The sequence below is a fragment of the Panthera leo genome, chromosome C1, assembly GCF_018350215.1.
Source record: "Panthera leo isolate Ple1 chromosome C1, P.leo_Ple1_pat1.1, whole genome shotgun sequence".
Taxonomy (NCBI): Eukaryota; Metazoa; Chordata; class Mammalia; order Carnivora; family Felidae; genus Panthera; species Panthera leo.
Window position 1 is genome coordinate 14,163,724 of NC_056686.1, and position 283,734 is coordinate 14,447,457.

Here is a 283,734-nt window from a genome sequence, read left to right on the forward strand (position 1 = left end):
AAGGTTCCAAAGCATCCATTCGATCTGGCCTAGGTGACCTATGCCAGAACAGTCTCCGTGTTAGTGGTGCAGGCGGAGTCCCACTGCAATAAACAGTGAATGAGGGAGTAGAAAAAGTGAATGAAGAAACCAAGCGCCGTGCCCTCACTTGCCCTGGGAAATTCCAGGGCCGACGTCGGGAGCTGGTGCGGAGGAAGGGCCTTCCCGACAGGGCTCGGGATGCAGCCTGGGAAGCCTGTCAGCCTCCCAGCCCTCAGGTAGGCGCGGCTCCAAGGTCAGGGTCACCTCGGGCCTCCAGGCAACCCCGTCACCTTGACGACCAACTGGAAAAAAAAAAAAAAACCCGGAAGGGGCGGAAGCATTCAGGTTATCTCGCGATATGTGGCAGGCCGGAGCCGGCCTTCCGGGCCTGGAGGCCGAGGCCGGCTCTCGCGAGACTTGCCTGGAATCGAAGCGCGGGGCCCGACCTTAAGGAAAGTGGGAGCTGCGGGTGGGGAACATGTCGGACTCCGAGCTCGGCAGGAAGTGGGACCGGTGCATGGCGGATGCGGTCGTGAAGATAGGTGAGAAGCCTCTCGCCCCTGCAGGCCCCTCCCGGAGCCGAGCGGCCGGCTCCAGGCCCCGCTGACCAGGAGGGCGGGAGGGAAGCCCCTGGGGAGGTCAGGCCGACCGGCCTGGTCCAGCCCCTCCGGCCAGGGACAGCTGCCCGAGCCGGGCGGGGGGTCAATCGGACGGCGGGGGCCCGGGCCGGAGGACCCTGGGCGTCCGCGCGAGGTGGGAGGGGAGGAGTCGCAGCCCCGAGGGAATAGGGGACTGTCGGGCTGGCAGGTGGCAGGAGAGGTGCAGAGCTCATCGAGTAAAAAGCGGTCTGCAGGGCACAACCTCGTGCCGGAGGCTGGAAATTCTCCTCGGGGGCCGCATCTCCCGCACGGGGAGTGGAGCCGGGTCAGGGTCACAATGCTGTCCTGCCGAGACAAGTGCCTTCTAAAGAAGGTCATGGGGAGCGTTTTATAGACAGGCCCTCACGGGAGTTGCTGTCATTCCCGAGTTGTGTTTATTTGATTATCTGATTTATTGGCATCAGAGTAGTCTGCGTCCTGAAATTGGAGACATAGTGATCTGGAAAGAGAATAGCCCAGGGAAATAAGAGATTGGACACTTCTTGGTTCTCGATGTAACTACGCGGAGCCTGTTAACATGTGCTCAGTGACGACACAGATTGTGAAGTCACTGCATGGAGGGGAGGGGAAAGACGGAAGCTAATTTATTGAGCGTGTACTAAGTGCCAGACACTGCGCTCGGTGCGCAACTTAATACATTATCTCACACCGGTAGTGCAACGGGGAGGCAGGTGAACGAATTGGTCCAGGGTCTAATAAATGACAAAGTTTCTAATAAGTAGCAAAGTTGGAAACTTAACTCAGGTTTTCTGGCTTCAAGCCCCATGCTCGCTCTTTGTTACTAATTCTTACTATCCAGATTTGATATTTTTGTATGGAAAATTTAAGAGGATTTAAGATTGTGCCCATTGAATGAAAATGTTGAAAGAGATTTAAGATTGTAAGCACCATGAGAACAGAGATGCTTTCTGGTTTATTCATTGCTGTATCTCCTGCCCCTTTCTAGGTTTTCCAGTGCTTAATAAAAATTGTTGAGAATAAGTTAATAAGTGGAGTACTACTTACTTGATCAAAGCTGTCACTTCGCCCTTGAATTTACTTACCAGCTGTGTGATTTGGGGCAAGTTGTTTAACCCTCTCGCCCTCTTGTTTCCTCATTTGTAAATGGACAATAGTAATTATTACTATCTCACAGAGTTATTAAGGCTGCGAGTTAGTCTAAGTAAAGGCTTGAGTATGAGCCACTGAAGAATGAGTTATTCTGTAAGTGAGCCAAGAAATACAGTTTTTGTGATTGTAAACAGCTCACATTTAGGGGCGAAGATGTAACCGTGGATATCCTATGGCCACATTAAGGGAGATGTGTGGGTGGCTTAGTGGGTTACGTGTCCAATTCTTGATCTCAGCTCAGGTGATGATCTCCCAGTTCATGGGATTGAGCCCTGAGTCGGGCTCTGTGCACACAGCACGGAGCCTGCTTGGAATTCTCTCTCTCCCTCTCTCTCTGCCCCCCCCCCCCCAGCTTAGACGCACTCTCTCTCTCTCTCTTCCTCTAAATAAATAAATAAATAAATAAATAAAAAACCAAGCCACAATAAGTACTACAAAGTATGATGGCAGTAGTTAAGAGGGGGAGGCAGACAGCTGAGTTGGAAATTACCAACTCTCGCCCTTCACCCCCATCCTCTCTACTGTTGTAGCTTTGGGTAGGCTCGCTTCCTTCACTGTGAAATGGAGATTAAAGGGGCGCCTGGGTGGCTCAGTTGGTTAAGCGGCCGACTTCGGCTCAGGTCATGATCTCACGGTCCATGGGTTCGAGCCCCGCGTCGGGCTCTGTGCTGATGGCTCAGAGCCTGGAGCCTGTTTCAGATTCTGTGTCTCCCTCTCTCTGACCCTGCTCTGTCTCTCTCTGTCGCAAAAATAAATAAATGTTAAAAAAAAAAAAAAAAAGAAATGGAGATTAAAAAAAAAACCCAAAACAGTTTTACCTAAAAGGATTAGGAAGATTGAAGGATAGTGAAGTAATCAGATACTCAGCCCAGTGCCGGGCACTTCCTCAGTCAGCAGACGGTAGTAGCAATCACTGTTGGTATTGATATTGTTGTGCTGCTCAGGATCACCTGAGGCAGTGAGTAGCGTCACTGTCATTCATGAGGTGGGACACTGGTGGGGGGTGGGGGATACAGGGGTGAAACAGTTAAATGGGGGCACAGTGATACACGATTACAGATAAAAGTTAAAATGAGTGGCTCAGGCTCCTTCTGCTGTAGAGCTGTTATAAAGCAAGTAAGTGCAGTGATGGGCTGAGGCCATCCAGCGAGAGTTTGCAAGGAAAATGGGCTTTGACCTGACCTTTGGAGAATGACTTGGACTTGGATAGGCCGGGAGGGTGGGAGAATTTGAACAGAGGCCCAGTTGAACTTTTATAGAGCAGGACACTGAAGCGTGGAGAGGTTAAGAAGCTAGGTGTGGAGGAGCAGGGGTTAGAACGTAGCTATTCTGAAGTCAGCATCCCTCCTCCCTGAAGAAGGGTGGTTTAGGTGGAGTCAGAATTGTGAAATGTCTTAGAGAAATTCCACTTTGTCTTAAAGGCTTTTGAGTTGCCTTTGGCTTTTTCACATGCATTCTGCATATTCCACACAGGCTGTCTTAAAAATCTTGTTACTGGGGCGCCTGGGTGGCGCAGTCGGTTAAGCGTCCGACTTCAGCGAGGTCACGATCTCGCGGTCCGTGAGTTCGAGCCCCGCGTCAGGCTCTGGGCTGATGGCTCGGAGCCTGGAGCCTGTTTCCGATTCTGTGTCTCCCTCTCTCTCTGCCCCTCCCCCGTTCATGCTCTGTCTCTCTCTGTCCCAAAAATAAATAAAAAACGGAAAAAAAAAATTAAAAAAAAAAATCTTGTTACTTTCTGCCTCTAGGGCTCATTAGTTCTAGGCTGGTGTAGAATCATGGGATGGTTTTAAGCAACAAATAATTATTGGGTTCCAGGCCAGTCAGTGGGCAAATGGAGAAGCAGAAGGCATTTCATTTGCCTCAACAGGGAATTGATGTGATATCAATGGAATTTTGGTATGATTGTTCTGGCGGTGTTTTATAAAGAGCAGATCAGGAGTTGAAGCCAACGGTGCTGTGAGTGCGCCTGCACTGTCAGACCAGAAAGGAATGAGTATATTTGAGAAACTTCACACTTTGTTCCCCATTTATAAAATGGAGACAGTAATTCCCACCTCCTCTAGGCTAGAACAGTGCCAAATTCATAGCAGGAACCCAGTAAATGCTGTTTTCTTCATCTTTCTCTCCAAATGGTTAACTTTGTCTTATTCCATTTCTTGCAAAGAAGACTCCAAGGTTAGAATGTGGTTAAGGGGTGATTCATTGATCAGAACTTGGAAGTAAAAAGTAACAAGACTCATAACTGATCACGGGGGTGGCAGGAGAGAGAGCAGTGAGAGCAAAGATCGTGATTCTGGTTGCTTTTCTGCTGACATGGTTGAACTGTTTGAGAATGATCATGCAGTTGAGAAGGCGGCTTTAATTTTGCAGAAGAAACTGAGTTCAGATCTGCAGGGCACAGTCCCTTTAGCAGGGGGACTTAGAGAAAGGGCGTAAGAGGGATGAAGCACCAAAGCACTTGGGGAGGCTTTAGTCTGAGAGATCTTTGAGACGGTCCAGATGCACACACTCTGTAGTGAGTGTCGGTTCCTAGTCCCGTAGGCAGTGAGGTTATGGAACTCTAAACCTCTTTGGCTGCTTGCTTCCTGGTCCTGCAGAACAGAGGTGGAGACTCAGAGTGGCGGCCTGCGGTAAGATAGGTTTTATAGCAGATGCAGGCAGGGAAGAAGGGCCAACAATGGGCTTTCAGCTGGATCTTGGTAATGTCATGCTCTGGCTTGACCGAGACGGAAGGGAAGCCAGGGTGAATGGACAGCTCCCTTTGTGAGCTCTTCTCTGGCTGCTTTAGACCTGAAGTGTTTTTGTTCTCTTCTCACTGGTTTGCTAAAGAATGACTATTTTCATTGCTCGTGTTTAGCTTAGAGGTAATACGTCTGAGTTAAAGAGCACATAAGCTTGTACTTTAGACAGTTCTTAAAACAAAACAAAACAAAACAAAACCCCCCAAACTGCCCTTCAAGGATCTCTTACTCTGAAGCTTGGGCAGTGCCTCAACAGAAAAGTCTCCTATGATTTCGTCCTGTAGGAAGAGCTATATTTACTTACGAATACCTTTCCCCTGCCCTTTGCAGTTTTATTTTCCCTGTTAATTTTGGTTTTAAAATATCTATTTTGTGTGCGCGGTAGGATAGGTGGTTTCTAATATGGTTTGACCTAATATATTGAACCCATGAATCAAACAAAACAAAACAAAACACATGCTTCCCTGTAATAGGCACAATAGGCCATTGTTCCTGACACATCTGTTTCTCTCTTTCAGCTCTTGTTCCTTTCTTTTCCTTTCTCCCCCTCACATTTTTACCCTTCTCTTTGGCCTCTGTTCTTATTCCTGCCACTCATAGGCATTGCCTAGTTCCTCCATAAAGTTTGAAATTAATGTATCTTTTTTTTTTTAAATAAACTTGTTCGCATTGAATAAGTGCCCGGTTTGTTCTCCTTCACAGCACTGATTTTTCTTAATAGCACATATCACCATCTGAAATTTGCGATTTGTTTCTTACTTGAATGTGAACTCATGAGACTCAGAGGCTTTTTTTTTGTTCACTGTTGATCCCCTAACCCCTGGCCTAGAGGAGGCATACAATAATTACTGTTAAATGAATGACATGTATTGCTGAGAATTTTGCAGACTACATTCTCTGCCCATATTTGCTCCTCCTCAGTGTGTTTATTAAGTGAATAAATTAGCATTTAAATTAAAAAGCCAGAGTAGATTTCACGTGAATTTCTGCCAGTTCACATCTTCCATCATGTGTCCCTGTGATCTTGGGACTTTTACCAACTTTTTATTTCATCTGGGGATATAAATGATTGTCAGTAGATCTTAATAATAAACTAGTATTAGAGATGCCTGGGAGTAGTCAGCAAAGAAACATGAGGCAGAGAGCACTTTTGTATTTGAACAAGTAGAGGGTGATGTTGGTTTAAGTCGTAGTGCCAAAGCCTTATTGCAGGAAATTAAAAAGGAGTGAAGAATATTACATTTTATGAATGGCATGTTCCATTAGTTTTTTTTTTTTTTTTTAAGTTTATTTCTTTATTTTGAGAGAGACAGAGCTCAAGCTGGGGCAAGGGCAGAGAGAGAGGGAGAATCTTAAGCAGGCTGCGGTGGTCAGCACAGAGCCCAGTGTGGGGCTTGAACCCATGAAACTGTGAGATGATGACCTGAGCCAAAATCAAGAGTCAGATGCCCAACTGACTGAGCCACCCAGGTGGCCCATATTCCGTTAGTTTTTATCTAAATGCATCGTTAATGGTTTTTTGCTAATTTTATGGATTTATTGTGGTTTTTTTTTTTTTTTAAGTTTATTTATTTTGAGAGAGAGAGAGGGAGAGAGAATATCCCAAGCAGGCTCTGTGCTGTCAGCGCAGAGCCCATCTCAGGGCTCGATCCTATGAACTGCAAGATCATGACCTGAGCTGAAACCAAGAGTCAGACGCTTCACAGACTGAGCCACCCAGGCGCCCCTTATGGATATATTTTTAAGTTTTATCAGATTTCTTGAATGCTCTGGTTTTCTTTCTCCACTCCGTCCATGGGCTGTGTTGTTTGTTTTCCTTGTACGTACTGAGTAATTTGTCTTGTGTGTACCCACGTGAATAAATCACACATTCTTGTTAACAAGAATAGAAAGCATTGTGTCCTGCCAAAATAGAGGGCTTAAAAGCTCTGGGACAAGCTGGTGCCCTCAGCTTGTGCTCGTCACTCTGGACTGGATGGGCAGTTGTATGTTTTCTGTTTCCCTGGGAAAATAAGATTCCAGATGAGAAAATCCCAGCTATGAGACTTAGGGAGGTACTTCCCTGTGACTTGAGAATTTCTAAGCCCTGCAAGTGTGGGTCATGGAAGCACTGCCACTGCCCCCAGAGCCTTGTTATAATTCACTCAAGTGCTAGGTCTGTGCATGCCAGGCTATGACCTCACACCAAGCTGATGTCTGTGTGAGTGGCCAGGGTTGCAGATTTGCCTGAGGAAGCTTTGAGGAACATCTGATTCTGGTACTTCCCGGGTTCATATGGGGGTCCTGGCATCCCTAGTGTGGCTTGAAAAGTTCTAAAATTGACTGTATCCCTTTTCCCCACGTTTCGTTCCCACTGTGAGGCCAGAGTATGGAATATCTAGTCTTCTAACCTGTGAATTGGTGGGGAGATCTCAAAGAGATCTTAGTTTTCTTAGTAGCAAGGAAAAGTGCAAGCCATGGACATTTGCAAGCACCCTTAGAATGTATTCCATTCAGTGGACTATGGGGGCATTCACGTTCTTGTACTTTTCCTTTCCTTGATTTTTTTTCATTAGAAATAAATATACCAAAAAACAAAAAACAAAAAAAAAGAAAACAATATACTAAGGGGTGTGCACCTGGCTCAGTCAGTAAAGTGTGTGACTCTTGATCTCGGGGGCCTGAGTTTGAGCCCCACGTTGGGTGTAGAATTTACTTTAAGAAAGGAAGGAAGGAAGGAAGGAAGGAAGGAAGGAAGGAAGGAAGGAATATACAAGTAAGTACCTATCTGTGCCTCAGTTTCTTCATCTATAGAATGGTAGTACCTTCCTCAGAGGGTTGTTATGAGTAAGGATAAAATGAAATACTCTCTATAGAGCTGATTAAGATATTACCTGTATTTGAAAAATATTAGCTCCAAGCATGTAAATGAAGGATAGCAGTGATAAGTTAAAATAGCTAACACGTTTGCTTTTATTTTGCTGTTGTGGGTAGTACTGAAGCCTAATGATCAGTATTGCAGCTTATATATATACTAGCGATCATTCATGTATATGTCCCCAAACAATTTCATACCAGGCCTTGTGGAAAGCCTGGGGGGTGAAGTGCACAGGTAGTAGGCACTGGCCTTACCCTGGCTCACCTTCTGGAAGAAGGAGTTCCATCTTGGAGAATATGTTGGCATTTAGTAGGTGGACCGGGTGGACAGTTGTATTCTAGGCCTTGGAAACTGTCCAGGCGGTGTCCCAGAGGACAGAGAGGCTTTGACTTCTTCAGGGAATGATGATAATGGCTACCATTTATTGGACACTGTGCCAGATTCTGGCATCTTACATTACATTTTACATACATTATCTCAATTCTTTAAAAAAAAGTTTTGTTTTGTTTTTTAATGTTTATTTTAGGGAGATGGAGAGACAGAGACAGAGACAGAGACAGAGCATGAGCCGGGGAGGGGCAGAGAGAGGGGGAGACAGAATCCGAAGCAGGCTCTGGGCTCCTAGCTGTCAGCATAGAGCCCGATGCGGGGCTCGAACTCCTGAATCGTGAGATCATGACCTGAACCAAAGTCGGACACTTAACTGACTGAGCCATTCAGGTGCCCCTATCTCATTTAATTATTATACCCTTATGGGTACTCTCCCCTTTTTTCCCCATTTTTTTTATTGTGATGAAATATACCATCTGAGCCATTTAAAATGTATAATTAAATGATATTCAATACATTCATAATGTTGTGCGGTTATTGCCACCATCCATCTCCATAACTCTTCATTTTGTAAAACTGTAACTCCTTTTACCCATTTAACAACAACTCCCTCCAGCCCCTGGCAACCTCCATTCTACTTTCTGTCTCTGATTTTGTCTACTCTAAGTACTTCATCTACATCGAATCATACAGCCCTTGTCTTTTTGAGACTGGTCTCTTTCACTTTGTGTGATGCCCTCAAGGTTCATCCATGTTGTAGGATATATCAGAATTTCCTTCCTTTTTGGGTCTGAATAAGATTCCACTGTGTGTGTGTGTGTGTGTGTGTGTGTGTGTGTGTGTGTGGCATTTTGCTTATTCACCTGTCGATGGGCACTGTTGTGAATAACGCTGCTATGAACATGGGTATACAGCTGACCTTGCTTTCAGTTCTCTTGGGTATATACCCGGAAGTGGAATTGTTGGATCATATTGTAATTCTGTTTTTTACCATTTTGAGGATCTGCCCTCCTGTTTTCCACAGCAGCTGTACCATTTTACATTCCCACCTGTACTGCACAAGAGTCCCAATTACTTCACATCCTCACTGACACTTGTTATTTCCTTCCTTCCTTTCTTTTTATTTTAAAGTTTATTTATTTATTTTGAGGGAGAGAGCGCACGCACACCCTGCTCACGAATGAGATCATGACCTGAGCTGAAATCAAGAGTTGGATGCTCAACAGACTGAGCCCCCAGGCACCCCCCATTTCTTCTTCTTCTTTTTTTTTTTTTTTAATATTTATTTTTGAAAGAGAGAAAACGAGCACCTGGGGGAAGGGCAGAGAGAGAAGGAGACACAGACTCTGAAGCAGGCTCTAGGCTCTGAGCTGTCAGCACAGAGCCCAACGCGGGGCTCGACCTCAGGAGCTGTGGGATCATGACCTGAGCCGAAGTCGGATGCCCAACCGACTGAGCCACTCAGGCTCCCCCGCCCTTTTCATTTTTTAATAGTAACCATCCTAATGGGTGTAAGCTAGTATCTCATTGTAGTTTTGATTTTCATTTCCCTGATGATTAGTGATGTTGAGCATCTTTTCATGTGATTACTGGTCATTTGTATGTCCTTGAAAATGTCTATTCAGGTCCTTTGTCCATTTTTGAATTGGTTTATTGTTGTGTTTTAGGAGCTCTCTATATATTCTGGATATTAACTCCTTATCAGATGGATGATTGGTATATATTTTCTCCCATTCTGTGGATGTCTTTTAACTCTGTTAATGTTGTCTTTTGAATCACAGAGTTTAAACATTTTTGTGAAGTCCAGTTTGTCTGCTTTTCCCCTTGTTGCCTGTGCCTTTGGTGTCCGAATGGGAAAAACTCCGTTTTTTCCTTATTCCCACACTCGCAGTACATCTGGCACCTGACGTGTGGGTTTTCCACAGCAAGTGGCTCCCTGACCCCAGCTGAGTGTCTTATAATTCACTTCAATTCTGACGCTCACTGGACCCCATGGGTTAGGGCTCAGTCACATAAGACTCCCCCGCCTCAGATGCCACTGACAAGTCCACGCTGTTGCCTGTGCTTCTGGCTGGCTGGCTATGAATCACAGTTCCCATGACCCCCTCCCAGGGATTGGTAATTTGCTAGAATGGCTGGCAGAACTCAAGGAAACAGTTTACTTACTAGATTACCAGTTTATTACCAAGGATATTAAAGACCATGAATGGACAGCCAGATGAAGAGACACACAGACTGGGGACCCGAGGTCCAAAGTGCAGGAGCTTCTGCTTCTGTGGAATTGGGGTGTGCCACCCTCCTGGCACGTAGATATGTTCACTGACCTAGAAGTTCTCAGAACCCGTACTTTGGGGATTTTTATAGAAGCTTCATCATGAAGGCCTTGCCTGATCAGTCATTAACTCACTTTCCAGTCCCTCTTCCCTTCTGAGAGGATGCAGGGTGGGGCTGCAAATTCCAGGCTTGGCTTGGTCTTTCCCGTGACCAGCTCCCACCCTGGAGCTATCCAGGAGCTCCGAGATTTGCCTCATTAGAACAGACACTCCTATCACCCAGGAAATTCCGAGGGATTTAGGAGCTCTGCCAGGAATTGGGGGCAGAGACTAATATATGTATTTTTTGTTATTTCAGCGTCGTATCCAAGAAATCATTGCCAAACCCAATATTGTGAAGCTTTTGCCCTGACTTTTCTCTAAGGGTTTTTTAGCTTTTACATTTAGGTCTTTGATCTGTATTGAGTTAATTTTTGCATATAGTGTCAGATAAGGAAGGTTCCAGTGTCATTCTTTTGCATGTGGATCTCCAGTTTTCTCTGCACCGTTTGTTGAAAAGACTGCTGTTCCCTAAATGATCTTGGCACCCTAGTGAACAGTGATTTGACCATGTATGCAAGAGTATATTTCTGTGCTCATTATTTTATCCCATTGAGCTGTATGTCTGTCTTTATGCCAGTACCACATGGTTTTGATTCCTGTAGCTTTGTAGTAAGTTTTGAAATTAGGAAGTGTGGGCCCTGCAGGTTTGTTCTTTCTCAAGATTATTTGGGCTATTCAGGGTCCCTTGAGAGTCCATGTGCATTTTAGATCGGTTGTTTGACTTCTGCAGAAAACTTCTTAGGATTTTGATTAAGGATTGCATTGAATTTTAGATTTAGAATTTTAGATTGAATCTAAATTTGTTTCTAGTTAACAAATAGAATACTGCTTATTAGTATTCAATACTACTTATATTTATAATATTTATATTAATACTATTAGTATTAACACCATTTATTCTGTTACAGAATACTATGGTATGGATATACCACATTTTGGTTATCCATTGCCAGTTTATGGACATTTACGTTGTTGATACTTTTTGGCTATTATGGATAATGCTGCTGTGATCAAGTGTACAAGTTCTTACCTGAATGTATGTTTTCATTTCTCTTGGGTGTGTATGTATCTAGGAGTGGAATTGTTGGGTTGTGTGGCAACTCTTTGCGTAGCATTGAGAAAAACCACGGAATGTGGGGCTGAGGATGGACATGGTTGGATTTCTGATTTCAGAAAGATGAACGAAGTAGAAAGGACCAAGATGAAGGCAAGGAGATCGGTTAGTATATTACTGCAAGTTCATGCCAAAGATGAGATGGTCCAGTTAGAGGAAATCAAAACCAAGATGGGGCCAGAGGAGTGGAATGGAGACAGATGTCACAGATGTTACGGTGTCATGCATTGGTCATATTTATGGAACCTGAAATGCTCATGAGCAGGAGGAGTCAGGGTGATGCCAAGCCTATGTAAATGGAGAATGGCTTTGCCCTTGACAGGTGGGGAGCCCAAGCAACATTTTACAGTTTATTAATTTCTGGTATGTCTGGAGATGGGTCTCTGGTGATATGCAGCTCAGTCAACAGAGATGAAATTGCTTTTGCCCTGCAGTAATCTTCACAAAAAGAAAGGGTTTGGCCTTATTTCTTCCCTGTTAAGAAAGTAGGACAGAAATGACTTAGCAGCTGACTTGCCTTTGAATTAGCCAGCAGATTTTGTGTATTCCTCCAGTAATCGATCAAGTGTAGTGAAATTAATTAAGGCTGTTTTTTTAAGGCCACTTTCATGTTTAAAAAAATGCTGTACCGAAAGAGGCCATTGAGTAAGGTCATGGAAAAAGGAGCAAATTATTGTTTGTCTTTAAATATCAGTTCATCTGATAAATGTGGCTTACCACAAAGTATTGGTGGCTCACCAAAAATTGCCTTTTGGTAGCCTGTGTTTGGAAACTGATACGTTGCCATTTCATGGAGTGATATCACTTAGGCTAAACTAAAATACTTCAAAGGTTTTTGGTTGTTTGTAGGTTTGGGTTTCAAATTAGTACATGTTAATTGTTGAATCGGTCACCATATTTTGTTTGCTATATGTATTTCTAAACAGTTTTTGAGAGCAAAAATACTTTTTCCATTTGCGACAGCAATATGGATAATGGAACATTGTGATCTTGCTAGAGGAGAATTTTCTGTTAGTATTATAGAATAATGTAATTAGGCACCGTATGGAACTTGAAAACATATTTAAATTTTTGTTCTGGCTGTGGTTTTATGCTTTCCTAAAATGTGGCCTGAAACCGTTTATTAGTAAATATGCTGAATTGCTTTCTCTGGCAAGTGCATTTCAGTGTTGAATCCAAGTGAAAATACAAATATTTACTTATAAAAGTCTTTTGGTGTGGTAATATTTTTACTACAGCCATTGACCCACTAGTAAAATGTTAAGGCATTGCTAGATTGGATCCTGTTTATTTAAAGGCCAAGAGAGGGAAAGAGAGCGGAAGTAACATTAAGTGAATGCCTGTTACGTGCCACTGTATTTGTTACACTAACATATTATCCCTTTTCTACCCTCCTAGCAACTCAGTGAGGAAGTTTATATTCTCTCTCTTTTTCTAGCAAGAAAAACAATGCTCAAAGACTTTTATAGAAATTGAGAAGCTGATTTTTAAATCTAAATTAAAATGTAAACAATCCAAAGTAGCCAGGGCAATTTTTAAAAAGAAAAGCAAAGTTGGAAAATTAACATTACCTGACATCAAGACTTACTACAAAGCTACAATAAACAAAGTGTGGTATTGGAGAAGGGAAACACATCTAGATCAGTGTCCCGAAATAGACCCATAAATATATGGTCAATTAAAGATGATGCCAAGGCAGTTTAATGGGAAAAAGAAAATCTTTTCAACAGATGTGCTAGCATAACTGGATATCCATATCCAGAGAAAAAAATAAACCTCATTATTGTGCATAAAAATTAACTCGAAAGGATCACAGACCTAAATGTAAAATGTAAAACTATAAAACCTCCAGAAGAAAACATAGGGGAAAAAATCTCTGTGACCTTGAGTTTGGAAAAGATTTCTTAGGTCATGAAAGCAAAAGTCACTAAGAAAAAAAATGATATGTGGCATTTGGTCAAAACCTAAAACTTTTGTTCTTTGTTTTGTTTTTTTTAAATTTTTTATGTTTATTTATTTTTGAGAGAGAAAGAGACAGAGCACAGCAGGGGAGGGGCAGAGAGAGAGGGAGACACAGAATCCAAAGCAGGCTCCAGGCTGTGAGCTGTCAGCACAGAGCCTGACATGGGGCTCGAACTCCCGAATGGTGAGATCATGACCTGAGCCGAAGTTGGGCACTCAACCGACTGAGCCACCCAGGCGCCCCAAACTTTTGCTCTTTGAAAGACGGCATGAAGAGAACAAAAAGGCAAGCCACAGAATCGGAGAAAATATTTGCAATACATTATATCTGATAAAGGGCCTGTTTCCATAATAAAGAAAGAACTCTTAAAATTTAATACTAAGAAGACAACCCATTTAAGAAAATGGGTAAAAGGGGCGCCTGGTGGCTCAGTCGGGTAAGTGTCCGACTTCGGCTCAGGTCACAGTTTCATGGTTTGTGGGTTCAAGGCCCACGTTGGACTCTGTGCTGACAGCTCAAAGCCTGGAGCCTGCTTTGGATTCTGTGTCCCTGTCACCCCCCCCCCCTTCCCCACTCATGTTCTGTCTGTCTGTCTCTCTCAAAAACAAACATTAAACATTTTAAAAATGGGTACAGTGTTTGAAAAGAATCTTTACAAAAGAAATTATTATGCTAATGGCAAGTAAGCACATGATAGGATATTCAACTTCATTGGTCATTGGGGAAATGCAAATTAAAATCGTGAGGAGATAGATCAGCCTCCACACCTGTTAAAATAGTTAAAAAGACTGACAACACCCCCTAAAATTTGACTGGGATGTGGAGCAGCTGGAGTTGTGCACAGTTGGTGGGGTTGTATGTTGGTGCATCCACTTTGTAAAACCGTCTGGTGGTTTCTTATAAACATGCCATCTAGTCATTGTACTCCTGGGTATTTACCCAAGAGAAACGAAGACGTTTGCTCACACAAAGTGTGAACGTATGTGACTATATGAATATTCGTAGCAGCTTTATTCATGATGCCCCCAAACTGGCAAGGACCCATATGTCCATCAGCAGGTGAATGGGTAAACAAAATCCAGACTATCCATAAAGTGGACTATTCGGTAGTAAAAGGAACAAGTATTAACACATACAGCAAGATGTATACCTTTCAAAATCATTCTGTTGGAGCTAGACACAGAACACTGTGTGCTGTATTCCATTTACCTGCTTGCATTTGTACATACACTTCTAGAAAATGCAAACCAATGTGTGATGACAAAGCAGATAAGCGTTTGCCTGGGGCAAAGGGTGGAGGGAAGGGTGGACCGCAGAGGGGCACCAGGAAGCTTCCGGGGGTGGCAGCACTGTTCGGTTTCACGGTTTTCGGTTTGATGTGATGGCATACTCCGTGGCAATGATAATGAACGACCCACAGCTGTTCGCAAATGTTAGACTAAAGTACTTACTGTGTGATTCCACTTATGTAAGTTTAAAAGCAGGCAAAACTACTCTATACTATTAGAAGTCAGAATATGATTACCCTTGGATAGAGAGCTTTGGATAAGGGAGGACCAGGCAGGCTTCTGAAGATGTTGGTAATTTGCTTTGCTCTGGCTGCTGGTGACTTGGGTGTGTTTAGTCTAGAAATCTATCGAGTGGTGCCCTTAATTGTGCAGTTTCTATATGTATGTTGTATTTCAATAAAAAGTTTTTAAAAGACATGTGCTGTCACAGAAAGGTGTCCTTGGTAATTATAAAGTGAGAAAAGCAAGTTGTAAAACATCATGCATGATATATGATCCTGTTTATATAAATGGAATGATAAACAATAAACTTAATCCAAAATATCTCTCCAGAATGGTGATGATGCTAGGTGGGGAGGATCATTAATTTTGCTGGTTTTTTTTTTTTTTTTTTAATATGGAATGCTTCATGAATTTGCATATGTCATCCTTGCACAGGGGCCTTGCTAATCTCTGTATCATTCCAGTTTTAGTATTATGTGCTGCCGAAGTGAGCACAATTTTGCTGTTTTTATAATGTAAGTAAATAAATGAGAACAGTTTCTGTTAAAAAAAAAAAAAAAAGCGGGGCTCCTGGGTGGCTCAGCCAGTTTAACATCTGACTGTTGATTTCAGCTCAGGTCATGATCCCGGGGTCGTGGGATTGAGCCTTGAGTTGGGCTCTCTGCTGAACGTGGAGCTTGCTTAGGAGTCTTTCTCTCCCTCTCTCCCTCTCTCCCTCTCCCCCTCTCCCCAACTCACATTCTCTCAAAAAAAAAAAAAAGTTATTTAGGGCCACCTGGCTGACTCAGTTGGTAGAGCATGAGACCTTTGATCTCGGGAATGTAAATTTGAGCCCCATGTTGGATGTAGAGATTACTTAAAATCTTAAAAAAAAATTTTTTTTTAAAGCTACTTTACTGAACTAGTAACTAAAGTCACTTCATTTGGGTCCTATAATTGAGAATGATGAATAATCTTTACATGAATATGTGAAGTCTAGTTTTGATATTTAATAGGTTAGTCCTTCAAAGTAAAAATCTGTTTAAGCTTTTCACCAACTTTGAAATTATATTGGTATCTATTTTTTGTTAATTTTTATTATTTTTTTGGTTTTTAAAATTTACATCCAAATTAGCATGTAGTGCAACAATGATTTCAGGAGTAGATTCCTTAGTGCCCCTTACCCATTTAGCCCATCCCCCCTCCCACAACCCCTCCAGCAACCCTCTGTTTGTTCTCCATATTTATGAGTCTCTTCTGTTTTGTCCCCCTCCCTGTTTTTATATTCTTTTTGTTTCCCTTCCCTTATGTTCATCTGTTTTGTCTCTTAGAGTCCTCATATGAGTGAGGTCGTATGATTTTTGTCTTTCTCTGACTAATTTCACTTATCATAATACCCTCCAGTTCCATCCATGTAGTTGCAAATGGCAAGATTTCATTCTTTCTGATTGCCAAGTAATACTCCATTGTATATAGATACCACATCTTCTTTTTCCATTCATCCATCGATGGACATTTGGGCTCTTTCCATACTTTGGCTATTGTCGATAGTGCTGCTATAAACATGGGGGTGCATGTGCCCCTTTGGAACAGCACACCTGTATCCCTTGGATAAATGCCTAGTAGTGCCATTGCTGGGTCGTAGGGTAGTTCTATTTTTAGTTTTCTGAGGAACCTCCATACTGTTTTCCAGAGTGGCTGCACCAGCTTGCATTCCCATGTTAATTTTTTTTAATGTTCATTTTTAAGAGAGAGAGAGCGAGAGACAGAGTACAAGTGGGGGAGGGACAGAGAGTGAGGGAGACAGAATCTGAAGCAGGCTCCAGGCTCTGAGCTGTCAGCACGGAGCCTGATGCCTGGCTTGAACTCACAAACCATGAGATCATGACCTGAGATGAAGTTGGGCGCTTAACCGACTGAGCCACCCAGGCGCCCCATATATTGGTATATGTTAACGCAGTTTCTTGTTGGGTGACCTGTTATTGAGTTTGCTCATGGTGGATGGGATGGCCCATTGTTGCTTTGGAAGGCCCCAGTTGTATAACCTCCGTGAATTCATAAACTTAAAGAAGGATGGGTTGTTGGAACCAGCAAGAACCTTAGGGATTCATTTGGTCCAGTGGTTTTTAACTGTCTTCCACAGCATCTTAGTGGTTGTCTCTGGGTGGGAGTAGGTAGGGAGAGGAAGATGAGGGGACGTGAAGCAAGTGGTTTTCTGGTTGGGCCTCCAGCCTCTCCCCTTTTCCCCAACAGAGCAGCTCCACTGTGGTCTGTTTTATTTACCTATTTGGGAAGATAACTTCATTGCTTTCAAAAAAGGTGGGGTGGGAGTGCTGATAACCACTAACTTTCTTTAACCCTCTTGTTTCAGAGATGAGCAAATTGATGCCTGGGGAGGTTGAGATGTGTTTTCCAGGGTCTGTTCATACAGGGTAATTTGTCTGGAACCTGTTTCTGCCTATTCTGGATACTGGACGGATTTGTCCAGGAGACTGCTTCTTTCATGGTCTTCTGATCCCAGCTTATGATCTCTCTCCTCCATCCAGATTTACCCACACACTGGGCCCAAACACACACCCTCTCCATTCCCCTACCACTTACCCATAACTTAGTTTGGAGCTTGATTTCTCCTGGATGTGGCTGGTTCCCATTTTAGCTAGAGACCATCCCTAACCGAGAGATGGCCATGAAAATCCTATAGCTTCTCCGTTAGAATAGACAGGGGAGTGCGTTTATCACCAGTTTTCAAAATGTGCTCTGTAGAGCCCTACAGTTTGTGGGGCCCCTTTGGGACAAGTATGGGTTTAGGAGGTGGGGTCTGGATGCAACTTGGACTCCTCAAATGGTAGCTTCAGCTTTATCTATTGCATGTACTAGGCTACCAGAGAAGATTTCTCTGGAAGGAAGGCTTTCTGCTTTGAAAGGAAGGCAGACGAGAAGGAAGGGAAGCCTTTCACTGTAAGGGTGAGGAAGGTGAAGGACGTTAGCTGGAGAAGCATTGCGGGATGGTGAAAAGCCAGGTGGGCTTGGCTGTCTCAGAGCCTCAATTTCCTCATCTCTAAACTTCTTTTTCTTTTTCTTTTTTTTTTTTTAAAGGAGGCTCCACACCCAGTGTGGGGCTCAAACTCATGACCCTGAGATCAAGAGTCGCGTGCTCTACCCACAGAGCCAGCTAGATGCCCCTCCTCATCTGTACGCTTGGGATGCTAGTCCCCACATGGTTGTGATGAGGCTCAGGATAAGATAATAATCTAAATGGGTGTGAAAGCACTTTCTAGATTGTAACCGCCTAGATCAGTTTGTTCTCCACTGGGAGTGATTTACCGCTACCTTCTACCCCCTGGGGGCAACGTCTGGAAACTCGTGTGGTTGCCATACCGGGGGATGGGGCAGTCAGGGTGCTGCTGACACCTAGAAGGTGGGGGACAGGGATGCTGCCAAACATCCTGTGATGTGCAGAGCACCAAAGAATTGTACACGGAAAATGGTACACGGAAAAGAATTGAAGTTGAAAAACCTTGCCCCAGGCTTACGTCTCTATGGCTTACTCTCTATGGCTCCCCAGGCACAGCCCTTTCAGACTAATACTCACACAACATGGGTCATATATTCATACATCTCTAGGCGCGTACTCTTTCAGCAACTGAAATTGAGGTGAGAAATGAAGGGAAAAAAAAGAAAAGGAATAAACAATCATCAGAATGACCTTAAACAAAGCATAGTACATTGTTATAAGGGCCTTAAAAAAACCCCACATGCGTGCATATGAGAAGAGTATGGGGTGTGAGGGATATGAGTCAATGTTAATGAACGACGGGGAGCTGAGTTGCAAAATGGTGTGAGGCATGGCTGGGAGAGCTGACAGATTGCAGCGTTTGTTTAAAACTGTCCAGAATTTCCAGAGTTGCTTCAGTTGTGTATCTTCAGGTAGGATTTTATTTTATTTATTTTTTTAAACATTTATTTGCACACACCTGCGAACGAGCAGGGGAAGGGCAGAGTGAGAGGGAGAGAGAGAGAGAGAGAGAGAGAGAGAGAGAGAGAGAGAGAGAGAATGAGAATCTCAAGCAGGCTCTGAGCTGTCAGCACAGAACCCGACGTGGGGCTTGATCCCACCAGCCACAAGATCATCATGTGAGCTGAAATCAAGAGTCAGACGCTTATGTGACTGAGCCACCCAGGTGCCCCTTCAGGTAGAATTTTAAAACTATTGATTAATACTAACAGCATATATGGGAGAAATTGGAATCTACTGTGTTTATGTCAAGTTTCTTTATCCAACTTAAAGCTGCATTAGAATGCTTAGGGTAATTTATAATTATTGTAACACTCTGACATAATTGTTGACAGATTGGTAGACTTACTTTGACAAATGTTTACCAGTTAGAACAAGTGTTTCTGATTGTCAGAACCTGCACATGTAAACCACTCAATTTCTGTTTGCTGGATTTTAAATGATTACCCGAAGCAAATGATTTAAGCAACATAATTCACCTTTTACTAGGAAGCTTTCCTGAGAAAGCTGCTACTTTCTTGGCATCATCTCAAGTGATTAAATTGAAATCCATTAGTTGTAGGGTTTTTTTTTTTTTTTTAACCATTTTAGCATAGGCCTAAGTGTGACAAACCCTGAACTCACGAGTTTATAAATATCCCACTCTCATTAGAAGCAAAACGGTATATTACTGCACTGGTCATATATTTCCTTGACATTAGACTATATGCTACCAATCTTAGAAATTCCCAGAAAAGATTGGCTGTGACTGTTGAAAAACCACAACTTACTTTTCTCCTTGTTCCTGCTGCAACTTGAAATTCAGTTTAGCTCATAACTTCTATTTCAGAAGACTTTTTTTTTCCTTAGTTTATGAAAACTGAATTCTTGGTTTCTTTATGTATGCAAGTCCAGTGATTTGGGGAGGCTTACTTGTGGGGCTTTGTAGAATAATGATGCCTTTACGAAAGACTGTAGACCGCTACTGGAAAATAAGGTCAGCTGGGTGCTATTGCCTAGCCTTAGAGTCTTGGGCACCTTATTCGAGCCAGATTTGAATAGCAGAGAAAACGTTGGTTTCTTACAGAAGACCCTGAAATTCAGGTGAATCCTTCCAACACCTTTTGCAAATGTTCATTTGGGACATTCCCCATTTGCACCAACAGTACCTTCATTGCAAAACCGTTGGTATATTTTTCAAATATTTGAGCCCCTCTTCTGTCTCTGTTTGCCTTTGCCCAAGACTGTGTCTTTCCTTAAGGATCTTTTATCTATGAATCATCACGGAGTGTGGTCACTCCCGCTGCTCAGAAGTTCCTAACCCCTGACCAGAGTCCCGCTTTCACCTGCCCTGCTCACCTCGAATACCATCCCTTTCAGTTCTGCCTCGCAGGGGATGCAGGGAAGGCAGAGGTGGGGCTGTTGAGGAGAGACCAGAGTATGCAAGGTAACATTTTTCAGTCTGATGGATGGAGGAGAGTCGGCGGTCTGGACTTGTCTCCCCGCTGGGCTGCTGTGACAGCTCTGTCCTCGTGGGTTTCCCATCTCTGATGGAGGCTTCTTCACCTCTGTCCCCGTTGCCGCCAGAGAGGGCCGTTGTCAACTGCACATCAGATACATTGTTCCTGCTTAATTCCCTCTCTTGCTTCCCTGCTGCTTATGACAGAGGCCGGGGTCCTTAGTGTGGCACGAAAGATTCTGGCTCCATCTGCCTCACACTGGCTAATTTGGTAGCAAGGAGCTCCTTGCAGCCCTTTTCCCTTGCCCCTTCTCTAGCCCCCACAGTGGCTGGGGTATCTGTGCACCCTGCTTCTGTCACAGTACCTTGCATTTTGAGTTTGTTTTTTTCCTTAAAGACAAGGATGACTTTATTTTTTTTTAAGTTTATTTATTTTAATGTTTATTTTTGGGAGAGAGAGAGAGAGAAAGAGCGTGAGCAGGGAAGGGCAGAGAGAAGGAGACACAGAATCTGAAGCAGGCTCCAGGCTCTGAGCTGTCAGCACAGAGCCCGACGCGGGGCTTGACCCCATGAACCGCGAGATTATGACCTGAGCCGACATCAAGAGTCAGACGCTTAAGCGACTGAGCCATGCAGGCACCCCGCACTTTGAGTTTCTAATTATCAGTTGGCTCTAACTCTGGACGATAATCTTACTGGGTACAGGGCCTGGCATAGCACCTGGCACACAGTAGGGGCTCAGTTTGTGTGATGAAGGTAACGCTCATGCATAGTGTTGGCCAGGGTGAATTTGGGAAGGTATTTCGTTTACTTTGGGGAGTCAAAATTATTGTAATAGCTTTGTGTATCTGTGAGGGGGCGATCAAGGACGTGTCCTTGGGAGTCAGGCTGCCTGGTTCAAATCCCAGATGTGTGACCTGGGACAAGCTAGTTAACCTTTCTTTGTCTCAGTTTCTTGGTCACTAAGACAGGGCTGATAAAAGAAGTTTGCTGTGAGGATTAGATGAGGTCATTGAACCCCGAAGGGTAAGTGCTTGGTGAGTGCCTTTCACTCATGTCTTGTGGTGTTCCTGAAAATGTTGTACATGTTGCGTTTTTACAGCTCCGTTATATTTTAGATTAAAGGAATTTGGTATTGGGGCCCCCCGGGTGGCTCAGTTGGTTAAATGTCCGACTCCTGATTTTGGCTCAGGTCATGATCTCACGGTTCCTGAGTTTGAGCCCCGCATTGGGTCCTGCGCTGGCAGTGTGGAGCCTGCTTGGGATTCTCTCTCTCTCCCTCTCTCTGCTCCTGCCCTGCTTGTGCTGTCTCTGTCTCTCTCAAAATAACTAAATAAACTTAAAAAAAAAAGGGGGGGGGGGATGGAATTTGGTATTAAAAGGTTATTTGATGGGGGCACATGGATGGCTCGGTCGGTTAAGCCTCCGAATCTTAGTTTTGGCTCAGGTCATGACCTCACGGTCCTTGGGGTCGAGCCCTGCATCAGGCTCTGCACCAATAGCACAGAGCCTGCTTGGGATATTGTCTCTCCCTCTCTCTGCCCCTTCCCCACACATGCTCCCTTCCTCTCTCTCAAAAATAAACATTAAAAAAAAAAAAAAAAAAAAAGGTTACTTGATGAATGTTATAAACAGCACCAGTGTTTTTCTAGTTATCCAGGTAGAAGTTCTCAGCATTTTCTTTGACAGCCTTTCCCCTTTGCAGCCCCCAAGCTCCAGATCCGCATACACACACTTAATCAGTTCTTAAGTCCTGTAAAGTCTGCCAGCAAAATGTCTCTTCCTTTCCAAGTGCTCCTGCACACCTTAGTTGGACGAATCTTACTAAAGCACAGCCTCAGTCACATTACGTAACTCAAGAAACTGCCTGCTGAATTAAGAGCTGTCATGTTTTGGTGCCTTCAGAATGTCCCCTATTCCTTCCTAGCCAGTATTCTCATTCATGTTTAACCTGTCTTTGCCTCAAGTCCATATAACCTTATAACTGAAATAGAAGCACTGGGTAACAGTTCCCACTTTTCAAAGAATAAACGCTATGTATTGGAGTGATGTACTCCAGAGGTAAATAAATGGATCCCCTGTGTCTTCTGCTTAGTAAATGCTAGTGACTGTAGATGAAGTAAATGTGTAAGGAAAAGGAGTTAATGGTTCTTGTTGCTCCATGGAATTTTTCATTTGAGTCAGGAGTCGGTGACAACATAATGGCTATAACAACGTATGTGTCGGGTATCCTGAATCCCCGGTTCTTGCATTTCCTTTCCCAAAGAGCAGTTGCTGATACTGATGGGGATGGGCAAGAGGGATTGGGGGTGTTGGGAGGGAAGGGACTCACCAGAAAATTCCCTTTTGAGCAGTTTGGATGAATTTGGATTCATTTTATCAGCCCTCAGCCCGTTTGGATTCATTTGATCTCTAGCCAGTGCACAAAGGGAAGTACTTCCCGGCTTGAATTGTTGACTCTTTGTCATTGATTCTAAGTGATTTCAGGTTTTTGTTAGCACTCCTGAAAAGTCAGACATCTGCAGTTTCTGTTCTTTCTTGAAGGACTGAAGAGTAGCACAGTCATAAGTTACCTGCCAAGATCCAGAAACACATAGTTATCGTATGTAGTGATAGGCCAGGTGCCCTGGTCTTCTGCTTACCCATAGGAAGGAGCCACGTGTGTAGGAAGGAGCCATGACTTTGGAGTCTGACAGCCTGGGTTTGAACTCTCCTTTTTTAGTTGTGTGTACCTGGGTAAGTCGGTTCCACTGAACTGTTTCCTCTTCTGGACGATGGGACCATAATACACCTTAGAAGGTGCCTCTGTGGGTCAAATGAAATAATATCTAGAAACATAATACAGTGCCTGGCACTCTGTAAGTGTTAGTACCTCCAAAGCACCCACCCCCAAAAAGATGTAATGCATTGCGTTCTTTATTGTGTTTCTTGAAATGTAGTAATTCTGCATTTTTTCCAGTCTCTCTTAAATAAAGTCCTCAGAGCTTTTTCTCATTTTCCTACATGCTATGCCCACATATGAATTTATTAACTAGTTATATGTCAGTAAAATGTGTGCCAAACCTGTTTCTTCTTCTGTGCCTTCTTGGAAAGTCGTATGACTGTCAGAATTCTGAAGTTGGATCGTGTGCTACATACACGCATTCATTTAAAAGGACCCTTTTAGTGAGCTTGGCTTCTCTGGAAGCAGAGCACATCAGTAGTGACTTCCACATTTACCTTCCCTATTTTGGCTTCTTTCTGCTGACTGGTTTGCTTGTTCTGATCAGAATCCCGGGAATTGATGTCTACCCGAGAAAGTCCTACAGATGTTCCTTCCAGCCCCTGTCTAATCTGGAGAGCCACAGGAAGGTGGAGGTCTTGTCGGATAGCCCCTTCTTCCTCTGTTTCCCACATACCCTACAGCGATGTTGACTTTTGAGAAGCTGATTAACACACACTGACTTTACCATCTCTGGGTCTTTGGCCCGGCACACTTTCTTGGTTAATTCACATGACTTGGCATTTCCACGTGGACACCTGGGACAGTCCGTCTTTGGCTCAAAGCATTAAGTAACACAGTTTGGAGCTGACTTAAAACTGTTTATTTATTTATTTTTTTCCTCATAAATTGGGCCCTGAGCATCTTTCATAAATCAGGAATGTTTCTTGGAAATGTAATTCTCACTAAACTCAGTCCCAAGGGTGCTTCTCTATAAAAGCACATTCTTGTTTGTTCTGTCATAACAAATGCATGTGATGATTGTAATAGCATTGATAGAAACATGATTGAACAGGAAAGCATGTCCATTATAAACAGATCAGTTTGATACTAATCCAGGTTCAAAGCATAAATACAGCTTTATGAAACACAAGATAGCTCTAGGAAAATCTTTATTATATTTGAAGCAAAATGTCCTAGTTAACAATGAGTCTGAAGGAATCCCCTTTATTTATTTATTTATTTATGTATTTGTTATTTATTTATAATGTTTATTTCTTTTTGAGAGAGAGAGAGAGACAGAGCTCGAGAGGGGAAGGGCCAGAGAGACAGGGAGACACAGAATCCGAAGCAGGCTCCAGGCTCCAAGCTGTCAGCACAGAGCCCGACACAGGGCTTGAACCCACGAACTGCAAGATCGTGACCTGAGCCGATGTTGGATGCTCAACGAGCTGAGCCACCCAGGCGCCCCAGAATCCCCTAGTTTTAGAAGGTGTATGTCACGACCTGATATGTTCCTATACAAAATTGCTGATGCAATTTTGCAACTCCCACTCAGAGTTGGGAGAAAGGTTGTGACTTTCAGCTGTGACTCACCCACAGTGTGGTCTGTAGTCAAGCCAGTGGACTGTATTTTAATAGAGGATGAACTATTATGTGACACTTTTGACCTGTTTTGAGTTCCATTAGAGAAGTAACAGAACTTACTACCACTTACTGAATTCGAATTAGGTCCCAGACACTGCCAGATACCTTGTATTTTCCTGATACCGCAACTCAGTGAGGTTGTTTTTTCTCGATAGCCGAGTGGGGCGAGGCCAGGCGACGTTAGATAATTGAGCTGACGTCAGAGAGCTAGCTGTGGAGCAGTGGTCGACTCAGGCCCGCCTCGTGATGGCACTGGTCCTCTTGCCACGCCACTTGGAGACGAAAGCCCTCCTTGTTCTAGAACCTTTATCTTTTCTTTCAGACATTTAAGAACAGAGTTGCTTGGCACGTGGCTTCTAGGGATCTTAAAAACTCGTGTGGAATTCCTGAAGCTTCTCATATACACAGACTGCCAGTTGCAATGGTACTGAAGTTTTTGCTCATACATTTTGATAGAAGTTATAGAAATTAAAATGGAGTTGCTTTGCAGTTTCGCTTAATTTTTAGGTACAGGTCAAATGTTAGTATTGATAACCATACATTAAGCTCATGAATTTAGGAGCTTCATTCAAAGTGTTAAATGTCAGGCGCCTGGGTGACTCAGTCGGTTGAACGTCCGGCTTCGGCTCAGGTCAGGATCTCGCAGTTTGTGAGTTCGAGTTCCGTGTCGGGCTCTGTGCTGACAGCTCAGCGCCTGGAGCCTGTTTCGGATTCTGTGTCTCCCTCTCTCTCTGACCCTTCCCTGCTCATGCTGTGTCTCTCTCTGTCTCTCATAAATGAATAAATGTTAAAAAAAAAAAAAAAAAAAAAAAGTTTTAAATGTGAGGCGCCTGGGTGGCTCAGTCCATGAAGCGTCCGACCTTGGCTCAGGTCACAATCTCAGCGTTTGTGGGTTCGAGTTCTGCGTGAGGCTCTGTGCTGACAGCTCAGAGCCTGGAGCCTGCTTCAGATTCATTGATTCTCTCTCTTCCCCCCCCCCCCCCATCCCCCGCTCACGCTGTTTCTCTTTCTCTCTCTCAAAAATAAAAAAACATTAAAAAAAAATAAAGTGTCAAATGTAAGTCTACTTATCCTGATGAGCACTGAGTAATGTATAGAATTGTTGAATCACTGTATCGTACACCCGAAACTTCTATAACACTGTATATGTATATGTTACACTGTATATGTATATGTTAGCTATACTGGAATTAAAATTAAAAACTTACAAAAGTGAAAAAAGTCAGAAGAATAAATAAAAATGTTAAATGTAAGCCAGAGTGGGATCTTAGTTATCATATGTTAAGTTATTGATAAATAAAATGGGTCCCTGGTCTTTTTTGCCCCCCTGTGATCTTTCATAGAAACGCTTCCTAAGTGAATTTGTGAGAAATTGTTTTTGTGTGACTCCAGACAACGAGCTCTTCCTCCTTAACTGCAAAGTCCATTGGCAATTGCAACTTTTACCGGGTTGATCCCGCAGGAGCAGGCATTGCCCCAGTTTGTTCTGTTTGGGGGCTAACATCCAGAGTACATTTCTATCCCCAGACTGCAATGAGATTATGTAGCCTGCTTGTTAATTCTTGCTGATTATGTTTGCTTCTTAATTATTGGCAGTGAAGTAAAGCTTCATGATACGTGGCATGGTGAGAGCAAAGATTTTTCTAAATAAAGTTGAAACCAGAAATTGTCTGTATGTCACAGTAATGGCCATCAACATATATTGATTTTCTCCCCTTTTTGACACAAAATGTGGCTTAAGGCATACGCAGGTGTACTGCGATTGGTTGTTGTTCTTTTAAATTTGTTACCAAATCTGCTTGGGCATAAGATAGGGCCGTATTTTATATGTCATTAGTGGGAGCGAGTTCCTTGTTTTGTTATTAAGATAGTATCAGATGAACTACTCAGGGATTGCTCCTTCCTAAAAATTTGGGTTTATCTACTAGCCGGTTTTATGATGTCCTTTTGGGCGCTGAGCATGCATTGAAGTGCAGGGTTAGATTGATTTGGAGTAATTTCTTTTTGAAAGAATTTGTGCCAATTCTTTTTCCTCTCCAAAAGAAATGGTTTTGGAGCACGGGCTCCTTGCCTAATGTCAATTCCATAAGGCTTCTCGTGTGTGTGTGTGTGTGTGTGTGTGTGTGTGTGTTTCCTTGCCCCCCTCCTTCCCCTCTTAACTGGACTTTGCCATGAAGAAGATGTGTACCTATAATCAGGCATTTCTTTAGGTTTATTTGTCATTCCAGACAGCATTGACCAAAAGAACAGGCTTGAGTGGGGGGAAGGCAGTTATATAAACCTTATTCATAGTTAAATATTTGCTTCCAGGGAAGGTGAAAAATGCTTTGTACTTTTTCCTTTGGCTTTTTTCCTCTAAGAGAGCTTGTCATGCAACAACACAAAAAAGTGGCCAAAGGCGGAGAAAACTCTTCTCTTTTCTACGTTGGGTTTGTTTTTATTGTAAGACAAACCTTTCATGTTTTATTGTTACGAAGTTTAACGTGGCCTCGAGGTGCCGATCTTTAGTGGAAACAGCTGCAGAGTCGGTGTCCCCGGATCAGGTGGGACTTTCTTTGAAGCAACATGTTGCTTTTAAAAGAAATCCAGCATGTGAGAACTTGAGCCTGTGAAACTCATCAGCGGCTGCACCGTTGCTAATCTGTCAAATAACCGAGATAGCTAAGTTTAAGTAAAACACTGGCATTGAAAAATCAGTTTCTGTGTTATTTTTTTTTCTGGAGAGAACAGTCTTATTATTTTGTGTCTTAAAAATACAGAAACGGAGGAAAACACCACTCTTAAGAATTGAAGGTGTGGCAGCCCAGTGTCAGGCCGTAGAGCACCCTCCGTCTTTTGGTCAGTCTGAGCTGTGATTTTGGTCTCCTACCTGCAGGTGGATGCCTTTGCTGGGAGCAGAACTGGGTGACTGGACATACACCTGCACTTAAACGTGTAAAGATTTCCTGTTCTGTGTGGGTTGATGTTGAAACATCTCTCCTCTCTGACGAGCGATGCTGGTAGCAGTGGGTTGCCATCATTCTTGGTCTACCACTTGGAAAAGTTGAGCATCAGAGAGCTTTCTTTCCTTGGGGAAAAATAGGAGAGACAGGCATGGAGTCAGAGGGACAAGAAAAGTGCTGGAATATTTTCCTTTTGGGCTTTTGATTTGTTTGCCAAAAAGTTGCCTTCCAGATGGAGAAGACCGAAAGCTCTGATTGTAAGCAATTATGTTTTTACTGGCCTACCTCCCCATCCCATTGCCCGGTTTGAAATCTGTAAGCCAGTCCAAATCCTTTACCTCATTTTCTAGTACCAATTTACTGTCTTACTCATCTTCCAGCTGCAAGGGGGTGAGGCAAGTCGCTTTGAAATTGAACCCTGTGCCATTTTATAAACCAGGCAACAGCATTTTCTTGCCAAGGAGTATCAATCGCGATCGCTCCCATTCTCTGAAGCTCGTGAAGCTCGTCTACCAGGTAGACTTGTGTCTGTGACATGTGTGACAGGATTAGTCCGGGAATGAATCTGAACAAGCCCTTGTGGCCTTGTGTAGACTTGTTACTACCCTGGTTGCCTAGCGTTCTGGGCTGTTGTGTGGGAAGCACAATTTGCTTTTTGGCTGTATCTTACTTGACTGGCTGTAGACATCTCGACACTCCCAGTTTTCCCTTGGGAGGTAGTGATTGTTTAGGGGTTTAAACCGTAGGGGACTCCAGTGTCGAGGCACAGGGGGTACGGTGCCTTTGGAGTCGGGCAGACTTGGGCCCAGTTCATTACTCTGCCGCTAACCGGTATCCTTGAGCAAGTTATTTCCCGCATCTGAAAAATGGGGCCTAATACCGTATCAAGTTGATGTTTGGTTTAAAAGAGAATTTAGGGGCAGTGGCGAGAGAATGTTGGGTACGTGTGGGCAATACTAAAATGTTAGTTCCTTTTCCTCAAATGATGTCAGCTTTGAACAGGTTAACTATTGTGGTCTGTAAGCTCACTAGTTTTCCACCATTTTATTAAATTATATGGAAGTTGGGGTGACATGAGTGATTTTCAGATACTGCATTTTATTTTTAATTTAGAGAGGGAGAGAGAGTGGAAGTAGGGGAAGGGGGGAGGGAGAGGGAAGGGGAAGGGGGGGGGGAGAGAGAGAGAGAGAGAGAGAGAAAGAGAAAGAGAAAGAATCCTAAGCAGGCTCCACTCTCAGTGCAGAGCCCTACACAGGGCTCAGTCCCACAACCCTGGGATCATGACCTGAAATCCAAGAGTTGGATGTTCAACCAACTGGCCACCCAGGCACCCTGTAGGTACTGCTTCTTATGTATCTTTTAAAGTTGTTAGTATTTTTATTTATTTTATTTTTATTAAAAAAAATTTTTTTAATGTTTATTTTTGATAAAGACAGGGCATGAGTGGGAGAGGAGTAGAGAGAGGGGGAGACACAGAATCCAAAGCAGGCTCCAGGCTCTGAGCTGTGAGCACAGAGCCCAACACGGGGCTCAAACCCACAACCCATGAGATCATGACCTGAGCCACCCAGGCATCCCTGTATTTTTATTTATTTTTTAATGTTTATTTATATTTGTGAGGGAGCACGAGCAGGGTAGTGGCAGAGAGAGGGAGAGAGAGAATCCCAAGCAGGCTCTGCGCTGTCGGCACAGAGCCAGATGTGGGGCTCCATCTCATGAACCACGAGATCACGGCCTGAGCTGAACCAAGAGTCAGACACTTGACCGGCTGAGCCACCCAGGTGCCCCAAAATACTGCTTTTTAAAGTTGAGCACCGAACCTAATGCAGGGTCTGTTGGACAGGGCAAAATAATGATTTTTAATTAAAATTCCTATCCGTGTAGGATTTAGTCACGAGAAAGAAAGCGACACCGTGGCCACATACATGTGGCAGGGGAGAATTACCAGAAATCATTCCGAGTAAGTAGCATAAGCAGTTTCTTCAGGCCACTATCAGCTGGGTCGCTGCTTGGGTGGATGAAAAATTATGGGAAGGAGGTTGCTTGTGCCGAAGTTCCGGGTTTGGAGCAGAGAGGTCAGGCTGGTCGACCGAGGAGTACTCTGAGTGTTGACACTGCAGTAGCCTAAAGTCATGATTAGAGAAGAAGCTCTTGGAGTTCCAGCAGCACAAACTGGAAAACTGTGAAGGCAAAGTGAGGAACAGGGGGCTTTTTTGTGGTGCTTAACTGTAAAGAGGTTGGTTGGGGGCGCACTTGGACCCTGGAGTAGACACTCTGTCAAGAGCATCGGAATACAAGGTCTGAAAACAATTGGCAAGTCTGAAAAAATTCAAAATCAGAGTTTGGTTCTCTTCCTTGGTGTGTGTAACTTTTCTGATAATGGCAAAATGAGTTTACCTCAAAGTCCGGGATGTGTATCACTGCAGTACAGGAGGTGATTTTTTGCCCCTAAACTGGTGCCACATTTTAGGTAAAACATTTCTTTTAAAGGTTCTACATTCATTTTAACATATCTTACGAAAACGATACAGCTAGCATTCAGAGCTATGATTATACCAATGTTATTATTTATTATTGAAGTTCAAGCCATATTTACTTAATTAAATTGTGCACTGATTTTCTTATCTTTTTTTTTTTTGTAAAGAAAACGATTGGGGCTCCTGGGTGGGTCAGTCAGTTGAGCGTCTGACTTCGGCTCAGGTCATGATCTCGCGGTTTGTGAGTTCGAGCCCCACATCGGGCTCTGTGCTGACAGCTCGGAGCCTGGAGCCTGCTTCAGATTCTGTGTCTCCCTCTCTCTCTGCCCCTCCTTTGCTCATGCTCTGTCTCTCTCTGTCTCAAAAATAAATAAAAACATTTAAAAAAATTTTAAAAAGTTAGAAATGAGAAGATCAGCTCTGTACCAAGTTTTTTTTTTTTTTTTGTACTATGTTTTATAGATGTTCACATTTATGAAAGGTTCGTTTTATTTTTGTCACATTACTATTATGAGATTGAACATGTTTTTCCTCCCTCTTTGTAGGTACTGGTTTTGGATTAGGACTGGTTTTCTCACTTACCTTCTTTAAAAGTAAGTGTGACTTTTACTGCCTTTTCAACATAATGTCCTAGTGTGTGCATACACATAGCAGGGACGCTTCTGGAGGGCACATCCACATGGTTGCCAAGCATACACTTACGGGTTTAGGGAGGCCTCTGTCAAATATGCTAGACAAAGAACGTGGACTCAAAAGAGGTCAGGATGGGCTGGGCATCTCTAGACTTTCCCCTGGGCATTGAGTCAGGGTGCCTGATATCTTAAATATGATATCATTTGAAAAGCCTCTACTTTCTGCCAGTGAGTCATTTGGCCAAATCTGCACGCTCAAATATTTCAAATTAATTATACTTTTTTTCTCAAGGAGGTTGAAAATGAGAGTCCAACTGGTAAGAAAAACAAGTGGGCCAGAAATACACATGCCTTTTAACCAGAAATGCTTTCGTTCTGTGTAAGAACTTCTGACGTTGGGATATTGAACAGAAGCCGGAGGGGTCACTTTGACCCCTTTTCCATGAAGAACTTGAGCGGGGGGATACATTACTGGAGAATCACAATTAATACCTGGTGCTGATATAAAAGAATCATTTACAGTCTTGGCTTAAGTAAGCCTCACAACTTCCTGTCATCAAAATTCAGTTGGTTCAGTTTAAAACTCAAGCACCTTACCGGAGGGTGGTATTATTTCTGATAAGGTTAAGAAATGAGTTAAAATGAGCAAATGATTAGAACTGATGTTTGTTAACTAACTGGAATTTAAATAAAAGTTTGGGGGGAAAAAAAAGAACCGACATAGAAAAGTTAAAATGTTCGACTGTGTCTACTGTTTTCCGTGTTGTACCACTCATGAAGACCTCAAACCTAGCAGCATAGGTACCAGGTAATTATTCGCTAAATTAATAGGTTCACTCAAGGACTCCCTTTCCTGGTTTTTGGCCGTTGATTAAACATCGATAGAAATGAATGGCATGTTGTACGTATCAGTAGGAGGCATGCTGAATATTTATGGAACCCTAAGCAATGTATTTAAGCCAGACAAAAAAACCTTATCTTCTCTTAATCGTTCTCTATTGGGATTTTCCCTTTTTCTGCTCACTAGGAAGAATGTGGCCCTTAGCCTTTGGTTCTGGCATGGGATTGGGAATGGCCTACTCCAACTGTCAGCATGATTTCCAGGCTCCATATCTTCTACATGGAAAATACGTCAAAGTACGTACAGAATTGATATTTCTCTTTCTTTTAAAAGACAAAGAGTTTCTCCTGAGTCTCTGAAGAATTCTTTGGAGCACATATACTTAATAGACTGTGCGTGTCACTGAGCTCCTGATTGCTCTTTGGCGTCTCGTGGTGTTGACCCCGCTTGGGTGCCTAAAGTCTCTCCTTCCACTGTCCCTCGAGATGCACGTGTACGTTCACACACAGACTCTCTTGCTAGCGACTGCAGCTGAAGAACCTGCCTGGAAATGTATCGTCACGGTAAAGTGGATCTGTCTTCGATACCTGCCAGTGGCGCTCACGTGCCACATCGTGGAGTGCCCCGTTCACGTCTCACACACGCTCGGGCGAAACCCAGCAGCTGGGACTCAGCCACGACTCTGCTTTTTATTGAGGAGGGGAGGTTCTTGACTGTAGTAAGTCCCAGTGATTCTGCCAACATCCTTGTCTACAGACATTTTTACTAATGCGGACACGGTGAAAAACTGTAACGTGCCTTGAGAGGGAGGAAAGTAGCACATTTCCTAAGGGTCTCGTGTGTCGCAGCCTTCCCGTCGCCTTACCGTGCTTACCGCGGGGTTTAGGGGAAAGGATCTCGGGAGGCCGGGTGCTCAGGGACGCGGGTGTATTTAGTTATGTATCCCCAGGGCCCAGAACGAAGTAGACGCTCAGACAAAAGTGAAACGAAGGAGCGAAGGAGTGACGTGCACTGTATGCCCCATTAGACGTGTTCGTGGCCCCAGGCTTCCTAAGGCGGAGTTTTTGCAGCAGCACCAGCTGCAGTGAAGAGTGTCCCGTTGCCTGGCCGTGTCGAATCGTCTCCTTTCTGGGTCACCGTGAGCTAGAGCCAGTTGATCTGGGCAGCCTTGGGGGGAGGGGGCGGGGAGAGCCCAGAAGCCAGGACACCCAGGCGTGGGTCCTGGGCCACCACCCGCTTGCTTCCTGTGTGATCTTGAGTTTTTGCTTCTGAGATTCTGTCTTCCGTCCATAAGAACAGGGTGGTAATTTCTACCCACAGGGTTGCTGTTAGAATTCAGCGTGAACATGTTTGTAAGCCGTGAGGTGCTGTAGAAGGAGGCACGTTGGTGGCAATAGTTGAGGCCGACCAAGGAAGGGTGATTGGTTGGCTTAGCCGTTGTTCCACCCTGATAACAAGCAGAGCAGAAAATGTGGTGCAATGGAGTGTCCCAGTTCTGGTCAAAAGCCGTAGCCGCAAGGGTCACCGAATCCCAGATGACCGTACCCGCCACAGCTCGGTAGCCTCTCTCTTAGAACCTGCCCACACTGTCAGCTGCCTGCCCGAGCGACCCGTGTGCGCATGCTCGCCGAGAGAGTCGGGAGCCGGGGAGCCTGGCTGCCCTGTCGCCTCCCTCCATGTTAGTGAGCCATCTCCGCAAAGCCAGGGTGAGGTAATCAGAGGGACAGCGCAAGGAGAGGCCGAGGCTGACGACGGGCAGTTTCCACTGCTCCCTGACCCTTCGCTTTCTTGGCACTCGGGCCGGATTTGGGAGAAGAGAACAGAAAGGAACAGGAGAGGAGCTTCAGGGCTTTTAATTGTTTAAAAGACTCTCTTTGTTCCGAACTGGGTTGTCATGGGTAATGGCTCAGGCGTGATTATATGCATATTATACATTTAATGGTGGGGAATTACTGTGGAAAATATTGTTCCGATTTTACAGCCTTGTGTGGATTGCTCCAGCGTGGCCTTGTAACTTTATCTGAACTTGAGTCTGTGCCTCTCTGTGCTGTCATCCTCCTCTCTGAAGAGAGGAGCGCGGCGCGGGGCTGTTGCAGGGCAGTCACTTTATGGTGGCTGCCTGTCGGGTGCCCGCGCTGCCTTGTGGGCCCTCCTCGGTGCCCCCGCTTTCTGTGCTTTCTCTAGCCCGCCCTCCCAAGAGATTAGTGGGAGAGGTTTTACTGCCCCTCGCTGAGCAGATGAGAAAACACAGATCTTACTGGGGTTGAGAAACTGGCCAGAGATCCCCTCATTAGTAGGGCTGCTTGATTCCAGAGCCACGCTCTGTCCGCTCACCTGTGACGCACCCTTTGAGGAGTTGTAGGAACGGTTGTCCAGGTACCGACTAGGCAGACCTGTTCTTTCCCTCGCTCCTCCCTCAAAGATGAGGGAGCTGCTCTTAAGAGCCTGGGAGGGGTGTTTATGGTCCTCTTGCGAGACTGTTTTAATTTTTTTTTTAATGTTTGTTTATTTTTGAGAGAGAGAGAGAGCACGAGCAGGGGAGGGGCAGAGAGAGAGGGAGACACAGATTCCAAGGCAGGCTCCAGGCTCTGAGCCGTCAGCACAGAGCCTGACGCGGGGCTCGAACTCCCGAACCGTGAGATCGTGACCTGAGCCGGAGTCGGACAGTTCACCCGCTGAGTCACCCAAGCGCCCCCTCGTGAGACTGTTTTAAAGCAAGCTGGGTGTTGAGTTTTGGGCCCGTTGGTCCCTCGGGTTAGAGATGGCTGTCAAAATGCTGTGTGCGCACTTCTAATCAGAGCGTCCCTCCTCTGCAGGAGCAGGAGCAGTGACTTCCACCTGAGAACATCCCAGTGGGAGGAAAAGAGAAATCCTGTCTACGCCTCAGGAATACTGAAGTGCCCTGGAGTAAGCTGACATTCTTCTGTAGCAATGTTATCAGTAATGCTTTCAACTCCAGCACTGTTTATGTATTTGAAACCAAGTCTGTTTCTTGTTTTGTATTTTCTCTCTGGAAATTGGGAGAAGGTGGTCTTAAAAGAAATAAATTAAAAATAGGCAGCCCAGTGCATTGCCTGCGTTTCTTTGCCTCTGGTCTTTGAGCAGGAGGAGGACTGTATTTGGACTGCCAGCAGCTGTCGCCTTGGGTCCCAAGCTCCCAGCCTTCCTGAAGCCACAGCCACCCTGCACCCCATCTCCCCCCCCCCCCCCCCACCATGCATAGTTTTCGGAACCACTTCTACCTCGTGTAATGGGTGCGCGGACGTTGCTGCTGGGTTGTCTGCTGATGATGACAGACGTCTGGAGGAGCCTTGCCTTGCAGGAGCAGCTCTTTAAGATCTGTGTGTTGTCCTCACCAGGGGACCCGGCAGGGCACGTCTCAGTGTGCCCAGTGCACGAGGTCAGAGAGCTGGCTGTGTGGAAGGGTCTGGAAGCGGACCGCGTCGGTGGCTCACTCCATCAGCCACAGCTGATTGCCACAGCTTCGTGGAGCTGGACACAGTCCGGGCTTCGGCTCTGGGGGCTTTGTCCTGGGGGGCGGGGAGAACTCGTGGCCGGCCCACCTGGCTGGAAGGCCACGTTTGGGATTAACTCCACACAGCAGCTGAAGTTTGAGGACGGAGGGGCCACTTCTAATGCCCCTCTGTGAGTTTATTCCTTTGGTTTCACCTGAACCAGGGAGGCTGGATGCAAAAGTAATACAGTAGCAATTTCTTCTGAAAACGTATGGAACCCAGAGGGCGCTCAGTCTCTCGGGTCCCATTTCTCTCTTTAGGATAAAATTAAGATGGGCAGAGCTTGATCCCACCTGTGCCTTTATCCTGTACGAGCTGGCGGAGCATCCTGAGCGAGCCAGGTACTGCTCCAGGCAGCAGAGGTAGACGAGAAAGTAAGACACAGGCCCCCCGCCCTCGAGGAGCTTAGAGTCTGCCGGCAACCAGACACGCAGACCCTCGACACGAAGCGGAGGCGTGCGGAAAAAGTGCAGTGAGAAGGGGAGAGAGAGAGAGAGAGAGAGAGAGAGAGAGAGAGAGAGAGAGATGGCCCAGTGGGCGAGGGAATACCACGGACTCATACTTGACGTTGACGGGGACGTTCCAGACAGACGAGGAAGGGCGGGAAGGTGGCTTACGTGAAGGCTTGGAATCACGCCGGGTATGGTAGTGGGGGGGGGTGGGGGGTAGTAGGGTAAGCAGGTACGTGTCGCCGGAGCGTGCAGGGCCCGGAGAGGTGTGGAGGGCGAGGCCCGGCACTGGCGGGGAACTAGCGTCTGACCCCCGTTCTGAGGCACTGATCAGACGGTTCCTGCAAGTGTTGTAATGAGTAGATTCAGGGTAGAAATACTCTCTCATTTAAACCTCCTTTCATCCTTCACCCCACGCCCCCTTTCCAGAAAGGTGTGCTGAGCTCTGGGCCAGACCGGGCAGCAGCAGCTCTCTGCCCTGCAAACTGTCCAGGCTCCTCTCCGCGCTTTTTTGTTTATTTGATTCACTTAAAGCCCCAAGTGGGCCTGAGCCCAGGACCAAAAGTCACGGCCATGGCTTGCCTTAGCCTAGCCGTGCTGCTGTTTTGCATTCTGCCCCCTTCATTCCATGATCAAGACAACCGTGTCATTAAAAGAAAAATAACTTTGCAACCTGTTTCATCCCTTACACTCGTCTTCTCCATATTTGCTTTAAAAGTTAATATTTCCGGGGCGCCTGGGTGGCTCAGTTGGTTGAGCATCCAACGTCGGCTCGGGTCATGATCTCGCGGCTCATGAGTTCAGGCCCCGCGTCGGGCTCTGTGCCGACAGCTCAGAGCCTGGAACCTGCTTCGGATTCTGTGTCTCCCTCTCTCTCTGCCCCTAACCCACTCGCATTCTGTCTCTGTCTCTCTCAAAAATAAATAAACATTTAAAAAAAAAAGTTAATACTTCCCTCCAATTTTTCCATCTCTATTCAGGCAGAGAGAAGAATAACAGGTCCTGTCCCGAAAAAGGAAAAAACAAAAAAAACAACAACAAAAAAACCCCAGGAAACACAGCATGCCCTTTGATTCTCTAGACACGTCAGAAGAACACGGAGTAGAAAAGGACAGTGGAAGCTGGCTTCCCTGTCTCATTAGCTGTTGGCTCGGACATTCCATTTGGAGGATCTGTCTGCTCAGCATCCCCGAAACGCCGCTTGTATGTTTGAGAGACTGGTGAGCTCTGGGAGGGAATGGTTCTGAGCAGAGACTGGCCACAGGAAGCACTGGCTGTTTGCTTTCATCCCAGGGTACTTTGTATTCCTGCTGCGGAGCTCTTCGCGGACGCTGGCCCAAAGCACGGTGCTCCATCTTGCCCCCACTCCCTGCCCCCATCTCGGATCAACCTTCAGAAAGCTCCAGCTTGTTGGCAAAGGCACGCGTTCTGTTTTACTTTAAGTTTCATTAGAAATTCAAGTCCTCCGGGGCTCTTTTCCCTTGTGGGGCTGTGAAACTTTGACTCTGCTCCTCGTCTGCCCTTCTGGAACCAAGTAGAAGGAAATTCATGGGTTTGGGGAGAGAGTGATGGGAACCCAGCTGGGCACAGGATGCTAGGATAAAGCTGTGGCGCCCCGAAAGTGGCCTGCTCTGCCAACATATATAAATTCATACAGTTTGAGCTTGACACTGTATAATTTGGCCCAGAACAATATGTATTTTGAACTCATTTAGGTGAATGACTTTGGCATTCCAAGTACCCACTGGGGGAGCCTTTATCAGGCTGCATTTGCCTTATGCAGAAGTGTAGGCCTTTGTTCCGAGAAATGGCCTCAGCACACACTCCAGTGGGCTGTCTCCTTAAGTGAATGTCATCTTCTCTCATCCATTTCAGAAGATCCAAGGGCGCAGTCTTGAAATCCTGCTTGTACGAAATGCAGAGATCGGTAACGAAGGAGATACCCATGCAGATTGGCTTTTAGTTTCCCCAAACCTCACTGTTTACATTTTTTTTTTTTTTTTTTTTTTATGTAACCAAGCCATAATTACATTTTACTTGTCGTGGTTCAACCTGATTGTATTGTTGAAGGACTATTTTTGAACCTGTCCAAATAAACTCTGCAAAGTATTTCCACAAGGATGTACTCCGTGGGGCCGGAACAGCCTTCATCGTGAGTGGTGCGGAGACAAAAACGGTTTCCTGTTGCACGCTTGCTAATTACATAAATGCAGAGGGGTGGAAGGGAGAAAGTGGAAATTCTAAGAACCAAAAGGAATGTTCAGTTTAGAATAACAAGCTCATCTGGAAGCTATCACCACTTTTTTCTCGTAGCGTGCCGCACGCTCTGCTTCGCCTCGGACGCCGAAGGATGAGGTCAGGGTGGACACAGACCTGGGCGGGAGCAGGGCAGAGCTTCCCTGGTTCGCCGAGCAGCCTCTGTGTGGAGCCAGCGTGAGGGTCAGGGATCCCCGTTCCAGTCCGAAAGTGCCTCGAAGGAAGAGGGCAGGTGGGGAGCAAGGGAGAGGCAGGACTGTGCGGGGAAGAGCAGAGGTTTGGAGTTAGAGGAGCTGGGTCCAGTTCCCACTCCCCCACCTACTTGCCACGTGACTCTCTGATCTGTAAAGGGAGAAGAAAAAATAATAATAATTCCTACCTACGGGCTTTGAGGGTTGAATACATGTGCTCGCACCAGTACTGGAAAGAGGTTGTTGCTGAATCAGAATGGAGTACAGGGTATCATTTAATGGTGGTTGGGAGACTCTTCCGGAGTCGAAAGGGCGTAATCCTTGGGCTCAAGGAGTCAGTTCTTAGAGGCGGTATTAGCAAGCTCTGAGAGCCTGAAGTCTCAGATGAGCTGCTTGTAATAAAACAAACCAGAAGTTGTTAGCAAGCACTGCGTCCGCGTGAGCGTGAATACTTTTTCACGCAAGCACTGCGTCCGCGTGAGCGTGAATACTTTTTCACGGTGCTCCATTGAGATACCCATGAATATGGCCACCGCAGCATCTCCCCTTGTGAAACCACTTGAGCTAAAACCCACGTGGGACGCTAGGAGGGAAGGGGGACAGGGGACACTAAGGAAATAGAATGGGGCCTTCCGACATGAAGGCTCTCAGTGAACAGTTTCGTTCAGGATAATTGGCTTCAATGGTGCCATCCTTACACAGGAGCTCGGAGCTGGGAGCTGGAAGTCGGGGAAGGTGATGTCAGGAATTCTTGGAGGAATTCAGGAGTGGGCAGGGGAGGAGTCCTTAATAGGCAAAGAAACCGGGGCTAGAAAAAGGAGCTCATTATCAACGGTGAGCCCGAGTCGTCTTTCCCTCTTCCTGGTCCAGCCAGTCTGAGCCAGGCAGGACTTCATTTGATCACTTCGAGTGAATGTGTAGTAATAGAATTTACGGGGCACATACTTGGTGCCAATCAGTGTTCTAAGGTTTCACATACATCACGATGCTTAATTTTTATAATATCCTCTATGAGAGAAATACTGTTATCACTTACAGGTGAAGAAACAGATTCTAAGAGGAGAATTTAACATGCCCCAGGACAAACAGCTACGAAGTGATACAGGCTGGATTTGTATCTGTTTCCAGCTCACAACTGCTCAGTTAAACACTGCTTAAACCAGGAGGGGTCATTCAGAGGGGCTTACAGTGTTTAAATCCGATTTGACACACTTGAACTAGTTGAAATCGATCAGTTTCCTTGGGTTTAAATTGAACAAGTTGATCCAGTTTCAAATTGCTGTATTTGTTTAAAAAAACAATTCCTATGTTTATTAGACAAACACAATGGTCAATCAGGATTTCAGGCCATCGGTTACTGATGAGTTTTGCTAAATCCTTGCAAATGTAATAAAGCATCATGGTATTTGACTGACCTGTGTATCTTTAAAACTGAGCACTTTTCCGTTACTTTTTTAACTTTTTTTTTTTTTTTTAAGTTTATTTACTTAGCTGGGGAGGGCAGAGAGAATGGGAAAGGGAGAGAATCCCAAGCAGGTTCTGCACTGTCAGTGTGGAGCCCAGTGCAGGGCTCGAACTCACAAACCGTGAGATCATGACCTGAGCCAAAATCAAGAGTTTGGGGGTGCCTGGGTGGCTCAGTCGATTAAGCATCTGACTTCCACTCAGGTCATGATCTCCCGGTTCATGAGTTCAGGCCCCGTGTTGGGCTCTGTAGTGGAGAGTCTGGAGCCTGCTTCGGATTCTGTGTCTCCCTCTCTCAAAAATAAACAAACATTTAAAAAATAAAAAAGAAATCAAGAGTTAGCTACTTAACTGACTGAGCCACCCAGGTGCCCCAGGGTTGTTTTTTTTAAACATAATTCACAAACAGTAAAATGCACCCATCAGCTGGTAGAACATGAAAACCCTTTTTATAATGTATATACTGGTGATATTTACTACCTTTATATTTTAAGAGGCTAAATATTTTTGTGACTTGATGTGATATCATTCTACATGTACAGAAAGTTGTGACAATAGGGTACTCCTTTGTACTCTTTACCCATGTTTACCAATCATTCATATTTTCCCTCATCTACTGTGTCACTCTGTGTGTCTGTGTGTCTATAGAATTTTTTAGCCATATGAGAGTAAGAGGGAGACATCATGCCCATTTACACACAAATATGTCCGTGTATGTTTTCTAAGATTAAGGGTGGTCTTAGATAACCACAGTACGATGGTCTAAATCAAGGAATTAATGGAGCGCCTGTCTGGCCCAGCGGGTAGAGCGTGGGACTCTTGATCTCGAGGTCATAAAAATTTGAGCCCCGTGTTGGGTATAGAGATGATTTTAAAATAAAATCCTTAAAAGCAATAAATAAGTAAATCAGGGAGTTAACGCTGCTACGATGGTATCATCTAATCCACAGTACGTGTTCACATTTTGTAAATTGTCAAAATAATACAGTATCTTGCTTTTTGCCCAGTCCAGGATCACGTACTGTGTTTAGTTGTAAGGTCTCTTCCTTTAATCCAGAAACGTGCATCAGCCTTTCTTCTTGCTCTTGACATATTTGAAGAGTAGAAGCCAGTTACTTTGTAGAATGTTTCTCAGTTTGGGTTTGTCTGGTGTTTCCTCATGATTAGATTCAGGTTTTGCAGTTTCGGCAGAGACACGATGTGTCCTTTTCAGTGCATGATATCAGGAGGCACACAATGTCTGTGTGTCTTAACAGTGAACTTTGGTTTCATGGTGTAAGTGGTGCTTGCCTGGTTTCTCCACTGTAAATTTATTATTTTTCTTCGTAGTAATAAATTGTGAGGAGAATATTTTGAGACCGTAAATATCCTGTTCCTTATCAAGCCATCATTAGTTTTTAGCATCCATTGGTGATTTTCAGAATTCGTTATTCCTTATGACTTGATGTCACTACGAGGAAGACCTTTCCCTTCCCCCCAATTTATTTGTTCATTTATTTCTATCATTATGGACTCACGGGTCCTCATTTTATGAAATTGATTATAATCCACGATTGTCAATATTTGCCCCAGATTTGTGTATTAGGAGCTCTCCAAGCTGGCACCAGTTTTCTTTTGACAAACCCATTCAGTTCTTTAAGGACAAGATAGTCCGGACCATTCCAGTATTTTCTTTACCCCAGGCTCTGAATCTGGCCATTTCTCCAAGGACCTCTAGTTCTTTTTAGGGGAGACAGGAACCAAGATCGACAGGTGTGCACATTGCTGTCCGTGTGCCATTGTTCCTGGGCCTTTCAGCAGAGCTAGGAAATAGGGGTGTGTGTGAACCTTGAGTTCATCCTGTTAACTGAAGTCCAAAAGCTAGGGTTTTGTCTGGCCTTACCCCATCCCATTTTGTAACTCTCTCATCTAACGGTGAGAAACCTGGCTTTAGGGATGTAATTTCTTTCTTTCTTTCTTTTTTTTTTTTTAGTGTGTGTTTATTTTTGAGAGAGAGACAGAGACAGAGCACGATCAGGGGACGGGCAGAGAGAGGGAGACACAGAATCCGAAGCAGGCTTCAGGCTCCGAGCTGTCATCAGAGCCTGACCAGGGCTCGAACTCACGGACCGTGAGATCATGACTTGAGCCAAAGTCAGACACTTAACCGACTGAGTCACCCAGGCGCCCCTAAGGATTTAATTTCTAAAAAGCAGTATTTATTATCAATGAGATCTACTTGGCTTCTGTGTATGCGTGTGTATAGATGTGTGGAAACACGCAGTGATTCTTTGAGAGAGAGTCAGACTGAGAGTGCTGTCTGGGCTCTTGGCATGTCCTCTCTCCTTACCTTCTACCTTTTCTGCCGTCTCCTTCTCTGGATGCGATCAAGACCCAGAGTACATTTTTCTTACCGTAACATTTATGTAACAGTTTTATCCCTACTAGTTTTCAGTTAGGTACTTGAGTTTAATGTTTCATATATTTTCAAAACCCCTAAATTAACTTGCTTTGTCAGTGGGTGGCCCTGCCTGACCATTTGTATGGGTCAGTGACTTTCAATTGGAAGAAGGGCTTCCCCAGATGCTTACGATAGGGCATCCTGTCTTCTCTTCTGAGCTGCTTCCCTGGGTCAGACTTTCATGAGAAAGTCACTCGATCTCTCTGGGCCTCATTGTAAGATGGTTGTAATGATCCCTTCCTGCCACACTGTACAAATGTGGGGTCATGCGCCCTGTTATTTTGGAGAAAGGTGAAACAGCCAGCTAAATATTATTTTATGATATAATCAACTATGTGCCAAATTATGATCAAATGAAATCATCTTCCCATTTATGTATTTATTTTTTTAAGTTTATTTTGAGACAGAGACAGTGCACGTTGCCGAGGGGCGGAGAGAGAGAGAATACCAAGCAGAGCCCAATGTGGGGGCTCGAACTCACAAAACCGTGAGATCTTGACCTGAGCCGAAACCAAGAGTCCGATGCTTAACCAGCTGAGCCACCCAGGCGCCCCTCCCTTCCCATTTAAAATGGAGGGATATCACTCGTGATATCACACGACAGACTCGTCTACCACAGAAATAAAGCAAAGGCCCACCGCTGTTCCAGACTTTACTTCCCCTTCTCTCTGTGGTGGACTTCATGGATAAAACTCTCGTTCTTGTTTTACCAGGAAAAGGTCCCCTGTCAAGGAGTGTAAGGTAATTACAGAGCCTTCCTTGATCCATTTAGATACCAGGAAGTGAACGTTAGAACATGGCGGTCAGGGGCGCCTGGGTGGCTCAGTTGGTTAAGCGTCCGACTTCAGCTCAGGTCATGATCTCTCAGCTCATGAGTTCGAGCCCCCCCGTCAGGCTCTGTGCTGACAGCTCGGAGCCTGGAGCCTGCTTTGGATTCTGTGTCTCCCTCTCTCTCTCTCTGCCCCTCCCCTGCTCATGCTCTGTCTCTCAATAATAAATGTTAAAAAAAAAAAAAAAAAAAAAAGAACATGTCGGTCAGTAGCCACATCCCTCAAGGTTTCTCGACTCTTCTCCTTGGACCCCAAAAATGAGCCTTAAACTTTTTTGGCCTGAAACTGATCTGTAAAGCCTTACTCAGTCAAGGCAGGGGAGTCTTGGGGATTTCTTTTACCTTATCAGAATCTCTGTAAGACTTTTGGTGGCCTCTCAGCCTCCAGCCTCACCCCCTCCCCCCCAGTTAATTTTTTTTTTTTTTAATTTTAGAATCTTAAGCAGGCTCCACACTCAGCACAGAGCACAGCATGGGCCTTGATCCTGTGACCCTGGGATCATGACCTGAACTGAAATCAAGAATCAGAGGTTCAACTGACTCAACCACCCGGGTCCCCTGTGTTTTGTTTTTTAAAGATTTTTAAAGATTTTATTTTTAAGTAATCTCTACCCCCAGCATGGGACTCAAACTTACAACCCCGAGATCAACAGTTGCACGCTCTACAACTGAGCCAGCCAGGCACCAGCCCCCCCACCACTCCACCATTTTTAAGTGTTTTAGGCACATTATTTCAGTTCAGAAATTTCCAGTGGCTCCCCACTAATGCACAGAATATTGGTCCAAATTTCTTAGCCTAGCATTCAAGGCCCTCCACCAACCAACTCCTATCTCTGCTCCTACTATATGCCCACTGCCCCCTCCATGAAGTAAGTTAAAGTCTAAGGGCAAGAGCTCTGGAGCCATACTTTTGGGGTTTGGATTCCAATTCTGACACTTCTTTGCTCTGGGGCCCTGGAAGTTACGTAACTCTGTGTGTGCCTCACTATCCTTATCTGTAAATGGGGATGATGATAATACCCTCAAAAGGTTATTATGAGAATTAATTCATAAATCTATGAATTCATTAACATAAGAAAAGCTTTTTGAATGGTGCCTGGTATCTGGTAATGTTGGACAATATTATTATTTCCCCCCTTTAATCTGTTCTCCACGTGGCAGTCAGTGTTAAAACACAAATTGGATTATGTCAGTCATCTGCTCAAAACCTTCCAATGGCTTTTCATCCCATTTGGAGAGAAAGCCAAAGTCAATACAGTGGATGCCAAAGACTCTCTTGGCCGTCCCGGTACCTGTCTGACCACCGTATCCCTCGCTCCTCTGCCCTAGTCATTCTGTCCTTGCTGTGCCTGAACACACTGGCACATTCCTACCTCAGGGCCTTTGTACTTGCTGTCCTCTGCTCATGGTCTCTGACCACTCTTCTCCCAGGGACCCGCAAAGCTCACACCCTAATCTCCTAGTCTTTACTCGATGTCTCATGCTCAGTGAGATCTTCCCTGACCACTCAGGTCTGTCTTTTTTTTTTCTTTCAATGTTTATTTATTAATTTTGAAAAAGAGAGGGTGTGTGTGCAAGCGGAAAAGGGGCAGAGAGAGAGAATCCCATGCAGGCTCTGTGCTGTAAGCGAAGAGCCTGACGTGGGACTTGCTCCCACAAACCTTGAGATCATGACCTGAGCCAAAATCAAGGGTTGGACACTTAACTGACTGAGCCACCCAGGTGCCCCCATTCAGGCCTTTTTTTTTTTTCTAAACTGTTTATTTATTTATTTTTGATAGAGAGAGAGAGAGAAAGAGTGAGAGAGAGAGAGAGAGAGAGAGAGAGATGTGCCCGTGCACCAGTGGACAGAGACAGGACAGAGAGAGAGGGAGACAGAGGATCCTAAGCAGGCAGAGAGCCTGATGCGGGGCTTGAACTTACGAACCATGAGATCATGACCCGAGCCAAAGTCAGACCACTGAGCCACTCAGGCACACACACACACCCCCATTTGGGTTTTTCTTTTATATTATTATTATTTTTTTTTAACACTTATTCATTTTTTTGAGAGACAGAGAGCAAGTGGGGAAGGGGCAGAGAGAGACACACATACACAGAATCCGAAGCAGGCTCCAGGCTCTGAGCCATTAGCACAGAGCCCAACGCGGAGCTTGAACTCACAAACTATGAAATTGTGACTTGAGCCGAAGCTGGCCACTTAACCAACGGAGCCACCCAGGCCCTACACACACCCTAACCCACTGCTCTGCTTTATTTTTCTGGCACTTCCTACAGTCTGTCTGTATCTTTACCTACAATGTTTGTTGGTTGTCTCCTCCCACTAGAATGTAAGCTCCCTGAGGGCAGAGATTTGAATTTGTTTGTTTTCTTGCTGTATCCTTAGCACGTGAATGGAGCTGGCACAAGGTGGGCGATCAATAAATATTTGCTGAGTGAGTGACTAATAGTATATTAACTCTCTTTCAGTCAAACTAGTTATTTATTCCTGAAACACATTTTCCCTGGGGTGACAAATGCAGCCACGCTTCATCTCACAAAAGCCAAATGTATCCATTTGGTGGTGGCTGTATGGAGGCGCTGTGTTCAGAAGGATTCTGAGGTTCTATCTGGGCCAATCTGGAAGGTGTTATGTTACTATTGTATGCTGTGGAGGTGAGGGCCACACATTTGTCAAACGCAAACCCCTTTTCCTGGCTTTTTCTTTCTTAGTGTGGACTGCTTTCTTGACTTGCTCAAGTTTTACTCCTACCTCAAGCCCCTGTTCAAATCCTGCCTTCTCCAGCAAGCCTTTCCTAGGCATGTCAGCCCCCTGGGACTTTGCTCTGCTGTTTCTCATTGTTGTTGTGTCTGTCGTTGTCTCTTACGGGGCAGGCATTACGCCTTCTGTCCCTAGTACCTGTCACTGTGCTGTACGTTTAGTAAGTGGCCAATGAAATACGTTGTTTCCATCAAGATTTTTGTAGGGCGCCTGGGTGGCTCAGTCGCTTAAGTGTCTGACTCTTGGTTTCAGTTCAAGACATGATCTCAAGGTTCGTGGGTTTGAGCCCCACATCAGTCTCTGTGCTGACAGCTCAGAGCCTGGAGCCTGCTTGGGATTCTCTGTCTCCCTCTCTCGCTGCCCTTCCCCTGCTCAACCTCTCTCTCTCTCAAAATAAATAAACATTAAAAAGAAAAAGGCTTTTTTGGGAGGTAAATAATATACTTCTGCAAGTTAGCTTAAGAGTGTAAAATACTCGAGAAACTCAAAAGACAGGTGCCTATCAACAATGTCCAAGGCAGTAACCAAGCCCTTAGCTTCTTCAGTAGCCAGAATTCTCTAGAATTCCACTTCGACCGTGATTCAGCTGCCTAGCATGGGTCCCTGTGCCTTAAGGTTCAGACTCCTCAGAGAGGATGTGACTGGCCCAGCCTGGGTCCACCCTGCTCTGGCCAGGAGGGCAGATTCAGGGGGAATGAACTTGGCTGCTAGGGAACTGTGTTTGTTTGATATAGTTGGAGGCCTAACCCTAACCCTAACCCTAACCCCAGTGGAGGAGCTGGACAGACACTCACCCAGATGATACTCTTTTGTGTCTCCTTTTTCTCCCCCAATTCCCAGGTTCCTAAGAGAGGGGATTTTTTTCAATGAATTCATCTGGAGCCTGAAAACCTTAAGAAAAAAAGCTGTTCTGTGGGATATTAAATCCACACAGAAGGACCATCTCTTGAGGAGGGAGAAGAGCTCTCCTCTCTGTGGATACACGTGGCCCCTGGGAGCTAGGAAGTGGAAGGAATGTCAGAAAACAGCAGACAGGGGACACGGCCAAGGAATTGACTTGCCCATTGTGGCTCACCGCCACGGAAACCTTGTTTACTGTGTTTACCGTGGATGGGCAGCAGGGTGAGGGATTGAGGCACATGCCCCTTTTCTGACCACCCAGCTCTGGTGCCGCCACATGGAGGCGGGCGGGTGGGAGGGAGGGATGCTGGGTAGAAAGCAAACAAGTGTGGGGGGGTGGGGGGCAAGGGGGTGGTTGGGGACAGTCCCTGGCCCCCCATCCCTGGCAGAATGTTCACTGTTACAGCTGAGTTCACAGTCATGACCATCATGCTGTGCTGCCTCCCCGGAGGGGAGAAGGGACAACCACTGGGATCAGGTGGACTTGCGTTGAAATTTCTGCTCCCAGATTCCCGGAATTCAGTTCTCATCTCTGACCCTCTTCTCTCCCCCGACCTCCCCCATTCTTAGCACTTGATCCCTCGTTTTGATTCTCGGCCTCCCACCCCTGCCTACGGAGGGTAGTTCAAATTTGGATTCCGTGGAGGCCAAGGGCCCTCCCCTGGGCCTTGTCCTGCTTTTTCTGAGCCCAAGGTGGGGCTCAGAGCCTTCCTGAGCCTCCACGGACAGGAGGAGGATGAGGAGGCAGGAGGACACAGCCCAGGGGATGGGCTCAGAGTCAGAATACCTGATTCTGCTCCCGCACCTGCTGCTGACTCACTGGGCAGACTTCGGCAAGTCCTTTTCCTCCAGGGGAGAGGGTGGTACAATGTTAGCAGCCACCGCTTCCTGAGGGGGGGAGCACCCGCCAGGCTCTGTGCATCATGTGCGTGGCCCCCCGTAAGCCTGCGGTTGGGTACTGTGAAGATTCCTGTTTCACAGATGATGAAACGGAGGCTCAGGAAGTGCATTGGTTGAGTTAAGGTGGGGAAGCTTTGTGCGAAAGCCTAGATGCGGTCCGGGGACCCTGACCCCCGCCTTCCCTCCGCTGTATACGAACCTGCCTAAAATAGCCTTCGATGGTCTGGAGCATGTGCTGTTTTCCGGAAACCGTGCCAAGCACTTTGCATCCGTTTATCTCCTTGAGTCCTGGCTCCTTCCCATCACAATCGTACCTTAAACGGCACCTCTGAGCCATCTTCTGAGGCTTCTCCCATCCCATCACCCACCCCACCCCTCCGCTTGCTGAGTTCCTTGATTATGAGAAACCCCTTCATCTGCTTACTTGTCTCCGCTCCCTGTTGCACATCACAGGCGTCTCAAGGGCTGCTGTGTCCTCGACACGTCTGTGCCTGTGTGGCACACGGGAGGCCCGATAAATATTTGTTAAATAAATGAGTCCCGACAACAACTCTACGGAGTACCACGAGCTGCGTTTTACGGAGAAGGAAACCGAGGTCCAGGCAGGAAACAGCTTGCCCAGAGCCCCAGGGTCCGCGGGTGATGGAGCAAGGAGTCAGACTCCAGCAGGAAGGCTCCAGCAGCTTCCTCGATGAGCCCTCGCGGCCCCTCCCAGCTGCAAATGTGGAAGTGTGGACGCGCTTGGTCTTTATCTCCTAGAAAAGGGAGGGACCGGTGCTCCTCCCGGGCCCCAGCACCAACCCTCTTGAGTGGGCAGGACTGGGAAGGAAGGCCTTGTGCTTGTTTTCACTCTCCAGGAGAGTGCAGAGGTTTGCACCCCTGTCGAGGCCAGGCTGACGGGATTAGAGGAAACAGCTGGCCCGAGCCCGTGCCCTGCGGGAGGGAGCTCACATTCCCGGGACTCAGGGAGGGAGCAGCTCCCCACAGCCCGGTCACATTCCAGGTCGGTCATTTTCTTGAGCCCAGATGTTTGCTAATGAGCTGGGGAGAGAGGCTTTCAGCCCTCTCCCCCAGCTCTGGGCCCCACATTACTCGGCCCCAAGAGGCTGGCCCAGGGCCAGCAGGCTCTGGCTTCAGGCCCGTGCCCTGTGCCAGCCAGGCCTGTCGGGGCAACTGGCACACTGTTGCCAACCAGGTGCATCTCCGTGAGCCCGGAGACTCTGACGTGACAGGTTCTGCCTTTCCTGTGGGGGCCCCGTCGCCCAGGCTCCCGGTGGGGTAGCATCCCCACCGCAGCCTGGTGGGGGGAGGCTGGGAGGCAGCCGAGAGGGTGTGGCAGGCAGAGGAGCACAGGCTTGGGACTTGTCAGGTCTGGGTTCAGGTTCGTCTTCGTCTTCAAGTCACATGTAGCCGTGTGACCTTGGGCAGGTCGCTGAACGTTCTGGGGCCTCGAATTTTCTTACCCGTGAAATGGGGATGACGTTGAGACTGGGGTAAGGATTCCGTACGATAAGGCAGGCCTCGTGCTTTGCACGCTACCTGGCACGTAGGGGCGGCTGTTGATATTACTGACAAGTCGTTTTCCAGACCCCCTGCCCACACTGCAGTCGTTCTGCGATGGCCAGTCTTCCCCAGACATGTGTGACTCGACACCAAGCCCCGTGTCCTTGATGAGGTGGTCGGGATTGGTCTAGAACCTCCCTGGGTTTGAGAGAGTGGCGGCTGAGCCGTCAAGGCCTTCTAACCCCAGGCTCTCTGTGTGATCAGATAATCTTATCGGGCTACGCAATTAGCTTCCCGCAGTGCCCGAGAGGCTTCTTTCGAAACGCAGGCATCCCCTCCCTGCCCTACCCAAGGTCTGCACTGAGAATGGTGGTGGCATTTCCTGAGTGCCTCGTGTGTCCCAGGCAGCGAGGCCAGGCTTTGTGGGACAAGGTCATCCACCAGACCGTAGCTGGCCTCATCCCCTACTGTGTGATTTGAGCCACTCACTCGACCTCCCTCTAGGTTTTGCGTCTTTCTTCTGTAAAATGGGGACAACGATACTGTTGATCTTACAGAATTATCTTACAACGGGGACCAGGCACCCACCGAGGTGCTCAGTGTGTGTGAGCTAGCATGACTGTTATTGGACCTACAAATACACATTGTCAAGAATATGCATATTATATGCCGCATGATGGTTATTATGGTTGTTCTCCTGGGAACACTTACCTATGGCGAATCGAGCCAAATACAACAGGTGATCACTGCCCTCAAGGGGCCGGACCGTCTAATGGAGGGAAGAGATGTGCACTGATAGAGGTATGTAGTCCATGCTTCAGGATTACACCTGAGGAGGGAGAAGTTTATGCTACCTGAGGGCCTTGGAAGTCTTCCCAATCTGGTGCTTGAAGAATGCTGTTACCAGGTGAAAGGGGGAGAAGGGTACCCCGGGCGGACAGACCAGCATAAGCAGGAGCTAGGAGGCGTGCGGATGCGCCTGGGTTTGGACTCATCGCAGCACACCTCGGAGTCCCCAGCAGGCCACCAGCAGCCACCCAGGATGCTCTGCAACCTGGGAGACCGATCGGCCGCGGGCTTCCAGCCAGGCTGGGGCAAGATACTTGGGCACGCACAAATCTGATAGGAAAGCACGATCTCCCAGTCCCACGATTGTGTTCTGGGCCGTTACTTTCCAGGAGCAAAGCTGTTTTCTCGTTCCACCGAGAGCACACGGAATAGATAGGGCACGACCGCCACCCACCCGGGTGCGGACCGATCAGTTGGACCTCCGAGGCGGAGTCGCGCGCTGGGCCTGCGCTCTGCTCTTCCCGGGAACCGGACAAGTGAGTCTTTTCCCGGCGCTCCGGCGCCGTAGAGCCCACCTCCGGGGGCTCTCACACCCTTCTCCGCACGCTTAGACCAGCGCCCGAGCTGAGAGGAGGCTGGGCGGAGGGCGAGGGGCACCGGGGTACCAAGAGCCGGACGTGCCCCCGGGGTCGTGCCCGGGAGCGGATAGGTTGGGCGCACCGCGGGACTGTGGGGCGAGGGCGGTCGCCCGGAGCGCCACACTCTCGGAGCAAGACTGCAATGCCCGGTCCCCACAAAAAGGAACACCTCCATCTTTGTCACCCCGAGGCCCGGCCCGGGAAAAGTTAGGCGGGGGGGGGGGGGGAGGGGGGGCAGTCGGCGCGCACAGAAAGCCGGCGGAGGGCGCTTTAGGACGGGTCGGGGCGCCGGGCTCTCGGCCCCCATCCCCGGGGCGCCGGCCGGGGCGGCCCGAAGCTCCGCCGCGCCGTCGGGTCTCCGCGAAGGCCGGCCGCGGCTCGCAGGCGGGGACAGGGGCCGGGCCGGGCGGCCGAGGCGCCCCCTCCCGCGAGCCCGGAGGGAGCGGCCGTGCGCGCCCGCCCGCTCTTTCTTTTTCGCGTCCCTCCCTCCGCTGCCCCCGCCCTCGCTCCCTATTTGGAGCGGAGACACCCCTGACGTCGGAGCCGCTCGGCTCGCCGCTCCCCCGCACCGCGCGCCCGCCCGGGGCCGCAGACGGCGCGCAGCGCAGCCCAGCCGAGCCTCGCGGGGCCGCCGCCAGCCCTGCCGGCCGCCTCCCGAGCCTCCCGGGGGCGCCGGGCCTGCCGCCCCCGCCGCCCGCACGCAGCTCCGCAGGAACCGGCGGGCGCGCCGCGCTCCCCGCCCGCCGCTGCTGCCGCCGCGCGCGGTAAGTCCCGCCCGGGCCGGCACGCGGGCGCCCGGCTTCCAGAGGCTTCGGCCGCAGGGGCAGCGCCGCGCCCCCGGGCCCGCCGGGGCACGGTGCGGAGGCGCCTCCGGACGCCGGGGCCGGGGCCGTGGGCGCGGGGCGGCTGGGGGCACCGCTGCGCCCCGAGCCCGTCCCCGGACTCGCCGGGGGGGGGGGTGGGGGTGGGGGGGGGGTTCCAGTCCTTGCTGGGAGTTTCGGCGGCCGCGAGAGAAAGGGAGGGAGGTGCGTGGCGAGCGCACGCCGGGCGGGTCGAGGGCGGGTCGGGCCGCGCGGGCGCCGGGGCAGCGGCCGGGGTTCGGCCGCGGGGCTCGCGCGTCTCCCCGGCTCTGCCCGGGCCTCGCCGCGCCGCGAACCGCTCCGCTCCGGTACGTTTCTGCCTCCTTTTTGTCCCTCTCCTTGTCTTTCTGTCTCCCCATCCGACTGCCTGTGTCTCTCGTCTCTCTCCGTCCCTTTCTTTCTGTTTCTTCTCCCCTTCTGCCTTCGTGTTGGCTCTCCCTGGGTTCGTGCCTCTCCGCCTTTCTGTTCTCTCTGTCTCTCCGTGCTGCCCCTCTGGGCGAGTCTCTCCATGTCTCTGCGTCTCCCTGATCCCCCACCCTCAAACTCCGACAGTCCCCCAGTATGGGCGGCACGAACCGCCCCCCACCCCACCCCATTGGGGTTCATGAATAGTTTCCTAGCCCCGGTAAAAGAAGCGAAACCCTCCCCCTACCTTCCGCCTGCCCCCGGGGCCTGGCCTGGGTCATCCCCCTGGAATTGAGTCTGGGGCAGGGGGAGCCAGCCTTTCCGGGGGCTCAGTTTTCTTAAGAATTCCACCCCCGCGAGGCGGCCTGGACAACGGGGCCGTGCCGCCGGCCACCTGCCCGCCCCGCTCCCTGGGCGGGGCGATTCTGATCTTTTACAAGCGGCAGTAAAGGGGGCGGCTGCCTGCCTTGGCGTGGCCAGGGGCTTGGCAGGCATCAGAGGAGAAGGGCACATTTTCAGGCTTTCTGAGGCCCTCGCCCAGCTGGAGGACACCAGCCTGTAACTACGGGAACCCCAGGAAAACAGAGGTCAGGGCTGGAGGCCAAAGGCTGGGCGCTGGTGGGGGAGGGGGGTGGGGAAGCAATTTGTCAACAAGGAGCCCCTCACCCTTTGTTACTGTGGAAACCATCAGCCTCCAGAAACTCCCCCAGATGCTGGGACTGCTTGGGTGTGGTTTGCCTGTAGATGGGGCCAAAGAAAAGACGAGAGGAGCATTTCCTTGGCGACCCTTGCCCCTCTCCCCACCCCCCCCAGCCCCTGCGAGCTGGACCTCTTTCTCCTGGGCCTGCCCTGTTGGAGGGGTGGAGGGGGGAAGTAGGTGGTCTGCATTAGCCACGGATATATCCTCATTCTTTTGACGTGAGGTTTTAGACCGAGTCTGGCTCTTTCTCCCCACCCCCAGCCCCTAGGGTCGGTGGCTGCAGAATGGGCAGGGGTGCTGGTGAGGTCTGCAGTAGGACTTCTGCTGAGCAGATGTGCGGCCAGCCCTGCAGCAGCTCATTAGCATAGATTTGTTTTGGAGACAGTTTTGGTCTGTGGGCAGGAGAGTCTGCAGGTGGGAGGGCCGTGGCCTGGGTGGGGAGGTTGGGGTGGGGTGGGGGTTTGTAGCCCGGAAGGTGGAGCTGCCTGGCGTGATGGAGGGGCAGGCCTTTGGGGCATGGGCTTGGCCCTGTGTGTCCACCCCCCGGACAGTCAGTTCATGGCCTTGCCAGCGCTGACGGCCGAGGGAAGGAAGGAAGCCACCCTGCGGTGAGATGGGTCATGGAGTCACGGTGGCCTTCAGCAACACGACGGAGCCGGCCTGTCCTTGGGGGAATCTGCTAAAATGGACTTCCCCAGGCCATGCTCCCCGTTGTGGAGGGTGCAGGTGTGAGGCTTACGGAGGCAAAGCAGATGGTCAGTGGCTCCGTCTGTAACTACTAAACTCTCCGCGCCCAGGCACACAGTGAGTCAACAGATGAGCTTGGGCCTGAGCTTGTCCTTGCACCCCAGAGCGGGCGCAGGGGAGCTCGCAGAGCTGAGCGAGGCTGGGGTCGGACGCAGCTTGGCGGGCCTCCCAGAGCGACCTTGCCAGCCGCACCTTTCACGGAAGTCCTGGAAGTCCCGGCGCTCCTTACAAGACCTGCAGGGACGGCCCCACCCTCACCGAGTCCCAAGCCTAGGGCTGTGGCCACAAAGGCCACACCCTCTGCACCAGCAGTGAGGACAGCCTGGCAGCCATGCCCAGCCTGTTTTCTCCAGGAGGGGGTTTTAGGGGGCTGATCTCTCCAAGACCCTGTTCCTTCCGTCAGTGGCCCCCGGGGTGAAGGTCTGAGTGGCCTCTTCCTCTCAGCTCCCACCCTGGCTAGTCAGTGTGCTGGGTAGTGCTCCACAGTTTATAAAACCCTTTCTGAGCCATCATCTCGAATGGTTGAGTTTCCCCTAAATCCACTTTTACTCGGGCGGCTGCAACCCCGGATTTCGGTATTTTCAGGACCCGCCCAGGATCTGGTGGGAGGGGGTGGGGGCGAGGGGAGGGCGAGGGGCATCGTGTGGGAGGGAGGAGGGTGCGGGCAGAGTTCAGGGACCCCAGGCTAGCACTAATGGCGACCTCAGGATTTATCCCGTGGTGGCCACGCTCTCCAGACCTTTCCACGCACTGCTCAATCCGGTGCTCCCAGCTGGCCTTTGAGGCAGGTGTTATCGTTGTCCCCACTTTGCAGATGAGGACATCGAGGCACAGAAAGGTTAAAGCGGCAGAGCCAGGATCTGAACCTGGGTCTGTGGCAGTCGGTTATGGAGAATATGTTGTGGAGAACCCAGATCTTTCTCTCTGTGTGTGTGGACAGGAAAAGAAGGAGAGGGAGGGACTTGGGTCACCCTGTCTGATCAGTTTGAAAACAACACGCGACAAACCCCACGTGCTTGCCACGGGAATCGCGACGTCTCCCGAATGCTGAGCACCACAGTTCAAGCCTCCATCCGGGTCAGTTGGGGCCCAGAGTGGGAAGGGTTCCCGGAGGAGGTTCCGGAAGCAGGAGCTGAAGTTGGCGAGAGGCTTACTTTGCTACCAAGGATTTGCCAGCCCCGCCCTCACCTGCTTCCACACCAGGCTGCTTGCTTGCTGGGAACAGTGACACCAGGGGCCTGGGTGTGTGTGTGGCCGGTGGTGAGTGGACCATTCTACCCAGAAAATCCTCATGTGCCTGGCCTGAATGTTCAGACTGACTCAGAAGAGGAAACGGGCAGCCAACTTTTCGCTTCTTATACAGAACAGACTCTTCGCTCTCTATAGTGTTTCCCAGGGGGTGTGGGTGTGGGTGTGGGTGTGGGTGGGCTGGAGGAACCCCTTGAAAGCCAGGCCCCTCCAGTGACTTGAGGACTTGATTCCAGGCCCTAGAATCCAGACAGCAGGATGGTGACTGCCGTCAGCAGTGCTGTTATGGGGGATCCTTTCCTGGGGAGTTTGGGGGGGGCCGTGGCTCCTAACCTGGATGGGCCTCAGAATCCTGTGGGAGCACTTGCAGATGCCCAGGTCACAGCCCGGACCTGTGGGGTCAGAATTTCCAGGGCTGTGGCCCCAGGGCATCTGGGTTTTGGCAGACATCCCCGGGAAGATGCTGGGTTCTGGTAGGTGTGGAGAGAGAGGACCCCGAAGACCCTCCCACGAAGCCTATTCTTACTGCCCCACCCCCTGCCCTTCCCCAGGGACCTTCTGAACCAAGGATCCCCAGAAAAGCACTCAGCGGCTCCCCTCTGTTCGTCCACTGCCTTGTGCCTCAGTGTGAGAGATCTGGGTGCTCACCTCCTTGATCTGTGCCTCAGTTTCCATGGTGCTGGAATGGGTCAGCCATTGTCCCCTCCCTTCCCCCCGGGAGCTTCCTTTCTGTCTTGTTGGCAGCCTCAGATGTGTCCGGTGTTTGCAGGTCCTCTGAGGATCTGGGGGGTTTGGATTTGGGTGGCAGTGGGGTGAGGTGCCTCCATTGAAGCTTCTCCATGATGCTGAGGAAGAGTTGGTTCCAAGGAGTCAGGGGTCGGCCATGGCTGCATGCTCGTCAGCGGGGGCGTCTCATAGGCGGCGGTGGGGGGTGGGGGGGTGTCTCGTGAAGGAGTGGGACTTGAACTCTGCTCTGAGGGGGTGCGAATAAGGATAAGAGACACAGCCTGCTGGGGCAAAGGCAGGAAGCCCCAGGCCTCTTGCCAGCTCCAGACCATTCCCTGGATTCCCTGGATGCCTTCTCTTCCTCTGTTCCTGGCTTTGTCCTCTGGGAGCCTTTCCATCTGCAAAGGTAGCTGGTGGTTACCTTGCTTCTGTCCATGTTCAAATCTTGGTGTTCGTAAATCCAAAGTTTGTAAGCTTAAATCTCTTAACCTCCCCGTGCCTCAGTTTCTTCATCTCTAGAACGGGGGAAATAGTAGTAACTATCTTGTGGAGTTGTCATAAGGACGTGTAAATGACTACGTGTAAAAGTGCCTCGAACAGTACGTAGACCACAGCACCAGCTCTTGCTACCGTGAGATGGGCAGGGGATGTGCTGGGCCGTTAGGGATAAAGCCTCCCCTTCTTGCCTTTGCTTGTGCGGTGCCCTCAGCCAGCAGCTCCCTCCTCTCCCCATCATTGGTAACTAACTGTCATCCTGAATTAAATCCAGAATCACAAATCTCTCCTTCCCTCTGCCCCAGCCATCTCTGACTGCCCGTCCGAGTAACTACTTCCTCCAAGCCCATCTCCCTCGACCTCCCTCTTTAGGCTCTGAGTTCTGAGTGGGCGTAGGGTCTGGGCCCCCAGCTCCCCTGCCCTCGCCCTCGCCTCTGTCTCCACCCGCCTAGAAGGTGCTTAGTGAACTGAGTTTGACTTGCAGGGAACTGCATGCCTCAGTGGAAAAGCATTGCTTGGCCTGACTTGCTGGGGGGCCTTGGGATGACTCCTTGGTGGGTGCGTGGGGGAATCCCTCTTCCCACCCTGGCGTTCTAGGAGTCCCCTGACTTGTGGTGTGACCTTCAGGGAGGGAGGAAGAGATGAGAATCTGTGGGTGAGGCTCTCATCTGAAGAAGGAAGGTCCCCCTACTGTGTAAAAAAAATCAGCTAATTTGCTGCTTGAAAAAACAACAAAAAAGCATAAACCAACAAAAACAACAACAAACTCACTAGCAAAGAGCCCGACCCAGTGTGTGTGGGGGGCAGCAGGGGTTCCTGGGGGTTGGGTGTGAGAGTGGGCCGAGGGTGGGTGCGTCCTGATGACAAGTGTCTGTGGGAGAGGCTAGCCTGGGGTCCACCCTGCCCCGCCCCCCTGCTCCAGTGCCCCACCCTCTGCTGCCTGGCCCACCTTTCCCTCGCTCTCCCAGGGGAAGAGGGCTGGCCCGAGCTGGGTGCCCGCTGATTGCATCCGCCCAGTCGTTCTCCCCAACAGGGCCCTGCTCCCCATCTTAGGGTTGAGGCCGGCACAAGCATGCAGAGAGATGAGCTTTATTTCTGGAAGTCACACAGGCCCTGGTGGGAGGGCCAGACTTGAACTAGGAGACTCCAGGGGCCCCGTGCTTGTGCTGTGAGCTGGGCAGTTGGCTGGAGATCAGGGCTGCTGGCCTGGGTAAGCAGAGTGTGGCTCCAGCCCCCTCTGAGGTCCCGGTTGGGCCTCGCAGGTTGGCTTATGGCACGACAACCCCCCCCCCCCCCCACTCCTTCCCTTCACGCTGTGGGCACAGCTGGATTAGTTCTGGGCTATGTGCTAGAGACGGAGACTCACTTTCTGCTATAACTTGGCCCTAATAACCAGTCCCCATGCTCCAGGCCCCTGACTCCCAACAAAAACTCACCCTTGCCCTGTCTCCCAATAAACGTTGCTTTATTAACCCCACCCCCAATCACAGCTCTGCCCCCCTGTAGCCTGGTTCCAGCCCATGGCCTCCATTCCAGCCCCCGCAACCCCCTCACCAAACTGAACTGCAAAGCAGACCCAGCTGGGCTCCAGGCTGCTTCCAGTCAACCCCAGTCTCAACTCCCAGTGAACACCGCTCCCGGCCCCAGTCCACTCCTGGCCTGGACCCGATCTTCCTGAGGACTCTCCATAGGGTCAGGTATAGGACAAAGTCCCCAGACCTCTCTGAGGTCTCTGAGGGGCTGGTCCAGCCTGGGGAGGCCTAGGGAGCTCTGGCCTCAAGTGGGCCTCCAGGGCCCCCTCGTGGGCCTAACTCAGAGGCCAATTCCCTGGACACGGGAGAGGACCTGGTGGGGTCAGGAAGCCTCCTGGATGTGCAGCTTGTTGAAAAATTAGTTCGGTTGCCAGTTAGGAACAAGCCCATTCTGTTTTGTTGGGATGTGGTTGTACTGAAAACATGGGCTTCGCTGCCCATCTTATGAGTGAGACCGGAAATGCGTGGGTGAGAGCTGGGGTCATGACACAAACACATTTGGGACGGGGCAGAACACCCTTCCCCCTTCCCCACTGGCTGGAGCAGGGGTCACCCAGGCACTGGGGTCCAGTGACATGGGGCTTGTCTCTTCTCCTGGAGACCTCCGGCAGGGAGAAGGGGCTGAGCAGAACTTTCTGGGTGGAGACAACAGATCGAACAGCCCTGCAGGCTGGCCCAGGCTCTCCGAGCAAGCCCAGCGGAGCCAGCCCACCTAGGTTTTCCCTCCTCGGGGCACTTCCGGGACACTCCCTCCCCCTTCCTGGGCTTTTCACCAAGGACCTGCCACTTTCTGCAGGAGGTGGGCTGAGGGTAGGGTCGTTCTGAATGCGATGTTCCCCTCTGGTGCCTGGGGGACAGCACCTGGCCCCTGATCCCGAGTCAGCCACCCCCAGGCCCCTCTTGGGGGTGCCTGAAGACACCAAATCCGGGACCGACTGAGCTGGACCAGTTCTCAAGCCTGGCTCCATACCAGAAGCACCTTGGGAGCTTCCTAGAGGCTCAGTCTGATCTAGAACCTCACCCCACAAGCCCCCAGGGGATTCTCATGCTCCACCAGGTTTAGAAACCAGTGGTCCAGGGCATTTCACTCATTTTTTGGACGGGGACGCTGAGGCCTGGGTGTCCAGGGTCGCACAGGCACGAGCACTCCTGGCTCCCTGTCCAGTGCCCTTTCTCGTGTCCTGTCCCCAGAAACCCCCTTGCAGGCACTGACCTCGTTTCCTAGCCGCTCTGAATCCTCCCTCGTCCACACGTTTGGAGGTGGGGGAGAGGGCGAAGTCTACAGAAGATGAAGTTGGGGAACAAACCCCGGGAGAGCCCCCTCTGAGTGGAATCCTTCAGACACACGCTGCCCTGCAGCGCCATCTTCTGGCAAATTCTGGTATTACTGTCTCCTTCCTTCCAGTTTACAGAGAGGGTCCAGCGCTTGGCTTGGCCTGCCTCGGAGGTTGGGATGGAGCTGGGAGACGAATACACATTCGTCTCAGGGCTTGAGGCTCTGGTGGGGCAGCCAAAGAATAAATGGTCTGGTCCAAGGTTAGCTGTTTCACCCGACGCCCAGCCAGCCGGGGCGGCACCAGACTTCACGGTGACGGACGAAGGTTTTCCTGGTGGCTGACCCCCGGGGCGGCATGCCCAGGAGACGTGCTGGGTGGCCAGCCCCTGGAGGGCAGGCGCTGTGCGGGCAGTCTTTTGTGTTTCCCGGAGGGCCCACAGCATCACAGCAAGGAGGGAGCTAACGCTTGCTCAACACTCACCACGCGCTCGGAGACTCTGCGTCACGTTGGGCACTCGTCCTTTGCCATCCGGTCTCACCATCCCCATTTCTTAGATGAAGAAACTGAGGCACAGACATAAAAGGTGACTTGCTCAAAGCTGCACAGTAAGTTGGAAAAGTAACGCACGTGGAGTGTGTGTTACCTGCCAGCCTCACTGCCGAGGGCTTTGCAGCTCGTCTTTGTGACCCCCGCCCCATGCACATCTATCAGCAGCCCCATTGTCGAGGTTCAGAAAGGAGAAATAACTTGTCTGAGGTCGTGCTTCGCTGGTAAGCGGTAGAGCTCGGATTTGCACCCCGGCAGCCAGGGGTCAGAGCCCATGCTTGTAACACCACCGTCCGCTCTGCCCACGGCCCGCTGGGCCCTGCTGGCCTCACCTACTGTCTGCGCTCCGTTCCAGGGCTCTAGAGGCCACGGGCATGATGCTTCAGGTCCTGGTTGGGGCTTTCCTCCCCGCGATGCTGCTGGCCGCCCCACCGCCCATCAACAAGCTGGCACTGTTCCCGGACAAGAGTGCCTGGTGTGAGGCCAAGAACATCACCCAGATCGTGGGCCACAGCGGCTGTGAGGCCAAGTCCATCCAGAACAGGTGGGAACCCCGGGGGTGTGAGGGGAGTGGATGCGTCCAGAGGCCCGGAGGGAGGCGGAGACAGGGCTGGCCGCCCGTCCCTGCCTCCGCCATGGTGTCACGGGCGCCGTGACCGTCTCCTCCCACAGGGCCTGCCTAGGACAGTGCTTCAGCTACAGCGTTCCCAACACCTTCCCACAGTCTACGGAGTCCCTGGTTCACTGTGACTCCTGCATGCCGGCCCAGTCCATGTGGGAGATTGTGAGTATGGCTGCCCGCCCCTGCCCAGCCTCCCCGCAGAGACTTCCCGGGCCTTGGCCCCAGTGCTTATGAGTAAGGCCCCACTGTGTGCAGGGTCCAGGGCTTGTGCTGGGGATACACGTGTGGTCCTTGCCACGTGATGGCTTATGAGTCTGACACCAGCGTGTACAGGACAAGGGATCTCTTGAAGCTCCATTCTGATGTCAGTCACATTCCAAAGTCCTTTTAGTGGTTTCCCATTATCTTAAGATGAGACCGAACTCCTTGTCGTGACCCACAGTGCCTGGCGTGGCCTGGCTCACCAGTCTGTTGAGCTTTGGCCTCTCTCATTTCCTTTACTAGCTCGACACTTGACATCAGTGTACTTTCTCTCAGTCTCTCATGCCTACTCTTCTTGCTGCCACCACAGGGCCTTTGCACATGCTCTTTCCCCTGTTTGCTTCTCCTCCTCACCCAGTTAACGTCTGTTTATTCTTCTGCTTGTGGCTCAGCAGCGTTTTCTCGGGGCCCTAGCCCACCGCCTTGACCGCTGTGTGCCTCTGCTTTGACTCCTGTCACAGTTTCCCATCTGCATTTGGGTGATTTTGACAAATCTGTTTCCCCCACAAGATTCTGAATTCTTTGAGGAATCATGCCTGTCCTTGTGTCCCCAGAGCTGGCAGGGAGTAGGTGCTCCGTGGAAGGAAGGAAGGAAAGGAAAAGGAAAGGCCGTTGGAAAAGTGTGACCTTAGGAGAAGAGCAAAACCCTGGAGGGCTCAGTAGGGCTGACCTAGGCTGGGCTGGGGGTTTGGGATTGGGCTCCTTGAAGAAGTGATGTCTGAGCACAGATCCAGAGGTTGCGTACAAGTTAACTGGGCCAGTTTGGTGCAGGTGGTAGGGGTGGGTTAGGCAAGGACCTTTCAGGCAGAGGGAACAGCATGTGCAAAGTCTCAGATCAGGCAGCTCAGAGTTGGCGGTGGGGAGGGGCTCAAGGTCAGGGGCAGAGAGGTCAGCTGGAGGCAGCCTGAGGGTCCTGCGGGGCCTTAGTAAGGAGTCTGAACTTTTCTTTAAGTGCACTGGGGAGCACTGAGGGGAATTTTAGGCAGGGGCAGGCCCTGTTGGGTTTTCCCCTCAGGCCTCTGTGAGGGAATGGTAGGGAGGCGGCAGGACTGGGTGTGAGGAGACAGGTTGGGTGGGACCTGCAGGGGCTCACCCCCACCCCCAGTGGAGGGGCCCACAGAGCTAACTGGGGTATCTCGGGTGGGCTCAGGGATTCTGGGGTCTCTGGGATTGCTGGTCCCGTGAGGAATGTTGCCCTCGGGGCCTCCCTGCCAGCCCCGGGCCTTTGGAAATATGTCTTCCCTTCTCTCCTGCCCTCCCCAGGTGACCTTGGAGTGCCCCGGCCACGAGGAGGTGCCCAGGGTGGACAAGCTGGTGGAGAAGATCCTGCACTGTAGCTGCCAGGCATGTGGCAAGGAGCCTAGTCACGGGCTGAGTGTCTACGTGCAGGGCGAGGACGCGCCGGGCTCCCAGCCGGGCACCCGTCCCCACCCCCACCCTGGAGGGCAGACCCCTGAGCCCGAGGACCCGCCCGGGGCCCCCCACGTGGAGGAAGAGGGGGCTGAGGACTGAGGCCCCAACTCTTCCTCCCCTCTCGTCCCCTGCGGAATGTTGGGTGTCACCCTTGGGGGAAAGGTGGGGAGAAAGGCTGAAGCCCCCCTTTGGCACTGGACGGACTTGGATTCAGACTTGGACTTGGAATGCTCTCTGGTTGCCGTGGAGATCCGAGGGGAGGGGTCGGGGGCCAAGCTGCACAATTTAATATATTCACGAGTGAGGGGAGGGAGCAGTGGATCTTCAGGGTTCTTTTTCGGAGGGCGGGGGGTTCTCTTCCTTTCTGCCTCCTAGTGATGTGCCTTTGGGAGGGGGAGGAGGTTGGCCACGCTGCTGAGGTGGGTGCGCGGTCCTCACAGCCCCTAGTGGGGCCCTGAGTCCGGCGGGGGCGGGGGGGGGGTGCCTTGCCAGGAGCAGCCTTGAGGGAGGGGCTGGGTCCAGGCTGGGGGGACCACAGGAGAAGCTGGAGCCCCACAGGCTCCCCCAAAGGCCTCCCGTGCCCAGGGCAGCTGCTCCCAGGTGGCACCGAAGTGGCCCTCCCTCGATGGCGTGCTTGGGAGTCAGGTCTGGGCAGGACCCTGCTGACTCATGGCCCTGGAGCTGGGAGCCAGGCTCTCTGGGCCTCTCTGGCTTCCTTGGCTTTCCAGAGGGTGGAGGGAGGCAAGGAAGGAGCCTTCCTGGGCCAGGGAGAGGGGAGGGCTCCCAGACCATCACCAGAGTGTCCCTCCCTCTCCCTCTCCCTCTCCCTCTCCCACTCCCCCCCCCCACCCCCCCAGTTCCGGGTCCCTCGGAGAGCTGGTGGAGCCAGCCTTTCCCCTCCTGGGGGGCGCTTTCTAAATATCTGACGGTGGGGAGGCTCCAAAGAGGGACCTGGGTGGGGTGGACTCTGGCTGAGCCTCAAGAAACTAGGGAGAGGAGGGGGTGGGTCCTTGGTGGCCAGCGTCCCCATAGCTCTCCAGCAGCTCTCCACCCATCACCTCCCGCCCAGCTGCACTTTAACCCAGAGGGGGAGTGGGGTCCTGGGGACAGGGCAGGCGGGCAGTGAGGAGTGCCCCTCGGGACCCCTTCCCGCCTGTGTCTGCTCCTCTGACCCCAGGGCGGCTGGTAGCTCCCCCAGCCCCCTGCCTGGGGGTGCCCCCGGCCCTCACGGCTGTTCCGACAAGAGCTTCTGGAGCTTGTAACCAGCAGATTGTTTCCCTGACGGACCCTGAGTTTTCTCATGAATAAATTCGTTCAATGCTTGTGTTCTCTTCCTTACTAGGGGTGGGGGTGGGGGCTCTGCTGACCCAGGGTACCCCAAGGGGCCCTTGCTGAGGCCTAGGGGGAGGGGGTCAGGCTGCACAGTGAGCCCCCCCTCCCCCAGCACACCCTCCCTGCGGGCTAGTGACCCTCTCACTTTCCTGCCGCAGGAGCTGTGGCTCCTGCTTTCCTGGCTCCCACCTCTTTCCTTGGGCGCCCACTTCTGGCCTTGTATATGTCTTGGGTGGGCCTCCAGACCAGGCACTTCCAATCTTGACCTTGGTCCCTTGGGCTTGCCTCCCGTCAGCCCTCTTCACCCTCACAGTGAGCCAGCATCAGCCCTTTCCTGGACCCCAGCCTAGCCAGGCCCAGAAGAAGGGGACAGAAACAAAGCCAGTGGTTCTAAATGAATATACGAGGTGGGGTGTTGTACCTACTACGTGCCAGGCTGGGCACCTGACCGCCTCACAATGACCCTATGGGTTTGGTATCATTGCCCCCCATGCCATTTGGTCCCCCCACATTCTCCATTGAGACACCGCGGAGCTGGTGGTGTGGGTGAGGACTCTGACCCTTTCTTCCTCACACACATCGCTGTAAACACCATGTACCAGGCAATTTACATATATTATTTCTAATCCATGGAAAATCCTCCTTTTGCAACTGAGCGCGTGCGTTCATGCCCCGGGAAGGCTGTGCCCAGGCTGGGAGGCAGCGGTGCCGGGAGTCTAACCTTGCGCCCTCTAGCGACAAGGGCTGTGTACTACACACGTGGTTTCCCCAGTGGACACAGCCTTCCCTTCTTGGCTGCTCCGCGCTGTTGTGTACTTCCCAGCTCCAGGACGTCGCTCCTTGCAGTTGTTTGGACATACCCATCCATGGGTATGACCTGGACTTGGATTGGAGAGAAGTATACCTCCTGTATGCAGACTTTAGTGACCCCTAGTCTGGTAGGGACAAGCCCTGGCCATCTTAGTAGCCATTCTTTACGGCTAGTGGTGAGGACTGACGGGAGGGCACAGAGAAGATGCTGCGGCGCTTCCAAGGACTCAGAGACCAGGTCCAAAAGAAGGACTTCCTGGGACCGTGTCCTTGGTGCTGGACCTCTGAGGCCCAAGGACCGTCTTGGCAGGATGCATCTTGGTCAGGAGCCGCCTCCATCCTGTGTGTGGAACAAGGCAGTGTAGACATACAAAGAGATTAAGAGGCTGGTTGGAAAGAAAGCAGGAAGGTGGGTTGGCGCGGCTGGTGGCACGTCTGGAATGTGAGCCAGAGTTCAGACTTCATTCCCTTTGCAGTAAGCGCCCCGGAGGCGTCTGCACAGAGCTGGGTTTCTGGGAGAGCGGAGACCCGCGGCGGTGACTGCAGTGGTCCAGGCAGGAGAGGACGGACGCCAGAATTGGGCGGGGGCAAAGGCGCGCTGGGGAGGCGGGGCGAGGAGGAGAGGCGCCGATGATTGGATGCGGGAGCAGCAAATGGGAGGAGCCAGACTTGATTGCGGGCAAACCCTTGAGAAGCGGCGCTAGCGGTGCCAGCCTGCCCCCGGGAGTGAGGTGCACGGAGCAGTGACTTCGATTTTCCTCCTGGCCAACCTCAAGCTGAACCACCCAGAGAGCCCCCCGCCCCACAGCGATGGTGGAAGGACCTAAAATCTTTACAAGGGATTAACGCTGACAGCACAGGCCCCTCCCCGCAAGGGCGGGCGAGTAATTAGCTCCAGCTTCCCCACCTCGTTGGCTTACGTGGAACCTACAACTCCCAGCTAGTTTTCTTCCCCTGCTGCATGCCTCTGGGAATATCCAGTCGCCCTGGGTTCAAATCCTGATCGGGCCACTTCTTAGCTGTGTAATCTTGAGGAGGTCGGTTAAACTCTGAGGCTCAGTCTCCCCATCTGTAGCATGGGGACTAATGATCACACCTCTCTTAACCCCAGGGTCGTGGTGAGCTTTACATAGATTGATGTACAAATGGAGCTTGGAACGGTGCCTGGAAAGTAGGAAGACCTTGAAAAATGAGCTGTTGGTGCAGCTGGCTGGCTCAGCCGGTAGAGGATGTGACTTTCCATCTCAGGGTCCTGAGTTCAAGCCCCACATTGGGTGTAGAGTTTACATTAAAAAACAAAACACACATACACAAGAAAAATGCCAGCTGTCATTCTAATTATTGAGAATGAGTGATTGGGTCACAACTGCTGGTGGATGGGCTGATAGTTTTGTTCACTCATTCATTCATTCATTCATTCACTGAACAGGTGTTTACTGAGGAGCTTAATATATGCTGAGCCTACAGCAGTGATTGAAACTGACCACGAACACAAGGAATTTATCCAGTTAATCAGCATCTTCTGCAAAAGCAGCTTTGGGCAGACCTCACAACCTCCCTGGACCTCAGTTTCTCCCTCCCTGTAATGCAGAACTCTGGCAGGCATAATAGAGGTGGCACCAGCCTTCTCCTCCAGAGAGGGAGCTCCCCATGGCTAGAAGTAATCAAGAAGAGACTGAGCATCCCTGAAGGCCCCTCTCTACCCTGAGACATTAAGGGTGTTTAGGACTTTATTATTCCATGACAGAGATGATAAACTTTAAGAGCACACACATGGAGCTTTAAGAAAGTTCTTACATTCAAGATAATAACAGTGTGGCCACAAGGTGGCACCACTACCCAGCCCAATCTAGACAATTTTTTTTTTTTTTTTTAATTATAGTTAAGTACAGATCACAATATAACAAACATCTTGGGGGGTGCCTGGAGGGCTCAGTCAGTTAAGCGTCCGACTCTTTATTTCAACTCAGGTCATGATCTCCCAGTTCGGGAATTGAGCCCCACATCAGGCTCTGCACTGACAGCTTGGAGCCTACTTGGGATTCTCTCTCCCCACCCCCTAACCCCACACCCCTCCCCGGTTCACGTGTGCACGCTCTCTTCCTCCCTCTCTCTCTCAAAATAAATAAATAAACATGAAAAAAATCCTCAAACATTTGTGAATCTGTCACCCAGAATGAACAAATAATAAAGTTGTCATGTTTTCTTTAGACTTATAAATGAATGAATGAATGAATGGATGAATAAAGGCCTCCTCCTCCTCCTCCACAGCCCCATCTGTGGGCAAGCCTGGGACTCTGAGCACCAAATAGTGACTTGAGGGTGGATGGGGTGCTGCAGGGTCTTGAGGTTTTTCTGTCTTGGGCGTTGGACGGTCCTGAGTTTCAGTTCCACTAGACTTGCTGACCTTGGGTGAGTCCCAGCTTAACACCCACATATCAGCATTATTGTAGCGGTAGGAATAATGGAGTAAAGCCTCTGGAACATGGCGCGAATCGTGTACGTGGGAGGTACTCCTTTTCAGTTTCTGTGGAGGGGAAAAGACCCCCTCCCCCCTCAGATTCCCTCAGGTTGCTTGCTCTCCGTGTTTTCTTTTTTCCCCCATAGCAGTGATCCCTTTACGGCGACTTTAAAAGTTTATTATGCTTATTGTTTACTGTCTGTCTCCTTCGACTAGAATGTAAACTCCGTGAAGCTGGATGTCGGTTGTGGTTACTCTCGTGTCCTGATTGGTCAGAATAGTGCCTAACACCTAGTAGGTGCTCAATAAATGTTTGTTGAATGAATGAGTGGAAGCCCCAGTATTGATCTGTGAAGTTTCTGGTAGAGATTCTTCTTAGCTAGGGGAAGAGACACACAGAGGGGTCACCTTCCGGGGGTGTTACACCCAACCTCTCTACCTGCGGTGTCTCCACCGCATCTGGCCTAAGGATTCCCGAATCGGAGACTTCACCCTCAGTGAGGCTGTCGGGAATGTAGGTTTCTGCTCAAAGGAACCCAAGGAGGAGGTAACCTGCTGTTTAAAGGTTTGAAGGACTACATATACTATTCTATACGCACATATGTGCACATATGCGTGTGTGTACACACTGGAGGGCAAGCGAGCTCCCCAGTAGCTCCCAACGGGCTCCCCCTGCTAGCGCGACGACCCCCGCTGCGGGTGGGCAGCCCCCCGTTGGGGAGCAGTCCTAGGTAGCCGCGGCCACAGCCTCTCCTTTGAGTTCCTCCTGCGCCGCCGCCGCGAGAGGGTCGGAGAGGGGTGTGCGGGGTGGAGGAGGCCGAGGCTGGGGCGGCGACCTGGGGGTGCGGAGGGCCCCATGCGCGGCGGGGCGGGGGCTCGGCTGTCCCCGCCCACCGCGGGGCGGGGCGCAGGCTCCGCGGCGCGGGGGACCGCGCGCTCCTGGAAGCGCCACCGGCTCCTTCGCGCGCGCCTGCCCCTCGCGGCGCCTCCCGGGCTCCCTGGGCGCCTGCCCGGCCCGCGGCCGCCTCTTCCTCCCCCAGCCCCGCGGCGCCTGCCGCAGTCGCCGGGAGCGGAGCAGCGCCGAGCGCCCAGGTACCGAGCGCGGGCGGGAGCGGGGCCGGGGACCCGGCGGCGGCGCGGCCGCCGCTGCTCCTGTCCCCGCGGGTCGGCCCGGTGTCCTCCCGCACGCCGCAGGGGGCCGTGGCCGCCCAAGCCCGGGCTGCCTCTGCGCCGGCTCGGAGACCTGCCTTCCCCACCGGGGGCTTGGCCGGGGCTCGCGTGCGGCCCCCCTCCCCGCCCCCCATCCGCCGCCACCCGAGTCACCGCGGTACGCCCACCTGCCACGGAGGGGGTGCCCCGGGTTGAGCGCGTCCCCCGCTCCCGGCTCCCCGCCCCAGGCAGGCGTCCGCGCCCCGATCTTCCCGCCCGCCCCCTCTAGGGGGCTCTGCTCCCCCCCCCCGTCCAACCGTCCAGTCACTTGGCGTCTCGTCCTCCCGACTTCCCGCCCGCTCTCCACTTGGCGCCTCATCGTGTGCCCCCTCCCGAACTCCCCACCAGTTTGCTCCGTAGCCCCACCTCACACCATATAACCCCTCTCCACCTTCCTGGGCCGTTGCCCGTTCACCCGGTGCGCCTGTCCCTGTCTTCCCGCCTGCTCCCTGGTGGCCGTCTGTTCTCACCGACGACGCCCATCCAGTCTCCGCTCCTCCAGGTCCCTTGCCGAGTCCTCCCGTACCTCGTCCTCCGGACCCCTCTCGGGCCTGACGTCCTCGCTCTCCACCCCCTCGCCCCCATGGTCCCAGAGCCCGGCCCCGCCAACAACAGCACCCCGGACTGGGGGTCGCGGCCGCCTTCGGACCCCGCAGGCAGCGGCTGGGTGGCGGCCGCGCTGTGTGTCGTCATCGCGCTGACGGCGGCGGCCAACTCGTTGCTCATCGCGCTCATCTGCACGCAGCCCGCGCTGCGCAACACGTCCAACTTCTTCCTGGTGTCGCTCTTCACCTCGGACCTGATGGTGGGGCTGGTGGTGATGCCGCCGGCCATGCTGAACGCGCTGTACGGGCGCTGGGTGCTGGCACGCGGCCTCTGCCTGCTCTGGGCCGCCTTCGACGTGATGTGCTGCAGCGCCTCTATCCTCAACCTCTGCCTCATCAGCCTGGACCGCTACCTGCTCATCCTCTCACCGCTGAGCTACAAGCTGCGCATGACGCCCCCGCGCGCCCTGGCGCTGGTCCTGGGCGCCTGGAGCCTGGCCGCGCTCGCTTCGTTCCTGCCCCTGCTGCTGGGCTGGCACCAGCTGGGCCGCGCGCGGGCCCCTGCCCCGGGCCAGTGCCGCCTGCTGGCCAGCCTGCCCTTCGTCCTCGTGGCCTCGGGCCTCACCTTCTTCCTGCCCTCGGGCGCCATCTGCTTCACCTACTGCAGGATCTTGCTGGCCGCCCGCAAGCAGGCGGTGCAGGTGGCCTCCCTCACCACCGGCATGGCCGGCCAGGCCTTGGCGACGCTGCAGGTACCCGGGGTGTGCGGGGAGAGCTGGGCTTGGGGGGGATGGAGGGGAATGAGCAGCCACTGGGTACCCACCGGGCAGCGTGCACTTAATATGTGCACTTGGTGGTGACCTCCGAGTGGCCATTTCCAGCTCCCACCCCTCTTCTGTGCTCTAGACTCAATGCTGTCTCTAGGACAGCTCCATCAGCATGTGGGGCAGGCTTCTCGAAGGTTCCATGTGCAAAAAGGGAATTCAGGAGGTCCCAGCCCTCCCTCCCTACTCCTCTCCCGTCTTTCCCATCATGGCAAATGGCAACATCGTGGCATCACCCGACAGAAAGTTAGGAATAATTTTTCTTCCTCATGCCCATGGGATTCATTCGCAAGGCCTGTTGGTGCTGCCCTCCTAAAGCTGTGCCACCTGTAATGCCACCCTCCCCATCTAGGCCACCAGCGCTTCTTACCTGGAGGCCTTTTCTGGTCTCCCACTGGCTTCCCCTGCCTCCACTCCAGGCCCACTCCTGTCTCTTCCCTGCACAGGAGCCACAACAATTTACAGAACGAAAGTGATCCCATCATTCCTTTTTTTTATTGTTTATTTATTTATTTTGAGAGAGATAGAGAGAGAGAGAGAGCGTGCGCACACACACTAGGGGACGAGGCAGAGAGAGTGGAGAAAGAGAGGAAAGAGAGAGAGAATCCAAGGCAGGCTCCGCTCCGTTGGCACAGGGCCTGATGCGGGGTTTCGATCCTATGAACCATGAGGTTATGACCTGAGCCGAAACCAAGAATCAGAGGCTTAACCGACTGAGCCACTCAGGCGCCCCATCACTCTTAAGAGAAAAGAAGACACCCATGTCAAGATCTGGCCTCGGAATCTGGTGCTGACAACCTCTCTCGCTTCACCTCCTCCCCTTGCCCTCTCTCTGCACCAGCACGTTGGCCTTCCCATGCTCCTGGAAGGCACCAGATGGACTTCTGTGTCCAGGACTTTGCACTGCTCTTCCCCCTGCCTGGAACGCTCTTCCCCTGGGGCTGCCCTACCCGACTGCTTTTCAGCTCACAGGTCACCTCTTCCCAGAGTCCGTGCCTGCCCACCCTGTCTTCAGACCCGTCTGTGCTCCCTTACTCTGTTATTCTCTATCCTGACCACAGGTTTATCTGTTGACTTGTTCATTGTCAATCTCCTCTACTACAATGTAAGCTCCGTGAGGGCTGGGAACATCTGGGTAGGTTTTGATCCCCACTGTACATAGTAGGTGCTTACTAATTACTCGTGAGTGGTAAGGGCCTGCAGTGCCTGGAGTAGACTGGCCGCTCTTGTCACTCAGGCCAGTTGGCACTGGAGTCTCAGTGCCTATTGTCCTAAACCCCTGACGAATGGGGGTTTAGGTTGACTAGGCCTGAACCCCAGAGAATGAGGTCACAGGCTCTGAGGAAAGTCCTGACTGGGCCCTCCAATCTTTTTTTTTTTTTTAATTTATTTTGAGGGTAGGGGGGAGCGGGGCAGAGAGAGAGAGGGAGAGAGAGAGAATGCCAAGCAGGCTCTGCATTGTCAGTGCAGAGCCCGATGTGGGGCTCGAACTCACCGACTGTGAGATCGTGACCTGAGCTGAACCGACTGAGCCACCCAGGCACCCCATCAGCTCTCCAATCTTGATCTGTCTCCAGGTGCAGGAGGCTCCTGCAGGATCGAGGGGCGGTGCCTGGAGGTTTGGGTGGTTGGGGGCTGAAAGGCATTTCCACAGAACAGCTTGCCTGTCCCACGCCAGCAGTGTGGCTGGCCCATAAACCGGGGGAACAGGCCTTGGGTGGACAGGAGGTCCTGGCAAAGCAGTCCTACTCCCTCCCTCTATCTGTGCTTGGAGAACATTCTTGAATCTCAGGTGGCTGTGACCCTGACTTGGTTCTCCAGTGGTAGGACGGCTGCCTTGGGCCATCCACACTCTCTCCCTGGGTTCTTGTAAAGGAGCGTTTCCCAAACCTCAGGCATCTGGAACCACCTTGGAATATCTACCTTCCTTCTTTCCACCCACCCGCACGCCTCAAGTGGCTGCCTCCCTATGTACTTAGCATTTTCTCTAGATCATTTAACTTATCTTTTTACTTCCATGCACTTGTTTAGAAAGGAAACTTCTTATCTCTTCTGGAAATGGAAACTCAGTACCTTTGCCATAAACGGAAGGAAGGCAATCACAAAGACAGCTTCAGTGAGCGGCAGGAACCCCAGCAGTGTTATTGAAGTCCAGCTTGGCGTGATTGGAGTGGCCGAGCCCCCAGGCCCGCTTTCTCTCGGGTGTTAGCGGGATGTTAAAGGCGCAGCGGCACGAACACGAGACTTTCTCTGGACGTGACCAGAAGAGCTGGGAGGATGCTGGACAAGCCTCATGTTCTCACTCTGTGATTCAGTTATTTTATGGGTCCATTTACCATCTAGGGTCATCTTCCACTTTTGTGCTTTGGGAGGTTCTGCTCTAGTGGTGACTAAGGATGTGACGAGCTGTCTGGTCTTGATGAGCTTGGGGTGGGACTGGGCTGGATTCTCCATTCCGACGGTGCTTATGACCCATTTTTCTTTCCATGAAGCCAATCGGCTGGTACCAGGATTGCACCTGACACTGTGGCCTCAGGACCTGGGCAGGAATCCCCCCGGGGTGCTGACAGCTGCAGCCCCACAGTCTTTGAGCACTCACTATGTGCCGGGCACCGAGCTAAGCTCATCCCCCAAACACCCACCCGGGCAAGGACCACCATCATCCCGTTGGACAGATGGGGAGACTGAGGTTCAGAGAGAGAGGAGGTGTCAGACCCCACCACTGACCTTGCTTCCAGAACCACTCAGCTCCTCGGCAAGCCTCCTCCATGCCTGTTTTCCTCATTTCCCGGACACTTGCCTGCATTTGGGGAATTTGTTTCTGGACTATTGCCTCTAGTCCGTCTTTCTGGGTCACCACCCCTTTCCTCCCACCCAAGCTGACCTGCCTCAGAGACCGAGCTTTCAGCGGGCAGCGGGGGGCTCTCAGTGCCAACAGGAGCTGATGAGAATGAACAAAACTTGGGGTGCACTGGACCCCTTTCCTCCTGTCCTCAGCCCCGCTTAGCCCTTAGCTCCCTCCCTTCCCCAGTCCAGCTGCTAGCTTCCCCACGAGGGAGGGGTGGGGGACATGCGTTTCTGAGGCCCCAGCTCCTCTGGGGTTGAGGACATGGTACCTGAGCGGGCTTGAGCATTTTACTCTCTCCTGCTACCTCCCACCTCTACCTAGTTATTTGAACGGGGTTTTCCGAAGCCACTGGTTAGCTCAGTGGTTTCAGCCGTTGTCCCTGCGGCCGTGAGGAAGGGGTCCCACTTACAGCTGAGGCAGGGATTGGGCTGGGGGTGAAGAGAGGGGCGTGGGAGGAGTGGTGTCAGAGTGAGTGAGATGCTTGGAGGGCAGGGGGAGAGAGAGAGAGATCTGTGCTAGGGTGGGCTGGTGCCCATCCTCGGGAGGGACCCGCGTGGGAGCTCAGCGATGGAGAGCAGCCGGAGAGAAGGAGGTCTGCCTGAGACTTCGCCTTCCCAGCTGTCTCAGCACCAGGACCTGTGCCTCTGGTCTGGAGCCCTCTCCCCTCTGTCTTCCTCGGCACCTCATCTTTCTCCCCTTCTCCCACCCCTGTCTCCAGATCCACCTCGCCTCCTTCTCTGCCTTCCTTCTACATCTCCCCATCTTCCTCTCCCCCGTCTCTCCCATCGGCTTCTCCCCCTCTCCTCCTCCGCCCTCACCCAACTCTGCACCACTTTGTCTCAGTGATCTGCCTTCCCTTCCATCGCTGTCCTTCCTCCTCCTCAGAAGAGGCTGTGATCACAGAAATATCTCGGGGGCGGAGGAGGGGGCTGAGCTGGGGAAGGGTTGCAGAGGAGCAGTGCTGAGCATGGCAGCCTCGGCTGCTGCTGGGAACAAGGCGGCCCGGAGCAGCCAGAGCTGGTGCAGGTGCTTGTACATCCGGCTGGTCAGGGGTTCGGGTCCTGCCTCCTTCCCATCGCTGCTGATGACTTTGGACCAGGTCGTTCACCTCCCTCTACCCCAGAGTGATGCCATGTATCACATGAGGCTGTTTGAAGAATCAGTGAGATAATGTATATAAGCCTGGCACAAACTGGGTGCTCAACCAGTGGCAGTTTCCCCCCTTTCCTCTTGGTGGTAAGATATATGGTTCCGGAGAAGTTATCCCTTCAAGCCTTTCTAGGGGAAATCCCCACGATTGCCATCAATAGCAGCCACATCACCAGAATCAGAGCGTTGAGCTGGACTCTAATAACAGAGAAGATAGCTGGCTCTTACATGGTGCTTACTATGTGCCAGGTGCTGTTCAAGGGACTTTATGCATATTATCTCAGTTAATCCTGACTACAATCCTACGAAGTAGATGCCATTACAATTGCCATTTTACAGATGAGAAAGCTGAGGCTCAGAGAGGTGAAATACCTTGCTTGAGGCCACACAGCCAGTGAGTAACAGAGCCATGATTTGAATCCAGACGATTCTGGCTCCACAGTCTGTCTGAGAACCCTTATGCTAGGAGTAGGTGATTGTGGACAATTTAAATCACACAAGGGAATACATCAGTACACTTTAAAATAAAAATTCAGGAGGTGCCTGGCTGGCTCAGTGGGTAGAGCATGCGACTCTTGATCTTGGGGTCACTAGTTCAAGCCCCACATTGGGGGTAGAGGTTACTTAAAAAAAATAATAAATAAAAGTCTGGCCATAGGGAGAAAATGAAAGACCTCTCAAGTTCCACCCAATCACCTTCCATTCCCAGGGACACTCTTATCAATTTAAGATATGTCTTTCCACTCCTTTTTCTTTGTGCGTCCATATTTGTTGATGCACCCAAAGAGACTTAGTGCTTTGTTTTGTGTATTTCTTCAGCAATGGAATCACGTCATCCCTATTATTTTGCAACTTGCTGTTATCACTTAATATCGATATTACGTCTTGGAGATCTTTTCATTTGATTGATTATGTTCTTTTAATCATCTGTGTCATAGTCCATAGTGGGGATGTACCATGGTTTACTTAGCCACTCTCTTTCCTTGCACGTTTAGGCTGTTTCCAGTTTTTTTCCTGTGTTGTGATACACATTTCTGTATATGCAACGTGTACAGACATGTGTTTAGGTATTTTTTTTAGTGTTTACTTATTTTTGAGAGAGAGAGAGAGAGAGAGCGAGTGGGGGAGGGCAGAGAGGGAGACAGAGAATTCAAAGCAGACTCCACACTGTCAGTGCAGAGCCCAATGTGGGGCTCGAACCCACGAAACATGAGATCATGACCTGAGCCAAAATCAAGAGTCAGACCTCCACCGACTGAGCCACCCAGGCGCATTTATTGAACACAGGAGCCTGTAGGTGGAATTGCCTCCTGGCAGCCTGCGCTCTGGCGGTGACACGCATATCCGAGGGGCAGGCAAACAACAGATCACGGCCCTGAGGGGCCATGAGGTGGTTACAGGGCAGAGAAGTGGGCAGGGTGAAGGTGGCATCAGCTAGACCTCAGGGTGAGGCTGGTGGTTGCCACTGGCTTCTGCTTCATGAGGGCTTCTGGCTGACACTGGTGGGGGTTTCTGGAAGCCCCCAAATGGAGGCAGTGTGGTGAGTGGAAGAAGTGCAATTTCTGGAGCTAGAAAGGACTTTGAATCCCTGATGCAACACTTATCTGCTGTGTCACTTCCGGCAAGTTGTTTTGCCTCTCTGGACGTCACCTGCAAAATGGGGATAATAATGCCTACCTTGTGTAAAGATTAAATGGCATGATGAATATCAGATGCCGACACATAGTAAGTGGGTTGTAGTGTGGGCTATAAATGTGGGTTATAGTGCTGACTGGGGGTCACTTGGAGTGCTTCGCTTTGAGACCTTGTACTGGGACAATGTGACCTGGGAAAGGTCCCCTGTCCTCTCTGAGCCTTGCCCTTTTGTCTGTGTTTTTGGGTCAACTCTTTGGAGAGAAGAAAAGAAAGAAAAACCCAGGGTTTCCCCAGGAAGATTCCTAGAGAGGGAATCTGAGGCCGTCTTTAATTCCTTTTCTGGAGCTCCCTCTCTGATGATTGCCCCCAAATATCTCCCCATGTCTCAGTTCCCCAGTGCCATAGAGCTCTGACAAGATCAAGGCTGTCTCTTGCTCCGTCCAGGTCACCAGAGGTCAGGGGGGGATACTTGTATGAGTGGTCCCTCTGAGAATGGTGGCTCCCTCCTCCCCTATTGGCTATCCCCACTGTTGGAAGCAATTTGAAGGCAAGGCAGATCTTTGGGGGAAGCAGGAGTCTCTCCTCCAAGTTGACCATGGTGGGTCCACAGAAGCCATATAGAGTCTACTCTGGAGGGGAGAAAATGAGAAGAGGAAAGAAAAAAGCAGATCCTTTTTTCCTCCCTTGCTACATACAGCATGATGAGTCAGAGCATTTGTCCTGACATCTGTGCTGCTTCGGGGAGCCTGAGTTGCTGGCAGAAGGACAGGGTTTCTGAGGGTGCTCAAGATTTCCCCAGCCTCCAACACATGCCACTGGACCAACATCAGGGCTACCGTGTATTTAGCACTTACTCTATGTCAGGCACTGTGCATGCATTTATTATCCACAGCCTCACAATGACTCCACAGCTGAGTATTGTTTTTCCCATTTTACAGATGTGGAAACAGAGACTGTCTCAAGATCACAGAGCGAGTAAGTGGTAGAGGCATGACTTGAAGCCAGATCACTTGTCTTTACAAACCCAGCTCTTGCCTCCGCACAGTGCTGCCCCACCAAGACAGAGGGGAGAGATCAAGTGCTTCTCATAGGCTGCTCCTTGTGAATTTGTCTCTGGTGGTCCTATAACCAGATTTCACCTGGATAAGCATACTGATAAGCTCCCTGGTGGGAGTTACAGTGTGCTTCATCTCCGACTTCCTGCCCACTGTCATTCTAGAATAGGACTCCTTGATTCTATAGAAAGAGAATATATACCTGGGGTTTCAGCACCATGGACAGGACCCCAAGTCTGCATACCCTGAGGAGGCTGGGAGAGAAGACACGGATGGAAGAGGGCCCCTGTGCCTGAGAGTGGGGTGGGGGTTTGGCTTTGGTGCTCCCCAGGACTGACATGTCTTCTTGGCTTTGCCTCCTCCGCCCCCTTTCCATCTGTGGAGGTTGCCTGGGAATCTGGTTCCCTTCCTGCCTCCTTCTGACTCTTTCATCACCCCATACCCAACCCACCTCTTGCTGCCTCAAGAGCTAAGCTGAGCTCTCATGCAGTTTAGGAAATGTTAGAGGAATCCCTGGCTTCCAAAGGCCAGGCGTGTTCCCAGGCAGCACACGCAAACTTTGCACAGTTCAATTAATTGTGCACACCTCGGCACACTGGTATTTACTTAAATTGCAAATCTCGGTGGGTCTCACTTTGTGTAAAACTGGTGTATGAAAATCCAAATTGACTCTAACATGCAGTTCAGAGGGGGGCTTCGTCTCCCAGCTTTCATGGGCCCCAGGGGTTTCATGGATGAACCTCAAGGTGGTCTCTGAACCCACTGGAAGTGTGGGATGTTTTTTTCCTTCTCTGTGTATGCATGTGTAAGAATTTATAAGCTTTTCGTTTTCTGGGAAAAGGTTTTGTAGATTTCATTGGATTCTCAATGAGCTCAGGAGGTTGAAAAAGTTAAGGGAATAGCTGGGCTAAAGGATCATCCAGTTCAAGGCTTTTAATATTTTGGGACTACTGGTCTCCAGTTTCCAAAGTCAAATTCTAACCTCCTCACGCCTGCGTCCCCTTCGATGGTTGCTGTGGGGCAGCTCCTTTTTCCTCCTTTTCTCCCCAAAATCCAGCTCTTAAGTCAATGTTTGGGAATGAAGATGTCTGTCTGCCAGTCCACATTGTAATTTGGGTTATAAAATGCCAAGGTTAGTGGCATCCCTAGTAGTCTAAATTGATTTTATTGCAAACATTGCTCTGTGCACACGTTTTCAGAAAAGCACGTTAGCGTGAGGGTAATGGTGCAGGCAAGAGCATTACTCCCAAATATGAGGAGAATCTGTATATGAAGAAAGTGCCAGACCTGGACAGCATCAGAACTTCTTTTGTCAAGTACTGTTCATTTTTCTTTTCAAAAAATTTATTAATTAAAAAAATCTACATCTAGGTTTGTTAGCACATAGTGCAATAATGATTTCAGGAGTAGATTCCAGTGATTCACCCCCTACATATAACACCCGGTACTCATCCCAACAAGTGTCCTCCTTAACGCCCCTTGCCCAATTAGTCCATTCCCCCACCCAAAACCCCTCCAGCAACCCTCAGTTTGTTCTCTGTATTTGAGAGTCTCTTATGGTTTGTCCCCCTCCCTGTTTTTATATTATTTTTGCTTCCCTTCCCCTATGTTCATCTGTTTTGTTTCTTAAATTCCATGTATGAGTGAAGTCATAGGATATTTGTCTTTCTCTAATTTCACGTGGGATAACACACTCTAGTTCCGTCCATGTTGTTGCAGATGGCAAGATTTCATTCTTTTTGATCGTTGAGCAATATTCCATGGTATATATATATACCATATCTTCTTTATCCATTCATCTGTTGATGGACATTTGGGCTCCTTCCATACTTTGGCTATTGTTGATAGTGCTGCTATAAACATGGGGGTGCATGTGCCCCTTCGAAACAGCACACCTGCATCCCTTGGATAAATACCTAGTAGTGCAATTGCTGGGTCATAGGGCAGTTCTATTTTTAGCTTTTTGAGGATCCTCCATACTGTTTTCCAGAGTGGCAGTACCAGTTTGCATTCCCACCAGCAATGCGAAAGGGTTCCTCTTTTGTCGCATCCTTGTCAGCATCTGTTGTTGCCTGATTGTTAATGTTAGCTATTCTCCCAGGTGTGAGGTGGTATCTCATTGTGGTTTTAATTTGTATTTTCCTGATGATGGGTGATATTGAGCATTTTCTCATGTGTCTGTTAGCCATCTGGATGTCTTCTTAGGAAAAAGTGTCTATTCATGTCTTTTGTCCATGTCTTCACTGGATTATTTGCTTTTTGGGTGTTGAGTTTGATAAGTTCTTTATAGATTTGAATGCTAACTCTTTATCTGATATCATTTGCAAATATCTTTTCCCATTCCGTTGGCTGCCTTTCAGCTTTGCTGATTGTTTCCTTCGCTGTGCAGAAGCTTTTTATTTTGATGAGGTCCCAGTAGTTCATTTTTGCTTTTGTTTCCCTTGCCTCCGGAGACGTGTTGAGTAAGAACTTGCTGCGACCAAGATCAAAGGTTTTTGCCTGCTTTCTCCTCGAGGATGTTGATGGCTTCCTGTCTTACATTTAGGTCTCTCATCCATTTTGAGTTTATTTTTGTGTCTGGTGTAAGAAAGTGGTCCAGGTTCATTCTTCTGCATGTTGCTGTCCAGTTTTCCCAACACCACTTGCTGAAGACACTGTCTTTATTCCATTGGATGTTCTTTCCTGCTTTGTCAAAGATTAGTTGGCCATATGTTTGCAGGTCCATTTCTGGGTTCTCTATTCTGTTCCATTGATCTGAGTGTCTGTTCTAGTGCCAGTACCATACTGTCTTGATGATTACAGCTTTGTAGTATAGCTTGAAGTCTGAAATTGTGAGGCCTCCAGCTTTGGTTTTCTTTCTCAGGATTGCTTTGGCTATTTGGGGTCTTTTCTGGTTCCATACAAATTTTAGGATTGTTTGTTCTAGCTCTGTGAAGAATGCTGGTGTTATTTTGATAGGGATTGCCATCAAGTACTGTTTAATTGGAACTAATTCTTGTAGGCCAAAGGCTTTGTGTGGTGCTGGGGCTCACAGTCATGTGTGTCAACTGAGTGTTGTCCTTTGTGGGGTGAGCAGGGTGGTCTTCTGAACTGTCTGATTTGTGTTTGGGGCAGTGTTGCTCTGTTTACTGTGCTTCCTAGAGGTCCTTGTGTCAGGGTCAGGGCCAGGGCTCAGTGCAGGGCCAGGATCAGGGCTCAGTCTATTGCTGAGCTCAGGCCACAGTCTGGGGCTAAGGTTGGGCTCAAGTCCAGTCCAGAGATGAGGCTCAGTTTGGGACCTTGGTTATGTAGGTCTCAATCTATAGTAGTTATCAGGGCTCAGCCTGGGACCAGGAGCAGGGCTTGGTTTACTGCTGATGTCAGGGCTTGGTCTAGAGCCGGGATCAAGGTTCACTCTGGAGTCAGGGTAAGGTCTACAACTGGGGAATCTAGGACCACAGGGCTCATTCAAGGATCAGGAGGGCTCCGTGTATCGCTCGTACTAGGGCTCAGTCTAGAATTAGGATCGAAGCTTCATCTGTGGCTGGGGTCAGCGTCGAACTGGAGCTCTTCTCTCAGGTATCTTATGTATGTGGCCTTCTGTTTCACAGGTGCCCAGGACCCCACGCCCAGGGATGGAGTTGGCTGATAGCAGGCGTCTGACCACCAAGCACAGCAGGAAGGCCTTAAAGGCCAGTCTGACACTGGGCATCCTGCTGGGCATGTTCTTTGTGACCTGGCTGCCCTTCTTTGTGGCCAACATAGCCCAGGTAATGCCACCACAGGGCGCAGGTGAGTCCAGGCCTTGCTGGGGAGGCCCCGAACCACACCCCAGCCCAGACATGGGGATGGAGGAGGGTGGGCTGCCTCTCATGGCATTTGTGTTTGTGTGTGCCTGTCCCATCCACGCTGGGTGGGGTGGTCTGTGAGTCTGCTCCGGGACCAAGCATGACATACCCCATCTCTCCAGGCTGTGTGTGACTGCGTCTCCCCAGGCCTCTTCGATGCCCTCACGTGGCTGGGTTACTGTAACAGCACCATGAACCCCATCATCTACCCACTCTTCATGCGGGACTTCAAGCGGGCCCTGAGTAGGTTCCTGCCGTGTCCCCGCTGCCCCCGGGAACGCCGGGCCAGCCTGGCCTCACCCTCCATGCGTACCTCTCACAGCGGCCCCGGCCGGGCCTGAGCCTGCAGCACGTGTTGCCACTGTCCTTGCCACCTGACTCCAATTCTGACTCGGGCTCAGGCTCCGGTGGTTCATCGGGCCTGCAGCACACGGCCCAGCCGCTGCTGCGTAGAGAGGTCCCCCGGGACCCCCCGCCCTCTGCCAGGGTTGCTGCTGTGGTCAATTTCTTCGACATCGATCCGGTGGAACCCCAGCTGCAGCTGCATCCACTTGGTGCTCCCACGAACTGACCTGGGCTTGGAGGTGGTCAGTGGGGAGCTGAACCGGATGGGACCAAGTCCCCAAGGCCTTGGACTGGCTCTGGGCTAAGGCTGGAGGCTGCAGGTCTCCTGGGAGCCCTCTGAATTCCGGTGGGGTGCATCGAGCCAGCCCCCATTGCCCACTCCCTGGGATAAAAACTGGCTCAGATACTGCTTTCTCCAGGATGCTCCATTGCTGAGTGTTACCCGTGGATGTGTGTGGAGGTGGCTGGGGGACTCTGGCAGAGGGGAGAAGGACCTCTTGGTTCAGGTTGGGGGAAGACAGCCATCTCCTTTGACATTCTAGGAGACTGTAGGGAAGGGATGCCTCTGTCTGCAGAGGTAGATTAGTGCTGAGCTGAATCCCCCACTCCTCAAAAAGTGTAATCCGTGGGCCACCAGCATTAGCGTCACCTCCCTGCCATTTGTTACAAATGCACACCTGTACCCACGCCCCCACCCAAGACCTGCTGAGTCAGAATCTGCATGTTAGCGAGAGCCGAGGGGTGAACTGTGTGCACATTACAGTCTGAGACGTGCTGGCTTGGATGATCGTTAGCCCTGAGGATGATTTGCCGGTTTTCATTCTGGCCACTGCCTTCAGGATGCACAGAAAAACACCTGCCCCGGGTGTCAGGAAGGCATACGTTTGAACCTCTGCTCCACTACTCCTAGCTCTTAACACGAGTTCTGTAACCTCTCTGAGCCTGATGTTCCGTGTGCAAAGTGGGGTAACAATGCCTGCCTCCTAGGGTGTCATGAGAATTAGGACAGCATGTGTGGAACAGAACCCGCAGAACCCGCCGGTGGTGCTGCTGTAGGTGGTACCTGCTGTTGTTAGAACTCCTGGCCCAGATCCCACCACCTGACTATGGCTCCCCGACTTCTAGCTCTGGATGCTGAGTGGGGCTCCCGTGTCCACTCCCAGGCTGCGGCCCTGCCTCTCCTGGGGGCCAAGTGGGGGCAGGTGGTTCCTTGCTCAACACCAGGAATAGATTTCCCTTCATCTTGGACTTCCTTGGACCTAGAAGGGAGCCAACTGATGGGGGACAGGCCAGCCCATTGCCCCACCTCCTTCTGGCATTCCCTGGGTCAGTGAGGGAAACAGTGGTGGCCCCTCAGTTCAGCAGAGTGGAAGAGCCATCGCTGGTGTGGGTTACTGCCCTCGGGCAGGTAGGTGGACCCTGGCACAGGAGCCTGGGTTACCTTTGAGGCAGGGGGACTCTTGGTCTCCACAGTTCACCTGCCGTAAGTTCTTTTTCAGTCAGAGGCCTCCCCAGTTTCCACCAACCCAAATTCCCAGGGGGCCCTCCATGGCGGCTGGGCGCTCTCCTTGGTGCTGATTAGAGTCAACTCTGGCCCTGGCCACCAGCCACAGAGGGGTCACGGTGCTTGTTGGGGCTTCCCCTCAGCCCCCCGGCCTGCCTGAGTGGACTCCCAATAAACACTACCTGAGGCAGTGACCATGGTGTGGACTGGATTTGCTTGAGGGGCCCCTTGGGATGGAGAAGCAGCTGGTGAAGTAGGTTGAGACCCTGGGCGAAATGGGCTGTTTGGACTCAGAGCAGCAGGAGTTCTGTAAATATCTGTTGAATGAACAAGCAAACGCATACGTGAGGATCCATTTGGCGCTAATATTCTAGTTCCTTCTGCCGTCCTCCTCCTGGCAGCCTGCCCCAGAGCTTGTCAATACTTACTCTGCCTGGACCTCGGTTTTCCCCTCTGCACAACGGAGGATGACCTTCTCTGGCCCTGTCATTCAGGAACACTGGGAGGAGCAAAGGAGATACAGATACAGTGGCCAAGAGTCTGGAATCTGACTGGAGTTTGAGACTGACCAGCTGTGTGATGTTGAGCAGGTTACCTAACCTCTCTGGATCTCAATAACCTTCAGTAACATGAAGGTAATAGCAGTAGCTACCTCATAGCTATTGGTAGGGTCAGCTGAGACAACTCATGAAAGCACTCCGTCCATGGTAAATTCTCAATAAGTGGTAGCTATTGTTACTTTTATTATGATAATCATGATCACCTCTTCCTGTTCTAGGAAATCCTTCCCCACCATAGTGCATGCTGATTCAGCATATATTCACCACACTGTGACAGTTAGATCCAGGGCCACCATAGCACAACTGGGGGAGTGTGCCCGTTATATCACGTTCATGTGATTGACGCTCCTGTGGTTCTGCAGTGCACAGCCTGGGTAGCTGTACAAGGCAAATCTGATGAGATCTCCCAAGAGCAGAGAGTAGACTGCTGGCTCCCCATCTGTGCCTGCTCTGCCTGTGGGCTGCTGGGCAGCCCTGGAGTATGGGCATTCACCTGGATTTACTGGGGCTTGGGGGGGGGATGGTGCCTTGGAAGCCTTGGGCCCCAGAGAGCCCCCCAGGCCCCCAGATGGCCAGCCAGACTATCTGTCACCCAGGCCACAACTGTGACCTGAAATATAGGAAGCCCAAGGCTGGTTGAGTCCTGGGGCTCTAAACTGTGCTTGGTCGTCTCTGCAGGGCTCTGGCCTTGCTTGCTCACAGAGGGAACGCTATCTCTCTGCGAATCCCCCGCCTTCCAATTCCTTTCTTTTCAATTCCAACGCCTTCGACTTAGGAAAGGCACCGGTGGACATTCGGACTCGTGGGGGGCACCTGGTGGAGGGGTAAGAGAGTGCTGCATGTAGGAGCCTGGGAAGACAGCTCCAGTCCCCTTCTGCGGTCAGTCCAGCCCTGCGCAGGGCCCCTGGGTCTCGCTGGCACAATCGGGGCAGCCCAGTGGGTTGGGGCCCATGCCGTGGCCGCAGGTCTGGGGACTCTCGGCAGGGTCCAGCCCTGCTGGCGCCGGGGCTCGGCTAGGGTCAGTGGCTGTGGCCACTTTGGGGCTGTCTCCAGGTGTGGTCTTGTCTGATGAGGAGGCGGCTGCTGTCTGGTGAGGCTCCTCCTGGGGCAGGCTGCCTGGGGCCAGCAGGAGCCCCTTTTCGTCCCAGCCTGGCTTGGTGTGGATGCCCACAGTCTTCAGGATGACGTCCATCTGCTTGGCGTAGTCCAGATGGCCGCTGACCTGCAGAGGGGGAGCAGTGAGTGACCCGTGGTGGGTGGTCGGAGCCCTGCCCTCCCCAGGGCCCCAAGCTACACTCCTGGGCCTCACCCTCTCCTCCCTCAGCAGCCTCAGCAACCTGATCCCTGACACCAGGAGTCTAGCTCTCAAGGACTCTCAAATCCAGAGTGGGTTGGGAAGCCTCTGGGTTCAAGGCCACTCCGGAATTCATTAAATATTTTTTTAAGGTTTTTTTTTTTTTTTTTTTTTTTTGAGAGAGAGATAGAGGGAGGGAGCGGGGTTGGATAGGGGCAGAGAGAGAGAGAGAGAGAGGCAGAGAATCTGGAAGCAGGCTCCGAGCTGTCAGCACAGAGCCCGACGTGGGGCTTGAACTCACGAACCCATGAGATCATGACCTGAGCCGAAGTCGGACACTCAACCGACTGAGCCACCCCAGGCGCCCCTAGAATTTATTAAATAAAGATGAAGGATGTTTCTCTACATAGTCTGGGTCTGTTGGGGGCAGGAAGGAATCTCCTGATAGAAAAGTTGGGGTGGAAGTTCTCATTCTCTGCCAGCAGCTTTCAGGTACGGCAGAAGCTCTCTGCTGCTCACAGCTGTGGGACCGCGAGCGAGCCTCTCTAGACCTCGGACCTCCACTTGCCTCAGCTGTAAAATGGGAACAGTAAGAGTAGCTACATCAGAGCGTGGCTGGGAGGATTCCTTCGGGAAAAGCCCCCAAACTGAAAACAGCTGCGGCGCAGACTGCTAGGTACGTCCTGCAATTCTCGCTCCCCATTTCTCTGTCATGAGAACTCATAGCTGAGTACATTCTCCCCCGTCCCTTGTAGCTGAGTGTACTGTTGTGACAAGGGTTGGCCACGGGAAGCAGCAGTAGTGTTACGTGGCACCCTTTGGGTGCCTCTTTATTTTTATTTTTATTTTTTGGGGGTTCTGCTTGGCTTAGTCAGTGGAGAATGCGACTCTTGATCTCAGGGTCGTGAGTTCAAGTCCCGTACTGGGAATAGAGCTTATTTATTTATTTTATTTATTTATTTATTTTATTTATTTTTGAGACAGAGGGAGACAGAGGGAGACAGAGCATGAACAGGGGAGGGTCACAGAGAGAGGGAGACACAGAATCTGAAACAGGCTCCAGGCTCTGAGCTGTCGGCACAGAGCCCGACACGGGGCTCGAACCCACGGACCATGAGATCATGACCTGAGCCGAAGTCGGACGCTTAACCGACCAAGCCACCCAGGCGCCCCGAGCTTATTTTTTTTTTAAAGGCAAAGGGAGTGCCCTTCTCTCCTCCACGTCCTCTTTCCTGCTTGCTGGAATTCAGACGCGATGGCCAGAGCCTGAGCAGCAATCTTGGGCCAGAGTTGGGCCTCTACAAGCAAGAGGGAATTTTGACCCCTGAAGCCTGCACAGCTACCGTACCAGCCCTGAACTGCCTATTGTGGCCTTTCCTTCCCTGACAGCAGCAACTCTTGTGTGTTCAAGGGCCTCTGTTCCTTGGACCTGAATCTTTACTATGACAAAGGTTGAGGACTCAGAAGTGCCCACCTTCTTCCTCGGAGAATAGGGACACCCCCACTTTTGTGTTGGCTTCAGGGGTGGCTGAGAATGCCCGATGCCTCACCGTGATAACGGACAATGCCCCGTATGGAGTAGGTCCATAATACACCGCAGGAGATGAACTTAATGGATACCGTCCTGTGACAGGTGTCGGCTGCTAACTGTAGATGAAGAAATTGAGCCCTGCAGAGGTAAGGTGAGTTGCCCAGGGTCATCTAGCTAGGAAGTGTCCGAGTCGGGATTGGCATCTGGGGCCTGGTCTCTTCGTAGAGAACCGGCTGCGGTGGGGAACGCTGAAAATCATTGGTCATTTTACTGAAGAGGAAAGCAAAGTCCAGAGAGGGGTGGTGGTTTGCTTCACGACACACAGCACGTTTGAAGGCCAAGCCGTGTGGTGCTGTTTTCGAGATGCTGCAGTGGGGGCTGTTCAGCTCGGATCTGCTCCCTGAAATGCAGCCTCCCGCTCTCCTTGCCAGTTCTGGGGGGGGTCTGCTTAGTGCCCAAGGTGAGTGCAACCCAGAACATTCCTTGTTGTTTAGAAAGAAGACAGGAAAAACGCCAGGGACGCTTAGGAAACCGCACGAAGGCTCTGCTGATAACATTCACCGGAACCACACATCACACACTATTCAAATGATTTCTCAAGAACACGAAGACACAATTTCCTGTACAGCCTGGTGGTTTGCTCATGACCAGAACCTTTCTCTACAAACACTTTTTAACAGTGTTCAGCGAACACACACGCACGCACACCCAGACGGGGGGCTTTTCGGATCCCTGCGTTCTGGGCGGAGGGCAGGGTGGGGCAGCGTCTTTCCACAGAGGGTGGACCTTAGTGGCTGCAAAGCACTAGAGAGGACCTAACTTCGGGCTCAGAGAAACGGGGGTTCCAGCTCCTTCTTTTACGAGGAACTGGGGTGAGTCTCAACGATGTCCCGACCTCCAGCTTCTCCACCTGTCAAATGAGGATCATGATACCTACCTTGAAAGTCTACGACAAGAGTGCAAGGGCCTGGCACTTTGTAGGAATCAGCATACGTTACCTCTAACTAGGACGTGTCTTGTGTTATGGCTCAAAACACTTTCACAGGGACATTACCCAGTTAGAGTTAGTGATGCCTACCTCACGGGGTGCAGGGGAAGAAATAATACGTACAAGCCACGAGGTACACGGCACATGGCTGGTGCTGCGTGAGCATGAGTGAGTTCCCTTGCCTTAATTTCCCTGGAAGGGACAATAGGGGGTAGAGGGTAGGGAGTTGGCTGGGCTGATCCACCTGGGAACCCAAGATGGCTGACCGGGCTCTAGCCATCACATCTCAGTGTCCGGCCAGCAGAAACCTAGACCCACAGGGACAAACAAGTGAAGGGCCGGTGCTGGGCTGGGTGGAGGCAGGCAGGCAGGAAGGGAGGGGTTTGTGGCCCCCGGCTGCCGCTGACTGCAGGTGGAAATCCCACCACGTGGCTCTTCTAGAATGCACAGCTCTGGCCTTCCCTGGCTAGGGACTGTCCCCGGGGGCTCCTCTGTGACCGTGTCCGCCGCACCCCACTGTCTTCGTCTGCTTGCTCGTTTGTATCCTCCGATGGACTGTGAGCCTAGGGGGCGCAGGGGCCCCTTCTAACTCGCCGCACTGCCCACGGCTGGCCCGGCGCCCGGTGACCCGCGCTGCCTGGACTGGCCTCAGCACTGCCTGGTTGCTGCCTCGTGAGGCATCTTGGGACCCGCCTCGACTGGGCCGCGGCTGCCCGCCTCTGCCCGCCAGTAACTCCTTCCAAGCCCATCGGGCCCCTTCGGGTTCCTTTACCCCTTGGGGCTCAGTTTCCACATCTGTCAAGCGGGGGCGCGGGTGGGAGGAGTCAGTGAGCTAACACGCGAGGCAGACTCCTTGACCCGGAGGTAGAGGTCCCCGGCGGGACACCACAGAGACGTGTGGGCGCAGGCAGCACGAGTCCAATGGCAAAGAGCCCGGGCCCTGCCCGCTGCCCCCAGGTTCACCTGGCTCGACCGCTCACATGCAGCCTCGGTTTCCACACCTGTACAATGGGGCTGCCATCCCTGCCTCACGGGACCGCTATGGGGACGGACGACATAAGGTCTGCAAAGCAGGTACAGCGGCACCTGGCACACACTGGCTTTCTTACTGCTGCCGTTGGAGCCCAGCCCTGCGCTAAGTCCTACAAGTCGGCTGGCCTTTCCTTAGGGCCGTGAAGAGCGGAAACCCCGTGACACCTCGGCAGTTGGCCCCGCCTGGGCCAGACGCCCCCAGCCGCTGCACCCCGGTCCCCACACGGCACAGGCCGAAGGGCAGGAGGGCCGCCTGGCCTTCGTCGGCTTCGTTCACCCCAACAGGAGCTGCCTGCCTGCGACGGGGCCAGCCCCTCACTCCCTGCTGGCTCAGGCTTGTCCGCCACCAGGAGCCACTGCGGACCACGTCTGGGTGGGTGGCTGACGCCGGGCTGGTGCGCAAGGGCTCTGCCCGCGGCCCGGCAGGGAGAAGGCAGACGGCACAGGCCTCTGCCCGGAGCACCTGGGCAGCAGCGAAGGGAACTCACTGGCCACCGGCCTCTCCTCCAGCAAGGATTTTCAGCACCAAAGCAATGCTAACTACCTCCAATTACCCAGAAGGTGTTCCTGAAGTGATAAAGAGCTGCAATCAGGTAAGATAAGAGCCGAAGCCGCCTCAAAGACGGTCTGAGGAGGGAGAGGGGTCTGAGGGGCAAAAGAACTGAAGACGGTGGCAGGGGTAGGACAGGAGGGAACTAGTATTAAATGAAGGCCTACGAGGCAGCAAGCATCTTACTTTGCTGCCCCGGAAGGCAGGGGACTCCCCCCATCTCGTGTATGAGAAAACTGAGGCACAGAGAGGCTGAGTCACTGGCCTGAGGTCACACAGCCAGTATACCAGCGGCAGAGCCTGGCCTCTCTGGTGCCAAAGGCTGCTGTGCTCTTGTCACTGTATCCCACTCAGGGGCTCCCCAGGGCAGAAAGCGGGTCTTGCCAGGGCTCTGTGGTGTTTAAAGAGAATTTCACGCACGAGGACGTTTCTTCTGACCCTTTGCACCTTTGATTCTTCTGGCAGAGGGAGACTGGGCATGGTGAGGCACAAAGTCACTTCTGTCCTTCACCCCTTCAGGGAACAGCGACCCTTAAATAGGACGGCGACCCCTGGACACGGTCAGGAGGCCTCGCTGTGGCCCTGTGGTTTCCCGGTCTTGTCACTCAGCCTACCTCACCCCACAGGGAAGTGGACAGCACAGCCCTGGGCCTGGTTTCAGGGCCCGGATCCACGACCTCTGGCTCCATGAACCCATTCTGTCAGGTCTCAGTTTTCCAACCTGTGACTGGGGATGCCCAGTACCGACTACACAGGCTGCCATGAGGTTCGCATCATGTGAAGCTGGTCTATCAGGGAGACAGATGACCCAAGGAGCCTCCTGTGGCGCTGGGGGTAGAAGCTCTTATCTGTCCCGGGAAGACCGTCTCTCTAACCAGGAACCATCAGTCTTGCGTATGTGTGAGTCTAGAAGGTCCTTTTTCTCGGGCCAAACGCCAGCCTCTGAAGCTACCAGTTAGGAAGGCAGGGGGTTGGGGCGCCTGGGTGGCTCAGTCGGTTAAGCGTCCGACCTCGGCTCAGGTCATGATCTCGCGGTTTGTGAGTTTGAGCCCCGTGTAGGGCTCTGTGCTGACAGCTCAGAGCCTGGAGCCTGCTTCGGATTCTGGGTCTCCCTTTCCCTCTGCCCTTTCCCCGCTCATGCTCTCTCTCAAAAAAAAAAAAAAAAAAAAAAAAAAAAAAAAAAAAATTAAAAAGTATATATATTTTAGGAAGGCAGGGGGCTGCTCCATCCGTGTTCTTCTGGGGGGTTAGGACTTGTGTGCGAGCATCCTGGGTACTTGGGGAGCAACGATGTAAGCGAGGAGGAAGTGACCCAGCAGCACGGCGGCAGACTGAGCGAGAGGCTCAGGCAAAGGACACGGCCCATGGGCTTCAGTGGCGGCAGTGCCTGAGAAAGTTCTGGCCTTAAGTGTTTTGTGCAAGAATATTCTCCTGTGCTGCTTTCAGACCTCGGGCAGGTTTCAGCAACCACGCGGCCCTGAGTGAGCTGTGCGCGAGGGCAGGGTCCAAGGTGCCCAGCTCCATCCACCATCCAGGGGAGGCGTGGGCGTCGCTGGGGAAGCTGGAGTCTTCCAGAGCGCCCCTCCCCCCAGGGGCTTTCAGATGCCCCCCCAGGGGTCTGCTTTGTCTGCTTTCGGGTGCCTGGTGTGGAACCTGGGAAGCCTGGGCCACGCCTGGGAAGTGCTTGGCACCTGACGCCTGGGGCCAACCATGTAACAATCAGATGCTCGTTCTTGTTCTCAGGGGCCCCTTGCATCGCAAGGATTTTCCCTGGCTGGAGGCGGCCTGTGGATGTCGCTGCAGCTCAGTGCCCTCGCCTTCCTGGTAGCGGGCCCCTGTCCCACTGCCGGCCACAGCTCCCTGAGCAGGGGCGATGCCCACTGGCTTCAGACTTGGGGTTGAGTCCTGCTTGGCCATGTTCCCACTGTGGGACCCTGGGCAAGTCCCTTAGCCTCTCTGAGCCTCGGTGTCCTCATCTGTACGATGGGGACACTGGTACCTGCAAAGGCTGAGTCCAGCTCAGAGCTGGACGGCAAGTGCCCCGCAGACAGCTCCCTGTGACAGGCATGTGCAGGTGGATGAGGCTCCTTCAAGCCCGGCAGGTGGATCTAGAACCTCAAGTTAGGTTTGTCCCACCCCGTCTCCAGCAAGAATTCTTTTGAGCCATCTGTGCTCTCCATCGAAGCCTAGTCTTAGATGTCCAGAACCACTGGGGAGGGAGGGGTCTGTTCAACCGTAGACTGGCAGGCTGCTGGCAGGCTCTACCCCGAGAGACTGATCTAAAGGTCTGCATTTTATTTCTTTCCTTATTTATTTATATTATTTTTCCTGGTGTCCCGTGTGTGTGCGCGGGGGCGTGTCCTACATTTTAAATAGCCTCCCCCCCCCGAGGATTCCAAGGTGGGTGGTCCTTGGAACACACTTTCCCTGCCCTGCATTCCACGGTGTCACAGCCTGGCAGTCGGGGACGTCTGCTGTGGTCAAGCCCCAGTGCCCCCACCTGCGCCCTCTGGTTGCTCTCCTTACTTCTGGGGGGAACAGTCTGTCCTGACTAGTAACTGGGGGTGGGAAATAGGGGGAGGGCACCAACGTAGGGGCACATCCAGGCTACTGATTGCCAGTTGTATGACAAGAACTTTTCTAAGCCTCACTTTTCCTCATCTGTGAAATGGGCCTAACCATGGCGGCCCCTGGGGCCGTGTAAGGACTAGAGACAATGTGTGTAAAGGAGCTGGTGGCAAAGCTCTGGCACAAAGACGGCGCCCGTAAACAGGCGCGATGACCTCTTCGCAAGCAAATTCTTATGACCTCCCTCCTCTGGGGTGAAATGGGCCGGTGGCCCTGGGGCTGGCGGTGGCTGGGCTGGAGTCCCAAAGCGCCCCCACTGGCCGACGCAGGGCCCTAGGCGGGACGGGCGATACTCACGACAGAGGACAGGTCCACATTCTCCACCCTCCTGTCCTGCAGCAGCACGGGCTGTAGGCCGGCAACGCGGAGCTGCACCGAGGACGTGCGGTACACGAAGCTCAGCAGCCAGTCCCCCCTGCGGGCAGAGAAGTGGGGGCCGTCAGCCTTGGGAGCCCCAGCTGGGCCTGGACAGCCTGGCGGGACCGGCACGTTTGTGGGAAACCGGGGCCCTGGCCGCACACGGCGGGGCACGATGGTGGAGCAGTGGCCGCCTCTTTGGGGGTGCTGCCCGCTCTGTTCGTGCTGGGTCCCCACCGCCGACAACTGTGCCTGGCGCGCAGTGGTGGGGTGTGTGCTGGGTGAGTGAATGAGGGAGCCAGATGAGCTTCTCACAAGTCAGCATGTGGCTTTGGAGGGGGCTCCGGCTTCCAGGGTGGCTGGTCTGGGGCTCCACGAGAGAGAGGCAGCAGGGATCCTCCTGGTGTGAATGGGCTGCGGGGGGCTGGGGGTCTACCCTGCTCTGTGGCACGGAACTCTGAGGTCTGGGTTCCTGTCTGTCCAGCTCGCCCTCTGAGTCAGGCCCGGCCCAGCCCGCAGGCCTCCCTGCCCTCACTCATCTTGGAAGAGGCGAAGGTGTTTGTCCAGGCAGGTCACGCCCTGGGAACTGTCCTCCACCTTCAGGGGTGCGGTGAACCCTGCTCCCGGCACCCACATCCCCAGCCACACGCACAGTCCTGAGGAAAGAGAACCCTGGACCCCATGCTGCCTGTTTCCTCAGGTGCAAGGGGCACCATCTGTGGGGGACATGGTCTGAGGGGCCCACGAGGCAGCCTTCCCCTCGAACCCCTGACTTTGTCCGACTGAAGCTGGGCCAACCAAGAGCCGTGCCCTTGGCCTCGGTGCTCAGCAGGTCTGTGCAAGTGGACACTCCTCGCCTCCCCTCTGCATCCAGGACTTGCATCTAACTTAGCAGACCTGGTTGTCTTTTATTTAGACTGATTCTGACTCTGGTTCGTACGGCGACTTGAGTCCGTTATTTTTGCGTTCTTACGTGGAAGAAGGGCCCCCGTGCAGCGCGAGGGAAGAAGGAGTCAGAGTCAGGGGTCCCTGCCCTGTCTCTGTGACTGCTGTCCGGGGCCCAGGGTTTGGGGGAACTCCCCAGGCTCCCTCGTAGGTGCTCTCTGACCGCATGGGCGCTTGTGTGCTTACCACCCCGGAGACCCCTGGACGGACCGGGGCCCAGAGTCGAGGGGCCCCCTACAGACCTTCCTGATGTGTCCCACACCCGAGCTCACCGGCCCGGATTCCCTCTCCACTGCCATCCTCCTGGTCCCTCAGGCAGAAACCAGCAGGGCAATGTCTTAGGCCCCCTTTTCCCCGACGACCAAGTCACCACAGAGTCCTGCTGATTCTTATTACCTGCCCCTGCACCCATCCCGTGTGCCCCAGCCCTGAGATCAGGCACTCCAGTCCCCAGGAACCAATGCAACAGCCTTCTCCCCGCTCTCCCTGCTCCTGGCCTCACCTCCCATGTGCCACTGCAGCTTTCCTTAAACCCTCATCTGACCACTGCTCTTCTCTCTGAGAAGCCGACTGTGCCTCCCCGTGGCCTCTGGGCCTTCTCTTCTAGAAAATTCCTTTTCTCTCTCCAGAGAGCAATCCTTGCAAGTCCCAGGGATTATCTTAATATTGAGGGCCCGAGAAGCACTGTCTCTAAGCACGGATGACTAAGGGGAGAAGAAAGATGAACTCAAGTTGTTGTTTTGCATTGATCACGACTTCCGAGCATCAGATACTGGGTAGGAGGGTGGTCTGTAAATATTTCTGCTGTAGACAGTTTTAAATGAGTAGAGTCAGCCTTAGTCCTTCCAAACTGTTTCTGTCTTAATGATCACAACACTCTACGTAGAACGTTGACTGCACTTACTTGTTGGTACACATTTAGGGACAGAACAGGAACATATGTTGGAAGGTTCTGTATCTTCCAAATTGTGCTGAGCAAACCATAGGGTCTTCACTGGCATTCGGGACTCTTCTCCATCTGGCAGCTGCCTCTCTCGCCCAGGGCGGGCCGTGATCCTATGCATGGGACCACACAGAGCCAGGCTCAGTTCCCACCTTGTTACTCGCTGTGTGACCTTGGGCGAGTTGCTTGCCTCCTCTGAGCCTCAGTCTCCTCACTGCATCTTACTTCCCAGGGTGGGCAGGAGCATACGCTGAGGTGGCACATCACGTAGGTGGTGCCCACACACGTGAATCTTCTGGAAGCATCTGGTCTGATTACGCCTCCTGCTGTGGGCCTTCTTGCTTGGCCTTGTCTTCCAGCGTCTGATGGGCTCTTGTCCATCCTTTCAAAATTCAGTTTGGATATCACCTCCCCCAGGGAGTGCTCCTGAGGCACCCCCCCCCCCCCCCCCCAGTATTATTAATCCCTTGTGCCTCACGTGCCTGGTATATATGTTCCTTTGGGAACGTTAGTCCCATGCCTTCTGTGTGTCCGTTCTTGGGTCTTTTTCCTTTTCTAGGCAAAGAGCTTGCTACTGGCAAAACTGTGCCTTAGTCCTGTATTCTGAGCTGGATCAGTGCTCCCTGGTGGGGGCCCGGCGAGCCAGGCTTCAGTGGCCCTCCAGGCCCTGCCGATGCGCCAATCATGACCGAACTCTTGATTTGCCACCACAAGGCCTGTGGGAGGGCTGCCTTGGTTGCTCCCAGGCCTGGAGGCCACGTGCAGGCAGGCGTCCTCACTGCCTCTTTTCCCATCATCCCCTCCTCACGGGGTACTCGAAGCGGCGACCGCAAGAAGTGCCCCAGGAGGCTCAGAATGAAACCCTGTCACCGTGGAGTGAGACAGGCCTGCCTGAGTTCATATCCTGGCTCTGCTGTGTGACCTTGGCAAGGCACCTGACCCTCTCTGAGCTTCGGTTTCCTCACGGTACAACAGGGAGCATTACCACTCGCCCCGGCTAGCTTCCGGGCGGTTCACGAAAGCCCAGCCAAGTGAACAGATTTGCAAAGAGCTTTATTAATGCATATGATAAAATTATAAATGTATGCTGTTTGGTAGTGTTGCCCTGAAGCTTCCCCCACCCTTTCCCTCCACCCATCATATTTAAGTAGGTTCAATGCAAGTAAAACACCTTTGGGGGCCAAGAATGTAAAATCCTGGTCGGTGCTCAGTTTAACCAAGAAACCACAGTTATTGTTTTGTCTGTGTTTCGCCCCCTTCTTTCCTGGATTTCCTCCTCCTCTTCCTTTCTCTAGAGAGATGGCTCAGGATCCCACAAAATAATTGAAAACCAAGCTTTTAGCCTCAGGTTTGCAGCAGAACAGATGAATTTAATACGTTTTTGCTGCTTTCATATTGCACCCATGCAATTTTCATTCTTTCCCTTTGCTGTTTATAAAAAACCCCCAAAAATCATGCGCCGTGTGAACAGGCCCCGTTATTATAACCGCTATGGTTTATTGGGCACCTACTAAGAGCCAGTGTGTTTCCTAAATAACGTCGTTTGATCTCCCCAGAACCTCTGTGCAGGAGGGACTGTTATCACCACTTCACAGGTGGCAATACTGAGATTCAGAGTTGTTTGTCCAAAGCCACCCAATAGGTAGGTAACTGGCAGAACCAAGATTTTAACTGAAGGCTGCTTGACCCCCAATTGAAGCTCTGTCCATTCATTTTCTTCTCTTGTTTTTAAAACTATCCTTACTTAAAAAAAAATCAAATTAAAGTCTCTTTTATGCCCGACTTCCAATCTTTAGGGGTGGCCACCGTTACCAGTTTCCTATGGGCCTTCTGGACCTTCCTGTGTATGTACAGACATATAGATACGCATATGCACACACAGAAGCTTCTTCCCTCAGAAGTGGACTCACGATATGTGAGCTGTGCTTGCTTCCCCCTCTTAACTGTTCTCCAATTCGTGGTCATTTAGATTGTTTTAAATTTTTAATTAGAAACGAAGCTGCAATGTCTCTCTTTGCACATCTGTTTCTGTGTGTGTGTGTGTGTGTGTGTGTGTGTGTCCCTGTCCAGTAGAGCAGGATCACAGAAGTCAGAATGTGTGGGATCAGAACATCGGCACATTAAAAATTTTGATGGATATGGGCAACTGTTCTCCATAAAGTATTTACTAAGTTCAACTGTGGCCAACAGTGTATGGCAATGCCCATTTCTCTACATCTTTACTGACACTGAATGTTATTCATGTTGATAAATGGTATCTTACTGATTTTATCTGCATGTATTTCATTAATGATGAGGTTGGCATCTTTTAAAAAATTTATCAACTGTATTTATTCTGTGAGTTTCTGTGTAGATCTCTTTTGACTATTTTCTTATTAGGTTTTTTTTTTATTGATTTGCATGAGCTCTTTATATATTATGGCTCTGTCTTTTGTTTCTTTGTTCTTCCTACAGCATCCTAATTCTTTTTTTTTTTTTACATTTATTTAGTTTTGAGAGACAGAGAGAGACAGAGCACAGGGGGGAGGGGCAGAGAGAGAAGGAGACAGAGACTACAAGGCAGGCTCCAGGCTCTGAGCTGTCAGCACAGAGCCTGACGCGGGGCTTGAACCCACAGCACGAGATCATGACCTGAGCCGAAGTCCGACGCTTAACCGACAGAGCCACCCAGGCGCCCCTACCGTATCCTAATTCTAAGAACTCAGCTTACAGTATGAGTGATAGAGCCAAACTGATTGTCAGAACTCCTGTGTCCTGACTAATGCCCTCTATCTGTGCCTGAAAATTGTATTTATCTTTAGCTCTGAACTACCCAGTCATTGTTGCAGCCTCAATCATCAAAATGATGAAGACTTTTCGAATCTGTTCCATTTAGGTTTGGGTCCTACTTAGGATGGTTGGGCTTAGGTCAACATTAAAATTAAAGTTAACTGGCTTCACGACTGAACCTGAGCTTCAGTTTTCTCATGTGTAAAACGGATGAATGTAGTGACACCACAGGGTTCTGGGTAAGAGTCTAATACTTGTTATATCCTTCCCTCTCATATTGTATCTTTTTAGTTTTGACTTGTTTCATAACTGTCTATTTCCACATGCGTCCTTTCCACTGGACGTGAGCCTCTCTCCTCTCGCCCGTCTTTGTGTTCCCATGCCCAGCTACGGTCTCGGGCACCGAATGCCAGATGATCCCGAGTTGCCCCAACCTCAGCTTGGAAGCTCTTCCTCCCTGAAACATATTACTTAGAATTGGGAATCCAGCGCTCTTCTCTCTCTACACTTTGCCTTGCCAGTGATCTCTGCTGTCCCCTGGCTTCAGTGGCAGCTGGTGACCTCACTGGCCTTCACTCCAGCTCTGACTTCTCTGAGCTCCATGCTCTGTTTCCAGCTGGCTGGTGGAATGGTCATGTCCAAAACCCAGGGATCAGCTGCTTCCCTGAGGCCTATCTCCTTGTTTTCTAAACGGCTGTATGTTAAGTTGTGTTCACGGAGCCCACAACTAGTCGGCCAACCTTCCTGTTTCCTATACTCCAAACCTGTTCTTCTGGGCTCAGAATGTCACCTTCTGGTCAATACCCTGTGCTTTGTATCAGGACCATAAAATGCAGGTCCCTTGTCGAAAATCCTTGGAGGACCGCGTTTCAGAATTCAGGGTAATGGTTTGGATTTTAGGGAGGTGATCCAGCTTGTAGCCCGTGTGTCACATGATCTCCCTGTGAGGTTTGGCGGGGGGGGGGGGGGTGGGGTGGCCCAAAGTCACCCAGCCCAGAAGCCCAGCAGGAGGAGTCAAGCCTAGCAATCCCTCTCGGCAGCTCAGGCCGCACGGAACCTGGGGGAAAGCCCTTGATTTTACAGCTTCTGGAGTTTGGTGTCGCAGATGAGCTTCCAGATGCCTGATCGGAGCTGCCTGCTTTCCTATTTTCCTTGCTGGACGCTGGTTCCACGGGGCTGGGGCGTGTTCCTTATTGCACCTGGCGCGAGGCTGATGCTCACAAGTCTGTCGAATGAATATCCCAAGGCTGGTGGTCCCGGGGATAAATAGTGACACCCTCTGTCAATCACAGAGCATGCGCGCACCGCGTGCAACCCTGTGGATCACTTAACTATCGTCACACCCTGGGGGGAGTTACTGCTATTACCCACCGCCCCCTTTTTCCGATGGAGAAACTGAGGCCAGCATGAAGACCCAGGTCCGTGCGATTCCAAACCACCGCTCTTCAGTACTGTCAGCCCGTCCTTGGCTTCATTTGGCTGATGGGCCTGGGACCTTGTCAGGCTCACCTCCTGCGGTCTCCTCTTCCCTGGAGGCTGGGGCATAGTCTTGGCTGAAGCCCTCGAGTCCTTCTTCTCCAAGCTCCAACAAGTAGGGGGGGGGTCCCTTGCAGCCTCACGGCTGCCAGCCTTCACGGGCCCCCGCGTCCTGCCGAGGGTCGCGGCACGGTGTGGGGACTGGCTCCTGCACTGTCGCCCTGCCCCGCCTGGAACGGTGCTCTGAGAGCTCGGCCCCCCCCGCACTCGCCCACCCCTTCCCGCACGGCGCACCTGCAGTAGCCGTTGATGATCCTCCCAGACACCACCTTCCGGAAAGGCTCCCAGTGCTTGGCTTCTCCTTCCACGGGCGCACCCAGCAGGACGACGTCCTCAATGATCCCTTGGCAGTCTGGGAAGAGACCCCAGAAAAGGCTGTCAGTGTCCCTGGCCACAGTGGGGCCCGGAAGGGGCTCTTCAAAGTGGCGGAAGAGGGGGATGTCTCTCTCTCTCTCTCTCTCTCACACACACACACACACACACACACACACACACGCACACGCAGCAGTGGGGGCTTCCGGAGTGTGGCCCAGGCCATGGGCTTGATCTAGTCCTGCAAAGCACCATTACCGCTATCTTATTTATTTTTTGAAGAAGATACTCTTTTATTTAAAACGTTTATTTATTTATTTATTTATTTATTTATTTATTTATTTATTTTAATGCTTACTTATTTTTGAGAGAGACAGAGACAGCGTGGGAGCAGGGGAGGGGCAGAGAGAAAGGGAGACAAAATCCGAAGCAGGTTCCAGGCTCCGAGCTGTCAGCACAGAGCCTGACGCGGGGCTCGAACTCACAAACTGTGAGATCATGACCTGAGCTGAAGTCGGACGCTTGACCGACGGAGCCACCCAGGTGCCCGTTTATTTATTTTTTTTTTTGAGAGAGAGAGAAAGTGGGGGAAGGGCAGAGAGGGAGAGACAGAATCCCAAGCAGGCTCCTCACTGTTAGCACAGAGCCCGGTGTGGGGCTTGAGCTCACGAACCGTGAGATCATGACCTGAGTTGAAACCAAGAGTTGGACGCCTAACTGCCTGAGCCACCCCGGTGCCCATTAATGTTTATTTTTGAGAAAGAGAGAGAGAGGGAGAGAGCTGGGGAGGCACAGAAAGAGAGGGAGACAGAGGATCCAAAGCAGGCTCTGCTCGGTTAGCGCAGAGCCCAATGTGGGGCTTGAACTCCTGAACCACAAGATCATGACCTGAGCCGAAGTTGGATGCTTAACCGAATGAACCACCCAGGCGCCCCCCATTATCCCTATTTTTTTTTAACGTTTATTTTTGAGACAGAGAGACAGCATGAATGGGGGAGGGTCAGAGAGAGGGAGACACAGAATCTGAAACAGGCTCCAGGCTCTGAGCGGTCAGCACAGAGCCCGACGCGGGGCCCGAACTCACGGACCGCGAGATCATGACCTGAGCTGAAGTCGGCCGCTTAACCGACTGAGCCACCCAGGCGCCCCCCATTATCCCTATTTTAGAGTTAAGGAAAACTACATTTTCAAGATCACATGGCTGGCAAGGGACACAGCCTGTGTTGGGACCCAGATCTATTTCCACCACCCACGAAGCTCCCAGCCGGCCAGGAACTCGGAGGGGACGTCTTCCTTTAGAAGAGACGGGTGAGCCCTGGATCATCACACACACCAGGGGGGAGATGCCCACGCAGCAGTTCCCTGGGGCCTGTGCAGCGTGACGGGAAGGCAGGAGGGAAGGGAAGACGGGGCGACTGGGTCCCCAGGACACGGGGTACATTCACCAGCTGCACTGACCAAATGGTTCAGAAATATTTTAGACAGGGTTATTCCAAGTGCGATTCAGACCAGGGCTGGCCCATGGACTGTTTGTCCCATAAATACAGAAAGAGGAAAGAAGCATCTCCGTCCACCCCCGCACCTAGCAGACTAGAACCCGTCGGTTCAGAGCCAGCACGCCTTGAGCAGCAGGGCTCCTGACCAATGAGAGGTGCACATGCGCCACCCCACCCCCACGGGCTCTGTCACTCTCCGTCCCTTACTCTGCTGTGGTCTTCTGGTCACGTACCACCTGTTGATGTCTGTCTGGGTTCAGTGAGGCTGGTGCTCTGACCGCCTCGTTCTCAGCTGTACGGCAGGGTCTGGAACAGTGCCTGGCATATGCCTGGTGCTCAGTAAAGATCAGTAAAGATCAGAGTGAATGAACGAAGAGAAAATAAAATGCCGTCCCTCAGGAAGGCCAGTATGTGCACTTTGTAGTTGCAAAGCCCTGGGTTAAAATCACGTCTGAGTTTGGGACTTGGGCCAGGTCACTTTTCTGAGCCTACAAGTGGGTAATGACAGTGGCCTTGAGGGTCTTTATAAGGGTAAGTCACAATGTGGGGAAAACCCAGCACGGGGGATGCACAGTGGAAATTAGAGTGCCCTCCGCCTGCCTTGCGCTCCCGCCTCCCCACATTCAGCTCTTACGATTCTGAGTTTCCGCATGTCCCGGGAAGCTATGCGCTCAGTGTCACTCCTGGGGCGTGTGCCCAAGAGGGACGGCTCTGCCCAGGGTGCCACTCTCCTGATGAGTGATGCTGGACCGGTGGCTTCCTCTCTCTGGGCTCCAGTTTCTTTCTTTCTTTTTTTAATGTTCATCCATTATTTAGAGAGAGAGACAGAGAGACAGAGTGTGAGTGGAGGAGGGCAGAGAGAGAGGGAGGCACAGAATCGGAAGCGGGCTCCAGGCTCCCAGCTGTCAGCACAGAGCCTGATGCGGGGATTGAACCCATGAACCATGAAATCACGACCTGAGCCAGAGTTGGGACACTCAACCGACTGAGCCACCCCAGTGCCCCTGGGCTCCAGTTTCTAACCAGAGTGCTTCCAACTGTCTTCTGTTTGGGATTCCACGTCGGCGTTGGTCTGAATAAAGGGTTCCAGGCTAACAGGTTGTCTGGGAACCCCTGTAGTACCACGTGCTCTTCTGGCTCTGACGTTAAAAGATGCCACGGCACAGAATTCTCATTTCACTCCTTCTGCTTCCAGGGAGATGACAATCTGGCAGAAGGACTTAAAACTTCAGTGAGCTGGGTAAGCATGTGCTGGGCAGGAAGCAGGCGCCCCTCGAGAGAAGGGCTATTTTGGGTACTTACGTTGCTGGCAAGGCTGTGGAGAACGGGACTTTATTCTAACCCCTTCCCTTGGCAGATGAGGAAACTGAGTCTCAGAGGGGATGGGATGCGCCCAAGGTCATGCAGGTAGTGAGAATAAAGCTGGGACCAGAACCCAGACTGCGCGGGTCCCTGGGGCCGCGCTCTGTGCTGTTTGCACTAACAACGCGAAGCACAGTGATCGCACGTGGGTTATCGTTGCTCCCACAGTGCCACACGGTCGTGGACCCAGGGCCGGAGCTCTGCAGCTCTCTCTGGGGGCTGGCCGCTCAAGGCACCTGCTCCGCCCTACAGAATGTCGCCTTCCCCGGAGGGCTGGGACCCCTTGTGGCCAGCAGCGGTAAGGCGGCATTCCTGATGGGCGGCCGATCCTGGAAGTGGCTGCAAGAGAACTGTTAGGAAAAGCCAAAAAAGCTAGTTCCCCGGGACCTTGAACTGAGACCGGTAGTTGAACTTCACAAGACAGTCGTGGATGCGGCCAAATCAAGTCAGGGTGGGCAGTGAGCTGGAAACACATTTACTTCGTCCTCAGACTGATGCCACATCCAGGCACGCTCCCTTCCTTCTTTAGAGAGGGTTTGCTCGCGTTTCAACAATAGCCAAATTATGGGACGGGCCCAAATGTCCATCAGCTGATGAATGGATAAAGAAGGTGTGGTTTATATACACGATGGAGTACCACTTGGCAGTGAGAAAGAATGAAAACATGCCATTTGCAGCAACGTGGCTGGAACTGGGGGGTATTATGCTAAGTGAAATAAGTCAGTCAGAGAAGGACAGATATCCTATGTTTCCACTCATATGTGGATCTCGAGAAACTTAACGGAGGCCGCGGGGGAAGGGAAAGGGGAAAAAAAAGTTACAAACAGAGAGGGAGGGAGGCAAACCATAAGAGACTCTTAAATACAGCGAACAAACCGAGGGTGGTTGGCGGGTGGGGGACAGGGGAAAGGGGGTGATGGGCAGGGAGGAGGGCACCTGTTGGGATGAGCACTGGGTGTTGTTTGGAAGCCAATTTGACAATACATCATATTCACAAAAAATAAAAAATAAAGAAGTTTGAGAAGCAAAAAAATAATAAGTAAATAAAGAGGGTTTGCTCTCTGCGGGGCTGCAAGCTTGGTGACAAGCCGTGTGGCATGGCAGGCCCCCGGTAAGGCGCAGGCGTTAGCTAAGGGAAGTCGGCAGGGATAACTTCGGATCCACCCGAGGTAAACCCTCTACGCCAGGCCCTCACCACCTACCCGGCCTGGGAACGGAGACGGTCCAGGAAGGAAACCTGGGGCGAGGAGAAAGAGGCCGCTGGCTGCTACAGGAAATGCTGCACAGGAAAACCTGTCAAATGTCACTGCTCAGCCCCAAAGCCTGTAACACCAGCAGATTTCATGCTTCCAGGTAAAACAGAGAAAATCCTCACTCGGGAACTATTCGAGGGTCAAGTCGTGTCTTCACTGCCTTTTTGCTGCAGGGACAATGAATGTTTGCTGAAACACGTTTGGATTTACTCCTCTCGCTATCATCTGCTTCTCTTGCGAATTTTTACGGTATGAAGATCTCTGGCTTTGCAAATAGACTTCTGGGGCACCTGGGTGGCTCAGTCGGTTGAACATCCGACTTCAGCTCCGTGATCTCATCGTTCGTGAGTTCGAGCCCCACCTCGGGCTCACTGCTGTCAGCACGGAGCCTGCTTCAGATCCTCTGTCCCTCTGTCTCTGCCCCTCCCCTTTTGTGCACACATGCTGTCTCACTCAAAAATAAAATAAAACAAAAAACCCCCAGGGGCGCCTGGGTGGCTCAGTCGGTGGAGCGTCCGACTTCGGCTCAGGTCATGATCTCGCGGTCTGTGGGTTCGAGCCCCGCGTCGGGCTCTGTGCTGACAGCTCAGAGCCTGGAGCCTGCTTCGGATTCTGTGTCTCCCTCTCTCTCTGCCCCTCCCCTGCTCATGCTTTCTCTCTCTCTCTCTGTCAAAAATAAATAAACATTAGAAAAAAGAAAAAAACCCACAAATAGTCAGACTTTTAATATAAAGGAGGGCAGGGATCCAACGTGCGTTCAGTGACTCTCCAGTCAGGGGACGCAGGGTTTCTAACATTTAAAGTTTTCTGTATGATACTAATATCCTGCTTTGTTAAAGCTGGAGGCCCTCCACCCTGTTATAACTCTGGCGAGAAGGAGGCTCTGAGCCTCCAGGAGTTCAGAAAGAAGAGCTTTGCCAGTCATGTCTTACCTCCCTGCTTCTAGTCCTTTCTGTCACTTGCAGGTGCGGCAAAAAACATTTCCTTCCCACACTTTCTTCGTTTCCACCTCTTCTGTTTATTCTTAACACGGGAGCCCAAGTGATCCCTTTAAAAGCAAGTCTTAGGCACAAGGCATCTTTCGGGGGTGATGGAAATGTTCTAGAATCGGGTGGCAGTGATGGCTGCACGACTCTGTACATTGACTAAAAATCACTGAGTCGTATACTCAGAATGGGGGATTCTGTGGTAGGTAAATTATACTGCAGGAAAGTCACATCATTTCACTCCCGTGCTCAAAACTGTCCTGTGGGACCCATGTCCCCTGAAGCCACAATGACTTGACCTGGAGCCAAGTCATTGTGACAGCTCCCAAAGGCCCAAGTGACCTTCCCCATGCTTCCCCCTTGCTGACTCCCCTCCAGCCACACTGGCCTTGCCGTTCCCTCTTCCCGAATGCTCTTCCCTCTAATATCTGCGCCTCCCTACTTCCCTCCCCTCTTCACTTAACTGCCACCCTCTCAGAGTAGACAAATGCACCTCACCACCCCATGGGCCCCACCTCCCTTCTCCGATTTCTTTTTCTCCATTGCACTTAAGACTACCTGACTTCCTACCTGCTTTACTTTTAAAAACCTCATTTCTTGGGGCACCTGGGTGGTTCGGCCGGTTAAGCGTCCGACTTCAGCTCAGGTCATGATCTCACAGTTTGTGGGTTCAAGCCCCACATCAGGCTCTGTGCTGACAGCTCGGAGCCTGGAGCCTGCTTCACATTCTGTGTCTCCCTCTTTCTCTGCCCCTTTCCCACTCCCACTCTGACTCTCTCTGTTTCTCTCTCACTTTCTTTTTTCTCGCTTACTTATTCTAAGTACACAAACTTTAAAAATAAAAAATAAAAATAAGTAAGAATAAAAACCTCACTTCTAGTCTGTCTCTCATTAGCACACGGGCTCCCCAAGGGCTGAGATTGGCTCTTTGTGCTCTCTCGTGAGCCCCCAGTGCCTGGAACAGTGCCTGGCACAGAAGCTGTGCTCAACAGATATTTGCGGAACGAATGAAAGTGAGCAGCGCAACTCAGCAGTATGAACCCTTCGTGTTGAGGATACAGGCACAGAGGGTATTTCCTCTTTTCCTTTTCTTTGTTCTCTCCTGGCACTATTTCTTCCCAGCAGCTACGGTTGGGGATCTCTGAAGACTGGATAAAAGCAAACGAAGAGTGCTAACCGAGGTGAAAGCAAACGGAAATGTCTTTACTGTTCTCAGCTTTTCAGTGGCTCATTTCTAGAGCTGTGTTCTGGGGGACGGATGCTACTGAGCATGACTGCAGGCTGCAACGGGGCAGAATAGTGAGTGGTCCTTCTAAAGCTAACGCTGCCTCAGTCTCCCTCCCCTGGCCTCAGCACCATCCACAGGCTCAGAGTAACCCGCCTCCCCGCCTAAGAAGAACCTGACGTCGGCTGTATTTAGAAACTCCCTTGTGTCTGGCCTACAAAAGACTCAGGGTGTCCAGCCCCTTCATCTAATTCCTGGTGCAGCTCAGGGGTGCCCAATCTCTGGGGGCAAAGGTCCAGAGCGACTCTGAGGGCCTAAGACACTGCACAAGCACCAACCACCGTTGGCCAATTAAATGCCTCACATGGGGGCGCCTGGGTGGCTCAGTTAAGCGTCTGATGCTTGACTTCAGCTCAGCCCATGACCTCACAGTCATGGGATCGAGCCCCACGCCAGGCTCGAGCATGGAGCCTGCTTAACATTTCTGTCTCTCTCCCTCTGTCCCTCCCCCCACCTCTAAAATTAAAAGAGAGAGAGAGAGAGAGACAGCCTCACACAACACACACATCAGGTGTCGTCATTTTAAGACTGTAGGCAGATGCTGCGGTGACTCACAGAATTCCTGGTGATGACAGCTCTTGGCCATTCCGTATCTCCTCAGCCAGGAGACACTGAAGATACGACCGCTGCTGTGGGCGGGTCTGTGAAGACGTGCGCCATTAGAAAGGGCCCCTGGGCTCAAGAGGGTTGGGAATCACCTGCCCGGGGAGAGCCGCCTGGCTTGCGGCATGAGAGAAACCCGTGTTCGAATCCTGGCCTCACCGCTGCCTGAACGGAGGCCAGTTATTTAATAATGCGGATTCTCAGCTGCCTCATCTGTCAGAGGGAGATAGAGAAGATGGTAATACTGATAATTGATAATATTGATAATAATATTGATTTCCCAGCGCTGGTGTCAGGCCTTGTGTTCGGGGCACGCGGCTCGGTCCGTGGGGTCAACTCCGCGTTCTCCCCACACGGTCAGTTTGGTAATCGGGGCGGGGGGGTGGGGGGAATGGGGTGTGCGAGGCCCTGTCTGTGCAGACGGCCCGGCCGTGTATAGAAACACTAGCGGCAGGCACTGCTGTGGCTCAGCAGCGTGGGTCAGATGGTGGCAGGAAACAGCAGCACCGGCCCCTCGGAGCAGAGCCTCTGCAGGAAGCGGCTGAAGGGCCGTGAGCTATGGTCAACCGCTTCCTCGGTTACTTTTCTTTGAACAGAGTTTTTCATGGTGATAAGACACGTGGAACATAAACTTCACCATCTACCCATCTTTAAGCGTATGGTTCAACAGAGTCAAGTATATTCCCTTTGTCATGAACTATCCTCACTTTTATCAACCGGAAATTAGGTCAATCAGTGTATATCCTGTCAATTACTCTTCTCACGCTTCTGGCAGGTCGCACTGGACTCCTGATGGGAGGCTTTCTACGGGACGCTTTTGTTTAAAAAAAAAGTTCACTTATTTCTTTTGAGAGAGAGAGAGGGGGGGAAAGCAGGGGAAGGGCAGAGAGAGAGAATCCCAAGCAGGCTCCGTGTTGTCAGCACAGAGCCCGACACGGGGCTGGAACTCACGAACCGTGAGATCATGACCTGAGCCCAGGTCAGACGCTTAACCGACTGAGCCCCCCAGGTGCCCCCACACAGCGGGCTTTCTCCAAGGGAGGCAGGCCTCTGCAGGGCTCTCCAGGTATTTCCAAACAGCCCCCCACTAAGAGTTCGCAGAACTCTCATCAAGCGGCTGGAAAGGTGACATCACACACTCCCCCATGCCTCTCACGTTGTCAATAATGAGATTCTCCTGGGCTGCAAAGACCAAAGGATCTCAAACCTGAGGAGCAAAAAAAGAAGCATTTTCTCCCTCCTGGCAGGGGGTCCATGTGTGCAGGGAGAGATAAGGCGGGAAACGAAGGAGGAAATTATCTCCCAACCACGGGTCCAGAAAACAGACCTTGAAGGAAATGATATGAACTGCATCAAACACGAACAAAATCCATTCCGAAGATATACACACACACACACTATAAACACACAGATGGAAGCAGCCAAATGGACAGGGAGGGAGATGGGTGGCTGGGCAGGAAGGGACTAGAAAAGGGAAGCTCTGACCGTCCCCAGGAATGAGGTTCACACTGGAAAGAATCGCTTCGGGGAGCCCGTCTGGATACACTGTAAGGATCCAGGATGAATTCTTTAGAGAAGGAGTAAACCTGCATCCCGCCTTTGACTTGGCTGTGCAAAGTGATAAGGCTGGCACGAGCATCCCGGGGCCCTGGAAATGAACCTGCCCGAACTCTCGCCGCTCTCGACCAGGGAACTGAAGTGTGGTCCATCTGAGGATAAAGCAACTGGTGGGTGCGGTTCCATGTGAGGGAAATAGATCGCATCACATGTGATGTCTGCTATCGTGAAGACGGAGGAGCCAGCTGACCGAATGACAGTCCGTTCTGCATGTCAGCTGGTGACAGCTCAGAAACAGTTTTCAGCCAACTGGGAGCTTAGGGACTCACAGGCTAGGATGCTGAGATGTATCTGTGTGAGCTTATTTTATTAAAAATTTTTTAAAAATATTTTTGAGAGAAAGAGGGAGAGAGAGCGTGAGCGGGGGGAGGGGCAGAGAGAGCCGGAGACACAGAATCCGAAGCAGGCTCCAGGCTCCCAGCTGTCAACACAGAGCCCGACGCGGGGCTCGAACTCACGGACTGTGAGATCACGACCTGAGCCGAAGTCGGATGCTTAACTGACTGAGCCACCCAGGGGCCCTTGTTTGTTTGTTTTCAAATAATTAATTTTTATATAAGCTCTGAACTCAATGTGGGGCTTGAACTCAACCCTGAGATCGAGAGTCGCATGTTCTACAGACTGAGCCAGCCAAGTGCCCCACTCACTGCTTTCTGAAGTAGATCCTTGAGTGGTTATTGCAGCAAAAGTCTGTTACAGGTAAAAGTGCTCAGTTTGAAAATATCTGTGCTCTTTTCTCTTGAATGATACGACCGTTCTTTTTCTTTCTTCTCTGGCTTCTATTGTTGTTTTGTGAGGTCTCCACAGTCTAGTCGCTCTTTCTTTGTAAGCAATCTTTTTCTTCTTCCCTTTTAAAGTCTTCTCTTCATCCTGGCAGTTCTACAATCTGACTATGGTGGGTGTGGGTGAGATAGTTATCCTGCTCAAACATGCTTCTTGAATCTCAGGAATCAATTCTGGAAAATTATCAGCCAACAAACTGCATCTCTCCCCTTTTCTCTTCTTTTGGAGCTGGTATTAGGCAACTGGTAAGCTCTTAACTTCCCTCTCCATCTCTTGGCTCCTTACCTTTCCATGGTGCACTGTCGGTAATTTCTTCACATCAAAATTTCCAATTCACGATCTCTCTCTCCAGCTTTATCTAATCTGCTATTTAACTCATCCAACTAAGGTCATCCCAATGACCTTGGTTTTTCACTTCTAGAAGTTTCATTTGATTTATTGTCAAATTTCCCTGTCTTTCCCCACCCCCACCAGTGTCGTCTTCTTTTGCCTTATTTATAATGTTTTAATTTAGGTCTTTAATAATTGTAAACCTACTTATTTTTTCAGAGAGTGCTCCTTCAAACCATTCTGTCAAAGACTGAGGGTCTATTCCTGGTGTTTGTTGTTTCTGTGACTTTCCCACATGGTTGGGCTTTTCCTTGTGCGTTTCAGAAGTCTGGATTATGGGCTCATCTTTAAGCCGGTCTTACATGTGGCCTGGATTGAGGACCTATTTTCTCCAGAGTAGTCTGGTGTCAGGTTTTTGACTTGGGGGTTCCTGGATCCTGCGGGTAGTATAATTATGACCCCTAAATCCCAGTGATACCTTATCCCGGGTCTCTGAGTTCCCCAAAGAAACTTTTTTTTTCTCTCTCCAGTCAGGGCACATGCTTACTCTTCCTCCCTGTTTCTGCTTCCTCCTTGTTTCTCATCTCTGGAAATTTCCTTTATTTTTAGGAGTGCTGCTTTACAACTCTTTGTTCCATTTCGAAATGAATAGCACAATGATTGCTGGTGAGGAAGAGTCAGGGCAGACAGCGTTGATCAACCTGCTGGTGGCAATAATTCTGTGTGAAAAACCCCGCCATCTCTTTGAATGAGTGGCCTGCCAAACAGCAGAGCCCCGGACTGTGGAACGGCCAAGACCCAGCCGCAGTCTGCGTCTTTGAACATCTCTGTGAGCATGAGTGTGCATCCACGGACCTCTTAGGCCAAGCCCAGTTCACAGGTAACGACACATCATGAACTTGGTCTTCCTCCTTTCTGCCAATGATCTCTCCATATGAGTCTGCCACGTGGCAGGGGCCTCTCAGTGTCCTCTGGGATGCCGTGGAATTCTCAGAAACAACCCCATCTGAGTTCCCTTGCATTTTTAAAATGCGCCACACCACCCTGCTTGTGTATAGTTTTGGTCATTTTCAAAAAAGGGGACTTGTCCCTGACGGGATCCAATTTTTCTTTCTTTCTCTTTTCTTACAAGAAATTCTTCATCAGACCATTTCCTCCTGATTTTCATCTGAAAAGCACAAGGTCACTGAAATAGTAGCCAATTTCTGGCAGCTGCTGCCAGAAAGTCCAGTCGTGCCTGGATGAGCAGAGCTTTTGCTCGGATAGCGTGTAAGCAGGGGTCTGAGGCTGGCCCTGTGCTGTCTGGCTGTGGGGGTCGGGACTAGAGAGCACCTCTCCATGTGCCCATGTCCTCATCTGGAAAGTGGCCCGAGAATCCCTCACTTGCAGGGCTGTTGGGAAGGCTCCATGGGATGGGGTCTGGAAACCCCTGTTACAGTAGGTATTCACTGTTTGGTAGTTCCTTCCCTTTGTATCTTCGGTACCTAATAAATGCCAACAAAAAGGATGTAACTGGGCGGCGTGCGAATTTCTCGCGAAGCAGGAGCAACCGCTCGGCTTTGCACCAGCCCTCAGTGGAAGGCAGACTGTAGACCCTCCTGGGCCAGCATTTGCTGGAACCCACCCATCACTGGGCATGGAGGAGCCCTTTCCCTGTGAAATGTGTGGCCCCTCTGAAAGTCACCACAAGATGGTACTGTGGTGCCCACAATGTATCTCCAGGACCCGGCACTACTCCAGGGTCTTCCTGGGTTGCTATTCAGGTTAGAGGCGGTGGCAATGCCCTGCCAGGGGGTGCGCTGACCACACTGCGGGGCACCTGCTCCCCCGGGTGAGAGAAGCCATAAGAAGAGGGGTCTGGCACTGGCCCTGCCTTTACCAGCTGTGCAGTCTGGGCCGGCTGGGTAAATGCTCAGCTGAAAAATTAAAGGGACGAGTCGAGGGTCCCTGTGGGCGGTAGAGAGAGGACCGCTGGGGGAGTCTTCACTTACATCTGTGTGACTGTGGATAAGTTCCCTGGGCTCTCTGATCCTGTTCTCTTGAGCACCAGCAATAACACGTCTCCCTCTCCCAGGCTGGCTGGGATGGTTGGTGACACTACATGGGAAGGGTCTGGCATGAAGGGCACTCGGTCAGCTGGCTTCACGTGGTGCAGTTCACCCGGCCCCAGGCCTGGGGAAGCAGAGGAAAGAGGCCTCCGGGCCACGCAGAGGGGTGGGTCGGTGCAGCCACAGGGGATGCTGAAGGACGGGGAGGGAGTGTGGTTGGGAGGGAGGTCCTGTCTCATGCAAGATCTCGCCGGGTGGGGCTGCAGTCTGGCTGACCTCGGTCCCTGAGCCCTGTGCAGGTCATGGCACATGGGGGGTCCTCAGCAGGTCTCTGCTGACCGACGGACACAAAAACGCAGCAAGGGAAGAAGCACCAATACCAAAGCCTCAAGGCAGAGCCTGCATCCGGGTCCCTGTCGTTCCATTCGACAGGTCAGGTCCCTGAGTTCTGGACCCTGCTCACCTCTCCAGCCTTACTTCTCCCAACTTCCCAGAGAAACCTGGGATCCGGCGGCCTGCCCTCCCCTGACCGTTCAGCTTCCTACCTTGGGATCTCCGCTATTGCCAGTCCTGGGATCTGAGGCATCCTGTCTTCCTCACAGCCTTTCAAGGCTCATTTTTTTCTCTGAGGCCCGCCACCTGCTCCCTGAAGCCGTCCCTGCCATCTGGAAGGAAAGGCTCTCTGCTCTGAACTGCTTCATGCTTAGGCCCTTGCGACGTGGCATCTGGTTTTAAGGCTGGCATCTATTCTCTTAGCCAGACTATCGGGCAACTTGAGGGCGGCAAGCTTATCATCAGAAGCAGCATAAGAGACGCGTTCACGGGAAAAGGTTTAGAGTAGGATTCACCTGTGTTAGCATCCCAGCTTTGCTGGGTGTAATCCCAGATCACTAGCTGTGGGCCCTTGGGCAAGTCACTTAACCTCTCTGGGCTTCTGGCTCCCCATCCTTAAAAAGAGAAAATGCAATACCTGCCTTTCAGGTGTAGTAATGCCCACACCTTAACACTGAGATGGGTTCTGTTCCCACCTGGCACACAGTAGGTACTCAACGCGCCTCAGCTCCCTTCCCGGCTCCCCATCTTGGAAAGATGCTTTCTTGTTTTCGAGATGAAACTGTTCTCTATCAAACTTCAGCAGAAGAATGCGGCCGGCCGAACGAAAAACCATGTTTTCCACTGCTCTGTAAGCCGGTGAACCAGGCCCAACAACAGTCCCTGAAGCCTCAGTCTCCGGCAAGTGCCAGATGACAAACGGAAATGCAGCTGGGGACGTGTCGCCTGATTAACAGTCTCCCAAGTACCCAGCTGCTCGGGAAAGCTCAAGAGATCATGATCTCCAGACCGAGTTTCCGAAGAAGCCCCTGCTCCAACCCTCCCCATCACCAGGAGGCACCTTGGGAAGATTATTCCCCACCACGACATTGCCCTCATGGTTCCGGTTTGTAACTTCCAGTCGTGACCTTCCTAGCGAGGCAAAGGTAGAGACGTTTGAGGCTCTGAACCTGTGCGCCCAGCTCCCCAAAGGCGAAGATAAGCTGCTCTCAGACAGAGGAAGTGAGGGTGAAACAGAGGGTCTCGTTACCTGTGCAGCTGGCATCTCCACGTCCCCCCACGGAAGTGAGAAACAGGCAGTTGTGGCCTTATTCGCAGCTCAGTTACCGCAACTGGGTCATCACAGGAGAACTTATAACAGTAACAGTGACAAAACTCGTGGTTACCGAATGCCAACTACTGGCCAGCCATTCCGCTAAGTGCTTTACGTATATCACTCCCCTTAATCTAGTCCTACTAGACCCGTTTCACAGGCGAGGGGACCGAGGCACAGGGACTAAGTGCACACGCCTCTTTGCTGAGCTAGTATTCAGATCCAGGCCTGGCGGCAGGGTCTGAGCCTCCTCCGGCGCCGGGCCCTGCTCCCCTGCATCCGAACTTCCGGACTGGCTCAGGCCCCTATTCACAGGTGCCGGGTTTTGTGCTCCCGATGTTTTACATTTAACCCTGAGTTGCTGCGTTTGAGGCTGTATTTGCTGAGAAGTCCTGCAAGTCCTTTGAGGAAGGAGATGTGGATTTGCGTAAATTAATAAATGGATGTCTGAGAAAACGAGTCAACAAAAGATGGAAGAAATAAAGAATAATGGAGAACCCTCGAGAGACCTGAAAGGTCAGAGTTCACACAGGGACATGCTGTGTTGGGGGGGGGGGGCAGGGACAGGGGCCTCAAATCTCAGACCCTGTCATTAAATCGCCAAGTATGGGGGACACACTGACCCCACAGGTAGGAACGTTTTAATCTTCTGCTGCAAAGCGGGCCTGGCTGTTTTCTAAAAGACAGCAGTTCAAGGATACTGGCTAAGCAGCCATTACAGAGTGCTGTGAACCGAGATGGTCGATGAATATGTAAATCAGTGGGACTTGGGGTGTTTTCTTCCTTGGATGGAATCCACCCCCCCCCCCCCCCCAGGAGTGCTCCCTCACTGCACATCGTCTGGATTCTTCCATTGTTATTAGGCAGGACTCATACACAGGACCTATTTATACAAAATTCTGAGTGTGGGGAGGCCTGGGGTGGCAGGGGTGGGGGAAGGAAACTGGGAATGGCCACTAGAGGGCCGATCTGTCCATGAGATTGGGATGGTCATCAGGGCTGATCATGGCCAGGAAAAGGAACATTCCCAGAGTCCGTCCCCTCCCCATCCCTGTGCTCACCATAGAAATTCTGGCAGAGAATCTGTTTTCCCAGGAGGCTGGGCAGCGAGCAGGGACAGCTGCTCCATCTGCTTGAGGGTGACAATTATTGGTGAGCCTAATGAATCAGCATTCAGTTCCCAGAGCTGTCTCTTGTGAGTTGGCTTCATGGGACTCTGATCAGCTCTGGGTGCAAAACGGACACAATCATGTTTCTGAAAAGCCTAGGAACAGACCTGGGGATGTGCTGGCCGCCCAGGTGCTGCTGCAGCGCTCGGGGCTTCATCGTGGTGCCAGCGGCCACTCTGGATGACATCTGAGCACAAGCAGCCCGAACAGATGCCCTGGGGCAGAGCCCGATGTCCCGCCGCCCACAAGCCACGGATGCGCAGATGAAGTCGACCCATTCCTAAGTTCCTAACCACTCCTGGGCAGAGTAGTAAGCTTCCTGTCACCAGAAGCAAGTAAGCAGAGGCTGGTAGGCACCTCTGACGGATGATGCCAAGGAGATCCCGTTTGTGTAGAGGTCTGAACCAGGCGATTCCAAACAATCCCTCGGAACCTGCGCGTAGGAGTCCGTACTTTCTGGTGTTCATGGGATGGAAGAATGAAGGCCTTGCTGACCCACCCCAAGAGGACGCTGTGAAATGCCCCTGGATCGTCAAACTATGATGGCCTGGAGTGTTAAGTGCCCCTTACGATGTTTTAATGCTTTCGAGGCTCAAACCACCGACTGTACCATAGCCAGTTAGCAAGCATTTACTATGTGCCAGGCTCGTGCTAGGTGCCTCCTATGTGCTGTTTTCTCGATACATCACCATGAGGTGGGTAGCATTAGCTCTTACTCACAAGGAAGGCTTGAAGGATTTATGTACTCTGCACAGGGTCACAGAGTTGGTAGTGGAGGCAGAATCTGAACCCAGGGCTTTCTGACCCTGAGCCCCGGATCTTAACCTTGTGGTGTGGAGAACAGTGGCCTGCTGGGTAGTTGTTAGCAGACCCTTCTATGGCTTTTCATAGAGCTACCCCTCCTCATTCCCCACACAGGGAGAAGGAGGAAAGCAAGTCTACAAATGGCTAGACCAGGCGGTAGGAAAGCCAGGCTGGGGAGACGGGTTGGTTTCTGGAGGCCCCGGAAAGGTAAGAGGACTCATCTCGTAGGGGCTGGTGGCCAGTCTGTGGGAGGAGCTGGGTCAGCTGGTGGCTCTGCCCCGTGGGTTGACGGTGGAGCAGGGAGGCCGGGCCCCAAGCGAGAGCAAGCCCTCCAATCCTTGCCTTCTTCACACAACCATGACAACCCAGGTTCTGTGTGTGAATAAATGCATTTTAGCAGGTGGCAACCACCAAAGTTAAGGGTGTCTGCATCCCCGGGATGATGCAAATGCCTTTCCAAGGGAGCCAGGGGCCTAATCTGCAGCCGAGCCTGGCAGGAAGACCCCACTCGTTTGGACGAAGGCAGCAAACAATCCCACGTTCTGCTGAATCATTCCTCCCCTGGGAGCTGCCATCCGAAGACGTTACTGTCCTAGAGCGAGGTCAGAAGCAGCGTGTGTTACAGCCTTGGAAAAATCCACTTGGATAAACTAGCGGAAAGAGGGAGAAAGGAGTTCTTACTTCCTAAGGGCCCACCGTGTGCCAAGCACTGTGTGGTCACATCTGCTATATCAAAAGGCCAGCAGTGGGGTAGAGTTGAGCCCCGGGGCTGCCATACGCACATGACTGTACCCCTTCCCTGCGCCGAGTCCCGGGCCAGGTGCTGGTGACACAGGAGAGGAGGACATGACACAGTCCCTGCCTTCAACCTCTTCACACGCAAAACACAGCACTAACAGCTTAGGGCCACTCATACGTGAAAGGAGAGAGAACATGCCAAGTGCTTTTAGCATCGTAAATGTTCAATAAATAGGAGCCATTAGGGGCGCCTGGGTGGCTCAGTCGGTTAAGCTTCTGACTTCGGCTCAGGTCAGGATGTCACGGCTCGTGAGTTCGAGCCCCTCATTGGGCTCTGTGCTGACAGCTCAGAGCTTGGGGCCTGCTTCCGATTCTGTGTCACCCCCCCTCTCTGCCCCTCCCCCACCCACGCTCTCTCTCTGAAAAATAAACATTAAAAAAAGATTAAAGATAAATAAATAAATAAATAAATAAATAGTAGTTATTAAATCCCAGGACCAGCCCGAGAGGCCTTGGTACCCTGCTCCGAGGTGGGTGACTAGCCTCAGGGCACCCAGAGAGTAACAAGCAGAGCCTGCATTTGAACTCCGGCTTCCAGACTCCAGGTCCAGTGCTCCTTCTTTCTCTCATCCGCCTTGGCTGCCACGATCCCTTTCGTCTTGGAGATACAGGAAAAGTGAATGAATGGAGCCAGCTTACAGATGGAGCGTGGATGGGGGAGCCGGGCCGAGCGGATGCACGCACCCCAGGACCCAGAGCGCGGCACGCCCGGCAGGCTTCCGTGTACGGACTGAATACGCCGACAGGTGGGCTGGCTCATCTCAGATGTCTTGCTGACTACCTGCCCGGAGCCACGGGGCAGAGATAATATGGAATGCCTCTAATTAATTCCCCTCAAATCCTTTCGGAACGAAGAGGAGAATAAATGCAAAAATAAACTGAAACAGAACTGATTTTCTTGCTTCATGAGGCCATTTCCTGGCTCAGCCTGCTGCCATGAGTCAGTCTGAATTGAGCTCGCTCTCCAACTACTTAATTTTTGAAAGCTTTTGACGCAAATGCAGAGAAAAACGAACAGTCTATCATGATCTGGGGCCCAGAGGCTCTCAGTGAGTGCTTGCATGGTGGTTCTTCTTGGCAACGGGCACCGCTATAGTCCCCCTGCCACCTGCCGGGGCCAGAAATACCCTTGGTTTGGACGGTCAGCCACTCCCAAAGCACATCCATCCCGTGGGCTGGCAGATGGACCGCCGGAAGTGGACAGTTCGTCTCTGGGAATTCTGGCTACGTTCCTTTCCTGCCCAAAGGCACAAACGCTTGTTGGCAGGCGCCCATTGTCTCAGTTTTGAGTGGGCAGGACCGGTGCATGGGGGTGTGGGGGTGCTGGCCGATCGTGGCTGCTGGGCACGTGCCGGCTGGAAGCGGAGCGGTGGGGAGGCTGGCCCAGGTCTTGGGGGCTGTCGTCACGTTCTGTAGGCAGCACTCACAGCAAACTTCCCGGCTACTGTCGTGTGCCTCATCAACGAATTGGCTACTAACACCTCCTATGTGCCAAGTCCTGGGTCAGAGGTGAACCTGAAAGACAGGTCCTCCCTGAGGCTGACCGCCCTCTAGTCCGGGAGAAAGACCAGTAAGCAGCTGCACAGCACAGTGTGGTGTGTGCGGGGACAGCCGGCTGGGGAAAGAGCGGGGGGAGAGGCAGCAGAGAGGTGGCCCCCCAAACAGAATGGCTCACACTTCGGACTTGGGTGCTGGGCATGAATCTGAGCTCTGCCGCCTCCCGGCTCTGCCTCTGGGCGAATCCCTTCGGCTCTCTGGGTCTCAGCCTCCTTCTCCGCAATTCTGTAAAATGCGACGAGGAATACTGCCTCGTGAGGAAGCTGTGAGGATCAGTTAATAAAACTGTGCCATCAGGCCAAAGCACGGACGTCCCACCCTGTTGTGGCCCAAACCCCAAAGACAAGCAAACGCCCACTTTATCCTCTGAGAGAAAGCAAAAACAGGAGGGCCCCCTTGTCACATCTAGTTCCCCAAATGAACGAGCACCTCCTTCAAGCTGCTGACTCCACGAGAATAGCTCTGTTCCCAGCATCTGGAACACGGATGGCCGAAGATCCTGACACCCCGTGTGGCTTCCATAATCTCATGAGAACATGGCAGTTTTCCCACCGTGTGATAAACACGGGGTAACCCTGGGACTCAGGAGTGTGAGTGTGTGTGTGTGTGTGTGTGTGTGTGTGTGTGTGTGTAATTTGACAAGCCTGGCCTTCTGAAGTCTGACTAGTTTACACCTTTTGGCAAGAAACACCTTTTCCTTCCTAACTGCCTCCGAGTCTGAGACTTCTCCCTTCACGAGGAGTACGGGGGAGGGGATCTCTGAGCCAGATCTTGAAGGATGCGTCTGAGCTGGCGCCATGCCTGGGGCTGGGGGAAGGCGGAGAGCCTTCTGGGCAGCAAGAACGGCTGTAAAGCACAGGATGCTCTGACCCAGACAGACAGGAGCCGCCCTGAACTTGCAGTTGTCTTTCCCGGGCAGCGGGGAGCTCTGAGGGAAGGGCAGCTGATGGGAACCCAAGGCCTTGCAACCAAAAAACCCTACTGGATGCACCTGGAAACGTGGCTTTGCCTCACACTGAGCCTTCCCGCAAAATGGAGAGAATCATCCTGATCTCAGGTTGCTGTCAGGGTTAGAGACCAAAATCACGAATATGAGCACGGGTCGGCCACTGTGGACGCAAGTTCCAGCGGCACCATCAGCAGCCCTGTCACCGTGGCCCAGTCGCTTCACCTCTGTAAGGCGTGGTCTCCTCATCTGTACAACGGGGTTAATTAGAACCTCATAGGATTATCGCTGAGGATTAAATACGGTACGTACAATATGGAGCTGTGGTGGGCACAGAGCAAGTGCCGATGTCTGTTAGCTAGCGAGGCGAGGATGAAGAGAAGATGATGACTGGAGTGAGTCAAACAGGGAGCAGCCATGAGCACACCCCGGCGCAATCTGGGTCTATTTCTGTCTGAAGACGACGAGCTTCCTTGGCCACACGACGCGTTCAAAACGCTCATCCAGAAGACAAGGGATTCCCAAGGGGGGAGTCAGTCCTTCCCGCTGAATACGCCGCCAGGCTGCTCTGAGAATCCGAATGACAGATGGAGAAAGCTGCATGGGCAGAGCATGGTCCAGCCCCCACGCACCGCTGCGAACTCCGAGCCACCAGCCTGGAGCCCCGGGAGGAGCAGAGCAGCCCTGGAAGTCTCGCTAAGCATCCGACTGCGTCCCGGGGGGCTGTGTTTCCTTCTATGTTCTAAGCCAACTCCTTACGGGAGATGGTGGTCTCCCCGTGAGGGCGGGACACTCAGGTTAAGGATGTCAGCCCCCACCAGGCTACTCTGTGCCAGGTGCCTTTCAGGTGACTGACACACTTCATCGGCAACCTCCGTGGCCATTCTGCAAGGCCCCACCTCCTGTCTCAGGTGGCAGGTTCTTTCAACAGACTGGGCTCTTTGCTCCGTGGGCGGGGAGGGGCTGTACTGGCTTCCTCATTGCCACCTTCCCCAAAGCCCAGCACAGTGCCTGGCACACGGCAGGTGCTTAATGCGCGTGGACAGGTGGAGCAAATTTCTTTTCTTTTCTTCTTTATTTTTGTTTTTGGAGCGAACTGAATTTAGAGTAGTTCTGTTTAGCAGGTCTGAGGTGAGCTCCTGCTTTGAGTGAATATATCCAACCAGAAGGGGCCCCAGATACTAATGTAAATAAAAGTTCTGGAGCCAGAGAAAGGTTTCAAGACCTTGGTTCTAGGGCAAGATACTTAGGGTTCCTTTTACGGAACCATGAGGCCCCCATCGAGAATATACAGGAATGGCAACATCGGCCTGGGTCTCTGAGCGACGACGAGGATCGGAGCCCCTGCCCGCCCACAGTGGACAGAGAGCAGGGGTGAGAAGGGAACCTTTGTTGTGTTTCACCTCTGAGATTTGGGGAATGTTTGTCACTGTGGCATAACCTAACCTATCCTGACTGATACAGTGTGAAGGCTTATAACTCTACACTTGAAGTTCAATTCGCTTAAACAGCATGCACTCTCTGTGGGCTTCATCCCAGGTGCAGGCAGCACAGAGGTTAGTCAGACGCAGTCCCTGCCCTCGATGGGCTTGTAGCCTAGGCGCCTCTTTGAAAGGATGCTGAGCCTAGGACAAGGGCAGGTGCGGCTGGGAGGGGCACCTTGTGAACACCGGCATGTCCCCCAAGCAGTAACCCCCTGCTGTTTGCAACATCACCCAAGAGAGGAGATAACGCTGTGAAAATGGTTAATTCTACAAGCAGCTTTTCTTGGGGGCGAGGGAAGGGAGAATGAGTGGCAGCTAGGAGGCAGTGGGGAGGGGAGGCTGGCGGAAGTGACTCTGGGATTTCCTGCTACATTTCATTACTGGGCACCAAGGGACTGCAGAAAACAATTAGTGGATTCGGACGCATTACAGCAGTTCCTTTTTTACATCCCCTAACTCAGATAATGACAGCTTTCCTGCAATTAGGAGAGGGTCTCCTTCGTGCACAGATTAACTGGGTGTTACAGCTGAGCTGGAATGAACTAGCTGTGAGGCCTCAGCTCCAGGAAAAGGGTGACTAACTCATTCACAATCACAGCCAGCTGCGGACTCGAAGATGCCCCCCCCCCCCCCCCCCGGGTCAGTAACACAAGGCGGGGGTTGGAAGGGGCCGTGGAGGAAGCCGGGAGAAGGTGGGTGCAGGGGCGAGGTCACGGTTTCTCCACCGGGTCCATTTTCCAGGCACCACGTGCGTGGGGTGCCCCGATACAAAGTGCCGGCTCCCTTTCATAAAGCTTAAGACAGTCCCTCGCGTAACAGAAATGCTCAGTGAGTGTCAGGGGTGCATACATGCTGGCCTTTAGGCATACTCTCGCCCTTAATCCCCGCAAACACCTCGATGAGCGACTGTCCTTTTCTGCCGTGTTTCGCAAGAGCCAGGGCAGCTGAGAGAGGTTGCTAGGTGGCTTGCAGCGTGGTGGGTCTGGGGTTCCAACCAGACGCCCTGACTGCGGAGCGCGTACGCGTGCAGCCCCTAAGCCCGCACAGCTTCTCAGCTGCAACCCACCCCCCCCCACCCCCCCACCCCCCCACCTCATGACCACCCACCGCAGGTCCTGCTGTGCCGGGCCTGGGCGGGGACCGGATGGCGGGTTGTGGAGCCCTGGAAGGCCAGAGGCTTGCTGGGATGCTGCTAAGTGAGCAGGTGCAGGAGGAATTTTAGGGCCTGAGTGGAGGGTGGACGCATAACCGTGCACGTGTGCGAGCGTACTTTTGTGGGCGTGTGTGTGTCCGCGTTTTCATTTGTTTTACTTTCTGGTGTGGGTTAAAGAACTGTGGCCTGCAAGGTGCTGCTGGAGTCCCAGCCCTGGGCCCCCTGACCCCCCCTCCCCCCCAGGGGCTGCTGGCGGGGGGGTGGGGGCGTCACGCTCTCGGGATTCAGGACCTTTCAGCTCCCTTTTGCAGGTTGGTATGTTTTGTGTTCAACTTCCCATTTGTGGGAGCCATCAGGAGTTCCCTCACCCTCCAGAAAGAGAAAGGGAAACGGGTGGGGTGGGGGTGGGGTGGCGTAAATGGCTCGGAGGCCTAGCTTTGGCAAGCGCCCCTCTATGTGGAGTCACCGAGAAGGCCAAGGGGGTGCAGTGGGTTCAACTGAGTGTGGCCTGCACAACCCTGGCACAGGAGCCAGCTGGGCCTAGGTTGGGAATCAGCCAAGACTAACCAAGGGACGGACCTGCCGGAGTGTTCGGGACCGGGGTCAAGGCAGAGGGTTCCTAGAGCTCTCTCACCTCCCGTCCAGACACAGGATGGGACAGGACGTTAGGAACCTGAGGGGGAAACTATCAGAACTACCAAGAATGAAGACTTGTTCATGGGGCGCCTGGGTGGCTCAGTCAGTTAAGCATCTGACTCTTGGTTTCAGCTCAGGTCGTGATCTCACGGTTCGTGAGTTCAAGCCCTGTGTCGGGTTCTGCGCTGACGGCACGGAGCCTGCTTGGGATTCTCTGTTTCTCTCTCTGCCTCTCCCCCGCTCACGCTGTCTCTGTCTCTCTCAAAAAAAAAAAAAAAAAAAAAAGAAAGAAAGAAAGAAGAAAAATGAAGGCTTGTTCAGAGTCTTCTGGCCGTGAGTTCTCCCTTCTGAGCAGAGGCGAGATCAGACCAGGTGCACTTTGGACCGATGGGTTTCTGTTCCGATTCCTCCCGAACTCTCGTTACTCGGAGGGCTTCCCATCCTAGTGGCTCCTGCTTCTTTTTATTATTATTATTATTATTATTATTATTTTATTTTATTAGTTTTATTTTTGAGAGGCAGAGAGAGACAGAGTGCCTGTGGGGAAGGGTCAGAGAGAGAGGGAGACACAGAATCCGAAGCGGGCTCCAGGCCCCAAGCCGTCAGCACAGAGCCCCACGCGGGGCTCGAACTCACGGACCGCGAGATCACGACCTGAGCTGAAGTGGGACGCTTAACCGACTGAGCCACCCAGGCAACCCTCGCTTCTTCTTTTAAAATGCAGAGGTTTTCTAAAGAGAACATGGACGACTCTTCGCTGCCAGCATAAAAAGGCCTCCCTTTTTCCTGTAGAAATCTGTGAGCGTCCACGGTCGGCCCTGGCAGTGCAGAGCTGAGCGCGACACGGTTCTTCCCCGCAAGGCGGGGGAGGCCGGCATGCAGACCCCCGCCCCTGACCCATGGTGGGGCTCATTCCTTCGCTTGGTCCACTTGTCACGTGTCCCTTTACGTGCCAGACGTAGGCTGGCCACAGGCTTGGGACGCAGTGACGAGGAAGACGAGGAAGCGGCATGCCCTGCCCCCGCCTGCACTATGGTTCCTGGCCAGGGGACCGGCTTCCACCACAGGGGGTGACTGACCCCCGCCGTGTAGGGTCCCGGCACGTATACTTTGGGGAAAGAATTGCCCAGGTCGTTGTGCTATGCGCTCCTAGCTCACAGTGACTATCGGACCGGCAGGACAGAGGAGTCGACAGGCCGTTGTTAACGGTGACGCCGGTGCTGGGAAAGATGCTCGGCTAAGAACGGAATGGTGGCCTGGAGAGGTGGTCTGGCTTTGGGGTCGAGGTCATGCAACCCGTGGCTGGACCGCCTGCTCTGCCATGAGCTGGCTGTGTGGTTCGGGCACGTCACCTGAGGTCCGTATTTCAGTTTGTTCATCTGCCAAATGGGTACCGTAACAGCATCGACCTGATGGGGCTGCTATGGAGGATCACGTGAGATAAGACACGGGAAGAGCCTCAAAACCGCGGCCGGCAGACGGAAACACGGAGCGTGTTAGGGGAGCGCACTACGCGGCAGTCACTACGAGTGCTGTTATTACCGATGGAGGAGCTTTCACCCTTGCCCGAGACACAGCCCTGAGAACACCACGTAAGGACGTCAGGTGAGCCTATGGGAGGATGCGCAGTCCGCCAGGAGGGACGGTGTGGGGGGCCGGGCCCCGGTGCCAGGCTGAGACCGGGTCGAGCAGCGTTCCCTGTTGACTCAAGCCAACCCGGTGGTTCCCCCACTCTCAAGGGCAGACGAAAGCCTCGTCAAGGCTGAGAAAGTTAATTCCTGAAGCCTGTGGTCTGCAGGTGTCGGCAGTAATGCTACCTCCCTTTTTCTACCCCGAGTCAGATAGAAACAAACATGGGAATTGTGTTTTGCTAGCAATCTTATCAACAAGGTCTTGTGACCCGTCTAGAAAATGCACAAGAAACACAGAACTAAATGTTTTGGTGGGCAGCGATTTTGTGAAACCTGATTATTCTTAGAATGACCTGATCCAGAAGAGTCTTATATTATAAAAGATTGTGTACAGCAACAATAAAGCCGTCACTTGGGCCATCAGCCCAGGGGACCCTCCTGTTCCCAAACTTTCTCTCTTCTCTCTTTTTTCTTGCATTCCCCTACCCTCAGGACCCTGACCTCGGTGTTGGTCGCGCCGGCCGCGACAAGTGGCGCCCGAACAGGGACCTGAGACAACAAGGAGGAAAGCGAAAGCGGCCGGCGCGGCGTCTAATTCAGGAAGGGGAACTGTGCCAGCAGCACAGACGATGGGAGTAAAACTATGGGACAGAAACAGTCTATGGAACAGGGGATATTTTATAACTGCCTTGCAGGCTCTTATGAAGGAGAAGGGAATTAAGGTTTCTCAGTCAGCCCTTAGGGAATTTTTTGACATAGTGCGTGATTATTGCCCATGGTTTCCAGACGGGGGTACAGTGATTTAAAGGACTGGCAGCGAGTTGGTCAGGAACTTAAAAAATCAAATGAAGATTCGTGGAGCTGAAGTTCTAGGGACTTTGTGGTCTACTTGGACCCGTATTAAGGAGGTCCTTGATCCGCAGGATTCTATTGAAATAGTTTCTCTTAGCTCGGAAGTAGCCCAACCTTCAGTGACTTCAGATGCTCCTCTCCCTCCAGAAACTACTTTCAATGCCCTTTCGGGACAGTCACGGGTGCCTTCACCTTTACCTCCTCTCCCCCTTCCTAGAACAGTTATCTGTGCAAGATCCAGAAAATAATGATGACTCTCCTTTTGGGGATCAGGGAGATGATGGGCCGTATTTGGAAGATCAGAGGAAGCCTGCCTTCTTGGCCCCTCTGGTCCAGAAGGTACCTTTAAAACGACCTTCTTTTCAGGCACAAGATAGAGGCTTACCTCGGCTGGCTTTCCCTATTACTCAGAATCAACAGTCCACTGAACCTTACCCCGTTATGGGAACTACTCCTTTGCAGCGGACTCTGTATCAAGCAACACAGTATGGGGAAGACACCTCTGCTTTTCACGCTTACCCTGTTATTCAGCAGGGGGGACAGAGAGCGTACTCCGCCCTAAGTTTTCAATTGCTGAAAGATTTGAAATCCTCTACAGCCCAGTATGGTCCAACAGCTCCCTTTACCCTGTCTATGCTTGATAATTTGAGCAGGGAGGCATTATGCCCAGGAGATTGGAAGGTCATCGCTCAGGCTTGTTTGAGTGTGGGAGATAACCTCTTGTGGAAAGCAGAATTTGCGGAGAATGCTGAAAAACAGGCTATGCATAATAAAAGAACTAACATACCAGTGGATTTTAACATGCTCACAGGTACAGGACAATATTATGATGTGGGCCTCCAGCTAAATTATCCTGAAATTGCGTATAATCAAATTAATACCTGTGCCATTACAGCTTGGAAAAAACTCCCCTCCACAGGGGGCAGAACTGAGGAATTGTCTAAAATTAGGCAAGGGCCAGAGGAGAAGTACCAGGATTTCGTTGGGCGCCTTTTGACTGCAGTCAGTCGTATCGTTACTGATGGGGAGGCAGGTACCATTATTGTAAAACAACTGGCTTATAAAAATGCTAATTCTGCATGTCAGGCAGCCATTCGTCCTTGGAAAAATCAGGGTACCTTGGAGGATTATATCAGGCTATGTGCTGAGATTGGACCAGCCGCCTTAAAGGGAATAGACCCCTTACAGGTCCATGCCCAGCTTCAGGGTAAAAACGTAAGAACTAATCCAAGGAAGCTGGGTGGAAGAGTGTGTTTCAAATGTGGCCAAAAGGGCCATATGAAGGCCCAATGTCATAGTAAAGAAATAATTCCAACCACCCCCGGTTTGCCAAGTGGCCCTAACATTAATAATAAGCCGGCAATTATTTGTCCCAGACGTAGACGGGGGTGTCACTGGGTCAATGAATGCCGCTCTAAAACTGATTGTAATGGCAAACCTCTTCAGGGAAACTGGGAGCGGGGCCAGCCGCAGGCCCCTCAAACAACTGCGGCAATGTTCCCACAGGCACCTTCCCACCCATTGTGTCCAACACTGGAGACCTCCCAGGTATTAGCCAACTACACCGCGGCACCCCCGCCAGTGCAGGACTAGATCTTACCCCAGCTCAGTCCGTTTACCTAGAAGGAGGACAGCCCCCTAAAGCCATCCCCACAGGGATATGGGGGCCTCTACCCAGGAATACTTGGGGGTTATTATTGGGAAGATCCAGCTGGACTCTTAAGGGATTGATGATCTATCCTGGAGTTATTGATGAAGATCACACTGGAGAAATAAAAATTTTGGCCAGCTTACCTATGGGAACTTTGGTGCTTGAGCCCAAGACTCCCATAGCACAATTGATCTTGATACCCCGGATATCCTCCAATAATAAGGCTGTTAAACCTTATCGGGGAAATCAAGGGTTCGGCTCCACAGATCTTTATTGGGCTAAAGTGATCTCTGTAGAAAAGCCCATGCTTACATTGCATATCCAAGGAGTCCCTTTTGAGGGACTAGTGGATACAGGTGCAGATGTCTCCGTTATTGCTCAAAAAAATTGGCCTGTCACATGGCCTACTCAAGTGACTAATATTCCAATTAAAGGTGTTGGTTATGCCTCTGCTCCGTTGCAAAGCTCTGATTATTTACATCGGAGACTGCCTGATGGTATGACTGGAACTTTTCAGCCTTTTGTTTTGAAGATAGATCTTAATCTCTGGGGCAGGGACATATTAACTGCAATGAATTTGACTCTGGAGACTAAGGCAGTCCCGATTCAAAAACAGACTAATCTTGCTATGCACCTTATGAAGGAAATGGGCTATATTGAGGGGAAAGGCTTAGGGAAGGAGTTGCAAGGGAATCCTGAGCCATATGTCCCCGAGCCTAAAAGAGACCATTTCGGATTGGGTTTTTCCTAGGGCCATTGGAAACTCCCCACGCTATGCCTCTCCAGTGGATGACTTCCACTCCAGTGTGGGTTGACCAATGGCCCTTACCTACTGTTAAGAGGGAGGCTGCTGCTCACCTCATAGAGGAACAACTGCAATTAGGTCATTTAGTTCCCTCCACCAGTCCCTGGAACACCCCAATCTTTGTGATGAGAAAAAAGTCAAATAAATGGAGGTTGCTGCAAGATTTGAGAGCAATTAATGCTGTCATGAAGCCCATGGGGGCTTTGCAACCTGGCCTCCCTTCCCCATCGGCCATTCCTTTACAATATCAATTACTAGTTTTGGACTTAAAAGATTGTTTTTTTACCATTCCGTTGGCCCCTGGCGACGGAGAACATTTTGCATTCTCCCTGCCTTCCACTAACTTACAGGAACCTGCTAAGCGGTTATCAGTGGAAGGTCTTACCGCAAGGCATGGCTAACAGTCCGACTTTATGTCAAGACTTTGTGGCCAGAGCAATTACCCCTTTTAGACAGAGTTTTCCCCATGTATATTGTATCCATTACATGGATGACTTACTTTTGGCTGCTGAAACTGAGGAATTATTACAGGAGGCTTTTATTTCTCTTCAAAGATGCCTTAAAGCATATAATTTGATTGTTGCCCCTGAGAAAGTTCAAAGGGAAGCACCTTTTGAATACCTAGGGTATCTCATCTCCAAATCAACTGTCCGACCTCAGAAAGTATCAATTAGAACCGGACATTTGACTACTTTAAATGATTTTCAGAAATCATTAGGAGATATAAACTGGATTAGAAATACACTAGGGGTCACCACAGAACAATTACTGCCTTTGTTTAACATTCTAAAAGGAGATAGTTCTCCAGCGTCCCCGCGAAGTCTCACTCAAGAAGCTAAAGAAGCTAGAAGACATATAGAACAGGCCATTCAGCAGGCCCAAGTCACTAGAATTGACCCTTCTCAGCCTTTGTATTTAATAATATTAAAACCTCAGGTCATCCCCTTTGCAATTCTGTGGCAATCTCATGGTCCACTTGAATGGCTACATTTAGCCTTACACTCTCTGCATGTCATTAATCCTTTGCTATCTATGGTTTGTCTTCTCATCATTAGAGGAAGATCCCGAGCTGTTCAGCTCTTTGGACACGATCCAGAATTTATTGCATGTGCCTTTCTGACACAGAAGCTGGTGGACGCTGCTTTTGCTCAGTCCATCGAATGGCAACTTGCCTTGGCTAATTTTACAGGTCAAATTAAATTTCATTTACCTTCTGATTCTTTTATACAAGGTTTCAGTCTTATAGATATTTTGCCCTCTAATCCTATTGTTTGTCAGCCGATTGAAGATGCTGCTTCCATTTTTGTGGATGCTAGTAAAGAGGGTAAAATTGCAGTGTATTATGTCACTTCCCAACATAAAAATTTGATCACTTTAAATTATACGACTAAATCTGTCCAAAGGGCCGAGCTTTATGCTGTACAGGTAGCCCTAAAAACTTACCCAGAGTCTATAAATGTCTATTCTGACAGTCAGTACGTTGTCAAAGCCGTGTTGCAGCTTCCCACTGCCTTTATACTGACAGCAGATGAGGAACTTTATCATCTATTTCATGCTATACAAAAACTTCTTAATTTACGGCACAGTCCGATTTATATTTCCCACATTCGAGCTCACACCGACCTGCCTGGTCCCCTAGTTGCTGGGAATCGGATAGCCGATGCCGCAACCCATTTATTGCAAGTTCTGCCCATCACCACTCCTTTGGAAACAGCCAAAAGGAGTCATGATAATTTTCATCAGAATGCGGCCGCCCTTCGACGAGAATTCAAAATATCTCGTGAAGCGGCCAAATTGTTAAACAGTGCGGCATCTGTCCGCAATTCTTCCCACAGCCGGTCTGTGCCATTAATCCCCGAGGTCTTCGGCCCAATGACTTGTGGCAAATGGACGTCACCCAATATTTACCTTTTGGGAAATTGCAATATATACATGTGTCTGTAGATACTTGCTCAGGCTATATACATGCTTCAGCCCACTCAGGAGAAGCATTTGTTGATGTTCAAAATCACCTATTTTCTGCCTTTGCAGCAATGGGCAAACCTCATAAAATAAAAACTGACAACGGTAGCGCTTATACTTCTAAATCTTTTACAGAATTTTGCCGCCGATTCCGAATTGAGCATACAACTGGCAGTGCTTATAATTCCACAGGACAGGCTATTGTTGAGCGAGCTCATCTGACTCTAAAACAATATCTGCAAAAACTTAGGGGGAGATATTAAAGGGAAAGATCAAGTATTCCCCACATGTGCATCTCACTCTTGTGTTGTATGTTTTAAATTTTTTAAATGTCAGTGAAGCAGGGATGACTGCCGCAGAGCGTCGCTGGGGAAAGAGTCAAGAACCTCTCTTGATGGCTAGATGGAAAGATGTGCCGGAAGGCATTTGGCGAGGCCCAGACCCAGTCCTTCGAAAAGGGCGAGGGTGTGCTTGTGTTTTTTCCACAGGGTGAGGAAGCGCCACGCTGGGTCCCGCTTCGGCTCCTCAAAGATATTACGGTTGCACCGAAAAATGGCCAAATTGACAGAGACGGAGCCCCCCCCAGAAGCGACAACGGCGGAGTCATGAGGCGGGTACACCCACCTGGGGACAGATAAAGAACCTGCTGACCCAGGCCACTGATGTAGTGATGGCCTCAGGAAGAGAGGTAACGGCCACACAGGTCTTCTTGGCATGCCTGTGCATTCTCACTACAATCGGAGAGTCTGCCCTCTATTGGGCATACACGGTAGGTCCTCCTGCAGTACAACCTGTAACATGCAGAGACCCCCACACCCAAAGTATACACTAATCTCACCTTTATGGGAGGGGAAGATGCAGGGTTTTTGCCCACCGTGTCGGCCTCTATAAATTGGACGGCACTCTCCGCAGGAGTACCCATCTGCCTGCAAAGGGAGTCTACGCCGTACAAACTTGCTTATGGGTGCTTGGGTACGAAACCAGTAGGGCGGTCTATTACTTATACATTGTGGCAAAATGGCAAGCGTCCTTCTGAACGGGTACCCCGCTCTGTTGCCGCTTCTTGGCAAAAGAGAGAATTATTAGGAGAATGGATGTTTTTTGGACCGCGTGATACCCCTCAGAATCTTCCTATATGTCCCTCGGCTGGTCAAGGTCTTACTGGGGACTCACCTTGGGGTATATGTGCCCGATCCTCTTCATTGAGGATGACTCCTAAAGACATAAACTATACCATAACAGATTATTCCTGAAAGGCCCGGCTAGCTCAGTCGGTAGAGCATGAGACTCTTGATCCCAGGGCCGTGGATCCACCTCCTAACGAGGTACAGGTACACCATAAGATTATCCCACAAACCATTTTGCAATCCCCTGAAGGAAGAATTCATTCTGATCTTTGGAAATTATATGCTACCTTTGATAAAATATATACTAATGACAGCTTTAGTTTTCCAGAATATTATGTTTCTCCAGTTCTGCAACTGCGTGCCTGTGTTCCTCCACCCTACTATCTGATTGTTGGGGACGGGACCGTTACTCCAGTGAAAGAAGATGGTCATCAGTTATACCGGCTGACGTGTCCTGCTTGTGTTTTGACCAATTGTCTACCAGTAGATGGACCCCCTAGAAGTGGGATGAAGGTTTATCTGGTCTTACAACCTCCCTATTGGATGTTGCCAGTAAATGTTACAGGACCTTGGTATCCTAATTATGGGATGCAATTGGCTTTAGAAATCAGTAAACGGCTGCGCAGGACCAAACGGTTTCTTGGACTCTTGATTGCTGGACTCATAGCAGCAGTGACTGTGATTGCCTCTGCAACTGTATCTGTAATATCCTTACATGAAAGTGCCCAAATGGCATCCCCTGTAAATGAATTGGCTCATAATGTATCCAAAGTGTCTGTCACTCAAGAACGAATAGATCGTAAATTGGAAGCCCAATTAGAGGCACTACAAGAAGCATTAATGTATCTTGGTGATCAGTTTGCTGTTTTGCGTACCAGACTTTCTTTAATTTGTCATGATGCATATAAGCATATCTGTGTTACCCCTTTAGAGTATACCAATATGACATGGGGACAAGTGCGTCATTTACAAGGGGTTTGGCATGATGCTAACACTAGCTTAGACCTCTTACAGCTACAAGAAGAGATAAATGCTGTTGCAAGTAGCTCACTCAGTTTCCCTGACCCTGGAGATCTCGCTGAAACCATACTGCACCAACTTAATGGATTTAATCCATTTAATATTCTTCAGCATTCCTTTTGGATCTTTATTGGAATTGTTTCCGTAATATCTGTTATACTTGTCTTGCTGTGTTATTTCTGGAGATGGGGTCTTACTGCCTTTACCACATACCAAGCCAGGATGCACATGTTGCAATTACAAACAATAGGGGGACATGTGGGGGGCCGGGCCCCGGTGCCAGGCTGAGACCGGGTCGAGCAACGTTCCCTGTTGACTCAAGCCAACCCGGTGGTTCCCCCTCCCATTCATGTGGGAGGCCGGGCCCCGGCGCCAGGCTGAGACCGGGTCGAGCAACGTTCCCTGTTGACTCAAGCCAACCCGGTGGTCCCCCCTCCCATTCCCCCACTCTCAAGGGCATACGAAAGCCTCGTCAAGGCTGAGAAAGTTAATTCCTGAAGCCTGTGGTCTGCAGGTGTCGGCAGTAATGCTACCTCCCTTTTTCTACCCCGAGTCAGATAGAAACAAACATGGGAACTGTGTTTTGCTAGCAATCTATCAACAAGGTCTGGTGACCCGTTCAGAAAGTTCACAAGGTACACAGAACTAAATGTTTTGGCTGGCAGTGATCATGTGAAACCTGTTTATTCTTAGAATGACCTGATCCAGAAGAGTCTTATATTATAAAAGATTGTGTACAGCAACAATAAAGCCGTCACTTGGGCCATCAGCCCAGGGGACCCTCCTGTCCCCAAACTTTCTCTCTTCTCTCTTTTTTTCTTGCATTCCCTTACCCTCAGGACCCTGACCTCGGTGTTTGTCGCGCCGGTCGCGACAGACTGGGACGTGCCGGGTGACCGCCAGCACCCGCGGCCAGTCAGTGGGTGAGGTCAGCCTGGACGTTCCAAGCCTTCCGGCTGCACCTGCAGCTGCACGAGTGAGCCCAGGTGCAAAGAGGAGAGGAACTTCCTGGTCCACCCACAGAAGTGTGAGAATTATCCAGTTATTGCTGTGTTAAGCCACTACATTTAGAGAGTTGTTTGCAGCAATAAACAGCGGACACAGAATGTTAGCAAACACGGCACGAAAAGAGATCCTAAACGTGCACATGTGGTTGGCCTTGGATCCGGCGCTCTAGCGATCTACCGTAAGGAGGAACATGCCCTGGGTGGCTGCTCCCCTTCAGCCTCAACGGGACAAATGCACACGGAGCGGATGTGGGCCCAGCCCGCAGCCTGGGGCCAAGCCTGCCCGACCCGCAGCCAGAAACAGAGCCTGTTCTAGAGCAGCCGAACCACAGCCAACCCACAGATCCTGAGCGGGAAAACATTTGGTGTCGTTGCCCTCGGAGTTTAGGGGGTGGCTTGTTATGCAGCATCGCTACAGCAAAAGCTGACTGCTACGCCCATCCTGCCTCTCTATGACCCACACGTTTGTAACGAAGGTCCTGTGTCCTGCATGAGAAATGCCTCCCCCCAATTTTCGTGAGAGATTCTGTCATTTGCACAACGCTGCAGGAATACAGAATATGGCATTATGCAGGAGTCGACGGTGTCGCTGTATGCCAACAAAGCCCTTTACTGCAAGAGGTGAAGAGCTGAGGACGGGGAGACATAGAAGGTCTCTAGGGGGTTCTTCCTAGCAGGCCAGAAGGTCCCAGGTGGATTATTATATTTTTAAATGCTTATTTATTTATTTTGAGAGAGAGAGAAAGCAGGGGAGAGGGGCAGAGAGAGAGGGAGAGAGGATCTTTAAAAAAAAATTTTTTTTAAATTTTTTTTATGTTTATTTAGATTTTTTTTTTTATTATTTTTTTTAACGTTTATTCATTTTTGAGACAGAGAGAGACAGAGCATGAACAGGGGAGGAGCAGAGAGAGAGGGAGACACAGAATCTGAAACAGGCTCCAGGCTCTGAGCTGTCAGCACAGAGCCTGACGTGGGGCTCGAACTCATGGACCGTGAGATCATGACCCGAGCCGAAGTCAGACGCCTAACCGACCAAGCCACCCAGGCGCCCCTATGTTTATTTAGATTTTGAGAGAGACAGAGCACGAGTGGTAGAGGGGCAGAGAGAGGGGAGACAGAATTGGAAGCGGGAGCCAGGCTCTGAGCTGTCAGCACAGAGCCTGACGTGGGGCTCGAACTCACGGACCGTGAGATCATGACCCGAGCCGAAGTCAGACGCCTAACCGACCAAGCCACCCAGGCGCCCCTATGTTTATTTAGATTTTGAGAGAGACAGAGCACGAGTGGTAGAGGGGCAGAGAGAGGGGAGACAGAATTGGAAGCGGGAGCCAGGCTCTGAGCTGTCAGCACAGAGCCTGACGCGGGGCTCGAACTCACGGACCGGGAGATCATGGCCTGAGCTGAAGTCGGACGCTCAACCGACTGAGCCACCCGGGCGCCCCAGGGGAGAGAATCTTAAGCAGGCTCCATGCTCAGTGCAGAGCCCAATGCGGGGCTCAATCCACACCCGTGAGATCATAAGCTGAGCTGTGATCAAGAGTCAGATGTTTAACTGACTGAGCCCCCCAGGAGCCCCCCCAGGAGCCCCCCAGGTGGATTATTTGTACCAGGTAGAGCAGGAAAGGCAGGTAAGGGATGTCTTTTTGACTCATTCTGCTCTGGTGATGCCTGGGTAGGGGAAGAATTTATACAGAAAGGAAAAGTACAATGTTCTCCACGGTGTAAGTGGAAACTCAGTTTCACCGGAGCCCCAGATTCAGCCCTGCTTCCTCCGTGGTTTTTGCCTGAACTCTGACCCCAGCCTGGATTTTCCTGGTGAACGCAGCTCCGAGCTGGCTCCCCAGGCCCTTCTGCATGGTGGCCCCAGGTTACCCAAAGCTCCTGGAAATAGGACAGAGCTACCTCCTCGTTGCTTAGTGATGCAGACAACACCGCGTGATGGGGGGGGCGGGGGCTGCTGAAAGCTACAGGGGAGTGGGGGTGGGGGGGGGTCCTCCAACATGACACAGAGAAGACACGAGGCTCATCTGCAGGCCTGACACACAGGGCTTGGCCTTTCCATGGTAAATGCCAAGGACGGCACATCCACCTTGCCCGTGTAACCAGGAAAATAGCTCTGGTCCTCAGTCCAAGGTGGGGGACCATTTTAGCAAAAGAGAAGAAGCAGGAATGAGTCATGCCCCTCAGCTCCAGGGTCTCTCCCAGGCCCTCCGGGGCTGCCAGCACTGCAAATAACCCGGGTCAGCCCGACACGTCCGGCTCCCTCAGGTCCGGCCAGCGGTGGGCATTCCCGCCCCTCCCTGCTTGCTGGCAACCGGCCAGCAATCCGGTCACACACTTGGGCCGGCCGGGGAGCGGCCAGGGGCCTCCTTCGGGGCTGGCCTCAGGCCAGCAGCAGCTCTGAAGAGCAGAAGCTGCAAAGCGATATACCTTGAGCTGAATCTGGTCAACCGTGGGTTTTGCCATTTGCAGAAATACCGTACGATAAGCGGGGCACCCCAGAACAAGCACGCGGCTGAGCAGAACTCCACGGAGTTCGAAGTCGGGGAGCTGACGCCCAGAGAGGCATTCGAGGCAGCCCCCAGTGAGACCGCTGGGCGGAACTCTGGCCCTCCCTGCCAGCCACCCTCTGCTCCCAGGCCAAGGAGTCACCGTCTCAGTGCCTCCTCCTGCTCCAGGGTCCTACTGCTGCTGTGTTCCCCCAGGAGACGTTAAGTCTGGGCCCCGCAGACCGTGGACCACTCCGAGCGCCCCGGGCTCTGCACCCGACTCCCCCAGCCGTCCCCTACGGGCTGTCCCAAACCGGCACTCTGTCCTGGAGACCTCACCCACCAAGGCCCGGAGCAATGGCACTCAAGCTTTCCACTGCCTCAGCACTCCAAGTATGTCCCCGGACGGCACGACACACACCCAAAGGTGTCTGTGGAGGCTAGCTCCCAAAGATACATCCACCTGGCACCCGTGAATGACAACGTCTTTGGAAAAGGTGTCTTCAGATGTAATCGAATTATGCAAACGTAATTAAGTTCAGGATCCTGAGATGAGATCATGCTGGCTTTGGGGGGGGGGGGGGCTAAATCCAATGAGACTGTCCTGAGAAGAGAAGAGAAGAGAAGAGAAGAGAAGAGAAGAGAAGAGAAGAGAAGATAGGAAAGAGAAGATTTAAGGATTCAGGCAGAGAAGGGAGGGACGCATCTACAAGCCAGGGAGGGCCAAGGGCCGCCAGCCACACCAGAGGCCGGAAGCGACAAAGAAGGATCATCCCCTAGAACCTCCGAGGGAACGTGGCCCTGCCGATGCCTCGATTTCAGACTTCTCGTCCAGCTCCCTTCGCTCCCACTCAAGAACGCACATGAGAACACCAGGGCAATGCCATTATCATAGGACCATCTCGCATCCACTCGAATTTGCGTACAGAGAAAAAACAAACCATTTTTCAAACGACTTCGCCGTTTTGTCTATTGTCAAACTATTTTTAACTTTTAACGACTATCACCAAGAACTGGGAACACATTCACAAGGCTCGTGACCCCTGGCCCAGAACCTCCCGCCTGGGGGATGAGCTTGGGAAGGGTCTTCATCCGTGACAAGCCAGACTCACCTTTCTCCTGAGCCATCTCTTGCAGACAGAAGTAGATGACTCTGGCTCCCAGGCTGAAGCCAATCAAGGTGACAGGTCGCCGGCCCTGTGGGGAGACAGGACACAGGTGTCTGGGGAATGCACAGCCAGTTCCGGCAAAGCATCAGCCCTGACAAGGACGGCCCCCTGCACACCCCTTGGTGCCCGCCTCACGCTGAATGAATCATGCATGTGCTATTCCTGTCCTGGAGCTCTGATGTCTTAATTAATTAACTAATCTTATTTGAGAGAGCGTGGGGGAGAGGGGCCGAGGGAGAGAAGGAATCTCAGTGCGGAGCCTGATGCAGGGCTTGATCCCCTGACCCTGAGATCATGACCTGAGCCGAAATCAAGAGCCGGACGCTCAACCGAATGAACCACCCAGGCACCCCCAGAGCTCTGATGTCTTAATCAGGACGGGCAGGGCCCTCATTCATGCAGGAGTGCACCTGCTGTGGAACTGCAGGCAGCCTCTGGCTGGGTTAATTCCCTTTCATCTCCAACCATCATCCGGCCACTGTCTCTTCTCCCCCAGGGGACAGGACTCAACTATCAGGTGGCAAATGACTGCAGGATAGCGGGGCCCTTCTGGAGCCAGGAAGAGGAGGAAGGTACCCCCAGGGGTGATGACAGGTAAAGAGGCAGAGACAGGTGAGGGATAATTGTTCTGTTTCTAGATAGAAAGGTGGGACATGAAATCAGGCAGTAAGTTCGACATGGGGACAAGGGGAATCTTCTGACTAAAGAACTCGCGGAAAAGGCAACTCGTAAGAAGAAGAAAGTTCCCTGAGGTGTCTGGGTGCAAGTTCTCCATGGAAGGAGGAGGAAGGAGCAGAGGAGCTCCAAAAGGTCCAGTCGGGTCCTGCCAGTCTATTCCTTTTCCTTGTTTTTGTGCCAAAATGTGTATCCCCCCTCTCCCCACCCCCGCCCCCTTTACGACAACAGGAAACCCTTGATCAAATAGTATCCCCGTCCTGCAGGAACTTTGTGGCAACGGCTGCTGGCCATCCCCCGACACCCACTCTCCCTGGGTCCCTGGGAACAAACTCCTGAGTTTTGCTGGCACACAGCTCCTTGACCAGGGACGAAGTTTCTCCGACTCCCCTGCAGCGAGGGATGGCCAAGGGAGGAGAGGGGAAGCAACTGTGTGTCTACGCCTTTCCCTTCACTTGCCTGCCTCCAACTGTCTGCAATGTCCATCTCGAACTGAAGGAGAGACTGAACGCTGAGGACGTGTGGCCATGACGTTGAAAGCCGCCCACGTGAGGCAGAGTGACAGCCCCTGGGAGACGGTCCCATCCTAACCCGTGGGCCCTGTGAATGCCACCTTATATGACAAAGGGGGAGGCAGGAGGGTCCGAGTCAGACAGGTGACCTGCTGGCAGAAGCAAGGGACAGAGAGAAAGATCTGAAGATGCCACACTGCTGGCTCTGAAGATGGAGGAAGGGGGCTCCCAGCCAAAGACAGCAGGTGGCCTCTGGCAGCTGGGGGAGGCAGGGAAGTAGATGCTCCCTGGAGCCTCCATAAGGAACGCGGGCCCGCGTTTTAGATTTTCATTTATTTTTCCTTAATGTTTGTTTATTTTTGATAGAGTGCGATAGAGCGGGGGAGGGGCACAGAGAGAGGGGGACAGAGGATCCGAAGCAGGCTCCAGGCTGACAGCAATGAGCCCCACGTGGGGCTTGAACCCACGAACCGTGAGATCATGACCTGAGCCGAAGTCAGGTGCTCGACTGACTGAGCCACCCAGGCACCCCTATTATTTATTTACTTAGAGAGAGAGAGAGAGAGCGAGCGCATGGACAGGGGAGGGGCAGAGAGAGAGGGAGAGAGAGAATCCCAAGCAGGTTCTGAGCTGTCAGCACAGAGCCCAACGTGGGGCTTGAACTCACGAACCGTGAGACCATGACCTGAGCCGAAATCAAGAGTTGGATGCTTAACCGACTGAGCCACCCAGGTTCCCCACCCCCCTGCCATTTTTAGATTTCTGACCTCAGAGCTGTAAGATAATAAATTTGTGTTGTTTTAAGCCAGTATGTCTGGGGTAGTTTGTTACAGCACCACGAGCAAACGAATACACATCGCATTGCCCTGGATGCTGATACCCGGGCTATTCCACGGGAGGGGATAAATGTCTACCTTGTTTAAGCCGAGGCCACTCTGGTCTCTGCCTTACTTCCAAACCTGTCACAGGACCTCCCTATTTCTTCTGGCACAGACACAGAAATCAGATGGGGGTTTGGGGTCTCAAGCAATTTACCCGCTGTGGCAGAAACTGCTAGCTGTCCCTCAATATCCATCCTCCCCTTCCCATAGCTGAATTTCAGCTGGGTTCACTGACACCCAGAATAAAGACGGCATCCCCCAGCTTCTGCGGCAGTAGGCGTGGTCCTACGGTGAGGGTCTGGCCAATGAGACGTCAGTGGAAAGGCTGCAAGGCCTTTCTTTTTCCTGCTTACCTGGAGGGCGGATGCTGGCATCTGGTACCACGAGGTCAAGACCCCCTACAGCAGAGCAACAAGCCAGACGGCCCTGGGCTGCCTCGCCATGGCACAGCGTTCTAGTGCAAGACTGCCTTCCTAGGCTTCTCCTCGAGCAATAAACTCCCACCTCGCTTAAGCCACCGTTATTTGGGGTTTTCTCTCGCCGCTAAAACTAACCCTAACCGCACAGTCATCTCTGGAACTTTTCCCCAAACTTCTGTTTCCATTTACTCAAGTTTATTCTGAAGTTACGGGGGGGGGGGGGGGGGGGGGGGGGGCATCAGTTTCATTTCCCTGGTAGGTACTGGATTCAAATTTTAAAAGTATTCTGATTGTTTATCTTCCTGATCATTTTACACGGTATTTGGACCACGGGACATCTGCTCAGATGGTGGCTCTAGACTTCCAGGAGGGAACACCTGCCCTTGTCCCTTCCCTCAACGTCCTTGTTATTCAGTCTTCACCTCACTACCTGCGAGAAACGCACAACCTACAATTCTCACTGGTCCTTCCTGGGATGTTCTTGTGACTTGGACTGTAGGGGCAGTGAAGGCCATCCACCCCCAAAAAGCCACTAGACTACCTCCATGTGGGCTTGTCTTTAGGGCTGACATCTGTGCACAAGTCAGTTTCCACACTTCCCTACTTCCCTGCACCTCCCCCAACAGCCCAGGTACCTGCTGCCGGGAGAGCAGGATGTGGGCCAGGTGCTTGCCAACCTCTGCAGATCGATGGAGACACACGCCCCAGGGGTTGTCGATGACGTTGGCGACAGTGAGGAGTGAGGCTGGCCAGGTCAGGGCAGCCACGATGCCTGGGGAGGTGGGAGATCAGTGATGAAAGCAGTGGGCAGAGGTCCTTCTCGGGAAGTGGCGGGCTGGCCAATGGATGCCCGAGTGAATGTGTGCAGAGTCTTGAACTTGGAACCGGTTAAGTTTTCCAAGTGCTGTCAAACTGCTATTAGAGCAATGAAGAAAGCTGACGCTCGTGCATTTCTGACTCATGGACTAAAGTCCTTCTGTTCAAGCATCGGTCATCAGTGAGATGCCAAAGATGGCCTCAGTTTGTCACCCGACCCTGTATCCTCCCGCTTTGTGTTATAATTCTGCAGGGCCCGGGCCCCTGCCCCTGCCCTGCCCTCCACTCTAGCCTTGGCCATGTGAGTTGCTTAGGCCAATGAGCTATTAGTCGACGTGAAGCTTGAAACGGTTTTGTGCGTTGGGTCCAGGCTCTCACGCACTTCTTTTAATTTTTTTTTTTTTTTCAACGTTTATTTTATTTTTTGGGACAGAGAGAGACAGAGCATGAACGGGGGAGGGACAGAGAGAGAGGGAGACACAGAATCGGAAACAGGCTCCAGGCTCTGAGCCATCAGCCCAGAGCCTGACGCGGGGCTCGAACTCACGGACCGCGAGATCGTGACCTGGCTGAAGTCGGACGCTTAACCGACTGCGCCACCCAGGCGCCCCCTCTCACGCACTTCTAGCGCTGGTGTGGGCTAGCCTGCTGATCCCAGGAGGAGGTGAGAGACAAATGGAGCAGGGCCGAGTTGTCCTAGTTGCCCCAGACCAGGCTAGCCCAGATCGGCGGACATTTGGCTGACCCACGGACGCATGAGCAGGCCCACCTGAGATCAGCCAAATGAAGCCTTACGACTTCTCAGCTATTATGAGAAGTGATTGCTGTTTTAAGCTACTGAGTTTTGGGGTTGCTTGTCATGCAGCAATAGCTAACTGATATGCCGTGTGACAACGTGATTGGCTGTTTACCGGTCGCCTCCCCACAGAGACCATAAACTTGATAGACAGGAATGCAGTCTTAACCTCTCTGTGTTCCTAAGACCCAGCACCAGGGTCACCCGGCTCACCAGGGGCCTCAGGCATGCAAAGATATGCTACTGGTGTGAGTTGGGAGCTGTGGGCCTGCTGCTGGCGGTGGTGGCCGGGTCGGGCGGTGCTTACCAGACAACACTGTGTACTTCAGGGCCTCCTGGGCTACCATGTTGGCGAGACCACTGAGGATGGTCTCCAGGGCATTGCCGAGCTCCATCAGGTACTTGGCCTCCCAAGCCAGGCAGTACTGCTCGCGGCTGCGGGCCAAGGCCGCCCACGGGGCGCTGAAGGTACCTAGGGGAGAACGCAGGTAGGTGGGGGGGGTGTCTCTCCTGTCTGTGACAGAGGGTGGCCCACCCCACCTTCCCAGACAGGTGGTGACAGGGGACCGCTTGCCCTTGTGGGGAGACAGAGCCCCTCCCCCCCGCTGCTGAGCGTTAGCTGTTAGCAGAGCAGACAGAGCGCAGCGCCACCTTGTGAGTCAGCAGGCTGGGGTTCAAGTCCCAATTCTGCATTCAGTAGTAGCCGGGTGACCCCGGGCATACCACTTTCCTACCCTGAGCCTTACTGCGCTTATCTGTGCAGTAGGAGAGGAGTATTTATCTCCTTCTATAAAGTGGGTAGGAATGAAGTCTTCGAACTTCCGTGCATGTGAAGTGCTACTCTGTCTCTCCGTGCAGAAATTCTGGCATCAGCTGCCGGGGACATACAACAGGAACGTGCACTGCACACCGGGACGGGCAGCTGGCTCTGTGAACCAGTGGCAGGTCATTCAACAAGCTCGGGCTGGGAAACAGTCTGGAAGCTTGGGGCAGATGTATCTGAGCCCGGCTCTGCCACGATCTTGCTGGGTCAGCCAATGCTTCTGGGCCTCGTTTTTCTCACTTAGGGACGAGTTAATGGGGAGATGTGGACAGCACCACCACAGTGACCAACGTCAAGCAGGAAGTATGTCGACTGTCTGCCTCCCTCCTTTTCCTTGCTCTGTGCCCTCCTTCTGCCCCTAGGATAGTGTCACCTCTCTGCATGACACTGTAGCCCTCTGCCCTCTGTGATGTGGCCCCTGCCTCCTTCCCAGCCCCTCCCTCATCAATGCCTCACTTACGCCCTGCCCTTCAGAAACACATTTCACCTCACGGCCTCTGAAATAGGGTGCCACAATTAGCCTGATTTAAATTTTTTTTTTACGTTTATTCATATTTTGAGAGACAGAGCGTGAGTGGGGGAGGGGCAGAGAGAGAGGGAGGCACAGAATCCAAAGAAGGCTCCAGGCTCTGAACTGACAGCACAGAGCCCGACGTGGGGCTCGAACTCACAGACCGTGAGATCATGACCTGAGCTGAAGTCAGACGCTTAAGTGACTGAGCCAGCCAGGCGCCCCCAAATTAGCCTGATTTTATAACTGAGGAAACTGAGGCATCCAGCCCTCTGGCTGGGCACAGACAGGGACATGCACACATCATGCTGTCACTCTATTCTGGGAGAAGGGAAAGGGGCCCAGGAGGATGCCTGACCAGTCCCCCCGCCCCATGCTTTCCTGCCTGTGGCCCCAGTGACCTTTCCAAAACAGAACTCTCCTCCCACCCCCGCCGAAACCACCATTTCCTCCCTTCACTCCTACTTGCCCTTGAGCTTGTAGTTCAATCACCTCTTCCACAGGGAGGCTGCGTGGCCCCTCTGGCGGAGCAAATGCCTTTCCGCCGTAAGTTCTCATACAGCCTGCAGTCACACGCTTACTTTTGCGACCGTCTGTGTGACGCACGTCTCCCACAGCCTGTTTGCCAAGGACCAGATTCTCAAAGCCCAGTGACGTGGCACAGGGTAAAACTCATGAAAATGCGATGATGAATGAATGTGCACCATCAGCTTCCCGGAGGCTTCGGGTTCTGGACGTCCGCTACCTGCCCGACTCAGAGGTGTCATCCCTACCTAAGGGCGCCATGCGGACACGAGGACCACCCTGGAGCTGCTCCCTGCTCTGCGGGGACCCTGCCATGGCTCTGCAGCAGCTCAGGGTGGAGAGCAGGGGCGGGGGAGGGGGGGCGGTGGGCAGAGTGAGGGGGAGGAAGGTAGGCCGTGCCGGGTCACCGGCCTGGGCTTGCACCCGGCTCAGTAGCTTCCTGGTCGCTTAGCTCGCAGCTAGCCAGGCCGCCCTTGTGGGCCTCGGCTTCCACATCTGTAAGAATGGATGATACCTTCTGACTTCCGAGTGTCGTGGGGCTCACGTGAGATGTTGCATGAATAGCATTCGATACATGTAAAGCACTGTATCGCCCCGTGGCCCAGAACACGGGGTGTGGGGCCAGACAGAAAGAAGAGTGGTGAGTTCTGCCCCAGTCCCTGGCTACCCAAGTGGACCCTGAGCAGCCCTTACGAGCCTCAGTTTCCTCATCTATAAAATGGGGGTGACACTGATGCCCACCTCCCTGGCTTGGAGTGAGAGACCAAGAGAGCGAGGCAGGCAACACGCTTGGGTTAGTGCCTGGGTTAGTTCCTGTTCCCTACAAAGCAGTGGTCATTATTGCATATAATCCTATCCAACGAAAGGGTGGGTCAGGAGACACGGGTTTGAATCCTGCATTAGCCATGCCCCTGAGCTCACGTGACCGCCCTGGGTTTTGCCCTCCTGCCAGATCAGGACAGGAAAGGCCCCCACCTCAGGGGGTGGATGTGAGGCTCACAGGAGGTAACGCATACAAGTTCCCATTGAGAGGGTAAAACGTCTGACTCAGGGTAGGCACGGGCGAAGTGCTCAGCTGACACTAGAGGCCCGCTGTGTGCGGATGGGGCCTGGTGATCACATACCAATGAGACTGGCACCTGGGAAGGCCGCCACACAGAGATGGGGCATTTTCTCACTCGCTTTCTTCTGTGTCACGTAGAAGGACTGTGGCTTCCAGCCTCAGAGCCCAGAGATTTGGAAACTCAGGAGGCTGTCAGCATGGGTCTGGCTGGAATGTTCCAGATTCCCTGGCCCACCCTGCTCCCTCTCTCTCAGTGATGAACTGTTTACGGAGCCTCCCACCGGGCACTTGCAACAGAGAGCCAGGCAGTGGGTGGACCACGGTGTTAGTCCTCGATGCCACCCTGGTTGGCCTCTCCCCCAAAACACAGATTCAGATTAGAGCAGCAGAGGGAACTAATGTTTGCGGAAAGTCAATGAGAAACCAGGTGCCTTCCATGTGCTCTGTTTAATTTAAACTTTGTAAGTGTCTTGAAAGGCAGAGATAATTTGTTCTACTTCACAAATGAAGCAGCTGAGGCCCAGAGAGGTTAAGTAACTTGCTTGAAGTCACGCAGTCAAGATGTACTGATCTCGCACCTACTTAAAAGTCCTTTCTCCTTGAAGCCATATGCTTCAATCCTTTGCTCTTTCCCACTTGCTCTGAGGATAAATACAAACTCCTTGCCATACCTCACATGCTCCAGCACGATCTGACCCTGCCCACACTCCTGTCTTCTAGCTCCCTGTTCCAGCCATCCTGTGGTCCTTTGTACCTGCTGCCCCTTTACTTAGTGTATACTTCCTGCTCCTTCTTACCCAGTTAACTCCCAGTCCTTAGCCCAAAGTCACTTTCTCCAGGATCCTTTCCCTCATTCCCCAGAAACACTCCTGATTTCCTCTATTGTGCCATCCATAGAACTTCCCTGTAATTACTGCTCAGTGGTCTTTCTTCCACCCGGGACCGTAAGTTCCACGAGAGCAGAGGCCGTGACTGTGCCGCTCACCACTGAATTCCTAGGGCCTGGCTCAGTGTCTGGCAGGTGGTATGAAGATACCCTATAAATATTGCTCAATGGAGGAATTAATAGGTGAATGGGTGGGTGAATGGATGGATGGGTAGATGGATGGTTGGGTGGATGGGTGGATAGATGGATGGATGGATGGATGAATGGGTGGTTGGCTGGATGAATTGATAGACAGTTGGATGGGTAGATAATAGATAAATGCATGGATAGATGCATAGATGGGTGGATACATGGATGAGCGGGTGGAGAGATGAATGAGTGGATAGGTGAGTGGGTGGATGGGTAGGTGGATGGATACATGGATGGAAGGGTGGATGGATGATGGATGGACGGCTAGGTAAATGGGTGGGTGGATGAATGGACAGATAACTGGATGAATGATGGATGGATGGGTGTGTGGATGCATCAGTGGATGAGTAGATGGGTGGACAGAAGGGTAGAGATGGTTGAGTAGGTGGATTGTTGGGTAGGTGGATGGAAGGCTGATGGATGGGTGGGTGTGTGGATGATGGATGGATGTGGGTAGGTAGATGGACGGTTGACAGATGGATAGATGGATGGGTGGGTAGGCGGGTGGAAAAATGGATGTGTGGATAGATTGGTGGATAGATCAATGGGTGGATGGACACGGGATGAAGTCATCTCACCTCCTTGAGCCTCGGTTTCCTCCTCTGCAAAATGAGGCTCCCCTCCCCACCCTCTAGAGACATCCACAGGCAAGAGCCTAGGCTGGGGTCTGGCCCACAGCAGCAGTCATAGTTATTCAACACCCACCTCTCCCCGCTCCACTCCCCCACCCTCATCCTTTTTTGCTTTGGCCCCGGTCCTCACGGTATTTGCCAGACGCCAGCCACCCTGTGATGGCGATGGTGATATGCAGCTGCCTGCCTTCTGTCAGAGGCAGAAATGTGAACTCTTCAATGGCCCCGACACGCTTCTTCATCTTGTATCCTAAAGACGTAGATACAAAAATGAGAATGGGATTAGTGAGAGTGGCTCTCTGTGCTCTCAAACTCACAGTGAGTGCCAACTGTTTGCCTTGCCCCTGGAAACATGTCTCATTTTTTAAATCGTTAAAGGTAGGTGCCATTATTGTCTCCGATTACAGCCAAGGGTCAGAGGCTTCCAAAGGCTGGCCAGCTCTAGTGGCAGAGCTGGGGCTGGAACTTGTTGGTCCATTGTGACTCTGTTGGTTCTATGTGTTTTCTCCTGCCCATGCGTGTCATGGGTGTAATATACGCCTCTCAAAAAAGCGGATCAAACTGACGATGATTCTCAACACGGGGAGGGATGGACCCCACCTGAGGAGTGGAACAGGAATCTCTGTGTGTGACTGGGGGCTACTGGCACATATGATCTGGAAAACCCACCCAGGAGACACTGGTAATTCCAGGGTATCCTCATGGCCTCTGAACATGAAGAAGCCCATGTGTTTCCGAGGTGGCCTGCCTGGAAATTTCCTGGATGGAGACCAGCAGGTCCAATCAGACCCTCCTCAGAAAATCTGTACAGGGGCAGGTGCTCACATCCAGCTCTTTTCTGACCCACACTAGGCTCTTGGGGCAGGTCTGTGGGAAGCCTGCTATGGGTTCTGGCGGGGCTGGGACCCAGCGTGAGAAAAGCCGTATCCTCCTCCGTCCCCGGGGGAGCCATCTTGGGTGAGAATCTGGGCATGTTTTGGAACAGCCGGGCCCCCCTGGCTGAAAATCCCCCCTAGGCCACCACCCCTGTGGAGCCTTACCTGTCAGGCCGGCTCCAGCCGCACCAAACAGCGAGGTCAGGACAGCGATGCCGGCCACTGAGCCCAGAGCCGCTGCCCCGGCACTGCCGATGATAGTCGCAGCGCCGGCGGCAACAAGAGGGGCAGCCAGACCCCCGGTGACGCCTGCAAGAACAATCCATGGTTGGTGAAGATGGGAAGATGCGGCCCACTGGGCTCTTCCCCCATCAGCTGCCCAGTGCCTTCCGTGGATGCTTCTAACGCTAATGAATGCGCTTTCTGCTGACAGAGCACCTAGTGCGAGCTGGGGCCACCTCCCAGCTGCCCTCCTTACGCTCTCCTCTCTAGCTTCGAGCCTGGCACCGTCCCTGGCTCCGCACTGGCCCACGTGCCCCCGGCTCAGCCTGGGCTGGCCTTACCGATCACCGTCCCGCCTCCGACAGTTGCCAGGCCTATCAGGAGATAGCGTTTCCATTTCCTCCGGTTTTCCTTCTTCTTCCGGGATGCCTCAGCCGTTCTGGGGGAAAAGAGGTTGGTCGTTAGGGCTGGCTGTGCCCGGGAGCCCGTGAGGCCACCCCGCCCCACTCAGCCCCCAAGACTGGGATCGATGCTGCCATGCAGAGCAAGGTACCAAAGTCACCCTGGGCCCATCGACGGTTTTAAAAAGCTGAAAAGTTTCTACAACCCAGCTGGGAAATCCCAGCGAGCGGGACGTGCTACTTACCCGACGGATCCATCCTAACAGGGTTGCGATTTGAATAACAAAAAGACAAAAAAATAATAGTAATAGCAAGAGCAGCACAAAAAAAATATCTTTGAACAGACGGACCCAGAATGGGTAGCAAATATAATCACAGACTCCTTCACCGCCATCTTCCCATCCCTCCCTGCCCCCCACCATCTGATCCCAGCTCCCTCGGGAAAGGTCTGCCAGTTGGAGACCTTGGCCTTGAGGCAATAGCCAGAATCAGTCAGACTTGACACTTAAAAGCTATCAAGTGGAGCAGAAAGGAGGCACGTGGGGTGAACGGGGTCAGGCGAACGGGAGAATGGCCGCTGTGAGTGTCCCTGAGCCTGGCTCTGGCGTCTGGCGAGCAGCCCTCGCTGCTGTGGGGCAAGAAGGAGGAGGACGAGGGACCAAGGGCAGGTCGGTGAGGTCTTCGCGAGCTCGAACTCTGAGCTGACGGTGGAGTTTGGACAGCAACTCAACGTATGGTGTGATAGCAGACGATAATGATAAAGAGGGAAAATGGTTAATATTTACTGAGGAATTCCTTCTCGCTGGCCACTGTGCTTTGTATTTCACGTGGCTTATCTTATCCTGGAAGCAGGATCATTATTGTCCGAGCTGGGTGCTCAGGATCTGCTATGCCTTCTGGTTCCCTGCCAGCTCACCTCTACAAATTCTTGTCCTACGTCCCTCCTAGGTGTTCAGGACAGCCCTTTGCAGCTACTTCACTACAGGAAGGCAGAAACATGGAAGATAAAAGTCTCCATGCACGGGGCGCCTGGGTGCCTCCGTGGGTCGAGCGTCCAGCTTCAGCTCAGGACGTGATCTCACGGTTCATGAGTTCGAGCCCCATAGAGTTCGGGCTCTGTGCTGTGAGTGCGGAGGCTGCTTCAGATCCTCTGTCCCCCTCTCTCTCCGCCCCTCCCCCACTTGCATTCTCTCTCTCTCTCTCTCTCTCTGTCTCTCTGTCAAAAATAATAAACATTAAAAAAAACATCTCCATGCACACCACAGGTGCTGGTTTCCCAGGGCTGAAATTCATGCCAGCAGACGTGGGATGAGGCGTGAACGCTGTGCACCTAGCCAAGTGGAAGGCAAGGTGGCGACACAGAGTGTGGGTTCTGACATCAGAATTCGACCCTGTGAACTTGACTCTGACCTCTGCGGTGTGGTACTGGAGCACCAGGTTCGATTCTCCCTGCCTGCACTGGCCCTCCCTGCAGAAAGAGGACATCCTTGCCCTGTGGAACTGAGGGGCCCCGTGACCCACTTCAGCCACTGAAACGTAGGCAGGAGGGAGCTGTATCACTTGTGGCACAATCTTTAAGAGTCAGTCAGATGAGTGTCCTGCTCTGCCCTGAATCAGCAACGTTCCAGATGGAAGTCACTCTGTCACCCCAGGCCCAAGACCGCGTGGACTAAAGCCACCGGGGTGTGCAGTGGACAAGTACTGGGAAACAGGACCCACAGCTTTGCTGCTGTCAGCCATCGAGATGTGGAGGTCATTTGTTACTGCAGCAAAACCCAGTCCATCCCGATGGGAGAGCCACTTACTAACTGTTTGCTAAGCACCAGTCTGACCTGCCTCGCCCAAGTGGGGATAATAATAGCACTTAATCCCTGGGGGCGTCATGAGGGTAAGTGAGATCATCCACATCCAGTGGCTGGCATATTGTAATGGGTCGGTATGTTTGCTGCTATTATCGTTCTTTTTATTACCACGACTTATTCCTACACACAAGGCTGGAGATACACTTTGGCCCTTAATTGCTAGCACCATTCCAGGCAAACAGGAAGACTGGGAATGAGCTGCTTTCGGCAGGGTTCAAGGTCTGAGGTAAAAGGCAAGCTGCTGAGGGCGTGCCATAAGATCGCGCACTGCGACAAGCGGCTGGGTCTGTGAATCAGCGGCATCTCGTTTAACCAACTCGGGCTGGGAAACAGTCCAGAAGTTCGGGGCAGAGGTATCTGAGCCCGGCTCTGCCATGATCTCTCTGGGTCAGCCAATGCTTCCGAGCCTCGATTTTCTCCCTTAGGGCCTGGCGATGGGGGGATATGGACAGCACCACCGTAGCGATATATGCAGTATAACCCCGACTGTCTGCCTCCCTCCCTCCCCACCTCTGTGTCCTCCCTCTGCCTTGAGTGAGGGCAGCGTCACCTTTCCGACATGACACCTGGCCCCTGCCTCCTTTCCAGCTTCACTGCTCATTACTTTCTCACACTCTGCCCTCCAAAAACACACTACCTACGCCTCAGTCCCTGTGCTCCTGGGACCTCCACGGTTTCACCTTCTCACCTTCCTTTGACTGGCTAAACATTAGTCACCATTCAAGATGACATCATTCCTCCTCCAGGAAGCCTGCCTGAGCCCTGACTCTGGGGCCCCTAACCCTCTGTCCTCAACATGGAATTCTAGACCATTGTTTTTCAAAGGGTGGGGCTTTGTCTCAACTGCATCACAAGCCCCCAGGGTAGCTGTTAAAAGCACCCACGGCTGGGGGGGGGGGGGCCTGGGTGGCTCAGTTGCTTTAAGCATGGCACTTCGGCTCAGGGCACGATCGCACGGTTCATGAGTTCGTGAGTTCGAACCCCACATCGGGCTGTCTGCAATCGGCACTGTCCCCCCCCTCTCTGCCCCTCTCCTGCTTGCACATATTCTCTCTCTCTTAAAAATAAATAAACGTTAAAAGGAGAAAAGGCACCACTTCCTGGGCCAGAAGCTCTGGGCAGGACGGTAGGAAAGCTGGACCTGGAACAAGCCGTCCAGGGACCCGCTGTATCTTGAGCTGGAGGATTGCACAGATAGGACCTTTCTTGCTCACCACCCTCAGCAGCTTGTCCAGGGCTTGGGACCTGGAAGGTGCTCAGAAAACGTTTCTCGAGCAGGACCTAATCACTCCAACAAGGACTGGACGTAAACGTATCGCTGCAGTATCTATCCCCCGATCACTGCCCACATCTACAAAGCCAGCGCGGCATTTTGGCTAAATATTCAGCCAGAGAATAGGCCAATCACCATCAATAATAAAACTTCTGAGATATTAGGACAAATCTGGAATGTTATAAAATCTCATAAATTTCTACTCCTACATTGTTCCTGCAGTGACATCTCCACATCCATGATACTAGATAATCTTCCCTTTTAGCTGAGTTTACGGAAGGGGAAACTCAGAGCCTAAAGGGAATAAAATAACTAAAAAGCAAATGTGGTTCTTGAAGCTGTTTTATTTCAATGTATGAGTGCTGGTACAATCAGATCAATTTTACAAAGATTAGATGGGTGATACACTCTAATCTCTAGTATTCAGCTTTGTATTATTGTTGGAATGTTCATAAAAATTTGCTGAATCAAAGAGAATACAGTATTTTCCCCAGAGTTATTCAGCTAATTCCCTCTCTAATGTTTACCTGAACTAATCTTATTTAAGTCCCCAGACGTTAATAACTGTTTTGTACGTAAAATGAATAGCCTTCCCAATCATCGTTAATTATCACAGCATTTTACCCCTGCAATTAATTCCATTGTGTGAATTTCAACATCTAAAGCACCACAATGTTGGCTCGGGGTTACGTCTACAATGCTTCCTACATTAGGAAGTGGGAATTCAGATCACAACACTAAATCCAAATGGAACCCTGTCCCCATCACTGACTGCCTACGGGTTAGATACCAGGCCAATCTCTGCCATCCCACCTATGGTCCTGGCCACATTCATGCCTTAGGATGCTAGAAATGACCTTGAGTTGGCTTCCACGTGAGTCTTCCCAGGCCAGAGGCTGAAGCCATAGATAGTGAAGGGCGAGACACCCACACCGCCCGTCTCACGGATCCACAAATAAATGTCGCTCACGGCTATCTCCTCTCCCATGACAGGGTGGTTCTTACCCTTATCACTATCACCACCACCTTCTTGTTGTTTTCTTTTTTAATCACCTTCTCCAGTTCACAGACGGTGAGTTTATTTCTGGGAGGTCTGGAGACACTTTCCTAGTAAACACTCAGAAAGCCCCGTTAAGAATTATCTTTACTGCTTTTTTTCAGAAGGAAGGAAGGAACTGGGGCTTGTCAACCATGAGGTGAGGGATGTACTAAGGGCCGTTCAGAGGGATATGGTAGTTGAGTCTGAGGGCGCCACTGGCCAGTGGTGCAACCTCGGGTGAGGCAGTCAGCCCTCTGACCTTCTGTTTCTTCTTCTGCGAAACCCTCAGGGGCTTGTGTGCCCATCTTGTCCCGCATCTACTAAGGGCTCAGTGAAAGTTAGACGTTGACCATGTCATTCTGATGTGATCAGTATCAGCCTCCAGCAGCACAGCAGCCAATATTTACTGGCACCTACTATGTGCTAGGGCATTCTTCCAAGTTTTTGATATGTAGCCGTTTAATCCTTGCAACAGCCCTATGATGGGGATACTGCCATTACCCCCATGTAGGAGGTGAAGGAAATGAGGCACAGAGAAGGGAGGTCACCAAGCCTGTGGGGGAAGCCTGGATGGCCTCAGGGCTCAGACGGGGACCTGAGAATAGCAATGTGGTACCTTACACCAGAACTAGAGTAGCAAAGGATCGCCTCAGGGTGTCGAGTGATAAGCTCACCTTGCAGAAATGCAAACCTTGGAGCTAAAAGAAACCTGCACAAAATTTGATCTTGTACTTGTGCAGGTGAAAAAAAACTGGTGCTGTTGACCAGAGAGGGAAAGCCACATGCCCAGGGCCACACAGACACTTAACAGAATCACGCTGAGACTAGGCTGAGCCTAGGTCTCCTGGCCCAACAGTTGTTAGCTTCCTCTGGGTCTCAGACCCTTCCGGAGCCCACAGGTAGAACCTGAGAGGTCTCTACGGTCCCTAAATTGGAATTAAGAAAATTACACACGTGGAGTATTTTTTGAGGAAAGGGAATATCAGCAATGATGACTGTACTACAGCAAATGATGATGTTTATCAACTAGTTTACTCCATGCGAAGCCTGCTCAGAGCACTCGTATGAACTCATTTGAGCCCTACGAGAGACCTAGAAGGAGGGTGCTATTATTATCCCCATTTTGCAGAAAAGCAAACTGAAGCCCAGAGAAGTTAAATAATTTCCCCAATGTCACATGCCGAGAAGTGGCCATATTAGAACTTGTTTCACAGGGTCCCTGATCTGGCATTACTAGTATTATCAGAACAAGTCCTCTGGACGATACGTTTTTTCGGATGATAAGATTTCCAAACAAATAGCTAACAAAACCAAATAGCTCTCCCTTCATCTCAAGGCGTGTGTGTGCATGTGTGTGTATGTGTGTGCGTGCGTGGGCGATACATCCAAAGAATCGGGGCGGTGCTTGTGATTATGGGAATTGGCCTGGCTCCGGGTGTTTCTTTACTGACCCAGCTCTGGGAGTCAAAACAAGCCGGTTTTCAGGTGATTTCAACAGATCCAGTTTCCCCCTTTCTCAAGGAACCAACCCCTTCCTGGCAGGAGGGCAGCTCCAGCCCTGAACCTGGCTTCAAAGCTAACTTCCCAGTGGGGTTGAACTGGCTCAACCCGGCTGCTCAAAGATAGCCACGGCGGCCCAGACCAAAAGGACGCTGGAAGACGTGCCTGGTTCAAGGAGCCTGCAATTAGGCTGTGACTGGGATTGGCTTTATTGCTCTGGGATCAGATCCTGCGTGAGGTGTTCCGCAAGGAGCTGAGCTCTGGCCAAGTTACCAGGATACTTTCCCTCTGCACACTCCTGACCACACAGAGATAGCAAAGTCGCTCTGCAGCTGGTAGGTATAGGCGGCCGTGGGGGAAGGGAAGGCCTCATATCTACTGAGCACTTGCTCTGTGCCAGCCCCAGGCCAAGCCCTCTACGGGATCCCATTCGTTTTTCACAGTGACCCTGGGAAGACTCTATCCTTACAGCCATTCTACAGATAAGAATAGTGTGGTTTAGAGACGCGGCGGGGGGGGGGGGGGGGGGGGGGGGGGAGGCGGGAAGCACCTGCCCAAGTTCAAAAAGCAGCTGGGTGTCAGAGGTAGGACTTTAATCTAGGCCACTCCGGCCCATGGACAAGACGTCATGAGAGCCTGAGCGGGGTGTTGGGGCCATCAGTGTTAAAGTTATAGACTCACAGGCCTCAGGAATAATCCATTCGACCCCCATTTCCTACAATTGAGGACTGGGGCCCCCGAGAGGGGAAGTGACTTGGTAAGGCCACACAGCAAGTCAGGGCTGCACTGGGACTCTCGGTCCAGTGCTCCTTCCACTTCAACGGACCATCTCTTAATGGGGTCGTGGGGACAGAAGGGGAACCTCTGTTATCCGAAAAGTACAAGTTCCTGATTCCTGGCAAGTGGAGCTAGGGTCACAGGGCTCCCTTACTCAGATTCCTCCTCTTTGGTTTCCTTCAGGCTCTCAAGGAACGTCTCTTCAAGGAGATCCAGCTCCCCCACGGGCACTTGGAAGAGGGAGGTCATGTGGCAAATGAGGACTCGGGCCCGTGCATCATAACACCCTTGAAAGAGAGACACAAGGGCAGAGAATCAGTTTGGCCTTTAAGCACAGAGACATTAACAGCGGTGTAACGGATAAAACCCACACCCTGGAAACGTCCTACGTGCCCAACCCCAGGGAAGCGGTCCGTTAAACCACAGGACAGACTCCCAGACGGAATAGTGCGCAACAATGAAAACCACTGATCGGGAGTAAGGTGGTCTTTTTCACCAGTCGAATGAGCAAAGATGAGTTTTTTTCCAACCCCAGAGCTGTGAAGAAGGTGGTGAAAACAGGTAGGTGCTCGAGGACATCGCTGCTGGGAGTGTGTGTTGATTTTAACCGCCGAGGGCAGCAATTTGACAATATGGATCAAAACCTGAGCACAGTGCACACCCCCAAAATCGTAGAGACAGAAAGGAGAATGGCTGCCGGGGGCTAGGAGAGGGGACAAGGGGAGTCAGTGCTGATGGGGACAGACTTTCAGTTTTGCAGGATGAAAAGAGCTCTGGAGATGGATGGACGGTGGTGGGACCACAACATGGCGAATTGGGGAATGCTACTGAACCATACACTTAAAAGTGGGTAAAATACTAAAGTATATGTTACGTGTATTTTGCCACAATTAACAAAAAGTAGGTGGGAGGAGGTGTGCATCCCCATTGGCCCAGGAATTCCATTTCTGAAACTCTAAATCTTTTTTTTAAGTGTTTATTTTTGAGAGAGAGACAGAGAGAGAGAGAGAGAGAGAGAGAGAGAGAGAGACAGAGCACGAGTGGGGGAAGGGGCAGAGAGAGAGGGAGATACAGAATCTGAAGCAGACTCCAGGCTCCGAGCTGTCAGCACAGAGCCCGACGCGGGGCTTGAACCACGAACATGATCATGACCTGGGCCAAAGTCAGACGCTCAACCGGCTGAGCCACCCAGGTGCCCCTCTGAAACTCTAAATCTTAAGAAAACAATCCCAGATGTAGAAAACAGTAAGTGAAGGCCCTACTTTACAAGGTGAGAGTGATAACAATCTGGAGACTTCTAACATCAGGGGGTTAGACAGGTAAACCACAGCACGTCCACCCTGTGGAGAATAAGCCATTAAAAAAAAAAAAAAGATTCCTAAGAAGTTTGTAAATCTGAAAAAAATGCTTATGTAATGAAAGAAATTTTCAAATGGAGAGATTTCTTGATAATATGGCATCAGGGCCCAACTGAGGGAAAAAAAAAAAACCAAAAACACTGCATAGGAAAAAGGGAGAGAAATATACCAAATAGGATTTTTTTTCCATCTTTCCAAAATTATCCATAATGAGCTTGGGTTAATTTTCTAATTGGAAAAATTAAGCGATCAAAGGTGGTCTGTCCAAGCTCTATTTATTATAGCCCGGAAGCTTGTAGGAATGCATTAGTATCTGGTTAGGGCAGAGTGGGGGACCTGAGGGTGCCCCATGTCAGAGAGTGACATGGCTCAGCCACCCAAACGAGACCGGGAATACACCCATCCTCCTCCTTCACCCTCACAGCCCAAGGGCCCGGGACCCTTAGTTTATCCAAAAGCAGCTCTAATGCGTCCTTTCCCTGCTTCTCCCCCGCCCCCACCCCATTCCATTGGGAGGGCGGCCTTTCCGACCAGGACAGTCTGGTGGTCCCTGTTCTCTGTAGAGAACCTGGCCACATGGTGAGCTTAGCGGGGCAGCGAGGCCCCTCGGGGTGAGGCATGTCAGCACCTCAAGCCCCCAAACTGCCACCATAGTCTCCTGTCATCCGCTGACACTGGGGCTCTCCTCTGCCTCACCCAACTGGCTCCAAACTCTGGTGGGGACAAGAGGGGTGTTACTCGGACCCCTGAGTGCCACTCCCCCCCACCAAGAGATTCTGGTTCCATAGTGGTGGGACGGGCCCCCGGGGCCTGTCCCTGCAGGTGCACAGCCAGATTTGAGGACCACTGGCCTGGGGGCCGGGAGTCAGAGGCACAGAGCTGCTGTTACTCCTGACTCTGCTCTCGGGTCTCCCTCCCTCAGTCTCCCACTTGCCCTCCTTCATTCTTCCCCAACCCAGAAACAACTCCATGACTGGAGATGGGACCCCAGTCAGGGGTCTCACTCTGCTTTCTTTTTTCTTTGGTGATAATGAAGAAATTGGTCATGACAGAACCAAATCCAAACCCTAACTTGACCTATGAGACCCCCTGGTCAAAGTCCCTGACCTTGCCTTCTAGAATGTTCTTGCTTCAGGGCCTGTGCACTTGCTGTTTCCACTACCTAAAAAGGCTCATTCCTCAGATCTTCATGTCGGGCGTCTCCCTATTCAGGTTTCTGTTTATTTTTTAACGTTTATTTTTGAAAGAGAGAGAGAGTGAGCGAGCACGAGTTGGAGAAAGGTAGAGAGAGAGGGAGACACAGAATCTGAAGCAGGTTCCAGGCTCTGAGCTGTCGGCACAGAGCGCGGGGCTCGAACCCCACAAACTGTGAGATCATGACCTGAGCGGAAGTCGGATGCTTAACCGACTGAGCCACCCGGGCGGCCCTCAGGTCTCTGTTTAAATCCTCCTGCCCAGAGAGGCCTCCCTGACCATCCCTCCAGCACTCTCCACTCCTTTTCCCTGCATTTCGTTCCGCACAGAGCTTCCTACTGTCTCATATATTCATTTACTTGTTTGTCTCTCCTCCCGAAATATAAATGTTATAAGGGTAACCACTGCTCTATCTTTAGTCCTTAGCATAGTGTTTGCCACAAAGAATAAATGTTCAATGAGTAACTTGACAGATCCGGGTAGGGACCCTCTCTGTGTGTCTGGCCCTGGGCAAATAGCACGTCCTCATTCAGGTGGAAAACGGAAGTGGTGAGAGTCACCTCACAAGGTTTTGAGGAGAGGACTCCTGGCCCACGAGCGGCCCCTGATGAATGTCACGGAATTAGACTCCTGCGCTGGGTGTCCGCAGTGTGGGCCATCACATTATACTAAAGTAGCGGTGGCTGGCCTTCAACATGACATAGCTCCCCCCGCAAAGTCCTGAAGTTTCAGCTTCTGTGGAATAGACCAGCTCCTTCCGTGCACTAGGGCACTCAGAGCGAGCCACGATCTGGTAGCCTTTGCCCTGCTGTCCTGGACTGCCTCCTTAGACAAGCAACTGTGTACGTGCTGGGGAACAGACATGTCGTGGCTTGGGATCACTAGGTCAGTTAAAGCCTCACACGGGAGCTCCTCACTTTCTCAAAGGATCAAAGACGACTGCACCCAGGTGATAGTCGAGCTGTGGAAATTAAGCCAGCCTTGGCCATGGGGATTAATTGGTGGCAATCATAATTACCTGCTAATTCATACTCCACTGGTTAAGCCAGCAGTGATTCAGCTTCTGGAATATAGGTTACCAGATGCACAGGAGATTAACCTCCCAAGATATTCTCAGGCACGGGGTTCTGGAACGTCAGCCTCCCGTAAGGGTCACTGGGGGCCAGGCTGCAGGATTTGGGGCTGAGGTTCTTTTAAGGCGGGTGGTGGGCAGTTGGGGAGAGGCAGGAGCCTCCGGCAACCTTGACACTGGGGTTTTCTGGTCTCTGCGGCCAACTTGCCGGGTGGCCCAAGTTCACTGCCCAAGGGCCCGACTATCCTGCTGTGGAGCTCAGGTCAAACGCCTGGGCCTTGTTCCTGGTTTTTCTTGTTGCCCTACCCCGACATCCAGTCCCGCCAGTGCCGTCAGCTGCACCTCCACAATCTATCCCGAGTCTGACCCTGGCACCCGATTCCTACCACCGCCGCCTGCCGCTGCCCCTGTGACCACCTTCCCTCTTCAACTACCAGCCGTCACGCAGGTACTCATCTCACTCTTGCCAGCACTGTACTTGCCACACAGCAGCCAGAAGGGCAAAGTCATACGGCAGATCGCGCTCTCTCCCCAACTAAAAATTCTCCCAGTGCACTCAGAATGAAATCCACACTTCCTCCCCTGGTCCACAAGGCTGTACATTAGCTGGCCCCTAGCCACCCTCCCTCTCCCGCATCACTTTCCACTGATTCCTGTGTCATGCACCAGTATCTGGCCCAACAGGAAGGCAAGCTCTTTCCCACCCCAGGGCCTTTGCGCTTGCTTTTCTAACTCGAAAGCTCCTCTCCCGGAGCTCTGCCAGGCTGGTCCCTTCTCATCACTCAGGTTGCAAATATCACCTCCTTAGAGAAGCCATCAGCCTCTAAAGCACAGCAGCCCGCTTCCGGTCATGCTGTCCCCACCCCCGGTTCCCACCACTGTTGGATCTGTGGATAGAGTTATTGTCTGGCTCTCCCCACCAGAGAGTCAGGCCCACGAGGGCAGAAACCTTGGCTTTGTTCCTTGTCTCCCAGTGCCCTGGACGATGCTCGGCAATTAGTAAGACGTGTTGGCTCATTAACTAACTGAAGCTCTCCCTTGTCTGCCAGGATTCTCTGACATGCCCACTCTTTTCTGCTTCCTACCTCCAGCCGAGACTTATTCCCTGTTTCCAGGACCATCTGAGTCCTGCTTCCCCAGGAGACAAAGGAGACAGCGGGTTTACTGAGTAAGGCCTCTCTCCTCCTCTGGGTAGGGTCATCTCTTACAGTGATGAATTACTCTCGAATGTCAAAGTCTTCACAGCGCCTAGCATACTCTCTCGGACCTGTTTATCACTCAGTTCCTTCCTTAAGTGCTGCCTCCTCTGAGAAGTCCTCCCTGACTCTACTGCTTTCTATCCCTTTATCAGGAGGTATTTTCTTATCACCATTTAAAGCTTAATTTTTAGTTTTATTTATTTATCTATTCATTTTTAAGTTTATTTATTTTGAGAGATGGGGGAGCAGAGAGAGAGGGAGAGAGAGGGAGAGAGAGAGAGAATCCCAAGCAGGCTCCACACCATCAATGCAGAGCCAGGCATGGGGTTCGAACCCACGAACTGTGAGATCATGACCTGAGCTGAAATCAAGAGTTGGAGGCTTAAGCAACTGAGCCACCCGGGCACCCCCTATCTATTTATTTTTTAATGTGCATTTAGTTTGAGAGAAAGAGAGCGCATGCAAGTGCGGGAGGGGTGGAGACAGAGAGAGAATCCCAAGCAGGGGATTCTCTGCTGTCATCACGGAGCCTGACGCGGGGCCCAAACCCACAAACCGTGAGATCATGACATGAGCCGAGATCAAGAGTTGGACGCTCACCGACTAAGCCACCCGGGCGCCCCTAAAACTTTTCAATTTGCCTACTAGTTTATCGTTTTTTGTCTCTCCTTCTACGAAATAAGCTATAAATTCATTGTACATCCCTAGCACCTAGCTCTGTGCCTAAAACCAAGCAGATGTGTAATTATCTTTGTAAGAGTGAAGAATGGAGTATTTGTAGGAATGAACGAACGAGCGAACGAACGGATCTCAGTTGGGAGAGGTCCAAAACAGGGGAGCATAATTCTGCTGGAAGAGATTCGTATCCCCTTCTGGCAGAAACACCCTGCGATTAATAATCATATTCATACTGGAAGCTTCACGTATGCACTGCTCACTCGAAACCACACTTGGTGCTGCCCTCCACATGCACTGATTCCCTGAACCCTCACAGCCACTACAGGAGGCAGCTGCTATGGTATCTCCATTTAATCAAAGAGGAAACAGAGGCACAGACAGCTTGGTCGCTTGCCCCGGGTCGCCCAGCTGGTGAGTGGTGAAGCGGGCAGTCTGGCTGCAGAGGCTGTGCCCTTGTCCTGGCCCAGAACACAGGAGCCGCAGCTGAGACAGCAACACACGGTCTTGACGCACCTCCCAAGCTGACACATGGCTTTTGGCTTCCGCTCCTCCCTCCTGGCCTCCCCTCGAATCTGTGTCAGGCTTTGATCTTCCCCAGCCTGCCTGGCAGTGGGCAGTGGGACCCCACGACCGCCCCGGCTGCTCCTGTCCCAGTCCAGCGTCTGGGCTGGCACTTCTGGAAACCCACCCAAAGGACTAAGGCCAGAGAAGCTGGTCTCCTGAGGTCCCTTCCAGCTCAGAGATCTAAGGGTCAGCCCCAGGGTACCTGTCCCCACCCTCACCGTCCCCCCACCCTCTCTGGGAGGAACCTGCAAAAGTCCAAGGTCAGATGGGCTTGGAGCAGCCCCAGGGCAGCCTCTGCACCCCCACCTCTCGGGACCTCAGGAGACGGGAATCTCCAAGTCAGTGAGCATGTGAATGCAGATGTGGTGACCTGCGGTCTTGAGACCCACAATGGGAGGTCACAGGGGAGCTGGTGAAAATTCAGATCTCCAGGCCCCACGTGCAGGTCTGGCATGGGGCTCAGGAATCTGCACCTTTAACAGGCTCCCCAGGCAATCCTGGAGCAGGTGGTCCCCACTATGAGAAATACAGAGGGGGCGTCCTGGTCTGAGAAGGTCTGGGCACCCTGATGCCCAGAGGCAGGGGCGTGATCAAGACGGCCCCTTGTGCTACCTGGGCGGGAAGGAAAATCGTTGTCCACGGCACCCCTACTAAAGTGCCAGGTATCACCACCCCAGGAGCTTGCACGTGTGATTGGCCGCCCTCCCAACGGTCTTAGGAGCTTGGAATGATGATGCTCAGCTTTGTACAAGAGGGAAGCCCAGAAGCAGGGAAACTTTCCAAGTCACTCATCTGAGAGAGTGATGGAGCCTGGATAACGATGCGGGGCTTATCTGATGCCAACGTTTCTGTTCATTCCACTGTGGCTGTCTTTTTTTTTTTTTTTTTTTTTAATGTTTATTCATTTTTGGAGAGAGAGCATTAACAGGGGATGGGCAGAGAGAGAGGGAGACACAGGATTGGAGGCAGGCTCCAGGCGCTGAGCTGTCAAGCACTGAGCCCGATGCGGGGCTCAAACTCACGAACCACGAGATCATGACCTGAGCCGAGGTTGGATGCCTCACCAACTGAGCCACCCAGGCGCCCCTCTGTGCCTGTCTTTTAAAGGCAAATCTAGGGGCGCCTGGGTGGCTCAGTCGGTTAAGCGGCCGACTTCGGCTCAGGTCATGATCTTGCGGTTCGTGAGTTCGAGCCCCGCGTTGGGCTCTGTGCTGACAGCTCAGCGCCTGGAGCCTGTTTCCGATTCTGTGTCTCCCTCTCTCTCTCTGACCCCCCCCCCCCCCCCCCCCCCGTTCATGCTCTGTCTCTCTCTGTCTTAAAAATAAATAAACGTTTAAAAAAAAAAAGGCAAATCTACTATGGAGTGAGTTTGGGGGTTCTAGGGCAATCCCGTGAGGTCAGCGGCAAATCCTATTTTCCGTGTTCCGTGTTCAGGGGTATGTAGCGTGTGCACACAATTCCAGGCATGGCCCTAGGCCATGGTCCACAAGCACATATAAAGGTGACAAATCACCCTGTTCTTTAGATAATCTTGGTGTGGTGGTCGGTGGGGGAGGGAGCGGGGGCGGGGGGGGGTGGGTAGTGACGGGCTAGTGTGGGGAACCTAGGGATCTCAGCTCTGCCACCAGGGGGCAGGAGCGTGCCAGCCCCCACACCGCTGCTGAGCAGCCCCAGTGCCCACCTCAGACACACAACCACGTACTGCGGAACCCCTTGGTGCCCAGCTGGTCCCTCTGGCCGAGGAAGAGCAAGGGGCATGTCCGAAGTCACCCAGGGTGTTCATGACAGAGCCAGGGGCCAGAACCCGCCCTTCTGGGCTCCTTCCTCCCCCAGCATCTCCCAAGAGAGAAGCTACTGCATTTTGCATGTCATTGTCCAGCGCTGTCCTGGGCACCAGAGGCCAAGCAGCACCTCTGGAGCGCGGTGCGAAATGCGGCTGCACCCCAGGTCTTGCAATAACAAGGCTGCCCTCCCCACGTTTTCTTTTTTCTTTTTTTAATTTATTTTTGGGAGAGACAGAGAAAGACAGAACTTCTTATGCGAAGACCCCGGCTAAGAAGTCAGGACAGGAGGTACTACCCTGCTAGTGTCCACACCGTGCACCGTGTTAGGCAGGCCGGGGGCTTGTTCACTCCTCTCCCGAGGGTCTGAGGACACGCGTCTCAGGCTGTACACATACAACTGTCACCCAGCCTGCTGTGCCAGCATCCCCTCAACTGACTGACTTAAAAAAATTTTTTTTTAATGTTTATTTATTTTTGAGACAGAGAGAGACAGAGCATGAACGGGGGAGGGGCAGAGAGAGAGGGAGACACAGAATCCGAAGCAGGCTCCAGGCTCTGAGCTGTCAGCACAGAGCCCGACATGGGGCTCGAACCCACGGACCGCGAGATCGTGACCTGAGCCGAAGTCGGCCGCTTAACCGACTGAGCCACCCAGGCGCCCCTCAACTGACCGACTTTTAGAAACTTCGAGAAAATGTATCCCCATTTTAACACTAAGTGAACTTTTTTTGCATATAAAGAATCTAGCGACATCCCACGCTGCCCACCACTAGGCCCTGGGTTTAAGCTTTTCTGTCTGCCTGGCGTCTTCACTTTGCGACGCAGAACACAGACGGAGGGATGCGACCTTTAGGACGGCCCCCCCCCACAGGGCAGGAACTGAACTCGGATTGTTCCGGGTATGACGCCTGCCTTTTCCGTCCACGGCTTATTTCAGGGGGACAATTAAGGGCATGAGGGTGGTGACAAGGCTACTTCAAGGTCATGGTCCTTCAGCTCCACCTTCTCGTTCTTCCTGCCACCCGGGGTACCCCCCTCTCAATTCTGACCTTGTCAAATCTCCTCAAAGTCAGCTACGAGGAAGAGGATTTTTTAATCAATTTCTACCTACGTGGGACGCACAGCAGGAGCTAAGAGTAGACTCTAGAACCACGCTGCCTGTGTCTGAACCCTGGCCCCACCGCTTTGCAGCTGTGTGACCTTAGGCAGGTTATTTCCCTCTCTGGGCCACAGTTTCTTCTTTTGTAAAATGGAAACAGTAATAGCATCTGCGCATTAGGGTCACTGTGGCGTTTAATGAATTAGTATAAAGGCTTAGCTCAGGGTGTGCACACAGTGGGCCCTCAAGGAGTATCAGCTATGAGGAGAATTACTCTCAGGGCCTCGCACAGGACCAGGCGCACACAGTGGGTGCTCAGTTCTTACCTGCCGGTGTTTGGACTGGTTTTTTCATACCGATAACAGGTTGCATGAATCTCAAGTTGCAGACAAAAAAACTCAGCAATCAGGTGATGGTGTCTGCAATCTCACCACGCCAAAACACCAACACCTCAGTCTTCTCTGACTCATCAGGGAGGGAGGGTTTGCAACTCAGTAATAAAGACCTCACAAAGTAGAACCAAGTCTGTGCGAAGACTGCCTGGACGTCCAGTCCCATAGCCTGGAGTCGATGCTATCTTTGGATTCAGAGTACAGAGGGCAAACCCCACGATTCAGGTGAAGTTTCCTGGCCACCAGCGCAGAGCTCACGGTGACACTTAAGCTCACTTTGCCTTAAATGGAATTTCGAAACTTCCTTTGAAATGTAACCCTGGGCTACTCATTTAACCTCCTGAGCCTGATTGCCTCCCCGGTCAGTGGGGGTAATATTGCCTTCCTCAGCAGTTGACCTGAGGATTATATACTGTGTAGCAATTCCCAATCCACGTGCAGAACCTAGGAGAGCAACTAGGATAACTTATAAAGACTACCAGCTGTACATAAACCAGCCCCACCTGAAATGGGCAAATTCTGGGTCCTAGAGCACTGGTTCTCAACCAGGGACATTTTTGCTCCCCAGACGACATTTGGCAACTTTGCAGACATTTTTGGTTGTCACAACCCAGGAAGGGCTACTGGCATCTAGTGAGTGGAGGCCAGGGGCGCTGCTCAACGTCCTACAGTGCATGGACGGCCCCAGAACAAAGAATGATCCAGTCCCAAATGCCAATAGTGCTGAGCTTGAGGAACCTGGCTGAGAGCTATCAGTTTGGATTCAGTGGAACCTTCACATAGAGAAGACTCATTTTTTTCAGTTGTGTGGGGAAAGAGTGTGGTGGGTTGTTAGTGGATGAAGAGAACATGATTAGCGCACACACAAGTCCACCCAGCTGCCAAGATGGCACCGTCTGGTGACGAAGATCCCAGTACTGTCGGTAAAGGTCAAACTTCCAGGAAGTTCTGAGAAATGCCGTCTTTCATACTGATTTCCTGGGCTGATTCCATGACTAATCACCCCACCTCACACCCAGAGAGAAACCTAGGGGCACAGAAAGCCTCTTCCTATTGTATTAATCTCTGTAGAAGAAGATGGTTTAACCCTCAAGTTCAGACAAACCACCTTGCTAATATCCAAGCTCATTCTCTAAAGGAAGGCCATCCATCCACCCACCCATCCATCCATCCATCCATCCTTCCATTTATCCATTCATTGATTCATCCATTCACCCTTCTGTCCACCTGTCCACTTGTTCTTCATCCATCCGTCCATCCATCCATCCATCCGTCCATCCATCCATCCATCCTTCTATCCATGCACCCTTCCATCTATCCATCTATTACTATATGCCTACTACGTGCCCATCGGTATGGTAGATGTTGGGATGCAATGGTGAACAAGCCAGACCAGGGCCCTGTCCTCGTGGAGTTTATGGGGAAGTAAGTACCTAAAAAAATGGGCCAACAATGACCCTGATCTTCTCCTTCCAAGATCCCTAACTGTGCTCTTAGAACCAAAGACAGTTTTTGTTTGTTTGTTGTTTTTAAGGAGCATCTGGCTGTTGTCCCTTATTTTTATTTGATATTGCAGTTCAGAGAGGCTAAGTGGCTTGATCAAGGTCACACAACGAGGGCGTCTCAGGGACAGGGTAAGTATCCAGCTTTCCTGATTTCCAGGGCTTTGCCATTTACGTCTAACCCCCACCACATGTGAGCGGCACTCATGGCCGGCTCTGTTCACAGCACTTGGCATGTGTTTCTCACTGGATCCTTACCACCACCCTGTAAAGACTACTCTTACTCTCATTTGACACCTTAGGAAACCGAGGCACAGAGACGTTCAGTTATTTGCCAAAGTACAACCTGAACTTTAACACCCAGGCAGGCTGGCTCCCGAAATGCCCCCACTTCTTGGTCCCTGGTTCTTCATTAATATGGATAAAGAGTTAGCCATGACAACTACTGGCGAGCCAGTCCCATCTCTGGGCCTCAGTTCCCCATCTATGTTATGAGATGGCGGTCTAGATGGTTTCAGGGTCCCACCTCTGACCTCTGTAGACCTTTGGAACCCCAGCACCTGCCCCCACTGGGTCCCAGTGTGTTGCTGAAGCTACTCTTGTTCATGTCTGCAGGCACTTGGTGAGGCCATCAGATAAGCCAAAGGCCCCCCGATGCGATCGGGGACTGGTGTTATTCAGATACGGGGTTCTATGACATTCCGTGGGGACGCCTCTGGATATCCCACCCCTTGGGGGTAAAATCCGCTAAGGTTTTGGTTAGCAGTACTCGTTTTGGAAAGTCGAGCTCTGCCACTCACCAGCTTAGGCCAGTTACTCAGTTACTCTGAGCTGAGGTTTCCTCATGTGTAAAGCGGGCGGGGTGCCTGCAGTAAAGGTGGCTGTGAGGGTGAAACGCAACAATGTGTGAAAAGGGCCAGGTGCCAAGTGGTGGTTACTGTCAATAGAATCTAAAAGGCAGTGCCGGGCTCAATGCGGCTCAGAGAACGCCCCTGGGACGTACCGGGTGGTGACATAAGACCCGCAGTTTTAAACCCACCCCAACTGTTCTGCAAGAACAAGACCTTGTGGCCAAGGTCACCCATAGCAGAAGGGGTAAGTTGTGTCCTAACTGCTCGAGGGTGCTCGGGAGGGTTTGTGGTTTGCAGGTGGGGGGCAGGAAGCGGGGTGGGATGAACAACGGCTCTCCAGGTAAGGAAAGGGAGAAACTGAGGCAAATGCAGGAGCACTGGGACAGCTTCTCCTCCCACCCAGTGGTAAGGCAGTGGGACAAAGTGCTGGTCCGGGAGGCCAGAGACCTGGGTCTGACTCCTAGTCTGCCTCTGGCGCTGTGTGTCCCTGGGAAAGCCTCTTCCCCTCTCTGGGCCTTAATCTCTCCACTTGGAAAAATGAGAGGCTCACCCAAGATGACCGTGACCATGTGTCTCAGACCTACAAAATGGAAGCAACAGCCTCAACCATGCCCCACCCCCCCCACCCGGGGGGAGGGGTGCTGCACAGCCCTCAGCAACAGTAGACACTCAGTGAATGCTCAGCTGGTGGCTTAGTCATTACAGGATTAAAACGTGAGAGTGTCTGTGCTCTCCAGCCACTTGGGTCTCAGACCTCCGTGCAAACTCAAATCCTTTCCTCTGCGAGCATCCGGGAGAATCAGACATGATTATCCCTCCCTTACTTCTGTTAAAAAAAAAAAAAAAAAAACGACAACCAAAAACCCAAAAGCAGTGATATGACTGAGCAATGTTCTCAGACCACTTGTGCCACTTCCTGGGGCAAGCCTCGCCAGCAAACAGAGGAGTGTTACTTAATGCCACACGTGTCCGAGACCAGGGGCTCAGCAAATCACCCTTGGGGCCCCATTCAGCTCTGAGATATGGAGTGAAAATATTTTGTCTGGATACAGGAGGACCAAAAAATATACTTTGGGTTTTGAGCCTTAGAGCTGCGCTTCTCAGACTATAAAGGAACCACCTGGGATCCTGTCCATGCACAGATTCTGGTTCAGTAGGCCTGGGTGGTGCCCGAGTGTGGCCTTCCACCTAAGTTCCCGGATGCTGACGCCGCTGGTCCACGGACCACACTGCGAAGAGCAGGGACTTAAGGCTCTTTCTTTTTAAAAACAATACGAAAGAAAAATGTATTTATCTCATAATAAGAAGCCCCAAGGTAGGGTGACCTCTGTGCCCTGCCATCCTCACGGACCTTGCACTGAACAAAGCTTTAGTTGCAAGCGTGTGTGAGAAACCAGCTTCTGTGACCTGTCGCGTCGGGCTTGTGTAGGCTCCCTACTCTCTTAGGGTCCCTGACCGCCACTGTGCCTGAAAGCGTCACTTAAGACACACACCAGGATTCCCCAGCTGGATCCGAACACGCAGGCAACCGGCATGGGGCAACCAGAATTCCAGAGACGAGATGTCACTCCTGGTCGCTCTCCTGCATTCCCTCTATCTGGTCCGTCAGCCATTCTGCTGTCTCTCCATCAGAATGACTCCTGGGGCAGCCCTTCACCCCAGAACCTCGGCTGCCCTCACTGAGGCCACGTTTCCTCACGCCTGGCCGATGGGGACGCCTCCTAAAGTCTGCCCAGGGGAAATGCACCCTGCTGCCTTCCCCAGCTCAGCCGCCAAGGTGGCTCAAAGCCCTGCCCGCTGGGCTCCTGCCCCCAGTGACCTTCTCCCGTGTGCTCTTTCCTCCCGTGTTCCTGCACATGCTGTTCTCGTGATTCCATTCTTCTTCCTCCTCCCACCCTCCCCTCCCCACGAGCCAGGGCCCCAACGGGAAGTTGGTGCCACTTTCCCTATGTACCTTTTTAATGTAATTTTCTGTGATTTTTCCCGCAAAATTTTGCCCCATGTGATGGTCTGGAGGTTGTTGGGATTTCACCGGTCATTCTCTGTTCCTCCTCCCTGCTTGCCGTCAGAATAAACATCGGAGGTCTTTGTGCCAAAACCCCTCGCCAGCTCAGGGAACAGAAGAAGCCGCACACACAGTAACAGGGGAGCCCGGGCAGAGAGGAGGTGGTGGGGAGAACCTGATGCGGAGCTACGGGGGCAGGGGGCTGCTCACGAGGCAGCCCAGGCGTTTGATGGAGAGCACCCTGGGTGCTGCAGGGGGTTGAATGGTGACCCCAAAAGATACATCCACGCCCTAACACCTGGGGACATGACCTTATTTGGAAAAAGGATCTTTGCAGATATAATTACGTTAAAGATCTCCAGATGAGGACAACCTGTACAACGTCCTTACAGGAGGCGAGGAGAGGAGAGGAAAGGGAGGAGGAAGCCGCGGGACAATGAAGGCAGAGACCAGAGACATACGGCCACAGGCGGAGGAACACCGGGAGCTAGCAGAATCTGAAAGAGGCAAGAAGGAGTCTCCCCAACAGCCTTCAGAGGGAACAAGACCCTGCTTGACACCTTGCTTTCAGAATTCGGGCCACCAGAGCTGTGCGAGAACACATTTCTGCAGCTTCAAGCTGCCCAGTTTACGGTAATTTGTCATGACAGCCCCAGGAAAGAAAGCAGGTAGAATCCCACACCGCCACTTGCTGTGCAGCTTTGGGTAAATCACTTAACCTCTCTGAGCCGACTTCCTCATCCACAAAACGGGGCAGTAAGATCTATCTCCTTAATTCATTCAACAGATAGCTACTGAGCATGTACTACGTTCCAGGTGCTATGTTAGGTACTAGAAATACGTGGTGAAGGAAACCAGATGTGGTTCTGCCTGCCTGGCACTTATGGTCCGGAGGAGAAGTCTGCAAAGAATCATGTAACCATTCAACTGCAGCTGTGGCCACATGGTGCTGGGAGGAGCATCCCAGACGGGGGGGGGGGGGGGGGGTGGGGGGTGGGGGGGTGGGGGCAGAGTCTTCCCCAGAGAATAGATGCCTGAGTGGAGGGTTGAGGGCAAGGTAGGAGTAACTGGATAAGAGGAGCAGGGAAGGGCATGTGCAAAGTCCACGGTGCAGGAAGCACAGGCGCTTGGGGAGGCCTCTGTGGAGAGGGGGGACAGGTGTGCTGAGAGATGAGGCTGGGGGCCACGCTCCTGAGGGCAGTGGGAGCCGCGCGTGGTCCCATGTGCATCTGGAAAGATCACTGAGTTGCAGCGTGAGAACAAAGTGCTGACTGGAATGGAGGCAGGAAGACCAGTGAGGATGCCAGGAAGGGGCAATGGCGGCTGGGGCTGGGATGGCAGGTGGAGACAGCGAAGGGACCAGACCCAAGAGCTACTTAGGAGGTAAAACTATGGGGCCTTGAGAAATAACTATCGAGCACCCACAATGTCTGGCACAAACAAAGTGTTTACTGGCTCCCCCATTACGCAAGGGTCCCTTTCCTTCCCTGCACCAAAAGATCATGGTGGGGGCGGGGGGGGGGGGGTAGGTCCACAGGTCGCAACACCTGTCACTGGCTTTCCTGGCCAAGGGTGGAGATGAGCACCCCAAATATACAGAACTTAGAAAATCAACTCACCATCCTGGAGGGAGAAGCTCAGAAGGTCCTGGGGGAAAAGGGGACAGGAATTAGCAATACGTTCGATACGTAACTAGCCTGCTTGTTTGAACAGCACTTACTGACTTTTACCAAGTGGGGGAACGAGACCGACAAAATATCTCTGCCCTATGTTCTAGTGGTGAGCCAGCCACACAGGTAGGAAAATAAAGAAAGAAATGGGTAAGACTTTCAAGGAGGGAAACCCACTGATTCGACAACAGCCCGCGTCATAAGCTGCCTGCTGTAACTGCACCCTGAGCAGGTTGAGTGACATACCCAAGGGCACAGAGCAGAGCTCCTGCTTCCAAAAAGAGGCACCACAGCTTAGCACTCAGGAGCCCGGACTCTGGGGTCAGACTGCCAAGGTTCAAGTCCCGGCTGAGCCACCTGTCAAGCCGCATGACCCTGAACAAGTTACTTAACCTCTCGGTGCCTCAGTTTTCCCATTCATAAAATGGGGATGATCACGCACTCTAACTCATAAAGTGGCTTGCAGAATTAAATGGGCTAATATTTGTAAGGTGCTAGCACATAATAAGCACTGTTTAAGTATGAAATTAAAGCCACGGTAAATACTCAGTAACGGTAACTTACTATTAGCTCTGATCATCATCCTGTGATATTACGACGAACTGTTTCAGCTTTCAATGACCCCACCCCACTAGAAGCGATTTCTAGGCTGACTCTGAAAGGAAATCATTTGTTCTTTCCCCCGCAGCCAGCTGCACCCCCTGGGTGGTGGGTGTACCTGAATGATCACCAATGGGTCGTCCTTCAAGATGGGGTCCTTCAATAAAATGGCAGCAAACACGTCTGCTCCTTCGCCTCCCAGGCCGTTGGCAAAAGCGGTCATGGTTGGCAAGACGGCTCTAGGCAACTCCAGCCACTTCACCAGGCCCGCCACAAACTCCGTGCAGAAGGAGCTGTAAGACAGACATGGCTTAGATCCCAGGGCTCCCAGAACACGTCTCATGAGGCCACTGGGAAGTTCGGGTGAGATGCGCTCACGGGTGTGAACAGCCAGCTTGTACAAAAACCACGGTGACCGCGACCCACGGAAGGAGACAGAGAGCCAGAAACTTAATTTCAGGTGATGTGGATCTTAGCTTCTTCTCCCACCAGAACTTTCACCAAAGCAGCTGATGAACCACAGGAAGGAGGGTAATGAGCAGTTACTGACAGGTGCCCTGCGCCCGGCCTGTGCCGGGGGATTGAGGAATCAGAGGAACAAGGCACCCCCGCCTCAGGGGAGAAGCTCACAGACACGTACGTGACTCACACACCCTCGTGCCCTGCCACAGGCCAGGCCAGAGGCAGGAATGGAGCCCCATGTGTCCAGAGAGGCAGTGCCCAGACCCACCTGCAGAGGTGAGGGGCAGCTGCTAGAAGCTGCTAGAAAAGGCATCCTACAGGTGATTTGATTTGCTGCTGTCGGAAATCACTGAGGACATGCTTTCAGGAAAGAAGCCGGCCACCGCAGGAGCAGGTAAGCGCACAGGAAGGGTCTTTCCCCCCACGGTGCCCATGGCCGTCGTTTGCTTTAGTCCCACAGGAGTCCCTGGGCAGGTGATGGACCCCTGGAGGACCCCAGGAGGAAAGGGACCCCTGAGCTGTGGGAAGCACACAGCGTTTGGGAGACTGGGACAGAGTCCACATCAGGCTTTGCTTCAAAGCCACCAACGTTCCTCGCAGTGACCGTGGTGAACCAGGTGGGGGGGTGGGGGGCCCCCGGAGCAGAGGGTCAATTAGGAGGTGAGTCCACCAGTCCAGAAAAAAAAGGCTGAGGCCTAGAGGCCAAGTCTTTCTGCAAACCCATGTCCCAGCCTGCCTCGACTACACTACCCTGGGGCTCATGCTGGCTTCTGCACCCTGGGTTCTGACGGGGCCAGGGTGGAATCAGGTCTCCCCAAAACAAATTGAGCTCCCTGGTGGTGTGGGCAACCTCAGGGGGCCCCCATGGATCCCAGGCAGCCCACCCACCCCCTCCCTAGAGCCGCCAGTGCCCAAGCCCAGTGGAGAGGTGGCTGTGGGCCAGCTACAATCCTGCCCTGACAGTGTTATGGTTCAGTCTCCAGGAAGCAAGACTGGCCGCCAGGCCGAGCTGCACTGCAGCCTCAACAGAAGCCTCAGCCAACCCTGCAGGGACATAGGAGACCCTTCAGGGCTGCCCCCAGTGGGGACTTTCCACGCCCGCCCCATCAGGCCATCACTGGAAGAGGGCTGCCCAGGAAGGGGGCAGAAGTGTGGGCAAGACGGCTCTCCTCAGCCGAGGCAGCCCCGGCTGTGCGGGCAGCCCTGTCTCAGCAGTGGTGGGAGGAGGCCATTCCCGAAGGGACATCTGAGTAATGTGGCACCGTGCCAAGTAAACTGACCTCCTCTTGCCCCAGTTTCCCTATCTGCAAATGGGTTTAAGAGACCAACTTCAAATTTGTTTAATGTTTATTTACTTTGTGTGTGTGTGTGTGTGAGAGAGAGAGAGAAAGAGAGAGAGAGTGTGGGGGAGGGGCAGAGAGAGAGGGAGACCCAGAATCCAAAGCAGGCTCCAGGCTCTGAGCTGTCAGCACGGAGCCTGACGTGGGGCTTGAACTCACGGACTGAGAGATCATAACTTGAGCCGAAGTCGGACGCTCAACCGACTGAGCCATCCAGGCGCCCTGAGATCAACTTCATTAAGTTGTTTGAGGACTCAATGAGATGATACATACGAAGCATCCAGAGCAGGGCCTGGCATGTAGGAGATCCTCAAGTCATGTCAGCTGGCCTCACTGCTTTGGTTATAACGTGGCCAAGGGAGGCAGTGGAGAACAGGTTTCAGAGTCAGGCTCTGAAGTCCGGTGCCCGGGGAGTCCTGGCTCCCTCAGCGGCTGGGTTCATGTCCTTACTTCACTTCTCTTAGCTTCATTTTCCTCTGCTATAAAATGCGGATGTGCCTCAGAGATCGGATAGAAAGATTAAGTGACATCGTAATAGGGCCTGGCACCTGATAACCCTTCAATAAATGCTAGCTATTGCTACTACAATTATAATTTACCCGACTGCAATCTACTGGGATAACCCCGGGGGTGGTTACATGGGTGTGTATGGAGGCAGGAAACGACGTAGTGAACTAAACATTCCTTCGGAGTAAACTAAGCAGGGCCTGGCCCTGTGTCCAACAAGAAAGTCTTGGATGTAGACAAGCATCTCCTAATAAGAGTGGAGGCGTAGAGAGCACAGCCTCTGGTTCGAATCTCAGCTCTGTCACTGGCTGTGTCATCTTGGACCAGTTACTCAACCTCCGTGTGCCTCAGTTTCTTGGTCTATAGAATGGTGGCGATAATGATGAAACCCATTTCACAGGGTGGCCGACCGGATTAAGTAAGTTAACATTTGGCCTTGTGCTCAGAACAATAGCTGGCCCGTATAAAGCGCTATGCGTGTGTTTCTTTAAAGGAACAAATGAATAAATATGGTCGTAAAGCGGCAGCACAGCCATTGATTAAACAACAAACAGCATTTAGATCAGCGGGGTTTTGGTAATCGCTTCTAATGTGGTTGTTGGTTTATCGAAATGTGTGATATCAGCAGCAACCGTGATCACAAAAGACAATCACAGAGCAACCATCTGTCAGTCCCTGCGCTAGGTAAGCGCCTTCTACACACCGACTCATTTACTTCTCGCCATACCCTTACCAGGGACGGACGTGTTATTTTTACTCCAGTCCAGAGATCAGGAAACCTAGACCCAGAGAGGTGACATGACAGCTCTAGGGTTCAAACCCCCATCTCCATGACACCAGGGGCCGTGTTTAACCACCGCAGAGACTGCCCCTGTCCAGGGATTATATTCCCGGGCACTCACCAAGCTCTGGGCACTGGCTGGGCAGGTGCATCAAACGTCCCCTTGCATCCTGCGCCACCCCTCCCCCCCTTCCCCACGGATGGAGCACGTGGGCCGCAGAGGTTCAATGCCATATCGAGACAAAGCCTCAACAGGAATCCAGTGTTTCTCACGATGAGTCCAAAGCTCCAGCACCAGGGGCCGGCAAACTACCCACGTGGGCCAAAGCTGGCCCTGCTCTTGTAAATGAAGTTTTATTGGAATACAGCCACACTTATCCTTTACATGTTGTTCCTGGCTCCTACCAGGCTATGGCAGCAAAATTGAGTGACGGCCACAGCAGCTACGTGGCTCGCAAGCCTAAAATACCTGGCCCTTTACAGAAAACGTTTGTGGTCCCCTACTCTACCCCATTAATTTCTCCATGCTTAATAAACAGAGTTAATTTTAGGGAATATTATCTGTGATGTTTATGGCTCAGATAATAAATACATTAAAAAGGCTTGCTTTTATGTCCCACGTGACAAAAAAATCCAGAGTGTTTTTCTAAAGATTACTGAAACTGGGGCACCTCGGGTGGCTCAGTTGGTTGGGCACCTGACTTTTGATCTCGGCTCAAGTCATGATCTCATGATTCCTGAGCTCAAGCCCCGAGTGGGGCTCTGTGCTGATGGCTCAGAGCCTGCCTGAGATTCTGTCTCTCCTTCTGTCCGCCCCTCGCCTGCTTGGGTGCGCTCTCTCTCTCTCTCTCACTCAAAATAAATAAATAAACTTAAAAGGAGAAAGATTACTGAAATCAACAAGTATAGCTGGGTTGTAAAATGACTGAAGTCATTTTTAAAATGTGTTTTAGGCCTAAGAAAACAGAGATCTCGTGGAATGAACTGACAACTGGATTGTAAACTTTCAGAAAGGAAATACCCCAGGGCAAGTGCTTCTGGCCAGGCAAAAGCATGTGTGCTTAAAGTGGTACCTGGATGTGTGTGTGTTTGGGGGGCTGGCGGCACACAGGTTATGACTCACTTCTCCGTGTGCCATCCTAGGTGGTGCCCAGCACAGGCCTGGCACACAGTGCAGGCTCATGAACATTTGTGGGGTTTGTAAAAACTTTAAAACAAATGTCTTTTTAATTAAATTTTTTTTTTAATTTTTAAAAATTTTTAAACATTATTTTATTTTTTTATTAAAAAATTTTTTTAATGTTTATTCATTTTTGAGAGAGAGAGACAGAGTATGAGCAGGGGAGGGGCAGAGAGAGAAGGAGACAGAATCGGAAGCAGGCTCCAGGCTCTGAGCGGTCAGCACAGAGCCCGATGTGGGGCTTGAGCCCACGAACCATGAGATCATGACCTGAGCCGAAGTCGGACGCTCAGTCGACTGAACCACCTACGCGCCCCTAACTTTTTTTTTTTTTAAGTGTTTATTTATTTTTGAGAGAGAAAGAGACAGAGCACGAGCAGGAGAGGGGCAGAGAGAGGAGACACAGAGTCCGAAGCAGGCTCCAGGCTCCGAGCTGTCAGCACAGAGCCTGATACAGGGCTCGAACTCACGAACTGAGAGATCCTGATCTAAGCCAAAGCTGGATGCTTAACTGACTGAGCCACCTGGGTGCCCCATGAACATCTGCTGATGTGAACAAAGTACACAAAGTTCTCCCCACTGTGTACTGGCTTGTCAGCTACACCAACCTGTATGGGAGGCTCTGGGGACTTACAGGTGAACCAGGCAGGCCCTGCCCTCCAAGAGTCCAAACTGGAGGGGTGGTGGGTATGGGAAGAGGGTGGTGGTCGCAGGGCTGGGTCGCTGAACATGTGGCTGGAGAAACACCCTGGTCTAGGGTGTGGGGAGGGTCCCAGAGGTGCCCCCCAAGTAGAGGGCTGTGTTCAAGTATTCAGCGGGACGGATGAAGATAAAACACAAACAAAACAAATAAAAACCCAGCTAAGACCTAAAGCATGGGGAAGTTTACTCACGGGGGACCTTTGGGGAGGAAGTCCTGAAAATACTGCAGACGCAAAAAATCTCCTGTCATTTCCTACCCTCATCTGTCGCTTCCCCTCTCGGTGATGGTATTTCTGTCCTTCTAGCCCCACCCTCCACCTTGAACTTTGGGGCCATAGACAGCTCCTCCCCCTGCCCCATCCACAGCATCCAACCTGTCCCTGAGTCAACTCCATTCTCCCCAAGGAAAGTCTTACCTGTGTGTGCCCCCCCCACCCCCACGCCTACCCCCTGGGGTCTGTGTCTCACAGTCCTGGGGAGACACAGAATCCTAAAGCAGGCTCCAGGCCCTGGACCACTCCGTCTGCCTCTCTACGCCCCCTCGTCTTGCTTCTAAACTCTCTCCCCCAAGAACCCTCAAAGGCTTGGAGGCTTTTCACAGCTCTGCTATTCTGACTCCAAATGTGTGATTGAAACACATCCGTCCAAGATACCAGCAACAACAGATACTAATGTTGTCATTAAACCCATCAATCTTTTGTTCCTATGACACCTGGTTTGAACTCATCCGGGCACTTACCCCATCTGTCTAGTATAATGGTAGTCAGTTATTTGGGTGCCTTCCCCCATCCTGACCATAAGCCCCTAGAGGATAGGAGCCAGGCCTTGCTTGTTTTCTCCACAGGGCCTAGCACGACACCCAGCACAGAGTAGGTGCTCAACGAAGGCACGCTGCATGCATGAATAAGCATCTTTTCTCCATTAGGCTGTGTCCCGTTTATGGGCAGGGACAGCATCGGCCTTGTCCATCTTATTTGCGTATTCCTTCCATGTACTCCAAATCATGCCTGGCACAAAGTAGGTGCCCAGAAAATGCCTGGTGAAGGTATGAATGAGTGAGTACTGAAGGAAGGCTATCTAATCCTCTAGACTGTGAGCTCCTTCAAGGCAAGGGCAATGACTTTCTCCTCTTTGCCAGTAATACCCGGCAGGTGGCTTGGCTGTCAGTAACTGCCTCCCCAAGGAAGCATGACATTTCCTCTGTAAGGACAAAGGCACTCACCTTTGCTCAGGTTCTGGAAATAGCTGGGACAGGGAGATGCCACAGAGGGCGGCATAGGCAAAGCGGTTGGCCTCAGCCAGCTCCCGGCCCACGGGCAGATGAGGCTCCCCCTCCACGGCTGGCTCGGCCACCGGAGGCAGCCCCTCACTTGAACTGTTGCACGTGGCCATTTCCAGCCCTGCAGGAAAAAAAAAAATCTCAGTGAAAAACGCAAACGGGGGTGAGGGGTTAGGCCAAAGTTACTTAAATGGACACAACAACTACCAATCATGAAAGAAAAGACTGATAAATAGGCCTTCATCATCTTCGAGAGAGTGAAAACACACACCATGGACCGGGGGAAGATATTTTCAGTATGTGTATCAACAAACGATTTGTATCCTTAGTATATAAACAACTCTTATAAGTCATGGTGAAATAGAAATGAGGCAAATTTAAAAACTGGCAAAAGACTTGAACAGGCACTTCATAAAAAGATATCCAATGGCCCAATAAGCACACGAAGAGGTGTTCAACACCATTAGTCATCAGAGAAATAAAATTAAAACTCCAAGACGCTGCTACTCACTCATCAGAATGGCCAAAATTAAAAGCCTGACAATCCTAAGTGTTGGTGAGCACAAGGGACACACGGAACTTGGACACACGACTGAGGAGAGTATTCATGGTACAACCTCTTGGAAACTGGTTTGACTTTATCATTAGAGCTAAACGTGTTTTATACGCAATTCTATACCCCAGCAATTCTACTCCTGAGAAATGAGGGCTTTTGTCCACCACAGGGCATGTACACGAATGCTCATAGAAGCTTCATTCATAATAGTTGCAAGCTGGAAGCAAGCCACATGTTTGTCCACGGCGGAATGGGTAACTTTGCCATATTTGTAGCAGGGAATATTACAAAACAATGAAAAAGAATGAAGCCTGGCTAACCACAACAATAGGAGTGAGCCTTACAGACACAATGATAAACAGATACACTTATCTGCGGAACTGAGTTCATTCCATACCTTCCCAGTCTAAGGTAAAAGAAGACAGAAGACAGGTTGCCCATGGCAAGCCATAAGTATTGGCTCAGAAGGGGCACAGTGAGGCTTCCGGGTGATGGAAATCTTCTCCATCACCCAGTGCTGATTACATGTGTATGAATACGTTTAAAAACTTATCAAGCTGTATGCTTAAGATTTGTGCACTCTGTGTATGTTATGCTTTAATGAAAGGAAGGAAAGAAGGGAGGGGAGGAGGTCTCCTTTCTCCCCTCCTTTTATTCTTTCCTTCCTTCCCAGGGGCAGAAGGGGAAGCAGGGAAGGCAGGGGAGGGAACAAACCAAGCCAAGCCAGGCATTCAAGGGGCAGGAGGGGTCCTGGGAGTGGATACCAGGAAGGGAACCCGCCTCGACCACAGGGCACTGTGGATATGAATGCAGGCTCAGAACCAGACAAACCTGGGCACGAATCCAAGCACCTCCATCTGATAGATATGGAGCCCTGGGCAGCTCAACCTCTCTGCACTCACATTTCTTCACCTGCCGATGGGACTATAACATTATCTGCCTGGAGGAACTGTGTTAGCAGTAAATGACATAGTCATGTAGGTTAGTATTTGTAAAGCACTTAGCACAAAGCCTGCCAAAGGGCCCATGCCACATAAATGTCTGTTAAGAAAATAAATGCATTAAAAAAGTCAACAAACAAATCACTGAAATGCTCAGCACGGTGCCCGGCACACAGCAAGGTGTATAGATAATGGCAAGAGCTAACATTACGTGCCTGTTGCTGGGGGCCAGGCCCTGGGGCTGCAACGTTAACATGTTCAGTCTTGGCTAACTCTATGAGCCCAGGCATCACCATAATGTCCAGGCTCAGAGGAGAAGTAAATGAGTCCGGGTCACCCAGCCAGTAAATTGCAGACTGGAGCCCAAAGCCAGAGCTCTTGGCCACTACCTCTGTTTAAATACTCATCACAACTGCCAAGAGATATCAAGTCTAATACCCACACTCAGCACTGCCTTTGGCCCATAAATGCATTCTTCTCCAGCTGAGCAATAAAAATGTTTATCCTCAGAGGTGCCTGAGTGGCTTAGTCGGTTAAGTGTCCGACTTCGGCTCAGGTCATGATCTCGCGGTTCGTAAGTTCAAGACCCACCTCGGGCTCTGCTGTCTCCCTCTTTCTCTACCCCTTCCCCATTTGTGTGCGCGCACTTTCTCTCAAAATAAATAAATACACTTAAAAAACAATTTTATCCTCAAGATATTACTTCTACAGAGGAGTTATTAAAAGTCCGTGCAATATTAAATATTAAAAAGTCTGTGAAACTAAATATTTCGTTAGTTTTTTAAAGTAACCCTGAAGCAACAAGTCAACTTGTGTAGAAACATAATAGTTTGCAAAGCACTTTACAATGCACTTAAATCTCACAACTACTATGTACGGTTAAGAAGGACATGAGCTATTAGGATTCCCTCCTGTAGCTGAGAAACAGGCTCAGAGAGGCCAAGGGCTTTTCCCAAAATTACACAGTAACTAAGTAATGAAAGTCACACCAGACTTCCGGCTCCAAACCCTGGGTTCTTTCCTCTACGTATGCACAGGGATCCTTCTTCCCTTGTTTCAGATGAAGGAACCGAGGCCCAGAGAGGTTAAGACCGTGGTCAGTGTCACCCAGCAAGACTGGCCTCCAATGGTTGCTCCAGAAACCCAAGTTTGAGGTTCGCAGCAGATCTCCCTGGCTCACAGGATCAGCCCAGACCGTGGTGGTGGACAAAGGGGACAACAAGTCACAAATGAAGGGGCAGGGGCAGCGCCCGGCCATGATGTGGCAGGCTTAGTGATTTAATCCACTCCATTCAGAGGCCGTGGTAATTGTGCCTCTCACCCAGAAGAGCCCAAGGTGGTATTTTATCGGGCTGGTACTTGGAGGGCCCCACGTTAGTTCTCAGTTCAAGAATAAACAGCCTTCCAGTCAGAGAAGCACGAGCTGGCCTGTCTCTATCCACAGGGGAGAGGGGATGAGCTTGGGGCACAAAAAAGCTCTGATCAGGTCAAACTGCCTCATTCATTCAACAAGATACACTCTTGATGTCCTATAATCCCTTCTCTACACAGCAGCTGGAGTGGCCCTTTTGTCATATATACCAATCATGTCACTCGCCCGCTTAAAGGTCTCCAAAGGCGTCCCCTCACACCAGGACGCACACTAATCCCCTTAGGGTGGCCCTTGCCTGGCCCTGGACTCATCTCACGCCCCCCAACCCGGCCTGCTCACTACACCACGGCCACACTGGCTGGCCATCGACGTGCTTGCAAATATGCAAGCTGGTCCCCCCTCCAGGCCTTTATACCTGCCGTTCCCCTGCCTGGGACACTCTTCCTCTGACCTTCACATCATTCTGCTTCAGCCTGAATGTCACCTCCTCTGAGAGGCCCTCCCTGACCTCTCAGGCTCAAGTACTCCTGCCCTTCTACCCTAGCACCCTGTTCTAGCTTTATACTTACTCCCGTCTTAAATAATATACAATGCAAATTATTTATTTACCCATGTATCCCAATAGAACATACGCTTGAGGGAGGCCCCTGGTTGTTTTGTTTTTTGTTTCTTTTTTACTGCCACGCTTCTAGCTCTCTGAACAGGCTGTGGAATATTGCAGGCATTCAATAAATATGTGCTGGGTGAATGAAGAAGGGAACATGATGTGTGACACCCTGGTCTGGGCCTTGGGACAGATCAGGTGACAAACTGACAAATTCCCTGCTTGCGTTCTGGTGGGACACAGGCAGCAATCCAGCAATATATAATAATAATCTAAGTAACTTGCCCAAGATCATGTGGCTGGTAACTGGCAGAACTAGAGTCACAGTCGGGTCTGACGGTCGGATCCACGAAGGGATCATCGGGGAAGAAGCATCCGGATGAGGGGGATGCGAAGTGATGTGGCAGGAGGGGGTGACGACGGTGTGCAGTTGAAAGGGACCGCTCTAGCGGAGGCCTGCGGGACGCAAGGGCGACAGCCGGGCGGGTGGATAGGAGAGGGTATTCCGTAGAGGAAGCCGTGCGGTGGTAGAGACAGACAAGTAAACAGACGATGACAAACCAGCAGGATAAACGTAAGGGCAACACGGGTGGAGGGATACAAACAGGGGCCTGCCACCCAGAACCAGCTTCCGAGAGAAGGTAGCAGTCAGACAGGGGTGAGGTCGACAGCAAGAGCATGTTCTGGGCACAGGGGACAGCACGTGTCAAGGCCCAGAGGTACAAGAGAGAAGATGCTTTAAAACTTTTTTTTCTTTTAATGTTTATTTATTTTTTGAGAGAGAGAGACAGAGTGTGAGTGGGGGAGCAGCAGAGAGAGAGGGAGACACAGAGACAGAAGCAGGCTCCAGGCTCTGAGCTGTCTGCACAGAACCCGATGTGGGGCTCGAACTCATGAACCGCGAGATCATGACCTGAGCTGAAGTCGGATGCTTACCGACTGAGCCACCCAGGCGCCCCTAGAGGGAAGATGCTTTTGAAGAACCAAAAAGATGCCCGGTCAGACTTCATTGTGAAGGCAGTGGCCGTGGGGGCGGGGAGCTGAGTTAGGGTATGGGTGGATGTCTTGGTACTAATATTTTGCCTGTGAGATTGTAATTATTTTAAGATAAAGAACTTTTTAAAAAGCAGCGGGATGTCTCTATAGCATGGCAAAAACCTTAAGTTCCAAGTAAATTAAAAGCAAATGTTCACCTTACCCCAAATTAACCAGTTCATTCTTTTATTTATTTATTTTTGAGAGCGAGCGAAGAGAGAGAGAATGGCAGAGACCGAGGGAGAGAGAGAGAATCCCAAGCAGACTCCGCAATGTCAGTGCAGAGCCTGATACAGGGCTCGAACCCATGAACCGTGAGATCATGACTTGAGCTGAAATCAAGAGTCGGATGCTTAACCGAATGAGCCACCCAGGCACCCAGAACTAGTTCATTTAATAAATATACGTTTGATCTTGGCCAAAAGGTCAAGAAGCAATTAATTTAATAAATACATATCGGCACCTATTACATGGAAGGCGTCATCCTACACGCTATGCAAACAGCGGAGACTAAGACAGACAGACAACAGCCCTCCATCATGGAGATATATTCCAGGGAAGGAGACAGACAGTAAGTAAACTCATATTTACAATAAGACAATTTTAAATAATGGTGAGGGTTTGAGGAAAAAGAAACCTTAAATAACACGTACCCAGATTTCAGAAAACAGTTGCTGGCTTCCCCTGGCCTCTCCTCTCTCCAAGTCTGGAAACAGGCTGCTCAGCTTCCTGAAGGTTCTTGGAGAAATATGCAAATTGCCCTAGTGGGGAGCAAACCAGAAAAACCAGCCTGTGGGTCCATAGGGTGTGGGATCTGGAGGAGGAGGAGAGAGAAAGAGGCATCTGTTAGCTAATGCTTTTGTCCTCTGGGCCTTTGCCCCAGTAGGTTCCCCTACCTGGGATACTTTTCTCTGCTAGACGGCAGGCAGCGGCCATCACTGAGCACAGCCCTGGCATTTCCCCTGGGCTCGTGCATTTGTTGTCTCATTTAATATCTCTGTTCTGACTTCTCCTAACTTGAGATGTGGTCGCAGCGCCCAGCTCCACGATTAGCCTGGCAGTAGCTGGCAGGCACCGGATCTCCTTCATAGCTGTACCTTGTGCCCTGAGCACATACCAGCCACGGAGGGAGTGCTCAGAAAATGTCTGTTGCAGGAATGAATGAATGAACTAGCTTTTAGGCTTAAGCAAGAGCCATATTTTCCTGCTAATTCTCTCCCCAAAGGTGCTCCTGTTCTTATTCTTTGCTGGAGCATCAGATGAGCAGGGGAGATGGGACAGGGGGCCAAGCAAGCATCTGGAATTACCCAGGGTTCCCCACAACCTCAGATAATCTGCGCTTCCTCCTACTGGCCATTTTCCATGCCAAAGAACCAGAGTATGATTTTCTGCCTCTTTAATCCTTAAAAAATTTTTAAGTTTATTTATTTATTTTGGGGGAGAGAGAGCGAGAGAGTGAGCGGGGCAGAGGCAGAGAGAGAGGGAAGAGAGAATCTCAAGCAGGCTCTGCACTGTCAGCACAGAGCCCAAGGTGGGGCTCGAACTCACGAACCATGAGATCATGCCCTGAGCTGAAATCAAGAGTTGGACGCTTAACCGACTGAGCCACTCAAGCACCCCACCTCTTTAATCCTTTTTAAGGAATTATCAGGGATAACGTCCTTCTCCTGGAGATGCCCTTCCTATGGGGCATGGCAAAGTGCCTTCACCATGCCTACAAACTACGAGATTCAAGCTGTGAGTCCAACCATGTTAAAAAATGCAGAGGAGACAAAATGGCTGGAAATAGTCTCTCAAATTCTCCATGAAAGGTGAGATAGCTGAGGCTTTTCTGCCATACATATGTGTTGCTTTTGCATTCTGAAGAAATGCATATCTGGTACGTGTATCTGTCCAGAGAGTGGAGACTGTTAGGACTCCTATCAGGATGGCAACGGTGGCTGTCTCTAATCGAAGCAGGGGGCTCTTGGATTCTGGATCATCTTAATTGTTTTTCTTTATTAATTATGTTTTGTGAATTTTCAGTAATGTGTTGATTTTATGATCCAAAAAAGGACATGATTTTATTTATTTTTATTTTCTATTTTTTTAATGTTTATTTATTTCTGAAAGAGACAGAGACAGAATGCGAGCGGGTTAGGGGCAGAGAGAGAGGGAGACCCAGAATCCGAAACAGGCTCCAGGCTCTGAGCTGTCAGCACAGAGCCCGACGCGGGGCTCAAGCTCACAAACCACGAGATCATGACCCAAGCTGAAGTCGGACACTCAACCGACTGAGCCACCCAGGCACCCCAGGACGTGATTTTAACTTATAACATGGGTTGCTGACACAGGCTTATTCATACTGGCTGGGGAGAGCTGATTCAACAGGTCACTGGCAGCCTGAGATAGGCCACAGTGGGAGTATTTCTACTACAGAAATTGGCAGATGCTACAAATGATGGATTTTATTTTCCAAAGAGGTGGTTAACAGTACATCACTGGATATACAAAATGATTCCAGGTATGTTTTTTGTTTTTTAAAAATTTTTGAGGAGACAGAGAGAGAGAGAGAGAGCGAGCACGAGCAGGGGAGGGGCAGAGAGACAGGGAGACACAGAATCCGAAGCAGGCTCCAGGCTCCAAGCTGTCAGCACAGAGCCTGCCTGATGCAGGGCTTGAACCCATGAATCATGAGATCACGACTCGAGCCAAAGTTGGCTGCTTAACCGACTGAGCCACCCCCCGCGACCTTCCAGGTATGTTTTTTAAAACAGTTTCACAGAACAAAAAGATCACTAGGAGGGGTGCCTGGGTGGCTCAGTCAGTTAAGCGTCCAGCTCTTGTTTTCTGCTCTTGCCTTTCATGAGATCGAGCCCCGCGTCGGGCTCCTTGCTGTCAGGTCACTATCTCTTGGTGGCAGGGTTGTGGGACTAGAACTTATTGGGTTTTGTTCTATTTTTCTGTATTTTTGACATTTTCTGTCCTGAGCTTTCATTGATGCTTTCATAAAGAAAACAATTTTTGTATTTTTAAGTTTATTTATTTATTCTGAGAGAGAGCGAGAGAGTGTGTTAGCAAGTTGGGGAGGGGCAGAGAGAGAGGGAGAGAGAAAATTCCAAGCAGATTTCGCACTGAGCCCGACGTCGGGCTCGATCCCACGACTGTGAGATCTTAACCTGAGCTGAAATCGAGAGTTAGATGCTTAACCAACAGAGCCACTCAGGAGCCCTGAAAAGAAAAGCAATTTTTTTTTTTTTAACATTTATTCATTTTTTTGAGAGCCAGAGAGAGAGTGTGAGCAGAGAAGGGGCAGAGAGAAAGAGAGAGAGAGAGAGAGAGAGAGGGAGGGAGAGAAAGAGAGACAAAATCCAAAGCAGGCTCCAGGCTCTGAGCTGTCAAGACAGAGCCCGATGCAGGGCTCAAACTCACACGCGGTGAGATCATGACCTGAGCCGAGGTCAGAGGCTTCACCGACTGAGCCACCCAGGCGCCCCCCGAAAAATTTTTTAATTAAAAACAACGTTGCTCTTGCCCCAGAAGAGGAGTGCTTTACCTCAGAAAGCCCCGGTCTCATGTAGCCCACCAAGCCCACGGGGCCGAGGTCCCAGTTGAGTCCCATTCCGTTGGCCAATAAACAGGTCTTGTAATCAACAAGATGGACAGGGGGTAGTGTGACCCATCTACCCAGTTTGTTTTGATGGAGGAGCCCCTGGTCCCAGCCCTACGGACTGTCCACTTGCACGGGTTGGGTCCCCCAACTATGCCAGCTGAGGGAGTGTGGTGGCAGCTCCCCAGCCCACTGAGGGAGTGTGGTGGGGCTGGGAGATGCACCCTTGAACTGTATACACTGGTCCTCACAGGGGACTCTCCCCCTTGGTCTGATTTAGCATCAGGATCCGGTCCAAGTTGAGCTGAGATGCCCAAGCATGTCTGAGAAGCTAAACCGATTTCGAGAGGGAGAGCTGGATTCCTGCAGTGAGAAAAAGACCTTGCTGGTCGGGGCCAGTGGTGACTCCATGCCCTGGGGCCACCTAGTGTGCGCACAGCTGGTCCAGCAGCACCCACGGCCTTGGAGGTCACCGATGGACAGAGTAGCTTCTAGTCCAGGTACTGTGGAGACACCAAGAACTCCGAGAATGGCCTGCACTTGACCTGCACTTGACCAACTGGCAGGGACAGAACATATACATGGTGAGAATGAACGGGGTGAACACTCAGCCATGGCTAGCCTGCACAGCCCAGGCCCAGGACGGACAGGCATGCCAGAGCGGGCCTTGTCACGATGGTCTGTGATTATGAGTTTTATCTAGCCAGCTACATTACCTACCACCGAAAAAACAAAAACAAAAACAAAAACAAAAGCAAAAACAAAAACTGGTTGAGCTATTTTTGTCAGTAGTGAGGGCAGAGAGCCACTCCACATCTGTCCTCGTCTCTGCATGCACCCACAGTAGGCACTCAACCGATAATCGTTAACTAACGCCATAAACAACACAACGGGATTTCTCCTTGGGGGGGGATGAAAACTTCCAAAGTCAGCACCGAGGAGAAAACCAGTATGATCAATATTATCCTTGGACGTCCTTTAAATCACCCTTAAAACTCCATGACCTGAGCCTTTCTTTAGAAGATCACATGCAAGGATGGATTTCTTGTGTTTTTCTTACACGCCAGCCCATTATGGACTTTTTCCCCCGCTTGGAGCAGCCAGTGAACGCCAAGGTCAAATTTGATGTGAATGCATGTGTATGGAGAGGGCGGGGAAAGTGTTCTCTTTCTCTCTCTTTCCTTCTTTTCCTGGTTAACTGGTTACAGTTGAGTTTTTATGAGTGAGACTGAAGTACGATGAAATAAGCATCACTAGTGGGAAAACTAAAATATCACGGGAGGGCTGGGGAATGAACTGTGTTGAAGCCAAGGAGGAAGAAAAGCACGTGACCGAAGAAATTCTTCACAACAAAGAGAGCCACAGCACCGTCCTTAGGCCAGAAACTCTGAAGATGGTAGTTCTGAGCTCATGCCCACACACACTCTTGGGATCATCCTAGAAGGGCGGATTCTAGACAGTTCCAGTTCATTCCCCACCTCCCAGTCCCCTCCAGCATTTTAGGAGAGACACCCATTCGTTCTATACCTCTATCTGGAACTTACGTGGGAAGCCAGTGGCAAACGTAGCATCTCAGGAGGTCTCCATGGCAACAGAAGAACCCAGAGGGTTTCAGACGATTCCACTACAGACCAGAAGAAAAAAGAGATGTTGGCCCAGAGGGAAAGGTCCTATCCCATCTCACCTCAGCAGCCTGGAGGATAGTAGGTGGTGGAGTAGGGTGACAGCGTGCCCCTGGGGTAGATACTCAGGTTGTATGACATCTCGTCCACGTTGTGGTCGCCCCATTTCTCCCCGACTAGCACCCTGGTACAAGCCGAGATCATCTCAGGTGGATCCCAGCGGGAGTCTCCCGCTCCGGTTTCCTGCTCCGTCTGCTCTCCCCCCTGGCTGTCCACCACGCAGTGGCCAGCGAGCTCCGTCTCCCCCTGAAGTCAGCTCATGTCCCTTCTCTGCTCCAAACCTCTACTGATCCCCTTTCCATGCTCGACAGTTCTTCCAGTGGTGCCTGGTCCATACGCAACCTGGCCCCCGGCCTCTCTGCCCTCCGCCCCCTCTCCCTTCACTAGCTCTGCTCCAGCCACACCATCCTCCTTGCCGCTCCTGGAGCCCACCAGGCACGCTCTCATCTCAAGGCCTTTGCACTTGCCTGTTCCCTCTGCCCGGATTGCTGTTCCCGCAGACAAACGCATGGCCGGCTCTCTCGCCTCCCTCCTGTCTCTGTTCAAATCTCACAGTTCGGTGAGACCACCCTGTCCCTGCCTTCCACCCTAATCCTCTTTACCTGGCGCCTGCACTTGGTCCACAGCACGAACCACCGTCTGACCTACTAGATCATTTTCCGGTTTACACTTACGGCTCAGTGTCTATCTCTTCCTGCCCTTACGTAAGCACGGTAGGCACTTACGAACATTTGTTGAATGAATGGTGGTCTCTACTTGGGAGGAACTAGAATATAACGTGAGGCACATTTGCCGAGGAAGGAGGTGGGGGTGGGGAGGCAAAGCTTGTAATGATCCACACCATCCACTGGTTCTCAAACGGCCCCAAAGGGCCCCAGGGACTTCTCCTGGTCCGGTGGGCGAGGGGAGATACGGTGGGGACCTTCAATGCCCCACCTTCAAATTCTAACAGTAAAATAATCCACAATACCACCTTTGGGTATTTTCCACTCGAAAGAAATGAAAGCAGGGTGTCAAAGACATCTGCACACCCATGTTCATAGCAGCTAAATAAAAGGTGCATGTAACCCAAGAGTCCGTCAATGGATGAAGGGATGAACAACAATAAGAAAGGACTCGAGCCCACGGAGTATTACTCAGCCTTCAAAAAGGAAGGAAATCCTGACATATTACAACATGGATGAACCTTGAGGCCATTATGCTAAGTGAAATAAGCCAGTCACAGAAAGACAAATACTGCATGATTTCACTAATGGGAGGTACCTAGAGTAGTCCAAATTATAGAGACAGAAAGCAGAATGGTGGCCAGGGGCTGGGGGAAGGGGAACTAGACAGGTTTAATGGATCCAGAGTTTCAGATTTGCAAGTGGAAAAGTTCCGGAGATAGGTTGCACGACTATGTGCATATACTTAACACTATTGACCTGCACGCTTAAAAATGGTTAAGGTGGTAAGTTTTATGTTATTTTATCACAATTAAATTTTATTTATTTTTTATTTTTTTAAATTTTTTTAACGTTTATTTATTTTTGAGACAGAGAGAAACAGAGCATGAATGGGAGAGGGTCAGAGAGAGAGGGAGACACAGAATCCGAAACAGGCTCCAGGCTCTTAGCAGTCAGCACAGAGCCCGACGCGGGGCTCGAACTCACGGACCGCGAGATCATGACCTGAGCCGAAGTCGGCCGCTTAACCGACTGAGCCACCCAGGCGCCCCCACAATTAAATTTTAAAGAATTGTAAGCCACCCCCTTGCACACATCATTTCATTTCCTCCCAACCAACCCTACAAAGTAGGTATCTCCAATCTACGAGAGAGACAGAGAGGCCGTGAGAAATGAAGGTTAAGGTCACCGGGCAAGTAATGTGGGATTTAAATGCACCTGGGCCTTAGCCCAGAGGTAGCCGTCTCAGCTATGATGCTGCACCACTCTCTTTAGTCTAGCTGATGTCCTGAGGTGGCCCAAAAGATTTCAAACACAAATTGAAAGCCACCAAACTACATGACTCTCACTAGTTCCCATCTGACCACAGGCTAGCACCCCGCTTTTCAGCCAGCCCAAGCACTTCTGGGACAGACCTAACCTGTCTTTCCATCTTCATTTTCCTCCAGTCCCCTTCTTCCAGCCAGGCCTTAGCCAAACTGCATTATCTGCGGCTTCTAGCCCACACTGGGATGCCCACCTCGGGCCTCAACTCATGCCGATCTCTCGGTGTCCAAACGATGTCCTTTTTCAAAAGTACAGTTTAATACTAAAATCAGCGAAGATTTCCTGCCAGCTTATTCTCATGAGCCCAATTCAGCCTCACAACCGCCTTATGAGAAAGAAACTATCATTGTCCCCATTTTACATATGAGAAAACTGAGGCCAATCGAGGTGAAGGCCACACATCTGGCAAATAGTGATGCCTGGATGCACCCCCACAGGCCTGTGTGACTTCAAACTCCAAATTCTTCTCCACTTTATCAAAGGGGCTCAGGGATTGCCATGAGCCTCCCTGGATTTGTGCAGCTGAACTGGGGCCTGCTGCCTCTGGACACTGCCCTCCCCCCCCCCCCCAGGCTTTCTCTGGCCAGCCCCTCACCTGCTCTCGGGTCTAACAGCTGCTTGCTTAAGTGCCAGTCTCCTCCCCTAGGAGGGTCAGGGTCAGAGTGGACAATGCTCAGGACATCAGTGCTTCTCCCCCCAGGCTCCTCAGCAAAAGAGCGGGCCCTACCCCTCCTCCCTCCCAGCAGACCCTGCATAACTTCCTTATCAAATTTGTCACCAATGCACAATGGATCGATTACAGGTTTACTTGTTTGTGGTCTGTCTCTCCAGAAAAAGCTCCACCAGGGCAGTGGCTTTTGTGTCGTTTCCCTGATGCTCCCTACAACAGTGCCTGGCAGAGAAGGCGCTCAATCCCTGTGTGTGGAATGTGACAGCAAGGGTTGTAAAGGCTGAAATGCTGACTGTTGCAAACATTCCGTTTCTCGAGCCAGGCAGGGAGCCTCCTCGCCTGGAAGTCAGCCACCCCCACCTCTGCCTCTTTCTTACATTTCTCTACTGAGGGCAGTAACAGGTTACCAACAGGGACACCGGAGCCTCTGAATAAATACACCTTTGCTTACACCTGACTTGGCAAGGCCTCTGATACAGGCCACACTTTGGACCATGCTTTACCATTTGAGAAGCATTCGGACGTGGTATCATCAACGCTATGCACTTTTATGACCCCTGCTGAATAACAATGACAGGCTCACAGAGGTGGTGGGTCACATCACAGCTATAGAGTGGCAATGCCAGGTTTATGGACTCTGAGGTTGGTTGGACCACTCTCTATCCACCGACCTTCCCACCCCCTACCAAATCCCTGGGGAGTTGGGGAGAACGCTCAGGCTGGCTGAGCATCTAGATAGAGGCCCACGAGGGTTTGAGGCTCTGAGGTTCAGTCTCTCTCTGCCCTCTTCACATACTTCACAGTTGGTGAGATTCCAATGGTCTCTCCTCTCTGCTCAGCCCTCCCAACCCTCCCCCCACTCCCCAAGAGCAGGATTTTATTCCATTCTTTGTAGTATACTCCCCAAGGGCAACACTTGCCTTGTTCGCTGCTGTATTTTCAGTGCCTAAACATTACACACTGGCACACAGTCGGTGCTCAATTAATATCTGTCCAATGAATGAATGGATAGCCCTAAAGCTTAACGGGATTTCATATTTTCTGCAGTGAAATAAACCCTGAGTCAGGGAAAAGAGAACTAACACGTTCACTCCTACTTCGTGTTAGGCACTAGTCTTAGGTCAAGGCCCAGAGTCCAGCCCCGCTGTACTCCCAGCTGTGGCTCCAGAGAAAGGACATGGTGAACGTCTACTCTGTCTCTGTGCCCGGCACAGGTAACCCAGGTTTTAAAATGTTCTCCTCCCTAGGGGTACTGTCTCGGGGAAGTCATCTCTCCCAGCCTGTTTATCTAGCTGTCAAATCCCCTCAAAAGTTTAGTAGCGCTGGTCCTTCTTTCCTACTCTGTCAACAGGTGGCAGGGTGAGAAACATGGCCCATCTGTAATTGGGGGCTTTTTTCCAGAAGAAATTCCCAGCCCCACCTTGGAATTCTCAGTTTGAAGGTGTGCTGTGAGCTCAGAAAGCCGCAGGGGCAAGGAGAGAGGACATCAGGGGTGCCCGGAAGCCTTCTTCACCGGTTCGTGGAGGGGCCACTTGCGACAAGGGAAAGCCTGCGACCCTGTGTGACCTTGGGCAAGTTCCTTCCTCTCCCAGGACCAGAGCAGCGTCGTCACTTGCCAAGGGAGGAGCTGGGCGACCTTTAAGGGCTCATAGCCCTGAGCCGGGAGGCAGGGAATGGCCTGAGTGCTCTGCCCGGCCTCAGTTTCCCCATCTGTCGCCCTACGTAATTTCTAGAGGCACTTTCCCTTCTGAAAGAAACCAAGCAACAACTAGGCAGCCTGGGCACCTGCAGTCAACGCTGGGAGCAGTGTGAGGCCACTCCTCGGGAGGCCTGGCGCCCACGAGGGCGGAGAGTGGGGTGGGGGGGGGCAAAGGCCCGCGGGGCGGGTCGGCCGGGCCACGCAGGGGCAACCCTCGTGCGGGCTGCCGCGGGGAGTGGCCCTGGGGTGGGGGAGCTCCACCCGCGGCCCACTTGAACCCGTACTTCTTACCTGGCGGCGGCGGCAGCGGCGGCAAAGGCAAGGACTCCTCCGGTTCCCCCCGCCCGCTCGGCCCCGCCCCGCCCCGCCCCGTCCGCTCGGGCGATTCCGCGGCCGGCGCAGCAACGAGCTCCCGGCAGCCCCGCCCCTTCACGCTCGGCCCCGCCCCACCCCTCCCGCTCGGCCCCGCCCTTCCTGCCCGGGTGGTGCCGCCGCCTGCGCAGACCTTCCTGAGCTTGTGTGTGGGTCGGCCTGCCGGGATCCAGGCTCCTAAGTGTCTCAGCCCTTTTCTCTTGGTCGCCACTCCCCGACAGGGGTGCCGGCATCAGGAGGTGACGGGCCAACCCGAGCGCGAGACGCGGTGTGTGGGTCTGTTGGCCTTCCAGGAAACAGCAGGACCTCAGGGCCAGAGAGAAGGCCCTTCGAGGTTCCACCTTGCGGACACTGCTAGCCTGGGGCTTGGTCCCAGCCAGAGTGGAGGGCCAGAAAGCACTTGGATGGACATCTTCAAAAGTAAAGCGTGTGACATCAAGGAGCCAGCCACAGAAACAACCTTGCTGCATGTGTACACAGCACTTTGAAATTTACAGAGTATTGACATAGCAATGGCCTGTGTGATTCTTCTTTCGGTTTGTCTAACGCTAAGTTTGGGCCAGTCACGGGGTCTTTCCGTTTGGGGTTTCTGTGCCTGGCGCTCTGCCCGGAGACCTGCCTTTTCCTGCGTCTGTTTCTAGCTTTCCACTCAGGGAAGTTCTGTGAGTCTTCCCTGACCACCAGCCACATTCAGTCATTGAACAAATATTTACTGAGCACCTACTGTGTGCCACGTACTGTTCTGAGCACAGAGAATCACATACCAGGTGCCGCTTCTGTTCTCTTTTAATGGTAGTACTTACCACTGTATGGGATTAATTTATTTTCCTGTTTATTTATTTGACAATCTGTCTGTCGTCATCCCCACTAGAACTTAAGAACTCTGAGTGTAGGGGGTCTCGGCTACCTTGTCCTCTGCCGTGTGCCCAGCCCCGGGGACTGTACTGGACACTTGGTAGGTGTTCAGAATTTAATGAATGCAAGAATTGCTCTTTATTCCTCTGGCAACCTTGTGAATTCTCATCATACCCATTCTACAGGACAGGAAACTGAGGATCAGGTCCAGGCTGTGCAGAAGCTGTAGAGCTAATGAGTGCCGGAGCCAAAGCCAAAGCCAGAATTGCCACAAAGCTCTTTCTCCTGGTGAAGACAGCCCAATACCATGAATGGAAAAGGCACTGGACAGGGTCAGAGACCAGCTTCCAGGGCAGAGCCGTTGACTCATGCCCCTTGTGGAATGCTCTATGTTTCCAGCTCCTCATTGCCCCAATGGCCAGTAATCATTAAGAAGAGCCGCTCTACCTACCTACAGGGCTCTTGTGAGGGTCAAATGGGTCAATGGTGTGCATTCTTCAGGGGCTTAGGGGCTTATACATGATCATGAGGGTTTTGTGCAAGATGGAATAGTAATAACCATATGGAAGCGGACGCCAACAGAAGACCTTCAGGCAGCCCCCCCTTTGCTCAACGTCTGGTGGCCCCTTCCAGCAAGATTGTGTGGAAGGATGCTGGACCAGGCACCACTCCACATTAAAGACCGGGTTTTGCCCGGTCTCTAATTTGCTTAGAGACCCTTTGTTGAACACTCTTGACTCTGGACACTGGATCCAGTTACAGCCATGCCCACTTAACCATTCTCACCCCAGCCACCCCCACGGAACAGCACACAGGGCCTAACCCATAACCAAGGCTACAGGTAGGAAAGGTGGAGAAAAGATGTTTATCCCTCTGGCATAGGCTTTTGAAAGTATTGAGGTTTGGTGTTGTGCACCGAAGAATTACTTTCCTCATCTGTAAACTGAGGATAATTATGGCCTCCACAACCTACAAGGATTGTTGTAAGATTCGATAAGAAAATAAAGGATTTTTTTAATCGATATTTTATTTAAAATATTGATTTTAGGGGCACCTGAGTGGCTCAGTCGGTTAAGCATCCGACTTCAGGTCAGGTCACGATCTCGCGGTCCATGATTTCGAGCCCCGCATCGGGCTCTGGGCTGATGGCTCAGAGCCCGGAGCCTGCTTCCGATTCTGTGTCTCCCTCTCTCTCTGTTCCTCCCCCATTCATGCTCTGCTTCTCTCTGTCTCAAAAATAAATAAACTTAAAAAAAAAAAAGCTGCTGAGGATTCAACTCAGTTTAAAAAAATATAAAATAAAATATCGATTTTATTTATCGATAAGGATTCGATAAGAAAATAAAGGGAAAGTGCTTTGAACAGTAGCACGCGAGACACGCTCAGAAAAAATAAGCCATTACTCTCGGTAAACATCGTTTCTACTAAGACGGCCTCTATCAGCTCCTCCCAAAGGAATGTTTAGGGGGTTGTGCTGGAAGGAGACGCCTTCTCATACCCACTACGTACTTCAACCAGAATTTACTGAAAGTTGGTGAGGTTCTAGCCATTGCAGATACAGCCAGGGAAAGAACCAAAGGATTTCCAGCAAAGACATGGCGTTTGCATTCTAGTTTACAGGGCAGAGGCGAGACGGACGGGAATAACAAATAGATAATCTGCCAGGGAGCGGCGTTATCAAGAAAAAGGGAAGCAGGGTGAAGGGCACTGATGGAGGGGATGCCATCACAGTGGTCAGGGAGGCTTGCTGGGGACATTGGAAGTGAGAGGAAGCCAGCAACTGCAAAGGTGTTCAAGGGGGAATGTGCTTGACACTTTCAAGGAAAAGGCCAGAGGAGAGAGCTGGGGGGAGGGGGTCGGGGCGCGGGGGAACAGACGAAAGTAGGGAGGCAGTGAGGGCCATATATCACCGTGAGCTTTGTAAAAAGCTGATGCTGGGGTCACCAGATTAGAGCAAATAGAAATACAGGACAACCCAGTTACATATGAATTTCAGGTACACAACAAATAAATACTTTTTAGTGTGAGTATGTCCCACTGTTACCCAAACCATACTTCTATTAAAAAATTATTCCGGGGCTCCTGGGTGGCTCAGCCGGTTAGGCGTCCGACTCTTGATTTCAGCTCAGTTCATGATCTCACGGTTTGTGGGAGTGAGCCCTCACCCCGGGGTCAGGCTCTGTGCTGACAGTGTGGAGCCTGCTTGGGATTCTCTTTCTCTCCTTCTCTCTCTGCCCCTGCCCTGCTGGTGCTTTCTCTCTCTCAAGATAAATAAATTAAAAAAAAATTCATTGTGTATCTGAAATGTAACTGGGTATCCTATATTTTATCTGACAATTCTACTTGAGCCCGACCCCCAGAGATTCTGATTCTGTCGGTCTGGGGTCTGGTCAGGCATAGGCATTGTTCACAACCTCACTAGGTATTTCTGATGTGTGCTTAGCTTCAGAGACCACTGATATAGGGCCTTGCCTATGGATTTTATTCTGCATGAGATGGAGAATTGTAGAAGGTCCGGGGCAGTGATATGACATGATCCCACCTTTTAAAAGGATCCCACTGGCTCCTTGCAAGGACACGGGGGTAATCGTGGACACAGGCAACTGGTTAGGAAGCTATTGCTATAGCCAGGCTGGGGAAGGGGCTTATCTCTGTTGACTGCCCTCTATGGGCTAGGCACAATGAAAGCGCATAACGGAGGCATAGATTCCTGAGTCTAGTCCCAGACCCATTCTATTTAGAATTGTTCAAGGGTATGGAAGTCTGAGAATTTCTATTTTTAACAAATTCCCCCTGATGATTCTGATGATCAGTCAGGTTTGGAACAACCAAATGACTGGGTTTCATTCTCCCCAAAATTGTAACCATGGATACTGTTTAGGGAACACTATCCTGTGGCTGATGCTACATGCTTTCCATACTTACTTTATATCATTCGATCCTGTGCAGTTGGTACCGTGATTAGCCCCATTTCGAAGAGGAAGGGACTGAAGCTCAGAGAGGTTAAATAACTTGGCCAGCGTCAACTCTCTGCAAAATGGCAGAGCCAGGATTCGATCCCAGACCCGACTGATTCTGCTATCCTGTCTTTTCAGAGGCTTCAATATCAATACAGGTTCAGAACTATTTAGATGACTTTCAGATCATGAACCCTCAGCAGGAGACGGCTCCTTCACTATGTCCAATAGATGTCTGTCCTTCCAGGATGTAGGTGGGACTGGCCTGGCATTGGTGTTTGTTGAATGGAACTGAAATATGGGGGTGATGTCACTGATGACAGTTACTCATCCCTTCCTGTAAAGTATGCTTATGATGCCCTTATGCTGAACTTGAGACTGAAGGACCCAGAAGAATGTTTATGGTCATTTCTTTCCTAACAACACTCGGAAATAAATAGGGCTCCTCTGGGGAGGAAATGGACCCACCGTCAGAGGAGGCCCACAGTGGAGGGTGCTGCAGATGGTCTGTGGTTACCATGGATATTGTTATATTGATGAGCAATCCCTTGTTTGCATTTCCAAGGCATCTTTGACCCAGAGAATTAAACATCTTTTTGTTAAATTGGACCTTCAATTGGTCCAATGAATTGGAATTGGCTAAGCTAAGCAGCAGGAGGTTGGGGTCAAAGCCGCTTGGGTTAGTATTCTCCCCCATTGTTCCTGTGTGTTAGGTGATCATTTCACAGTCCTCTGTCTTATCTCTTATACAGAGGCTTGGGTGACGCCCTCTGCCTGCTTCTTATCTAAGAATGCTTTGCACTTGCCCCTGGTCTGATATTTTCTAATGGATCAGACCCCCATCATCAGTGGTATGTGAGGTAACTTTAGCGGGCACATGAACTTACATGAACCTCTTGGATCATACATGAAAAAGTTGTTCCCTTCAATCCTTATTCCACTGAAAACATAGTTTAATGCCATTGCATCTTTTTTTTTTTGAGGTACAATTTAAAAACTTTTTTTAATGTTTATTTATATTTGAGAGACAGAGAGAGATGAAGACACAGAATCCGAAGCAGGCTGCAGGCTCTGAGCTGTCAGCAAAGAGCCTAATGTGGGGCTCGAACCCACGAACCATGAGATCATGACCTGAGCTGAAGTTGGACGCTTAACTGACTGAGCCACTCAGGCGCCCCAAGGTGCAATTTTTTTAATGTTTATTTTAATTTTGAGAGAGAGACAAAGCACGAACAGGGCAGGGGCAAAGAGAGAGGGAGACACAGAATCCAAGCAGGCTCCAGGCTCTGAGCTGTCAGCACAGAGCCCCACGTGGGGCTCGAACACATGAGCCACGAGATCATGACCCGAGCTGAAGTCAGATGCCCAACCGACTGAGCCACCCAGGCGCCCCTCATTTTTTAAGTGTTTAAGAATTACTTCCTATAATGCAAAAAGAAATTTTTTTTTAATGTATGACAGTGACCTATTTCTTTTTAAAACATTAAGCACAGGGGCACCTGGGTGGCTCAGTCAGTTGAGCGTGCCACTTCGGCTCAGGTCACGATCTCACGGTTCATGAGGGTGAGCCCAGCATCAGGCTTTGTGCTGACAGCTCAGAGCCTGGAGCCTGTTTCAGAATCTGTATCTCCCTCTCTCTTTGCTTCTCCCCTGCGAGCACTCGGTCTCTAAATAAATAAATAAATAAAATAATTAATTAAATAAAATAAAAAACATCTTAAACATTTAAAATCAAAAATGAAACATTAAGCACAGAAAAATGGGATTATTTAAAAAAATAATCGTAAAAGTGGCATGCAGACATGGTAAAAAAAAATTCTTAATTTCCTTCAGGTTGACTTCACCTGTAGGAAAATCCTCCCCATGGGCTGGCATGATGGTTACCAGCCAGATGGGCGGCCTTCCAGCCACGCCGGTTTCTCTCACTAGTCTTTAGGACGTACGTTTCCCTTAGGATGGTAAGCCACTGCTATGACTATCAGACGTTGACCAGCACGGTGGCCCACATCATGACATTGATGACTTATGGAGCATAAAATCCAGAGGGAGGCGGTTCCTAGTTGGTCTGGTAGCTCAGTGATGTCAGCGACGGCCTACACTTTTTCCACTTTTTCTCACCCTTGGCACGTTGGACCACTCTGTCCTGTGGTCCAAAGATGGTTCCCTCGGGGGCACTCATCCTTCAGTAGTTATGTTCAAAAGCAGAAAAGAGGAAAAAGGGAGCTCTCCTCGTGGGCCTTTCCTCATGGGATTCTCCCCCACGGTCAGGGTGGAAACGATTTCCCAGAAGCCCCCTCGTTAGGATCACGTGTCTGTGTCACATGACCATCCCTGGCTGCCAGGGACTCTGGGAAAGGAAGGATCTGGCACGGAGACTGGCTCAGACCCCTGTAGATGGGAACAAGCCAGCCCTAACATTTGTGGGGCTCCGGGCGAAAACACAAAATGATAAATGAAACATGTCCAGCCCGATAGATACACCTTCAGAACCACGCGGAAGATCAGGCGTGGATTTCGAATCCTTCAGCTCCTTGGGGTTCCGTGCCAGGATGTGGCTCCTGGCTCACTGCCCATCCTCCATCTCCCCCATCCCATACCACATGAGGTCTCACACACAGCTGTGTGGACACTCCAGCCTCCACATCTGAGCTCTGTCTGCCCCTCCCACAAACAACCGCCCTTGGCCACTCCTCAAACCTAGGTGACTGCACCCTTGGGAGAATGGGTCAGGGAAGAGACTGAGTCCTGTAGGCTGGAAGTGAGCTCGGGGCTGTTTGGACAGGGGATATCGGGGTACTAGGTATCCACAGTGTGGGCTTAGGTGGGCACAGCTTCTTGGTTTTGTAATTCCTCTCTCCGTTGGGATGGGCATGGCTGGAAGAGGGTCAGAGTGGGGCTCTCTGAAGGGTGGGGCACGGAGCAGAGACTGCTCTTGCCAGTATTGATTGGGCACCCTACACCCCCCCCCCCCAAATCAGGTTTCTCTCAAGGCAGGAGGGACAATGGCTGTTGAGCAGGCAGCCCTCAGTGTCTGTCCCTGTGTAAATTCAGTGGTCTTAAGTCTTACTGACTCTCACCTCTCTAGGACCTAACCCAAAGCCTCGTATTTGGCAGGTGCTAAACAAATACTTTCTGAATGGTTGAGTGCATGGATGAATGAATGAATGAATGAATGCTATTTGAAACTGTTCTTTATCCCCCTCACACAGGAATGGATGCTCTTGAAAGCCAGAGTCTAGAAGGGAAGCCCTGAGGGAGTTTGTTCAGGGTCCAGGGCAGAGCAACAGCCCCGAAGTCCTGACGTCTTGTCTGCTCCATGCCCCCTCCACACCATGCTCACCTCCAGTGGACACTTCTTCGTCATGCGTGCGGCCACAGGCTTCTCTCCGGGGTTTGTTGCCATTTCAGACTTTCTGGGCTGCTAGGAGTTCGGAGTGCTCCCACAGCAAGCCCTCCATGCCCAGTATTGGACCTCTGCCACCTGGGATATGGGGACGCCCCCCCCCCACCATCATGGCCTCCTTCCTCCCCCTGACAAATCCCCAACTCAGACAGGTCTGCTCTCTGCCCCTGACTATGTTGTGTACTAGCCAGCTTCCATGCTTGCCTCCCATTTCCTGCTGCCTGCGATACTCTCATTCAACCCATTTTTTTCTGGCTGTTCAAATCAAATCCTTGATTCAAGACCCAGTCAGTTCCCGTAGCCTTCCTGAGGCTTGCCTTGGCTGCCCCAACCCCCTTCCTCCTGTCTGCCCTAGGAACTCACCGATGCTGTGTTCTGCCCCAGACAGTCTTCCATTTAACACTCAACGGAGGTCACAGGCCTCACCAAGCACTGGCTTTTATGTTGGGGAAGGGATGAGGAGGTATTGGAATTCTCTGGGTAGCCAGCCTCCTTAAAGAGAGATATTCAAGGATATGACAGGGGTCGCATGGACAGGCAGGATAGGATTGGCAGAGAGCTAGGACTCACCAAGACTGGTGATCAGGGAAGTCAGGACATGAGGCTTATCTTTTTGCCAGCCAGAGGCTACGTGGCCTCCCTCTTGTCTGCCTCTCTGTGACTTTCAACTTCATTAGTCACTTGCCTCCAGCTTCCTACCTTTGACATGCACAGGGCTCCATATCAGCTCCTTAACTTTCACTGCACGTGACCTCGTAACTCAAGCACGTGCAAATGAGTCAGGGTTCCTTTGGTTACAAGAGAAACAAACCAGTCAAAATGGTGTAAGCAAAGAAAGGGGATTTATTGACTCGTGTGACTATTGAAAACTCCAGGGGAAACTCAGGTTTCAGGCATGCCCGACCCAGGGACTCAAATAAAATGATTAGGAACTTCTCTCTATCAGGGAGAACGCTGGGCTCAGCTTCCCCCTGGGTTGGCTTTACCAGTAGAAAAATCTGTCCCTTAGGGGAGCCAAGACAGACACCAGAAAGTCCAGACAAACATTCTACCAGCTTAGCAACTCTGGTGGAGAAAACACCCCCTCCAGGTAGTGCCAGTAAGATTCCTAGGGGGAGCTGTCGCTGGCTCAGCCTTGAACCAAACCCTGTGGCCCGGGCTAATGATGCTTTGATTGGCAGGTTTGGGACACATACTCTCCCCCCAAATACAAATATGGTATTATTATCATCAGGAGCCACCTGGACAGAGATTAGGTGGGGAAGAGGCAAACCCCTCAAAGAGACCTCCAATAAGGTGGAGGTTGACCTCTAATGAGCTGGAGTCAGGGTGGGGGATTGGGGTACACGCCTGCTGCTCACATAGGTTCTCTACGGGGCCATCAGCTACTGTCTGTCTTCTCAGTGCCCCTCATCCTTCTGCAAATAGCACCATTCTTTGAGGTCCTTCTCCTCTCTCGTCACGAGATTCCATTGGGGCTGCCAGTCACAGCCCTGCTGGTCACGGAGGGCATGTGACCCAAGAGGACCAATGAGAGTCCTTCCTTGGGATTTGTCATCATTTACCAAAGGAAGACACTTTGTCTGTTTCTGGAGGTGAAGCGAGGAAGACACCGGCAGGAGATGGTCAAGTCTCCAAGCTAATGGAAAAAGCTGGTCAGAGAGAACAAAACCCAAGTGCAGAGAGAAAAGGAGACAGAAATGGGGAAGAGTAGTCTGAAGGAAGAAGGCCCAGGCCCTAATTTCATCGTTACCAACGCCCACCAGGAGACTGCCTTTGCCACCTTTTGGTTACGTGAGCGGTACATTCATCTTTTTGCCTAACTAGAGCGGTTCATGTTTGCGTAATTGGCGTGTCCTCTGTGCCAATACACCTTGCCAAGTGGTCTCTACAGGTGTTCTTGTTTGATGCTCACTAGTCTGTGATTATTTCCCCTTTTTATAGATGCGGGAACTGAGGTTCAGAGAGTTTGAAATAAGGAACTCGTTCATACAGCCGGTAAGTAGCCGAGTCGGGCCTCACACCGGACAGACTGTCTACGGAACAACCCATAAAGCTCTATATAACGCTGGGTGAGCCCTTTAACCCTGGGGCACACATCTCAGCGTGGGGTTAGTCCTGGAAACCAGTTTCACACTGAGTCGTTGCCCTCAAACCGCTTAGACTCCACAGCGTTGTTACATTGGGCTTAACTGATTTTTAAACTATGAAATATGCACAGAAAAGCACATACACGATGTAGGCACTGACACCCCGGGCTTTAAGTCTTTAACCTGTGAAACGGGGATAATAATTCAGTAATTGTCATATGATTGTTGCAAAGATTATTTAGGATATTTAGGAACCGTGGATGATGAATCTAACGCCATCTCTAACGTAACAGGCCCTTTTGGTGGGGAGATCACTGGGCTTCTCCGAGCCTCCATTTGCCACCCATAAATGGGTGAGGTAGGATCTAGTCTTAGGAGTCGATCAGACCTGACTTGAACTGACGTTGTCAGTTCCGCGCCACAAGACTCTGGGCAAGCTGTTGGCTGAACTTGAAGTGGCCCCGGCTGAAGAGTACAGGGCCAGCATAGGCCCAGGGCAGGTGTGGTATAGGTTCCAGAGTTTTCTGAATTCTTCAGAGACTTCTCTACTGACCCGGGAAATATTCCTCCCTTTTAAAAAGGTGATTTCAAGATATTCAGAGAAGAATACAAAGTGCATAAGAACAGCTCCGGGCAGATTCAGAAACTTGGATGTGATTTCTCTTTGAATGTGTTCTATGCTGTTCCTGCAGCCTGAGAAATGGCAGGCAGGTCCTTCGTTCCTGGAAATGCTTTCCTCTGCCACAAAGAATTCATTGCTCTAGCAGAGGCTGAGAAACTTCCTCCGGGCATTTGAAAGGAGGTCGCAACAATGAACACGGGCTGTCAGGTGAGATGAGCAAGTGCCTATGGGTAAGGAGACGGGTGGATTCCCACAAGCCCCTGCCCCCAGCACCCACTAAGTCAGGAAGCTGTAACCACATGGAGGAACCCCATCTCTTCTTAATTCTTCGCCCTTCATGCACCCACGTACCACGAACGCTCATGATATGCCTGGAACGTTCCATCAGATACAGCTAAGTGACTCAAAGTCCAAACTCTGGAGTTGGACTTCTGCGGTGCACTCTTGGCCCTACCACGGCCTCCTTGTGTGATCTTGAGTAAGTTACTTAATCCCTCTGTGCCTCAGCATCCCTGTTGGTAATTTGGGGGTAATAACAGTACCTCTCGTACAGCATACGTCATGGCATGTGCAATACGCTTTACGTGGTGCGTCCAAGTCACGTTAGCAATTATTTGGCTAAGTGTTGTTGGACACGCTGCTGATGCTGAGGCCGATAACAGAAGAGGTGAATTCTAGTGCCCAGGCTTTAATAGACTTCCTTATCAATAAGATCGAATAACATAAGATGAGCCTGTTAGTGCCTTCTAGAACTCAACCCATATCTTTCTCCTTGTCTTCTCCCCGGCTTCTTTAATTCCTTGTGATCCCCAGTGCCCAGCCATGGATGACTTCATTACTCACCCAGCAACCCTATGAGATATAGGTGCGGTGGCTTGTGAATGGTGATGCTAGAATCAAGCCAGGTATGTCTGACTCGAAGGCCACAGAATAGGGAAATGGTCCAGTAAGGATGAAATTTGGCCTCTCCCTGCCATTCCTAATTCCCAAGCACAATTCCTAAGTGCACAGTTCTCCACCAGACTGGCCGGTTCTGGACAATTCTCCTACTCTGGACCGGCTTCACCCCATTGTCAAGGCCAGCCCCCTGCCTGCTGTCATAGTGAACAGACCCCCCGAAAGCCCACTCACCCACCAGGGTCACTGGTGATAAAAGCAGCCCGTTTGGACATGGGATTCTCATCCAGTAGCACTCCGAATCCTCATGGGGGCTCTGGGAGGTGTGTGGCATCCTTCTCCACTTTATAGGTGAGCCAAGTGAGGCTCAGAGAAGTCCTGTAACTTCTACTGGTCACACACCAGGTCAGACTTAGCTTTGAGCCTAGGCCTGCCTCTCTGATTTCTTCCACATCCAGGCTTTTGCAGCCCTGCCTGTTTCCTCCATTCTCTCCCCCAGCCCCGGGACAGCCTGCACCAATATTGGCCTCTAGTGCTCTCCATGAAGATACTGCCAGGGGCCAGAAGGTGGTTGGGACCAGCTGGGCTTCAAAGTGGGTGGAGACAGCACTGTCAGGGCCTCTTTCCCTGGGGGGGTGGGGGGTGGGGGGGTGGAGGGCACACTGGTTGGGGGCCATGTGCCCACACAGCTTCCTGCAGGGGAGGTTGGGGCTGGGTAGTAAAAGTCTCTCGGAAAGCCATTGCATTTTTATACTTCTGTGTTCTCTGTCTTTAGCATAGACATCGCATGACATAGCATGACATTTAGCATAGACGTAGAATGGGTTCTGGAATTCTCCGGCTTCTCTGTGCACCTGATCACTGGAATTCAGAGGATCCTGAGGTTAGTTCCCTGTTTTCCCTTGCAAGCCCACAGACAGCAGCCACCCTTATGGTTGTTTCAGAACTGCACGCGAAGGAGGCAGCTTAATGGAGCAGAAAGAATGCTGCATTAATTCCTTGGGGAGCTCTGGACGCAATTGGCTGTGCGACCTTAGGCAGATGAATTTACCTCTCTGATCCTCAGTCTCGTTATTGGCAAGGTGATTTCTACTTCATAAGGTTGGGCTGAAGATTCAGCTAGATGACGCATATGAAGCAGTTAGTGCAGCGCTTGGCGCATAATAAATACTCAATAAACATGCGCCCGCCATCACGATGATAGAAATAGTGTTGCCATTAGCAACTGAGACCTCGGTGCAGGTTTTCTTCTTGGTGGAGGGTCTAAGAACTAGATGGAAGGTGAGTGGAGGCGAGTGGGGAGAGAATGTTCTTTCCCTATCCTACTGGCAACCATCCCAAACTGCACCTGCCTGAGGCCAGCTCGGGAAATGTGGAACAGTTTTCATCATTTACTCATCCTGGGCAGACAGGGTGTTCTCCACTTGGCCTTGGGCTGAGTGTGTGGGCACACGCCTGTGTACACACACTCACACACGCTCTCAGCGTGAGGAGCAAATAAGGCCAATAGAACGGGTGTCCCAGAGTTGCCTTGGAAATACCTTTTTAAGAAAAAAGGAAGGCACCCAGACTTCAAGGACAGCTAATTGCACACGTACTTATATTTTGAGCTTTCTTTGTGTGAATTCGGGGGCGAGGTGACTCATGTCCACCGTTCAGGGACCCAGTAGTGCTCTCAGCTCTTGGGCTTCAGGGGTCTTAGGAGTAATCCAGCCCAATTAGCGCATTTCAGGGAAAATGAAACTCAGGCCAAGGGCCTTGCTGGACAAGACATACCCATGGGGCCAGGATCAACCCTTTGTGCTCTGATGGCAGAGTGCTCTTGTTCCTCTCTGACAGAGGTACGGTCTCCAGGAATGAGCATCCGGCCAGGAACTGTCATCTTACCAGGAGGAAGGGGGCAGTAGGGAAGGACCATGCATTGTCCTCAGCAAGCCCCTCTGAGGTTTCAAGTCCGCTTCCCAATTACGAGGCCTTTGGAAGGAAACAAGGTATCATCTCCCGCCCTCCACTCACCAGCACCCCCAAGGGTCCCCTCTGGCTGAGACGTCTCCCTCCAGCAGAAGCCTCCTCTGTGTCCCAGAGCAGCCTTTCCGACAACCGGCACTGTCAGGGCGGGCAGGAAACGTGGAGTTATTGTCAAGGACCGTTGCATTTATGGGGCATCTTATCTTTATGACAAAAACTCAGACAGGAATTGAAATGCAATAAACCGGGAAAGCAACACCCGTACAGAGTTGGTTCTGTAGCATGAGAGCGTGCATCTGCTGGGCAGTGGGGTCTGCTGTTTGGGGGGTGGGCGCCGTTAGTCCTTGTAACCCCGAGATTCTCTGTTAAGCCAGAGCCCAATGACCCGGGGCTGGGAAACCTGGTGGGGCTGCTGGGAGCAATTCCTAGATTCCCCTGAATCCTCTCCCCGCCTCCCCAACTCTGTCAACTAAACGTGGGACCCCCGGCCACCCCAGAACCGCTCCCGCACACAAATTCTCCCCCTCCATCCCTGGGGACGATCATGGGGACACTGAAACCACTGGGCCCTTTGTCAAGATGGATGGGCATGGGGTGGGCAGCCCAGGAGGACTTCCCGTGGGCTCCGACTTCCCACGAGGAAAAACGTGTAACGGCCACAAATACGAACAAACTGCCCCAAACGCCAAAGACCAGACAAAGCGAGAAAATCAAACCAGGCACGTAAACTGCAAAAAAAGGGAGTCTTGTTCTACTTGTTTTTGCAATAACCTCATCAAGGCATCTGAAGGAAAACCAGGAGCATTAGCGTCCGAGGAACAGGAGGCCCCTTGTGGCCAAGTGGTATGGGCCTCCTCCCCCACCCCAAACAGACAGAAGTCTATCATCCAGGCACGTAGTTCCTGACCCAACACAGCCCTCCGGCTTTGGCTTGCAAGTCCAGCTGGCATTTAATCCCCCGAGGGAACCAGCCTTAGTTCGTAGCCCCTGGCCCCGTTCGCCGTGAGCCTGATGGGGCCCAAGAGTCCGCAGGCGCCGCCCGCCCGGAGCGCACTCAGGCGATGGAAGCGATCTCGCTGTGTTTCTGTTCTCTGCAGAAAAGCGCCCCGTGGGGAGGCCAGCAGCTGCCCCGGCTGCTCCAGTGACAGCAGAAGAGGGAGGGCATCAGCAGGGCCAAGGTGATAATGACGGCGAGCACCCACCGGAGGATGCCCGGGTAGAAGGGCAGGATGAGGACGACGAGCAAGGCCAGTAGGAGCAGGTGTGCCGCCAGGCGCCGGGCCGCCACGCGGTTAACACTGGCCTCGTCCTGCCCTTCCTCTGCCACCCGGCCGGGGCGCCTGGCCGTCGAGGTGGCGGAATCCGCCAGTCCCTGAGGACAGAGCCGCACCTCCGGCCGGACCAGCCGCCCCACCACGGCCTCCTGGTCACGCAGGCTGCAGATGAGGCCCCCAGGGACGGCGGTGGCCTGGCGGCACAGTGGGCAGGTGACGGACCAGGCGTCGTTCTGGATACACAACAGGAGCTTCAGGCAGACGGCACAGAAGGGGTGCTGGCAGGCCAGCAGCTTGGGTGGCCGCGCACAGCTGTAGGGCTCCCGGCACACCAGACACTCGAGGTCGCCCTCCGTGGAGCCAAGATAAGCCCTAGCAGGGCCTGTGGCCTCCGTGGCGGTGTCTCCTGTGGAGACGCGCTGGGGCTCGGCGCAGGCCATTCTGGGCACGGAGTCAGCGGGACGTGGCAGCTGGGGGCTTGGGCATTGACCGGGGAGGGGGGCGTCAGCCAGCGCCGCTGGGACCTGGCTGCCGTCTGACCTCAGGCTGGACGTCTCCTTGTCCTTCTCGGCAGGCGCCTGGTGACAGCAGCCGTCTGGCACCCCTCTCCCGGGGCTGCTCAGGTTGTGTCTCGTCTTACGTCTCCTCTCTAGTTATTATTATTTCTCTTCTTGAAACCTAGGGTTAATCAGTAACTTGTGGGTCTGGAGACTTTGAATTGCCAAAGGGGGCAGGGCCCGCGCCGTGAATCAGGACTTTCCTGTTGAGGTCAGGAAACCTCAGATGCCAGAGGAGTACCGGCAACATGGTGGCTTATGAGCCTTGAGACGCATTCGAATCCCCCCCCCCCCCCCCCCCCCCCCGCCTCTGGAGACTTTAAAAATACAGATCTCCAGGCCCCAGATTCATCCGGCAGGTCAGGAGGGGAATCTAAGAATCTTCAGGCACCGTTAACAGGCGTCTCGTCACGATGCTGACGAAGGTGGACTGCGGAACCCACTCAGAGAAACACCACCACAGCCGGGTTTCAGAGGACACCTTCCAGCTGTCAGGATCAGTGGAAAACAGTTTGTGCCTTGTGCACATTTGCAAACAGGTGGCCCCTGAAGAAGAGAGGAGTGAAGGGAACAGAATTCTGAGTGGGTGGTGGGTGGTGGGGGGCGGGGAGAAAGCCCAGGTCAACACAGAAAAACCAGAACCCGAGCAGCTCATGGGTATTTATTTAGTTTTTTATTTATTCTTAAATGTTTATTTGTGTGTGTGTGAGAGAGAGAGCACAAGCTGGGGAGAAAGAGACGCAGAATCCGAAGCAGGCTCCAGGCTCCGAGCTGTCAGCAAGCACAGAGCCCGATGCGGGGCCTGAACTCACGAACCGCGAGATCACAACCTGAGCTGAAGTCGGACGCTTTAATCGACTGAGCCACCCAGGTGCCCCCAACTCATGGGGCTTTAGCACCTGCTGCTGGAGCCAGCTCCTTTTTAGTCACAGCAGCTGTGTTTACAGCTACGGATTCATGAGCATCAAACTCGTGGCCTGCTTTGTCGCCACACAGCTGACGACAGGTGCCATTTGTTGCTAGACACGTGCATACCCGGTAGTAGTAAGAACAGCCTCCATTTATTTGGGATCACTTTGAGCCAAGCCGTCGTCCGGGGGATCCTCCTGTGCGATCTCCTGGCATCCTGGCACAGCCTGTGAGGGGGCCCACTGTGAGGCCTGGAAGCAAAGACGGGGTGTGGTCAGGGCAGGCCTGCTGGCAGCTTTCCAAGTGGACTCCCATGGGGCCAGGGCCTTGTGGAATCTACCAGTACCCAAGGTCGGTTTCCCAACCTCGCGGGTCCGGGAACTCAATCTCGTCAGCTCGTGCAGAGGCCACTGGCCTCCGGGCAGCCGACTCCACCCGCCGGGACGCCCGTGGGACCGACCGATGTGAGCCGCATGGCAGTTGAGAAAACATGATCCCACTACTTGGCCCTGAACATCAGAGGGCGAGGTGACACAATCCAGTCCTCAGAAAAACGCATCACGTTGGCCTCACCGACTCCAGAAGGACGCACTGACTGGTCCTTTACCGCTCATGGTACCTGTTGAGGTCCACGCAGAGTCTAGCTCTTCGGATTCAGCTCTTTCCTCCACCCCAAGGGGCAGGCACTGCCTTCCTGCTTCACCCCATCCACCCCGCCCCCCCCGCCCAGGCCTCTCTGTCTCTGAAATCCAATCCTCCAAATCCCAACTTTGCCAAGGTGTTTCTTCTTGGCCTTCAGTTTGGCGATGGGTTGTTCCCTCTTCCCTTTCTGTTCCCCCACCGCTCCTGACCACTGTCATTCTGTATGGTTCCCATTCGGTGCAAGGGGGCAGGTGATGTGCTTCAGAGCAGACCGATCAGCATTTTCCACTCTGTTGGCTGCGGCAATTGCTTCAGACACCGGCAGGTGACCTAAACCAAGCCAATGAGATTCAACTCTGGAAATTCTGCTGAGAAGTTTCTCTTGCCGCTGGGTTTCCAAGCTGAAGGATGGCACTTTGGGGCTGCTAGGACCACAGTGTGCAGAGAACCTGCCTCGGAGTAAGGCCAGCACAAGAGAAAGAGGAGCAGAGAGTCAGAAAGAGCCCTGATGACATAGTTGGAATGCCTGGACCCAGCCGTACCTGCGGCGAGAGCTCTATCTTTGGGTTTTTTAGTTATACTGGCATACAAAATCCACCCCGATTTGTATTCTTAGGCCAGCTCAAGTTGGATTTCTGTCCCTTGCATGAGAAAGGCTTCTCAGTAACACAGCAGAAGATGAAGAAAAGGAGCCTTTACTTGCTGCCTGACACAGGGTCAAGCATCGACAAGACAGTCAGCCTGTTCATGGCCAAAAGGGAACTAATGCTGCTAATGTGCTACGATGCTCAAAGGGACTCTGTGTCTTTTTGATGCTTTCACTTGAATCGTATAATACTCCGTTCTATTTGCTAGACTAGCAGGGGTTGGGGACAGGAGGAGGAAAAATTTGTTGAGCTGCATTCATTTATAATGAGAAATAGAAAATCAGGTGGACAACACAGTGATGTCAGCTTGGCCAGAGCCCCCTCTCTCTGCTAGCCAGCTCTATAGAAAGCCAAATAATCAGGAAGTTAGCTGGATGAACTTGACATCAGACCAAGGAAAGCTATTTAGGGCTAGTGTCTAAAGAATAACCTTTTGATATTGTTGGGTGGCCATCATTAGGAAAATATATTGGTTATAACAGCCCAACTATTATAGAAGAGTATAAAGTAGAACATAAAAGCTCCTTTGACTACCGCCCCTGCCCCCTCCGCAAGGATGACAGCTTTTTAAAAAATTTTTTTTACATTTATTTATTTATTTATTTATTTATTTATTTTAATGTTTACTTATTTTTGAGAGAGACAGAGACAGAATGCGAGTGGGTTAGGGGCAGAGAGAGGGGGAGACACAGAATCCAAAGCAGGCTCCAGGCTCTGAGCCATCAGCACAGAGCCTGACGTGGGGCTCGAACTCACGAGCTGTGAGATCATGACCCGAGCCGAAGTCGGACGCTCAACCGACTGAGCCACCCAGGCGCCCGTATGTTTATTTACTTTTGAGAGACAGAGTGAGACAAAGTCAGAGTGGGGGAGATGGCAGAGAGAGAGGGAGACACAGGATTGGAAGCAGGCTCCAGGCTCCGAGCTGTCAGCACAGAACCTGACACGGGGCTTGAACCCACAGACCGTGAGATTATGACCTGAGCCGAAGTCGGATGCTCAGCCGACTGAGCCACCCAGGCACCCCAGGATGACAGCTTTTAACACACATTTCATTCGTTCATGTTTCTCACATCCTGCCATTTCTGTTTTTGAGAGAGAGAGAGAGAGAGAGAGAGAGAGAGAGAGAGAGAGAGAGAGAAAGCAGGGCAGAGGGAGAGAGAGAAAAATCTTAACCAGAGCTCTATCCCTTGACCTCGGGATCATGACCTGAGCTGAAATCAAGAGTCAGATGCTCAACCTACTGAGCCACCCAGGCACCCCAACTTTGTTTCTTAAAGGCACCTTGGCTTAACTATCCTCTGCACTTTAGAGTTGGACATCCAGCTCCTGTCACTTCATGAGCTGTGTGACCCTAGGCAAGTCCTTTCAACTTCACTGGGGCTCAGTTTTTAATTTGATTGAATGGAGACAGTCACACTGTAGGGAATTGCAGGAGACTACTTGAGCCCCCTGCCTCCGTCAAACCCTGCTCAGGGGAGACCCAGTAATGCATTCGCCTTGCTTTAGTCGCCAACCGTAATGTCACGGATCTCTCCCAGAGACATGGAGATGAGACGCCCGGGGGGTCTGTTGAGCCAGGAGAAGTGAGTGTGTGCACTCGCCCGAGCGGAGCCTGAGGCACATCTAACTCAGGGGACGCGCAGAATGTCTCTGGAGACTCAGCCTGCGGAATTCAGCCAGGATTCCTTCTCATGCTGTTCTGTGTTCTGTTTATGCTTGCCGTGCTATTAGACTTTGAAAACGCAGAGTCCTTCCAAATCTTCAAGTAAAATATCTTTTGTAACTGCTGTACCAATCCGAACTCATTAATTCTTCATGAAACTCTGTTTTCCTCTTTGAAATGTCGTTTCTTTCGTCCTGTGGGTTCACGCAATGCCCCCCCCCCCACCCACCCTCCCGCTCCACCCCAGGGCCATAAGGAGTTTGATACGTACAGCCTCAATGGAGGTCAGACTTTTCACTGTTGAGCGGGGAAGCCAAAGCCAATTCTCCCGATGGACCACCTGGGCACGCGGTGCAGGTAACCGTAGCCCCGCGCCCTGCAAAGACGTTGCTAATCTGAGCTTTCGGCCCTATCTCAAGTTCACCGGGGAGGGAGTGAGAGAATAGTGATGTCTTGAGGTCAAACTGGAGAAGAACAGTGTGAAGAAGAGGTGTCCTTATTTTGTTGCGAGAATAGCAGACCACCTGAAGCCTAGGAGACGCCATGGCCTTAGACCTCAGATGGCCAACTGGACTAAACGCCTGGCTCAGACAGAGTTCCCTTGGAGTACAGCTCACCCATTCCTCCAAATCCGCGTGGCTCACACCATGGGCCACGGATCTCTGGCTTTCTGTGAGCTTCTTCAGAGGTACTCCTCAAGAAACTGGCGGTGGGCGGAGAGGAGGGTTCCAGAGATAAACTCGGGAAAGAATGGGTTCTTCAGCTGAACTTGGAGATGCACGTGGATGCTGGAGTGTTAAAAGCTCTTGAAAATCCCCTTGTTAGAAAACCTGGTTGATTGGGCTTAATCCTGATTTCATCTTGAACTCCTCTACCTGTGGAACCTTTTCCCCACAGAATGCTTTTGAATGTGCTGAGAAGCAGTTCGGGAAATGCTATTGGGTCAAACTAAACCATTAGAAAGTTGCATTTGCCTCTTGTGTTTTCTTTTTTCTTTTCTTTTCTTTTCTTTTCTTTTCTTTTCTTTTCTTTTCTTTTCTCTTTCTTTCTTTCTTTCTTTCTTTTTCTTTCTTTCCGTCTTTCTGTCTTTCTCTTTCCTTCCTTTCTCTCTCCCTCCCTCCTTTCCTTCCTTCCAAGTAGGCTTCTACCCAGCATAGAGCCCCACGTGGGGCTTAAACTCACGACCCTGAGATCAAGAGTCAGACACTTAACCAACTGAGCCACCCAGGCACCCCTGCCTCTGTGTTTTCTAAATGCTCTCACTGAGTTGTATTTGGGATTATTTTCTCAGCTTTTTTTCAAAGGACACTCTAAGAAACAGGCCTATGAAACCCATTACTGCATGTCCATTCACAGGTGTGGCCAGGGACACCCGTGTATGACATTACTCAGCGTCACCCGTACACACACGTATGCAAAAATTTTCTTTTTTGGGCTAAGTGCTGGAAAAAGCTTTGTTTCCTCCGAGGGCAGATTGTGTCTGTCCACGCTACCTAGATAGTCCAAACTACACAATTGTGGTTTCCCATTTTTGCTTTGGCCACCAGGAAGCTCAACCATAGCAATCGTGAAATATCACAGTTGGCACATGGTGCTGCAGTCCCCTTAGTGTGCAATTCCTGTTCTAGTTTGTGGTTTACCTAGTCCTGAGGTCTAATGTTCAATCTTCGTATTTATATTTGATCTGTATATATATATATTTGTAAGTAATTCCAAAATGTTTGTGCAAAGAGGAGATGTAGAAAAAGAGAAGAAAAGGCATGAAGCTAGAAGAACAGAGGAAAAATTGGTAAATACAGGATAGACGGTGGAGGCGGGGGGAGAGTGTGGGTGTGTCATGTGGCATTTCTCGCTCGAAACGAAACCCCTGGGCTCTTGCCTCTTTTGACTCATGCTGTCCTGGATACAGGAGCCTGAGACAACGTGTGCCTATCTGAGAACACCTCTCCGTTTGTCCTCTGTTCACCACATTCCAGGGAGCACAGACCTGGGATCTGGACCACTGGGCCATGTGAAAATTAAACCTCCCAAGCATGGCCTGGGACCCATTAAACTGTTGTGCGGCGTGATCAGCCCGAGGTCAGGAGGCTGCCAAACCAGCCTCTCTTTCTCCTCCGCAATGTCCAGTCCTGGCCTTCGCAGAATCTTCTTGGGAGAATCTAGACACTGGACTGGAAATAACAGAGGCTCCTGGGCCCTTGGGCTGTGAGTCGGCGGTGGGAGGGTTATTTCTGAGCAGACTGTCAGGTCAGACAGAACTGCGTTTACATCCGAGCTGGAGTAGCCAACTTAACCTCTCTGATTCTTAGCTTCCTCATCTGCCTAATAACGGGGATGAAAATAGTGTCTGTGCCAGGAATCTTTTGGTCATAAGGGTCAGGAAACTCAACTTCAGCTAGCATAGCCCACGAGGAAAGGGCTGTGTTTGGGCTCACGTGACTGGGAAGTCCAGGGGCGGTCTGGCTTTGGGTAAGACTCAGTTAGCTGTGTGGCTTTCACAAGAGCTACCATTCGTTGAATGCTTTCATTGGCTCCTCACCACGCACCTAGGAAATATTTCTACCCTGTGGGTGAGGAGACCGGGTTGCAGAGAAGTTAGGTGGCCATACGTGGCTGGCGGTCTGGCTTCTGCACCGGTGCTCCAGCCACCAAGTTAGATTCCTCCTTTGCCGGCAACGCATGAGGAGGAACGTGTGTCTTTAAGGGTAAAGAAAGAGCCCCAAACACCCGGCCCTGCCTATGCCGGCACTCCCACCGCGCCACTGCGATCTGTCTTGAGCCCCACGACTCATCTCACGAGCCCCTTGGTCCTGGTGTTTGTCATTAGCCACCAGGACTCCAGATTCCCAGGGTGCTCCTTGTCTTGGGTTGCTAATCTCCCCAAGGCTCTGTTGTGCTCTTTCCTGCCCCCTTCTCCCACTCATCCCCGACTCCTGAAAACCTTCCACTGTGCCCTCTGGAATTGGGTTACCAGCAAAAATCTCCATATCCTGACCTCTTCCCTGGATGTTCCCTTTGCCCACACGTGCTAACAGGAACCCAGCTCCCCCTGGGGATTCTGCTGCCCCTTCTGCCTCCTCTCAGGAGGTGGTTGTTGCTCGTCTTGGCACCCTTATACTGAAGGGCTGGAGGTGGGCAGGTGTCCTCTTTGCTCATTATCACCACACGTAGCCCCTTCTCCCTTCCCTCATCCCCAAGCCTCTTAGCTTTGGACTTCTGTCATCGGAGTCTACTGTCTACTGTCATCTGCTGACTTCTGGCTCATTCCTCTCGTTTCCCAGCGATCTGGGCTCCTGGCTCACTGTTGCTTTTCCCCCTGACTCCAGTCTGAATTCGTGACGGTTGCCATATATGTGTGGATGATCTTTGCAAGCCCTGGGCCTCTCAGTTCCTTGACCACCCCACCTCCCGTGATCTTGACTCCCATCCAACCCAACCTCTCACTCCCCTGACCGTGTTTTGTTTTTACCAATAAGCCACCATATCAGTTTTGTGCAACCAGATCTCCACCTATGGCTTCCTGCCTTTCTATATCACTTTCTTTAATATCCAAACTCTGACAATCCTTGGACATTGGAACCTCCAGTGTTCCTATCAGGGTTTTATGGCCCCTGGTCTTTAAATGTCCTCACCCCTCTCCTTCCCCAGCTACAATTCCATGGTCAATAATAACAATCACTTGACTTCTTGATAAAATCCAACTCTCTACCTGTTCTGTGCCTGTCCCAGTGAAGCTAACCAAGGCTGGAGGAAAACACACAACCATGCTGAGCATGATCTTCCAATGGGGCTTTCATGTTGCCAGGCAAGGACCTGCCATGTCCTTAGTCCATTCATTCTCCACTCTTCAGAATGGCTAGTTTGCATCTTCTTCTCTTTCCTTAAACTCCCACTTCTTCCCTGTCTTTAATTTCAGCTGTTGACCTTGCTGCACATTTACTGAGAGATTGAAACAATCAGAAGAGAACTTCTGTAGTCTGCCCCTCCTCAATTCCCCACCCACTAGGATCTGCCACCACATTCTCTGCCTCCCATCCTGCTTCCGTAGGTAAACTTCTGTGCTTCTGGCTAAAGCCAGCCCCTCTACTGTGAACTTGATCCCATTCCCTTGGGTCTGGCCAAGGACAGGGCACAGGCGTTCTCTTCTCTCTTTTGTGCAACATCACTTTTCTTGCGTCCTTCAAGATCTTTCCCCAAAGCATAAAAACATCTATTATTTTTCTTACAAGTTCTTCTCAAGTGCACATGGAACGTTTCTCAGAATAGACCATATATTAGGCCATCAAACAAGTCTCAATACATTTAAAAGGACTGAAGTCATATAAGGTATGTCCTCTGACCACAATGGGATAAATTTAGAAATCAATAATAGAAGGAAACTTGGGAAATTCACAAATATGTGTTAATTAAACAGCATATTCCTAAATAATTAATTGGTGAAAAAAGAAATCACTCGAGAAATTAGAAAATACCTTGACTAGATAAAAACAAAACCACACTGTACCAAAAGTTATGGTAGGCAGTTAAAGCAGTGCTTAGAGGGAAATTTATAGCTGTAAACGTCTGTATTAACAAAGAAAAAAAATTATAAATGAATTACCTGCACTTCTACTTCAAAAAAACCCACAGAAGAAGAAAAAGAAGGAGTAGGAGGAGGGTGGCAGGGGTGGGGGAAAGAGGAGGAGGAGAAGAAGAAACTAAACTCAAAGAAAACAGAAGGAAGAAAATAGTGAAGATAAAATGAGATAAAAGGTAGAAAAATAATAGAAAAAATTAATAAAACAACAAGATATTTCTTTGGAAAGATCAATGAATTCACAAAACTTCAGCTAGAGTAACCAAGAAAACAAGAGAGAAGACTTAAATCCCAAAACCAATGAATAAAAGGGGACTACTACTGACAGTACATAAATAAAATGGATTATAAGGAAATATTATGAATAATTGTATACTGTCAATACATCAGAAAACCTAGATGAAATGGATAAATTCCTAGAAAGACACATTACTAAAACTGACTCAAGAATAAATAGAAAACCTGAATAGACTTATAACAAGAACAGAGATTGATTAATACTCAAAAAAATTCTCACAAAGAAAAGCATAGGGCTAGATGACTTCACTGATGAGTTCTATTACATGTTAAAGAAGAATTAAAACATGGGGTGCCTGGGTGGCTCAGTCAGTTAAGCATCTGACTCTTGATTTTGGCTCAGGTCAAGATCTCATGGTCATGAGATTGAGCCTTGCGCGCGGTGTGGAGCCTACTTAAGATTCTCCCTCTCCCTCTGCCCCTCCCCATTCTAGAAAGAAAGAAAGAAAGAAAGAAAGAAAGAAAGAAAGAAAATTAAAACCAACTCTTCCAAAATATATAAGTATGGGGGGGATAATACTTCCAAACTCATTCTGTGAGGACATATGCTTCCCTAATACCAAAACTAGACAGAGACATCACAAAGAAAAAAGTAATAGACTATACACCAACATCCCTTATGGGTATAGATGCAAAAACCCCCAACAAAAAACTAGCAAACCAAATCCAACAGAATATAAAAAGAATCATACACCATAACCAGCAGGGATTCATCCCAGAAATGCAAGATTAGTTCAATATAAAAAAATCAATTAATGTAATACACAGTTTTAATAAAATAAAGAAGAAAAACCGTATGATCATCCCTATAGTTGCAGAAAAAGCATTTGGCAAAGTTCAACACACTTTCATTACGAAAACACTCAGGAAGTTAGGAATGGAAAGGAACTCCCTCAATTTGATAAGGGCATCCACACACACACACAAAATCTATCAAGGGGCGCCTGGGTGACTCAGTCAGTTAAGCATCTGACTCTTGATTTTGGCTCAGGTTATGATCTTGTGGTTTGTGGGTTTGAGCAACATGTCAAGCTCTGGGCTGGCAGTGAGGAGCCTGCTTGGGATTCTCTCTCCCTCTCTCTCTGCACCTTCCCCACTCTTTCTCTCTCTCTCTAAAAATAAATAAACATTAAAAAAACACAGCGTATGGAAAACCTACCTCACTTTCTCTTTTTGTACAGAAATTTACAAGCTGATTTTGAAATTCACATGGAAATGTATTGGACCCAGAATAGCCAGAACAATGTCTAAAAAGAAGAATGAAGTTAGATGGCTCAGTTCCCGATTTAAAAAAATTTTTTTAACTTTTATTTATTTTTGAGACAGAGAGAGACAGAGCATGAACGGGGGAGGGGCAGAGAGAGAGGGAGACACAGAATCGGAAGCAGGCTCCAGGCTCTGAGCCATCAGCCCAGAGCCCGACGCAGGGCTCGAGCTCACGGACGCAGGGCTCGAGATCGTGACCTGAGCTGAAGTCGGAGGCTTAACCGACTGAGCCACCGAGGTGCCCCCCGATTTTAAAACTGACACAAAGCTATAGTAATCAGGAATATGTGATACTAGAGAAAGACAGAGGTAGAGTTCAGTTGAATTGAGAGTCTAGAAGTAAAATCATACATTTATGGCCAACCGATTTTCAATGAGGATGCTAAAACAACTCAATGGGGAAAAATTTTCATCTTTTTTTCATCTTTTTCATCTTTTCATTTTTTCATCTTTTCATCAAATGATGCTGGTTCTACTGGATATCCACGTACAAAAGAGTGAGTTTGGACATCCTATGTGAAAATTAAGGTCAAAATTTATCAAACCAAAATGCAATATTTGAAACTATTAACACTCAGAAGACCACATAGCTGGGAATCTTCATGACTTTTGATCAGCAATGGTCCCTTACATAGGACATGTAAAACACAGCAACCAAAGGGAAAAAAAAAACCAGATAACTTGATCAAAATTGGACACTGTGTGCTTCAAAGACACTCTCAGAAACGTGAAAAGAAAATCCATAGAGTGAAAGAAAACATTTGAAAGTTCTATGTCAGATAAGGGTTTAGTATCCAAAACACATAACCAACTCCTATGACTCAACAGGAAAAAGACAACCCAGTTAAAAAATGGGCAAAGGAGCAGACATTTCTCCACAGAAGATACACAAATAATGACCAATAAACATATGAAAAGATGCTTAGTATCATTAGTTATTAGCAAAATGCGAACCAAAACCACAATGAGACATCACTTCACATCCACCAGGAAGCCTGTAATAAAACAGGTAGACAGTAACTGATGTGGGGAAATTGAAGGCCTCGTAATTGATGGAGGGAAAGTAAATCATACAGATTCTTCGGAAAACATTTTGGCAGTTTCTCAAAAAGTGAAACAGAATTACCACGTGACTTAGCAGTTGCACTCCTGGGTATATACTCGAGAGAATCAATAACATGTTCACATAAAAACTTGTAAATGAGGGACTCCTGGGTGGCTCAGGAGTCCCTCATGAGGGTCAGTTAAGTTAATGAGGGTCGGTTAAGTGTCTGACTCTTGGTTTCGGCTCAGGTCATGATCTCACAGTTTGTGAGTTCGGGTGCCGCGTCAGGACCTATGCTGACAATGTGGATCCTGCTTGGGATTCTCTCTCTCTTCCTCTCTCTCTCTCTCCCCCTCCTCTGCTCACACTGTCTCTCTCAAAACAAATAAAAAAAACTTAAAAAAAAAAACTTGTAAATGAATGTTCATAGCAGTATTATTCATAATAGCCAAAAAAGTGAAAATAACCCAGATGTCCGTTAACTGATAGGCAAAACATGGCTTGTCCTTAAATGGCATATTATTCAGCTATAAAAATGAATCAAGTCATGACACGTGCTGCAACATGGGCGAACCTTGAAAACACCGTACTAAGTTAAAGAAGTCAGAGAGTAAAGGTCACATGTTGTTTGCTTCCATTTATAATGTCCCAAAAAGGCAAATGTGTAGAGTCAGAAACTATACTAGTGGTAGGTGACAGGGGATAGGAGGAGGAGGAATTTGGGGAGTGATTCCTAACTGGTCTAGACCTTCTTTTTTAGGGGTGATGAAAATATTCTGGAATTAGATAATGGTGATGTTTGCACAGCCTTGTGAACATCCTAAAAAACAATAAACTGCGCTTTAAACTGGTGAATGGTTTGGTATGTGAGTTATAGCTCAAAAAAAAAAAAAAAAAGCAAGACCTAAGTTTTCACTGTTGGAGAAGGAAGATAACACACACGGAAGGGAGAAGACTAGAATAAACTCTGAGGTTTTGAATCGGAATTCAAGGTTGATGTGAACTCATGGCTTTCCATAAAAAAAAAAAGACAGACAGATAGAGAAATAAATATAGATGGGTATGTTTGTGCGTATGTGTGTGTGTATCCTTGTATCTGTCTGCTGAACGGGCCTGGGAACAGTGATGCCCTCATAGTAATCCTTGGAGCATCACTAGTCAACCCAGACCTTGGTTTCTAAATACCATTCTCCACTAAGGACTCTGCTAAGGAGTCCAGGGAAGCAGAACATCTTGGAGAAATGGCTTGATTCCAAGCCTAGGGTGCAGACATTTCCAAGTGACCCTGGAACATCATACGGTGTCCCCCCTCCCCCCCAAAAAGGAAGTGCTCAAAGAACAATGTCTCACTGCACTGTGATGCATCAGATTGGCAAATGTCCAAATTAGGGACAATTTGGCTACAAAATAATTAATGATAATAATGGATTAAAACTCCTGAATTGAAACAGGAAACCACGAGCCCACACAGACATAAATCAACAAAGGAGTGAATTGCCAATGTCATGAGGAAAGGGATATTTACACAGTTTCAAAGTTCCTCCCCACATAATACTTCCTAATTACCAAAGGAAAAGAGGATAATGTCATGGTGCTGGCCAGATGCCACCTTAATCAAGAGATAAAAATGATCATCCGTAATGGCATAGATCTAAAGAATGTTCCACGTGATGGGACGCAGGGAGATCTCAGAACGGCTCGTCTAGCGTTCCTGCCAATGTTGCAAAACCTAAATAGAATCGTGAAGAAATATCAGTCAAGCCCATATCGAGGGATGTTCTATAAAATCATTGGCCTGCAATCTTAAAAAATAGGCAAGTCAAGATCAGGCAAGTCAAGGAAAAACCAAGGAACTGTTCCAGATTGAACAAGACTTAGAGAGACTCAACAAGTAAATGCAGCACGTGATTCTGAACCGGATCTTTTTGCTCGAAGGACATTGTTGGGACAATTGGTGAAACGTGCAGGGGGTCTCTGGATTTGATGGTGTTTATTTCCTGATATGTATAGTTTTAATTAATGTGGTTGTAAGAGAGAATGTCTGTGTTTGTGGGAAATACATCCTATTGTGTTTGGGGGTGATGCATCAGATTGGCAACTTATTCTCAAATAGTCCAGGAAAAAAAGTTCTTTGTGTCAGTGGTATGCTGGAGTCTTAGGTTTATAACTTCCCAACTATGCATTCAGTAACAAATTGGCTGTGGTGGGAGTATTTACATCATGGAAATTAGCAAATGTTACAACTCAGGACTTTTTTGCACTGAAGAGACAATTGTTGAACGTTCATTTTTGTATTATTCTTTGTAGCATTTTCCCAACATTTTTGGTACATTTTTTGTTATTTCAAATAGTTAGAAAAAGAAGAAGAAAAGGTCACTGTTTTCAAGTTACTGTTTCAAACCCTTCTTTGAACAAGGCTTGCAATAAACATATAAAGAGCATTTACATATTTTTTTTACTCAGGTATAATTAACACACAGTGCTACGTCATTTCAGGTGTACAATATAATGATTCAGGAATTCTATACGTTTCTCAGTGCTCATCAATGTAAGTGTACTCTTAATTCCCTTTATCCCTTCCCCCATCCCTCCATCCACCTCCCCTCCGGCAACCACCAAAATTTGTTCTCTATAGTTAAGATTTGGGGGTTTTGTTTGCTCTTTTTTTCCCCTATGCTTATGTGTTTTGTTTCTTAAATTCCACACGTGAGTAAAATTATATGGCATTTTTCTCTCTGACTTATTTCACTTAATGTTATACCCTCTAGGTCCATCCATATTGCTGCAAATTGCAAAATTTCATTCTTTTTTGAGGTTGAGCAATAGTCTATTATATATATATATATATATATATATATATATATATATATATATGTATATACTACATACCACACACACACACACACACACACACACACACACACACACACACCATATCTTTTTCCATTCATCTATCGATGAATGAACCCTTAGGTTGCTTCCATGTCTGCTAATGTAAATAATGTTGCAATAAACATAAAGGTGCATATATCTTTTCAAATTAGTGTTTTTGTTTTCTTTGGGTAAATACTCAGTAGTGGAATTACTGGATCATATGGTAATTCTAATTAATTTTTTGATATTTTTGGCAGAATCTCCATAGTTTCCATAGTGCTGCAAAAAAAAAAAAAAGAGAATTTGTACAGTGTATTATAGTTAACAGAAATAGACTTCTATACCTTCATTTAATATTCTTGACAACCCTGTGAAGTAGAAATTATCATACCCATTATAAAGACAAGTCAATGGATACTCAGGTAAGTTAAGTTAGGGTCTTAAATTTAAGTTTTTTAAATGTTTATTTATTTTTGAGAAAGAGAGAGAGACAGAGCGCGAGCAGGGGAGGGGCAGAGAGAGACAGACACACACAGAATCCAAAGTAGGCTCCAGGCTCTGAGCTGTCAGCACAGAGCCTGATGTAGGGCTCGAGCACACAAAGCAAGAGAGCATGACCTGAGCCGAAATCGGACACTCAACTGACTGAGCCACCCAAGCGTCCCAGGATCTTAAATTTTAGAACAATGGCTCTTTTTATTCCTTTTTGTGCCCTCAGTGCCTGGCATATTCCTTGGCATATAATAATTGCTCACTGAACAATGGCCGGATATCTCCAAGTGGAAAAGGCAAGTCTCAAATCTAGGGCTTAGAATTGTATACATTCATCCTGAAATTGAATGCACCCTTACTGAGATGGAATTTCCCTGAACCACATTTACCACCTCCTTTGTGCCCCCCACAGCCCCAATCCCCATCCTCTGTAAGCTCGGTCTTCTCCAGACCCACTTATGCATTTGTATTTTCCTCTGGGCCACACTGGGTGGCAAGTTCATGGCCAGCTCTGACAATCCCGGAGCATCAGCATTTTCTCTGGGAATGAGCTCCATCCACTTTCTTTCTTCTCTCTGTCAACTGTGATTTTCCTTCTCTTTTTCAAAAAAAAAAAAAAAAAAAAAAGCATAAAGTCATCCGACCAGCAATGGAGCCACCCTCCTGTGCACAGAGGCCTCCAGAAGAGTTATTTTCACCTCAGAGTAAAGTCCTGGTTTGTAGCCTTGGCCCCACATCACAGGAAAAATCGCCAGCATTGTTGGGCTGTTTCTTGACAGTGACCTTGTGCTATAAAATAAACAGCTGTGGCCCGAAAAGAGAGAATATTTTCCAGATGTAAGAAAGACTGTGAGGGTGAGGGCATGAGGGGGTGAAGGGTGGGGCTTGGGATTTTTTCCCCTTTCTTTGGTCACCTTCTGAGGGGACCTGTTCACGCCACAGAGTCAGCATTACCCGTTCATGGTCAAGAAATTTGTCTGCCTCCAAATACAACTGACTCAGCAACTAGGGAGGCTTCGGTCCAGATGGTGTTGGGACTGAGGTCAGAGCATGTGGTTGGTGGTGTAAGTTTTCCGCCTGGGGCAGGGTTGGCTCACAAAACAAACGGATCTCTTTTTAACAAATAAAAGGGAACTCACCTTACATCAGATTTTAAGGAGAGTGAAGAACATATTACTTGTGTCTATGTGATCATTTTCTGAGACATCAATGTGTATTTTTGTTCTCATAATGGTGGGTAGTTTCCCCTCTTTTATCCCAAGAAGGTAGCCAGAAGCAGAAGTTTCCAGGCCCCCTTAAATCAGAGCCCCTCCTCCACCCCCATGACTTGAGCTCCCCTGGGTGACTGTCTGAGAGAGGATGGGGCTTCCAGGGGTGGCAAAAGCAGCTCCTAGTAGGGAGGGGACAGAGGAGGGAATGGGGAGAGCTCCCTCGGAGGATAGGAAGGGTAGGACAAAAAGATTTACTGGGTTCCAGAAAAGCACAGCTGGCAGGACCTCTGATGGGCATGGCTGTGGGCTGAGCAGAGGGTGCTCTGACTCTAGGCACAGAGACACCCTCCCCCCGTGGCTGGGGCAGAGACATCCTGTGTATAAGCTTGGCTTCAAGGCAACAGAAATGCCACCTTCAAAGCAGGCTGGGGTGAGTCCAGTGTGGGCTGATAGCTGGAGGGTCTCTCCCGGCATGTTCCAGATTGCACGAGCTCCCGATGACTTTCGTACAATTTTGGGGAGAGGAAGGCTTCGCAAAATCTTACTGAGATGGAATTTTCCAGCAGCCAGGCGGGTGGGGGCTCGTTAACTGATTTAGAGAATGAACATTTTCTTATGCCAGATCGTTAGGGAGTTTAATGCACACTCATTACGCCCATTACAGAAACACCGACTTTGATCCACGTAACGCTCTTTATATGTCTTTTCCTTTCAAATTTTATCTGTATGGGTGTATTCCACTGAATACTTTATGAGATTCAATAAAGCTCGGTCACATACAAAATCCCATGTTATGCTCACATTATGCTTTGATGGTGGATAAGGGAGGTATTGTCTAATTTGCTGAACAGAGAGAAACTTGATCTATAAATGGGTCTTCTGTGGCTCTTTCCTGTGTCCTGGGAGGGCTAGGTTGGGCCCCCTGCTATTCCTCCCAACCCTGAGATTGGCCACCAGCACGTCATGGGTCAAAGCCTCATGGCTTTTCCTGGCCTTGAAATTTGCCAACATTTTCCTTCTCTAACACCCATTGTTCTGTGCTATGCATACAGGACTATCCCCCCCGCCCCCCCCCCCCCCCCCCCCCCCGCCTTTTCTATCCCCCGTCGACACTCCATGCCTGTCTGTTGTTTCCCATCATTTGCAGTCTTCTCAGCCTGGAACACTTCTGTTTCTTGCTTCAACAACTGACTCAGATCTAACAGACATCTAATGAGCACCGCCTACGTGTCAGGCATCATGCAAGGCATTCTGGTACGGTAACTCATTTACTCTTTATGGGGGAGGTATGGCATGCCTGGTTTTTAGACATGGAATCTAAGGCTCAGAAAGGTTAAGGAATGTGCCCAAGGTCACCTAGCTAGGATGTGGTAAAACAGGGATGCATACCTTCCTTTTCCGGGTCTGAGTCTCTGTTCTGTGCCTAACCGCACTTGGTCACCTTACAAAGTTTCTGCGTTCTCTGTCCATTTCCAAAGAGAAAATAAGGTCAGTGTTAAAAAGGAAATCTATGCAGTATTGCTCTGAATCCCAACTTGAATGTTAGTACCTGTCCTGATTTAAAGTTACCCCTGGAGGAGGGACTCCGTTTTGACTGTTATCCACACCAATAGAATAGTAACCTTCACTCTTATAGCTCAGGTCCCAAAGTGTGTACCGTGGGACCCTATTACATGGGACAAATTTTGCGAACAAGCCTGGGAAATGGCATGTTAGGTAGAGTTAAACAGGATTCACTTTTGCGTCCCTTCTTATGCAAACATGTGAAGATAAGGAATATGAAACTAAGTATATAAAATTAAATATAGGGCATTGGAGGAGGGTGGACAAATGAGTTACCCTGAATCTTAAGCTTTATTAGCTTTTCAGTAAACCTATTCTGATGCCAGCTCAGTATCCATTCTCCACTTCTTAATTTTCAACAGAAACCAAATTTTGTTTGGGTGGTGCTATGGGCTGGAAGTTTGTGTCCTTCAAAATTCATATGCTGAATCCCGACCCCCCCCCCCCAAAAAAAAAAAGTGACGGGATTTGAAGGTGGGGACTTGAGGAGGTGATTAGGTCACGAGGTGGCGTCCCCATGAATGAGATCGGTGCCCTTATGAAATAGGCTTTTGTCCCTTCTGCCACGTGAGGCTGCTTATGAACTTGGAAGTGGTGTCTCACCGGATCTCACCAGGACCTTGATCTTGGGGCTCCCAGCTTCCAGAACTGGAAGAAGTAAATTTCTGATGTTTTTAAGTCACCAGTCTATTTTGTTATAACAGTCCAAACAGACTAAAACAGGTGGCAATCATCCCAGCTGAAAATAAATAAATAAATAGATAGATAGATAGATAAATAAATAAATAACGCCCCCTCCCCATTTTCCAGGTTCTCTTGCGGCTAGGTGTGCACATGTGGCCTACTTCTTGCCAAGGAGATGCTGGTGGAAATCTACTGGTTGTATCTGTAGAAAAACAATTGTTTCCTTGGTTAAAAGGAACAGGTTCAGCTGATGCTCTTCTGCCTTTGTTCTTTCCCTTCCTACCTCTTCCTTCTTGAAATGAGGACATATTCCAGGAGGCGCAGTAGTTATCCTCCAGCCATGAAGACAATTGTACATGGAGCCATTGTACCTGGACTGGGTGGTCTGGCTCCAGAATTACTGGTTGCAAGAAAAATAAATACGTTTGTTCCAGCCCCTATAGTCTGGTTTCTGCTACACAGAGCCGAATACAACGCTAATGGAGCAGTGTCAGAAATACCTGGATTCCAATCATAATTCTAGCACTTACTGTTTGAATGACGTTGGGTCACTTACCCCAATTCTCTGAAATTTAATCACCAGATTTAAAAGACAAGGGTTATGGTGGTGATTAACTATCCGAACAGACAACTCAGGAGCAGACTGTGTATATGGGATGCTGATGTATGATAGAAATGGCTTCACAAATCAGTTGAGAGAGGACAGATCATTTAGTAGGTGGTGTTGAGAAAATCACTCTATAAAATAGAAGTTGAATCTCAATTGCCTACAATATGAAAACAAAAATCCCCAATGGATTTAAGACCTACCTATGAAAGGTAAAAACTATAAAGCTAGGACACCTGGGTGGCTCAGTTGGTTAAACGTCCAACTTTAGCTCAGGTCATGATCTCAATGTTCATGAGTTCGAGCCCTGCATTGGGCTCTGTGCTGACAGCTCAGAGTTGGGAGCCTCCTTCAGATTCTGTGCCTACCTCTCTCTCTCTGATCCTGCTCCAGAGAATTATTATCTTTAGTCAGGGTTCTAGGCCTGCACTGTTCAATATATCACTAACCACAGATGGCTACTGAACATTTTATATGTGACTAGTACAGATTGAACTGCACTGTAGTATAAAATACATAAGAGCTTTCAAAGGCTAAGCCTTGAGTGGGCTAAGCCTAAGCATGCACAAAGGAATGAAATGTGTCTGAGTAATTTTATATTGACTACATGTTGAAATGATATTTTAGATATATTGCATTAAATAAATATACTGTCAACATTAACTTCACCTGTTTACTTTTACTTTTTAAATGTGGCTATTAGAAAAATTTTCATTACATGTGCGGCTCACAATATATTTCTACTGGACAGTGTTGCTCTTGGCAATGCAAGAAACTCATATATCTGCAGGAAAAAAAAGAGTGGGAGCTCAATAGAATAATGGGCAAAAAGCATGAACAGGCAATTTGCAGAAAAAGGGGGAAACACAAATGGCTAAAAAATAGATGAAGAAAAAGAAATACAACAAGACTAACACAACCTATCAAATTAGCAAAAATTTAAAAATTAGTAGTGCCAAATGGTGACAACATTTGAAAAAAGGGATCTTCATCACTGCTGGTGGAGTGCAGTCTGGCAGAGCCATTCCTGAGTTGCACTAATGAAGCTGTGTTTGTGCCTCTGCAAGGCAGATATACACTTTGTGGGTACCAATCTGGTGGGTACCAAACAGGCAGTGCCTGTTCTGAGTGGGCAGTGCCTGAATCTTGATGGTTGTTAAATAGTTTGAATATCACGTACGTGTATATCCTATGAACAAGCTATCCCAATCCTAAGACTGCTCCTCTGAGAAACTCTCGTACACACATCTGTAAGATAAAGAAATACAAATAAATACAAGATTGACTTGACACCCATGAAATGTGCACACAGTCTGACCCAGAATTTTTTGTGGAGCCAGGAGGTAGAAGTTTCCTTGGTGTCTACCACTGGGGGACTATTAGGTAAAACCTGGTCAACGCTTTCGATGAAATATTATGAACCCAGAACTAATGATCCAGATGTATATGTAGCAACATGGATAGATCTCAAGAAGAAAGGGTTGAGGAAAAAAGAAGGAACAGAATGAGATGTATAGTACAATTCCATTGTGTGAGTTAAAAAAACATCCGTACAATACAGTTTCAAGATTATGTGTATATCAAAATAAACAAATGAAAGGTATATTAGATGGACTTATATGAATTAAAATCAATTTGGATGCTTATGATGGGAGAGAAGAACAGAAATGGAAGTGGAAGATAAAGGAGAGGGGAAAAATGAAACAGAATAAAACCAAAGGGCACCTCTTTCTAGGGCTGCTATATTTAACAAATAAAAATACAAGACACCCAGTTAGATTTGAATTTCAGTTAAAGAACAGATAATATTTTAGTGTAAGCATGTCTCCATACTTAGACATGTAAGTATATCTATAATGTTGACCGTAGTTGAATGGTGGGATTCAAATTTAACTGGATATTCTGGATTTTATCTGGAAATCTTAAACTCAGTATATACAAAAGTTCTCTCCTCTCTGGCTATACTGGCTAAGATGGTCATAAAAGTGATGTTTATCAGATTACAGTTCTGGGGTGCCTGAGTGGCTCAGTCGGTTAAGTGTCTGATTCTTAATTTCAGCTCATGATCTCATGGTCTGTGAGTTTGAGCCCCGCATCGGGTTCTATGCTGAAATTCGGAGCCTGCTTGGGGTTCTCTCTCTCTTCCTCCTCTCTCAGCCCCTTCCCTGCTCATGCTCTCTCTCTCTCTCTCAAAATAAACAAATCAAACTTTAAAAATAAAGATTTTTTTTTTTTTAAGTGATGTTTATTAGATTACAGCTCTGGGGCGCCTAGATGGTTCAATTGGTTAAACATCCAACTTCAGCTCAGGTCATGATCTCAACGTTTGTGGGTTCGAACCCCACATTGAGCTCTCTGCTCTCAGCATGGAGCCCACTTTGGATCCTCTGTCCCCCTCTCTCTCTGCCCATCCCTAATGCACATGCTCTTTTCTCTCTCAAAAATTAACATTTAAAAATAAATAAAAGTTACAGTTCTTGGGAACTCAGTCCCAGCTTACCACAATGATGGCCCTGAAACATCCTTGGCACTGCTCACATCTTTCTGGTTGGGTTACTGGGTATCAGAAGGCTATCTCCTTGGATGCATGGGTGGTCTGAATTAAGGGTCTCTTGGGCCACTTAACAGTAACAACCACACCTTACACATGTTTAATCCTTGTGCCATGTCAAAGGCCTGTCACTCGGATCCCCTGGGAACATTCTGCCCATCACTCCTCACTCACAACCTACAGTGAAGAACACCTGGGAAGCTGAGAGAGAAAGCAGGTGATGGGTGAAATTATGGGAGTTTCTGCCAGTCCAATCTTGGTTCAAATCCCAGCCCTGCCATTTATTAGCTCTGTGACCTTAGGTAACTGACCTCTTGAGCCTCAGTGATTTCATCTGTAAAATGGGAGAAAAAACAAATACCTCACAAGTTTGTTGTAAGGATTATAATAAACAAGAGTGAGAAAAATGGTAATAAAACATATGTAAAGGGCTTAGCACAACTACTGAAAATATTTATGTTGTATTAAAAAAAAATAACCTGGAAGGAAATCTGAAATATTGACAGTGGTTAAGTACCTGACAAAATGAGACAGATCATATAAAGTGCTTGGCACATGATAATCACTTAATAAATGTTACTGATCTTTCTCTATTGGTTTCTTGAAGATGGGCTCATGAATGATGGTTATTCTTTCCCTTATACTTTTTGGTATTTCCTCCCATATTTTCTAAAATGAAAGCATAATTATGTTTGAGTCAACAAACATTTGTGGGGCACTTACCATGTCCTGGAAACCATCTTTGTTTCTTTTAGTGTTTATTTTTGAGAGAGAGAGAGAGAGAAGAGAGAGAGAGAGAGAGAGAAAACGAGTGGGGGATGGGCAGAGAGAGAGGGAGACACAGAATCCGAAGGAAGTTCCAGGCTCTGAGCTGTCAGCACAGAGCCCGATGCAGGGCTTGAACTCATGAACCACGAGATCATGACCTGAGCCAAAGTCGGGCACTTAACCAACGGAGCCACCCAGGTGCCCCATCCTGGGAACCATTTTGATTGCTTGGCATAGATTCAGGACAGACGAGGTTGTAGTGGGAAATCCAAGCTAAGATGATAGGATAGTATCCCTACTGTTGCTCTTTTCCCTCCTGCTATTTGTGTTGTGGGATCTATAGACTAGTTACAATAAATGAGATAAGTAACATAGCCCTCAGGGGGCTCAGCATCTTCTTCTAGCCTTTCAGACCCCTCCTTTCTATCACATATCCTCTTTTTCCCTCTTTGCTACTCTCCACCACAGAGTACAGGTAAGGGGCCCTAAAAATTATCTAGCACTGCCCATCAGTTTTACAGACGGAGCACCAACCTGCGGCTTCTCTCCTCTCCCACCTTCTAATCCATCAGTGTTCTTGCTCCTCAAGAGACAGAATTAGGTGGCATTAGTTTTTCTAGACCAAATGTTAAAAGTCTCCAAGTTCAAGTCCCCAAATACCAGAAGTACCAGTTGCAAGATAGCCTGAGCTTACACTCTGGTGCCAGGGTGTGTGCTGAGCCCTTTTGAATATGTTTTTTTTTTCTTGGCTGATGCCAAGACACCCAGAAAAGTGTTTGAAGAAAGACAACTTCACAGAATAGTTAATTCTAAAATATTAATGAATGCTAGCAGGGCCAATCCCCTGAATCCAGTGATTTTTAAAAAATTGCTCAGGTGCAAAAGCCCTTTTAGTCATAGTGCTTTTTGTAGAACACTGTAAAACTCATATGTACTCCCCCCAAAGAACAAGCTAATGCAACTATGTTATATGTTCATCTCCATTAAAAAGAGAGAAAGAGAGAGGTGCCTGGGTGGCTCAATCAATTAAGCATCAAACTCTTGATTTTGGCTCACGCCATGATCTCACAGTTCATGAATTCGAGCCCTGCGTCAGGATCTGTGCTGGTAGTACGGAGCCTGCTTGGGGTTCTCCCTCTCTCCGCCCCTCCCCACTCACGTTCTCTCTTTTTCTCAAAATAAATTTTAAAAACTTAAAAAAGAGAGAGAGAGAGATTGGGTGAAGCATGGATTTGTTTCAGCTTTCTCTCTAATTTTAGGCTGATACTTGTTTATTGGTTTAGTCATTTTTGGGCATTCATCAGAGAGCAAACAGATACTATGTTTATTGGGGGCCTTTTTAAAAAAACTTTTTTAATGTTTATTTATTATTGAGAGACAGAGAGAGCTCATGAGCATGGGAGGGAGAGACAGAGAGAGGAGGAGACACAGAACTGGAAGCAGGCTCCAAGCTCTGAGCTGTCAGCACAGAGCCCAACACGGGGCTCGAACTTACAAACCGCGAGATGGTGACCTGAGCCAAAGTCAGACGCTCAACCGACTGAGCCACCCAGGCACCACTATTGGGGGCCTTTTAAGGGTCAGACTCTCAGCAGACAGATGGTAGTAGGTTCCAAACGTCTGGGAAAAGATATATTTATGTGGGAAAAAATGAAGATGGGCAGACATTCAGGACTCTCTCTAGGGATGTTCACATTTTGGAAGAGGTTTCAGCACTTTTCACCAGAAGAGGACAACTCTGGTGGTGGGGCTTCAGCCAGTGTGATGTGTCAAGATAAAAGATGGATTTGGGGGCAGGGATACCCTTCCAAAGCCACTCAGCTCATCCACCTGAGGCTTCACTTTCCTTGTCCTGGGAGAGGGCTTCCCAATGGGAGGGCCTTGGTGCCAAAATACACTTGAAGCTTCATCCTAAGGTGAGATGGGGGCAGGGATCCTCGGGAGCTCCTTGATGGGGCGTGGCCTTTGTACGAGTCTGAAGAAACAAGAAGAGAATAACTGGAAGAGGATGACCTGGTGGCACTTGCCCCATTAGTGGCCACCTGGGTGGTGGAGCAGGTGTTTCCAGGTGTGTCCAGATTGACATGTGGACAAACAGGTCAGTCTGCACCCACCCTGCTGTTTTCAGAGAAACCCTCTCCTGTTCCTCGTGTCCTTTGCTCTGGGGTTCAGCTTCCTCAGCTGTGACTCAGAATGAACCCAGGCCCCAAGAAAGCGCTATGTCCCCACTCTGTCTCTCAGTACCTACAGACATGTCTGTAGGTGGGGAAGGAAAGGCAATAGAAGATCACCGACTTCAGACTTCTCCTGGGCTGCTTCTCCCAACCAGGTGGCCATGGCAGGTTGTCTCAAGGCCCTTCCGGGCCTCGGTTTCCTAATATGAAAGTGAGAATAATCATAGAATCTTCATTAGAGGGTTGTCTGAGGATTTTTTAAAAAATGCATAAAGGTGCTTTGGCACACTGGTGAATGCTCAATTGATAGTAATTTGGATGGTTATTAATGTCCTAAAAATTCAAGATATGGGACCACCCCATCCCCAGAGAGACTCATGGATCTTGTATGAATCTGTCTCCCACTGCCCTCTCCCTGGCAACCCCAAGTCTACTTTGCATATTTCTTAGAAGAGAAGTGGCTTTCTTTATGGGGTAAAGTCCCCCACTGCAAGAAGGAATTCAGAGGGGTGGAACAGACTGGGTGTTGGATTCTGATCTCTGTGGGTGACTCACCTGCTTTGGCTTGGAATCTGCCTTTGCCAAATGGGGACAATAAAACATTTTCTCCTTCACTGCCTCACCCTTGTTTCAATTTATGAGACTGGCGGGAGCACTGATTAGCCTGTAAACTCTTCTGGTCTCCCGTGGAGAAAAACATCTGATAGAGGCAATGAGAATGGCTGTAGTTTATAGAACTGAAGATTTGTTTTCAAAGCAATCCTTCCCGATAACTGGAAGTGAGGACTTTGTTTTATCTGGGCTCAGGAAGGTGTAAGCAAAAATAGTTTGGAAAACCAATCTTGGAGAACCAATAGTCCTAGAATTGATATTTGTGACTGAATCTATGTGGCAGGTTATGTGATTCTCAGGCCCTTGGCAACAGGACAGTTTTGTTTAAAACTTTGCACATAGGAGCACAGGCTCTGGAGTTGGACTCAGGTTTGAATTCCAGCTCAATTCTTGCTAGATGTGTGACTTTGGGCAAGTTTACTTCATTTGTTTGTGCCTCAGTTTCCTCATCTGTAAAATGGAAATAATGATAGCGCCTAACTCATAAGATGGTTGTAAAGATTGAATGAGTTAAAAAATCTAAAGTTTTTAGAAGAGTGTCTACAGAGAAGAGGGTTAAGAAGTGTTAGCTTTTATCTATCTATCTATCTATCTATCTATCTATCTATCTACCTATCTGCCTATCTATAACATCATCATCTGGATTGAGCAGTGCAGTGTAGAACAAAGAATGTAGGATTTGAAACAGATCTTTCCAATCCTGCCTGTACTACTCAGAAGATTTGAGATCTCTGGAACATACCATTCTTAAGTTTCTATATTCAGTAATGGCTAAAAGCTGATGATACTTAAATGAGCTGTATAAAATACAAAAACATCTTAAAAGTGTCAAAGAGCTAAAAAGATGGTGAAGCATACTGGCTTAAATCTGGGAACAGATAGGATCCCAGAGAGGTGAGCCATACACTCGGGCCACTTTTGCTCAGGAACACTTGCTGATATCAAATAATCAGCTGAGCTATTGAGCTGTCTTTTGGCAGACCCTCAGAGCTTGGAGGACTAAAGTAGGATTTTGAATCCCATCAAGGGTAGTGATCCTAGTCAACCATTTCCATTTTTAGCTGAGACTCAAAAGTGCCATGTCCTGGAAGAAAGTGTGGAGTGGAACTAAACCAGCTCAGACTGGCACTAGTCTTTGAGTCATGAGAATGGTCCAGAAAACTCCAATCTTTTGGATTTGATTAAAGTGTCCCAAGCAGTTAGTACCCTCAGGTATTTCATAGAAGCTAATGAAAACCTTTTTTGCAGAGAACATAACATCATTTTAGGCCTTCAATTATTTTAACAAATATACTTAAAAATGCAATATTCAACAAGTACTTGAAGATAACTAGGTACACTAAAAGACAAGACACCATGAGCAAATGTCAACAGAAACAACAGACAACAGAAACAGACCCATATGGAACATAAGAATGACCAGAAACCAAAAATAAAACAACAACACTTACTTTATTCAGGAAGATACAACCTAAGCTGGAAATTTTGGTTAAGAAACAGGAAATGATAAAAAAAAGTGACATAATAGATTTTAGAAAGAATCAAACAGAAATTTTAGAACTGAAAAATAGAAGAATCAAAACTAAGAATACAACGGACAGTTTTTTGTTTTTTTTTTTTAACTTTGTTTGTTTGTTTGTTTGTTTAGAGCAAGCAGGGGAGGGGCGGAGAGAGAGAGAATCCCAAGCAGGCTCTGCACAGCTAGCATAGACAGAGCCTGATGTGGGGCTTAAACTCACAAACTGCAAGATCACTACCTGAGCCAAAATCAAGAGGCAGGTGCTTAACCGATTGAGCCACCCAGGCACCCCTACAATGGACAGTTTTACCATCAGATTAGGCACAGCTAAAGAAAGGATTAACAGTGTATGCTATAAGACAGGTAAAGAAAATCTCCAGAAAAAAGGATGGGAAATCAAAAAGGTCTGAACCACAGAAGAGGTAAGCGACATAGACTGCCTCATTGAGGATTAATTCGAATCCCAGAAGGAAAAACAGAATGGAGCACAGGTTGTATTTGAAGAAAATGACTGGAAAATTTCCAGAGATGAGGGCACATCTCTCCACAGACACAAGAAGCCAGGAAATTCCCAGACAGAATAAATAGAAAGAAATCAGACTCTGGGCACCTAGTGGTGAAACTGCTCCAGTGGTTCCTATATCCAGAACATTCTTCCCCGGTGCCCATTCTAGCTAAATCCTATCACAAGTTATATCTCAATTTATATCTAATGTAAATTAAAATGCTTCATTTCTCACCTGTCCCCACTTCTGAGTTGGGTGGCCCTTCCTGTTTGCTCCTATAGTGTCTCGAGCTTACTCAGAATTTTATTTTTATTATTTTTATTATTTTTTTCATTAAAAAATGTTTATTATTTTGAGAGAGAGACAGAGCATGAGCAGGGAGGGACAGAGAGAGAGAGAGGGAGACACAGAATATGAAGCAGGCTCCAGGCTCTAAGTTCTCAGCACAGAACCAGACGTGGGGCTTGATCTCACAAACCGCGAGATCATGACCTGAGTCGAAGTTGGATGCCCAACCAACTGAGCCACCCAGGTGCCCCCTCTTTTTCATTAAAAAAAAGTATTTATTTCAGAGAGAGAGAGGGTGTGAGCCAGCGAGGGACAGAGAGAGGGACAGAGAATCTGAAGCAGGTTCCATACTGTCAGCGCAAAGCCGAATGTGATGCTCAATCCCATAAACCATGAGATCATGACCTGAGCCGAAGTCAGACACTCAACCAACTGAGCCACCCAGGCACCCCATATTTTAAAACTTATCGTACTAGAGACTGCGTCTTTACCTGGCTGTATCTCACACCAGGCTGTGAGCTCTATGAGAGCAAGGAACGTGTCTTTATTGCCTACTGTTGACTCCCAACACTCCAGCACAGAGCCTGGCACACACCAAAGTACTAAAAAATGTTGTCAAAGAATGAAAGTTGTTTATACTCTTTGAACCTCAGTTTTCTCATCTGGAAAATGGGTACAATAATATCAATCTCATGCATTCGTATATGGTTGTTAGAATTAAATAAACAAGGTACCAGACATTTATTGATATAATAAAGCGATGTATTTGACCTCCCTGAGGCTCTGTTTTCTTATTTATCCACTGGGGAAAATAATACCAGTTAAGCCATTTTTATTATGGCTGAGATAAGCTATCAGTCATGTCATAGTTGACAATGAACTAACAGGAGCTAAATGAGCTAAAGGCAGATCAGACAGATTTGTCAAATTTCTACTATGTGTCATTTGCTGGGATGAGAGCTGTATATTCATTATCTCATTCTATTTGTTTGTTTATATTTATTTTTTTATTTTTTAGAAAAACCCCATTCTTTTTTTTTTTGTTTTTTAAGCTTATGTATTTATTTTGAGAGAGAGGGAGAGACAGAATCCCAAGCAGGCTCTGCCATGAAAGCACGGAACCTGATGTGGGGCTTGAACTCACGAACCATGAGATCATGACCTAAGCTGAAACCAAGAGTTGGAGGCTTAACTGACTGAACACCCAGGCACCCCCGTTATCTCATTTTAAAATGGATGAAAAGGGATGCCCCGGTGGCTCAGTCGGTTGAGCCTCCGACTCTTGATTTCGGCTCAGGTCGTGATCTCATAGTTCGTGAGATTGCGCCCCATGTTGGGCTCTGTGCTGACGGCACTGGGCCTGCTTGGGAGTCTCTCTCTCCCTCTCTCTCTGCCCCTCCCCTGCTCGTACTCTCTCTTTCTAAAAATAAATAAACATTAAAAACTAAATAAAAGGGATGAAAACACGAGGCCCATAGTTCTTTTCTTCCCTCTTAGATGCCTGAGAGCGAAAACCCGTATCACAGAAGAGTTGTCCTGGAGGAAGAGGAAGTAAAAAGAGAAAAGACGTTTTACATTCTGGGTGAAGCTCTTGATTTTCAAGCTCCACTGCAATCTCTGAGCTCAAGGAGGAGAGAGGTGAGAAAGATTCTTTTCTCCTGTATCCCCATCAATTAAAAAAGAAATTGTTTTTTGGACAATACAACTCTGCTAAGTCCAAGGAACCTAATATCCCCTCGTCCTATAGCTACTGATCTTCCCAGAAACCAATATCCAATATAGTGAAAAACCATCCCCTTCTGCAAGGGTGAGGAGGGGCAGAAGGTCAAAATCTCATGTGGCCCACTGGACGGGACTCAAAGCCCTGTCCTCAGTTATGCTCAGGCAGCTGGCACTTCCGGGGCTGCATGACACACACTGTAAGGCTGTGTGAGCAAGTCCAGCAGCGCGGATGCCGTCACGAATACACCCTTGAACTTCAGTCGCTGCACACAACCAACGCTTGTTTTTCCTTGACTTGGTCCAGTGAGAGCGATCCTGGTCAACGGGTGCTTTTCCTCCTTAAGGTGACTCAGCGACCCAGGCCTGGAAGTGGCCCCCATAACTTCCATTCACATCTCAGTGGCAAAAATGTGGGTTTTGGCTGAATCTGGAGGCAAGGGGGGGCTGGAAAATGGACTCCATGGTGGGGCAGCTGCCTTTTAGCAACAACTTGACGCTCTAGAAGAAGAATCATGGATTTTTGGTGGGCAGTTAGTGACGCCTTTTGTAAAAGTATTATTGCTAAATATGAATCCTCCTCCTCCTCCTCCTATTTGGGTGGGGAAACTGAGGCTCCAGTGCTTAGGTAACTTGTCCCAGACCTGTAGCTAGTAAGTGGCGGAGGCAGGATTTGAGCCCAGGTAGTGCGGTGGCCAATCCCATGAGCTTGCCACAGCATCCTGCCAGGTCGCGGCGATGAAGGAGACCGAGTGCCCACTGTCAAGAAAAAGGTGATGTCAGGCACGTTCCTGAAATTCTATTTTCAGGATCGGAGCTCTTGACAAAAGCTAAATAAGTACTTGAAAACGAACACTTTCACGGTCATCCAAAGTCAGAGCCCAAACGCCACCTTCTCTGAGGGGCCTTCTCTGCCCCCCTTGCCTTCCAACCACGCCGAACCCCAAGGCACTCTGTTTCCTGTGCGTTTACAGCCTCTGCAATTTGCTCATAGCGCTATCACCATCTGAAAGCAGACACGCTTGTGTTTCCTGGTGGATTGACTCTCTCCCCAGCTAGCATATAAGCTCCCTGCAAGCAGCAGGCTTGTCTGTCTCCCTTGATGTCCCGGTGCCCATCACAGAGCCTGGCGCACAGTAAATCCACAAAAAATTTTTGTGAAATGAACAAGCAGTCATATCTACAAAGTGGTGCTGGAGCAGACGCATGATCTTATTCATTCACTCATGTTATTAGTCACTCACTCATTCACAGAATCTTTCTCAGTTGCCAGAGTCTGATCTGAGGATAGAGAGATGATAGTCTTTGGTCTAAGAGTGGCTTGTGAAACCCGGGAAGGCTTCTTGTAGTTAATGGTGTTAAAGGGAGCATTTAATTATGAGTTGGGGAGGAGGGTGTCATGTTACCTCTTTGGATACTTTTACAGCTTCACTTGACCTGTTACCCAATGTGTTGCTGCCCCTGGCTTTGTAAACTACCATGGTTCGGCAGGGAGACTAGCCTGGATATCGCTTTACGGTTGCAAAGCTCCTGAGCTGCAGAAGGATGGACTCACAATGGGACAAGGTGGGTTTGTCCTTTCTGTCTTATTTAGAGGGGCGTCGCAGGCAGGTTCTAGGTTCCTAGCAACAGCTGGCAGCTTTTGTTAGCCTATAAATAAAATGACCCAGCCATTCACGGGATGGCCAGCCCATCTCCAACTCCAGAAGCCACAGCAATGCCAGTGTCACGGCTGTAAGCATAAGCATCCCCAAGGAAAGGTACGTGATGTTTTTCTGAAAAATCTGAATTCCTACTCTCCAAGTTGCTTTTTGGGCAAGCCAAGCCAATGGGTACGGCAGCTCTTCATTCCTGATACTAATGAAGATGCTTAGACACTGTCCAAAAGGGACATGCACGGCGCAATCCAAAGTTAAGGTCAGCGACTAGAGAATGAAGGGTTTCCTCCATAAGAGGCCACTCCAGCCCTGGCCTTGGGAGTTCTGGCGCTGAGGGAAGCTTTCAGGAGCAGGTTTGGAACAAAGACCCGCGTGTTCCGATGACTACGCACAGCTTTTGGGAGGCGTTTTTCTGACAACCATCGTAATAAAATTCCAGTGCCTAGAATTTAGAAAAATACAAACACTCAACAATGTAAACCGAAGAAAATAAAAGTCACCTCCACTTCCAAGAGCTCAGACATGATCAGTTTGGCAGTCTGACATCTATTCCTTCATTCTTTCTGTGTGTGTATGTGTGTGTGTGTGTTTTTTTTTTCAAAAATTTTTTAAACATTTTTATTTATTTTTGAGACAGGGAGAGACAGAGCATGAACAGGGGAGGGTCAGAGAGAAGGAGACACAGAATCCGAAACAGGCTCCAGGCTCTGAGCCATCAGCACAGAGCCCGACGTGGGGCTCGAACTCACAGACCGTGAGATCATGACCTGAGCCGAAGTCGGCCGCTTAACCGACTGAGCCACCCAGGAGCCCCTGTTTTTTTTTTTTTTTTTTAATTGTGTTTTTTTACCTCTATAGAAATGGGATCCTTACCTTTGTGCAAATTGTGTTTTTTTTTTTTTCCTACTAACCCATTGCATACATTATTCCATTCCGTTTTCGTTGATAGATTGGCTATTTGGTGTGGCTACAAATTGAACCATGCAGGGGTTAGGAGCACTGGCCCCCATGCAGTTGAAAACTCTGCACTCCCCAGAAACTTAACTACTGATAGCCTACAGTTGACCGAAAGTCTTGCTGATAACACAACCAGTCGATTAACACATATCTTGTAAGTTATATGTATTATCTATTGTATTCTTACAATAAAGTAAGCTAGAAAAAAGACAGTGTTATTAAGAAAATCATAAGGGGGGCACCCGGGTGGCTCAGTCAGTTTAGTATCTTTGATTTTGGCTCAGGTTATGATCTCACGGTTTATAAATTCAAGCCCCGTGTCTGGCTTAGTGCTGACAGCAAGGAGCCTGTGGGGATTCTCTCTCTTTGCCCTTCCCTCTCTCTCTGCCCTTTCCCCGCTCACACTCTCTGTGTTTCTCTTTCAAAATAAATAAAACTTAAAAAAAAAAAAAGAAATCATAAGGAAGAGAAAATACATTTACGGCACTGTACTGTAAAAAATCCGCATACCTGTGGACCCATGCAGTTCAAACTCGTGCTGTTCAAGAGCCAGCTGTGCTCTGTGGTATGGTGGCACAGGGAGACACAGGGAAGGAGAGAGAGAATCTCAAGCACAGAGCCTGACGCGGGGCTTGATCCCATGAACCTGGGATCATGACCCGAGCCTGAATCAAGAGTCAGATGCTCAACTGCCTGAATCACCCAGGTGCCCCAGGTGTGTTAATTTTTGTTGTTGCTGTTGTTTGAGAGAGAGACAGAGAGAGAAAGAGAGAGAGAGTGTGTGTGTGTGTGTGTGTGTGTGTGTGTGTGTGTGAGGAAGGGACAGAGAGAGGGGGACAGAGGATCCAAAGTGGGACCTGCGCTGACAGCACAGAGCCCGATGCAGGGCTCGAACTCATGAACTGTGAGATCGTGACCTGGCTCAGCTGACTGAGCCACCCAGGCACCCCATTTTTAAAGCATAACTTAAAATGGAAGCATAGCGGGTAAATCCCATGGCTCTAGCTGTGCAAATTAAAAGACCAATTTAAGTGAAGCGTGTGTATAAGACATTACGATTAACTAAACATAAAATACAAACATTAGACGTTAACTTCTTTGAATAGATCTACCTCAAGGGGGTCAATTTGACCTCAGTTTCTTTTTCTCTAACTGGAAGAGAGAGAGAGAGAGAGAGAGAGAGAGAGAGAGAGAGAGAGAAAGAAACATGTTTGCCTGGGAAGCAGTAGGTGTGTTGGAACCAGCAGATATCCCCTCCTTTCAGGATGCTTGCGAGTTGTGCTTTTGCAGCTGGAGATTTCACAGGGGACACTGACGGGTGTGGGATCAGTCCATTTTACTTGAGACATCTTATCTCTCGGTCTGGGTCTCTGCTGAACTTTGCCGATACATACGCTTTTACTCAATCTTCTCGAAGAAGAGAAATGAACCCAGAACCCAAGGCAGCTTCCTGGGATGCCAAAGGACCGACGAGCTCTTGAGGGAGAGCCGAGAACGATGCTTCCCAGCTGCGATGCAGGACGGGAAGCTTGCAACACAGGCAGTCCTGGTGAGATTCTGGGTTTTCCTCACCGGGAGCAGCGTTTGCTCTTTCTCAACAAGCAATGCGCAGCGTCAGCAATCGATGGCAGCTCCCTGCCAACTCAGCTTGCTAATAAAAGCTGCTCCCATTTATAGAAGGTGCACCGGGCACCACACCTGGCAGGGTGCACCCAGCAACTTGCAAGGTGGTATCTCTGTTTTGCAGACAAAGAGACAGAAATGGAACGAGGTTGGCCGTCTCGCCCACGGTCACACACTCGGGAAGTGGGAGAGCCCGGCTTCTAACTCTGATTCCAGAGCCCCTAAACTCTTACCGTTATGCCTCGTTGCCACTGTGGCTCACGGTGTTCCCTGTATTTTATAGTCCAGTTTACAGGCAAACTTTAAAGTCCTCGGGGTCAGGAAGATTTTGACTCTCAAAGGAATTAGTTGTTTGTTTGTTTCTGGTTGCCTGTGTTCTCAGTGTCATTGTGCACCACTCATAAGTTACAATTGTCTCAACACTTGGAGATGAATATAACCAGAGAATCCCGCGAACACGTCACTGCCTTAATCTGAAAATGTGGGCTGTGGGTTGTGATGGTGAAAGGGACCTCTTCCTCTTTCAGGAGTGGGCTCAGGACCCTCGGGAAGCTTTTCTTCATGCTCCTGCCCTTCCTCTGCAGCTCCGGACAGGATGCCCTAGCACCTGTGTCTGGCACCAGGGAGGTGACATCCTAATGTTCTGTTCAGCTTTGACGTCTGCCTGTCAATCACTTCTCGGCCTTCTGGCTAAGATCAGGTGCAGCTTTGACGTCTGCCCGTCTAGATCCGAGAGCCTTCTTGTCCTCAGGGTGCTCTGCCTTGGGTCCTCAACGAAGGAGGCTGGGTTTTTCTAGCTCAGTGGTTCTTACTCTTTCGCTCCCTGCATTTCTGTAACACCCATTTGTGGGCCCTCTCAAGCTGCAGGTAACTAACACAGTCTTGGCACAGAGAAGGCCAGCCTAGTGGAGAGAGAGGCACATAGTGAATCTGAATATTTAATAGCAAAAATGGAAAATGTATGAACAATGGGAATGCAAGCTGGTGCAGCCACTCTGGAAAACAGTCTGGAGGTTCTTCAAAAAACTAAAAATAGAACTACCCTACGACCCAGCAATTGCACTACTAGGCATTGATCCACGGGATACAGATGTGCTGTTTCGAAGGGACACATGCACCCCCATGTTTATAGCCGCACTATCAACAATAGCCAAAGTATGGAAAGAGCCCAAATGTCCATCGACAGATGAATGGATAAAGAAGATGTGGTATATATATGATGGAGTATTACTTGGCAATCAAAAAGAATGACCTCTTGCCATTTGCAACTACGTGGATGGAGCTGGAGGGTATTATGCTAAGTGAAATTAGTCAGAAAAAGACAAAAATCATACGACTTCACTCATATGAGGACTTTAAGAGACAAAACAGATGAACACAAGGGAAGGGAAACAAAAATAATATAAAAACAGGAGGGGGACAAAACAGAAGAGACTCGTAAATCTGGAGAACAAACTGAGGGTTACTGGAGGGGTTGTGGGAGGAGGGATGGGCTAAAAGGGGAGTTAAGGAATCTACTCCTGAAATCATTGTTGCACTAGACACTAACTGATTTGGATGTCAATAAAAAAAAATAAAAAATAAAATAAAATAAATAAAAATAAATACATAATTTTTTTAACTAAAAAAAAATCTTGGCTAGCAAGTTTATTAGCATTTACAGGAGGAAGGAAAGGAATGTGTTCCAGATCCTTTCCCACGATCCACTTCACCTGACACAGTACAAGTCGTGGGGAGGTTGCTCAAAAAGCATTTATTGAATAGAAGTTACTGTAATATGAAGACCACCTGAATGGGCCACTTATTTTGCTTGGATGATTTGACTGCTCGGTTAGAGTGTAGGTTAGATTTGCTTGCTGTCAGAGGATGTATAGTGTCCACATCCAGAAAAAAATAAAGTGTGACCTAAGATTGCAGATAGTCCCAGGATCCATCCACTGGCTGTTCAGTAAGTGGAAACTGGTTGACGGCCTCCCTAGCAGCTGAAAATGATTGATATTTCTGGTCACAGCCCTCCTCCCAGTTTTAAATGGCGAGTTTATTTTAAACATATCTTTCAGTTTTGGGGCACTTGGCTGGCTCAGTTGGTTTAAGTGTCTGACTTCGGCTCAGGTCACCATCTCACGGTTCGTGGGGTCGAGCCCCACGTCGGGCTCTGCGCTGACGGCTCGGAGCCTGGAGCCTGCTTCCGATTCTGTGTCTCCCTCTCTCTCTCACCCTCACCCACTTGCACTCTGTCTCTCTGTCCCTCTCAAAAATAAATACACATTGGGGCGCCTGGGTGGCGCAGTCGGTGAAGCGTCCGACTTCAGCCAGGTCACGATCTCGCGGTCTGTGAGTTCGAGCCCCGCGTCGGGCTCTGGGCTGATGGCTCGGAGCCTGGAGCCTGTTTCCGATTCTGTGTCTCCCTCTCTCTCTGCCCCTCCCCCGTTCATGCTCTGTCTCTCTCTGTCCCAAAAATAAATAAAAAACGTTGAAAAAAAAAATAAATACACATTAAAAAGAAATTTAAACATATCCTTCAGTTTTTCCCCATCCTGACATTTTCCTATTGATTGCACCACGATTGTGCTTTTATCTATTATTTTTAACATATCTACTTATTTATTTTGAGACAGAAAGAGAACAAACAAGCTGGGGGGGGGGACAGAGAGAGGGGGGGAAAAAAAAAGAAAATGTATAAACAAAAGCTATATGTCTTGACACGGATAAATGTTCAAAAGTGTAATGTTCAATATGGTATAAAAGTCACAGGATTGGTAGATCCACTTTGGTATCATTTATGTAAAGTTAAAAATGTTAAACGCTCCTGAGTACTGCATGGTGATGCAAACCTATGTATGATAAACACCAAGTTTATGAGAATGGCTACCTCACGAAGACGGAGGGGATGACCGTCGGGGAGGGGCACATCTGGGGCTTCGGTTGTACATGCGACATTTTATTTCTCAAGGGAGCAGTGGTAGTCATGCTTGTGTACATACAGACGTTTGTTACTAATATTTCATTTGAAAAGACAGGCTTTGAAACAATGTTTATTTTTTGAGAGAGTGGGGGTGGGCAGAGATGGAGAGGGAGAGAGAGAATCCCAAGCAGACTCTCTGCTGTCAGCACAGAGCCCGACGCGGAACTCGAACTCATGAACCATGAGTTCGGCTCATGACCTGAGCCGAAACCAAGTCACCTGAGCCACCCAGGCGCCCCTGAAAAGACAGGCTTTAAAGATACACACACGTGTGTGCATATAATCCCAACTTGAATTTGTATTTAAAAATGCATTTATGGGGCACCTGGGTGGCTCAGGGTTGAGCATCTGACTTTTGATTTCAACTCAGGTCATGATCCCAGGGTCATGGGATTGAGCCCCTCATTGGGCTCTGCAGTGAGCACGGAGCCTACTTAAGATTCTCTACCCCCCTCCCCCCCCCCCCACTTGTACTTTCTCTTTCTAAAATTAAAAAAAACAACACATTTGTGTTTGCCATACAGAAAAGGTGTGGGGAAATATTAGGTTAAACCACATGAAATTGTCATTTTTTAAGTTAAAAATGCTCAGGTATCAGCCATCTCCTACGATTCGAGTCAAGACACAAACACGCCTACAATCACTATCGCTGAGAGCGGGATTGTGGATGGTTTTCCTCCTTCTTTATTCTTTAATATCAAGATTTTCTCTCATGAACACGCCCCCTTTTTCGCATCAGAGACCTTTCCACGTGCACGGTTTGAGAGGAAGGAGAGAAAGCTGCCTTTCTGCTGCCCCCTCGTGTGCCCTCCAGGACAGAGCTCCTCTTCCCTTCGCCCTGCCCTGCGGGGTTAACGTGGCCACAGGGCGGGGTCCTGGCACAGGTCCGGATGGTGTGGTGGCAGGTAGTTTATGTAGGGTCACCGTAACAACAGACTGTGTGAGCAATTAGGTTCTTTGGCACAGAGATGCCAAACAAAGAAGTTGCTACGGAGCTGTAAAGATTAATTCTGCAGTTCAAGGACCAGCAAAGTCATTGAATGAGTATGAGTATCTAAAATCTAGCCCAAGGACAGAAGCCCCCATTCCCACACCCCATGACCTTCCCCCCTCATCAAGGGCCATCAGTGAAATGGAGAGATCGAGCAAGGATCACCCGAAAACAAAAACTGATGCCTTCATTCCCCACGAGAGCAATGAATGTTCTCTTTAGTTGCTAGGAAAAAGAGGAATGGAGAATATTCAACTACTCATTTACAGATTTACATAATTTAGTATATACGACATATTTCAGTGTATTATAGTATAGGGTATATAATCATTTAAGACAAAGTGGAGAGAATGGGTGGTGGTGAGGTAGGACAAAAGAGAAGGGAGAGAGGAGGAAGGAAACTGGTATTTATTTATTTATTTTTACTTTTTAAAAGCCTATTTATTTATTTAAAAAAAAATTTTAATGTTTATTTTTGAGACAGAGAGAGACAGAGCACGAATGGGGGGAGGGTCAGAGAGAGAGGGAGACACAGAATCTGAAACAGGCTCCAGGCTCTGAGCTGTCAGCACAGAGCCCGACACGGGGCTCGAACCCACGGACCGCGAGATCATGACCTGAGCCAAAGTCGGACGCTTAACCGACTGAGCCACCCAGGCGCCCCAAGCCTATTTATTTATTTTGGGAGAGAGAGAGAGAGAGAGAGAGAGAGAGAGAGAGAGAGAGAGAGAGAGAGAGAGAGAAACAGAGCACATGAGTGGGAGAGGGGCAGAGACAGAGGGAGAGATTGAAACTCCCAAGCAGGCTCCGCACTACCAGTGCAGAGCGCGATGTGGGGCTCAAACTCATGAACTGTGAGATCATGACCTGAGCTGAAGTCAAGAGCCGGAGGCTTAACCAACTGAGCCACCCAGGCGCCTCCCGATATTTACTGAATTAGGCAAGACTCTGTTAGGGTCGTGATCTCAATGTCTCAGACCAACTCTGAGAGGAAGTCATGACTGCTGCCATTTTCCACACGAGGAAACTGAAGCTGGAAAAGATTCTGGAAAATACTGCTGGTCACAGGGGTTTAAGCAACAGACATGGGATTTGGATTGATTTCAATGTGACCACTCCTGCATTCTTGTGCTTTTGGTCCACCAGGTGCTAAGTGAGTGGGACAAGGGGGTGTGTTGAGGGCAGAGAAAGAGGATAAGGTCCGGGAGGGAGAGCGGGGCCACGGGACCAACCCCACCACCGAGAGCAGGAGCCACAAATGGAAAAAGAGACGGAGGAGTGACAAAGCTCCCTGTGTACATGTGCACAGATCCACACGCGCGCGCGCGCACACACACACACACACACACACACACACACACACACACGACAACAATAAACGTAAAAGATGCAGAAACAAAGAATGACCAAGAGAAAAGACTTTTGTTGAGTAACATTCTTCTTGGTGGCCTACTATGGGACTGTCCCGGGAGAGAAATAAACTGTGTGACATTTTCACCAGGGTTAAGTACAGGGGATGAAGTTAGACACGTGGCTTTGGTACCAGAGGCTCCCTGCCCTGAACCTGTTCTTCTCAGACACTCTACCAGTCAGTGAGCTGCGCACAGCACCCATCGTGGCCAAGTTCACTTGGGGAGTGGGTCTGGGGGTGGGGGTGGGGTGATGCTCTTCGTCCTGAGTATTCGATGTCTACATATGTTCTCTGTGTCCATCGAATAAAGGTGGCGTCTCGTTAATTCAAATTCTAGTAGCACGTAACCTGTGATAGTTTGGACATGGCTGAGTTGATATCTGATTTTGTTTCAAAGCCCGGTTCTCACAGGAAGAGCAAAATGACAATAAAACAAGATCGATCCAAGAGTGACATGGTGCAGATACAAGAGAACAAAATGCCGTGAACTCTAGAGACACGAAATACCCACTTCTCAGGAAAAGCAATGTGCTTATTCCAAATTCATGTTAGCTGATAAAGCACTCCCAAAAGAATTCTGTCGGGCTTCAGTGTGAAGGAAGGAATAGATGGTTAGTCCAAGGAAAATAATTTATGTAGTGAAATTATATACATCATACACAATTACGCTGCCTTAATTAAAAACAAAAACAAAAACAAACCACATAGGGGTGTCTGGGTGGCGCAGTCGGTTGGGCGTTCGACTTCGGCTCAGGTCATGATCTCCCGGTCTGTGAGTTCGAGCCCCGCGTCAGGCTCTGTGCTGACAGCTCAGAGCCTGGAGCCTGTTTCAGATTCTGTGTCTCCCTCTCTCTCTGCCCCTCCCCAGCTCATGCTCTCTCTCTCTCTGTTAAAAATAAGTAAACATTAAAAAAAACTTCAGAACGGATAATGAGATGTGGTGTCTCTGGGTCATCAGACATTTAAAACCTTACCAGAGACTGTCCCATTGCCCTCCAAAGTGGCCAGACTAGTTTGCCTCTGAAGAACAGTGTGTGACAGTTCTCATCTTCCCATACCCTTCATGGTACGTTCTGGCATGTCCTAAAGCTGCATTTTTCATGAAAATTCCAATCACACTTTTTTTTTTCTTTTCTACTCATCCACAAGTAATCCCCACTTATCCACGGTTTTGCTTTCCCCAGTTTCAGTTACCTGCGATCAACCCCAGTCCAGAATCAACCCCAGTCCAGAAGCAGATGATTCTCCAGATGGATCATTAACGGACTGTCAGAAGGTCGATAGCAGTCTAGGACTACATCACATGACCTGTCATTCCTCGCAATTCACCCTGTCACGCAAGCATTTTATCATCTCACATCATCACAGGAAGAAAGGTGACTACAAGATATTGAGAGAGACAGACAGACAGACAGACAGAGAGACAGAGACAGAGAGACTCCACATTCACATAGCTTTTATTACAGTATCTTGCTGTAACTGTTCTATTGTATTATATGTTATTATTGCTAATCTCTTACTGTGCCTAATTTATAAATGTAACTTTATCATATGTTTGTATATATGTATGGGGAAAAACATAGTATATATAGGTTCAGGTAGTATCTGTGTTTTCAGGCATTTGCTGGGGGCTCTTAGAATGTGTTCCCTGCAGAGACAGGGAGACTCCTGTACTAAATGCCACCCATGAGGTTTGATGAGTCTTTGGATGATCTCTGATCAAGCTGGCAGAGCATTCATGTAACTCACAAGGGCTCCTTCCCTTGGCCTTTAGCTATAATATAGAAGGAGTATTCATTTGCATTCAAAGGGTGATAATGGTCTAGCATAGGTCTCTGCTGACAGAAGACCACCTGTGGTCTTCTAGGTACACCTGTAGATTCTAGGTGTGGGCTGGAAGGCACGGACCTGTGGAAGACCAGAATTTTCCAAGAAGGGCAAGTATTTGCATTTCCACATGTTTCCTGAAGACGAGCCTCCCTCTTCCGGTTTCCGAAGTTGCCAATGGCAGGCTTTGCCTGGCTCCCACGACCTTCCCACCACAGAGGCATGATTCAACCAACATCGCTAAGTTGGCAGGCCTGGGGCTTTCCGTTCCTATTAATGTCGACAGCTCTCCCTCCCATTCCTACCTGAGTATGGCCATTTGACAGGGTAGAAAACTGAGGTGCAGAAGTGCAATAACTCACCTGTGGTGAGACCAGGATGGAAACCCGGGGCTATGAGGCTCTAAACTGTGATCCGCTTTAGCGCAGGGAAAGTTAAATAGAAAATTGGACAACAGTGACGTGTGACCACAGGGGTGGTTGAAAGACCGTATCAGCGATGAATGTGGGACACATCAGAGAGTTAATAACAAAATAAATGCATGTGTTACGTAGAGTTTTGGGGAGTTTATGGAAAGGTGTATGTGTGGTGGTTAAAAGCCTATAGTCCTGGGATACCTGGCTGGCCCAGTTGGTACAGCACGTGACTCTCAATCGAGGGGTCATGAGTTCAAGCCCCGCAGTAGGGCATGGGGCCTACTTAAAAAAAAGACAGGTACTTTGGTTAAGTGTCCAACTCTTGACCTCAGCTCAGGTCTTGATCTCAGGGTCATGAGTTCAAGCCCCGTGTTGGGCTCCACGCTGGGCATGAAGCTGAAAGAAAGAAAGAAAGAAAGAAAGAAAGAAAGAAAGAAAGAAAGAAAAAGAAAGAAGAAAGAGTATATAGTCTGGAGTGAAATGACCTGGCTTAGGGGTGCCTGGGTGGCTCAGTCGGTTGAGCGTCTGACTTTGGCTCAGGTCATGCTCTCACAGTTCGTGAGTTTGAGCCCTGAGTTGGGCGCTGGGCTGACGGCTCAGAGCCTGGAGCCTGTTTCGGATTCTGTGTCTCCCTCTCTCTCTGCTCCTCCCCTGCTCATGCTCTGCCTCTCTCTCTCCTTCAAACATAAATTTAAAAAAATAAAAAAAAAGAAATGACCTGGCTTCAAATCCTGGTTCTGTCACTTTGTGACTTTGGGCAAATTACTTAACTCTCTCTGTGCCTCAGACAGTACATATTTCATTGGGTTGTTGTAATGACTAAGTAAGATAGTATTTGTAAAGCGATAGTGCCTGGCACACGGTAACACCATAGAAGTTTGTAATTACTGTCATTATTATTGTATTTGGTCTTTACTGTTATTATGCTATTTTAAAGACAGCAAAAAGGAACTTGGGAGGTGAAGCAACTAATCCAAGGTCATGGAGTCCGTCAGTGATAGACCAGGCCAGGACCTAGGTCTCTGCCCTCCCGTCCAGGGGGTTTCCACTCCTAGCACTGTCCCGCCCCTCCACCTTACTAAACACAGCAGAGGGGTCATCTAAGGGCTCAGCATGTCTGTGCAAGAAAAGGCGGGTCCAGGCACAATTTATGCTCTTTCTTCCTGAGAACAAAGGAGGGATCTGTGCAAAAGAATTTCAGGAACCTCAGAGAAGCATGTGACACATTCCAAGACAATTCAGTCCAATTCCATCCGAACATGTGAGTCTATTTTCCCGATCTCCCTCTCTTCCACCCCGTCCTAGACCCAGCATCACATCACCGTCACCCGTCTTTGGACGTCTACAGGAGCCTCCTACGTGGCATCTGCCCTCTGACCCATTCTCACCAAAGCTGAAGACACATTTCTAGACATAGACCTGATGAGCTTTGTTCCCAAGATGGCTCCCCACAGCTCTAAGGACTTGGGCTGATCTCCTATGGATCGGGGTGGAGCTGGGCTTTCTTCCCACTTCCTGCTCAAGCCGCATACTCCCATCAGATGGCACTTCTTCAGTTCAGCACTGCATTCGTCATGCAGTATTGTAATTGTGCTGTGTTCTTACCTATATGTCCCACTGGAATCTGGGCTGAGGGCAATTGCCCTGTCTGGTTTTGGGGTTATGCTGGGCACCTAGCACAGGGTCTGCGATGAGAGTTACTGATCCAAGATAAATACAGGTGCTGGTTCCCACTGGGCTTGCGGATGCTGCTTTTGGCCATGGCCCAAGAAGAACCTGCAGGTAGAGAAGACAATTATTAAGGGCAGAAGCATTAGGAACATTCCGAGGGATGGCAAGATTGGTTTAGGGGGCCAAGAGGAGGAGAAGGCAGTACCATGACTATGGGAAGGGAGAGAGATGGAGCTTAGATGAGGGAGGAGAGGGGGGTTAAGATAAGTAGACAAGGAGACCATTAGACTGAGGTGGCTGTAACACCTTATAACCACAGAAGTGAACGCAAACCCAAACCGAAGCCAGAGTCAATGAGCTGGATTCTCAGATGAAACTTAAGAACGAAGCACAGTCAAATAGGTTTTCCCAAATAAGTCAAGCGCTTATGCTACAACCAAGCAAATAATTTCCTTGCTTAGCTTCCTGTCTTCTCTATAAAATCCTCTCCTCTAGGTCCTGTTGGAGGAGCGCCCCCAACCACCTTTGGATTGGCACTGCTTGATTCCGATGCCAATGATGTATGCTCAAACAAACCCTCAAAATGTTGGTATACCTCAGTTTGCCTTTTTACAAAGGGATTACTGCAGGGGAGGGGAGGTTACAGAGGGATTAGGTTCCAGAGTAGGTGGGTGTGAATGACAGCGACCAACTATCCTGGTTCGCCCAGGACTGTCCTGGCTTTAAAACTGAAAGCCTCGCATCCCAGGGAACCCAAGGCAAACCTAGGGACAGGGAGGGGTCGGGGAGGTCACCCTCGAGTGGAGTCAACATTACCCTAGTTGCCAGAAGTTTTGGACGAGGGCAACTTCTCCCTTGAGTTATGAGGATGGTAGAGAGGTAGAGAAGGGAAGGATCAAATAAAGTGTATGGGCTTTGGAACAGGGCAAAGCTCCGCTTCCTCGATGTGTGATCGTGTTGAAATTACTTACCCTCTCAGGCCCAGTTTCCCGTAGTATGGGGATACTTAAACAAGACTGAGCCACGTGAATGCGCCTACTCCAACTGTGGGCTCATACGTAGCGTTAAATTTTTAAATTCCTTTCTCTCCTCACTTTTGCCGCTGCCCTCATCTCTCACTTTTCAACCCTCCCTTTCTCTCCCTTAACCTTTCCTTGCTTCGTTCTCCGGGGCCAGCCGCTCCTCAGTCAGCACCACCCACCACCAGGGGGAAGAGCGGAGCCAATAAAGACGGGTGCCCCTCTAGCTCTCCGAGGCGAGCTCTCTATGGTGCCGCGCGGGGAGGGGGGGCGGGGGCGGGGCCGGGTTACGTCACGTGACCCGGGTGCCCGGCGCCCGCGCAGGCGCGGTGGCCGCGTCGCCGTCGCCGGGCTCCGTCGCCGCGTCGTTTCGCTGCCTTGACACCTGAGACGGCCGCCCGGCGGTCCTGCGGCTTTCCGTCTTGCCGCTGCGGGCCGCGAACCGCGGCCATGTCCCGAAAGCAGGCGGCGAAGGGCCGACCGGGCAGCGGCAGCCGGAAAGCCGAGGCCGAGCGCAAGCGGGACGAGCGGGCGGCGCGCCGGGCCCTGGCCAAAGAGCGGCGGAACCGGCCGGAGTCCGGCGGCGGCAGCGGCTGCGAGGAGGAGTTCGTCAGCTTCGCCAACCAGCTGCAGGCCCTGGGGCTGAAGCTGCGGGAGGTGCCGGGGGACGGGTGAGGCGGGCCCGGGAGCGCGGGAGGCGGCGCCGGGGGACGCGCCGGGCATGGCCACCGTCGCCCGCTCTCGTCCAGTCATTCATTCAGGCGGCGCCGGGCGCCACCGCTTCCCAGTGCGGGGGGTCCGGTGGCGGGCGAGGCGGCGAGGCCCCTCCCCTCCGGACGCTCGAGTAATCCCCAGTTGCCCTAATGGTGGCAGAGGCCACGAGGAAGCTGTGAAGTGGTCCTAAGAGGCAGCATTGGAGCAGGTGTCCTTTAGATCGGTGCCCGGGAAGGCCTCTGAGAGGTGACATTTAAGCTGAGACCCGGAGGCATGAGATGGAGCCCGTCCCTCGAGGAGCAGGACAGCACGTAGGGCCGTCAGAAAGATGCTGAGACACGGAGAAAGAGGCGAAGCCCCACGTGGTATAACGCTTTGCCCCTTTTGAGTTCTTACTGTTCGGTGTTGCCCTCCTTTTACACTCGGGAAATTAGGTCTGTGAGGGCCTGCTGTTTACTGAGCAGAAGGTGACTTCTCTAATTCTAACTTCCACGGGCCTCACTTTCTCCTCTGATGCTTACCCCAGCTTGCTTGGGGGCTTAGACCGGAATCTAGGGCCAGCTTTTTTAGGGAACACAGGCTAAATAAGTGGGGTGGGAGGGAGAAAGTGGGGAAAGGGAAGGGGCTATGGATCCAGGAGCATGGATGGCAGAAGGAAAAAGGTAGGGGAGAGGGGGAGGAGAACAGCTAGCATCCTCATTGCAGGGGTAGGTGAGAGGGAGTCTGGTTACCGGGTTATGTCACTCTGGAAGAGACAGTATTAATAACAGCCTAGCTGTTCTTGTCCTTCCCATCATTTGAGGGCTCAGAGAGGGCGGAGGGAGGAATAAGATGGAATTAAAGGCTGTGTAGAAGTGCCTGACCTGTTAAGCATGGGAACGAGGGAAGAGAGTGTTTTTTTGGATTTCACATTACATTGTGGCTCATTAATCAAGACTATGAATTGACCCTAATTTATGTATCCCACCTTTCCTACATATGCTCGATGCTTAGACACTTGGCTTTAGACCTCGGTTGCGTTTGACTCACCACCACCTAGCATAGTGCCAGGTACATAGAGGGCACTCAGTGCAGTTCTGTCGTATGAATGAATGATAAAAATACCACGGAGGCCCACTAGACCCTCAGCTGGGCGTCTCACAAGGACATTTCCCCCCTCCCTTCTTTCCTTCCACCCTCCGTCCGCCTGTCCCTTCCTAACTTCCAGAGCAGGGGAGAGGGGCAGAGGGAGGGAGGGAGGGAAGGAGAGGGAGGGAGAGAGAAAGAATCTTAAGCAGGTTTCACATTCAGCCTGGAGCCGGACGGAGGGCTCGATCCCATGACTCTAGGATCATGACCTGAGCTGAAAAATCAAGAGTCGGATGCTCACCGACTGAGCCAGCCAAGTGCCCCTCAAAGGAACATTCTCTCAGTGGAGTCAGTACAATTGAAGTCCTGCTTTGCCGTGTCTTGCTTTTAGTCTAGTGCCTGGATTTCACCAAATACAGTTTATTAACTCTTCTGGGCCTTACTTATCCCAATCCAACTCACAAGCACAAGACACTGCTGTATAAACCAGATGCCAGGAGACTATTTTACACTGGGATTGGGGTGGGACTGTTCCTTGCGTGGAACTGCATTGTTGGTGTCTGTTATAGTGGACATATTCTCAGTGTCAGGGGGTCCAGGGCACCGAAGTTCTCAACACAGGGTTGCTTAGGAGTAGAAATTGCAGCACAGCGAATTGTAAAATCTCGAGGGAGCTTTCATAATGCCATGGGAAACTTTGGGGGTACTACCTCTACTCTGCCCCGCCCCCACGAGAACGTACTTGTTTAGTTAACTCAGCAAACATTGGTTGAACAAGGTGCTGGGAATCCACTGCTGACTAAAATACTGAAGGAGTTCACAGCCTGGTAAGAGATAAATACATTAGTGGGCTCAAACATTTTGGTCTAGGGATCCCTTTACACTCTTCAAAATTACCCAGAACTCCAAAGAGCTTTGTTTATGGGTCATAACTGTCCACATTTACTGTATTTGAAAGTAAAATGAAAATTAGAAACAAGAATACACAAACACACATTCCCTTAACTGTCAGAGTGATAACCTCATGTATCAGGGAGCCTCTGGAAATCTTCACTGTACAGTTGTGAGAGAATGAGAGCGAAAAAGATAAGTCACACCCTAGTTTTGAACTCAAGAATACCTTGAAGGGGTCTCAGAGATACGCGCCCCCCCCCCCCCCAAACTGGGCCACACTTTGAGAATGGATAATATAAATCAAGTCCAGTTTGGTGTATTTTTAAATTTTTTTTTAACGTTTACTTATTATCAAGAGACAGAACGTGAACAGGGGAGGGGCAGAGAGAAGGAGACACAGAATCTGAAGCCGGTTCCAGGCTCTGAGCTGTCAGCACAGAGCCCCACGCGGGGCTTGAACCCACAAACCGCGAGATCATGACCTGAGCCGAAGTCGGACGCTTAACCGACTGAGCCCCCCAGGCGCCCGAGTTTGATCTATTTTTAACAGTGACTGGTTATAGTACTGTTGAGCAGGAAGTGGCCAGCACTCCCTGAAGGGATCAGGAAGGCCTTTTCATTCATTCAGCAAATGTTTATTGCAACTTACACTGTGCTAGATGCCTCTCCGAGGAGGTCCTACTCAGACTGGGTCATGAAGGACCAGTAGGAATGTGCCAAGAGAACACTTCAGGCTGAAGAGTAATGTATGTAAAGGTACAGGAGCACGTTATTTTTGAGACATATAAAGTTGTTTAGGATGACAGAGTATCAGGTTACAAAGTAGAACAGTGGCAGCGAGACTGCAGAGGCCGTCTTGCCGGGAATGTTCGTGTCGCTCCCTTCCGAGGCCCCTGTTCTTGAGACAATGTTAGATAAGATGATAATGATAATTCCCTCTGTGTGAGTTCCAGGAAGCTCCCCGCTTTCTGTTCACAAATTCTTCCCATGGGTACCATGAGATGGACTGTGGTCGGCCCTCTGGTATTGTGACGCTTTTGGAGATGGTGATGACAGCCTTTATCACCGTGCAATGGGTGGCGTTTCCTGTGTGTGGGATGGGTTAGTAGGCATCAATAGAGTCTGTATTCATATTCATTGGATACTCTTGGTGAAACAGAATAAAGCTATGGTAATATTAAAAAGTCAACAGCCTCCACTCTTCCATTCTAGTCCGATTCCAATATTGAGTAGCCTGACATAGCATCTCGCTATGGAGGCATAATCGTAGGCAGTATGGTACTTACAGCATCCTCGAACCTCTGAGTGCTTGGGGACACATTAGCCGGTGTCCTTTAATGTAGCCTTTACGTGAGTTGAGTCAATTTAGCAGAGTAATCACAGAGCTATTTATAGGGTTTTGTAATGCATCATGGGCCGCCTTCATATTTGTCGTGTTGTATGGACCCACATAAATTAGGTTGTTTCAAAACAAGAAAGAAGTATTTTAACCTTGGTGTTGTCCTTAAAAACATGATTGGCTCTAGTGTGAAAAGAATCTCTAATTGGATTAGGCAGTACAATAGCATCTCTCTGAACTGTATCCACTCGCATCTACTAAATGTTGCCCTAAATTACATTACTAATTAGTAGTGTTCTAAAATTAAAACATGAAAGAATCACTAATTTTAGCCATTTATCTCTGTCCTAAACAAGTTATTTTATTTTTTTTAGTTACAAAATTTTTTTTTAATGTTTGTTTATTTTTGAGAGAGAGAGAGGGAGAGAGAGAGAGAGAGAGACAGAGGGTGAGCATGGGAGGGGCAGAGAGAGAGGGAGACACAGAATCCGAAGCAGGCTCCAGGCTCTGAGCTGTCAGCACAGAGCCCGACGCGGGGCTCGAACTCACGTGCTGTGAGATCATGACCTGAGCCGAAGTTGGACACTTCACCAACTGAGCCACTCAGGCGCCCCACAAGTTATTTTATTTTTCTAATTTTTATTTTGTTTTTATAATCCTAGGATTTTAGTGATGGAAGGATCTTCACACATCATCTTGTGTAATTATCCATTGGTACCTGCATCCCCTGCACATTAGCTCTGTGTCTAGCTCAGTGCTTTTCAGCTGTGGTGGCACAATAGAATCACTTTGGGAACTTTGGAAAAAATACAGTGTCTGAGCTCTCCTAGATCAGCTATTAAAGCATTTCAGGCACTGGGGCCTGGTTATTGGTAACCTTTAACATGTCCATAGGTGATTCTGATGTGCAGCCGTAATTGCAAACCACTGATTTGGAGTCTAGATTCTAGGCTAGTGTTTCTCAAGCTTTAGAATGCAACAGAATCATTTGGGGGAGCTAAATTGGTAGATTGCCCCAGAATGTCTGACTCAGTAGGCCTGGGGTGAGGCCTGAGAATTTTCATTGCAAATAAGTTTTTAAGTAGTCAGAGATAACACTTTTGAGAATCAGTGATCTAGACCAGTGCTTGTCCAATAGAAATAAAACAAGCCACTATGTAATTAAAAAATTTTCCATTAGCCGTGTTAAAAAAAGTAAAAAGAAATAGGTGAAACTAATTTTAATATATATATTTAAGCCACTATTTGTTCAAATATTATAATCCATCAACGTGTAATCACTATAAATATTTTAAATGAGATATTTTATGTCTTTAAAATACTATTAAAAAATCCAGTGTCTTAACAACACATCTCAGTTTCGATTAACCACATTTCAAGTACTCAGTGGTTACACGTGGCTATTGGCTATGTTTTGTACAGCACATAAATGTAGGCAATTCCTGAGGATTGCCAACAGATAAAAATTTACAAGATCTTTGGTTTATAGTCTGTTTCCATAGAGCTAAAACAAAGTTTCCTCTCATTTGCCCCAATCTGTGTCTTTGGAACTCCCATGTTTTAGTTTAGTCTTATTGTACAGACACAGCATCCCTTTCATCATGACACATAGTTGGAGGTGGCTCTCATGTCCCCTTGAGCCTTCTTTAGGCTAAACATCACTAGTTGTTTATGCTTTTCATATTATGAATGAAGTTTAAAGCCACTTCTCATCCGAACATGTCTCTCTTAAAATGTGGTAACGACATATCATGTGTAGTACTCTGGCAGTAGTCTGACCTCAAAGAAGACTACAAAACCTGCCCCTCCACCCCACTCTGCCCTTTCTGAACATTTACTACTCTTATTGCAGCCTAGAAGGCCATTGTAGTTCTTTCGATGGCCAGAGACACAGAAACAATATTGTCTCATGCTCAACTACTGAACCCAGAACTCTTCCATGCTACTGAATGTAATTGCTTATTTTTGGGAACTCAAATGCAAGGCTTTCCATGTATTCTGATAGTGCAGTGGTTCTCAAGCAGAGATGGTTTCGATGCCCCCCCCCCCCCCCGGGGACATTTGGCAATGTCTGGAGACAGTTCCGGTTGTCACAAGTGACAGGGAGGGAGGCGGTGGTGGTGCTACTGGGGTCGAGTGGGTAGAGGCGAAGGATGCTCCTAAACACCCTACAGCATACAGGACGACCCCCCACAACGCAGAAGGGTCCCAAAGTTCAGTAGTGTGGGGTGGAGAAGCCCTGCTGGAGGGTAACGGGGGAGGGTGTGGGCTCAGGAAGCAGTGGGGATCTTCTCGGGGGCCTTCGGGTTCTGGTTGCACTGTTCTTATGGCTATCATGAGTGCCCTTGCTGGGCCCCCAAGGGTACCTATTACACTCACGATATGGCGTTTGCTCACTTTTCCCGTGTCACCAGAAAAGGAAGTGATTTGTCTACCTTGATTTTTCCTTTCGACTATTTATTTGTAGTCAATTCAAGTGAATATAGAAAAAAAATACAGAAATACGTTTAACAGGTACTGCTAATTCCACTATCTAGGGATAACCACAGCTAACATTTTGGTGCCTGGGTTTGAATCCTGGGTCTGCCATCTACTGGTTTTGTGACCATGGATAAGTTACCCTAGAGGGATAGTATCAGGACCCGTCCCATAGAGTTGTGAAGACCAACCACATCTAATGCACGTGCTGTTTAGAACAGTCCCTGGCACATCGTAAGAGCACTTTAAAAGATGGTTTCAGGTGTTCTTCTTTGTATACATTCGTGTGTATTTCTGTGTCTGCCTATATAGTGTGTAGATGAACTTGGTCAAGCTCATGCAGTGTGCCTAAGCCTATTTTTTTGGCTTATGTGGAGAACACTTGCCCGTATTACTGAAAGTTCTTAGAAAGCCTGTTACTTTCTGTAGAATACCATGAACTTAATGTAAAATAACTAAATACATAATTTTGTGCTAAATCACACCTCTTAAACTAGATTCAAGAATAGACTGACTAGAGGTGGCAGGTAGCAATGGTTTAAAGAAGTTTGAGAAACACTTAAAATTGAAAACGTTTCATCCATTACCTTCCTTTATTTTCCTGTGTGTGAAAATATCTTAGCAACAGACACTTCAGGGTAGTGTATAGAAATGGCTGTATTCCAGTCTCTTCTAGAATCTGGCCCCAAATTGACGCATAGTTTCTTGGTTTCCAGTTTATGGAATCTGCATTCTTTACATTCTCTTCTTCCCCTTTGCAAATATATATATATATATATGTATATATGTATATATATATATATATATATACACGTGTGTATATGTGTATATATATGTGTATATATAAATATGTGTACATATGTGTATATATGTATATATATACGTGTGTATATATATACACACATATATACACACGTATATATACGTGTGTGTATATATATACACTATACACATGTATATATATATATATATCACACGTGTGTATATATATACACATATATACGTGTGTATATATATACACACGTGTGATATATACATATATACACACACATGTAGGTGTGTATATATATATATATATATACACGTACATGTGTGTGTATATATATATACACACGTATATATATGTACGTATACATATATATGTATATACATATACGTGTATGTATATATGTATATACATATATTTGTATGTATACGTATATATGTATAAACATCCTTATACGTTTGAAGAAATTCCTGCCTTCTCTATAGCTTTCCGTTGAAAATTCACTTTTCTGAATTGAAAACAAAAAACCTCTTTCTCCTACACATTTAGGTCTGAAGTTCTAAAGTGATGAGTTTCTATTTTGTGATTAGACTATCCTAGATCTTCATTTGGAAGAGTAAACAGTTTGGTGCGAGACTGGGCAACAGTTTGGCTTCTGAATGGCTTATTTCCTTAGTTTTAAGGATACTAGATTATGGTTGTCTCACTTCAGTTTCTGTGTATCTGGGCTCTGTGTTTGTGATACAGTTTGGAACTTTAGAAGCCTTTGAGGGGTTTCCAAGTAAAGATAGCTCTTAAAGTTTATTACCAGCATCTTAATTAAAAAAAAATTTTTTTTAATGTTTTTATTTATTTTTGAGACAGAGACAGAGCATGAGCAGGGGAGGGGCAGAGAGAGAGGGAGACACGGAATCGGAAGCAGGCTGCAGGCTCTGAGCTGTCAGCACAGAGCCCGACGCGGGGCTCGAACTCACGGACTGTGAGATCATGACCTGAGCTGAATTTGGGCGCTTAACTGACGGAGCCACCCAGGCGCCCCCCAGCATCTTAATTTTAGAAGCAAACAGTGTGTTTTAAAGTTTCCATTTGGCGGGAATAGCATTGTGGCTCCCTGGATGGCAGGAGAGGAGCCAGGGAGGGGAGTATCGTTGCACAGCACAGCTGTGTGTTGTCCTCATTTTCTCCACTGTGTTTGTAGCACTCAGACGGGATGTAGAGTTCAATTGCTTATACTGGGAACTTGACAGATTGCTATCTTTTGGGTACTCTTTGTTAGATGAATGATTAGTTAGCCTGGAGCTTGTTTCAGAAAAGAAGCACTAGATCCAATTTCTTATTTTGGAAGGGGCTTAGGAATCCCAGTCCTTGGGTGTGGAATGGCCTGTAATGTCTGGACCCTGCCTTGAGGCGGGTAGCGTATCACCACCTCCAGGTGTTGAAGCAGCTGAGGCCCCGGGAGTCGAATGTCTCCTGAGTCAGCCGGCTGGTAAGTGGGGAATGGGGTCCGAGTTTGTTGCTTCTCAAGAAGGTAATGTGGTTGAATGCCTGCCCTAGTGCTCTCCACACAGCCTTTGGGAAGAATCCTGCACTGTCAGAGTTGAGGCTTTATCTCTGTGTGAAGGATTTCCGTGGATGGCCTGGCCATCTGAGTGTCAGATGAACTTAGTTCATTTTTAAAAGGTCTTGACCGACATTTTTGTTTTGATAGCAATTGCCTGTTCAGAGCACTTGGCGATCAATTGGAGGGACACTCCCGAAATCATCTCAGGCACCGACAAGAGACCGTGGACTACATGATAAAGCAGCGGGAAGATTTTGAACCCTTTGTAGAAGATGACATTCCTTTTGAGAAACATGGTAGGTTCACCGTGGGACACTGGATCCTCCAGGAGTAATGCTTTGGGTAGTTAAATCCATCAGCATTCCCCGCCCTCCCAGCCAGGGGTTTGATGACATAAAATACGGCATTCATTTATGCAACGAGTATTTGTTTGTTTGCTCTGTAATAGGCAGCATGCTAGGCAGTTGGGAACTAGTAGGTTTAGGCGTATGTACCTTTAATAAAAATGATGATGTTAATTAACCTGAAAAGTTGTTTATGACTTCTTATTCACTGGGGGGTAAAAGCAGACTATAAAATATATGTAGACTGATCTTAGTTTTAAAAGGTATACACACTAGGAAACACACTAGGAAAAGTGGACAGATACTAACATTTTATGGTTGTTGATGCTTGGCTTCACTTATTTTCCACTCACTTTCAACAGCTTCTATAAAGGAAAGGTAATAATAATACCTAACTTAACAGGGTTTTTGTAAAGCTTAAATTAGACAATACGGTTAAAATAAGTTCTTAATAAATGTCAGCCATCTGGGGATGGTGGGACTAGGACTATTTTAAATGATCTTCTGCATGTTTTTCTGATTTTTTAAAAATGACCGTGTATTAATTTCTCATCAAAAACCCAGACACAACCACTCTTCTTTGAGGCAAGTGAGTTAGTGATTTAAATCAGTTTCTTAATATGCTCAAATCTAGTAGGAAAGTACATATGAGCTTTTAAACTTTAAGGATCTACTAAACTAGATGTTGATATATTTAGTGTTTTACAGCTAACATTTTCATCACACGGTCAGAGTCTTATCTGTCCCGTATTGAGGAGACAGAATCGTTCTGTGTTTTAGGGAGCTAAGTCTGGAAACCATGACAAGAATGGATGGAGAGAGACTGAGGAGGAGGAGGAGTTGGAAGGCTCTCCGCATGGGCCCAATGAAAGCAGAAGAGGGTCTCCACCAAGGCAGCTACTGGGGATAATGAGTAGGGTCCAGACCGAGACCCGGTTTGGCAGTGTGGCTGACAGGTCTCATCGGAGGTGGGGAGGAGGGGAGAAGGAGGAGACCAAGGTGATTCTGAAGTTTCTGCTTGGGGAATGGCTAAGTAGCTGGAGGCTTAGCCAGATAGAAGACAGCAGGAGGAAGACCTTTGGGAGGGAAACTATCCATGACCCCAAAGCCTTTCTCATTCCTCACTAGCGAAGGGCTCATTCACTAGGTACCAGCAACAAAAGAGACACAGCAGCAGACTCCCCCTCCCCTCCTGCCCCCGCCCTTACCCCCATGAGTAGTTCGTACTCATGAGTAGTTTGACCGAGTTCTGACAGTTCCTCTCCCTGGCTCACCTTTGGGCCTAGCAGGTACCAGTTTACCAGACGGTCACCTGTTTGCAAGTGTGGGTTTGTGGGGCAAGGTTTGTAGTTGAGCGTTATATAAAATGACTTGTGTCATTAGTCCGATTAAAATAATCATTTTGGACGAAGAGAGTTTTTGGTTGGTGACTCGAAATTCCACTCTGAATACCTTCAGCAAAGGTCACTTGGTAGTTTGGGGGGTGTGGCAGGACAAGGAACTCAAACCCATCAGTTGCCAGTGTGACAGTGACTACAGATGTCCAACAGGAAGGTGTGTTTTTGAAATGCCACTGTGTTTGCCTGATGGTTGGTCGGTGCTCTGGAAGGATCTGACATCACAGGAGTTGAGAGGTGGCTCTGATTGCCACAGCAGAGAATGGAAACGGAGAAGTCTGCACTTGGCATTTACATGTCGGTTGGAGACTATACTTACTGTTACGTGTTTTTAATGCCTGTCTACCTTTTTATACTGTGAGATTCTTGAGGGACAGGGACTGTGTCTGTCCCCCGCTTGGTAGGCACTCAGAAGATCTTTGTTAAGTGAATAAGTGAATGGTTCACTTAACTCTTCAGGGCTTGGTTACCCTTGCCGGTGGCTGTATTTTTTAGGACTGTTCCTTTCCTTCAGACTCTGGCTTCTCCAACTGTACAGAGACCTCCTCTCCCTCTCTCTTCATACCCCGTCATCCATTACTACCTCAGTGTTTTTCCTTTCACTACTTCAGCCTCGTAAAATCAAGCCTCTGTGGCCATTTGCCTAGATTTCTTCAATACTTTTTGGACTGGTTTCGTTGCCTCTTGACCCTTTGAGTTTGTTTTCCACATTGCAGCCAGAGTGGTGATCTGAATGTATTTATTTATTTATTTATTTATTTATTTATTTATTTATTTATTTATATGAAATTTATTGTCAAATTGGTTTCCATACAACACCCAGTGCTCCTCCCAGCAGGTGCCCTCCTCAGTACCCATCACCCACCCTCCCTTCCCTCCCACTCCCCATCAACCCTCAGTTTGTTCTCAGTTTTTAAGAGTCTCTTATGGTTTGCCTCCCTCCCTCTCTAACTTTTTTTTTTTCCCTTCCCCTTCCCCATGATCTTCTGTCAAGTTTCTCAGGATCCACATAAGAATGAAAACATTTGGTATCTGCCTTTCTCTGCATGACTTATTTCACTTAGCATAACACTCTCCAGTTCCATCCACGTTGCGACAAATGGCCAGATCTCATTCTTTCTCATTGCCAAGTAGTATTCCATTGTGTATATAAACCGCAATTTCTTTATCCATTCGTCAGTTGATGGACATTAGGCTCTTTCCAGAATTTGGCTGTTGTTGAAAGTGCTGCTTTAAACACTGGGGTCCAAGTGCCCCTATGCATCAGCACTCCTGTATTCCTGGGGTAAATTCCCAGCAGTGCTATTGCTGGGTCATAGGGTAGATCTGTTTACATCTTTCCCCTAGCTTAAACCTGGGGGCAGCTCCCCACTGACCGAAGGATGAAGTCCAGACTCTTCAGCTCTTCTTGTTTCTCTACCCTCGTCTCTTGCTGTTGCCACTGTGTCTTCTGCTTCCCCCACCCCTCTGTCCCCCCGCCGCTCAGCAGTGTGAGTTCCTGCCATACCGTACAGCATGCAAGCTCATTCTCTGTCTCTGTCTCCGTCTCCGTCTCTCTCGGCTCTGCTTGGAACATGATCCCTTCCTCTTCTGTCTCCTGCTTGCCGTTTGGAAATCAGTGCGGTCGTGTCAGCTGAGAAGCTTATCTGATACCCTTACCTCCCCCTCCCACTACCAGACGGGCTTGAGGTCCCCATCTGGAGTTAGCCAAGCGGCAGGGTTTGAGGGCACGGTCTTCCACAAGATACCAGCTGAAAATCTGGGGTGTCCAAAAACCACCCTGAGGTTCGATGGTTTGTTGGAAAGACTCAGAGAACTCAGTGAAGGTGATTGTACTCACAGTTATAGTTTATTACAGGGAAAGGATACAGATCAAAATTAGCCAAGGGGTAGAGTCTGGGAAGGTTAGACAGTCACAGAATATTTATTGTCAACCAGGGAACTCACACAAATTTCCGTGGTTGGATTATTGGGGCTTCATTATGTAGATATTCTTGATTGATTGCCCGAGAATCCAGCTTCCAGTCCCTCCGGTCTTCCTAACACCACGCGGCCAGAGAGGCCCACCATGTGTCACCTCATGAGCGCAAACTGTCAGGTGTGGCTAAGGGACCCATCCTTCTTGCACTTGGGACATTTCAAGGGTTAAGAGGTTTATTACCCAGTTGCCAGGGACAAAGGCCAGATCTCTCTGGTAAGGCCAAAGTCTTTACCACACATCCCTTTCCTGTGGCACTTACGCAGTAGTGCCTGTCTTCTTATTTGACTCCCCGCTGGCTGTAGACCCCTTGAGCTCAGACCGTGACAGGCTGCGTCATGGAGTGGCCAAGAGCCAGGTCTTGGAGTCAGACCGCCTGGGATGAAATAGCTCTGCCGTGTCCTGGCTCTGTGACCTTGCGCACAGTTACAAACTTCTCTGAGCCTTGGTTTCCTTATCTGTAAGATGATGGATAATCTCTTTCAGAGAGTTTTGAGTAATAAACCAGAGGCGAGTGGAGGAGACGTGCTTACTATGTAATAAGCACTCATCAACGCAGATTTAAGATTACTCTTGTTCTCGTTGCATTTCTGGTGTCTTTCAGAGCTAGGGATGTAGGAGGCATTCCATAAGTATTTAATGGAGGAAAAAAGGAATCCGTTCTTTATGAATGACTGGTTCTCTCCCGAGTAGCTCTCGATGTGCTCCTGTCTGACCGGCTGAGGTCCTAGATTCTGACAAAGCTGATGGACTTCTCAAATGTATACTTTGTCTTTTACCATTTGGAACTGAATAAATAGCGAAGCAGGTTTGCATTTGGATCTTTCCGTTATAAAGGCTTCATTTTTCTTTCTTCTGTTTCTTTGCAGTGGCCAGTTTGGCAAAGCCTGGCACATTTGCTGGCAATGACGCGATTGTGGCCTTTGCAAGAAATCATCAGTTGAATGTGGTGATTCATCAGCTTAATGCCCCTTTGTGGCAGGTGGGTCGCCTATTGAGGGATTTATCTTAAGCTCTTATTTATAAATTCGCTTTGGGGGTGTCCTGCGATGGTGCAGCAGGGTCACTTGGACCGCAGGCTTAACCAAGATGGGAAGCTCCCGGTGGCTTGGACTTAAACCCCGGACCGTGTACAAATGGAGTCCGAAGTATAATTCAGGGACCTTTAAAATATCATTCAGCAAAGGTGATGGGGATGATGCACATGTTGTGATGAGCACCAGCTCATCAAGTGTCGGATCGCTAAGTTGTAGGCGTGAAACTAATATCACGCTGTATGTTAACCAACTGGAATTTGAATTAAAACTAAAAGAAATAACCATACATGTGTATGTGAGAGAGAGAGAGAGGGGGAGATACATATGTATAATTCGGCAGTCAGTTAACTGGGTAGTTTGAGGGTAGAGAGCCTAATGTGGAAATACTTTAGATGACTTTGTTAAAAATATTAAAGGGGAGGTCGAGAGGATTAGTGCAGACACGTTCCGGTTTGGAGTATGCCTATTCCACGTGTATGTTTTGTTTTTTGGGTGGAGGGAAACACAAACCAGATGTACTCAATAAGCTTGCTAACAGGGTTCTGAACAACAGAATTTATTTCATGGCTTAGGGCGTCAACCTCTGTTTCTGTGCTCTGCTCAGGCATGCGTAGCGGTTTTAATAGTTTTTCGACGGCAGATAAGATTTTATGACAAAGGTTCAAGATGGCCTCCCCACCCCTGTTGTGAAGTACCTGTCCATTCAACTGTTTTCACTTTTCTTTACCTTTGGTATCCTAAATTAACCTCACCTCCCCCAAACGGTCCGTCGGACCACACATTCAAGTATGGAAGGTCACAGGTCGGGGGGAAAGGGTCTCCAGGCTACCACCCTCTTGTGCTTGCCCCTCGCACTCAGGCTGCTTCTTTCACTTTGCGGCTCAGCTCCTAAAGACGGTGCCTAGGACTTCTGTCAGTCCTCCTTCCCGCCACTCCCCCATTTCTAACCGTTCCTTTTTTAATTAGCTGAAACATGTTAATCGTAGAGAACGGTGACATTTCAGAAAAGCCCGTCAGGCAAAAATCACCCAGAGTCACATTATCCAGAGATCATCGTGATGACTGTTAATATGTTAGGCGTTCACATAAACTCTGAAAAAAAGCTGAAAACATTCATACTTAACCGACAAGAGACGTGTCACCATGGTTTTAAACATATTTTAAGCACCTCTGTTAAAAAAAAATTACAAAAAGAAAGCACCTCTGCACATGGAGTCATGTCCATATGCACGTTTACACAGTCACGTATCGCTGTATGTTATTCGTCTCATAAAGGCAATGGTGACTTTTTTTCTCATTTGTTTCCATAGACCACTTGCACGCATATATTCCTCTGAAAGTGCTTATTTCTAGCCTCTGCTCGTTAAAAATACAGTTTATAGAGATACAATATATGGGTAGCAGAAAATACAGTTTATAGAGATACAATATATGGGTAGCAGAATTCACCCTTCTCTAGTGTGTACTTCAGGTGTTTTGACAGACACAGGTCCCACTGTCAACGTATGGTGGGACATTTCCGCCAGCCTAAAAAGTCTCCTTATGCCCCTTTGTGGTCACCCGTTCCCTCTCCCCATTCCTAATGCCACTAATCTACGTCTTGTCGCTTTGCCTTTCCAGAATGTCGTACAAATGGAAGCAGATAGTCTTTTGTGTCTGTCGTGATATTCTTTAATGAAATTATGTTACAACAAAGTAAATTAGACACTCCGTGGATTGGTGCAGGATGCAGTGAGCAGGAGGGAGCCGGTGACTGTAGGTGTCGTTTTTGGGGGGCGGTGTTGTAAGATGTACCGACCCCAGGGAACGCTCTCGTATTTTGTGAGCCTCTCTCTTTCTAGGGAGGGTCTTTGAGCCAAGAATACTGGTTATGGCCTTTGTTGTCCCAAGTTTTGGTCATGAAAGTTTTACTGTTCAGCAGAAGTCACTGAAATCATTTGAATATTTGAAACATTTGAATAATGACCCTATTCTTGGAGAAAAATATTCTGTGCCAACTTGGGAACCACACAGCCTGCCTTTCCCTCCATTGATAACTATTTTTTAAAGTTTTTAAATTATGTAGGTGGTTGTAGAAGATAATTCTGCATAGTTAAAATTGTATTTCCAAATACATTTCTGTAGTGTTCTTTCTCATGGATTGCTAAACATTGAAAGTATATATATATATTTTTTTTGGGGTAGGGGGGAGAGTGTGTGTGTGTGAGCAGGGGAGGGCCAGAGGGGAGGGAAAGAGAATCTTAGGCAGGCTGCAGGTTCCACGCTCAGCACGGAGCCCGATGTGGGGCTCGAACTCATGAACCATGAGGTCACGACCTGAGCTGAAATCAGGAGTCGGCTGCTTGGGGCACCTGGATGGCTCAGCGGGTTGAGTGTCCGACTCCCTGATTTCAGCTGAGGTCGTGACCTCATAGTTCGTGAGTTCGAGCCCCACATGCTACTGGTGTCAGCTGTCAGCCCAGAGCCCACTTCGTATCTGTCCCCCTCACCCTCTGCCCCTTCCCCACTTGTGCTCTCTATCTCAAAAAATAAAACATCAAAAAAAAAAAAAAAAAAAAGTCAGACGCTTAACCAACTGAGCCACCCAGGCGCCCCGAAATATATTTTTAAAATAAGTATATTTGCTGTATGGTGGAGCTCTGTGCTGGATCTCCCCCATCTTCCGCCTCCCCAGTGAGGCATCTTCTACCATTTAAGAATTGAAACTGCGTTGGTTGCTACTGTCTTGGGTAGGAGCTCTCGCGTCAATAATGAGTGGGCTCGCACTCACGCCATGGAGGTGCTGAAGCCTGCGTGTTCTCCTGGTGTCCAAAGGAGCTTAGGCTTCTGTGAACCATAGAGGGTGTGTAGCATAGAAAGTGATACATAAACGTAACGTAGTATCTTACTACCTGTGACTTCCAGTAAAAACAAGAAGGAGGTGCTGATGTTTTGGAGTTTTAACAAAGAAACAGTTACTGGGCTCTTTAGGGGCCGGATTCCTAAAAACTTGAGAGTTTCGGTGGAGGTGGTGGTTTTCTGGGGGGCATACCCGGGCTGGACTGTCACCCCATTCTTGTCCGGCTGTGCTCCATGGGAACATTCACAAAAGACTGCCTTGGGAGTAATGCCTTCAGGGTTGGGCGCGGTGGTAGTACAGCTGGACTACATACAATTTTGTTTCGAAATTGATTTCAGCGGGAGATTTGGGGGTTTGTTCTTGTTAATGTTTCTTAGTATGTGGTTGATGGAAGATGCTATTTTTGTTTGAATGATGGGTAGATGTACTGTGAAGCCAATAAAACCTAAATGTCTGGTCCCTCATTTTTATGGTCCCCTTTCAAGGTCTTGGGAGGAGTGCTAGCAATTTAATATTTGTAATTTTGTATTCTTTTTCTCAGAGCCCCAAGTTGTTTGAGCTTCAAGCTCAACAAATCTGCATCCTGGAACAACCCTGCCATCCTGGAAGGGGCCTGTGCATTTGAGGGGCTGATGGGTGCCCACCCCCACCCCCCAAACTTGACCTTATTTAACTTCATTGTAAATTTGCCCGACTTTTGATTATGTGTTTTCCTATGGATGTATTTCTGTATAGTTACCTATTAAGCACATGGAAGCATACTTACACGGCCACATGGGTAGGAGAAAAGAGAATTCAGAAATTGCCTAAGCATTTTTTTTTTTTTTTTTTTAGAGAAGGTCTTTCCTTTATTTTTTCCCCACGCATTAAATCAGAGGCTAAAAACACAAGGCCCACAGTCCAGGTGTGTAGCACTAAATCTCTTGTTGCAGTCACATACCTGTTCTTCCGGTCCAGCCCTCTGGCACATCCCGGGCATACCCTGAATTCGTGTCTGCATAGAGCCTGTTGGCTAGCCTTCCTAGACAATCCAGGTGGCATTTCTCTCCCCCAGTAGACACCTTCCCCATCCTCGCTGGCATCCCTGTCCCCTTTCTTTTGCCTGCAGATTCGTGGCACCGAGAAGAGCAGCGTGCGGGAGTTACACATCGCGTATCGGTGCGGAGAGCACTATGACAGCGTTCGGAGGCTCAATGACAACTCGGAAACACCTGCCCATCTCCAGACTGATGTGAGTGAGGCCTCCGTGCTCTTTTGTATTCTCAGCCCTGGTGAACTGGGGCAGGAGCTACGTATCCTGCGGCTAAAACCAGGGATGTTTTGTGGCAAGTTGTCTTTAAGAATCTGTGGGCTCGATTAAAAAAAATTCTTTCTTCAGCTCCAGTGAGATTGATAGATAAAATTATTGGTTATTCTTCTGCTTTCCCTAATAGTCTTTGGTGGCTAGGATTGCATAAAATAGAATTTATATACAATTCTGAAATTACTTTTGTGACTTAAAATTAATCCATGCAGGGGCGCCTGGGTGGCTCAGTTGGTTAAGTGTCCAACTTTGGCTCAGGTCATGGTCTCATGGTTTGTAGATTTTAAAGCCCACACATCAGGCTCTCTGCTCTCAGTGCAGAGCCTGCTTTGGAACCTCTGTCCCCTCTGTTTCTGCCCTCCCCCTGCTTGTTTTCTCTCTCTTTCTCTCTCTCTCTCTCTGTCAAAAATAAAAATCAAACTTAAAAAAAAATTAATCTATGCTTCATATCTGAAGTTTGGAATGTATAGAAAAAGTGAAGAAAATAAAAAGTGCACAGGGTCAACTACACTGGCACAATTTTTGTTACTGTTCTGGTGTTTTAGATATAGCTGTGTTTCCTTTCCCACTCTGTTCAATTAACATGATTCCATGAGGCTCTTCTCACATTATTACATGCTTTCTTTGTAATTTTAAAAAATAAAGTGAAATCGCTCTTCCAGCGTTGTTCCCCTGCCCGAACGCAACCCGTATTATCCGTAGGTCATAAAATCTCCTGGAGATATTTTCCCCATGAAGCAAACATGTGCGTGCACGTGCACGTATTTGGCTTTTGCTGTCTTTCCACGCACTCTGCCCCCGATTGTAAGCATCCTACACATACTGTTGTGCGCCGTGCTTTTCGAACGGAAGGTATCTTGGAGTCTCACTCACAGCAGTGCATAAGGAGCTTGCTAAACCGTGTTCAGTGGCCACACGGCATTCTGCTGCGTGGATGCACTGTCACGTGTTTGACCAGTCCCTTTGGCGGACTTTTAGACGGTTTTCACACTTTCGCTTTTAGAAGGAACGTGTGGTGCCTTATATATACGTCTTTTCATGCTTGTGCGAGTCCATGTGTGGGATAAATTCCTAGAAGGTCCTCACTGCATCAGAGGACGTGTGTATTGATAATCGTGACAGGTATTGTGCAGGCTTTACCAGTTTGCACTCCCACTCTCCGCCTCTCCCTGCGTCTTCGCCAGCACAGCGTATCACATCTGCGAACCTCTGTCAGTTCAGTGGAAAGGATTGTTTTCCTAACAGTTTTAACTTGTGCTTCTCTTATTAGTGAGTTTATGCATCTTTCCCTGGGTTTGCAACCTATTTGTATTTCCTTTTTTTCGTGAACTGTATTCATTTTCTTTGCCCACTTTTTTCCCTATTCAGGATTTTTTTTTTTTTTTTTTTTTTTTTTTAGTGATTTTTAGGAGCCTTTATAAATTAGGGAAATTAGCCCCTGTCTGTGGCATGAGTTGCCAGTATTTTTTCACAGTCTGTCATTTGTCTTTTTATTCTTTCCCCACTGGTCTTTGCAGTGATGAAGTTTTAGATTTTTATGAGGTTAAATTAATCAAGGTTTTTGTTTCTGTTTTTTTTTTTAACATGTCTTCTGGGTTTAGGGGTCATGGTTAGGAATGTCTTTCCTACTCCGAGGTTAAAGAGAATTTTCCCATAGTTTATTTTAGTACTTTTGTGGTTTAATTTTTTCAAAAAAAAATTACACCTTGTCTCTCTTTGGAATTTATATTCATATAAATGTGTGAAGGTAGGGATCCAACTTTATGTTTTCCCTTGTGGTTACCTAATTGTACTCCAACCATTTATTTATTGTATATCTTTTCCCCATTGACTTAAAGCGCCCCTTTTCTCATCTATAAAATTCTCTGTTTCTGGATGTAGATTCTATTCCACTGGTTTCTTTGTTCATGTGTGTGTTGTTTTGATTAAGAGTATATTTTAAAATCTGGTGGAATTTTTCACTTATTTTCTTTCTTTGTAATTTCTGCATATTCTTGTTTTTTTGTTTTATATATGAATATTAGAATAAGGTTGTCATGTTAAAAAGAAGTCCTGTTGCCTTTATTTTTATTGGGCTCTCATTAACAGATTAACTTCAGGAAAAATTGACATCTTCGTGGTGTTGAGTCATTCTGGCCAAGAACCTAATAAGCTTTTTTCTTTTTTTTAATTTTTTTTAATGCTTGTTTATTTTTGAAAGAGACAAAGACAGAATGCGAGTGGGTTGGGGCAGAGAGAGAGGGAGGCACAGAATCTGAAGCAGGCTCCAGGCTCTGAGCTGTCAGCACAGAGCCGGACACAGTACTCAAACCCAGATGAGCCTCAAATTCATGACCTAAGCCAAAGTTGGATGCCAAACTGACTAAACCACCCAAGCGCCCCTCTCTGATTCTTTTTTTTTTAAATGATGGCCATCCTACCAGGTGTGCAGTGCTATCTCATGGTTTTGATTTGCATTTCTCTAATGACTAATGATGTTGAACATCTTTTCATGTGTTTGTTGACCATCCATATATCTTTGGAGAAATGTCTGTTCAGGTCCTTTGCCCATGCTTTAATTGTGATGTTTGTGTTTTTGTTGTTGAATTATAGGAGTTCTTTATATATTCTGGATACTAGATTCTTATAAATCTATGATTTGCCAAAATTCTTTCTGTCTGTGGTAGTTTTTGGTCGATTCTTTTCTTTTATATATATATTTTAGGTATAGAATTATATTATCTGCAAATAAGGATAATCTTTCTTATTTTCGGTTTTATACTTCTATTTTTTGGGGGTGGGGGGGACTAATTTCATCTGCTCTTATTTCCAAAATATTGTTCAATAATAGTGGTAGTGAAATCTTTGTGTTCTTTACTTTAATGGAAATTAAGCATCATTGTATGGATTTACCATGGTTATTTAATGATACCTACACCGTGAAGCCCTCAGGTTGTTTCTGGTTATTCGCTGTTCGCGGCACTGTGGTGAGCACTCTTACATAAATCCTTAAATCCTTACTACAGTTGACATTATTTGACATTACTTCCTTTGGATAAATTTCAAAGACGACACACATCGCCAAGTTGTTTGGGTATAATTTTATAATTTTATAGTAGATCACTTTTTATTGTGAGGAATGTACTGCACACTGCGAGATTCTCCTACTTTTCCATGCAAACAAGTAGAAATTTGTCCTTCCCTATTTCCCATCTCTCTGTGTTAATAGGAAGCAAAGGAAGAAGGTGATCGGGCAGCCACGGAGGAATGATTTTAGCTTTTCTGAAATAAGCTTAGGTCATAAAAGCCTCGTGGATACCAAGTGAACTGCTCTCTGTGTCTTTAGAAGTTGGATCGGCAGGTTCCCTGGAGTGGGCTGGTGTGCACGTGGTGTAGGTGAGGCTGGATGAGTTGTGCTCACCTGTGACTGCGGCTGGGACAGGAACTTCACACCAACGCTTGCTGGTGATCAGATGGGGTCTAGGGACACAGATGAGAGATGCATGTCTGTTTCTTCCAGACAACTTGTCCTGCTGCAAAGGCTCATCGGGTGAACTTCTGTCACTAGGCTCCCGGCTCTGGAAGTAGACAGACACAAATGTGTGCTGTTCGAGCCGGCAGTCCTTACCAGAATGTTGGTATCCAGAAACTACGTAGGAGCTCTAATGCCATTCATACTGAACCCCTAATCTTGGGCCTTTCTTTTTCATACTTCTCTTGTGGTCTGGAATCTCAGTGTCTGGCTGAAATTGAGCCCCGTCACTGCTATTCCCCTAAGATTGTTCCGGGGATCTTTTCCTCATAAATATTTACTAGGATGATTTTGAGATTAGAGTGTCTTCCTGTGTTGAAGATTCTGAATGTAATTTGCTGGTGTTCCATGATCGTTACTCTTTGCATTTCCTTTAGTTTCAGATGCTCCATCAAGATGAGTCAGATAAAAGGGAAAAGGTGAAGACGAAGGGAGGTGACCTCGACGATGACCTGAGAGATGAAGTAGAAGATGCCGTCCAGAAAGTCTGCACCGCGACTGGGTGTTCAGTCAGTGTCTTTGTCCTGCAGTAATGGCGGCTAAACACGCACTGCCGGGCCTGGTTCACCTGCCAGTCTCGTAGAGCCGGCCTAGCGTGCCGACACCTGAGGGGCCAAAATAGGTTCATGACCTGTAGGTTCATGGCCTGATTAGGTTCAGTGCCAAGAGCTGTTTATTCATTTTTCTCTTGTTTGCTACACTTTACCCAGTAATACTGCTCAGAATCCTAAGAAGTATGTGGATTTTTTTTTTCTCTGACCAGTGTTTATGCTAGTAAAAGTGCAGTTTTCTAAAGGAATTCATTTATATTGAAGGGTTATTTCTGGTGGCCAGCTTTATTGAAAATTAAGACCTTTTTTAAATGGAAAAGGTCTTCAGACCATGCCTCAGGTCTCACCGTTACGTCATTTTGTGTATGCGGTCGGTGGAAGGACGTGCCCAGTCCTAAGTGTTCCTTTGTTTCTCGGATAGGATTTTAACCTGATAGTCCAGAACCTGGAAGCTGAAAATTATAATATTGAATCTGCAATAATTGCCATGCTTCAGATGAACCAGGGGAAAAGAAATAGTAAGTCCATGATTGATATTTATAAGCTTTCAAGCTCATTACATTGGTGATTTTCCAAACATTTAATTTTAATCAAGTCACAGGTGGTAATTATACTGTCATTTGTTCATTCACCGGCAGTTGTTTATTGAGCACTTTCTACACGTGGGCACGATTTACTAGGTCCTAGCCCTGCATCAGGGAGAAGGTAATCTGGGGTCGAGGCGGGGATGGGGGTGAGAAGTAAATAAACTGGTATAATAAACAGATCGGAGTGGTGTGGGTGCAGGGTCCCAGGGGAATGCGTGAAAAGGCCACTTAACCCCGTCGTGGCGGGATGCACAGTGTCAGGAAGACTTTGTTCTTTTCGAAAGAAGAATCCCTTATGAAACCAAAATGATAACTGAAATAGAATGGAAAGAAAAATTAGTTACTTTTCTGATGGAAATATTTAGATTACTACCATCTATCAACTGGTGATAAATCAGAATTTTTTTTTTTTTTACTTGAACTGGGTTTAATTCTGTGACTCAGAAGAAGGAAGAAAGGATGTGGAGTCTCACTGTTTCTTCACGTTAATTGCTTAAAATGATTTCAATGCATATTGCCAGATACGTGCCAGATACTGTTCCTAGCAGTACAGCCGTCTGTGTGATTGGATATTTTATCATCCTCTTTGTATATTTGCTGTGCTTTCTTAGAAAGCCGTAAGTAACTCGGTCTTTGCGACGTTACGACAGTCGTGTGTGGTGCCTGTGCATGTAGTGTGGTGTGTGCTTGACGTGTGGCTGAGACCAAGGAATTAAAGTTTGAACTTTATATAACTTTAATTAATTGTAATTGAATTTTATTTTTTTAAGTGTTTTAAAATTTTTATTTTATTTATTTTGATACAGAGAGAGTGACAGAGAGAGTGAGCAGGGGAGGGGCAGGGGCGGAGAGAGAGAATCCCAAGCAGGCTCCATGCACTAGCACAGAGTCCTTATGTGGGGCTCGAACCCACAAACTGTGAGATCATGACCTGAGCAGAAACCAAGAGTCCGATGCTTAACCAACTGAGGCACCCAGGCACCCCTAATTAATTTTAATTTAAATGGCTACAAGTGGCTGGTGGCCGCTGTATGGGACAGCACAGGTTTAGAGCCTGTTTCCTTTCTGGTTTTTGGGTGCAAATGAAAGCTTTCCCCCTAAAAACACATGTTAAAAAGTGGCTTAATCTAGTAAAACACTGTGCAGGTGGGAAGCCAATGATAAGGCTGGCTAGCAGGTTATTTTTAAATTTATCTTCCACATATTACCAATTATTTCCCCCCTGTATTCCCCATTGTATTGATATTAGAATTTTGCTTCAAGGAAACTTGCTCTCCACACGCAGGTAATTTTGGAGTCATTTAACAGTGTACGTTGTTACGCGTTGTGTAACGATCTCAGGTTCGTGATTTTAATAAAAGGTCTTTCTTTGGAAGATGCAGAGGAGAACCTAGAGTCCGGCGGCCGCGTGCCCAAGCCATGCGACCCTTTATGGGAGGAGGGTGGCAGTGGCACGAGAATCTTTGGAAATCAGGGCTTGACTGAAGGCAGGACTGAAAACAGTAAGGAGCGGGCCAGCCCGAGTGAAGACAACAAAGCAAATAAAAACCAACTCCCTAAGGTATGAAAAACGGGGCTGCATGGGCAGAGGGTGGGCTGCTGTCGTGCAGGGGCAGGGGCAGGAGCCCAGAGCTCATTTTAGTGTTTTCTTTTGATTTTTAAAAAGTAGTCATTGTAGAAAACAGGGGTGGGAGCATAAGGGTATATCAAGAAGCAGAATGAGGACCTTGCTTGTCCGGTTTGGTATGTGTGGGCATTAGAGGTATACCCTGAAATCCTACTCTGTGTGTGCGCCTACAGCCTGCCTTCCCTGCACGGTGTCACTGTGTGCCTGCGTGCTTCCGTGGTAACCCACGTTGTAAGATTCCCTTAAATGCTGTCATCTTTAGTGGAAAACTCGGTGTATAAATCTTTGTATTTTGCATTACTATTTGTGTGTGTGTGTGTGTGTGTGTGTGTGTGTGTGTAGAGTGCCAGAAGAGGAATGGACAGGTTAAAGGGTATGGATATTTGAATCTTTTTAAGGCTTTTTGATGAATTGTCAAATGCTTCCCAAAAGGGTGGTACATCCCCCTCCTGCAAGTGGTATATGGCACCATTCTTTTTACTGAATTTGGAATTTATTTTAAAGACTCCCACCAAGCAGTTCCGAGCTCAAAACGCAACATAATGTAAAAAGCCACAGGCAGAGGTAAAGATGCACTAAGCTTCTGAGGATTCTGTGAGGATTCCCTGGGGCGTTAAATTATGTAGAGAAAGGTGTCCGATGGCATGTCTGAGCGTCAGCTCGTGCAGGGACCAGGGTTACTCTTTCTTAGGTCACTGTGAATTGGATGAGGAGGAGAATGGAATTGATTTCATTTGCCAGCTCAGCGAGGGGACAGAAACTTCAATGGAAATTTGAGCAGTGATGGGAAATACGTCAGTTCTGGTCTGATCGGTGGGTTTTCTGTGTTCTTGCTGAGAGGCGGTGTGTGCCCCCTCTCTCCGTCAGTCAGCCCCGTGTCTGCCTTCGGCAGGAGGTCGCCGTGCGGGCAGCTCACCTGCCTTCTCTTTCAGGTCACCAACAAACAGAGGAGGGAGCAGCAGCGCCTGGAGAAGAAGAAACGACAGGAGGAGAGGCACCGTCACAAAGCCCTAGAGAGCAGGAGCGGCCACAGGGACAGCAACCGGAGTGAAGCGGATGCCAACACGCAGGTCACCTTGGTGAAGACCTTTGCCGCTCTCAACATCTGACTCCCCGCCCCTCGGGGAGATGTGAGAAGCGAGCGGAAGGTGGAGTGCCGCGTACCAGGCTTTCCGAGCGAGGCCCACCTCTCACAAAATGAAACACAACCCACAGAGCTCTCACACGAGCTCACGCACTGACTTAGTTTCCTTCAAGCTGCCTCTTTTTTGCGCAGACTTTTGTTAGTGATGTGTTTTATTTTATGGAAGTTCAGCGAAGCCATTCGTGTTCTGTAATTAAAAAACCGAGTTCTAGGGTTGGATAGTTAGTCCAGGAAAAACCTTTTAAGTGTGGTTTCATTTGCCCCCAAAATCAGAGTTCAGTGACCCTGGGATTTTTCCTTAACACTGGGGTGAGGTTTGCTGTAATTGTTCATGAAGTAGTTTAGATTAATTGCTAGAAATTCAGAATGACAAGTTTCCTTCGTGTCTCTTTCATTTTCAAGCAGATATTCACATACGGGGTAGTTTATAAACGGTCTCCAACTCAGGAACACGTTTAGATTTAATTTTCTACTAATCCAAGTTAAACAGAAATTAATTCAGGAAGTATTTTCCCAGAGTAATAGGACATGAGAGGGGCTGCAGCCTGTAGTCAGGGTGGAGATTAAACAGCTGCTCCTTCCTGATTCTGATGTTCTTTCAGATGGGATGCGGGTGCTGTGAGTTTGTTTGCACTCAAGCCATATGATAAATATGCCCGACTGTTAATTAGGCCCGGACCTTGCTGGAAAAGCGATGACGTTGTTGAGTTTTTGGTACGTGTTGCGTGACAATCAGAAGGTGGCAAGTCACTGCTTATGATGTAATTCTGAGATTCTGATGGTCGGGATGGCAGAGGCCGTTGTTGTAAAGGGAAAGAAATCAAGAGATTCCTGAGTCTTAAGGAAGGGTCTAAAGAGTTCCTTGGTTTTGTAGGGGCAGAAGGTCTGGAAGAATAACTGAGGTTTTTCAGGTTCACATTTTAAGTGATGTATTTTCTTCCTTGCTATGCTAGACTTGGATGCCTTCAGAGAAGTCATTTGACCTGTTGTTCAGTTTTCCCAATACTGTGAAAATGGACTCCCACGAGATGCTGTATCTTCCTTTCCATTCAAGCCCTGTTTGGGATTTTGGGGTTGGGAAAGCTCTCCAGCGCTCAAGTAATTGTCAGTGACCTAGGTTCGCCCAACAGGGCAGAGGCCATTGAATGACTCCACACACAGTTCTGATGTGGAGAGAGGTCATTCCTAAAACTGGTAGTTGGATGTGAACTCTCAAACCGTAACGTATGAAGTGGCCGGTCGTGGATAGTCCTTGCCTTTTAGCGACCCGGCATTTGGACGAATAAAATCTGCTGAATCAAAAGGTAAATGAGTTACTTTTCCACTCAGATTTCAAAATTATGTAAGTTCCAGGGAGAAGGGAAAACCATAAAAATGTTTTGGCCGTACAGATGTATCATCGTCTGGGCTGGCCCTGGATTCATTGAATCGTCTTTATCAGCAGGTGATTTGCTTCCTTCGGTTGTAAGGATGTGTTTTAATTTTTTGTTTGTTTGGTGACTTTCTGTAGTTGGAACATCCATCAGTAGTTTCCTGGAATCGCTCTCAGGACATTCCCCTTTGGGCTACTTCCTGGTACGGTGCATTGTAGTATTTAGCAGATTTAGAAACGGGTGCAGCATTTTTTCTTTGCATGTTGCAGAGTTCTGAGTGTGAAGTCCAAACAAGTGAAGGGTCTCTGTCGCCTTACCATTGCCAAGAGTGTGAGATCCAGTGCTGAAGGATCTATTGTTCTCTTGGTTTTTGAATCTGGACCCCGTCCCGACTGTGGCTGATCTTTTCTGAGTGAATGCTCTTTCTTGTCTGTCTTGTACGGCAAGAGTGCAGGAGACCAGATCCTCTCTGCAAGAATTGAAATCATGTACCAGAAACTCAGCAGAATTAGGAGTCCGAAATAGCTTAAGGGTTACCCCTTGTCAGAAGCAGTAGAATTGCTTTATATACCTGGTTAATGAAGATGGCCTTGGGCCCTACTGGGTTTTAGAAGTTTTACTAGAAGCTGCGAAAAAGTTACTAAGGAATATTGGGCACCCTTGTATACAAGTTACCAACTTCTGATAATAGGCTTTGGCATTTCTGGGGTAAAATAACAGTGGTTTTAAAAACCAATCATATGGCTTTGGTAATTTTCTTTTATTACCATTTCATAGTTTTCCAGTTAAAATTGGTCTGTGTTTAATCAGTTAATTATTAGGAACGGGGTACGTGCATCCAGCTTTAGTGAACTCTTGTAGCTAGGGGTTTGAACTTAAGACTTTCTGCCTCGGTCTCACTGAAGTGTGAGGTATGGAATCCATACACTTAGTTGCTTTGTAGGCATCTGAAAACTACGTTTTCGGCAGCCTGAATGGAGGTGCAGACGTGGGTTTAGTTCTGGGAAGATACCGTCGGTGGCCGTGCCCTAGTATGTTACTCACGTGCACCCCATGTTAGGAGGCGCGTCTTTCCGAGTCTCTGTGTTACATCTTGGCTCTTAGAGGTTTACATTACAGCGGGTTGTCTCGGTAGCTTTTAGGGAGGTCGGGAGAAAGGGGACGGGGCAGTGGTCTGTAGCTGCTTACTAGTCTTATAAGCTGTATATAAAGGTTTTATGGATTTTAAAACGATTTTTTTTAAAGGTCAAAATAAGAAATAAAATCTTAGTGGCAACAGCTTTGTACTGGAGAGGTAGGTGTATTAAAACAACAAAGAACCATGTGTTCTAGATAACGTAGTTGCCATCAGGAGATATTAGAGAGATAGAGCTCCTGTGTATATTTAACCTTTCAGTAGAGTGAACATACGCTTTCAGGAGCAGAGCCTGGTCGAGGGATTGTGGCAGAAAGAAGGATCGTGGATGTCAGCTGAGGCTGTTTCCTGTAGTTTCTTTTATAAGCTCTGAAAACCCTCCCAAACCCATTTTGATCCCGAGGGCTTATGGAATGGGGTCTCCGTGTGGGGCAGCTCAGGTGGGCGCCACGGGAACCTTCGAGTAGGTCAACGGTAGCGCTCTGCCTTGGCCCACCCCCCGGGGTTCACAATGTGAAATGGCACGGTCCTGGGGCGGGGAGGGCCGTGCTGAGAGGGGGAGCGCCGCTCACACGTTTAGGTAGGTAGGTATCAGATGGACTTCGGCATTGAACTGTGCTCGTAGTGAGTCCCTGTCGTCCATGTGCAATTTCTCTCCTTCTGAGAAACTCTAGACTCTGCCTGGGTTTTACTGGGTCAACATAGAATGCTGTCAGTTTACCTCCGTGAAATGTTCGGCTCGAATATGCAGTCGGTGACAGGAAACTTGGATTTTTGACAGAGTTGACTAACAGTCTTCCTGAACAAAAGGGCCTTTGTGGGAGGGATGAAGGTGGTTCCTTGGTGTCCGTGTGTCCCCTCTGTGGCCCACTCTGACTCTCATTTTGGGCAGACACGTAGCTCTTCACCTTCACCTTTTTACCTCAAGGCTCTGTCTGTAGCAAACATTTAGATTCAGAGCCTGACGCGCTTTTCTGTTTTGCCGTCTTCGTTATTCACCAAGTCGCCCATCTCAGCTTTCAGAACAGGTGTTGCTAAAACTCCGGGGCCTTCCGACAGTTGTTCTGAGGTGATTTAATGATGGCACTTTTTACGCGGTGTGTTTTCCTGACTCCAGAGCAAATTGTATTTTTCCACCGACACTGAAGCGAGGATCTTCTAGGTTGTGTATTTATGGCACATCTTCTGCCGTCACATACCAGAGGGGGACACGGACCACCCGCGTGAAGGGGAGATGGTGATCCCTGGTCGCAAAGCGTTGCACCGCGTGGGGCGCTCCCTGCGGGCCGCCGGGCCCTGCTCCGGCCCAAGCTAGCACTCCCTGTAACCTCAGGCTCTTAGCCCCCTATTCTGAGCTCGCTTTCTGGTCTCTCTAGCCTGGTTAGGGGTACTTCGTAGCTTGGAAAAATCTTTAGCATGCTTGCAGACTTCCTTCGCGAGGGGCTGCTGTCCGTGAAGAACGTCCCCGTAAAAGCATGAACTTCCCGTGCGGTGGCTCTGTTTTCAGCAGGGCCTCCCTGGGATGCAGAAGTACCGCTCCCTGTGGTTGTCGGAGGAGGTGACGGTCCCTGGGCAGAACCGCTGTGATCTGCTCGCGCGCGTGTTGGCAGCCGGTGGGTCACCGTGACCGGCCGTCCGTGACCATCACCGAAGCTCAGTCAGGAACCTCAGCATGTGGTTGGATCCGCTGGCGGGTCCCGCGGCCAAACCCTGAGGAATGCCCGTGTGGGGCTGCTCGCGTCTTCCCACTCTCGTTCGTTTCCCCTGGCGGGAGGCGCCCTCGGCCTCCCCGGCCACCCTTCCAGCAGCCTCCAGCAGCACCGAGCTCAGCGAGAAGAAGGAGGTTGCCTCGAGGCAGACTTCAGACCTGCGCGCGAACCCCCTGGTGAGGGAGGGCGGGTGTGTCTGGAGAGCACGGGGCCTTGGCAGGCTCAGGAACCTTCTCTTTTTTCTAGTTGCACTGTACTTGTTAGCTTCAGTCTGGAGATACTTAAGACCTCCATGGGGTCATGATCCATAGACTTAGCAAGTCTTGCCTTATCTATGGAGCTCGACGGGGAGATGTGTGACCACTGTCCGGTGTCCGTAGTTCCATTTCCTCGCGGTCGTCTCTTTCCACAGATTGTCTTCATCTGAACCATTGTATTTTATTTTTTTACCAAAGTACTGTACTTGGCTATTTGCAGTGTTTTCAAAACCAAATGTTTCCTTTTTTTTTTGTGTTTTTAATCTTCAATACTTGGTGCAATAGAAGCTGCAAAGATGTGCCACTTTATCTACGACGTGGGGTTTTGTACGCCAATAAATTCTAGTTTAAAGACAAAGCTTCGTGTTGTTTTTGCCGGTCTGACCGCCGTTCGCGTGCGTGAGCCTGAGGGAGCGGGGCAGGAAGCGGCCTTTCGGAGACCTTTGCCTGGAAGACGGGAGGGGACGGTCGTTTGGGGATCTCACCGAGCTCGAGAGAGCTGACTAGCTCTGGTGCACGTGAGCACCGGCACACGCGGGCAGAGCCGCCCGTCAGTGCTGGACCCTGAAGCCTTCTGCCGAATCCTAAGAACATCTCTGGTAATTTGGACTTGCCTAAATATGGAGCAGCTGTCTGTTGGCTTCCACCTTGGCTTTCTCCAGAACTCTGAGGGTTGGTTTGGCCCCATTTAAGGAGGAGGCACAGCCCTCCCCGCCGAGACACGCACGGACAGCTGTGACCGGAGCACAGACACCTGCCAGAGGTCCTCCGAAGGGGGACGGAGAAGGGAGAAGGGCAGCCGCAGGAAACCAGTGGGTGGGGACTCCGCGTGTGCAGCCCACACGAGGGCTCCGGCCAGTCTCGAGGTGAAAGTCGGTACGGTCGCACCCCGCCTTCCGGTGTCCTTGGGCTTGTGGCGTTGAGGCTCTCGCTCTCTCTTGTTCTGATTTTGTACTCATCAAGCAGCCTTTGGATCGGCTGCACCAATACCTTGATATACCACTAGGTATCTATCCAGTACTACCCTGGAGGGCAGAAAACGTTCTGGCTACTGGCAAGGACATTTCCCCTTGGTCACTGTCCCTGTGTGATTTCCACCTCAGTCCACGACTGAGAGCTCCGGATGCACCAACACTATCCAGGTCCCGGGCCCGTGAGGCCTGGGCTCTGGACCTTGTTAGCCCAGTTTGAGAATTTTGCCGAAAGACCCTACCAGAACCAGAGTGGTGTCCCAATTTAGGATCTCCCTCAGCTGGAGAACTTCCATGGCCTCAATTCCATCCCTGCAGTGATTCATGGGGGCCAGGGAGCCACCTGCTAGGTCGGGTGGTGGTCAGGGGCTTCCTGGCAGGGCTTGTCTGTCAGATGGCTGAGCCCATAAGGACAGAGAAGAGTTCGGAGTTCTCAGTCCAGGTGGGGAATAACTGAAGTTCGTTATTTGTATTTTCCTCTAGGCCACAGCACTGCTTACTCGGGGTGAGTGACAGTTTATGATGCCAGAGACTGAAATTCCATAAGGGGGAAAGTGGCTGTTCCCGTGTCCCTTTCTGCTAACTTCATGGTTGCCTAGGAGAAAGCTGGGTTGAAAACCCAAGTTTAAAGTTTGTTGTTTGCCAGACACACTACAAGCCCTTACCCCCAGCGTGTGGAAAGTGTATGCGTGCCTTAAGATACAATAAAACTTTGTCATAGGATGTTCTGCACCCCTGTGGCTTTTATCTGGGCTGCTGGACAGAGTGGGCACTCAGATCATAGCGATGCAGCGGTTTAGAACTTGTTTGCTTGTAAAGGATCAGGTTTAGAACTTGTTTGGTTGTAAAGGATCAGGATTTAGAACTTGTTTGGTTGTAAAGGGTCAGGATTTAGAACTTGCTTGGTTGTAAAGGATCGGGATTTAGAACTTGTTTGGTTGTAAAGGATCGGGATTTAGAACTTGCTTGGTTGTAAAGGATCGGGATTTAGAACTTGTTTGGTTGTAAAGGATCGGGATTTAGAACTTGTTTGGTTGTAAAGGATCAGGATTTAGAACTTGTTTGGTTGTAAAGGGTTGAAATTAATCCTGCTACTTCATAGGTTCTGGTTTGGCAGAGGGAAACTTCCCCACCTTGGAGAAACTTGTCTGAACCTCCCTATGGTAGAGGGACTTAGATACCTCAAGATACCCTGTTTTGATTTAATTTATTCACCCATCCAGGCATCCAAGAATCCATCCAACTTGTACTGAACTTGTATGGCCTATGGGTTCTTATTTCTGGGCGTAGCATGAGACATGGACCCTGTCCTCACACAGTTTCCAGTCCTGGAGTGAAAGAAGACACGATCTCTCTCTCTGTCTCTCTCTGTCTCTGTCTCTGTCTCTCTCTCTCTCTCTCCCTCTCTCACACACACACACACACACACACACACACACACACACACACACACGACGTAAAAGGAGGTACTGCTAACAGGTAGTGATGGCGTGGACTCAGAGGGAAATCAAGGAAGGCTTGGTTGAGGAAGTGACTTTTGCATTGGGCTGAAAGGGAAGATAGGAAAACCCCAGAGTGGGGGACAGAGTTTATTAGGATAACACAGTTAGTTTGGGGAAAGACTGGGAATTTCTTCAAACGTCTGTCTGACGGCTTTTGCTACCAGTTCTACGATGAGGCGTACTTTTGCCCAGCGTGACCATCTTATGCCGTCAGGAGTTGACCTCTGTGCTGTGTTTTGACTTTGGAACTCACCACGGTAGCAGCCCTTGAGGCAAAGTGCTGCGCACAGTCTCTCCAGCCAGTTTTGCCTCATTTCCTCTATGGGACATCAGCTCAGGGCAGTGAAGGTTAATGACTTTCAAACATGTGTCCACTTAAGATAAATGAGCACTCAGAGCAGCGAGCCCGGGGGTGATTCAAATAAATGAGCATAGTATTTATCATATGTATGATGCCACTTCCCTGAAACAATTCCAGTTATCATGTGTCTGTGGCTTGAAAGGAACAGATGTTTATTTAGCACGTACTGTGTGATGGATGCAGGAGGGGAGGCAAATATACAGTGACCTGGCGTAGATGGGGCTTTCCAATGATGCTTCAGGCACCCTGAATAGGTTGTCTCATTTATTTTTACTTTATTTTATTTTATTTAAAAAAAATTTTTTTAATGTTTATTTTTGAGAGACAGAGACATGGCACGAGTGGGGGAGGGGCAGAGAGAGAGAGGGAGATACAGAATCTGAAGCAGGTTCCAGGCTCCGAGCTGTCTGCACAGAGCCCGACGCGGGGCTCGAACTCACGAGCTGTGAGATATGACCTGAGCCGAAGTTGGACGCTCAGCCGACTGAGCCACCCAGGCGCCCCGAGGTTGTCTCATTGAAACCTTCAAACCACCCTGTGAAACTGGTGGTTCTGTCCGCATTTTACACACAAGGGAATAAGTAACTGGCCCAAGATCACAGAGTGGTAGCAGAGATAGGATTTTAATCTTTGGCCATCTGCCTCCACCACATAGGAACCCCAAACAGGGACCCAAATAGCTGGGGTAAGCGGCACCAGAAAAGGTATAAAAACATTGCCTGGCAGTTCAGAGGAGGGTGAAACCTCCAGCTGGAAAAGCGTCATGGAAAAGGTGGCCTTTGAGATGCAACTAAAGCGTGTGGATTTTCACATGCGAACAGGGAAGCTTCCAGGTTGAAGGGAGCTATTGTGCAGAGGGGTGAAGGCTGGAAGGCAGCGGGCGGGGGCAGGTTCTGCGAACGATGGAGAGGATTAGGAAATAAGATATGTCTGGATCGATGAGGCTGGAAAAGCAGATGATACCGAGCTTGAACGCCAGGGTTTGGGTGGACGATAGGAGCTATTTGATGGCTCAGGGACAGAGGAGGGACGTGATGGAAATCAAACTGGGGGAAGATGAGGCTGGCATCAGTGGACAGGATGGGGACCGGCTGGACGATGGAGGTCCTGAGAGTCCAGTCTTAGCTCTGTGAAAGCTGTCACTAGTGTAGAATAACTTGTGTCTGCCTGCCGGTTGGCCCCACGTCATTTGTCAAGGGACCAGCAGCGTACCCAGGCTTACCGAAGGAAGGAATGGACGTTAAGGCAGCGTTCGGTTCTCCAGCCGTGACACTGCGAAGAGCCCCAAAGAGGCAGGTGAATGTCCGTGAAATCATAATCGGACTCTTAGGTTAACTCGGGAATTCCAATGTGATTTGATTTCTAATCACTTACTCAGCCAGTTACTTAAACATTTCGTGAAGAGCTCTTGTTAGGGGTTAAGTGGGAACAAAGCAAGTCAGTCCAAAGCATGTCATCAGCATTGGAGAGGTAATCCAAGAAACATTCAGGTAACACAGTCCCTCCTCTAGCCTTGATAGAGCCCTATGCCTCATTCGTTCGTTCATTCAATGAATTAATAATCATAAAGCACTTAGAACGGTGCCTTGTAAATGCCAAGTACTAAATAAAGGGTTAGCTGTTATTGTTATGGCCATCATTCATTCATTCGTTCATTCATTCATAGAACATGAATGCTTATTATGTGCTAGGCGTTATTTCGCGTACTTTCACAAATGCCAACTTACCGAACCCTTGCCACAACCCGCCTGCCAGGGAAGTGTCATTGTTCGTTTGGCCACATGTCAGCGCTCTTTTAGATTTCAATGTGCACACAAATCACCTGGGGGTCTTGTTAACCTATCGATTCCGCCTTAGGAGGTCTGCGGTCAGGTCCAAGATTCTGTATTTCGAACAAGGTCCCTGCTCCCTGAATTTCGAACAAGGTGCTGCTGCTGTCCCGGGCCTCCCTGAGCAGCAGGTCTGGAACAGACGCACTGTTGCTAACTGGCTGAGCAGAGAGGTGTTGACCAAGAACCTGTGATCTCCAGTCCAGGGTTTTTCAGTCCTTTCCCTGAGTCTGCAGCTGGAAATGAAGTGTGTGTATGGAAACATACGTGGAATTTAGACCCATTGATTCGTTCACCAAACATTTACTGATCAGCGGGAACACAGGCTACACCAGGTCCAGTCCTTGAGTTCCACTTTCCGGATGGTCACACAGCTGTCCAGTCAGCAGGTACCTGTCTCGTTGCTGCCTCACATCCATCACGCCCAGAACATGACCTCCCTCCATCTCTCCAAGCCCGTTCCCTCTTCCTGTGTTGCTCATTTATGTGGCAACGTCGGTCACTGTAAGGGCTTTGTGGTTATTTCTCAGCATATTTATTATTGACAATGCCAAGGAACAGCTTTCACTAGCCCAGAAGCAGTAGCCCCCACTGATGAAGAGAAATCCAAGTTTAAGCTGAATTTAGGGTTCCTCCTCGCAGCCTAACCCAAATGGACACCAGAGGGCGCCTCAGGACCACTTCCCCCACAAATGCGCCCTGGCTCTTTCCCCAAATCCCATTCATTTCTGCTTTAAGACCTGGTCTTCCCCGGAGTCTTTACCAAGGATTGGCGTCATTCACGGCGGCAAAGTGCAAAGACCCCCACTTTGTTTCTACTAACACAGGACTTCTTCACCTTTCAAAGTTTATGATGATCATCCCTTTGATTTCTTCCTGCTCTTTCCTGCCCTCAAAGTCTTGAAAGTTGCATATAAGCCATGAAAAGGATAGGAGTGAACACCTATTACATATCTGCTGTGAGCTGCCCCCCGCCGTGTAATACCTTTTCACATGCTTGCCCGTTGAATGGATACATCCCAATCCTGGCAGATTTTATCAGCATATTGTAGCTAGTGGAGATATTCTGTCCAATATTTAGGAGAATTTGGTGAAGTACATTGCTTCCAGAGTAGGCTGCATCCAACGTGGGGGGAATCCTTTGGGGCATTACATTCCTCGTGGGTCCAGAGTCAGCCCCATGGTGGCTGGAGGCTGAAGTCTTTCCTCTTCCCCTCCCTGTATCAGGAGGCTGACCCGGCCTGGGCACCCTCCCAGCGGACCTTCCCTGGCCACTCTAGGCTGTCCAAGGTAACAACCAGAGGGTCGGGTTGACATGGCCACAGCAGAGTGTCACTGGCTGCTACCACCTTGTAAAGACACAGAGACACGCAGGCTGGGCGTGAGGCCGCCCCCTCAGGTGGGACTTCCCCTCTCTGACCCCTGGCTGCCTCTCTGTCAAAGGAAGGGTCTGGATAAAATGATTCCAGAGCTCCTTTTCACACTTAGCTGTTCTGCTAATGGGAGGGATTTGAAGCCTGATGACACGGCGGGACAATATTTTTAGGTTGGTATTTTTCATGCTTCTCGCATTGTGCCATATGGCCAAATATATTCCTTCTGGAGATTGCCGTTATTGTGTTGGATAAGATTGTAGGATGTTAGAAAAAGAGAATCACAAAAACTCACTATAAGGGGAAATTAAAAGGACAGAATATTAGAATTGCACACAGGGGCCACCCATGTCCGACCTGTTCCTGTTCCTGCTGTGTCCCAGCGCTTAGCACGATACTCAAAAGAAAGGCTCAAAAAAAAAAAAAAAAAAAAAAAGGAATGAATGAAAGAAACTGTAAACTAATTAAATTCTATAATGATAGAATCTGAGAATCAGGGAATATTAGGATTACGGGACATTATTCACTTATTCAGAAGCGGAAACCGAGATCTCAGGGCTGGGTTATAGAATCTTCGGGGGGCTAAAGGGTCCCTTGGCTCCTGGGCACGGTGGCTGTTCCCAGCAGGGGGGAAGATGTGGCCCAGGAGGCCAGCCACGGTCCAGACCACAGTCTGGGAGCTCTCAGGGAGGGATGGGTTTGCAGGTAAGGAATTTTCCGGAGGGAGGGCTGGTGGTGTCATTGCTGCCCAGGCCCCGGGGCTACAGCAGCTGGAGGCGGGACGCAGGCAGGAGGTGGGGCCAGGCCCTAGCAGGGCGGCGTGGGGCCGCTGCACAGCTTGTTGGGGTAGCGGACGTAGCTGCGGTTGTAGGTGTCCAGGTTGTGGCGGAAGCAGAGGGCAGCCCTCCGGTCACACTCGCAGGTCTGACGCTGGCAGGTGGTTCTGCCGGCTGGCGGGACAAGGTGAGTCAGGGACCATGTGGCTCAGGACTCCCGCTCTCTGGGGTCCACGTTCTCTGTCCCACTCTGCCGGAAGCCCATTGCCACCCGGGGCCGTTTCAGGCGTGGGTGAGAGTCAGGGCAGGGCGCGCGGGGGTGGGGGCGTGGGGGCCCAGGACGCTGGGCAGGTGGGATGTCTGTGATGTCCGTTCTTCCTCTCCCAGGCCCACACATCACCCTTGGCCCTCCGGCTGGTGGGGAGACCATCAGGTTCACTACCACATCCGCTCCAGCCTGGGGGATTTCTAGGCAGCCCCTTCGCTGCGTGAGGCATGGCTGGTGGCCGAGTGAGGCCATCAAGCTGATAGGGGAGCCATGAAATGACAGCGACTCAGTCCCGAGTGCTCTGTGTGCCCCAGAGCAGCCTGGGCCCAGAATGGAGCCTGTTGGGACTGAAGCTCGGGGCCTGCTTGGGCCCTGGGCCCGTCTCTGTCTGAGTGGACACAGCCCGCTTTTCTGGCATTTATCTTAGGGTGTGTCCCCACACCCAGCCTGGGATCGGAGCTGGCACTGGGGAGCCCCAGAGCCTCCTGTTCTCTCCACTGCCTCTGTCTGCCCTCAGTGGCTCTGGCTCCTCTCAGAAACGTCCAGCGTTCCTCGTTTTCCCCGCAAAGGTCAGCCTCCGCTTCCCACCATGGTCCTGCCCACACCTGCCGTTCCAGCAAAACTCAGCATGGGAGGGGGCTTAATAGTCTCTCATCAGTCCTTTTGGGTGGTTCTTGCTAGGAGCTGGACTAAGCTGGGGAAGTGAGTGTGATTAGCACCATTTTATAGATGAAGAAACAGAGGCTTTGAGAGGTCGCACCATTTGCCTGAAGTCACACGGTGGGTAGAAGGTGACGCCCTGAGCCTCCGTCCCTATTCTCCTGACATCTGTCCTCAACCATCCTCTCAGTGCTATCCCCGACAGGTGGCTGTTTCCACCTCGCATGAACTGCCGGGGACGGGGAGCTCACTACCTGTCAGAGGTGTCTAGCTGAGTAGATAGATGGCTGTAGGAACAAGGAACCGAGCTAAATCTGCCTCCGGTTGTTCTGGTCCTGGAGCTGCCCCTGCCCCAGGATAGACCTTAGCGATCTGAGCTGGCTTCTTTGACCCTCCTGGGTCTTTCTGCTGTGCCCCTCCCTCAGCTCCCCCTCCTTCCAGGCTGTTCCTGGTTTTGCATCAGGGACAACGTTTGGGGCTCTGATGTGGGCTCCCTCCACTGGGCTGGGCTGCATGGAGCCCTTCACACGGTTGCTTGGGTCAGGTCACTTCCAGCGGATCGGTGCTGGGGACCAGAGGAAAACTGGCCCACGTGGGCCTTGGATGTGGCCAAGCTGAGCCAATGACAGCCCCACGGCTGGGGCGGAGCGGGGAGTCAGCCTTTGGAGAGGGGGTTTGCTGTCCCACACTCCAGATCTGTCTGGGACCGTGCCCTCGAGTCTCTGTCCTGGGGACCTTGCCTTGGACCTTGCTGCCCAGGCTTTGGAGCGGCCATGTGAGGGCAGCTTCCGTGACCTGGCTCAGCTCCGCCCCCTTTGTTCCTCTTCCCTGAGGCTGGAGTTGGGAGGCCCCTGGCTCGGTAGGAGCGCCTGGGGCCAGGGCAGGACGCCAGGGGTCAGGGGATCTTTCCTGCGGGTGCCAGGTGAGCATCCGGGTGGAGGGAGGGACAGTCCTGTCTGCAATCCCGTGAGAGTGGAAGACCCACCTCTCCCACGTCTCTAGCCCAGGGCCTGGCCCCGATGAGGAGTCAGCGACCACCATCAGGAAGGGCTTCCTGTCTGAAGCCGTCACCCCTACCCGGCGTCTGGGGCGCTCCGGGGCCCTTCACTTACCGCAGAAGATGTTGTGCCTGCTGGCAGAGAAGAGATACCTTTCCAGTTTGGGTTCACAGCCCAGCTTCTCCACACGCCCATAGCAGCAGTCATGGGCATGGCAGCACCTGTAAGGGTCACGGTCAACCTGGGGAGGGGGGCCCGTGAGTCAGGGTGGGCTGGATCAGGGGCTGCTGGGGGGCCCAGGGCTCAAAGGGGTCTCAAAGGAGAAGTCGGCCTCCACTTGCTAGGTGTCCCCTCCTGGGGAAGCCCCTCCAGGGGCCGTCTGCTCACCAGTCTGTTGGGTCCACGGGCCAGTGGGAGCCACCAACGCCACAGTAGCAGCCGTAATCATTATACTGCAGTGCCGGCTTCCCCGTCACCCTCTCAATCATTACCCCAAACTGGACCAGGTTCCCGCCAGCCAGGGCCACTGTGGGCAGGGAGGGCAGAGGGCAGATCTGTCAGGGCCCCCCCCGGGGCAGCCAGCCTCCCCCAAGCCCCCTCAGATCGGAGTGCAGACACCTCCCCGGCTGTCCAGTTAACCCTCCCTTGCCGAGCACCTTGCTCCCAACAATAACAGCGCTAATCAGTAACCGTGTTCTGGGCCATGCACCCCACCTTGATCCCCAGTGCTCACCCTGCCCCCCATGGCAACATGCCCAGGGCCCGTCCCGCTCTCCTCCCTCATCTCCAGAGCACCACCCACTCATCCTGCTTGTCCCCACCCCCGCTGTCCCCTCAAACGTCTCCCAGTAGGCCCTGAGTGTCTCCCCAGGGGTCAGCGCCATGCCCTCAGAGCACTCTGTCCCCACCAAGTCCCTTCAGATGCTACTGGATAGGCTTCATGACCACCTGTGCTTCCCCCAAATACCTCCAGATCCTGCTGATACAGCAGCGGTGGGGGGGGGGGGGGAGGGGCAGCCCACCCAGGCGGGTTGGAGCCCAGAACGGAAGCTAATGGGGCAGGGGGTAGAGTGCAGGTGGCAGGAGACTCGTGTGTACTATCTGGGGTTCCCACCAGCCCCTTTCCTGTGCCCTCCCGGGCCACCCAGCCTGCATCCCCCTCCAGCTCTCCCCCTAGCTTGTGCTGGCTCCGGCAGAGCTGGCCTGGCTATGACCCATCACACCCTCCGGGACCTCCGGGGAGCTCTGTTCCCAGCTGGGTGGGGGCGGGGGGGGGGGAAGGCCACATAGGTCACTTACCCAGGAGGCAAAGGAAGGTCAGAAGAGGGGGAGGCTTCATCCTTGGCGGGGGAGGGGAGGTGAGCAGGGGGCAGAGGAGCAGGGCTGCAGGAGAAGGAAGTGAGCGGGGTGCCTCTGATCTCAGGGCACCTCCCCAATTAGTTAAATACTGGGTCCTGTCCACTCCCCATCATTAACCCCTGAATACTCAGTGATGCAACCGTACTTCCAGGTCTTTGGCCAAGTCCCCAGGGGAGGGGCTGGCCTGGGGCCCGTGGGCTTTGCTTCCAGGCGGTTTTAGGGGAGCAATCTGTAGCTCTCTCTTTCCACCGCCTTTCCCTTCACCTACCCCTTTCCAAAACTCACGGTGCTAGCTCCCACCGCCTGGGCTGTGAGCCAGGGGTTGCGCCGAGGGCTTTTCATTCTTGGCACTTTCCCTCATCCCCATTTTACTGATGCAGCAACTGAGACCCAGAGAAACTGAGGAACTTGAGTCCGCATGGCCAAGTCTGTCTGTTTCCATGCCGCTAGCTACTCAGGCATGCCCTCTGCTCCCTGTCCTCCACCCCGGCCACCATGTTACCCAGAGGGACAGTGCCAAGAGCCATTGGAACCCTGGGAAGGCAAGACCCTGGGGACCTGGAGGGCCATTTGTCCAAGATCGGATAGGCCAGAGGCCGGGAGCTCAGCCAGCTGAGCTTTGGGATTTTTCTTCATTGTTTTTTCCCCGGGCAGGCTCCAGCTTGTTTGACGAGCAGTGAAAACGCTCCTAGAAGTGACTTCTGTCTCCCTAGATCCCCAGGCAGTGGGGCTGTAGAAGTAGGCTCTGTCTGCGTCAGCTGGAAAACCACATTCCAGCATGGACTGGAAACTTCTGTCCTTTTGATGTTATCTTAGGGGCTGAGTTGGGGAGATAGTAGCCCCTGGCACAGCTTGTCCCCCACCGTGAGCTGCTGTCCCCACAGTCAGGTCAGAAGGTGGAGGCCAGGCTTCAGGGCTTGGCCAGAGGTCAGGAGGATGGATGGAAGAGGGGGGCCCGTCCTGTTGTGGTTAGCAATTTCAAAGTCCCAGTGGTCGTGGGCTCACGAGTGGCCTCGTTTGCTGGCTGCTGCCCACCCCCCTGAGTCCACGCAGGCAGAACTGGCAGCAAGGTGGCCCTGTCCTGGCCGGTGACTTCTTCCTGCCTTGCCCTCCCCGTTCCTGGTCTGCAGCTGGGATAACTTGACCAGCCACATCCATTTGCACAGGACCTGGGAGCTGCTTGATCTGCGGCCTGGTCGTCCTGACTCTACCACTTATTCCACGGCCTTAGGCAGATCCTTTCCCTTGTGCGTCACCTCAGTTTTCCTATCTGTATTATGGGTATGGAAGGCATCCCACCCTTGCCTCTTTCCTGGGAGGATAGGAAGCACAGATGTGAGCAGGCAGCTAGCCTCCCCCCACAC

At 49.9% G+C, this 283,734-nt stretch overlaps 7 protein-coding genes and 1 non-coding gene across 21 annotated transcripts; 4 read left to right on the forward strand and 4 right to left on the reverse strand.

Annotated features, from left to right (window-relative positions):
- Nucleotides 1-362: 362 nt before the first annotated feature.
- On the forward strand, nt 363-34,301 carry MICOS10 (mitochondrial contact site and cristae organizing system subunit 10). The gene is made up of 4 exons (XM_042951616.1): nt 363-563; nt 30,426-30,473; nt 31,540-31,649; nt 34,170-34,301. Exons 1-4 carry the CDS (start codon nt 500-502, stop codon nt 34,182-34,184), a joined length of 237 nt encoding a protein of 78 aa, XP_042807550.1. The 5' UTR covers nt 363-499; the 3' UTR covers nt 34,185-34,301.
- Nucleotides 15,070-15,176, reverse strand: LOC122228980. Its single transcript, XR_006206861.1, has one exon. It is a non-coding gene; the product is annotated as a U6 spliceosomal RNA (small nuclear RNA).
- A 16,392-nt stretch (nt 34,302-50,693) lies between the features above and the next one.
- On the forward strand, nt 50,694-61,620 carry NBL1 (NBL1, DAN family BMP antagonist). Of its 3 annotated transcripts, XM_042952208.1 has the most exons (5): nt 50,694-50,752; nt 58,754-58,755; nt 58,880-59,068; nt 59,197-59,308; nt 60,671-61,620. In XM_042952208.1, exons 3-5 carry the CDS (start codon nt 58,899-58,901, stop codon nt 60,917-60,919), a joined length of 531 nt encoding a protein of 176 aa, XP_042808142.1. In that variant the 5' UTR covers nt 50,694-50,752; nt 58,754-58,755; nt 58,880-58,898; the 3' UTR covers nt 60,920-61,620. The 3 variants fall into 3 exon arrangements, with proteins under 3 accessions (XP_042808142.1, XP_042808144.1, XP_042808143.1); XM_042952210.1 differs by lacking the exon at nt 58,754-58,755 and having other exon boundaries at nt 50,733-50,752; XM_042952209.1 differs by lacking the exons at nt 50,694-50,752; nt 58,754-58,755 and adding an exon at nt 51,759-51,840.
- Nucleotides 61,621-67,215: 5,595 nt separating this feature from the next.
- On the forward strand, nt 67,216-79,721 carry HTR6 (5-hydroxytryptamine receptor 6). The gene is given in 4 exon segments (XM_042952254.1): nt 67,216-67,929; nt 78,279-78,437; nt 78,638-78,842; nt 78,845-79,721. Coding segments are annotated over 4 exon segments (1,320 nt in total). The 3' UTR covers nt 79,087-79,721.
- Nucleotides 79,722-81,072: 1,351 nt separating this feature from the next.
- On the reverse strand, nt 81,073-184,880 carry TMCO4 (transmembrane and coiled-coil domains 4). Of its 11 annotated transcripts, none has more exons than XR_006206164.1 (17): nt 184,804-184,880; nt 180,015-180,094; nt 175,535-175,695; nt 170,317-170,494; nt 164,241-164,415; nt 163,472-163,499; nt 148,309-148,441; nt 141,644-141,741; nt 141,246-141,389; nt 140,336-140,455; nt 135,884-136,048; nt 134,600-134,736; nt 131,421-131,505; nt 95,732-95,849; nt 89,245-89,362; nt 83,693-83,997; nt 82,061-82,146 (listed from the first exon to the last, which is right to left on the reverse strand). XR_006206164.1 is itself a non-coding variant. In XM_042952248.1 (16 exons), exons 4-16 carry the CDS (start codon nt 170,484-170,486, stop codon nt 81,805-81,807), a joined length of 1,833 nt encoding a protein of 610 aa, XP_042808182.1. In that variant the 5' UTR covers nt 170,487-170,494; nt 175,535-175,695; nt 180,015-180,094; nt 184,804-184,880; the 3' UTR covers nt 81,073-81,804. The 11 variants fall into 11 exon arrangements, 6 of the variants coding, with proteins under 6 accessions (XP_042808182.1, XP_042808184.1, XP_042808185.1 ...); XR_006206165.1 differs by having other exon boundaries at nt 83,693-84,293; XR_006206162.1 differs by having other exon boundaries at nt 83,693-84,659.
- Nucleotides 184,881-198,730: 13,850 nt separating this feature from the next.
- On the reverse strand, nt 198,731-199,390 carry RNF186 (ring finger protein 186). The gene has a single exon (XM_042951054.1). It carries the CDS (start codon nt 199,388-199,390, stop codon nt 198,731-198,733), a length of 660 nt encoding a protein of 219 aa, XP_042806988.1.
- A 43,586-nt stretch (nt 199,391-242,976) lies between these two features.
- Nucleotides 242,977-272,631, forward strand: OTUD3 (OTU deubiquitinase 3). 2 transcript variants are annotated; one of them, XM_042951413.1, is made up of 9 exons: nt 242,977-243,332; nt 251,629-251,777; nt 256,070-256,182; nt 260,185-260,307; nt 264,268-264,399; nt 264,863-264,959; nt 266,405-266,589; nt 267,347-267,468; nt 267,588-267,675. In XM_042951413.1, exons 1-8 carry the CDS (start codon nt 243,112-243,114, stop codon nt 267,437-267,439), a joined length of 1,113 nt encoding a protein of 370 aa, XP_042807347.1. In that variant the 5' UTR covers nt 242,977-243,111; the 3' UTR covers nt 267,440-267,468; nt 267,588-267,675. The 2 variants fall into 2 exon arrangements, with proteins under 2 accessions (XP_042807347.1, XP_042807346.1); XM_042951412.1 differs by lacking the exon at nt 267,347-267,468 and having other exon boundaries at nt 267,588-272,631.
- A 6,430-nt stretch (nt 272,632-279,061) lies between these two features.
- LOC122228107 (group IIE secretory phospholipase A2) lies at nt 279,062-282,649 on the reverse strand. Its single transcript, XM_042952980.1, has 4 exons — nt 282,311-282,649; nt 281,399-281,537; nt 281,126-281,232; nt 279,062-279,259 (listed from the first exon to the last, which is right to left on the reverse strand). The coding sequence occupies exons 1-4, from the start codon at nt 282,348-282,350 to the stop codon at nt 279,117-279,119; spliced, it is 429 nt and encodes a 142-aa protein (XP_042808914.1). The 5' UTR covers nt 282,351-282,649; the 3' UTR covers nt 279,062-279,116.
- Between the last annotated feature and the right edge of the window lie 1,085 nt (nt 282,650-283,734).

Bases quoted from the DNA above. Each gene is read 5' to 3' on its own strand.
- MICOS10 (XM_042951616.1), top strand. From the start codon at position 500: ATGTCGGACTCCGAGCTCGGCAGGAAGTGGGACCGGTGCATGGCGGAT. The intron at 564-30,425 runs GTGAGAAGCCTC...CCCTCTTTGTAG, and splicing joins GGATGCGGTCGTGAAGATAG to GTACTGGTTTTGGATTAGGA. The intron at 30,474-31,539 runs GTAAGTGTGACT...TCTGCTCACTAG, and splicing joins CTCACTTACCTTCTTTAAAA to GAAGAATGTGGCCCTTAGCC.
- LOC122228107 (XM_042952980.1), bottom strand. From the start codon at position 282,350: ATGAAGCCTCCCCCTCTTCTGACCTTCCTTTGCCTCCTGG. The intron at 281,538-282,310 runs GTAAGTGACCTA...CCCTGCCCACAG, and splicing joins GACCTTCCTTTGCCTCCTGG to TGGCCCTGGCTGGCGGGAAC. The intron at 281,233-281,398 runs GTGAGCAGACGG...TGACCCTTACAG, and splicing joins CCCGTGGACCCAACAGACTG to GTGCTGCCATGCCCATGACT.
- RNF186 (XM_042951054.1), bottom strand. From the start codon at position 199,390: ATGGCCTGCGCCGAGCCCCAGCGCGTCTCCACAGGAGACACCGCCACG.
- OTUD3 (XM_042951412.1), top strand. From the start codon at position 243,112: ATGTCCCGAAAGCAGGCGGCGAAGGGCCGACCGGGCAGCGGCAGCCGG. The intron at 256,183-260,184 runs GTGGGTCGCCTA...TTTTGCCTGCAG, and splicing joins TTAATGCCCCTTTGTGGCAG to ATTCGTGGCACCGAGAAGAG. The intron at 264,960-266,404 runs GTAAGTCCATGA...TTTCTTTGGAAG, and splicing joins GAACCAGGGGAAAAGAAATA to ATGCAGAGGAGAACCTAGAG.
- TMCO4 (XM_042952248.1), bottom strand. From the start codon at position 170,486: ATGGCCACGTGCAACAGTTCAAGTGAGGGGCTGCCTCCGGTGGCCGAG. The intron at 141,390-141,643 runs GTAAGGCCAGCC...TTGTTCTTGCAG, and splicing joins CGGAGGCGGGACGGTGATCG to GCGTCACCGGGGGTCTGGCT. The intron at 134,737-135,883 runs GTAAGCACCGCC...CCACCTCCCCAG, and splicing joins GAAGTACACAGTGTTGTCTG to GCATCGTGGCTGCCCTGACC.
- NBL1 (XM_042952208.1), top strand. From the start codon at position 58,899: ATGATGCTTCAGGTCCTGGTTGGGGCTTTCCTCCCCGCGATGCTGCTG. The intron at 59,069-59,196 runs GTGGGAACCCCG...CTCCTCCCACAG, and splicing joins GCCAAGTCCATCCAGAACAG to GGCCTGCCTAGGACAGTGCT. The intron at 59,309-60,670 runs GTGAGTATGGCT...TGCCCTCCCCAG, and splicing joins CCCAGTCCATGTGGGAGATT to GTGACCTTGGAGTGCCCCGG.